The sequence below is a fragment of the Hydra viridissima genome, unplaced genomic scaffold (assembly GCF_058129835.1).
Source record: "Hydra viridissima isolate aposymbiotic clone 2 unplaced genomic scaffold, HvirCarnegie_v1 scaffold_11, whole genome shotgun sequence".
Taxonomy (NCBI): domain Eukaryota; kingdom Metazoa; phylum Cnidaria; class Hydrozoa; order Anthoathecata; family Hydridae; genus Hydra; species Hydra viridissima.
In genome coordinates this window covers 13,016,831-13,267,500 of record NW_028324310.1, presented here as the reverse complement: position 1 = coordinate 13,267,500, position 250,670 = coordinate 13,016,831, and the positions used below count along the sequence as shown (strand labels likewise).

Here is a 250,670-nt window from a genome sequence, read left to right as displayed (position 1 = left end):
AACTCCAAGTAGAGCACGGGTTTTAATATATGCTCGATATTCAAATTTATCCATTTTTAAATTTTTTCTTCAAAACGTATATAGTAAAATTTAAATAACTTTTTTAATAAACATTCAAAATACTTCAACAAGTACTTAAAATGTTCATAATTAAACGCAGTTTAAAATGATATATAAATATTTAATTATTTCCTGTCTCATTGTATCTTTATAGATGAAGTTCTATGAACTTTCCTAACGACCTAAGTATTATTGTTTATATTTTTGCAAGTGAAGATTCAAGATTCGCTTGATGCAAGAGAAGTTCATAAAACTATCTGCCTAATAAACTTTTATATTACATGTACTATATACAACTTATTTAAGTTATGCAAGTTTGATGAAGAGCCATTTTCCCTGATTTCTCCCTGATTTTTCTAAAATTCAACCTAATTTCCTTGATAATCCTAGATTTTTTCCAGATATCTGATTTCCCTGACTTTTCCCTGATTTCCCCTGATCTGGCAGACACCCTGTATGTATGTGTGTGTGTGTGTGTGTGTGTGTGTGTGTGTGTGTGTATATATATACATACATACATACATACATACATACATACATACATACATACATACATACATACATACATACATACATACATACATACATACATACATACATACATACATACATACATACATACATACATACATACATACATACATACATACATACATACATACATACATACATACATACATACATACATACATACATACATACATACATACATACATACACACATATACATACAGAAATACACACATAAACATACTACTATACACGCACATATACATTTTAGCTGTATTTTAACTTTTAATAATAGTTAAAATAGAGCTAAAATGTCTAATATAAATACAAAAATGGTGTCATCATAAAAATAAATTAAAAACTCAACCAATGTCAAAAATTATATCTGAATGTGTAACTAATGGATAAATGTAAAATATTTGTACTTACCAGCGTAACGGTTTTATTAAGAGGTGTAGGAGAGTTTGAGTTTAAAACTTTAGTTGAAGGGTAAAAAAAGCGTTTGAAAGAAAAATAATAATAAAAAGCTTCAAACTAAACTAACTCTATTGAATAGTTTTAATTATTGAATGAATCTATTTGAGTAATTTTAATAATTAGTCGCATGGTCTAAGTGAATATGTTCACTTATCTAAGTGAATATGGTCTAAATGAATATGTTTACTGACCATGCGACTAAATTATTAAAATACGTTTATAAAACTTACGGGAAACTTTAACGATTCAAAAACACGCGGTACAAAGTCGGTTAATGGTCGGCAAGAAATGCCAACAGTTAGCCAACTATAGCCAATAATGGCCCGTCAGTTGGACCAACTAAAGCATGTTTACTGGGACAGTAGGTATAGATGCTTTTCTCCACAAATTTTCTATTTTGTGCGCCAAATTTTCCGATATTTCTTTCAAAGAAGGCTGTTTTCCACTACTTTTCACTCTCATTTTCTGTATTGGGAAAAGATAACTTAGCATGACATGTTTGTATGTTGGCAAGACATTTTCACGTAAGTCTGCTGGTGAACCGAAGATAGGACGAGAAGACTTTTTTCTTGTTGTTACTGCAGCAGAAGACATTTCTGCCAATAAAATTTTCTTTGATTTCAATCTATTTTAATGATAAACAGATGTAAATCAGAACTAATAAATTATAACCTGTGCTTTTTGCTCTTTATCTGAATATTTACTAAATAAATGTTTTGATTGTAGACATAATTTGTGTTAAATAATGCTGATGGTGATGGAAATATATGACGTAAACAGTGACGACAAGTGAAAGCATCAACAACATAATTAAAATTACTTTGTTTTAAATAAAAATTGTGTTTTTTCTTAAAAACTCAGCCCTCTAGCGGCAACTGAAGACATTAAAATATTTTCTTAAATATTGTAACCATTTCTAACTTGATCATTGTGTAATGTTTAAACTCTAATACAACTCTAGTATATGCATAGAATTTGTTATTTTTATTTTATAAAAAAGGTCAGAAAACGTGTTTTTGTAAGAAAAATAAAACCCTAGCGCGAACTGAAGACATAAAAAATATACAAAAAAATTTGGCACAATTACTTTTTATAGCATTATGCAACTTTTCCGCTCTATTACAATTTCAAGTTTAAAAAAAGTTGTTTTTCGATACACCCTAATATATGTGTTATGTATAATTCATGGTATGAACATGGTATGAATTTTTTAAATGGATAATTTATTACATTCATAATTTATATGCATAATTTGTTTGACGCATAACACCGTGTAGCACTATTTTTATTTCTAGCTTTTAATTAATACCGATAGTTGTTTAGGAAAGTTTCTTCTGCAAAAGTATGCCGGTTAAATCTATTCTAATACTAGAATAAAACACAACATTATTATAGATTGAACACACTTTTTCATATATTGAAAGGTATTAAGGAAGTAAAATACGAACGAAAAGAAACAATATTATTCTGCCTTGTAAATGCTTTCATAACACTTTCCTTAATGTTAGAACTGATTATGGAAAATAAATGCAGTCTTGAAGACCTGGTTAGATTATCAAGAGTGCGTATCTTAAATTACTTGACACCATTTGAAACCTCTTACGATCTCTCTTCAATTTGTACTGGCATATCTTCTTTTCCTAGAATTCTCCGTTCCCCTTCTGAGCTTATTTATATAAAAAAAATTGCCTCCTCCAAGATATGGGCATCTTACTTAGATTCCGTAATAGAGATTAATAAAGAGAGATTCCATGTAAAATATCCACTAAGAATTATATAAATTACAGTTCATCGTCAGATAAAGTGCAGTGAGTTAAAAGTAACCAATCAAAACTAACTAACCAAACTAAAAACAAAACGTTTGATATAACATAAATGAAAAGATTTAAATTAGAATAACGCCAGTATCATGAGTTAAATAACATTACCTTTTTTACATACTCAAAAAAACTTAATACTGTATATAAAGTAACATAAATACATCTAACAAAAATTTCATTTCATTTAAAGCCATAATATGTTTGAATAACAGCAACGATAATAATTACAACTTGTGTAACATTTCTTACTATAAACACCTTTTAAAAAACCTTTTTCAACTTTGAAAAATAAACGACTTTGTTCTCAAATAAGGTTAGTTTGCTTGTAACACTTAACTCACCTTCATTTCACTAATGATCTTTGACTTTCAAAGAGACGAATTTTAAATGACCTGTTTACAGGTGGATGATTGGTTTCCTTTTTATAATGAATAAACTATTTCATTTTGTTTATGTGAGAAGCAACTTTTTTTTAGATGAATACCAACCTTATTGAACTTTAAAACTTTTGTTGATTGTCATCGTCCAAACTAACAGGATGCTGTTAACAGTTAAGTGTAAATGACAAACCACTTTTTAATGGAGTAAGGATTGGCATTGGTACGGAATAAGTTTAACTTTTGGAATTAACACCCTTAAAATTACAGAAATTCCTGTCAGAGCTTCGGTATCGATATAATTAATTTAAACAACACAAAAAATTTAAATAAGTATTGATAAGAGAATGGTGTGAGGTTGCATAATTTAACGATTCTGCCTACATTATTCAAAAGCCGATCATTACATTATAATTGTTATTTCTATATGATTGACTTGTTTTGCTACAAGTTGCTGTGATAAATAACGTTTTAGCTCTTGTTCTGCATGTAAAGGTTATTTTCTTTGAATTAAATTTTGGTGATGAGGTTTTCTGTAATATAAAAAAGTTTGAGTCACTGTCATTATATACTTTTTGATAAATCAAAATAGTTAAATATATTGTTTTGATTCCTTGGCTTAGTATTTTTTGTTTTGGTTTTCATTCTTTTTTATTCATGTTGAAAAAATCTTCGACAGCACTAGAAAAATTGATAACTTTTAGTTTTTCTCTTTAACAATCTCTTGATCAAATTAATTGTTGCTTATGGAGAGGGAGAGCTAATAATAAGTTTTCCAATGGTGAAAACCTTTTTAAGATCCGACGATTCTACAAAAACTACGATTTTTTAAGTGCTTAAATTTTTTTAAATTTACACTCTCATGTGAAACTGTGATAAAAGTTTTTCGTCACTTGAAAAACTATAACTTGTTCTTGTTCAATTTTTAAAATTTGGTATCAAAACTACAAAATTCTTATGAAAATATAATACGTTACAAAACTACAAAATTTATGGTGGGAGGTTTTTTTTTTTTATTTAAAAAAAAAAAGAAAGAAAAGTTTTCCTAAACTCTTGTATGTCAAACATGAAAGACACCTCAACCACCATTTTTTTCCGAAAAAATCCCAATAAAAAAAAATATTTAACTGGATAAAACAAATTGTCCTTTGCATAAGCAATATAATTGTTAAAGTTAAAGTTTTTATTGATATCTTGATTCATTTCTATTTTTAATTTCAAGTTTCAGACATTAGAAATGAAGCTTCCTGGGCTTCTTGTAATAGATACACCAGGTCATGAGTCATTCAGGTATAATGATTTATTTCTTAGTATTTTAACATAAAACTTTCATTATAAGTAAGTGTCTTTCTAAGAATTTAAATTCATTTTAGTAATCTTCGTTCTCGTTTTAACATTAACATGAAAAGTAACTCCTATTTTTTTAAACATAAAAATATTAATAATTTTTTTATTGATCTAGTTTTTGAGATTTAAAACTAACAAAGAAAAATGTTTAATGATAAAAGTGGCAGATAAATTGTTAAAGAAGAAAACAATAAACTGTTGACAACAAAAAAATACAGAGAAAAGAAATTTTAAAATCTAAAAAAAGTTGATGTTTAGGTTTTGGTTGTAAATAACCTTGCTTTATTTAGGGTGATAAAATTTTCAAATTTTATGAAATTAATTTTTTTAGTTACCATGTTAATCAGCTTTTAACAGTAACTTGGGTGAAATCTAAAATTTTAATATCTGAAGAACCACTAAAAAGTGCGTGGCCTAACTTTATGAGTTCTTAATAGTTGGCAAATCAAACGACATAACTCTTACGCTTATAATTATTCATTGCACTGGTTTTCTTTTGAAATAAAAAAAATGTTGATTATTTTTACATTACATAAAAACACGTTTGAATCTTTTCGCCTCATGTTAAAACAGTGCAGACGATATTTCATAAGTGGAAGCTGTAGAGACTTAAAACTCACTCCTTGCAAAAGAAACATCGCCAGAGGAGAGTCAAGGTGGTTCAACAGTTTTATTTAGGATTGATGGCAGGAGAGATTGATTGCTTTATTAACGATTGATTTCAAAACATCAATGGATGCATCGTGTTTTAATATTCTAAACCAATTCTCAGGTTTTTAAACTATGTAGTTAATGCGACTGGCATATGACTGAATGCTGAACAATTTATCAACTTGTTCAGCAGTTTTTATTATTAAATTATAGTAGCTCATAAAATAACACAATACATGCCCATTTTTGCAGCTATATTCAACTGAAAATACTCCATTGCTGTTTTACAAACAGATGAGCTTTTTTTGCATTTTTTTGGCCTCACGATATCTAAAGAAGAATATATATATATAGAAGTAAAAATTTTGAATGGCCCTGAAATGACTGATTAAACACATCAGGTTTAATCAGTCATCATCAGCATTTGAAATAAAATTGAAGCAGAATTTAACTTAGGCAATCCTGGCTTTGAAAACATTCAACGTTTATTAAAAAATACGCGTGTTGCGACTAAAAAATCAAAGTAAAAAAAACAAAAAAACATTAAGTAGTGATTATTCACGCGCATTAGCATTCATGCGGTTAGTTTGTTGAATTTGATTACGAAAGTTTTTTTATCAAAAAGGAAAAAGGTTTTTTATTGATATTGCTTAGAAACTTCTCTAAGAAAGTTTGTAGCAAAAAACACACAAGTGAGCTAATTGCAAAATTAAGTGATGCATCGGTCAAAGATTTGAAAATACCAGAAATGATGTAAAAGGAAAACTCATCAGCAAATAAGTTAACGATTTAAATCACTTGGCTGCCACACAATCACAGGCATTTTCCTGATGGACGAATATTTCCAGGAAACTGAGTGGTTTAGTAGGACGTTTTAACCATTCTGCAAAAGCAACAAGTAGAGAACATGGGGCAAGATGAAGAACGTTTTGAAAAGCACTTATATTTTATTCAATAACTGTTTCAATAAGTAAAACTTTATCAAAAAAAGTGGAAAAAAAATTATTATGCGTCACATATGTATAAAAAAAACCCATATAAAAATTAAATATAGCCTGGAAAAAACTCATTAACCAAAGTTACCTCAAATTATCATCTTGCCCCGTATGCGGGGTAAGATGGCGGCTTTAAAAAAAGTAAATTCCATTATACCATTACCTTTTCAAATAACACAACATCATAAATTCAAGTTAATAAGATATGTAATACAAACGGTTATGTGATTTTTTAAACAATTAAACTATATATTTATATAGGGCTATGCAAAAAAATGTCAACTAATCAGTTCATAGCAAATTCCAACAAAATAAAGCAAATGTCAAACAAAATATTTTAATACATAATAAAGCAATGTAATAATGACTAAGCTACACTAAGTTATTAGAGTACAGGTTTATGGTAAAACATGTACTCTGACGAAACGACAAACGAGTCATCTTGCCCCTAGGCTACTTAATCTTTAAAATGGCTCAGAACTCTACATAAATAAGTTATCATAGCTTAATACTACTTATATGGCTTCCAAACCGAACAAACTGAATGAGAAATTCTTACTTACCTTTGGCTACAAGTAAATAAATTTTCTTTTCCCTTAATACAGGAAAAACCTTTTTAATAATTATCTTTGATTCCGAAAATAATATTTATAAAGAAAGCATAAATAAATCTAGTAGATGTAATCTACTTCCCTCTCAGCTACAGTCAGATTTCATATTTAGTTGAGTTTTCAAGAAAACTATATGTTTTCATCTTGCTCCATTCGTCATCTTAACCCATGTTCCCCAATCTTAAAAAAAATTAAACAAAATTGTATTCGTACAACATTGTAAATTGTATTCGTACAACTCCTGTTTAGCGTGTGGTGACACGCTAAACAGGAGTTGTGCAAATACAATTTACAATCTGAGAGATTGTATTCAAAATATACAAAAGAAATGTTGTCTGAAATCTGGAGCCGCGAAGGAGATATTTGACGCACACACGTATTTATAAATTATTGAATAGTTTTTATGAAGTAGAATTTTAATTGGTTAGGAGAGTTTTTTTTTTAACGAGCTTCAGGTTGAAGTACAATTTAACCAAAACTTATTCTGTTAAATTAGTTTCAGAATGCTGTACGATAAATAATACTGTACTTTAAATCTACAAAAGCTACAAAATTTAGTTAATTCTAGGCTTAGTGTATTCTAGGCTTAGTACGAGTGATTATCATTACTATCAGAGAAATGAGTAACAGCAAAGTAATTCTAAATGTGAGATTACAAAGAATGTGATTCATTAGATTCTGGCAGACCCGAATTACTAGATGTTAGTGCATGTACCTTGACAAATAAGAAAAGAGTTTCAATAAGCGAAAAATAGGAAAACATGTATGCATGTTTCTTTTTATTAAAAAAGCACTTCACATCATTTTAATATCTTTATTATCTTTAGCTATAATTATTACCAAAATATGTGAAAAATATGGACGATTTCAAAATGAGTTCATATTTAAATATGGATAATTTAAATACGAACTCATTTTGAAATTGTCAAGAGCAACAAAATCTCTGTCAAAAGCATAAATATCAACAATCATTTGGGGCTGTTGGGTCAAACAAAATACAATTTCTGTGAAAGCCATAAAAGCAACTAGTTAAGAAACAAGTTTTTTCAAACTATTTGAGTGAACATACTCATAAACACTTATGAAAATCAAAAAAGTATGTAAAGATCCTTGGGCTCATTTTTCCCATTTAGAGCAATTGGGTCAAAAGCAATAAAATCTCTGTGGAAACCATAAAAAACAACTTTAGTTGAAAAACAAGAGCTTTTTCAATCTTAAAAGCATCTCATAGCGCTCATATGTTCCTGAAAGTAAAATGTCAATAATCAATATGATTATCATTAAAAAAGTAGGATCTGAAATAAAAATCAACTGCCTTCAGTACATTATTAGGATTTGGTCTTTGACACAAAGATTCTTTAATAGATTCAAAATGATAACACAGTGCACCCCATTATAAAACAAAATGTTAAACCTATTGCCTATAATAAAAGGAGCAAACATATACTTGTCATCACTTTTTCCAATGAGAGAAGAATTTAAAAAAGAAAATTACTTTCTTGTTTGTGGAATGCTTTACATGCAGTGCATATCAGTCTTGCAGCCCCAGATTCAAATGTTTTAAATGCAAAAAACATGTGTAAAGTCACCCTGTGTTTAGGCCGACGTCGGGCCTAGCTCAGGCCGAGCTAGTTACATCGGTTTAACATCGGCTACACTGTTTTCAACAAAGTAATATCGGCTGAACGTCGGTTATATGTCTGTTCGCCGACGAATAGGCTAACAGACACTCAGCCGATGTTCAGCCGACGTTCAGCCGATTGGGTTCTGTTTTTTATTTCAATAATACATTTTAATAAAAAATCGAACATGTTTCTATTAAATTTAAAAAATGGCGGCATACCTCAACCAAGGAGGTTTAATACACAGGAGACGGCATAACGTGACTTTTTTGAAGCCAGTTTTGAAATTTGGCCGCCATCTTGGTTAACCCAAAAGAATTTCGTGGAACTTAGGATTTTATTTAAAACTTTGTTAAACCAAATCAAAAAATTGAAATGATTGCAATCAAATGATTGAATAACAAGAATTGGTCAGTTTATGCTTGGTAACTTATACTATCATGTAAAGAATTATTTGCTAACTGATAGTCTTCTTCAGTTCGTTTCAATAACATTCGGAATACTGAAAAAGACATTCAGATAGCTGTATTTCAACATGCTACCAACAGAGAGTGCATTTCAGATACACGAAAGATTCTTGTGAAAAGAAAACCATATGTTTGTAAGTTGAAACAAGTTTGTATTTACATGTATTTAAGATAATAAGCTATAACTTAAGTGTATGTATATAAATGCATATATATACATGACACTATCATAACATATATATATATATATATATATATATATATATATATATATATATATATATATATATATATATATATATATATATATATATATATATATATATATATAAAATTAAGTTATAACTTTTTATTAAGCTTTATATGATTTATACTGAATAATAATAAAATGATAAATATTGATAAACAAATTTAAATTGACATGCCATCTTGTTCTGCCTATGGGCATACTTCAAGAGATTGTACTGGTGGCATTACATTTTAATGTTATGTAAATGGTTGATACAGAGAGAAAGTTTTCCAAAGTTTTCTGCAAAGTATAAAATGAAAGTTTATAAATTCATATTTTGATATTGGTGAGGTTATAAACACAGCAATAAAGATATCAAACAAATGACAAATTTTTACTACTGATCTAAAATAATGACAAAGTTATAAATAAAAAATTATATGCAGTATATTTATTGCAAAAAAAAAACTCACATATAATATATTTATTTCAATAAAAAACTATTAAGTGATTTTTCTGAAATCCCCCTTCCAGAATTGACAGTGTTTTTAAATGCATGTCTTTTACTACCCTAATTTATTCAAAAGGAAATAGCTTACAAATTTAAAAATTAACACAAAATTTTTTTTGTGTTAAACTTCAAATTTGTAAGCTATATCCTGGTTTGTATTAAAATTCAAATTCATAAGCTATTTCCTGGTTTGCAAATACTTTTCAGCATACCAGGTACTGGTATGCTGAAAAGTACTTGCAAACAAAGCACTGGCACCTTGTTCTGCCTATGGGTGTACTTCAGGAGATTGTGCTGGTGGCATTACTTTTCATAGGTACAGTAATTTTTTTTTGGAAAAATAAGAGGTTTATTAGGTTGTAATAAATACCCTTTAGCAAAACAGTTTATTGGAACATATAAAAAATTGCTGGTGCATAATGATATTCAAGATATTCTTCGTGGAAACTGTTTGCCATTGCAAATTGCACCTATTTTGACTGCTCTAGTAAATACCAAAACATTGAAAACATTGATGTTCCTTCTGTTAGTGTTTTGAATAACTCTACTAGCAGAAATAGGATTATTGAACTACTAGAAAACTCTGTTACTGATCATGATTATTTTTTAGTTCCTGATGCTAGTTGTTTGTCTACATGTTCACAAAGTATTGTGGGTTGTATTGCAGGTTTTGCTATATTTAGGGGAAATTCTGGGGAATTTGCTACACTGTGAAACATGTATTTCAGCGCTAAATACAAGTAGCAAACAAGAACAATATGCATTAACTTGAAAACAAAAGGTGCATTATTAATATTTCCCTCAAAAGATGATTATGACATTTGGATTTTGTGTGAAAAGTTGTTCAGAATCAATGTAGAACACAACAGCAATGATTCATTATACTTGTCAAATGTAAGGTGCCATGCAATTTTGCAGTCAGTATATCAATTCACAAACGCTTGTTTTTATTTCCACAAGAAACGTTCATACTGTGTAAAACATGGTGTCTGCTAATTTTGTATTGATATAAATTTGTATTCGACAGTCTGTTTTGTAGCATTTTAATTATAGCATAAGTTTTTATATTTCTTAACTTGTACTTATTATTTTTATATTTATATAAACTAGGTCTATATTTTATTGATGGCATCAAATTGCTCTGAAAGGTAAAAGGAAAATTTGAAAAAAAGAGGCTACGCAACCTGATCCAAATAAATAATTTTATTAATTTATATGTATATATATATATATGTATATATATACATATATACATATATATATGTATATATATATATGTATATATATATATATATTTATATATATATATGTATATGATTTTTATAGGATCTGTTAAATGCAAGGAGTTAAGCAATGCCAAGGATGCAAATGCTTATGACAGTGCACATTCTGATCCAAAATGCCAAGGTAACCTTTTATTTAATTAGTGATACATCTCTCTCTCTCTCTCTTGCTCTATATATATATATATATATATATATATATATATATATATATGTATGTATGTATGTATGTATGTATGTATGTATGTATGTATGTATGTATGTATGTATGTATGTATGTATGTATGTATGTATGTATGTATGTATGTATGTATGTATGTATGTATGTATGTATGTATGTATGTATGTATGTATGTATGTATGTATGTATGTATGTATGTATGTATGTATGTATGTATGTATGTATGTATGTATGTATGTATGTATGTATGTATGTATGTATGTATGTATGTATGTATGTATGTATGTATGTATGTTTGTATATAAATTTTTATAGGGGCTGTTGAATACAAATTGAATAATGCTGTGGATACAAATAATTGTGACAGTGCACATCCTGATCGAAAATGCCAAAGTAATTTTTTGTTTCATTAGTAATTATATAAAAAGGTTTTTTTATCGGCTGGAGGTGCATACACTTCATTAATTGCTCCAACTTTATTAAGTTACTGATAAACAACTTTTAGTAAAGGTGACATGCAATAATGTCACCTTTACTAAAAGTTGTTTATCAGTAACTTAACTACGCTTTGATTTATACTATGTTGTAATTATTGATATGTCAAAATTTTATTTTATACTATTTTTTAGATGCTGCACACATTGGTCTTCCTATGAATTACAAAGACCAATGCCCAGAAAACATCGGATTTTTAGCTGATCCAATTTATTTGATGATTAGACAGATTCTAATTAATTTATTTTAAAAATATATTTAATTTTGATTTATATGTGTTTTTTATATATTTTAGTTCCTAATCCTTACTTTTCGTAAATATCTTACATGGTAACGATTAACTTAAGTTTAACTTTCAACTTACAAAAAACTGATTTCAGTTGTTTACATATGTCACTATTTATAAATAAAAATTTTACATATTACCTATCATTAAAAAACAACTTTAAAATATTATTACTTGAGTAATATTTATAATAATCTACTATAATAATATAAGTAAAATTTATAATAATATTTGTAAATAGTAATACTATTTATAAATAAAAAATTTACATATTACCTATTATAAAAAACGGCTTTAAAATATTATTACTTTATTATTTATAATAGTATATTATAATAATATAAGTAATATTTATAATAATATTTATAAATAGTAATACTATTTATAAAAATTTAACATGTTACCTATTGAAAAAAACAATTTCTAAATATTATTACCTAAGTAATAATATCTTAAAATTGATTTTTATAATAGAAAACAATGGAAATATTCTTACTTAAGTAATAATATTTTATATTAATAAATTTAGTGATATAAAATATTATTCTTTAAGTATAATATAAGCAGTATCGCGTCGAACATCGATCCGTACGGACAAAAACGATAGCGGCCCAATGTCGGAGGCCGAGCTCGGCCCGACATCGGCTTTTACACAGGGCAGAAGTATACAAATAAAAAGTGTAGCAATAACCAGTGATATCGCTATTTGTACTTTTTTATAATCCCAACTCATCATAAAAGCCAATTAGTTAATTATATCTCGCTGACATACCCAGCTGAATTTCTTGGTTATAAATTCCAGTGGCCCCTTTAAATACCTTTACGGAAATATTTTTAAGCTTTTTATTTGCAGCAAAATGAACTCAAATTTACTAAGTATAAAATAGGAAAGTTGCAACAGCATTAACAACAATAAACAAGAAAAAAAGTCTTTAAGTAATCAACCAGAAGTTGTGTCAAGACTAAAAATACTTGCGTTGAACAACAACCTTTCGACTGAAATCTATTCCCGCCATATAATCCAAAATGTGTCTAATAATAAATTAAACTTGCACACGTGTTTAATATTATCATGAGCATGTATTTTCTTATAAAAATCTGACTAATTGTAAGTAAGTTAGCATTAGCAATTAAGTTTTTAATTTCCGACTTTCTTGTTTGAGTTTTTTAATTTCATCTAAAGAGTAAAAATTTGCCATTAATGACTAAAAGCATCTAAACTTGTGCCTCAATTATAGCTTATAACCTTTTCTATTTATTTTTTATTTTTATATTTAATAATTTTGCGGCTAGCCAAAAAGCATTCCGAACACTTTCCCTATGGTTATCATTTTAGTGCACTGTAATCTTCTGAGAAGTAAGTTGTCATAGCAGGCCAACGATGTAAATATAAAAACACGTTCAACGCATTGTTTCAAAAACAACATATACACGCAAGAGAATTTTTTGGATAGCAATGACAAAGCGAAAGGTGGTAGTGCGTTGCGGGGGAACATTTTTATTCCATTCGACGGAAAAAAAAGGTGGTCCTGATTATCTGATAAAAAAAATATACTAAAAATCCCCTTGCTCATTTACTTCTACGTCATTCGTTGACTCAAGGAAAAAGCCCAACTTTATCTCAAACTTTAATTTTGCTTATTAGCAGCTAAGTGACTTCTAAGTAAAGTTGCCTAATCCCAATTAGGAAACAAAAACAAAACATGTCAATGTTAACTACAAGAAATTGTCAGTTAACATTGACATGTTTTGTTTTTGTTTCCTAATTGGGATTTATCAAGTTCATCTTCTCGACACAATTCCTCTTTATTGGGTACTCCAAGGGGTGTGGGCAGATGTGGAGAAGTGGCCTTCTTTTTTTAATATTAAACTGAGCCCGTATCATAGGGGAAAATACGGAAGCAATGAGTGTAAAAAATTATTGCTCAAAAATATTAATTTTTAAGTTAGTTCGGTGAAGCTAATTCAGTTTTTCAAGTTTGTGAAACCATCCCAGCAAGCACACAACATTGAAACAACGTTGAAATAACGTTGATCAACGTCGATCAACGTTATTTCAACGTTGTTTCAACGTTGTGTGCTTGCTGGGATTGATCTTTCTGGAAGTGCAAATGGGTTGTTAAAAGGTTGCTTCAGACCTGAACTAGAATCTAACTGTTTTGAAAAAATCAATCAGTTCAAAGCATTCGACCTTGCTATTTAAAACTGTGGCATACCCCATACTTCTTGGGCTGCTTCAACATATCATAAATTTGATCGACAGACAAAAGTTACACAAGGGGTTTTCAATCAGTAAACCGTAGAAGCAGCTTATCTAGACATTTTATTTACAAATTTTCTGATTTTACTATTTTCTGATTTTTAAAGTGAACACTTTTATGACTTCAAAAGACATTTTTTAATGCTTGTTTTAATTTTCAGGAAGGGTTTTAAACTTGGTATTTTGTTTATTAGTTGTTTTTTTTTTAAATGTAAAATTAACATTTTTTAGATATTCAATCAGCTGTTTAACGGATCGCCATAATTCATTTACATTCTCATTGAAAGTTGTTCCACCAAAAGTGTTTTCTTCAGAATCTACAGGACCTTGTCTTCTTTCCTTTTTTCTGTAACTAAATGCATCAGGCTATGAAGGCTTAAGGTGAGTTTCCACTCATCTGTTTTTGCTACGGGAAAGGTAAAGGGATGGGAAAATTGTTTACTTGAGCATGCGCAGTGATTAATTTTCAAAATGAAATTACAAACTGCGTACGCTCACGTGATTAATTTTCCCTTCCCTTCCCTTTCCCGTAACAAAAACGGATGAGTGGAAACTCACCTTTAAGTTTAAATAAATTTTTTTCCACTTCACAGCGTTTGAAGTGATTTGAGCACAAATTAAAACTTCTGGATTGAGAGGAATCAAAAGCCACCATATGTGTTAAAAATGTTATGATATATAAAATCTTAACATTAAAAAACTTTCTTTACCGACAGAAATTTAAAAATAAAGTTTTTTAATCAAATGCCCCTGAAAAGTCAAACAAAAATGAATCCAGCGGGAGTATTTCTACTTAAAATATATATCGAATGAAAAGTGTAATAAGATAAAATATAAATTGAAAATATCAAGGAAATGTTGTTAAGCACAGTTTAACGTTTTGTTTGTTAATGGGGGAAAATGTCAGTTTCATCAAGTGAAAGTAATAAACCAGTTCATTAAAAAGATTTTAAAACCTGCAAAATGAAAAAAGAATTTGCAAATAAATTTGAAGCTTTAAAAATTAACAGTTTTTTTTCTAAACATGTGCAGCGATTGCATAAATGTTATCCGTTGAAATTTCGTACTTAATTGGGAAAAATTTGACACATTAATGGGAGAATCACTCAACCTTATAGTAACGATTTCAAAACAATATCATTATCAAGAGATAGAGTAAAATCGGGTCAAACCGATCATACTATTTTTTCGATCACTGATCGAAAAATTTAAATAAAACCGGAACTAATAGGAATATTTAAAAAATAAAATCACCAGAAGAAAGAGAATCATCTCCTCTATTCAAATGTGTCAAAATAAAATCCAAGTCATTTTTCAATCATTTTATTTTTATAAAGGTTTAAAAGAGAGTCGTAAAAATTTGCTTTTTTCTTTTATTTGCTATCGTAATAATTCGGGAACCATAATTCGTTTAAAAATAACTTTACCTCTATCTTGTAGAAAATTTAATTTTAATACTGATTGCATAATTTTTTTTCGTTTTATAATAAAAAATTAGACAAAAAAAGTAAGAAATATTAATGTTAAATTTTTTCTGGTAAAACCGATCATTCACATATTTACTTTAAATTCCTTTATTTTCTACTTATTGTGGACACTGAAAATAGCCATTTCTGGAATAAAAGAATCAAAAATGCGAAAACGAGCGCTAGCTAAGCTGAAGTGAGCAACTGTTCGAAAAAAATGTAACGAAAAACGTTGGAGGTTATTACGTTAAGAAGTTTAATGAGTACGGTTTGAATAAGATTTTTTTATCAAACTCTGAACGTTTTAACGATTTGCATTAATATTTTTGAGCTAATTTGTTCGAAGGATATAAAAAAGTGAACGAGACAGAGTCCGTGTCTTCTTGCGTGCGTGCGTCAAATTGGATTCGAAAAAGCAACGCCATCTCAGCTCTACAGTGAGCATCAAATAAAACAAGCTGAATTTCTTTCTGAAATTGCGCTCGTTTGATGTAAATTCGGCCAATATATGTGTGCTTTCGTTTGAATTGTTTTGCTTTGCTATTTTTTTTATGGAAGTTTTTTTCTCTTTGCGTCGTTTGAGTGTACGTTAGTGCCAAACTACTTTGGTGACGTGAAATTTTCGCAGAAACGAAACGCGTTTCCTCAAACGAAGCACTTGAAACCTCGTTATTAGTTTTTAAGCGCTCTTTTGGCGCATTACTGGCAAATTAGTACAGTTGTTATTTCCACAAGTGTCCATTGAAAACGCCAATAAAAACTTCGCAAACAAAATCAAGTTCAAACACAAATAAATTTAAACGCAAAGCACAAATGAAGTGAATTCAAATCAACTTCAAACAGCTTCACAATCATGGCAAGCAAGATAGTTTTCATCGCGGCTTGTGTTCTGGCTGTTACAGCAAGCGTGAGGCGTGTAGCGCGAGACGACAATTACGAACGCCAGAACACCGACTACGAACCAAAGAAAACCGACTACGAGCCCAAGAACACCGACTACGAGCCAAAAAAAACCGACTACGAACCTAAGATAACCGACTACGAACCTAAGAAAACCGACTACCAACCAACGCGCGTTTATTGTGTCGGTAAGAGATTTCTTGACAATTTGCTTCAGCTAAGCTTACCTAACAATGTCGCGCTTTTCTTTTCTAACCGAATTGCGTGTTTGACTAGAGCGCTCTAAACTTGCTTTTTGTTTTTGAGTGAAGAAGTTTACCATTTAATCTTGTCTTTGGACTTTAGGTGTCGACGTTACAAATGACTGCATCTATCTTGCAGACGGTAACTACGCTATTGACAGCGAGCCTCGATCTGGCTATGTAGCATGTGTCAACAAGAGAGCGATATGCATGCCATGCCCATACGGATTAGTCTTTTGCGCTAAAGTTGGTTACCGCGGTCTTGGACAATGCCTCGGAAAGTATGACGAATGCCCACCGCGACCATACTGATTGTAATTTTTTTTAAAAAAAAATGCAGTGATGTTTTCATGCTTTGAGCAGCGTTCTTTTGTTTATTAGTGTCGCGCGACTAAATCGATGTTGCGTAATTTGCGGAGATCCTCAGTGATCTATTCCGCGACCATTGAGAAGATGTGAGAAAAGAAAAAAAATAAAATAAAAAAATAACAATGAAAAGAGAAAAAGGAAACATACGGTGAGAGCATCGGCTCCACAAGCAAAGTTACAAGTTTAAAAACCCTAAGTAAAACGGCTTTTCCCACTTTGTTAACCGTTACAGGCGTTGCAAGTAAAAAATTAGAGCCTGGTAGAACCTGTTCGTTTCAGAACTAAAGCTATACTTTTAGCTCAAAGTCATATTTAGCTTTCTCTCCTTCTCTCTCTTCCTGCGCGTTTTTTAAGTCGCAAATGTTTCAAAATGTCTTTCCGAGTTTAAAGCTCAGCAAATGACAGTTCATTAGGCAAAATCGACCACTCGGAAAACATCTTTGTTGTTCACTCGACACAAGCTTGAAGTTTACGCCGTGGTCTTTCGGCTAGCGGCTACGCGTTGACAGATAGTTGTCGCTTTCACAGCCGAACATAAATGCTGTTCGTCCGCATAGCTGGCCGCAATCCTGTTAAAGAAATGCCAGATTATCAACGATTAACCAATTGTCCAAGCCAAAGGACAGAAAGATCGGTTTTGATTTAGCTTAAATCTGTTCAGCATTTGTTTTTGTTATATGTTAGCGGCGCGAAATGAATTTGAATATACCCGAGAAAAAAAAACCGGCTAATCCTGTTAAGTACTTAATAAGTTTCCTTCTAAAACTTAGTAAGTTCCTAACGAGTACTTACTAGGAACTTAGTAGGATTAGCAAGTTTTAGTAGGAAACTTAGTAGGATTAGCAAGTTTTAGTAGGAAACTTAGTAGGATTAGCAAGTTTTAGTAGGAAACTTAGTAGGATTAGCAAGTTTTAGTATACTAAAACTTGCTAATCCTACTAAGTTTTCTACTAAAACTCGCTAATCCTAATATGAAATTAACTAAAAAAACTATTAACTTAACTATTAACTAAAGCTATGTTTTTAGTTAATAGTTAACAGTTTTTTCAGTTAATTTCATATTTTATTTAGGTTTTATTGAATTATTTGAGTAAAGATTTCATATTTATATTAGCAGGGTTATTTCTTAAGAAATATGTATGTTTAAGTAAAAATGTAAATATAATTATTTTTCAGATTTTACTTAAACAGATAATTCTTGAAAAAATAACCCAACAAATCTAATTGCCTAGCAATGAGGACGCTTATTTATAAAACAACAATACAAATAACAAATAATAAGGTGTTAGGTTGTTTAACTTAAACATTTAGAAAAATACAATAAATAGCAATGGTCAGTTCTTTTGGTAATTTCGCAGGTGCCAGTGGAATAATTGCACCCATAAGATTTGTTTTGATCTTTTATAACTGTATCTATAACGAAATTTAAAAAAATATTAACGTAATTCAACAATTTAATAACATTTTCCAATAAAAACGATGAAAAATGATGAAAAGGTTTCATTATAATTTCTCCATAGCTATAAAAATTAAAAATATAAGTGTATATACACACACACACACACACACACACACACACACACACACACACACACACACACACACACACACACACACACACACACACACACACACACACACACATTATATTTGGGTTTTAAACATTACATAATTACATTGTTAGGGTTGTTTTTTTAAAAAATTTTATGTTAGTGAAAATTGCAGTAGACACTTATTTGAAAACCAGTTTTAACCAATTACAAAAAAAAAGTTGTTAGGTTGTTAACCTATCTTTTAAAAAAGTAAAATGAACAATGGTCATGACCAACGAAGAACTTACTACATAACTGTAGGTCAGTGATATTTAAGTTCTAAATATAATTTCAATTTCCATTTTTACTTCGTTCTTGTAGCATTGATTTAATTTCTAATTTTAATTTTACTTCTTTTGAATCAGTTCTGATGAAATTAATTTCAGTTCAGTTCTTATGATTTTAATCATTTTAGTTCTTATTTCAGTTACTAAATCAGTTCATATTTTACTTCTATCAAATTTTACAGCAATTAGTAGTCCTAACGACATACTTTTTTTGAAAAAATTAAAGTGTAGTCTTGAAGTCTACGAATTTGGGTAACTTGTACTAGTTAAATTTCTTTTAAAAAAAAAATCTTGTGGCTCCTTCCTGGGCCTTAAAAAAAGAAAAACTTGCCCCACCCCGGGGTAAGTTGGCGCAAACTATAAAAAAGATTATTAACGTATTAGTGAGTAAAAATGTATAAAAATTATTTATTATTTCTATGAGCTAGTAGCAGTTAGTAGTTTGAATATGAAGCCAAAACAACACCCCACCTTTGTTCCTGGTAACAAAACAACACCCCACCTTGGTTCCTGGTAACAAAATCCCTTAAAAAAATTTTTTTGTAAAAAAATTCAAAGGTATTTTTTTTGTAAAAATAAATTTTTTCAATATTGTTAGAAATAAAAATTTTAAAAAAATTAATTTTATAAAGATATTTTTTGTTTTCCAGCTTCCCCTGTGAAAATTTTGCCAATAAACCCTAAAAGCTTTTCAATAAACTGCCTAAAGATCCTGAAAAACGACAACTACTAAAACAGCCTGACTGATAATAGTAAATCAATTGTGACTGGAATATTTATATTAGTTTTAGTCGTAGGACCCAAGATGAAATGGTCAATTAGGAAAGTTCCCTGAGATTTCTGATACTTTTTGATAAAAGACTCTGCAGATAAACGCAATTCGTCAACTTACCCCTGCTGAAAACTAGCCCCGGTCTCCCCTATCATTATTTCAAGAAATAATGTAATACATAAATTTCAAGAAAAATATTTAAACAATTTTTTAACTTAGTAACCATAGTAACCACCTTAGTAACATCTAAAAAAGGATAAAAATAGTCATAAAATAGTCATTCAATGATTCAATTGAGTTATAATAAGAAATTGAAAGAAAATATCTGGTTGAATTTAAATTACAAGTTTTTGTTCAGTTTCGTAAAATTCTCATCTCTAATGATTTTTTCATTCGATTGTGGCGACCAACAGTTAAAATTCCACAAAGTGAAAATATCCTTTCTACAAACGCCTGTGATGCTGGGGCGGACAGTAAATCTTCAGCCAAAATTGCAATCTTGCTATACTTGCTTTTGTTTTGTTTCCAAAAGAGCAGGCCGTTACTTGGCAGCGCTTCATCACCGCTTATGTCTACCAAATACCTTGACAGCTGACCTGCAACAGTGAGGTTGTTTTGGTTATAAATTTTTCTTTCTTTTGTAAAGATTTTATTTGACAAGAACTTAAAGCGCTTTATGGCAGCAAATTCACATTCAGATCCATTTGACTCAGCAGCAGCTTATAATTCTTGTTCTACTCCACAAACTTTTATTATATAAATCTTTGCTGCATGGAGCAAGGTGCCCATTTCCGGTGTGAGGATAAAGACAGCAACGGTTGGATCTAACAAATATGCAGCAGACGGAAGAGGATTAAACGTATCTGAGTCCGGCTGCAGAATTGTTTGAAACCGTTGACGTAGATCTCCAAGAAGATTCGCTATCAAAGACTTGCTGGTAGGATATTCTTGTAAATAGCATTCCAAATTGAGTATAGATGGTAGAACCTGTGAAAGAGACTAGGCATCGGTCTGAAGTATATCTGTTTGTACTGCAAAGGGTTCCAAAAGTGAAGAAATGTTTTGAAGACGAACCCATTCATATGCTTTGAATGTGTCGATTCTTAAATTTAAGTAAACCGTCTGAAATTAAAGTTTACTAATAACAATTGTAATAACTAATAATTATCATTGATATACGTTTCTTTTTTCCATACTGTTGCAATGTGATTTAAAAGGCAGGGTAAAGTATTTCCGTGTTATTAGTAAACCTAATTTAAAGACTATATACCCTGTCTTGTTTTTTAATGATAATGACTAATGAACTTCTTACAATTTATAACCATTTTCGTTTTTTTAGTTTATATAAGGTAAGACGCAATTTTGTAGACTTAATAAAACTCCGAAAATAATTTATACACACTAATAACATAAATAATAAAATAATATGTACCGATTTCTATAAGAACTTCATTCACCGATGTCTTTATTTAAACAGCCGGTCAATCATCTGATATGTACTGTTCCATTTTGAGGTGCAGTCAGTTATCACAGACTTCCCACACTTGTCAATAAGTTTCTCAATTGCCACACTTGATTTCCTAATTCTTGATACAACTTGTCTCGTTTCTAAGGTGGTTGCACTATAATGTTCATAAACTGGTTTTATGAGAAGCTGAAGTGTGTGAGCCATACAGGGCATTCGACGATATGGAATATGATCTGGCAGAAATAAATCAGTTTGTTCTGACTGAGACTGGATCTCTTCCTCATCAGTTTCATGTTCAGACTCGTCAGATTCAAACTCATAAGATTCAGATTCGTCAGATTTTTTAGCTGCATACACTTCCTGTAAGAGCCTGATGGCTTAAATCATATTAGACCCGTTGTCTGAAACAATCAACATACCTTGATTTTCTCTAATACCCCACTGGTCAAGACATTTCTTTAAACATTCGGCAAGCATCTCACCCGTGTGGGGATGTTGGAGTTCTATCAAATTTAGGAAAGCATGTCGTGCTTTATCAATGGTGGTGTCATAGAAACAAGCAGATATTCCAAGGAACGATGCTGTGAGACGCTTCTTCGTCCAACCATCAAGACAAATTGTTACTTTGCGTGTACGATTCATCAAGTCTTTCAGTTGTGCAGATTGTAGAAGAAAACGCTCGTTTATCCGCTTGTTCAATGTTGCAGACCCTGCAATATAAAATTTAAATCAGTTAAAATTTAATGCACATCAGTTTGTGTTTTTAGTTACTATAGTGTTACATTAATGATACTATAATTACAGGCAAACATTTAAAAATTGTTTAGCATTGAATGAATTTAAAACAATAATTTAAAAATTTAGTTGTGTTAATTATAACCTGGCAATTTAAATTTTGGGTCAAAAGTTTTTATCATCTTTCAAAACGACGGCTGATCTAGCAATACCATTGGATAGCTGGTATTAACAATCATTTCAATCACGCTATCCTGACGCAATTGATATTCATTTGATTCCGTTGGCCACGCGGTGATTCGGTGTTCAAAGCACTCTCTTATTGTCTGAGTTTTTGTCTTTCCACTATTTCGGGAAGATATAGAATTGCTGTCATCAATTTTACGTTCCAAAAATATTTTTTCTGCATTTCGTTTTTTCTTTTCATCCGCGTAACATTTGTGTGTGTCTTTATCTATTCTCTGAATGTGCGCCACCAAGTTACTGGAATTTTTTCCGGCAAGAGATGCGCCACATACGCTCTCATTAATTATGTCCTGTACTAGACACGTGGATTTGTCATTTTTTTCATCGTAAACGAAGAATTTCCATACAAGACTGTCACGCTTCCTACCAGCCAACAACCTTGATAAACTCATTATTCTGTTATTAATTTGCAACTCTTAAGAATCTTTAGATGTTTATTTTATTTTACAACAAAAGATTGAACGCATTGAATTTATACTTAACGTAATGACAAGCACGTTTTGTGGTCCATTGATACATTCTATAATCATTCCAAATATCATCGTTATGGTCAAACATGTGCGCCAATTTTAAAGCAAGTATGCAAAATTTGTAAATTAATTGTCAAAAAAAACTAATTAGTGTATCGAAATTTCTTTTAATATTCAATAATTTTCGTTCGGTAATAATTCCTAATTCTATTCCTATTTTCGTTTTTTGATGCTTATATTCAATTCTATTTCAGTTTTCGTTCTTCAGATATATCCTAATTTTAAATTTTTATTCACATTAACGAAATCAATTATTTTTACTTCTAATTTTACTTCACGTTAATGAAAATATCACTGCTGTAGGTATGACAACTTTTTACAGGGGCCAATTAAATTCCACTCAGAATATCTCAACTGTCTTCGTCTTTTATTCGACCATACCTGTATTTATATTGAAATATTTAAAAATATTACTGTAACTTGATATAATTGTAATAAAATATATTTTATAATAAAAGAACTTCTTTAACCTAATTTTGGAATTTTGAATAGCTTTTCATTATCTTTTCTTTATTTAATATTATTTAAATCACAAAATGTAAATGCTATTAAAAAACAAAAATGTTTAAAATAAAAATTCATGTTCGAATTATGAACTTTTTCAATCAATTTAATTAAAAAAAAAGGAAAATTTTATTTACAGTTATCCAAAAACATTTAATAATTGTATCAAAAATAAAAATATTTATGTATATGTATATACATACACTCATATATATATATGTATATGCATATACATACACTCAAAACATTACTAGTTCCTCATTTAAATTCAATATGATTAATGAATAATTATGCATAAGTACATTACATATAAAGAAACAGAAAAAAAAAAGTTACCTGAAACTGATTGATTGTATGTGGTTTGAGAACTAAACATTATGTAAATATGTGTGTATATATATAAATATATATATAATGACATTTACAACAAAAATTCTAATGTTAAGTAAATGTAAAACTAAATTATAATTTTATATAAAATATAACAATATTCAATAGTTTTATAGTTTGTTTTAACAAGAGAAAAAAATAAAAATAATGCTATATTTACCAGTAAAATATATTCTGCAAGAAAGTGATTTTAATATTGATCAATTTTTAATGTCTATATATATATATATATATATATATATATATATATATATATATATATATATATATATATATATATATATATATATATATATATATATATAGACTGTTCAGTAAAAAGAAAGAGTTAGATTTTAAACAATATAAAATCATAAATAAAGACAAGAAAAAAATCAGAAATAAAAAAACACATCACCTTACGTATTACTATAAATCAGAAAATGATAGAATTTGTTTTACAGAAGATGCTAGAAAGATACAGAAAATGCTAGAATTTATATCGAGTTAAAATTAACATTTAAAACCACATTATAAATCATTAACAAACAAATCATCAATTTAATAGCAAGCCACGCAATCGTCCCCAATTGTTCTTGAGCTTTTCCACTATAGAATTACAAAAATTAGTCAAACTATTGAATCTAAAAAAGCTGTTTCAGAGCTGACTTGACTTCCGCTTGAATAAATAAAAGATGGCGTATAACATTTACAAAAACTCGTTTTTATTCTTGTTTTATTCTCGAAAACTTACTAGGAACTTACTAAGTATTTCGTTTAATCCTGGTAGGTACTTAGTAGGAACTAACTAGGATTAGCAGGAAATTCATAAACGTCATCTGCAGATGACGTTTATGACTTTCATTAGTCATGACTAATGGGAAACTTAATAAGTTTAGCCGTATTAGGCGAAAACTTACTAGGATTAGCCGTATTAGCAGGAAGTTAAACAGATTCCTAGTAGTATTAGCCGGTTTTTTTTTCTCGGGTAGGTAATGAAATTAGACGTTAAAAAAGTTGCATCGTTTCATTAGAGTATGTAAAATATCAAAAATTAGTTTATACTTTATATTAAAAATAGCTGTCCATATTTACTTAGTTGATGATGTTAGGCAGTATATTTCTGAAGACCTAATTAAATTTTTTAAATCACAACGTATCGCTTTCTTGAAATATGCCAAAATAAATTTGAACATTGTGGTATGTGTTCATTTGTTAATAACATCGAAAGAAACCTAACAATATGTATGTTAATTAATATAATAATATTATTTTAGATTAACGCCTTACGGCGCACAGTGGAAAATAAAGGTGTGTTTCGGACCAAAAATCGATAACTTTTTTGTTACTAAAAATAGAGATTTGAAAATTTGCACAAATGTAAAGTAGTATATGACGCTTCTTGTGAAATACTCTTTATAAGAATTTTTTGTAATACAATATTAAAAATAAATAAATAAAAATCAAAAACTTCAAAATTGGCAGTTAGTTAATTTACACTTTAACACAATGCTTTACAAATATATGAAAATACCTTAAAATTATTAAAAACTACGAAAAATACATAAAGTGCTTACCTACTAATTATAGAAATATTTAAGACAGTTTCTTAATAACAATTTTTAAATAGTTGTTTTTATGAAATAATGTATAGGTATATTAAGGTGGTACCAGGGTAAAGGTAACTTTTTAACAAGAAATTGAAAACTATTAATAGACTTTAGCTCTTTTCTATTAATGAACAAAAAAAATATATAAAACAGTAGCCAAATAAAAAAATTTTAGTGATAACGTCATTAATTATGCGCATAATTAGTGTTATTTTACCCCCAAACCTTCTTATTCTTTCATCTAATACAACTAACTCAAAAAGAGTCAAAACTGCTTGAAAATTTGAACATGAATTCTTTAATGTATTTAGAATGTTATCTATGAAACAGAATTTTTTAAAACATTTTTAATTTTACCAGGTTGACATTCGAACTTTAAGATATAAAATTAAGGGAAGTTTGGGACAAAAGCATGATAAAAATGAGTTTTAAATAAAAAATAACAAAAATTTGTTTCATAGACAACATTTGTAATATGTTCATCTTTAAATCTGCAAAATTTCAGCCCATTATCTATTTTCTATGAAAAGTTATTTTTTTCTGAAAAATTGAGATTTAGCGAGATAAAAAGCGTTTCTAAGGTCGTTGTTATGAAGCAAGAACCAAACTGCTCTTTAAAAAAAGGCCAAATTTGATTAAAATTAAGAAGATTTTTGACTTTTTGCAAAACGCATATTGAAATAGGTAGATTTAAGAATTCAAAACATTAATTTTGGTATTTTTCAAAATTTTATCAAAAACAGCCGTTTTTTACTCTGGTACCACCTTAAAGGTACTATGTCATAACTACATAGGGACTTACAGTTCCTGAAATCAGTTCGTTAACTTTCAAAAGCTGCAGAGTATCTTCATCAAGTTCTTGCACATTTCACGCAAAGAGTTTATTTGGCTCTTTACTTTATCTACAATGGCTTTAGTTTTCTTGGAAGTCTCTTTGCAAAATTCAATGCATATAGATCGACAAAACCGAACATATGAAGGTGCCGGATTTTGCCAAACAACTGCGCCAGTTACTTTATCAATTAGTTTGATAGGCACCAAAGAACTAGTAAACAAATTTGCATCAGAAATAAGTTCAGATTCCTCTGGAAGTTTCTACTTGTATTGGCTTTGGCCAGAGGAACCATCACAGCCCCATTTACTATATGAAAGTAAATGCTTGAATTCAATACTGTACAGAGAATCTATGGTCAAAATTCTAGCTACAGTGTGATCCAATAAATCTTGCAGTTCTAGAATTTTCGCATGTGTGTTCGTAATTTCTATTGCAGAAGATGGTGGATAGCAGGTCTGTTTAATTTCTTGAATTTTACAATATGGTGGGAATATGGAACAGTTTCGTTCATTTGTCACCTTCCTCATATACAAATATTGTGCTTTTGTTAAATCTAAATCAATAAACACGCTGAGTGCTTCTTCATCAGTTAGCATATTTTTCTGGCTTGCGTTTTCCATAAAACTCGATATTAATTTTTTTTTTTGTCTTTATCAGCAATCCTTAATGATTCCACAAGTTTTGCTTCTGCTTCTTCTCCTATTGAATGCAACGCCTGAAGATATGTATTAAAGATATGCTCCATTGTTTATTAAAAGACGGAATAATGTGCCATTAAATACCACTAATGATGAAACACAAGTTGTCCTCAGAAAGTTGATAATTTTCTTTTAAAATTGTTGACAGTGCCTCAACTGTCATTCCTCCATCAATATAGGAAAGCAATAATTTACATTTCAAACACTTAAAAGTTGTCATTTTAACAAGTCACAAAAGTAACTTAAGTAATATTCAATAGTCAAACGAGTCGGTTTAATTTCCACTGTGAGTTTCTTTTACTGATATAAATGTTTCAACTCTTTATATATTGGCAGTGTACATTCACCACAAAATGAGTGCAAAAATAAAAGAATGCCATGGTATCAATAAAAAATTGATAATAAATTAAAAAACATATACCAAGCTATTGTTATAAATGAACAAAATTTGAAACCACGATAAAAAGCGGTTTTCTGTTTTTTTACTTTTATCACTCTTTTCTCGATAATTTCGGAAACCGCACGTTTCTGCAACTCATTCTTATACATGTTTTTAATAAACACCTAGGCTACAATACTACATTAAATGTAAAGCGTGGGGAAGCGTGGGTAACTACCAAAAGTCTCAGTGAACTTGAAGAATATTTTTTTTTTTCATTTATTTTATTGTTCAAATAATTACTCCTAAACTGAACCATATAAGTAAAAATGTATAATTTTCTTAAAATCTCCATAACATGAGCTTTTCAAAAATGTATAATACTTTATACTTATTCCTAGAAAGTTTTATAGAAAATTAACTTTTAAAGTGATGAAGCGAACAGGTTTGAAATGAACATCCGCAAAAGTAATAAACAATAGGGCTTCAAATCTTTTATTTTTACATAAAATTATGTGAAATTCCTGCATTATAGTAATGATTGACTATTAAACTATTAAATAAAATTGAAATATAATGACAGTAGCGACATTAGTAAAAAACATTTATGATATGCTGTTGCTCTACAATTTTCCACTGTGCGGCGTTACAAAAGTTGTCATTATCTTGCGCACGCGCAGATTTGAAAGTTAATAAACTTTTTTAAGGACCAACTTTTTTAACGTAACAACGCTTATCGAATTTATTACTCAAAGTGCCGTTAACGATAATCGCTCCTTTTAGTCGTGTTCGGGACGACGCCGGAAATTTTTAAAAAATGTCGGATTTTCTAATCGTACCACAAATCACTAGTTGTACAAGTGGATAATAACAATTATCGAAGTGTACTAGACTGACCATTACTGAAAAAGTTGTGCTTAGAGATCATTTTGCTTATTTTTAAAGATATTCTCCTTTTTCAGAAAAGACGAAATCCGTCATAACCCATAACATCGTAAAAAACTAGTATTTTATATTTTAGCAACTTTTGCCCGGTAAGGTTCATTTAAGTGAATTGTTTATCAAAAAAAGTTATGCTCAAAAGAAAGTTTAGTGGTGCAACCAAAAACTGGAAAAAGCCAGACATGCCTTAAATCACCCGAGTATGTACAAACATTTAATCAACCTGTCATGTAAATAAAAAATAAGATAAAGCGTTAGGAAGAAAAATTTAAAACAGTAATTAGGAATAGACGCACACAAGAAAACTTATTTAACCTGGCATGTAAATAAAAGATGAGTGAGTAATAAACCAAAAACAACCAATAATAGAAAACTACGCGGAGAATTAATTAACCTGCCGTGTAAATAAATGATGAGTAGGTATAGCAACCTAAAACAACCAATAGAAGAAAATTATAACAGCATGATAAATTATGTTTAAACAGAGTTTTTTTGTGGATGAAGAGTTTTGGATGGAATAGAAGTTTTTTGTTGTAGGTGAACGAAAAAGAAAACTAGAAGAATTTTTTGATGAACAGAAAAAGCAAAAAGTTGAACAGAAGTCACAAAAAATATTGATTAAAGAAAACAAAGCCAAAGTTTTACCGTTTCTTGTAAAAAAAAAGCAGAAAGATTCGTTTAAAAAATAGAGTAAAAGAGGAATAATTGATAAAAACGATTGCTCATATCACTCATATATTATACATATACGTACATATTATACATTATATACTTTGTATATACAGTATTAGATACCACAAGGAGAGTAAGAAAATATTATTTGTAATTTCATTAACGTTATGAATAAAAGAGTGCCAATCATTACACATTTAAAGATTTTATTGAGACTTATTGTATAATAGAATTTACTGAGCATGAAATACACAATCCTAACCATTTAACAGTTAACCCTACCCTTTCTTAACCAAACAGTCCTCAGACCCTCAAGCTTAACCCCAACCTCCATATTCCTTCTATTTAACTCTCGAACCCATATCTCCTTAACCTCTATTAACACTTCATAACACTATACCCCTCACACAACTAGCCTACAACAGATAAAACATTTAAAAAAGGAAAACCCTTACAATACATTAATAGCCTTAACAAAAAGAAACATAACTTCTGGTTGGTTAATTAAACGTGTCAGGATTATTTTTTTCTTGTTTATCTTTGTTGTTGTTGTTGTTACTGTTGTTGATTTTGTTGTTGTTGTTGCTGCTGCTGCTATTGCCTTTTTTATACTTAGTAAAATGGAGCTTTGTTGTGAACAAAAGATCGAAAACCTTTCAATAAGTTTGATTAAGAGGTGGGGTAACAAAAATTAATAATCAAGTAAATCGGTATGGTTCAACAAGACATTTAACTTACTGGTTTTCAAGATGGTTTGGTGTTCTAAAAGTTTACCAACAACGATATTACTGATTATTGCTACACTTTTTATTTGTATGCTTTTGACTTTATACATGTTTCACTCAAATGCAAGTTTTCCCACTTATTTGAAATACAAAAAAGCATCCCTTAATAATTCAGAAGCTTTTTGTCCAAGAAAAGAAACCAATTTCAAAAAACAGTTTTCAACATTGCACTGAACCCACCGGGTTGGAAAAGCTATGTGTTTATCCATACAGTTAATTTTTGCAACAGAGTAAAAAGGGTTGGAGGAGACTTTTGGTGGGTAAAAGTAATAGGGCTAGTATCTTTTCACGTACCTTTAATTGATGATAACAGTGGTGTTTATAGTAGTGAATTTTGGCTGCCGACGGAAGGTAACTATACAATGAGTATAATGCTTGAGTTTAGCAACTTTAATGGACTGAAGGACCCTCCAAAGGATTGGTTCAAGAAAGGTAAATAAGTTTGTATGTTTCTTAAAAAGCTTGCTAATGTTCGATTGTGGCAGGCGCTGCAAGATTTATAACATTTTCATATTTTGTATTTCAACGTTTGCGCACTGCTGTTAGTTTTGTATTTGAACGGATTAAACTTTAAAATTTCATTTTTTTTCAATATTTTAAAAAAGAAACACGCATTTATAACTTTATGTGCTGAGACATAAAGAAACTCTTTTCATATTGTCTCAGCACATGCACTAAAATCGGGTAACTTTTCATTAACACTCGGCTAAACTAGCATTACTCAGTCTAGAACTAATTCTTACTTGATTATGAAAGTAGTGGACGCCTCAGTAACCCAGCGTCTTGGGTCTGCAAGACCTTGGTAAATCACAGTATATTTAGCCTTCATGTCAACATTGTTTTGTTATTACTTATTTTTTTGATAGATCAAATCACTCGTATTAAGCCTGGAATTTTTTAGCTTTTACAGATTTACAGTACAGTATTATTTATCGTAAAGCATTGTGAAACTAATTTAACAGAATAAGTTTTGGTTAAATTGTACTTCAACCAGAAGCTCGTTAAAAAAAAACCTCTCCTAACCAATTAAAATTCTACTTCATAAAAACTATTCAATATTTTATGAATACGTGTGTGCGTCAAACAATCTCCTTCAAATCCCCAGATTTCCGTCAACTTATAATAATACATCCAAACTGATTGTAATTGCTTAAAATTAAGTTCCATCTTGTCACCACACGCTAAGCAGGAGTTGTACGAATACAATTTTGTTTAAATGCAATTTCTTTTAAGACACTTGTTGCTTTTGCAGAATGGTTAAAACGTCCTACTAAACCATTTAGTTTCTTAGAAATATTCGTCCATCAGGGAAATGACTGAGATTGTGTGGCAGCCAAGTGATTTCCATTGTTAACCTATTTGCTGATGCGCATTCCTTTTACATCATTTCTGGTATTTTCAAATCTTTGACCAATGTATTACTTAATTTTACAGTAAGCTCACTTTTTTGCTACAAGCTTTCTTAGAGAAGTTTCTTAATAATGATAATAAAAACATTTGTCCTTTTTGATGGCGTAATCGTCATTAATAAGTCCTCAACTTTAAATTAGAATAAAAAACTATTTCTTACTTTGTCTTATTTTATCTTATAGTCCTTTTTTTCATGCACTAAACTGTAAATTTCCCTACCAGCTTTGTGCCCAGCCTTATATCCTCGTAATCTGACTTTTAAGAAACTCTCTTAGAAACATTGCAAGCTTTAAGCCCTCTTTGACAAGCAAGTAATTGAAAAGTAATGTTGCTTCTTGATGTCCATAAATCAGTTATAAACCCTTTCACGTCAATAGTCTTTGTCCATGTCAAACATTTGAATGAGTGAATCATTTTTTGTGCATATATTGAATTATATTTTTACGTGCCTTTTTTAATAGCTTTGAAAGTTTTCGAAGCCAGGACTGCCTATGTTACATTCTGCTTTAATATCATGTAAAATACTGCTTACATCGTTTGTTTTCTCATAAACATTAAAAGACACAGCATGACCCTGAGATGACTGATCTAACCTGACCACTTAGGAAAGTTTTTCTATATTCATTAAATTGGGCACGTATCTTGTCATTCTCGGTAAAGAAACTCTCATATCTATGAATATTTGGGCATTCTTCATTGAAAAATTTGATAATTAGCTTCAATTTTCCCGTAGCATATCGCGATACAGGGGATTTTTTCGTTCATATTGAGAATTGCGTATAAAAGGTCCAATCGAACATTTTTACATTAATCAGCTGATTATGTTTTCAAATATTTTGATTATGTTTAAACCAGCGAAGCCAATGTCTACTTTTATCAGTCCATTGAAGTATTTTTGGAGCTTGAATTATGTTTTTGTAAAGTATTAAAAAAGAAATAACTTACGGGAAATAAGTAAAAAATTTATTCAATTCAGTATTTTTCGAGCTAAAGTAAAAATTAACTCAAACCTTTTTGTAAAACTTTTATGAAAAAAGTAAACTAAAACTTTTGATGCAACAAAAAAACTTTATGGTTAATCATAAATGATGGATTGCCGACACCAAATCTAATTGCAAACCCTGTCCCAGCTCAGACCACGCAGCCCAGGATTAAAAAAACCTGGGATCCATTTCTACCTATTGGCTAAAGAACGCTTTACTAACTGATTCGCATCAAAACGATTCACAAATTGCATTAAAACGCATACGCTAAAAAGTGTTGTACTTACTGATTCGCATCAAAATGAATCAAATTAAATTAAATTAACATGCACATGCACATCTATAGAGTTGAATCCTCTTCAGCATTAGATAAGTTATCAGCTACAATGCAAAAATGCGCATCTCTCCTAGCTAGAATGTAATGTCATTAACTTCGGTTGCTATATATCACTCACCGTTTTTACTAGTATTTGTTTGAAGCCAAATAAATCAAAAAAAAAAAAATCAAAACAAAGAAATCAAATCTAAGTTTCAAGAAAAAATAAACAAAAGTCTTTTTTTTTTTCAAAACTTTTGATGCAACAAAGAAACTTTATGTCTGATTACAAATGATGGATTGCCAGTCTGATGGATGAGTCCCAAAAATGTTTCACACCAAATCTAATTACAAACTTTGCCCAGTTCAGACCATGCAGCCCAGATATAAAAAACCTAGGATACATTTCGACCTATTGGCTAAAGAGTGCTGTCCTTACTGATTCGCATCAAAATAACTCACAAATTAAATTAACATGCACACGCACATGCACGCACATAAACATAGAGGAAACTACTAAATCTAAATATCAATCTAATATTGTAGGTCCCGAGGTTAGTTAATCAACTGATTTCTTCATAAAAACAGTGAGATATTTACGGCGATTGGGGACTCTATACAGATGAGGACAAACGTCTGAGATATATTGTTAGAAACAAAAGTTAACGAGTCTCCAAACAGTTTTTACTCTCCGTATGTGATGATTGCTCTCATTTCAAACCGCCCATTTGTTAACTCTTAGGTGAAATAATTCGGTTACTTAAACGTAGTGAGAAAATGACGGTATTGGCATGGATTGGATGATATATCGTCTTACGACATTTGTAGCAACTGCAGACTTATAGAAAGAAGTCCTATAAAAATTATTTCTCGTTTGCATATCGTCCCACTAAAAATCGGTTCATCTCCTACAAGTGTCTCAATCCCTTAATACTTTATTTATTTTTTTTTTAAAAAAAAAAAAAGAGATAAAAACTCAATTGCAAAAGCCATTTAATAAATTAAGACTCAAAAGCAGAGATATTTGTTTTTTTGCCACAAAGAAAAACTAGATACCCTTTTTTTCTATAAAAAAAGAAAACATGTTCTTTTACAAATTTTCTCATTTATCTATACCGCATCTACGAAAAGCCATTAAATATTGCCAAGAAAAACTTTTTATCAGCATTCTTACAAATGTCACTGGTTAAAAACTTTTAATTATATTAGAGAAAAACAACAAACGTCATCGATTTTTCTTTAAGTTTTATTGAGTTTCAACGAGTTTCTAATTACACTGCTTAAGTTCCTAATAATACATGTAAAAATTTAAAACTTTGAGCTAACCATAAATAAAAAACAATGGAATAAATTTAGAAATTACATTTTAAGTAACATTATTAAGTAATAAAAGGATATAAACAAGTGTACCAAAGTTACAAGCAAATGAAAAAAATCTTTTAAGTAAAACAGGATTTGCATCGTATTTCTCTTGCCACTTTACAGAAGAAACTAATATTGATTTTTGAATAATGTAGGCAAACCATTCTCTTTTCAATACTTCTTTTAAACCTATGTTTAGGAGATTATCAAGGAAGGAGACAAGATGAGAGGTATTTCAGTAGAGAATATGATTATATTTTGGAGTTTAGAATATTTCACTTTGAAATTAAAAAACCGGCATTACAACCTAAAGGTGTTTTTGAACAATTGCAGAGTTGGCACTTTCAACCGTTTTGCGTCGTTAACCAAGCGCACGGTTATTGGATAGAAAATAAATACATAACAGTAACAGCAGATACTGATCATTTTTTGAAACAAAAACTTGTTCTCAAGCATCTCCTTTTAAAATCCTAACGAAATAAAGTGATGAAACCAACTTTTTGGTTTTATGGGGACTCGTTAACTGTGCGATTTTCCAGTCAAATGAGTTCAACTCAGCTGTGTTCAGATTTTATTTGTAAGTTGACTTACACATGGACGTACCCTTTGAAAAATAATCGTGGCGATCCAAACTCTCCCCAGTTTGATGATAAAGACTTTAACCAAAATGAGTTTCTTGGTTACATTAAAGATGTCATTTTAAAACCCTCAATGAGAAATAACGACAGTGTATTGCTTATCAACTTTGGACTTCACATAATAAAAAATATTAATATGAGTCAAGCGGAAGAGCTGATGGATGCTTTCATCATTATGATGTGTGAGATGAAAGCAAGTCTTTTATTAGAAGGATTTCCCAAGATTATATGGAAGACAACGACTCCGGCATATATAGAGAAGCATTTTAGTAGAAATGGTAGAAATAATTTAGCACGATATCTTATAAAGCAGGTTAGGAGAAGTTACTTTGCACGTATTTCTTAGAAATTGAAAGGCTTAAAAAGTTAGTTTGTTTGAGGTAATTGTGACCAACTTTAATTAGAGAACAATTCAATAGCACTTTTTTTTTTATAGAGAGCAATACAATGGAACTCTTACTGCATAAAAAAAATGTGCGAAAACAACTTTCCAGTCTTGGATGTCTATTGGATGGCTGCATCTTATCCTGACGGACCCAATGATGCAGTGCATTATCCTAATCGTGTGTTTTTTAGCGCTGCAGACTTATTACTTGACGTTTTTACTTAAAACTGTGTGTAGGTGTTTAGGTTATATATGTGTTATGCATAATTCATGGTATGAACTATTTTTTAAATGGATAATTTATTACATTTATAATTTATATGCATAACTTGTTTGACGCATAACACCATGTAGCACTACTTTTATTTCTAGTTTTGACTTAATCAGTGGCGTACCTAGGGTAAATAGCGCCTTGGGCTAACACCGATCTCGCGCCCCTCCTCCCCCACATAAAGTGCTTAATTACAATTTTTTAATAAATGATGACACAAACTTTTAATAAAACGTTATTATTCATTATAAATAAACAATTGTTTTATATAAAATATGTTACAAATTTATTTTTCTAGCTTTAATTGCTGCAAATTCCTTAACAACATTGTCAAAATCAATTTCTTCGGTAATTTCTCGCTCTATGCTTAGTAAAGCGAGATCACAGAGACGGCTTTGGCCCATCGAAGGTCTCAAATAAGAGTTAATCAGTTTAAGTTTACTGAATGATCTTTCACAACTAGCTACAGACACAGCTATTGTTAGCAATATTTTCAATGCTATACGCATATTAGGGAAAACGTTTTCGTCTCCATATTCAACTATAAACATAAGTAGTTGCTGGGGACTTGATATTTTTTCCTTACAGCTGGTAAGCAGCACTCTACAGTCCAAAATTTCTTCGTACAATTCTCTGCCATACACATTAGGACTGTAGACTTCGCCAAATTTTTTACATTGATCTTTTAAGTGATTGATTTCCGTATTGAAGCACAACCCTTCCACATCAAGAAGAAATCCAAATTTTTCATTAATTTCTATTAACCGAACGCTTCTTGTTTTCAATTCATTGAAAAGACGGTCGACAGTCGCGGTAAGCAAGTGATGCGTTCATGGTTGGTTTACTCGCCTTCCATAAAATCTGCCTCATGTTTTTGCTGTCTTCTTTTTTTAAAATGCGAAAACCAATCTTGTTTGGAACAAGAAAGCGGATTTAATAATTGGAAAGCACCTGAGAGAATGAATGTACATGAAAACTCAAAAAACCACAGACAATGCTTTACCCAATGGAAAGAACTGGAAAGAAATTTATTTTACAATAGAGGAATAATTGATGCAGAACTTCAACAAAAAATTCAAAGAGAAAATCAAAAGTGGTGTGATATTTTGAAAAAGGCTGTTGCACTGCATCGAATACCTTGCAATGCAAAATTTAGCTTTGAGAGGACACAAAAATTAGGAAATTAAATTTTTTTTAAAAAAAATCAGGAAATTAAATTTTTTTTTAAAAAAATTTAATTTCCTGATTTTTTTAAAGAACCAACTTTTGTTCATAGAACGATTGTTAGTCGGCAGAAAAGGACCTTCGATGTTTTAGAAATGTTTAAAACCATGTTTAATAATTTCAATTCTCAATGGATCAGTTATGATTGCTTTTCCTGTTTCTTCACTAAACGTAAGAAATCCAATGTCGTGTTCTACAATAATTTTAGGTAAGGGACATTTTATAATTTGGACGTTTTCGGATATCAAGTCTTTATCTTCAACGTCATCAACCTTCATTTCTTTGTCAAACTCAGGGCCAACTTCTGTTTCTTCAAAAGTAGCAAGGATTTTGGAATTATAACTAAAATTCTCTGCACCGCCATCAATAGATGCTGCAGCTGATTCTTTCTTGCTTGAACTTGACCCAGTATCATCTAATTCTTGAGGCCTTGCGCTTGCAGAAACTTCTAGATTATCTGAAGAAGTCGTGCTCGTGCTCGATTTTTGAAAAAACGTCTTAAAAAATTTGCTGCTTTTTTCTTTTTCTTTTGCCTCTAATGAACGTTGCTTTCGACCTGCAGCCCCACTTTCCTTCTTTTTCTCAAAAGCACAACTCATGGTTCTTAGCTAATTAATTTTGAAATTATTAAGAATTTACTATATATAATTGACAAAGGCAATATATTTTTTAGTTACCTTAATATATCTCAACAAAATATATTAGAATATATTTGTAGAAGACGAATCCAGTGATTCAGAAGGCGCCTATGCGGGCAATACCAGGCGCCAGTGTATATTTCAGTTTTGATTTGTTTAAGGTGGCTCATCCCCTTTAAATCTAACTTTTTATTTATAAATGTTAAAAACTTGTTTTATTTTTTATATAAGGAAATCAACAAATGATAAGGATTTCCTTGACATATTCGTAACCGCTTTTTTTAGCATATTTTTTAGAAATATAATATTTTGCAGAACAGTAGAAACGCATAATAGATCTAACACTGAGAAATAATTCAAAACTTAATTTATTTTATATAATTCTCGCTTATTATATTGCAACCAAGCCTCTTTTGCACCCCTTTTAGGTTGGCGCCCATGGCAAGTGTCCTGCCTGCCCTACCCTAGATACGCCACTGGACTTAATACCAATAGTTTTTTTATTTATTCGAACTTTAATTTTATTTATTTTATTTTTTTGTTTGGGAAAGTTTCTTCTGCAATAGTATGCCGGTTAAATCTATTCTAATACTAGGAGAATAAAACGCAGCATTATTATAGATTGAACACACTTTTTCATATAATGAAAGGTATATAGGAAGTAAAATGCGAAGGAAAAGAAACAATACTGTTCTGCACTGTAAATGCTTTCATAACACTTTCCTCAATGTTAGAACTGATTATGGAAAATAAATACAGTCTTAACAGTTTGGTTAGATTATCAAGAGTGCGTATCTTATATATCTTGACACCATTTGTAACCTCTTACGATCTCCCTTCAGTTTGTACTGGTATATCTCCTATTCCTAGAATTCCCCTCCTGAGCTTTTTTATACAAAAAATCTTTTTCAACTTTGAAAAATAAACGACTTTGTTCGCAAATAACGTAATATTGTTTATGTGAGAAGCAATCTTTTTTAGATGAATACCAACCTTATTGAGCTTTTTTAACTTTTATTGATTATCATCGTCCAAACTAACAGGATACTGTCAACAGTTAAGTGTAAATGACAAACCACTTTCTAATGGAGTAAGGATTGGCATTGGCATGGAGTAAGTTTAACTTTTAATTAAGTTTAATGTATTTATTATACTTATCAAATGCTGTCTATTTCATTTAGTCGTCCTCTGTGCACAACAGGAACCACTTTACTGAAACCATGACTGAAAGATCGACTTTTCCAACAAAGGGAGATAAAAAACACCAAATATCTTGTAATGACTTATCAAATGCATGTAAAACGTATTTATTATACTTATTAAAAATATATAAGGTAACTACACTCTATAGTTTTACTTTATTTCTAATATTAACAGCAATTTACGAACTATTATACTTAAAGCCTGGATTAAATGATTTAGACTTGACATATCTTATGAAATAGCTACAAATTACATCAAATATTATTGATATCACTGTACTGTTTGTTAGAGTTAAGCAAGATCAATATAACAAATCAAATGACTAAATGCCCTTGACGTCAACTTATTACTATTCCTTGCATAGAAATACAAATATTTTGATAGAGTGTTTAAAGACTTTCTCTGCTAGGATTGCTTTTAGAAAAATGCAGTATAAATGCAATTAACTTGCAGGATGCAGAGAAAAACTTATTGAAAAAAACTTTACATGACAGGTAATTTATTTTTAAGACGGGCATTTGCAACAGGCACGCATTTAATTACTTGACAATGAACGTGAGCGAGAGTAGAAAATTACTTGATATTCATAAAAAGTCCCTTGAAGAAAAATCAACAAATTAAAAAAGATACAGCTGGTGTCTTCACAGTCAGTCATTTCCCTAGTGATTTATATATGATTGTCCCATTAAGCGAGTTTATTCTATCTTGTTGTACTTTTACTCACATGGATTACTCTCTTTCCTTTTTCTAGGACTTAGAATAACAAGATCATCCATAGCAAATCTATTTATTATACTTATAATAACAACAACATTCGCGGAATATACATTCTCCACTAAAAACACAAATCAGCTAGAGAGTGATTTTTTTTTTAAAAGGGCATTTGAAGCAAATCCACCTTATTAACAAAAACCAAAAACTTTCAGCGGGCTTTTTACTTGTTTTAGCAGATAACATTTTAGTGCCTTTTTAAAAGATACTAAAGAAACTGTCATTAAAAACCATTAAACATTAAAAAGGCAAAGTTGGCCAAATATGTTAAAGTCGTCCTTTTAAAAAGCAGTAATTCAAATAGCTTAAACTCAATTTGTAGTATTTTTTTTTAAAGGATATATACGACCCGTAAGACTGTTGCTCTAACTTACCTATACTGGACCCAACAATCCGTCCCTGGTTTGTATCCCAATCCCATTCTGGTTTGTATCCCAATCCCATTCCGCCAGATAATAAAAACTGGAAGTATTCCATAGTTTAAAACCAGAAATACCCAACCTCCATGCTTGTTTTTTTTTTTGAAAAAAATTTAAGCGAACTCTCTAAAAATGTGATTTTTTAATGATGAAGCTTTATCAAAGAAACCACAATAATAATTATCTTTAGTCTGAATCAATCTATTTATTTCATTTCTTTTTACATTAAAATACACCAGCATTTCATATCTTTGAGTGTGTCACATTCACCACCGTAAGAGAAGAATTTTCGTACAAAAATAAATGCAGTTCGACAATGAAAAGTCCAAAATGAGGCTTGTTCCTATCAATATTTGTAATAATATATTTGTAAATGAAATTTACTTTGTTTAAAAAAAAATTAGTATTATTCAAAAAGTAATCGTTAATGTAAGGATGACATGGGACGGCAGTATTTAGAGCTATAAATATACAAAACTTTAACAAAACTATGCCTATTAATTATTACATAAATTATTACCTTTTTTTTGTTTTTTCTGTGTTAATAAATCTTTTTAGCGTTGCTTGAAAGATAAAGGGAAATATAAAAACTAAATAATTTATTAATTTTGTTAAAACTTTGTAGTGATTAAAATCTTCATCATTAAAAACTCTTGTTCAACACAAATCTTAACAAAGGAAAAAAATTCAAATAAGAAATGGATTGTAAAAATAATCTATAATGAGTGCATAAATGTTTAAAACTAATGAAAAATATCAAAATATTTTTTTAGTCTCAAACTAAAATTAAACATATAAAAACATTTTTTTTAAAAATACTTCTTCAATTTTTTTAAACTAATTCACTGCATGGTTTCCTAATGACCCATTCACACCATAAATAAAACTTGTTTTAATTATAGTTATTAAACTTGTGACGCAACTTTCCGTTCACACTGCTTTAAAACCTTATTTCAAATCATGGACGTATAAGACTCTTAATATTTTAAGAAATAACACTGATGGTAAAATAGATATTGAGACCATTTACTTAACTACTTTAGTTCATGTATAACAAGAGATATAATAAATAAAACAAAATATCAACTAGTATTGTAGCTACCTAAAGCAAAGTGGTTTGATGTCCAGGGAACTACTCCATCCACTATATTGCTGTAGACTTTTGGTTTATGAATAGTTTAGAATTTTCTATTTTTATGTTTAGCAACAGAAATATATACAGTTAAGGATAAATAACTTATACGTAAAATGAATGTAAATACAATAAAGATAAAAAAAATATGTCACAGTTTTAAAGAATTTAGCAAAGCCAATTTATAGCAAACCGAAAGAATAACTAAGTATTTAATTTTAACATAACATGATTTACCAGCTATATATAAACTTAATTTTATTTGACAAAAACAAATGGGTTATTATGTGCCTTTTATTACAAATGAAATAATATATGAAATATGAAAAACGAAAACATGGAATATCTGGCCGCATTTTTTAAGCTAATATTAAATTTGAATAATTTTAAAAGGTATTGCTTTATCAAATGAGTTATAAAAAAGCCCATTAGAAAATACACTTACTAAAATAATTATGTATTGTGGAATACATATTATAGAGTAGTCGAGGCAAAGAATGGCCCACATATCGGAAAAAATACTCAAAAAATACACAAAATTAAGTCTAGTGAATGAATAACCAAGGTGTTGAATGTAATCAGACATTGACAAAAATTGTTATTTAAGATTTTTTTCATATTTCGCTATACTTTTTTTAGTAAATTTAATATTATTCTTACAGATCTATTTTCTCATTGAGTCTGCAGCGCTAAAAAACACATGATTAGTATAATCTAGTGCATCATTTGGAACGTTAGGATAAGATGCAGCCGTTCAATAGACATCCAAGACTGGAAAGTTGTTTTCGCACATTTTTTTTATGCAGTAAGAGTTCCATTGTATTGCTCTCTATAAAAAAAAAGTGCTATTGAATTGTTCTCTAATTAAAGTTGGTCACAATTACCTCAAACAAACTAACTTTTTAAACCTTTCAATTTCTAAGAAATACGTGCAAAGTAACTTCACCTAACCTGCTTTTTAAGATATCGTGCTAAATTATTTCTTTCATTTCCACTAAAAAGCTTCTCTATATATGCCGGAGTCGTTGTCTTCCATATAATCTTGGGAAATCCTTCTAATAAAAGACTTGCTTTCATCTCACACATCATAATGATGAAAGCGTCCATCAGCTCTTCCGCTTGACTCATATTAATATTTTTTATTATGTGAAGTCCAAAGTTGATAAGCAATACACTGTCGTTATTTCTCATTGAGGGTTTTAAAATGACATCTTTAATGTAACCAAGAAACTCATTTTGGTTAAAGTCTTTATCATCAAACTTGGGAGAGTTTGGATTGCCACGATTATTTTTCAAAGGGTACGTCCATGTGTAAGTCAACTTACAAATAAAATCTGAACACAGCTGAGTTGAACTCATTTGACTGGAAAATCGCACAGTTAACGAGTCCCCATAAAACCAAAAAGTTGGTTTCATCACTTTATTTCGTTAGGATTTTAAAAGGAGATGCTTGAGAACAAGTTTTTGTTTCAAAAAATGATCAGTATCTGCTGTTACTGTTATGTATTTATTTTCTATCCAATAACCGTGCGCTTGGTTAACGACGCAAAACGGTTGAAAGTGCCAACTCTGCAATTGTTCAAAAACACCTTTAGGTTGTAATGCCGGTTTTTTAATTTCAAAGTGAAATATTCTAAACTCCAAAATATAATCATATTCTCTACTGAAATACCTCTCATCTTGTCTCCTTCCTTGATAATCTCCTAAACATAGGTTTAAAAGAAGTATTGAAAAGAGAATGGTTTGCCTACATTATTCAAAAATCAATATTAGTTTCTTCTGTAAAGTGGCAAGAGAAATACGATGCAAATCCTGTTTTACTTAAAAGATTTTTTTCATTTGCTTGTAACTTTGGTACACTTGTTTATATCCTTTTATTACTTAATAATGTTACTTAAAATGTAATTTCTAAATTTATTCCATTGTTTTTTATTTATGGTTAGCTCAAAGTTTTAAATTTTTACATGTATTATTAGGAACTTAAGCAGTGTAATTAGAAACTCGTTGAAACTCAATAAAACTTAAAGAAAAATCGATGACGTTTGTTGTTTTTCTCTAATATAATTAAAAGTTTTTAACCAGTGACATTTGTAAGTTTGCTGATAAAAAGTTTTTCTTGGCAATATTTAATGGCTTTTCGTAGATGCGGTATAGATAAATGAGAAAATTTGTAAAAGAACATGTTTTCTTTTTTTATAGAAAAAAAGGATATCTAATTTTTCTTTGTGGCAAAAAAACAAATATCTCTGCTTTTGAGTCTTAATTCATTAAATGGCTTTTGCAATTGAGTTTTTACCTTTTTTTTTTTTTTTTATAAAAAGAATAAAATATTAAGGGATTGAGACACTTTTATTTAACTACAAAGTGAAATGTTTTAAACTCCAAAATGTAATCATATTCTTTACTGAAACACCTCTCATCCTGTCTCCTTTCTTGATAATCTCATAAACAAAGGTTTAAAAGAAGTATTGATAACAGAATGGTGTGAGGTTGCATAACTTAACGATTCTACCTACATTATTCAAAAGTCGATTAATTACATTATTGTTATATTTCTATATGATTGACTTGTTTTGCAACATGTTGCTATGAGTAGATAAATAACGTCTTAGCTCTTGTTCTGCATGTAAAGGTTATTTTACTTGCCTTATATTTTGGTGATGAGGTTTTCTGTAATATAGAATCTTTGAGTCTGTTATTATATGCTCTTTGAAAAATCAAAACGGTTAACTATACTTGTTTTGATTCGTTGGCTTAGTTTTTTTCTATTTTTTCTTTCAATCTTCTTTATTCATGGTGAAAAAATCTTCGACAGCGAAAAATAGACAACGTTTGGTTTTTCTCTTAAACAATTGATCAAATCAATTGTTGTACATGGAGAGAAAGTGCTAGAAATCAGTTTTCCAATGGTGAAAATCGTTTTAAGATCCGAGGATTCTACAAAAAATTGCTATTTTTTAATTGCTTAAACTTTTTTGAATTTACGCTCTCATGGGAATTTGTGATAAAATTTTAATTTTATTTCACTTAAACAGCTATTAACAACTTGTGCCATGGCCTACTATATTCGTGTAGTAAAATATAGTAGACCATGTTTCTTCTTTTTCAACTTTTAAAATTTGGTATCAAAATGTTTGCAAATCAAAGGGCATAATACTTACGCTTATAATAATTTATTGCACTGGTTTTTTTTTTGAAATTAAAAAAATTTTCATTGTTTTCATATCACATTAAAACACGAATGAATCTATTCGCCTCATGTTAAAACAGTGCAAACGGTATTTCGTAAGTGGAAGCTGTAGAGACTTAAAACTCACTCCTTGCAAAAGAAACATCGCCAGAGGAGAGTCAAGGTGATTCAACAGTTTTATTTAGGATTGATGGCAGGAGAGATTGATTGCTTTATTAACGATTGATTTCAAAACATCAATGGAAGCATCGTGTTTTAATATTCTAAACCAATTCTCAGGTTTTTAAACTATGTAGTTAATGCGACTGGCATATGACTGAATGCTGAACAATTTATCAACTTGTTCAGCAGTTTTTATTATTAAATTATAGTAGCTCATAAAATAACACAATACATGCCCATTTTTGCAGCTATATTCAACTGAAAATACTCGATTGCTGTTTTACAAACAGATGAGCTTTTTTTGCATTTTTTTGGCCTCATGATATCTAAAGAAGAATATATATATATAGAAGTAAAAATTTTGAATGGCCCTGAAATGACTGATTAAACACATCAGGTTTAATCAGTCATCACTTTCAACTCTGTTCAGCATTTGGCAAAACAAATGTTGAACGGAGTTGAGCTAGAGCGAAACCAATCTTTCTCCTCTTTGCTTTGCACAATCAGTTAATCGTCAACAAACTGGTCTCTCTTGAACAGGATGGCCGGCGATGCGGACGAGCAGCATTAATGTTCGGCCGTGAAAGCGTGACCAATGCGGCGCCAACTATCTGTCGACGCGAAACTGCTAGCCGAAAGAGCGCGGCGTAAACTTCAGGTTTGTGCCGAGCGAACGGCAAAGGTGGTTTCCGATTGGCCAATTTTGCCGAAAGAACAGTCCTTTGCTGAGCTTACAAGTCGAAAGGACTTTTTAAAGCATTTGCGACTTAAAATATCGCGTAGAGATAGAAAAAGAGGGAGAAAGTTAAATCTAATTTTGAGCTAAAAGCAAAGCTTTCGCACTGACGCGGACAGGTTCTTCCAGGCTCAAAGTTTTAGCCTGCAACGCATCTAACGGTTAACAAAATGGGAAAGACCGTTTCACTTATTATCTTTTTTTCTTTCTTTCTTTCCTTTTTTTTTTTTTCTTTTTTAATTTTTTCTCCCATCTCCCGAATGATCCCGGAATAGATCACTTAGGATCTTCGCAAATCGTGCAGCATCGATCTAGTCGTGGACTAATAAAAAGCTAATTAAAAAAAACGAACACTAATAAAACACTAATAAAAAAAACGAAAACTACTCAAAGCATTATTGTTATTTCTAGCATCATTGTTATTTCGAACTTAACTACAATTAGTAGGGTCGCGGTGGGCATTCATCATACTTTCCGAGGCATTGTCCTAGTCCACGGTAACCAGCTTTAGCGCAAAAGACTAATCCGTATGGACATGGCATGCATATTGCTCTCTTGTTGACACATGCTACGTAGCCAGATAGAGGCTCGCTGTCAATAGCGTAGTTGCCGTCAGCACGATAGATGCAGTCATTTGTAACGTCGACACCTAAAGTTCAAAGACAAGATTAAACAGTGATTTTCTTTGCTCAAAAACAAAAAGCAAGTTTAGCGCGCTCTTATCAAACACGAAACTCGGTTAGAAAAGAAAAGCGCGACATTGTTAGGTAAGCTTAGCTGAAGCATATTGTCAAGAAATCTCTTACCGACACAAATAACGCGCTTTGGTTGGTAGTCTATATTCTTGGGCTCGTAGTCGGTTTTCTTGGGCTCGTAGTCGGTGTTCTTGGGCTCGTAGTCAGTTTTTCCGTGTACGTAATCGGTGTTCTGGTGTTCGTAGCCGTCGTCTTGGTCTTGCGCTACACGCACTGCGTTTGCTGTGACAGCCAGAACACAAGCTGCGATGAAAACTATCTTGGTTGCCATGATTGTGAAGCGGTTTAAAGGTTTTTTTTAATTCGCTTGTGCTTTGCGTTTGAACTTTTTCTGTTTGAACTTGGTTTTACGAAGCGCGTTTTTATAGGCGTTTTCAATTGACAGTTTTGGAAATAACAACTGCACTAATTTGCCAGTAATGTGCTACAAGAGCGCTGAAAGAGTAATAACGAACTAACAAGTGCTTCGTTGGAGGAAACGCGTTTCGTTTCTGCGAAAAGTTCACCAAAATCGTTTGACACAAGCGCATACTCAAACGACGCACAGAAAAAAAAAACAAAAAAAAAAAAAAAAAACAGAACAAAAGCAACGTAAGCACACCTAAATTGGCCGAAAGAAAAAAGAACAAGCGCATAAGCCTACTTAGGAGTGAAAACAAAATGCGTTGGATTCGGGCATGCAGATCGGAAGGCAGTTCAGCTTGGTTTCTTTGATGCTCACTGCACAGCTGAGTAGGCGTTGCTTTTTCGAGTACACTTTGACGCACGCACACACTCAAGAAGACACGGTCTCTCTCTCTTATTCACCTTTTTTTTTTCTTTTTTTTTTTTTTTCTGTCTTTCGAATAAAGCTATAGTAAAACGCTAATACAAATCGTTAAAATGTTAGAAATTAATAAAATTCTTATTCAAAGCGTACTCATGTTAAACTACTTAGCGTAAAAAGTAATAGCTTTGAAAACTTTCAATGCCTATTAAAAGACAGGTGTTGCGACTAAAATTTCAAAATAAAAAAAAAACAAATCTGAAGTAGTGATTATTCATGCGCATGCACGGCCAAAAGTTTACATGCAAAGGTTAGTTTGTTGAACTTGATTACGAAATGAAAGATCAAACAAGAGCTGCCAATTAGTCATTAAAAGTCAAGATTTCCTTGAAATCATTCAATAAGTGACAAGTGACATTTAATAAATGACAAATGGTGGGTTAAATGCAATGTTGAAAACTGTTTTTCTAAAATCGATCTCTTTTCTTGCACAAAAAGTTTCTGAGCTATTGTGGGTTACTTTTTTGTATTTCAAACAAGTGGGAAAACTTGCATTTAAGTGAGACATGTATAAAGTCATAAGTATACAAATAAAAAGTGTAACAATAATCAGTAATATCGCTGTTTGCACTTTTACAAATAAAGTTTTTTAATCAAGTGTCCCCAAAACTCAAACGAGATAAATCAAGCGGGAATATATCTACTTAAAAAATATATCGAATGAAATGTTTAATAAAATAAAAAATAAATTGAAAATATCAAGAAAATGTTGTTTAGCACAGATTAACGTTTTGTTTGTTAATGGGGAAAAATGTCAGTTGCGTGTTAACTGCTCGGATAAATTATCAAGTGAAAGTAATAAACCAGTTCATTAAAAAAGGTTTTAAAACCTGCAAAATTAAAAAGAATTTTCAAATAAATTTTAAAATTTAACAGTTTTTTTTCTAAACATATGCAGCGATTGCATATTTGTTACCCGTAGAAAATTCGTATTTAATTGGAAAAAACTTGACACATTAACGGGAGAATCACTCAATCTTGTAGTAACGATTTCAAAACAATATCATCATCAAGAGATAAAGCTTCACGCTGAATTTCAATCATAACTCGTAATATATAAAAAGTTCTGTTAAGTACCAAACTCTTCTTATTTGATTAAAAACTTGAAGAAACTGTTTCTTCGCTAAACAATTTCTTAAAATGTCTCAATAAGCTTATTATATGAGAGGCCAATAAACCTAATCAGCTTCTTATGTTTTGGCCAATTTATGTGTGCTCTCGTTTGATTTGTTTTGCTTCTTTTTGTTATTGCTGTTATTGCTGTTATTTCTTTCTCTTTGCGTCGTCTGAGTATGCGTTTTGACAAAAATATCACGTCACCAAAGTGACGTGATATTTTCGCAGAAACAAAACGCGTTTCCTCAATCAAAGCACTTGTTACCTCGTTATTACTTTTTCAGCGCTCTGTTGGCGCATTACTCGCAAATTAGTGCAGTTGTTATTTCCACAAGTGTTCATTGAAAACGCCTATAAAAACATCGACTACGAGCCCAAGAAAACCGACTACCATCCAACGCGCATTTATTGTGTTGGTAAGAGATTTCTTGACAACTTGCTTCAGCTAAGCTTACCTAACAATGTCGCGCTTTTCTTTTCTAACCGAGTTGCGTGTTTGACTAGAGCGCGCTAAACTTGCTTTTTGTTTTTGAGCAAAGAAGCTTACCGTTTAAACTGTTCTTTGAACTTTAGGTGTCGACGTTACAAATGACTGCATCTATCGTGCTGACGGCAACTACGCTATCGACAGCGAGCCTCGATCTGGCTATGTAGCATGTGTCAACAAGAGAGCAATATGCATGCCATGTCCATACGGATTAGTCTTTTGCGCTAAAGCTGGTTACCATGGACTCGGACAATGTCTCGGAAAGTATGACGAATGCCCACCGCGACCATACTAATTGTAGTTTTTTTTTTAAAAAAAAATGCAGTGATGTTATAATGTTTTGAGCAGTGTTCTTTTGTTTATTAGTGTCGCGCGACTAAATTGATGTTGCACAATTTGCGAAGATCCTAAGTGATCTATTCCTCCATCATTCCGGAGATGGGAGAAAAAAATAAATAAAAATGCAAAAACCAAGAAAAGATAAAAAAAGAAACCTGCTGTGAGAGTAACAGCTCCGCAAGCAATGTTACAAACTAAAGAAACCCTAGGTGAAACGGTTTTTCACACTTTGTTAACCGTTTGATGCATTAGAACCTGTCTACATCATTGCGAAAGCTTTGTTTTTAGCTCAAAGTCAGATTTAACTTTCTCTTTCTTTTTTTCTCTCTCTGCGCGTTTTTTATGTCGCAAGTGTTTCAAAAAGTTTTTTCGAGTTGTAAACTCAGCAAAGGACTTTTTTTTGGACAAAATCGGCCACTCAGAAAACATCTTCGTTGTTCGCTCGGCATAAGCTTGAAGTTAACGCCGCTGTCTCGCGTTGACAGATAATTGCCGCATTCACGCTCGAGTTTTCAGGGCCGAACATTAATGCTGCTCGTCCGCATAGCCGGCCGTCATCCTGATAAAGAGAGCCCTTGAGGATTAACCGATTTTCCAAAGCAAAGGGCTAAGAAAGATTGGCTTTGCTTTAACTTCAATCTATTCAGCATTTGTTTTTGTCAAATGTTAGCCGCGCAGCCTGCTCCTCGAGCATTGATACGAATCGACTACTTTCAACATCGCTTCTAACCTTAATAACTTAGTCACAAAGCCACGAACAAAGACACTCGCAAATGAATTCGTCCGCGATCAAATCTTCCATGAGACGTTTTTCTTTTGTTGCGTTGCGGCTGACTCGGTTGTACAGTCGGAAAGATCAGCGGAATGTTGTTTTCTGTAAGGCTGACGCTTTTAACCGTTCCGTACACTACGCTCGGAACTCGGAATTGGGACACTTTTGGCTACAAAGCGCGCCGCATAAATGAGTTGATGTATGAATGAAGCGTCCTTAAATGTTAAACAAGCTCAGCGTGGGTTTGAAGAGCAAGAAAGAGAGGTCTCACTCTCTTTCTTGCTCTTCAGACCCACGATTGTGATAAACGTTATGGTGATTAATAGCAATAACGTGACATATGCAACGGTTTTTCATAAAACACAGTTGCATATGTCACGCTGCTATTAATCGCCATAACGTTTATCACAACCGTGATGCTCATCGTAGTGTTCATGTAATCAGATTTTTTTCGCTTTGCGCTCTATTGGCTCAGATAAACTAATTAAACTAAGAAAAAAAACTGCAGCTAATGCTGATGAACAGTACCGCCTGTGCTGAATAGAAAGAGATTAGCAAAGTTGAGGGAGGTTTTGTGCTTCACTTTCATCAGCTTACACTGATAAAAGTGAAGCACGAAGACGGTAGGTCTTTAAACCATTGAAGTGGTACTAAACAAAATTGAAACAGCTTAAAGCTTACGTTGTTATAGATTTGCAATGCTTTATTGTACATGTGTATTCACAAGATTTAAACTCAGCTGCGTCTTTTTGTCATTTTTAAAAACTGACTTTCTTCTAATGCGGTATCGAAGTGTGCAAGTTATCAGGCTCCACTGCCTCTTAAGATGAGTGTAATTTTGTTTGGTCAATTTCGAAAATATCTTTAACCCAGGTGATGTCTCCATAGCTATGAATCATTGAAATTTTGTTCAAAAAAAGATTATTTTTATGTTGCGAATCGCTTTTTCTTCTCCATTATTTTGATAAAATATAATTTAATTATGAGTTAAAACTTAATGTTGTGAATAGCCATGGTTTTCATTTTATTTTCTAACTTTCTGCGTGAAAAAAAAGTGTTTAAAGGAGGACATGTTGACGTAATAATTTATTTTTAGAACAAACTAAATATTTACTCACAGACGCAATGAAGTTAAACTTTCCCTACAAATGTACATATATACGTTACAAATAATAGCTTTTTTTTATTCAAAAATATATATACTATCGTCCATGATTATTCGAATGACAGAACATTTTAACTTTTTAAATGTTTTACTTAAAAATACGGAGACAAATTAAAAAAGAAGATATTTGAAACGTATGCTCTATTACCATTAATTATATTTACATGAAAAACGAATTAATAAATTGATCAATTTATTGATGACTTGCTTTCATCGGCTTTACATATTTGTGGCATTCTAGATAAAAAGTTTTCCAATTTTTGAAAATCTATTTCATCCACTCCCTTTTATATAGTTCCTACAATCTTTTTCACTTTTGGGCATTAGTTTTTTTAACATTTCTGTCAAATTTATTCCATAAAAATGCAATAGGGTAAAGATCGGGTCATTGGAGTGGCCAAATCACTCTTTTAACTATTTTATCGTTTCTAACTCACTTAAATGGTTCCTACAAAGTTTTGAGGAATGTATTTTTTTCTTGAAAAATGAATGATTCTCAAGAAATTATGCCCCAAGTACCAAACTTTCTGAAGGAATCGTATTAAAATATCCAAATACACCGCTTTCGTTATTTTAAGAATATCACCAGTATTATTAGCACCTTAACAACCCCACACTCTTACACTACCTCTACAATGTCTTTGAACTAAAAATTTTGGTCTTAAAGTGTCCAGTCTAAAGAACAAGTTTCAAGTCATAAAGAGTGAATTTTTTCATGCTGTTTTGCCAACTGTTGTCTTCTTTTGTTGTTTCGGGGCCAAAGAAGTGACTTTCTTGTTGCTATTCTACCTCTAAGCCCTGCTTCCATTAATAATCTCTTCACTGTTGTTACAAATCTTGAATCTTCTCTGGAACTATTCATACTATTTGTAATTTCTATTAATAACTTTCCATACCGTCAAAGGTATGGGATATTAAAAAAAAGAAGGAAGAAAAACTGGAAGAGATGTTTAAAAAAGAATGGAAGTTTGTAAAATGAAGGAGAGATGTTTAAAAAATGTGGAAGTTTGTAAAATTAAGAAATTCAGTTTTTGACTAAAATTAACAAAATTAGAAGCACATCGATATTGTCCCGCACATTATCCTGTCGATAATTTTTTCACAGGCTAACTTAACAATAAAGAAAAAGACACTTGTAATGTTTTCATTATCTATTAAATAATGAATGTATTAGTCCTTTCGGTAGTGTAAACTGAGAGAAATTTGTAAACTTTTTTCAAGTTTTGGCTTTCATGATAAGAAAACACCAAAAGTTGTAAAAAATTCCTGCGTTTTTTTCCCGTTAAAACTGATCTAAAGTACTATATTGTAGATTGCCTCTCTTCTACCTACCTTGACCTCAAAGCTTTGAGGTCTTTAAAGTATTACAATTTATGTGTGTTTGAGTTTGTGTGTGTATTAGGCATAGGTATCTTTCATTGATATAAAGAGTTGAGTATTTAGTATCAAACGAGTTAAGAATGTTGAATATTTTTTGCATATGTTAGCTTTTACATTTTTACAGTAACCTGCATAAATTGTTTTTATGATCAGGATACAACACCCATACTACATATGAGTGTTGTATATTTGTTTGTACAGCCATTTTTCAAATACTTAATTTCAGTTTTTATAGGAGTTATAATGACAAGAAAGTTACAAAATACAATTGAGCCATGAGTAGGGTTTCTTTGGAAAGATGTTTTGAGGATGCAGTTGATAAAGGGGAATTATTTGTTCAACAAAAAAATCTTAAAGCCTTTCCAATATATATTGATGACTATGATCTTGCTGATGTAGTTCATGTTGGTAAAAAAAATTTTTATTATACAATCTTTCTTTTCTGTCTAATAAAATAAAATTAGTATTTTATTTATTAAGATTTTTTTTTTAGAATAGGTAATGATAAAGTGCTTAAAAGATTAATTGTATCTGAAATATGTAATAAGAATAAATCTGTTATTATTTTTAAAAGATTTATCATGTTTTTATTTTTTAAAGATTTATCGAGGAACAAGTTCTCTGAACTTCCACAAGAGATTTTATCTTTTACCATGATGGAAAAATTGATATGTTCAAGTAACATGCTAAAATCTTTGCCTGATGTTAGTCATTTGAATGCCCTTTCCTATTTAAATATAAGGTAAGATAAAACATTTTTGTTTATAAAAATTTTTAAATTTGATAAGTATGGTAATGCACTCTTAGTGTTTTAGCTTCTTAAAAATAAATTGTATAGAGTTGTGTCACTTAAATTGAATTAAATGCATTTTAATGATAAATACAACAAAGGAATACTTTTGAATTACAGAGAACTAAAAGGTTTCAACTAAATTGCTATTATTTTTGAAAATGTTAAATATGTATTAATAAGCCTGTAGTACTTACAATTGTACTATTACAAAAGTACTATTACAATTAACTGTAGTACTATATAAATAAGGTATTCTATTCTTAGAGGGATAATGCTTTAGAAATTGATTCTAAACATGATATAATTTGACCATGATATAATTTGTATCAAACAGTTTCTTTAAACCTTTTTTTAATACCTTATTTCCATGTCCTTTTTTTTTTTTTGAATCCAATAGTTATTTTTTGTTAATAGGAAAGTAAAATCTGCATCGCAAAGATGTATGTAAATAAATTTAAATCATTCTTTAGTTGCCTTTTTAAAAAATTTTGTTTGAAATTTTTTTAATCTATTATATAAAAATAGATTTTGATTTTTGGCAATATTTAACTATGAAAACTAAATGTAGGTGATACAATATAGTTTTACACTTAACATTTTTTTATTTACCTCAAGTAACTTTTTTTTGATTTTTAACATTTTTTCAATTCAGGAAACTTTTTTAAAAAAATTTCCTGAATTGACCTATAACATCTATTTAAAAAGTGTACTTAATTGTTGTTTTTATGTGTTAAGAAGATTGAATTAAAAGTCATGTTTTAGAATTCCCTTTGACTACATTAAAATTGACATTGCTTTCAGATATTTTTCTTGAATGCACTTTTTAAATTTTAGTTTCAATTAAATGTAGTTACTCAATTATTATCTAATTACTTCATTTTTTTTTTCTAAGCTGCTGTCAGCAAATAAAGTGTTAAAGATTATGATAAAAAAGTTTCTAACAAGGCATAATTACTTTTTTTTTTTTTTACTGTAAAAATTTAGAAGTTGTTTTCTAATGCTGTTAATATTGTTGGACATATGATGTTGATATGATTGTTGGATTATGATTGTTGGAATATGATTGGTGGAATGTGATTGGGCAATATGTTTAAAGATTAGAATCAGACTCTAAATCAGTGGAAACTTTATATTTCATTTACTTGAAAAATGACAAAGTTTATTTTTATTTTGTAGTCAAAATCATCTTCAAAGTCTTCCAGCTCACATTTGCTCTTTACCGCTGAAGATATTAAAAGCTAGTTATAACAAATTAACTGTTCTCCCTAGTCAAATAGGACTTCTTTCAAAGCTGCAATCCCTTGTTAGTATATTGCATATTTTTTTACACCTGTCAATGTGCTGTAAATCTGATTAACATTTCATAGATTTTTATTTATCAACAATCAGGATAATTTTATGCACATCACTTGTACTTTTAACAATTACAGTATAACATTTTCAAATGTAGAGTTTTTGAATATATATTTAATTATTATAATTAATGCATAAAAAAACTAATTTCATTAATTAGGATGTTTCAAGTAATGAGTTAACATGTTTACCAAGCACAATGGGTGAATTATCTTCTTTACGCTTACTAAATGTGAGGCGGAATCAAATAACAACTTTACCTGATGGTTTGTTTATGTTAATGTTTATTATCATCTAAATCAAATGTTGTTGTTCTTTTTTTTATTATTTTTTTATTTTTATTTTTATTCTTTTCTGTTCATTGCAAAAATGATTCATCAATTTTTATTATAAAAAAATTTTATCAACTTTTGGTACAGAATTGAGCAAGTTAAAAAATCTTTCCTCGCTTGATTTCTCTTGCAATAAAGTAGCTGTAATACCACCAGCTTTCCGTTTGATATCATCACTTATTTCTCTTGATCTCACAAGTAATCCATTAACATCACCACCTGCACAGGTCAGATTCATTTTTTTTTTTTTTTATATGGCAATTGTTAAATAATAAAAAGTAAATTATTTGCTGTTTTGTTTGTCATGCATTTCAGTATAATGAAAGAAACAGTTTTTTTTTTTAGGATTCTGAAAGTTTTTAAATTTGTTTTTTAATTTAATCAACTACCAATAAATACTGCATCTTTCTAATAAATAACCAATAAATAGTTTACTCTAAAATGCAATTTGCTTTTTACTTTGTTTTTTGAATGAGAACTTCTATTTTCTTTAAAAAATTTTAAAGTTGTTTTTTAAAAAAATTTACATTTTTTATTCTACCATTCTATATCTATTATTTTATTATATAAAGTTTAGTTACTGTCAGTTTTTTATTTTTTCTTGTAGATTTGTTTAAAGGGCAGGCTGCACATTGTAAAATATCTAAGTCTTGCTGCTCAACAGCAAGAGAAGGTTTTTCAGTTTTTTATGTTCTTTTGTTAAACTATTTTTAACTACTTTTAAACTTTGTTTTAAGTATGTGTAAATTTTTTGTTTTACACACACCTAATCAGCAATACTGATGCACAGAAATGTGCAAGTGTGACCATATTTAGACTGTGTCTTTTTAAAACAGATTTTAATCAGATTATAAATAAATAAAAAAAAAAAAAACTTTTTAAAGAATGGCATTAAAAACCATTTTTGTAAGTCACTAATGCACTATTACCCTTTGTTATAAGTTATATGTTAGGAAAAGTTAATAAAAGTCATTGAAGTTATTTTTTACCTACAACCCTCAAAGTTTTTAAAATGATATGTTTTTATAAAGATGCATAAATGAACTTTGATCTAAATTTCAGAGATGGACAATGACATCCGAACCTCGAATTCAGAGATCTCCTTCATCGAATAGCTTATCTAGTAACAAGTGAGCTCTCTTTTCAATTTAGTTCAAAATGGACTTAATCATTTTTGTACTTAAAAAAAAAATTAACATGGATGTGATTTCATTAATTGATAAATTAACATATTTCTTGCATTAAAATTATTTTGTTAAGTTTATTAAGTTTTCTCTTATTTCAGTGGAAATGAAAAAGTTTCTTCATTAGAAAGAAATCATGATGTTTGTCATTTTCAACAAGATGATATTCAACCAAGAATGAGACGAGGCACAATCACTAATGAAGTATTTTGCTTTTTTTTGTAATTCATGTTTACAATGCTTTTTTTAATTCTTATTAAATTGTTGATCAAAATATCTTTAGTTATTGTAATTACTATCTACAAACTTTTGAAAACTCAATAGCTATTACATTCTAGCTTAGAAATTTATTTGGATGGTTCCTGTTTCTCATGTAACATACAAGTTTAAAAAATGCTAAATATTAACATTTTTAATACTTAGGATCAGGATGCTGATGTTGTTGACACAACACTGCAGTATAAACCTGCTTTCTCTTTAAATGATGGTGATAGTGATGATGATCTTAGAACCAATTCTATATTGCAATCACCAAATGCTACAGTTCAGCATAATTTTGGCAAATCAAAGGTGGATAATGCAGCATTAACTTCGACACCAAATGAAATGGGAAAAGTGAGTTTTAAAGAAAAGTTTGTTACAAAAGTTTTTTGTTTCACCTTTTGTAAATAAATAGTTTCACCTTTTGTAAATAAATTAAAAACTTCTTACATATGGTGTTTCTTGGTGGTGTTAATATGAAAATTTGTTTAATGGTATTTGTTAGATGAGTTGTTTTAAATCTGTTATGAAGATTTTAGCTTTTCAAAAATAATTAAGAATATCGTTTTATATTTAATTTTTCACTTCATTGAATTCTTTACTTGATCTCTTTTAGTCAAACAGTTTTCCTGTAGAAAAAGGAAAGCCTAAAATTGGAAACAAAGCACTGACTCTTAATTTATCTTCACAAGAGTTCAAAGAGAAGCAATCAACTATTAATGAAAGAGGAAAGCTCACACCTCAGGCAAAGTAAGTGATTCTTATACATTGCTTTATATTTAAATTAATGATATTTATGGAAATGTTTTTTAGAATTTGTTTCATTTTAGTAGTCCAACTGAACCTTTTGATATGAAGCTAGGAACTATGTCTCTTGATAGAAGAGCTAATCGTACCCAAACAAATGCTGAATTAGTGAGGTATTGTTTATATAAAAAGTTTTAATTCTTGTTATTTATGCCCTAGTTTTCACCAAAAATTAAGTAAAAAAAGTTCTAGTTATTTTATTTTTGTTTCTGCACTATGAATTAAATATAAGTTATTTTGATTTATCTATTTCATGAATTACATTGAAAAACATTTTATGAGTTTATTCTATTTGATTTCAAAAATCTTTGATTGTCAGATATTGTTAATCATGGATTATAACAGTAGCTGGTCATCCCTCAGATATCTCTAATACTAGAGATTGAATTCTGCGTTGTTTTACTAAGTCAAGTAGTTTATTTTTATCTTGTTACAAAGTTTGCATTTTGGCCACAAAAGTTATTAGAGTTTTGTGAAGAACTAGTAGTGATTTGATTTTTAAAAAGAATTCAATCAAGTATTTATCTTAAATTTAAAAAAAAAAAATTTTTTTTTGTTTGTTCTTTAGAGATGACACAAAAACAGAGCAGGTATTTTATTTATCAAGTTCACACCATTTTTTTTGTTTGTGAGTTTAAGTTTTTTTAATTAATGTTTTATTTTTTTTTTTTTGTTTTGTTTTATTTTGATTGTTAAATAAAATTTGTAACTGTTTTTATATATTTTTATAAAGTAATTTTTTTTAGTCACCTATATTGTCACCAAATGATATTCAATCAAGATTATTGCCTACTTCTCCAGTATGTTTCTCCCTTTTTTTAAATTTTTGCTTTTTTATTTTAATTTTCTTCAGAAAAAATGATGTACATAACAAAATGAATGCTAAATTATATGTAAAAAGAAGTAAGAATATTGTTGTAGTAAGTTGATAAAATGATGATAAACTTAAAAAATGATAATAAATTTATAAAATGATGATAAATTTATAAAATGATGATAAATTTATAAAATTATGATAAATTTATAAAATTATGATAAATTTATAAAATTATGATATCAATTATCAAAATTTAAACTACCATCTACCTAAATTAGTTTTAAAAATTCAAATCAATATATCTGAAGCTTGTATCTTAAAAGATGTAGAGAAAGAGTACAAGATTTAAAAGGATGAATCAAATAGTATAACAAGGTCTTATGACTTATTTGTAACATTGATGTTTAAAATAATTTTTTTTTAGCTAATACTTTTAAAAAAAAATTTTCTTTTTTTTTAAATGGTTGTTTTGTAGAAAACAGATTGTGTTTTTGAGGGAATTTCTCCGCGGAATCCACTCATTCAAAAACATAAAAGTATGTCTTTAAGTGTTTTGTTTTGTTTTTGTTTTTTTTTTTAAAAAAAAAGTTTGTCGTTTCAATAACATGTCTTTATTTTTAAAATATAATGATTTTTTTAGGCGTATACAATGTAAGCAAGAAAAGATTAATAATCTAATAGTAATTGGCTAGTTAATGTTTATCAATTGTTAAAATAAGACAAAGTATGATGAATTTAAAGCAAAAATTTGATTCAAAAAAGAAATTGTTGTCTAAGTAAATTATAAAGTAAAATTTTTTTTTAAGATACAAAGTTCTTAGATGCAGCATCAAGTTATACAATGCGGAGGATATTTGATTCAGCTAAAGAAGAATTTGAACAATTAGAAAAATTAAGAGAGGTTAGTTTTACTTATTTAGAATCCATCATCATCAACACCAACAACTTGATGAAGGAATTGTAATACTTAATTATGATTGAATAAAGTGGTAGAAGTTATATTTAATGACACTCTATATTAGAAATATTATTTGATGATAGAAAGATATGGCAATAGATAGTAGCTTTTGAATAGTGGTGTACATTATATGATATTTCCCATTTATTATTTGCTTAGATATTAAATTTAAAAAGCCACATCTGGTATTGAGTGAAAAGTTGAAAGTTAAAAAAGTTTCAATGATTGAGGAAATACAGTGGCAAGCAATAGTTTCTGGCCAGTGACATTTTATTCACTGATATTTTTTTAAAAAATGTTAATGATTTATAATTATTATAAGATGTTAGTATGAGATATAGGAAACAACATATAAAAAAGAGTATTTATGTTTGTGAATGTATTATTGTAATTGTTTTATTTACTTATGCAAGAGTTTCCGGCCATGTAATATGCATTGATGCATGTTCAACGACTAAAATTGTTTGGAAGACATTCAAAGATGTATTTATGAATAATGGCGTATTGGATGTTTACATATAGTTGATAGGTCATAGGAGCATAAGCATCACTTAAAATATACAAATTTAAATTGGTGAGAGAATAATAAGACTTTCAAAGGAAGGAAAATCTTTTCATGAAATTGCTTTGTTATCATTGATTGGTAAATCAACTTTGAACTATTTTGTTAAATACCATTTTAGATACGGTTTCAAAGATTATACATTTTCCATTGGTCTTGATCAAAAGAAAGAATGTTGCTATTTACAAGGATATTTTACAAAACAGTTTGTTATCATATACTGAATAAACAATGTTGGAGAATATCTAAGTTGTTAAAGTAGTGGTTTTCCTCTTCAAATACGAAAGTTTTAAGCTGGGCATCTCAATCACCGAACTTGAACCCAATAGAATACTTATGGGAAACAATAGATCATCAAGTTCAAAAACATAAATATTCAAATAAAACTGTAATATTAAGTCATTGAAGCAAGAATGGGATAAAACTCCACCTGGTTTTATTAAGCCAATATCACATCATTGTTACTGCAAAGGGTATGGCTACAAAAGTGCTGTTGTTACTGCAAAGGGTATGGCTACAAAAGTCCTGTTGTTACTGCAAAGGGTTTGGTTACAAAATAATAATATAAAAATTTAACTTAAGTCCTTTAAAGATAATGTGGACTAATAATTTTTCTTGTACTACAAAGTGCGCGGAATCTTTTGGATAACAATGTACAATAACATAATAAACATAACAATGACAATAGTAAATACATTCACAAATATCAGAAATATTCTTGTGCTATATTATTATCTCATACTAACATCTTTTAATGATTGTGAATAATTAAACTTTAAATTAGAGTGCAAAATGTCACTGGCCAGAAACTTTTCCATGCCACTGTATATAAATAATATAAAAAATTAAATGATATACAGAGATATTTTCCTAAGTAAATAGAGTAGAAATTTACATTAAAAAAAATTAACAATTACATACACTGCAGGCCAAAAGTTTCCAGACACTTGGATTTTGTTTAATTTTTTAATTCAAACTCCCATAATTATTTCAATAAAATTCAAATATCATATTTATTTTTTAAAAGATACATATAGTTACTATTTAAGAAAAAAAAAAGCCAAAAAATGAAATAAAAAAAATACTAAGAACACTATTCTTATTACACTGTCTTTTTGTCAAAAAATAACCCACGAGTTTTTATCCCTTTTTTGCGATCCGTGGCATCCTATTTATTAATTTATTTATTATTTCGGGTGTAATTGATAACCAGGATTCTTCTAATATTTGCCACAGGTGCTCTTTGGATGTTGGGCATTTTTGTCTGACCTTTCTGTCCAATTCTTCCCACATTAACTCTATTGGGTTCAAATCTGGTGATTGGGCTGGCCAGGTCATGATTTTGAGGGCACCATTATCCTCTTGTTCCTTTATATAATTCTTACATAATTTTGAGGTGTGTTTAGGGTCATTGTCCTGCATAAAAACAAAACCACGACCAATAGTTCTTAAGCCAGAAGGTATAGCATTGTTTTCTAGAATTATTTTATATTGTTCTTTTTTCATAATACCCTCAATTTTAACTAGGTTACCTACACCAGCTGAAGAAAAACATTCCCATACCATAACTGACCCACCACCATGCTTGATTGTCGGCACTAAACACTCTGGGATCATTTTTTCTTTTGTTGTTCTTCTGATGTAAATTCTACGCCTTTGTCCAAACAGTTTAAATTTGGACTCGTCGGTCCATAGTACTTTTCCCCAGTCTTCTTCTGTCCAATTTTGGTGGTCTATAGCCCATTGTAACCTTTTCTTTTTATTTTCAATCCGTAGCAACGGTTTCCTGACTGCTATACGGCCAGAAAGTCCTGCTTGTCTAAGACGTCGTTTCGTAGTGGTTAATGAAATAGATTTTGAACGACTCCTATTGTAGCCTGAAGTTATTTCCGGGGCCGTAAGTCTTCGATTTCTTTTACTCATCAATATTATACTATTATCTTCAGCTTTTGTTGTCTTCCGTGGTCTACCAGATCTTTTTTTGTCTTCAAAAATGCCTGTTTCTTTCCATCGTTTGATGGTATCTTGTATAGTACTTCTGGCAACTTGTACTTTTTTGCAAATTTCACAAACTGAATATCTTTCTTTATGTAATGTATTATTTCAGAACATTTTGCAACCGTTAAAGAAGGTTTTTTACCCATATTTTTAATTAAATAGTCGAATTATAAAATTTAAAAATTTTTTTGAAGATTTTTTAATGCAACCATTATTAATACCAAATGAAAACTAAACAAAACTAAATATTCTTAATCATTTTAGTCGGATATCATTATATTATAAATATTTCCTTCATGTTTCAACAAATAAATAACTTTAACAAGACCAAACTCTTAAGAGTAATGTAACGCTATATATCAAGTTAAAATAAGCAATTAAAAAAACAAACTTATTTATGTAAGTTTGAGGCCAGTAATACCTAATTACTGACCTCAAACTTACATAAACACTTAAAATTAGTAAGCTTAAGTATTATAAATTAATATTATTGATTAATTTAATGATACAGGATAGATTTTAGCTTTTTATATAAAAAATATCAAGTGTCCGGAAACTTTTGGCCTGCAGTGTATATATATCCTCAGGTTCTGAATGCTTTCAGCAATAGTTTTCTAAAACAACAGGCCTTGACAACATGAATGTTTGTCTGAATATTGCAATTGAAATCTGATAGAAAAAGCTTAATACAATATGCATCAGTTTCTTTTCCCTAATTTTATTCAAAACTAATGAAGATAGGAATAGTTTTATTCTGTATTTGAAACACACCTGTGTTAATAGGAAATATTGCTTTAAATCCTTATATTTATTAAGTCGTCATCAAGTAAATGCAGATGAATAACAAAATGAACAAGAGATTTCATGTAAAAAAAATGCATAACACACAAACATAACTACTGTATAAAAATTAAATAAAGTAATCTATCAATTAAAATTTGCCTCACTTTTTCCTTGCTTACCTTACTTGCTTTCTTTCCACTTTTAGGAGTGTTTATTATAGAGCATGGTATCAAAATATTTGAAAAAATTCTGGATTGTTTTTTGGTTATTTAAACCTACACTTTTTTGATATGTAATGAAAATATGAAATGAAAATAAAATTGCATAATTGTCCTGTCACAGCCTAGAAAAGTAGAAGGGAGAATAATAAACATTGGATACATTATCTTTAGAGACTTTATGTCATAAAATATCTAATATTCAAAGTATTTAAATAATCCCCATGCTTTAAACAGAAGTTGAAAGCATCATCTTGCATTTCTTCATCACTTCTTTGCATACAGTCAATATCATAAACTGATATTGATCTCCTTGTAGACAAAATCATTTTGTAGATTAAGTTATTGTGAGTAGTATTGTGAGTATGAGTAGTATAAGTATGATATGCAACGCAAAATAACTTGAAATAATAATAACAAATCATGGAACACCAAGTTTGAATACTTTTAAATTTGCATGGACATTTATTTTGTCTAGTTTATTTGACAAATTACTTAGAATTATATAATTAATTAGTTATTTTTTGTTATTAGTCATAGGCAGCATTGGCTCAAATATTTTAGTGCAGTTCAGGAAATAATTTCTAAATAAAAACATAAGAAATTTTCAACCAGCAGCCATTTTAATTTTATTTAATTTCTAATAGTGTGATTTATTATTATTATTTTTTCAAGAAACACTTAAACACCATGTTCGTAAACTTGTATAAAAAATGGTATCCTTTTTAAATGCTTAATAAAAAAATGTCTGCCTTCAGTTGAAAAGCTCAGCTTTATGTTGTTTGTTTTTTATAGAAGGCCATGGTTCCAGCATGGTACAAGTTACTTTTAATGTAATTATTAGTTTTTGTTGTTACAGGCAATTGAATCTAGGCTCCGAATCAAGTTACCTGATGACCTTCCAGCTTCTCTTTCAGATGGAATCGTATTATGTCATTTGGTAAACCAATTGCGTAAAGGAACTATTTCTGTAATCCATGTACCAAGTGCAGGAATAGTATGTTGTTGTCCTTCTTTTTTATATAATTGTTTAAGGTTAGCCTGTATACTTATTTTCTGTAGCTATACCTCTGATGGATTTTGTACTTGTAGCATCATTTGCTGCTTATAACATCAGTTGCTGCTATTTCCTTCACCTCAAATGATGTTAAACCTCAGTTATCTTTACATAATTTCCTTCACCACAAATGATATTAAGCCTCAGTTATAATTTTGAGGCATTTTATACTTTTTACAAAGTTTAAATTTTAAAAATAAACAAATCAGCTGTACCTTAATGCACTGAATAACCTTTTCTGCTTAAGTGACTTAAGTGCTTCATGCTGCATACCTGCTGACTGAGTTTGCAACAGTAATAATCTCCACGAAAAAATTGTTTTTGAGTATTACTGTTGCAAGATTACTTATGTAATTTTTTACATAAATCATAAGTGTGTATGTTATATTTTTCAGCTGAAATATGCTTGAAGTAAGATGTACAATACCTAAAATGTAAATCCTATTTAAAAAAAATTTAATACAGGAGGGTGGGAGGGGGGTGTTTCAACATAACCTTGTCCTATCCCAGTCTCCCATACTGGTTCTGAGTCAAAATTTACTTGATGAATTGAATTAACTTTTTAGTTGTAAAGTCTGTCTTATCTATAACAATCATATACTTTGAAAACTATTTTTCACTAAATCTCATCACTCATCTTGCAATCGTCTTTGTTAAGTTTTTTTTTTTCTTTCCAAAGGACTTTGGAAAAATTAGTAAAAAACCGAAACTGCATCTTAAAAAGGAAAACATCACAAAGTAATGTTAAGTAACCTCAGTTTTTTTCCAACTTTTGTTACTTGACAACAGTTAGAAAAATAGTACCCTATATTTCAGGACAAAAAACTAGGACGGAAAACCTTGTTGTATGCAATAGTTTTAAAAAAATAATATTTAATCTTATAGGAAAGTAATCTTTTTTTAACAGTTTGTTTTTTTTTGCTTATTTTTTCCAGCCAAAGTTAACCATGCCTAAATGTCAAATGAATGTTGACGCTTTTTTGGATGCTTGCAGAAAAGTTGGTGTAGAAAGGGTGAGTAACAAAAATTTTCTTTGCGTTTTTTAACTTCTGTCTATGAACGGCTTCTGATTGTTTTTAATTTGAATAGATATTGCAAGTAAAAAACTGCCGCTGAAATATTTCAACACTTGCGGTAATCATCGTGCGGTGATTTTTGTTCGCCTTGTTTTAATTTTTTTTTCTTTCGGTTTTTGTAACTATTTTCTTCCATTTGCGACTTTAGGGCGATCTTTGTTCTGCTGGTGACATTCTTGAAGAAAAGAGTCCCACTAGACTTTGTAAAACAGTTCAAGCGTTACTTTTAGCGCTAAATGCTATCCCCCCGCAAATTGTCATGGTAAAAGCTGCTTCGACGGTATAATGCGTTATATTTCTATCGTAAAAATCAATGTTGTTGACGTTTGATTTTTTTTTTTTTTTTTTTTTTTTGCAAATAATAAAATAGATAACTTTGTTTTGAAATTTAATCTTCTTCCTTTCCATAGAAAATCTTTTTAAATTTTTTTTTCTTTACTCTTTCGTGCCTTAAAAACTCTGGGTTCTATTTCATAATTTTTATGTGTAAATTTGCGATCTCATTTATTTTTTATCATACTGTTATATATACAAGTATAAATCTAAACAAGTATATAAGTTAGAATGATTTAAACTCTTTTTTCTGTTTGTCAACAACACTCAAAATTTCGTTTTTGAAGTTGAAAATAACTTTGGTTTTGTGAAATATTTATCTTCCAAATTTCGTGAATTTATTTACTGCACTCCGTAATTTATAGAAAAGTTTTTTTAAAGCCGTTCACGACCACGGCGCGATCAGCGTCTTTGTAGGATTTTTCTCTTTTCATTTTAATATAAAACAATAAAAATAAGTTTTTCATGCAAATTACTTTTTCATGATTTTAACTTTGCAAAGTAATTTTCATTTCCGTGTAAAAGTAAATTAATTTACAACATATGCTGCGAAAAAAAAGTTCATGAAATTATAAATAAATATAATAAATTTAAATAAAAAAATAAATATGATTCTACTCCTTTGAATGAAACTTTAAAGTTGTTTTTTTTTTTACTTGAAAACGAAAATTAAATTTACTTTTTAATGAAAATTCCACTTAAAAAAAGCAAATAAAAATAACCTGGATGCTTATACTAGAAAGAATTTTGAAACAGATTTTTATTCAAATATGTATTTTTTCATAACATCTATTTAGCCTGAAATTAATACTTCTTAATTTTATTCCTAAATCCATCATTAAGCCCGTTCTTACCTAGCCTTGAGTCCTTGAAAGAGATTTTTTACTTTTTGGCAGAACTTAAGATTGTCCAAGAAAATTAAAAAAGAGCATCCCCGTAATGTTGTTTCAAAAACATTTCAATGATTTAAGTTTCAACAAGAGTTAAGCTTTTAAGTAAATTTCGGTAGAAATTAAGATAAATGCATAATGCAACAGTAAGCATAGTAAAAAGTAAGTGAGAATGATATTTATGCAATAATCTTGCACCTTAAAACAGCCACATAATAAATAGTTTCGCTTCTTTAATGTCAAAAACAAGTAAAGGTATTAAAGAGATACAGATGTTACAGATATACAAACAATAGGTACAGATATATAGATATATACAAATATTACTGATACATACAGATAAATTTAAGTACAGATATCCTTGCCATGTGAAGTAGGATTCCAATAGTGGCTTCTAGGATTGCGTCTTCACACACAAGGAAGATAATTCATCGATGTTGCGTGAAACGAGTGTTATATGAAAACATTGAAAGGTTGCAGATTATGAAAGTAGGAAATGAAAATCCTGTTTTTGTGCAGATTTGAGACGAACAAGAATGCAAAAAAATTTATGTAAGAACACTAACTTCAAAAAAAATTATATGTAATGTTTCAAAAAAGAAAGGAAATAGAAGTAGAAAAAAAAGAAAAGGAGATCATGAACAAAAAAGAGCGTAGAGAAGCTATAAACTGCTTTAACGCTAAAACCGATTTTAAACACATTGACCTGAACGAGGAAATAGATTTTATTATTTTTGCTGAGAAGATCAGGCGCTCTGACTTCATAACACTTGGTACGACATAAAATCTACATAAAAACAATATCATTAAGAAATGTCTTAGACTAAACGTTAAGAATCTCATCAACTGAATTATTCGCAACACTTGCTAAAAGTGGAGTTGAAGTTCTTGTTAAAGAATGAACCATGTCAAAGTCAAGAAATATAAGGTTTAAGATTCTACTGCGTAAACTTCGACCGCGGCGTAACTTCAGGCTTGTGCCGAGCGAACGGCAAAGATGCTTACCGACTGGCCAATTTTGCCCTAAGAACAGTCCTTTGCTGAGCTTACAACTCAGAAAGGCTTTCTGAAACATTTCCGAATTAAAAAAACGCGCAGAGAGAGTGTGAGAGAGAGCTAAATTTGACTTTGAGCTAAAAGCAAAGCTTTCGCACTGAAACGGACGGGTTCTACCAGGCTCTAATATTTTGCCTGCAACGCATCTAACGGTTAACAAAGTGAGAAAGACCGTTTCACCTAGGGTTTCTTAAGTTTGTAATATTTCTGGCGGAGCTGTTGCTCTCACAGCAGAATTCTTTTTTTATCTTTTCTTGGTTTTTGCTTTTTTATTTTTTTTTCTCCCATCTCTCGAATGATCGTAGAATAGATTACTTTGGATATATTCGCAAATTGTACAACATCGATTTTGTCGCGCGACACTAACAAACAAAAGAACACTGCTCAAAACATTATAACATCACTACATTTTTGAAAAATAAAAAAAAATACAATCAGTATGGTCGTGGTGGGCATTCATCATACTTTCCGAGGCATTGTCCAAGACCGCGGTAACCAGCTTTAGCGCAAAAGACTAATCCGTATGGACATGGCATGCATATCGCTCTCTTGTTGACACATGCCACGTAGCCAGATCGAGGCTCGCTATCAATAGCGTAGTTGCCGTCAGCACGATAGATGCAGTCATTTGTAACGTCGACACCTAAAGTTCAAAGAACAGTTTAAACGGTGAGCATCTTTGCTCAAAAACAAAAAGCAAGTTTAGCGCGCTCTAGTCAAACACGCAGCTCGGTTAGGAAACAAAAGCGCAACATTGTTAGGTAAGCTTAGCTGAAGCAAGTTGTCAAGAAATCTCTTACCGACACAATAAACGCGCGTTGGATGGTAGCCGGTTTTCTTGGGCTCGTAGTCGATGTTCTTGGGCTCGTAGTCGGTTTTCTTGGGCTCGTAGTCGGTTTTCTTGGGCTCGTAGTCGGTTTTCTTGGGCTCGTAGTCGGTTTCCTTGGGCTCGTAGTCGGTTTCCTTGGGCTCGTAGTTAGTGTTCTGGTGTTCGTAGTCGTCGAAATACGCTACACGCCTCACGTTTGCTGTAACAGCCAGAACACAAGCCGCGATGAAAACTATCTTGCTTGTCATGATTGCTAAGTCGTTTGAAGGTTGTTTGAACTCGCTTGTACTTTGCGTTTGAACTTGTTTATGTTTGCACTTGCTTGTGTTTGCGAAGCGCGTTTTTATAGGCGTTTTCAATGGACACTTGTGGAAATAACAACTGCACTAATTTGCGAGTAATGCGCCAACAGAGCGCTGAAAAAGTAATAACGAGGTAACAAGTGCTTTGTTTGAGGAAACGCGTTTTGTTTCTGCGAAAATATCACGTCACTTTGGTGACGTGATATTTTTGTCAAAACGCATACTCAGACGACGCAAAGAGAAAGAAATAACAGCAATAACAGCAATAACAAAAAGAAGCAAAACAAATCAAACGAGAGCACACATAAATTGGCCAAAACATAAGAAGCTGATTAGGTTTATTGGCCTCTCATATAATAAGCTTATTGAGACATTTTAAGAAATTGTTTAGCGAAGAAACAGTTTCTTCAAGTTTTTAATCAAATAAGAAGAGTTTGGTACTTAACAGAACTTTTTCTATATTACGAGTTATGATTGAAATTCAGCGTGAAGCTTTATCTCTTGATTATGATATTGTTTTGAAATCGTTACTATAAGATTGAGTGATTCTCCCGTTAATGTGTCAAGTTTTTTCCAATTAAATACGAATTTTCTACGGGTAACAAATATGCAATTACTGCATATGTTTAGAAAAAAAACTGTTAAATTTTAAAATTTATTTGAAAATTCTTTTTTAATTTTGCAGGTTTTAAAACCTTTTTAATGAACTGGTTTATTACTTTCACTTGATAATTTATCCGAGCAGTTAACACGCAACTGACATTTTTCCCCATTAACAAACAAAACGTTAATCTGTGCTAAACAACATTTTCTTGATATTTTCAATTTATTTTTTATTTTATTACACATTTCATTCGATATATTTTTTAAGTAGATATATTCCCGCTTGATTCATTTTTGTTTGAGTTTTGGGGGGCACTTCATTAAAAAACTTTATTTGTATACTTCTGTAGGTAAAATTAGTTTTTTATATATTAAGATTTTATATATCATAAAACTTTTAAGACATATCATGGCTTTTGATTTCTCTCAATCCAGAAGTTTTAACTAGTGCTCATCACTCATCAAGATTTTATGAATCGCACCATGAATTTTATGTCGCACCAAGTACATTGACCAGAATTGGACATCTTTATAAACAGCCACAACAGTCTGTTTATAAAGATGTCCGATTCTGGTCAATGTACTTGGTGCGACATAAAATTCATGTGGTTCCTGTTTTTGTATTTGGCAATCGGCTGAGCAGGAGTGTTTTTTAAGTTACTTTTTTCAACTCCTTATATTTTAAAGAGTTCTTAATAACAGTAAGTCAAAACTGTAGCAGAGCTTTACCAACATTGAAGCAAAGATTGACTTGCACTCAGATGAATCATCCTATTAGAGAGGAATTGTGTCAAGAAGACTGAGTATTTCTTACAGCTAACATTAACATGTTCTGTTATTGTTTCCTAATTGGGATTAGGCAAATATGCTTGGGTGAAGAGGTCACTTAGCTGCTAATAAGCAAAATTAAAGTTTGAGATAAAGTTGGGCTTAACCACTCAATTTTAGGCTTACTGTGCTTTTTCCTTGGGTTAACGAATCACGTAGAAGTAAATGAGCAAGTCTAATGCAAACTCAATTACTCAATTTCAAAGTCAACTTCATAACTTTTTAACGATTTTGATTAACGAAACTTGGAGATTTTTAGTAAATTTTTTTTATCAGATAATCAGGACCGCTTTTTTTTTTTCGTCGAATCGAATAAAAAATGTTCCCCCGCAACGCACTACCACCTTTTGCTTTGTGATCGTTATCCAAACAATTCTCTTGCGTGTATATGTTGTTTTTGAAACAATACGTTGAACGTGTTTTTATATTTACACCGTTGGCCTGCTATGACAACTTACTTCTCAGAAGATTACAGTGCACAAAAATGATAACCGTAGACAAAGAGTGCGGAATGCTTTTTGGCGAGCCGCAAAATTATTAAATATAAAAAAAAAATTAAATAGAAATGGTTATAAGGATATATTGAGGCTCAAGTTTAGAAGCTTTTAGTCATGGGTTGCAAATTTTTACTCTTTAGATGAAATTAAAAAACTCAAACAAGAAAATCGGAAATTAAAAATTTCATTGCTAATGCTAACTTACCTATAATAAATGAGAGTTTTATAAGAAAATACATGCTCATGATAATTTTAAACACGTGTGTAAGTTTAATTTATTACTAGACACATTTTGGATTATATGGCGGGAACAGATTTCAGTCGAAAGGTTGGGAATCAACGCAAGTATTTTTAGTCTTGAGACAACTTCTGGTTGATTACTTAAAGACATTTTTTCTTGTTTATTGCTGTTATTGCAACTTTCCTATTTTATACTTAGTAAATTTTATACTTAGTAAAGTTTATACTTAGTAAACTTTATACTTAGTAAATTTTATACTTAGTAAAGTTTATACTTAGTAAAGTTTATACTTAGTAAAGTTTATACTTAGTAAACTTTATACTTAGTAAATTTTATACTTAGTAAATTTTATACTTAGTAAATTTTATACTTAGTAAATTTTATACTTAGTAAATTTTATACTTAGTAAATTTTATACTTAGTAAATTTTATACTTAGTAAATTTTATACTTAGTAAATTTTATACTTAGTAAATATGAGTTCATTTTGCTGCAAATAAAAAGCTCAAAACTTTTTCCGTAAAGAAATTCAAGGGGGGCGACTGGAAATTCTAACCAAGTAATTCAGCTGGGTATGTTAACGAGATATATTTAACTAATTGGCTTTTAAGATGAGTTGGTATTGTAAAAAAGTACAAACAGCGATATTACTGATTATTGCTACACTTTTTATTTGTATACTTCTGACTTTACACATGTTTCACTCAAATGCAAATTTTCCCACTCGTTTGAAATACAAAAAAGTAACCCACAATAGCTCAGAAACTTATTGTGCAAGAAAAGAAACCGATTTTAAAAAAACAGTTATCAATATTGCATTGAACCCACCGGGTTGGAAAAGCAATGTGTTTATCCATACAGCTAACTTTTGCAACAGAGTAAAAAGAGTTGGAGGAGACTTTTGGTGGGTAAAAGTAATAGGGCCAGTATCCTTTCACGTACCTTTAATTGATAACAACAGTGGTGTTTATAGTAGAGAGTTTTGGCTGCCGAAGGAAGGTAACTATACGATGAGTATCATGCTTGAGTTTAGCAACTTCAATGGACTGAAGGACCCTCCAAAAGATTGGTTCAAGAAAGGTAAATAAGTTTTTAATAAGCTTGGTAATGTTCAAATGTGGTAGCTGCCGCAAGATATTTAACAACATTTATAACATTTTCATATTTTGTATTTCAATGTATGTGCACTTCTGTTGATTTGGTAGCATTTTACGTGTTTCAAAGTTTTAATTTTCAAAGTTTTAACTTAAAAAATAGAGTTTTCGCGCAGCTTAATTTTAGCAGAACCAGAACCTGATGATACTTTTTAACTCAAGATTGATTTTTCCGAATCGCAAGATTTATAAAGGAAATCGATTATTTAAGATTTTATTATGTTATATTATTTATTCTCAAATGATAAAACATATATGTATATATGTAAACAGTGCAAACTTACAAGTAAGCACAGTGTAAACGTATAAGTTATATATACATTCTGTATATATAACTTATATGGATATCATACCTCTGCTAAACATAGCTAGTTTATTGTGTTTTCACCAAGTTGGCTTCTTTATATGGCACAGAGTTCAGCCCAGCTGAAGAATTAAGTTCATAAATTTTTTTCTAAACTTAAATATAAAAGTTTATAGCTTTCTATTAATTTGCATTTTAACGGATTAAACTTTTTTTGCTCATTGAAACTCCTTTCTTATTTGTCTTGGCACATGAAATAACATCTAGTAATTTTTTGTTAACAACTCGGTAAACTAGCATTATTCAGCCTAGAATTAACTCTTACTTGATTATGTAGCTGTTGACTGCTCAGTAGCCCAACTTCTTGGGTCTGCCAGAATCTGGTGAGTCACAATCTTTGTAGGCTCACATTTTAGTATTACTTTGTTCTTACTCATTTCTCTGATAGACCAAATCACTCGTACTAAGACTAGAACTAACTAAACTTTATAGCTTTTGTAGATTTAAAGTACAGCATAATTTATTGTGCAGCATTCTGAAACTAATTTAAAAGAATAAGTTTTGGTTAAATTGCACTTCAATCGGAAGCTAATTTCAAAAAAAAAAAACTCTTTTAACCAATTTAAGTTCTATTTAAGAAAAACTGTTCAATATTTTATGAATGTGTGTGTGCGTCAAATAATCTCCTTCATTTTCCCAGATTTCAGACTACTACATTTCATTTGTATATCTTAAGTGAAATCTCTCGCATTGTATGGCTGAAGTCCAAAGTAGGAAAAATGCCTGCAGTGATTGTGTGGCAGCCAAGAGATTTCCATCGTTGACCTCTTTGGTGATGCGCATTCCTTTTACATCATTTCTGGTATTTTCAAATCTTTGACCAATGTATCACTTAATTTTGCAATTAGCTCACTTTTTTGCTACAAGCTTTCTTAGAGAAGTTTCTTAATAATTATAATAAAAACATTTGTCCTTTTTGATGGCGTAATCGTCATTAATAAGTCCTCAACTTTAAATTAGAATAAAAAACTATTTCTTACTTTGTCTTATTTTATCTTATAGCCCTTTTTTTCATGCACTAAACTGTAAATTTCCCTACCAGCTTTGTGCCCAGCCTTATATCCTCGTAATCTGACTTTTAAGAAACTCTCTTAGAAACATTGCAAGCTTAAAGCCCTCTTTGACAAGCAAGTAATTGAAAAGTAATGTTGCTTCTTGATGTCCATAAATCAGTTATAAACCCTTTCACGTCAATAGTCTTTGTCCATGTCAAACATTTGAATGAGTGAATCATTTTTTGTGCATATATTGAATTATATTTTTACGTGCCTTTTTTAATAGCTTTGAAAGTTTTCGAAGCCAGGACTGCCTATGTTACATTCTGCTTTAATATCATGTAAAATACTGCTTACATCGTTTGTTTTCTCATAAACATTAAAAGACACAGCATGACCCTGAGATGACTGATCTAACCTGACCACTTAGGAAAGTTTTTCTATATTCATTAAATGAATTCACTATATTCAATAAATTTCTTAGAGAAGTTTCTTAATAATGATAGTAAAAACCTTTTTCCTTTTTGATACCGTAATCGCCAATGATAAGTTCTCAACTTTAAATATAAATAATAAAAATCTAAAAAATTCAGAATAAAAAATTTTTTTCTTACTCTTTATTCTTTTTCTCTATTGGATATTGGATTATATTTGTCACTTATTAAATGTCATTTGTCACTTATTGAATGATTTTAAGGAAATCTTGACTTTTAATGACTCTAATTGGCAGCTCTTGTTTGATCTTTCATTTCGTAATCAAGTTCAACAAACTAACCTTTTGCATGTAAACTTTTGGCCGCAGATACACATGTAAATAATCACTACTTAAGATTTGTTTTTTTTTACTTTGAATTTTTAGTCGCAACACGCGTCTTTCAATAGGCATTGAAAGTTTTCAAAGCCAGGATTGCCTAAGTTACATTCTGCTTCAATTTTATTTCAAATATCGCTGATGACTGATTGAACCTGATGTGTTTAATAAGCTGTTACAGGGCCATTAAAAATTGTTACTTCTATATATATTTAATCTTTTTATGATATCATGAGGCCAAAGAGATGCAAAAAAAGCTCATCTGTTTGTAAAACAGCAATGGAGTATTTTCAGTTGAATATAGCTGCAAGTATTGGCATGTATTGTATCATTTTATGAGCTACTACTATACAATAATAAAAACTGCTGAACAAGATGATAAATTGTTCATCATCCAGTCATATACCAGCCGCATTAACTACATAGTTTAAAAATCTAGGAATTGGTTGAGAATATTAAAACACGATGCTCCCATATTGATTCTCCTCTGAAGATGTTTCTTTTGCAAGGAGTGAGTTTTTAATCTCTACAGTTTTCACTTATGAAATACCGTTTGCACTGTTTTAACATTTGACGTGTAAATACATGTTTTTGTGAAATGTGAAAACAATCAACACTTTTTTCATTTCAAAAGAAAACCAGTGCAATAAATAATTGTGAGCGTTTTTATTATGCCCTTTGATTTGCCAACATTTTGATAACAAATTTTAAAAATTGAACAAGAACAAGTATGGCCTACTATATTTGCCATATGAATATAGTAGGCCATGGAGCAAGTAATAGCTGTTCAAGTGACAAAAAATTAAAGCTTTATCACAGTTTTCCATGAGAGTGTAAATTAAAAAAAATTTAAGCACCTAAAAAATAGTAATTTTTTGTAGAGTCGTCGGATCTTAAAATGGTTTTCACCATTGGAAAACTGATTTCTAGCACTTTCTCTCCATGTACAACAATTGATTTGATCAATTGTTAAAGGGCAAAACCAAAAGTTGTCGATTTTTGGCTGTCGAAAATTTTTTCACCATGAATAAAAAAGATGAAAAGGAAAAATAGAAAATACTAAGCCAACGAATCAAAACAAGTATATTTAACTATTTTGATTTATCAAAGAGTATATAATAACAGGCTCGAAATTTCTATATTACAGAAAACCTCATCACCAAAATATAAGGCAAGTAAAATAACCTTTACATGCAGAACAAGAGCTAAGACGTTATTTATCTACTCATAGCAACTTGTTGCAAAACAAGTCAATCATATAGAAATATAACAATAATGTAATTAATCGACTTTTGAATAATGTAGGTAGAATCGTTAAGTTATGCAACCTAACATCATTCTCTTATCAATACTTCTTTTAAACCTGTGTTTAGGAGATTATCAAGGAAGGAGACAAGATGAGAGGTATTTCAGTAAAGAATATGATTATATTTTGGAGTTTAGAATATTTCACTTTGAAGTTAAAAAACCGGCATTACAACCTATAGGTGCTTTTGAACAACTGCAGAGTTGGCACTTTCAACCGTTTTGCGTCGTTAACCAAGCGCACGGTTATTGGATAGAAAATAAATACATAACAGTAGCAGCAGATACTGATCATTTTTTGAAACAAAAACTTGTTCTCAAGCATCTTCTTTTAAAGTCCCAACGAAATGCAATAATGAAACCGACTTTTTGGTTTTATGGGGATTCGCTAACTGTGCGATTTTCCAGTCAAATGAGTTCAACTCAGCTTTGTTCAGATTTTATTTGCGAGTTGACTTACACATGGACGTACCCTTTGAAAAATAATCGTGGCGATCCAAACTCTCCCCAGTTTGATAATAAAGACTTTAACCAAAATGAGTTTCTTGGTTACATTAAAGATGTCATTTTAAAACCCTCAATGAGAAATAACGACAGTGTATTGCTTATCAACTTTGGACTTCACATAATAAAAAATATTAATATGAGTCAAGCGGAAGAGCTGATGGATGCTTTCATCATTATGATGTGTGAGATGAAAGCAAGTCTTTTATTAGAAGGATTTCCCAAGATTATATGGAAGACTACGACTCCGGCATATATAGAAAAACTTTTTAGTGGAGATGAAAGAAACAATTTAAAAAGATATCTTACAAAACAGGTTAGGAGAAATTACTTTGAACGTATTTCCTAAAAAATTTAAAAAGATTCGAAAAGTTAGTTTGAGGTAATTGTGATCGACTTTAAATAGAGAACACTTCAATTATATTTTTTTTAGAGGGCAATACAATGGAACTCTTACTGCATAAAAAAAATGTGCGAAAACAACTTTCCAGTCTTGGATGTCTATTGGATGGCTGCATCTTATCCTGATGGACCCGATGATGCAGTGCATTATTCTAATCATGTGTTTTTTAGCGCAGCAGACTTTTTACTTGAAGCTTTTTCCTAACATCGTGTGCAGGTGTTTAGTTTACATATAATGTGAAAATTTGAATTACATATAATGTATAAATTGTCAAGACTGACATTTGAACAAAGTTGGTTGCTGCAACATCAAACTAAATTCAGTGATCTAACAGCGGAACAATGTTGGAAGAATGTTGAAACAAAGTTACCAATCAACGCTAATTGTAGTAATATCAAACCAATATTACCAAGCCAACGTTGACCCAACGTTAAACATTCGTTACAAACAGTCATGTGGCATTTTATGAGTTTAGAGTCAGAAATTTAAAAGCTTTTGTTTATGGCTAAAAACTGTTTATGGCTTTTTTAAGGAGTTCAACTTTTAAAAAAGCTCAACTTTTTCAAGTTTTCAATCTTTTAATAAGTCGGAGTTTTTCGAAAGTCTTATGCCCCATTCACTTTAACAAAACCGAGTTTTAATAACACTCACTTTTAGAACGGTGTTCAGTTAAAACCTTTTTTTCACTATTATCCGTGTTAACACCAGAGTAAACGAGGTTTATTTTTATGAAACCGAATCGAAATTAAACTTGATAACTCAAATAAAAATGCTTTTATTTATTACTTCGGTCAAGTCTACATTGAAGTATTTTTTAAAAACAAAAAATAAAATGGAAAATTTACGAAATCAGGAGGTATCGATTTTCGAAGATATTAAAGAAAAAGTTATTTAAACACAAATCATACTTATAATACACATAAATAATTGTAATACACATAAACACAAAAACACATGCTTATATGTATCATATATGACGTAAGAGAGATAAAAAGAGAGAAATCATGTTATGTTAATATTAAACACTTGGTTATTCTTGCGGTTAGCCATAAATTGGTTTTGCTAAATTCTTTAAAACTGTGACAAATTATTTTTTTCTTTATTGTATTTACATTCATTTTATGTATAAGTTATTTATCTTAACTGTATATATTTCTGTTGTTAAACATAAAAATAGAAAATTCCATAATATTCATAAACTGGTCTACAGCAATATAGTAGATGGAGTAGTTCCCCGGACATCAAACCATTTTGCTTTAGGTAGCTACAATACTAGTTGATATTTTGTATTATTTATTATATCTCTAGTTATACATGAAATAAAGTAGTTAAGTAAATGATCTCAATTTCTACATTATCATCAGAGTTATTTCTTAAAATATTAAGAATGTCTGGCAATATAAAATTAAGCTTAAAACTTGGTTCGATTGCTGTTATCTTTAATAACTAAAAGGAAGTTGATGTGACTGGTTAGACGACACCAAATATTTTCGACGAATCCGAGAGACTTTAATATATGGTTTAATTTCTACTGTTTAAAACAAAAGATTTGCAACAATAAGCAATGAGCACGGTTCGCAAAAAAAACAATTTTTCGCGTTGCAAGTCCTTCTCTTACACGTCCATGATTTGAAATAAGGCTTTAAAGCAGTGTGAACGGAAAGTTGCGTTACAAGTTTAAATAACCACGATTAAAACAAGTTTTATTTACGGTGTGAATGGGTCATAAGGAAACCATGCAGTGAATTATTTCAAAAAAATTGAAGAAGTATTTTTAAAAAAAATATTTTTATATGTTTAATTTTAGTCTGAGACTAAAAAAATATTTTGATATTTTTCATTAGTTTTAAACATTTATGCACTCATTATAGATTATTTTTACAATCCATTTCTTATTTGAATTTTTTTCTTTTGTTAAGATTTGTGTTGAACAAGAGTTTTTAATGATGAAGATTTTAATCACTACAAAGTTTTAACAAAATTAATAAATTATTTAGTTTTTTTATTTCCCTTTATCTTTCAAGCAATGCTAAAAAGATTTATTAACACAGAAAAAACAAAAAAAAGGTTATAATTTATGTAATAATTAATAGGCATAGTTTTGTTTAAAGTTTTGTATATTTTTAGCTCTAAATATTTATAAATTTTGTATATTTATAGCTCTAAATACTGCCGTCCCATGTTATCCTTACATTAACGATTACTTTTTGAATAATACTAATTTTTTTTAAACAAAGTAAATTTCATTTACAAATATATTATTACAAATATTGATAGGAACAAGCCTCATTTTGGACTTTTCATAGTCGAACTGCATTTATTTTTGTACGAAAATTCTTCTCTTACGGTGGTGAATGTGGCATACTCAAAGATATGAAATGCTGGCGTATTTTAATGTAAAAAGAAATGAAATAAATAGATTGATTCAGACTGAAATAAATTATTGTTGTGGTTTCTTTGATAAAGCTTCATCATTAAAAAATCACATTTTTAGAGAGTTCGCTTAAATTCTTTTCAAAAAAAAACAAGCATGGAGGTCGGGTATTTCTGGTTTTAAACTATGGAATACTTCCAGTTTTTATTATCTGACGGAATGGGATTGGAATTCAAACCAAAGGGATAGACTGTTGGATCCAGTATAGAAGTAATTAAGTGTTTGCAAATGTCCATCTTAAAGATAAATAACTTGTCATGTAAAGTTTCCTTTAATAAATTTTTTTCTGCATCCTGCAAGTTAATTGCCTTTATACTGCATTTTTCTAAAAGCAATCCTCGTAGACAAAATCTTTGAACCTCTATGCAAGGAGTAGTAGGGTAAGGTTGCTGATATTGTACCGATGCCTATATTGTACTTTTAACATAACTCGTTATTTTTACAACCCACAAGAAATTTTTTAACTTATTTTTTATCTTTGCTGAATGAAATTAAGGAGTCAACTGTTTTTTTTTGTCATCCAACTGCATTAAGGCCAGAGTAAGCTCTTGTTGGTTTGTTATTGGAGATTTCTTATTTTAGGTTTTTATGGCTAAGCATATTTCACTAAAAAAAAGCAGAAGATATTATTTGTTCAGTGTATTTATGTTAAAGCATAATTTATCTAAATTCAAAATAAATACCTAGAATTTAAAATATTTTATTTTTAGTTGTCAAATTTTTTAATTAACTGTATGCCAGATTAGTTGCGTAAATTGTACCTCAAGGCATGTCCTAAATTGTATTGACGCAACCATTCTGACCGCTAAAATACGCTTGTAAAGTTTAACAAATTCCTTTTGAGATTTCAATTAGAGAAATATCCAAATATCTGTTTTTGGCAATTTCCAGAAGAAAAAAAAGTTCAAGTTGCATAGAGTTTATTAAATAAAAAACTTCATTTCATTATATTACGGGCAGTTAGGTGTTATGTTATGTTATATCAGAATATTTCTAATTGCTGATTTTATAAAAACCATTCCTTTTAATCAATTCTTTAAATCCCTTAAATCTAAAATCATAAAATATTTGCAAAGCTGTAAAGTAATTGAAATCAAGAAAGTGGTACAATATTGGATTACAACGGTACAATTAAGGATCTAGTTTTCCTTAATTGTACTCTTAGCGCTATTTTTTTAATTTTATTCTTCGAGATTTAACGCTTTTTAAATTTTGAGTTTTTTTAACGTCTTTACAACAAACAATCCCTAAATTATGAAATTCAATTGAAAATCCATGTTTCTACTCAGTAGATTGACTACATTTTTTAGTTTTGTCTTAGGGGGTACAATATTGGCAACCTTACCCTAATTAGTTGACTTATTAGTGGACGACCAAATGAAATTATTGAGGTATATTTAAAACCTTCTCCGTCGTGGAAATTGATTCGGAAACTATCATTAACTAAAGATATGAGTTTTTGATAAAGTGGAGAATTTTTCTTTATAGCCATTAAAACTTGGTAGAGGATTACAAATTGACTAAGTTGACAATCCTTTCAGAGAATACACTCAAATTTCTAATCAATGGATCATCTATGATAACAAGTTAGTTAATGAAGAAGTATTCGGCATATTCAGATTATACTGATTATGCTAAATGCGTTATCCTTTCACCAAATGTTGATTCCTTAGTAATGATGAAAAAATTCTTAACCGACTATCAGGTGTTATCTTAACTTTTTATAGTGCTGATTACGTTGAGACAGATGAGCAAACAAAGAAAAAATCAATTTTTCTGTTAAATTTCTAAACACCTTGGTATCTTTAGGTATGGTATTTTTGTAGTCTAAAATTAAAAATTGGTTTTTTGATAAAGTTGGTTGAAAATTTAAATTTGAAGGCTGCACGATTCGACGCAGTAAACTTTTTTTGGTGTTAAAATTACATCGATAACAAAGTTCTTATTGATGTTAATTCCAAAAGTTAAACTTCATTAGAAATTGCAAATTGCCAGTGCCAACCCTTACTCCATTAGAAAGCTAATTTTACTCCATTAAAATGTGGTTTGACATTTACACTTAACCGCCGACAGTATCCTGTTAGTTTGGACAATGACAATCAACAAAAATTAAAAAAAGTTCAATAAGGTTGGTATTCATTTAAAAAAGATTGCTTCTCACATAAACAATATTACGTTATTTGAGAACAAAGTCGTTAATTGTTCATAGATTTTTTGTATAAAAAAGTTCAGGAGGGGAATTCTAGGAAAAGGAGATATGCTTGTACAAATTGAAGAGAGATTATAAGAGGTTACAAATGGTGTCAAGTAATTTAAGATACGCACTCTTGATAATCTAACCAAACTTTCAAGACTGTATTTATTTTCCATAATCAGTTCTAACATTGAGGAAAGTTTTATAAAAGCATTTACAGTGCAGAATAGTATTGTTTCTTTTCCTTCGCATTTTACTTCCTTTCATTATATGAAACTACCTTTCATTATATGAATTATATTTACTGCCTTTTTCATTATATTTACTACCTTTCATTATATGAAAAAGTGAGTTCAATCTATAATAATGCTGTGTTTTATTCTCCTAGTATTAGAATAGATTTTACCAGTTTTTCAAGAGTGTATTTATTTTCCATAATCAGTTCTAACATTAAGGAAAGTGTTATGAAAGCATTTACAAGGCAGAATAATATTGTTTCTTTTCGTTCTAGCTGGTATTTCATTTCCTAAATACCTTTCAATATATGAAAAAGTGTGTTCAATCTATTATGATTAATACATAACACATATATAATCTAAACACGCTATGTTAAGTAAAAACGTCAAGTAAAAAGTCTGCACCGCTAAAAAACACATGATTAGGATAATGCACTGCATCATCGGGTCCGTCAGGATAAGATGCAGCCATCCAATAGACATCCAAGACTGGAAAGTTGTTTTCGCACAATATAATCATATTCTTTACTGAAATACCTCTTATCCTGTCTCCTTCCTTGATAATCTTCTAAACATAGGTTTAAAAGAAGTATTGAAAAGAGAATGGTGTGAGGTTGCATAATTTAAAGATTCTGCCTACATTATTCAAAAAGTTAATCTTAGCCTCTTGTGTAAAGTAGCAAGATAATTACGATTGGAGATCCTGTTTTGCTTGTAAAAGGTTTTTTCATTTGATTTTAACTTGTTTTTATTCCTTTGTTTAGTAGTTTCTATTTTTATTACATTCTTTTTTATTTGTGGGTAGCTCTAAGTTTTAAATTTTTATAAGAAAAAATTTTTATTGTAAAGTGAAATGTGATGCGATCCACGCCGATTCCGTCATTTTCTCACTACGTTTAAGTAACCGAATTATTTCACCTAAGAGTTAACAAATGGGCGGTTTGAAATGAGAGCAATCATCAGATACGGAGAGTAAAAACTGTTTGGAGACTCGTTAACTTTTGTTTCTAACAATATATCTCAGACGTTTGTCCTCATCTGTATAGAGTCCCCAATCGCCGTAAATATCTCACTGTTTTTATGAAGAAATCAGTTGATTAACTAACCTCGGGACCTACAATATTAGATTGATATTTAGATTTAGTAGTTTCCTCTATGTTTATGTGCGTGCATGTGCATGTGCATGTTAATTTAATTTGTGAGTTATTTTGATGCGAATCAGTAAGGACAGCACTCTTTAGCCAATAGGTCGAAATGTATCCTAGGTTTTTTATATCTGGGCTGCATGGTCTGAACTGGGCAAAGTTTGTAATTAGATTTGGTGTGAAACATTTTTGGGACTCATCCATCAGACTGGCAGTCCAACATTTGTAATCAGACATAAAGTTTCTTTGTTGCATCAAAAGTTTTGAAAAAAAAAAAGACTTTTGTTTATTTTTTTTCTTGAAACTTTCTTTGTTTTGAATTTTTTTTTTTTGATTTATTTGGCTTCAAACAAATACTAGTAAAAACGGTGAGTGATATATAGCAACCGAAGTTAATGACATTACATTCTAGCTAGGAGAGATGCGCATTTTCGCATTGCAGCTGATAACTTATCTAATGCTGAAGAGGATTCAACTCTATAGATAAAAGCTGGTCAAAAATGGGGGTCAGTGGTATGAAAGATTTTGTAAAACTAAGCATGAAGCGTCTTATGAGTACTGGCTCGTCAATACAACCTGACTGGCAAAAATACCATTGATGATAAAAGTGTTGTAAAGTAATTATCTATTTCGCATGATTGGAAACGCCTGAGATCTTGAAAAGACAATTTGAAACAACAATTTGGGGTTGATAATGCTGATTATTATAACTGTGGAAATGATTGAGCACTGAGAGGTAAATGCTATGATGGTGTCAAGTGTGTTTATGATTTTCTTAATTGTGATTTTAAATAATTTTTATTTTATAAACAATCATTATAAAGTACATTGAATAATGTACTTTATAATGATTGTAAAATTTAAAACTATTTTTGCTTCTGCACCCTATGTAAAAGATATTTTTACATAGGGTGCAGAAACAAAAATAGATTTAAATTTTACAATTTTTTAAAAGAAGAAATTCAGAGCCCATTTTATGAAAACATGTTATGTTGTAGAGCTGGTGTTGCTGTTTGGATTCTTGTATGACATCATGCCTGAATGGAATTCTTTTCTACACTATTTGCATTTTATAACTTGACTTCTTTTTGGTTGCATCTGCTATAAACTGTACTTCATCCTTAGCTTCTTCTTAAATGAGCAGGGTTTCGTGTTAACATTGAGTGTTTGCTGTTAGTTTTCCCTTTTTAGCTTCTGTTTTTTGCTTCTCTTTTTTTTTGAGATGATTAACAATGCCGAGCTCTGTGATATTTTGCTCAGCAATCATCAATCATAAAAGATTCTCAAGATAAATTTGTAGACTAGAAAAAAAATCTTTATCACATTTATGCCATTTTTATACTCCGATGTAGTGGTTTATAAATATTGTTAATTAAATTTATTAATATTCAAGAGTTCAGCTGGTGTAATTGGTAAAACGGAAGCTGTGGTTGGTTCACAATATAAATTATTTCATTAACTGAGCGATCGGTTTTATCCTAAAAGATTTGAGTTATTTTTTATTTAACCCCAAAAAATACTTCATTTAATAAATTTTTTACTCATTTTCCGTAAGTTATTTCTTTTTTAATACTTTACAAAAACATAATTCAAGCTCCAAAAATACTTCAATGGACTGATAAGAGTAGACCTTGGCTTCGCTGGTTTAAACATTATCAAAGTATTTAAGTATTTAAGATAAGAGTTGTACTTAGCATCTCGTCATTACTACTTTTATCAGTTCATTAAAGAATCAGTTCATCTGGAACGGTCCAATCATAACATTTTTACATTAATTAGCTGATTAATGTAAAAATGTTATGATTGGACTGTTCTATACGCAATTCTGAAATGCAACAAAAAAATTCTCCTTTATCGAGAATGTTACAGGAAAATCGAGGCTAATTATCAAATTTTTCAATTCAGAATGCCCAAAAAAGTCACAGATATTGGAGTTTTTCACTAAGAAAGATACGTGTCCAATTTAATGAATATGAAAAAAATTTTCTTTACCAAACTGTCATGTTTGATCAGTCATCTCAGAGCAAACAAGTGCTGCCATTTAGAATTAATAAAAGTCTAGAATTCTATGACATTTCCACTCAATAAGTGACAAGGGAAAAGATAATTCAATATATGCACAAAAAATGCTCGCTCAATCAAATGTTTGACATGGACAAAGACTATGGACGTGAAAGGGTTTATAACTGATTTATAGACATCAAGAAGCAGCATTACTTTTCAATTACTTGCTTGTCAAAGAGGGCTTTAAGCTTGCAATATTTCTAAGACAGTTTCTTAAGAGTCGAATTTCGAGGAGGTTACGAAAGAAGCGAGGAAGACAAGTTATCGTCATTGAGGATTTTAAGCTGGGCAGACAGGTGAATTACTACAATAAACTAAATAACTAAAATAAGAAAAGAGTTTCTTTTTGTCTCAGCACTTAAAAATTGTATGGATGTTTCTTTTTTAAAATATTGAAAAAAAAAGGAAATTTTAAAGTTTAATCCGTTCAAATACAAAACTAACAGCAGTGCGCAAACGTTAAAATACAAAATATGAAAATGTTATAAATTTTGAAGCGCCTGCCACAATCGAACATTAGCAGTTTTATTAAGAAACATACAAACTTATTTACCTTTCTTGAACCAATCTTTTGGAGGGTCCTTCAGTCCATTGAAGTTGCTAAACTTAAGCATGATACTCATCGTATAGTTACCTTCCTTCGGTAGCCAAAACTCTCTACTATAAACACCACTGTTGTTATCAATTAATGGTACGTGAAAGGATACTGGCCCTATTACTTTTACCCACCAAAAGTCTCCTCCAACTCTTTTTACTCTGTTGCAAAAGTTAGCTGTATGGATAAACACATTGCTTTTCCAACCCGGTGGGTTCAATGCAATATTGATAACTGTTTTTTTAAAATCGGTTTCTTTTCTTGGACAAAAAGCTTCTGAACTATTGTGGGTTACTTTTTTGTATGTCAAGTAAGTGCGAAAACTTGCATTTGAGTGAAACATGTGTAAAGTCAGAAGTATACAAATAAAAAGTGTAGCAATAATCAGTAATATCGTTGTTGGTAAACTTTTAGAACACCAAACCATCTTGAAAACCAATTAGTTAAATGTCTTGCTCAACCAAATCGAATTACGTGACTAAAAATTTTAGTTACCCCACCTCTTAATCAATCTTATTGAAAGGTTGTCGATCTTTTGTTTACAACAAAGCTCCATTTTACTAAGTATAAAAAAGGCAATAACTGCAGCAGCAACAACAACAACAACAAACAAGAAAAGAATAAGTCTGAAGCCATTAACTAATCAACCAGAAGTTATATCTGTCTTTAAATGTTAAGGCAAGCATTAATTATGTGAGCGTTTTCTTTTTTTAAATGTTTTATCTGTTGTAGGCTAGTTGTGTGAGGAGTATAGTGTTATGAAGTGTTAATAGAGGTTAAGGAGATATGGGTTCGAGAGTTAAATAGAGGGAAAATGGAGGTTGGGATTAAGCTTGATATGGAGGTTGGGATTAAGCTATTATACAATAAGTCTCAATAAAATCTTTAATGTGTAATGATTGGCACTCTTTTATTCATAACGTTAATGAAATTATAAATAATATTTTCTTACTCTCCATGTGGTATCTAATACTGTATATACAAAATATATAATGTATAATATGTACGTATATGTATAATATATGAGTGATATGTGCAATCGTTTTTATCACTTATTCCTCTTTTACTCTATTTCTTTAAACGAATCTTTCTGCTTTTTATTTACTAAAAACGGCAAAACTTCGGCTTAGTTTTCTTTGATCAATATTTTTTGTAGCACTTAAGGTTAGTTTTAATGGGGAATATTGTCTTTCTGACAATACTACCGAGTTAGCCGCAACGCTAAGAAAGAAAAACATTTCACTGAAGGTTTGATTGCGGATTGCGACTCAGACCAATTGTGACCAAATGTGAGTGTCTTTGTTCGTAGCTTTGTGACTAAGCTGTTAATTTCCGAAGTGATATTGAAAGTACCCGATTCGTATCAATGTCCGAGGGGCAAGCAACGCCGCTATGCAGACGATCCTTCTGCCCTTTGGTTCGGAAAATTGGTTAATCGCCAACAATCTGGCCTATCTATAAAAAGGATGAGGGCCGGCTATGCGGAACAGCAGCATTAACGTTCGGCCGTAAAAGCGCGAGCGTGAATGCGGCAACTATCTGTCAACGCAAGATTGCGGCGTAAACTTCAGGTTTGTGCCGAGTGAATGGCAAAGATGTTTTCCGACTGGCCGATTTTGCCCTAAGAACAGTCCTTTGCTGAGCTTACAACTCGGAAAGATTTTCTAAAATATTAAAGTTAAATCTAACTTTAAGCTAAAAGCAAAGTTTTCGCACTGAAGCCAACGGGTTCTACCAGGCTCTAATTTTTTGCCTGCAACGCATCAAAGTGGGAAAAACCGTTTCACTTAGGGTTTCTTAAGTTTGTAACATTGCTGACGGAGCTGTTGCTCTCACCGCAGGTTTATTTTTTATCTTTTCTTTGTTTTTTTTTTTTTTTTTGTTTTTTTTCTTCCATCTCTCGAATGATCGTAGAATAGATCACTTAGAATATATTCGCAAATTGTGCAACATCGATTTAGTCGCGCGACACTAACAAACAAATACTGCTCAAAATATTATAAAATCACTGCATTTTTGAAAAATAAAAAAAACTACAATCAGTATGGTCGTGGTGGGCATTCATCATATTTTCCGAGGCATTGTCCAAGACCGCGGTAACCAGCTTTAGCACAAAAGACTAATCCGTATGGACATGGCATGCATATCGCTCTCTTGTTGACACATGCTACGTAGCCAGATCGAGGCTTGCTGTCAATAGCGTAGTTGCCGTCAGCACGATAGATGCAGTCATTTGTTACATCGACACCTAAAGTTCAAAGACAAGATTAAATGGTGAGCTTTTTCGCTCAAAAACAAAAAGAAAGTTTAGCGCGCTCTAGTCAAACACGCAACTCGGTTAGAAAAGAAAAGCGCGACATTGTTAGGTAAGCTTAGCTGAAGCGAATTGTCAAGAAATCTCTTACCGACACAATAAACGCGCGTTGGTTGGTAGTCAATATTGTTGGGCTCGTAGTCGATGTTCTTGGGCTCGTAGTCGGTTTTCTTGGGCTTGTAGTCGGTTTTCTTGGGTTCGTAGTCAATTTTCTTGGGTTCGTAGTCAATTTTCTTGGGTTCGTAGTCGGTGTTCTGGTGTTCGTAATTGTCGTCTCGCGCTACACGCCACTTGTTTGCTGTAACAGCCAGAACACAAGCCGCGATGAAAACTATCTTGCTTGCCATGATTGTTAAGCCGTTTGAAGGTTTTTTGAATTCGCTTGTGCTTTGCGTTTGAACTTGTTTGTGTTTGCACTTGCTTGTGTTTGCGAAGCGCGTTTTTATAGGCGTTTTCAATGGACACTTGTGGAAATAACAACTGTACTAATTTGCGAGTAATGCGCCAAAAGAGCGCTGAAAAAGTAATAAAGAGATAACAAATACTTCGTTTGAGGAAACGCGTTTCGTTTCTGCGAAAATATCACGTCGCCAAAGTAATTTGGCACAAACTTATACTCAGACAACGCGAAGAGAAAAAAACATCAATGAAAAAAACATTAATTTTTATGATCCAAAAAAACTAGAATTAATGCATCACATTTTTTATATTTGATGGTTTTATCTTTTTTGCCGTTTTTCACCTCAATATGCGGCGCTACTCGACTCCCCCCCCCCCCTCTTCCTCCTCGGTTTCTTGGGTTCGTAGTCGGTTTTCGACAAGAGTATATTATATATATAATTAATAAAATAAATTTCTTATCGAAAAGCTACTAAGTACTAATAGTTGAAATGTCTTGAAATGTCAAGAAAACTTTTCCTAATTTGTGCTCTGTTAAGGGACAAACCTTTGGATTATATGACATTGATGGAATTCAAACTATTTTATCTGACAGCATGAAATTTTCAATCAGATACAATCATAAAAAAAAAAAAAAAAAAAAAAGGAGGGGTGGGGGGAAGTCGAGTAGCGCCGCACAGTGAGGTGAAAAAACGGCAAAAATGGCATAACCATCAAATATAAAAAATGTGATGCATTAATTTTAGTATTTTAGGATCAGAAAATTTAAATTTGTTGTTAGAAATAAATTTTAAGCGTACCTAGACGCGTGATACGCGCGCCTACGCGTCTCAGCACCATTTATGCACGCAAGTAACAATCTAAATAAAAAAATTTGGGTTCCTCGATCCCAAATATTATATAATACCACGTATAAAATCTACACCATGTATTTTCTAAATAAATTTTACGTGTATCTAAGGCGCGTACTACACACGCGTATGCTATTTAGAGTCTCTTACGCGCGCACAAAGACTTCTTTAAATAAAGTAATTTGGGTTCCTCAAACCAAAACGCTCACTTACTAATTAAAATAAAAATTTTGGATTCAAAAAACCAAAAATGCTATATTATCTAAGGGTCTGCGTCTCGGAACCGTTTTCTCGAAATGAACCGGGAAGCGCGTAACTAGACGAGAAGTTTCCTGGAAAAAAATAACGAGACGCAGACCCTTAATATTAACTAGATATCTTACTCGCGCTTTCGCAGTGAAGAAAATTTTTTGCCAACCAAGTTTGTTTTGCCAGCCAGAAATGACGCACAGTGACTCAAAACAGCAAAAAAATGGCACTAAAACCCTCACAGTTTTTTGGTAAATATAGTGCTCTTTTTTAAATAATATTAAATTAGAATGATCATTTATTTAAAAAGTAAAAACAGTTTTTTAATAAAACTTATATTTTACAATTTATGGTTAAAAGAAGTTAAAAATTTTAATATTATTTTTAAAGAAATCTAAAAAATGAGAGATTTTTATTTAGTAAAAATGGAGAACTTTTAATCTAAGTTAAAGTCTATATTTACTTTGAAGATAATCTTGTAACTTTATATATTTTTCGAATTTGAGTTTTTTACTTGTATGACTTGTTTCAACATATCAAATATAGTTTCAAGAAACATTTTTATCATCATATGCTACTTAGAAATTTGTTTAAATGTTTTAATTTGAATAATGATTTACTATTCAAGAGGTGCTAGATATTTGAAATAGCATTACTTAACAACTTCAATATTTCCTGTATAATATACAAGTAAGATTATTTACTTAAACATTATAGGAAACGTAATGTGGTAATTGTCAAAGAAGTTATAACATAAAATGTAAGCAGTGTAAAGTGAAAAATGATACAGAGTACTTAAAAATGTTTCTGATATATATTAATGATTTTAATAACAACAACAACAAAAAGGTTAGATCTTATCCCGAATATACGTGAATTAGGAGTGGATAAATTACCATTTTGGAAGGATTTACTTAACGAAATCAAATAAAACTGAAGAAATTAGCAAATAGAACATAAATTAATGCTACTTTAGATAGATTTATTTCAAAAGTGAAGAAAAAAACTAAAACAATGTGGTAGAAATTATGATTCTTTTATAGAAAAAGAAGACCAATAGCTTCAAGAAAATCTTATGACCAATAAAAGTAGCCATTTTGGTTCTGGAAAACCCCATAAACAATGGGTGGTCCTTAGAGAGCAAAGGAAAAGAGAAAATAAAAGAACTAGGTATTGAACATCATGCTCTCTTGTTAGTCTCTGCAAAAAGTACACTTTTTAAAAAAAGTCAAACGTTTTATAGATCAAAAAAGTTGAAGACACTTTGGATAAAATCTTTCCCTTAAATATGAGTGTAAAACAAACTCTTGCATTAGAAGTGAATACTGACCTCGGCGGTAAACAATATTAAATGATCAGAAACTTAGCCCTTGGACATATATTTATCCACTTCTTACACGATATTTTAGTGGAAAAAGTTAAATACTATCCCAAAAATATTTTTTTCCCCCTGATTTCAGTTGCTACCATTAACTTTTATAAAGCTGTGTTTATGTAGATCGTATAACAATATCAATAATAGCAGGTGAAATAAATAATGGTAATTGTGTCAGAAATTCATTATTTAAATTTCACATTAAAGATTAACTAGTATATCTCGTTATGTCTCGTTATGTCTCGTTAAAAAGATGTAAATTCCGGGAAATTGTAAAGCTCCTTTTTTGTCCGGGACATCTCGTCTCGTCTCGGTATCGTCCCGGATTTCGACTGAAAATTGAAAATTGTCTCGATATTTGTCGCTAATTGGGACAAAGCTTTTAGGATCGTCTCGTCTCGATTTCAAAAAATAACGAGACGCAGACCCTTAATATTATCTTATCTTACTATTCTATGACCAAAACAGAAAATGAAAAAGCTATTATTAGAAAAACAGCTTTGTTTAGCATCAAGGGAAAGTGGTTTTCCATTTTTTTAGATTTGTGGTTTTTGAAACTATGGCGGTTAATGAAACTGATAATTTCAGGGATTGCCTTCTGCTGCTTCTAACTTTACCTCAAACTCGACCAGTCAATTCTTTTCAGCTTTAAGATTTTCATCTTCATTTCTGATCAGCTCTTTCGTTTCCTTTTGATATTGGAGACGCAGGGGTTTACAATAATGTGTATTAGAGGGCTTTTTATTGAACCATACAGTTTCCTTTATAAATATTAATTTAAATGGAACAATAGCTGTCTGAAAAAGACTTTTCTCGTTAACTTAGGCCATTTTATTTGTATCAGTATACTTTTGTTTATGTTTACGCATATTTGAAGACACCACCATCAAAAGACACCATTAAAACCCCCTTTAAAGTAGAGTACACCTTCAAACTTTCCCCCACTCTCAGCGAATAATCTTTATTTTTATTTGCAAAGTAATTTCTATGCTTTTAACATTGCCAGGATTTATAGCATTTTTCAAGGCAACAACAAAATCTTTCTTATTAGCATCTTCGAAGGCTTTTCTTATTGAAGCTAATGCCAATGCTTCAGCAGGATGTTCAGCCAACTTGCAGTTAATCCCAATGCTTCAGCAGGATGTTCAGCCAACTTGGCAACCTTAAACAAGATAATATTTAAATGAGTAAATTACTTTTGAATTGGTTTTAATTCAATTGATTTATTACGACGATCATTATTACTACAAACTATTTGTTACTTAGACCTGTTGCTTCTCTCGCTTAGATCTTCCCCGTCCTTGTTCTTTCTACCTAGACCTACTTCAACGTCTTTTCTTGTTAACTGTTAATTCTTTACCCAACCAGGTTCGCTCATGTTCCAGAAATCTAGAGAAGGTTCTTGAATGTTTCAGAAATTTACATTTGAATTTACATTTAAATATTGATTGAATTTTTTAAAGATTTATCATTTCAGGTTCATCTATAGACTCGTGGTCTACACCCTCCAATCAACTAAACTCAAGTAGAAGAGCCTCAAGTACATTATCATGATTAATTCCTAACTCTTGAATGATAGGAACTAAATTTATTCTTTTTATGATGAATGTAAATAACGAACTATTATTCGTTATTTTGTACTCAAGTCTTATTTTTAAACGTTTAATTTAGGAAGTAGACCGTCAAATCATGCAAACTTTGGTTTTTTAGGTTTGAAATTTAGCATGATGTGTTTGAACATGAGCTTTTGAATGTTGGTTTTTTGAGTTGTGACAAATTTTCTCTGCAGTTCTAATGCAATGTGAAAAATAATTTGTACGAAATTTTACATTCGACTTTTTTAAAAGGTTGTATATTGAATTGGAGCAAGTTCGGGTAAGTTTGTTTTTTTTCCGGTTTCATATATACCTATCAATGGGAAAATGTTAAAGTTACCATGGAATCTTGTGGAACCTTTTAGTATTTCAAGAGAACTCATGATTAAAGAAATAAAAAAAAATCAATATGGGTCAGTTTTTTAAAGATCTTAGGAATGACATCTAAAATAAAAATGCAGTGTCAAAAACATTGTTTATAGTTACCAAATATCTTAAATAAATGCCTTCAAATTAAATTTTGAACTGTTTTTACCCGTACCAAAGTTAAGAGAGTGACACTAAAGCGAGCATTTTGTGCGCTAGTTTCGCAATAAAAAATAATGTCTCAGGAAGCGGTGCAAAAGTTGACAAATCCTTAAAAATTAACCAAAAAGCAATTAGTTTCCAGTTTTCTGGTGGTATAAGTTACATTACAACTTAATTTATTAGGTCCTAACAATTGTTTTTTTGGGGGGCTTTTTGCCAGTGTTTTTTAATTTTGACTCACTGTGTGATGCGGACGAGTTCTACCAGACTCTAATTTTTTGCCTGCAACGCATCTAATGCTTAACAAAGTGGGAAAGACCGTTTCACCTAGGGTTTCTTAAGTTTTTAATAATGCTTGCGAAGCTGTTGCCCTCGCCGCATGTTTATTTTTTATCTTTTCTTTTTTTTTTTTTTGGTTTTTTTCTTCCATCTCCCGAATGATGGCTAAATAGATCACTTAGGATCTTCGCAAATCGTGCAACATCAATTTAGTCGCGCGACACTAACAAACAAATACTGCTCAAAACATTATAAAATCACTGCATTTTTGAAAAATAAAAAAAAACTACAATCAGTATGGTCGTGGTTGGCATTCATCATATTTTCCGAGGCATTGTCCAAGACCGCGGTAACCAGCTTTAGCGCAAAAGACTAATCCGTATGGACATGGCATGCATATCGCTCTCTTGTTGACACATGCTACGTAGCCAGATCGAGGCTTGCTGTCAATAGCGTAGTTGCCGTCAGCACGATAGATGCAGTCATTTGTAACGTCGACACCTAAAGTTCAAAGAACAGTTTAAACGGTGAGCATCTTTGCTCAAAAACAAAAAGCAAGTTTAGCGCGCTCTAGTCAAACACGCAACTCGGTTAGGAAACAAAAGCGCAACATTGTTAGGTAAGCTTAGCTGAAGCAAGTTGTCAAGAAATCTCTTACCGACACAATAAACGCGCGTTGGATGGTAGTCGGTTTTCTTGGGCTCGTAGTCGATGTTCTTGGGCTCGTAGTCGGTTTTCTTGGGCTCGTAGTCGGTTTTCTTGGGCTCGTAGTCGGTTTTCTTGGGTTCGTAGTCGGTTTCCTTGGGCTCGTAGTTAGTGTTCTGGTGTTCGTAGTCGTCGAAATACGCTACATGCTTCACGTTTGCTGTAACAGCCAGAACACAAGCCGCGATGAAAACTATCTTGCTTGCCATGATTGTTAAGCCGTTTGAAGGTTTTTTGAATTCGCTTGTGCTTTGCGTTTAAACTTGTTTGTGTTTGAACTTGCTTGTGTTTGCGAAGCGCGTTTTTATAGGCGTTTTCAATGGACACTTTTGGAAATAACAACTGTACTAATTTGCGAATAATGCGCCAAAAGAGCGCTGAAAAAGTAATAACGAGATAACAAGTGCTTCGTTTGAGGAAACGCGTTTTGTTTCTGCAAAAATATCACGTCACCAAAGTGTTTTGGCACAAAACGCATACTCACGACGCAAAGAGAAAAAAACAACAATAACAATATCAACAACAACAAAAAAAAAGCAAAACAATTCAAACGAAAGCAACACATAAAACACACATAAATTGGCCGAATTTACATCGAAAGAGCGTAATTTCAGAAAGCAGTTCAGCTTGGTTTCTTTGATGCTCACTTTAGAGCTGAGAAAGCGTTGCTTTTTCGAATCCACTTTGACGCACGCACGCAAGAAGATATAGTCTCTGTTTTATTAACTTTTTTATATCCTTGAAACAAAGCCGATGAAGATATGATAATACAAATCGTTAAAACGTAAGAGTTTAATAAAATTCTTATTCAAAGCGTACTCATATTAAATCATTTAACGTAATAGGCTCAAACAATTTTTGTAACACCTTTTCGAAATCTTGCTCACTTCAGCTTAGCTTGCGCTCGAATTCGCATTTCTGATTCCTTTTTTCTAGAAATGGCTATTTTCAGTGTCCGTAATAAGTAAAAAAAAAAAAAGAAGAAGAACTGCTGCAAGTGAAATATAAATCAGCAATATTCAGTTGTTCTTTACTTTAGTTATAAGTTTTGTAAAAGGAACTCAAAGCTTCTGAAGCTTTGAAGAAAGTTAAATCAAAAAAAAATAATTTATTTTTCTTTTTAAATGAGAACCGTTAACTTTACAACATGCGTAAAGTTACACCAAGGTTTGATTGGGAAGCAACACGTTTATGTACGGTGCAAGTGGTAGAAGGGCAGCTGCTTTTTGATCACTGCAAGTTTTGCGCTCCTTTGTTTTTCGCATTTCATTCGCGAGGAGTGAAATCTCTCCCGTAAGCTTAAAAAATGAAAAGCGTTAGAAACGGTTATAGCCCGTTGTATTTCTAGTTTACCTACTTTCTTCTATTTCTTTAGTCATTTACTTAACAGCAGAATCGCTTCTTTAGTTAGATGCTTGATAGCAGATTTACAACATACTACGGCAAGCCGTAACAACTTGTTATTCTTGAAGTTTATCACAATGTAACGCAACTCCTTTACTTAATCATCAAAACTTGTGTTAGGGTTTAGTTTACAGTCACCGACAAAACTACACTCATCTTCAGAAGCAAAGGAGTCTGATAACTTCAACACTTCGATTTCACGTTAAAAGAAAGTAAATTTAAAAAAATGACAAAAACACCCATCTGAGTTTAACTCTTGTTAATGCCCGAATGGCAAGCCGCGCCGCTAGCATTTGAAAAAACAAATGCTGAACAGAGTTGAGCTAAAGAAAAGCCGATCTTTCTCCCCTTTGCTTTGCAAAATCGGTTAACCGTCAACAAACTGGCCTCTCTTTAACAGGATGGCCGGCTATGTGGACGAGTAGCATTAATGTTCGGCCGTGAAAGCGCGACCAATGCGCCGCCCAATATCTGTCTACGCGAAACCGCTAGCCGAAAGAGCGAGGCGTAAACTTCAGGTTTGTGCCGAGCGATCGGCAAAGTTGTTCTCCGACTGGCCGATTTACCGAAAGAATAGTCCTTTGCTGAGCTTACAAGTCACAAAGACTTTATGAAACATTTACGACTTAAAATATCTCGCAGAGAGAGAAAGAGAGAGAAAGTTAAATCTAATTTTGAGCTAAAAGCAAAGCTTTCGCACTGACGCGGACAGGTTCTTCCAGGCTCAAAGTTTTGGCCTGCAACGCATCTGACGGTTAACAAAGTGGGAAAGGCCGTTTCACTTAGGGTTTCTTAAGTTTGTAACATTGCTTGCCGAGCTGTTACTGCCGCCGCAGGTCACCTTATTATCTTTTTTTCTTTCTTTCTTCTCCCGAATGATCCCGGGATAGATCACTTAGGATCTTCGCAAATCGTGCAACATCAATCTAGTCGTGCACTAATAAAAAGCTAATAAAAAAAACGAACACAGCTCAAAACATTATTGTTATTTCTAGCATTGTTATTTCGAACATAACTACAATCAGTATGGTCGCGGTGGACATTCATCATATTTTCCGAGGCATTGTCCGAGACCACGGTAACCAGCTTTAGCGCAAAAGACTAATCCGTATGGACATGGCATGCATATCGCTCTCTTGTTGACACATGCTACGTAGCCAGATCGAGGCTCGCTGTTAATAGCGTAGTTGCCGTCAGCACGATAGATGCAGTCATTTGTTACATCGACACCTAAAGTTAAAAGAAAAGTTTAAACGGTGAGCTTTTTCGCTCAAAAACAAAAAGCAAGTTTAGCGCGTTTTTGTCAAACATGCAACTCAGTTAGGAAATAAAAGCGCGACATTGTTAGGTAAGCTTAGCTGAAGCATATTGTCAAGAAATCTCTTACCGACACAAATAACGCGCTTTGGTTGGTAGTCGATATTCTTGGGCTCGTAGTCGGTATTCTTGGGTTTGTAGTCGGTTTTTCCGTGTCCGTAATTGGTGTTCTGGTGTTCGTAGCCGTTATCTTGGTCTTGGGTTACACGCACTGCGTTTGCTGTGACAGCCAGAACACAAGCTGCGATGAAAACTATCTTGGTTGCCATGATTGTGAAGCGGTTTAAAGGTTTTTTTTAATTCGCTTGTGCTTTGCGTTTGAACTTTTTCTGTTTGAACTTGGTTTTACGAAGCGCGTTTTTATAGGCGTTTTCAATTGACAGTTGTGGAAATAACAACTGCACTAATTTGCCAGTAATGTGCTACAAGAGCGCTGAAAAAGTAATAACGAACTAACAAGTGCTTCGTAGGAGGAAACGCGTTTCGTTTCTGCGAAAAGTTCACGAAAATCGTTTGGCACAAGCGCATACTCAGACGACGCACAGAAAAAAAAACAAAAAAACAAAAACAAAAAAAACAGAACAAAAGCAACGTAAGCACACCTAAATTGGCCGAAAGAAAAAAGAACAAGCGCATAAGCCTACTTAGGAGTGAAAACAAAATGCGTTGGATTCGGGCATGCAGATCGGAAAGCAGTTCAGCTTGGTTTCTTTGATGCTCACTGCACAGCTGAGTAGGCGTTGCTTTTTCGAGTGCACTTTGACGCACGCACGCACTTAAGAAGACACGGTCTCTCTCTTATTTACCTGGAGTTAGAAGAACCAACAACTCGTTAGGATCTATTTATAAAAAATTTGAACTTAAGAACTTAGGGCATCTAGCTTTGAAGAAATTTGAATCAACAAAAAAAATAGAAGTGTTTTAATTCTTTTCTTTAACAGGCCGCTAAAATTACAATATGGCGAGGTTAGAATTATTTTCTTCTATCTCCGAGTTTAAACTACGGGGGAAAGATTTGGATTTTTTTTCCAAAAGTAAAAGCTTTTTAAAATATTTAGCTTTGATTTTTAAAGAAAAAATAACTTATGCTTTAAATAGTTCATGTTTAAACCAATTATTTAGAAAAAAGTTTTATAAAACAAAGCGTATTTTAAAATAATAATCCCAACCTCGCGATATGCGTAAGGTTACCAAGGTTTGATCGGTAAGCAACACGTTTATGTACGGTGCAAGTGGTAGAAGGACAACTGCTTTTTGATCACTGCAAGTTTTGCGCTCCTTTATTTTTCGCATTTCATTTGCGAGGAGTGAAATCTCTCCCGTAAGCTTAAAAAATGAAAAGCATTAAAAACGGTTATAGCCCGTTGTATTTCTAGTTTACCTACTTTCTTTTATTTCTTTAGTCATTTACCTAACAGCAGATTCGCTTCTTTAGTTAGATGCTTGATAGCAGATTTAGAACATACTACGAGGAGCCGTAACAGCTTTTGTTTTTTATATTTTTTATATTTACCTAGATGTTTACTAATTAGCGTATAGAGTGTAGCATATAATTTTACTTTCGTGATCTTGTTTTTTTAAGATATTGGTCTCTTATTGAATTTGTCAGTGTTTTTTTTTTTTTTTTCTGATTCTTTTTTTATTAATTGCCCACTTTTTTCTTCTGTTAGCATGTGAAATAATGAGATTGGTACGAACAGCCAATTTTAATATATAAAGTCTATATATTAAGGGAATAAAAAAAAAAAGGTACCAAAAACTCGATAATCCTGCGAATGACAAATTTCGCGTCACGCTCGAATTGGTAACATTTGATAAAACTACTGCTTTTATTTTACATGATTTTCCCTGAAAGAAATATTGGAGAGCTTTTATTATTGTTTCATAACTATGGCACATTTAACTCAAAGATGATATTCAGCCAATCCAATTGCAGATCATGAATTCTCTAGAAGAAGGTAACATTCTGCATTCAAACCCAGATTCTTTAAAGAAGTTACAGTTCTGGTTGAAATTTGGTCAAGTTATGTATATTTATATTATATATTTCGTAAGCTAAATGAAAACAAAAAAACTCGCTCTTTAGTTTACGCTACAAAATGTAATTTCACCTCGTGTTTTTAAAATCGTTTTTTGTCCTAATTACCCAATTTATACATTTCATGTAGTTCAGCTATCTAGTGCACTAGACAGTTTGCGCAGAGGAACCATTCTGATCTGGTTACACAGTAAAAAAATGACCGGTTATATTTTTTAAAAACATAACGCCAGTTTTCGTGTTTTATAACGTAACTGCCGTTATGTTATTTTCATACGAATTATACATTAACATAACAGTAATTACCCGATATGTTCAATATATAGTTCGTATGAAAATAACGTAACGGTAACTGCCGTTGTTATTTTCATACGAATTATACATTGAAGATAAAAATTACCCGTTAGAAAACACGAAAACTGGTGTTATGTTATCCGTTATGTTTAAGGAAATTTCAATATTCTTAAAATGACTACATATAATATATATTATAAGACCAATTAGGCAATAATATGACTATAGTCATATTATTGCCTAATTGGTTTTATAATTATGTTTGCATTTATTTTTTTAATGGAGCTACAGCAGTCAAAGCATAGAAAAATGCTCGTGTAAGTTGCTGAATTAATCCGTTAATGAGGGTAACCTGAAGAACCAAACTGTAATCTGAAGAAAAACGAAGACAATGAGTCTAAAAGTAAAACAGTTGGTTTATGTCTAATAGCATTGTAGCTGCAAAATTGTTCTCCGATGTCGAAAACACGGATAAAGAAAAGCAATGCATAAATAGTCATATGGCAAAAAGAAAAATAGAATTAAGTGGAAACACCAGCTGTAACAGCAGTAAGCAAGCTATTTTGAATAAAGATATGACTGGTGCACAAAACTGATCACAAGTAACTAGCAAAACTATCATGCACAGTTTAATTGCTTCATATCCGTCAAATTTTGGTTTATAGTACAAACAAAAAGCCCCAGCCTGTATTAACGTGCCGAAAATATTGAGGAAATGACGACGCATGAATTTTACAAGGGCATCTGTATTGTTTTCTTCAACTTCTAATACTGACCCGACCTACTTAAGCATATTGTATGATATTTTCCTGCTCTTATTTCTTCGAGATATTGTATTGAACTTGTAGGGTTGATTGTGAAATTCAATTTCTCCAGCAAGAGATCATTATTTGAGGTTGTTGAAAGAGTATATTTAATTCAAGTTTTTGCTGCTTGTGTCAGACATTTAGTAGTTCCTGCAACTATCGCAACTCCAAAGTTTGTTTGTCACCTTTAATTTGTTAGACAGGCTGTGGTTGTGTTTTATCGCCATCGTACCTCAGTGAGGTGATATTTGATATTAGTTTCTTTGATTCAAATTGAAGTACAAATAAAATGCTGATGGTTACAAATACACACGATAAAAAAAAAGGTTTTGAAGACCTTCTACAGTGACTACATGACGTGTCTTAATAAAATAAAACATTATTTTTAATTTATTTCTTAGTATTTGACACTATTGATTAGGCAATTGAAAACAATCGGGGTTGATTAATGCAGTTGATTTACAGTAAAAAAAAAAAAAAAGCACAAGAACTAAATTATAAACTGAAAAAAAATAGCAGTGTTAGTTCCACCCGGGCTTGAACCGGGGACCTTTCGCGTGTTAGGCGAACGTGATAACCACTACACTATGGAACTCTACAATAATTGGGAAAAAATATTATATATAAAAGTTATAAATATTCAACTGAAGGGTTTATTTGATTTGTTATGTTGGTACATTATGAAGCGAAATGGCCGAAAAGCGGCCAAAACTTCAATTTTATAAGATAATTAACATTTTTATCAAACTATTTAAATTTATTTATGAACATGAAAAATGGGTAATTTCACAGTTTTCAAATTAATAACCCCAGCCCCCCACCCCCACCTTCAATATTTTAGTGCAGTTTTTTTTTTTTACTTTTATATTTTAGAAATCATTCTAAAAATATTTTCATAGTGAAAATAATGTGTATTATGTTAATTTACTCTACTTTTTTATGCATTAAAGTACAATTCTAAGAGGAAAAAAGTTAAAATTTTTAAAAAATAACATTTATATTGAATGAATTCAAAAATTCGTTTCCAACAATGTAGTGTGGATAAGTCCTAAAATTAGATCTTGCTCATTGCGTGCTTTTTCTCTAATTACATCCAGCTTGTTCATTTCACTTGGCATGGCAGAACAAACATTGCAAGATTGTGTTGAGTTTGTATCTGTTATAGCATTCACTGCGTTGCCGTCCAACATGGTCATCTCAATTTTTATTTCTATTTTTGTGTTCTGGTTAGAGAAGGGGATTTCAAGTTCAAAATCTTGAAGATTTTCTATTTCCTCCCGAACATCTAATTCTTCAGTTTTTTTTTAACTCCTTTTTTTCAATTTGGTTTTGCAGGTAAAGAGGCCTGCAAAAGTGGAGGCTTGAAGGCTTTGGGTTTGACCATATAGTGGTGTCCCCTATTTCCAGCTTTTTAAAATTACTGCATCCCCCCGGACTAATCCTGTTATCCCCCTGATTAAGTACAATCAATGTCTTCAATACTTTAAAAAAACTTTATTTTTCTTACTTAAATTGACCTTAAAAATTGATAACATTGCTGGTGAAGACTCTTAACTTAGCAGATAAATTTGAAAATTTTTTACAAATGGGATTTGATTGGAGTACTAGGCATAATGAATTCAAACAGATATAATAGTGTGGCAAAATGACAACTGAGTAATAAAGTAGTAAATCTTTTTTACTTCGATGGCCTCTATTCGATGCAGATATTATTTTCGAAAATCCTTTTCCTTTTTTAACTCGATATTGTTGGCCAATTCATTTCAGCTTTTGAAAGATATTTCAGAAATTTCACAAAACGAAAAACAACAAATAGCCACAAATCCCAACAGCTGACATAGAAGACTGATGTCAACTTTGGGTGTTACATCAACTAACTTTTGATATGATATGACGGTAACGTGTGTAGAGCAATTACTGAGACTTTTTATCAAACATACTTCATTTGTAAAGCCAATTTAACTAAAATGAAAGATATTGATGCTTGTCAGAAGAGACCAATTAATACAGACAACCTCGCGTTTACACTTTCAACACTGCACTCTTTGATTATATTTTTTAATACAATTTACATATTTTATGCAGGCTCACATTTCAAAAAATTGTGAATAAATCGAGAGAATGATGATGACATAACAGAATTTGACATCAGTAAGTAAGAACTTGACATCTGAGAAATTCTTTTAAAGACAATCTTATAATGTAGACAAAGTGCACCAACGTAATGTGGGAAATATCCCTATAAACTATCCGCTAATATAAATAAATTAAACAAAAATTTAGTTAAAGGGTGTGAGGGTTATCTTCAAGTAAATGCCAATATCAAGACCACTAATATCGTACTGGTACTGCTAATTTGCTAGTAGAGAAATATGGTTGGTATTAAATGCCCGCATCAGTTCATAAAATATTAGTTCATGGTGCCAAAATTCTTTGCAAATAGGAATATTTCTATTGGATTACTTTCAGAGGAGGCTCAGGAGACTTGGAAAAAGCAAATGATGCAGTATCGGGAGTTTCATATCAGTCTAACATTAAGACAAGACACAAATAGGGATCTCTTAAAACTGCTTTTTTCTCTTCAGATCCTTATATTTCTTCTCTTTAGCAACCATTACCAGTGATCAAATATGAATTTATAGATAAAGCTGCTTTATTAGTAGATATTCCTTGCTACTTAGAAGACGATTTGGAAGATCCAGAGAAATAGATAACACCAGAAAACAAATTGAATTTTTTCATACTGTAAAGTTTTATTTCACATAAAAAATTCACATAGTTGTTTTTGGGGGTCCAAAAGCCATTTTTGGTGGACGCCAACTCCTTGGGCTGCACAGGATTAACTTTGGTAAAGTGTTTATCCAACTTTAAAATAAGCCCTCATTTGTCAAGGTATCTTGCTTCATTTAAAAGTTATTAGAACCCCCCCCCCCCCTTTTTAATGTTGATTTTGAATACTAGAGGGTTGACCTGATTTACTGAAATCTAGTTGTGATGATATTCCTCTTTATAGGTTGACTGCTCTTGAAAAAAAAAGATGTTTTTATCAGAAGTACAAAAAATGTCACGTGAAATGAGCAAAAAGATGAAAAATAATACATAGATACTACATTTTTAATTATGTAGCCGCGTTTGTGAATAGGCTAGCTGGATGCTAGCAAAAATTGGACAAAGAAAGCGTGCCTAAAATTTTGAAAAGAAAATATATATCATTTTTTTTAACTTGATATTTTTAAACTTATTTGTATTTACACATTTAGTTCCATTCAGGTCTTTATCAATAACAGCTCTTTTTCGTTTTGCTCTGTGGCAATACCATCATTATTAATGAGATACACCTTATGAGAGTCGTTACTTAAAATGTGCAAAAAACATTTGCATGTTTTAGATAACGCCTCTCATAGGGTGGGCATGCAGTGCCGAGAGTTTATAGAAAGGGAACACGTCATAAGTTGGCATTTGGTATGAGTGATTTCAATTTGTTTACAGTTCTATTTAGGTTTTGATATTGGGGATATGTTTCCATCTTCGGTCTCTAAATCTTACCAGCTTTATAGACTAAAGATGTTTTAAAATTTTAGATACCAAAAAATCGCTATGCTTAGCCTTTTTAGCTAAGACAACAGCATCCCTCTTCATTTCTTAAGTAAAGTAAGGAATAGCCTGTAATATTTTTTTTTTGTGTAGAGTAAGGGACAGTCTATTATATTTTTGAAAGAAAAGTTAGTTGACGTTTCGTTGTCAAAGCTGTGTTGGTATTAAGCATCGGCGTTCTGCTTTTTCAATCAATGAATAATAACAAATAAAGTACAAAATTCCTTATCAGTTTCTTAAGGACTTTTATCAATATCAACTTTTTTACGTTTCAAACAAAAGATTTTGGTGTGACAAACTTATGTTCAAACATATTTAACCGAATAGCTATTCTTCACAATACCTTGAAGGGTTAAAAACAAAGCAAAATAAGTTGTGTGAGGTTCTGAAATCTTATAAATTTGTTGTCTAAATACGTAAATTAGTTTAAATTTAAAATATTTTAAATGACTGATGTAGAGTTGTTACTTTATTTGTTATTAACGGAACAACGAAACGCATATACAACAGATAACGCCACGCAGACAATGCAGATACAACAGACAACGCAGATTAACGTAGTAAGTTGGCTAGCAAATTGAATCACGTTGAGGAAATTAAGCTCATTTAAACCATTGAAAAAAACAAGAGGATATCCTGAAAGATCATGGAAACGCTGAATTCACTCACAAAGGTCATGCTGTTAACAACTGTATGTCGACCACAATTAAATGTCAGACTAAAATCATATTATTCAACAAATATTTCTAAATTTAAAAAGATTTTTCAAATGAAACTGATTCCTAATGTAAAGAACGTATTGATTCAAAACTTCATTAGGCTATTAAAACTTGAAATATGTAAACAAAACTTAAGTGGCACTAGGAGTGCGATAAATTTGGGACTCGCATAGTTTTTTTTTTTTTTTTTTTTTGAAGATTTCTAATAAAGACATTCTTGCATACAGGAGGAGGTGCAGATATTCTTATTGGTGCTAAAGCTTATATTTTTAGCGTGTTTGTTTTGGAGCGTGTTTTGGCTAGATTTTATAGTATCAAGTAGTTTATTATAGGTGATATTTAAAAGAAAATACGTTTGGAACAAGGTCAGTACTAACTAGCTATTACAAAATGTGAATCTGAGAAACAGCGAAAAAACCATTTAGAATAAAATTAGAAAAGAACTTTTGATTTTTAAAATCTTTTTACTAAGAAATGTATGCAGAAGTTCTCTTTATTAAGAAATGGATGCAGAAACTTCTCAGAAAGCAAAAAACTCAAACTCTTCGTTTAATGGATGAACGCTTACATAAATGATTTTATAAGATTTCCTGATATAAAATGTTTGTTGAAATTAAAGTAATGAACCAATTTATAATAACACTCGATGATCATTTGGGTTAAGTGAAGAAATGTAACTGCAATTGAATGGCAGTCGGGAGATACTGATCTTTGATCTTGTAGTACTTATGGACAAGACTTGTAATTTCTTTCATGTAAAGCAAAGTTATCTTTCTGGTGTGTCTGTTACACCATACTTTGTCTTTAACTTATCTATTTGGTCTTGCTTTTTGTCTTTATCCATTTTCTGAAACATCTAAAAATGAAATGAAAATGATCAAACATTACTTATCAGTTAAAACAAAGTCAAAAAAACTTTAACAAAAGACATTTTTCATTGTTAAATGCAAGAAATAAATAATATTGATTTACTTTGTTAGCTTGATAGTACAACACAATTAGATATCTGTTACACACATTGAACCCTGACAAATGATCACAAGCATTCTTTGCATCAAATATATCTTCATAAACAACATAGGCAGTTCCTCTAGTTTCCTGAGTGACTCCACTAAAATAAATTATCTATTAATTAAATTAGCAAGAATATTCTTAATTTCAAGATCATTCGTTATTAATTGTTGCTAATACCCAAAAAAACTGATAACAGATGGAAAAAATGGTAAAGTAAGTTATTGGCAAATTGTATCAATTGACCAACTTTATTATGGCAAATTTTACTGATTGTAAAATGCCATAGGCAGCACAATATCCTGCTTCAACTTTTTTCTTTTCATTTTCTTCATTTTCCTTTACCTATTATTAATCCTATAACTATTGTTATTGTTTTTGTAAATTTTTTTTCTCCTAGTAATAAAAAGTTTACTCACAGGCGCACTTGTCGAATAGCTCCGTATTTTCCAAAAATATCATACAACTCTTCTGCAGTTATTTTGTAAGGTAGATTCCTTTTATAAATAAACAAGAAATATCAAACAACCATTTTTCAAAATGTATTAAAGTAATTTACTTCTTAAGGTGGAAAAGCATAAAACCAGCAAATTTGAATATTACCTTATATATAAGATTCTATTAACTTCTGGTGGAAGCCGTACCTAGTTAAAGAGAGAATTTATGAAAATCAATTTAAAAACACAAATTTTGACATAATTCCTTTGATTCAATCTGTCATTCTTTGATTCAATCAATGTTGCCACCAATCAATTGGGGCAAATTTGACATGTAAAGTTAATTTGATATTCTATCTATCTTCTAGTTCCTGCTGAAACTGTCCAAAACTATTTTAGAGCTTTAGCATATAATAAAAATGCTTATATAGTTAGAGATAATAAATTTAATAGTGTAAGACAGCACTCTGGATATTTTAGAGAATCATGAATACTTTTAAACTTTGTTAAAATTGCTTGATATTTCTGCATTTAAAAGACAGTAAAAATTTAAAGAAATGAAAAAGGGATAACTCAGTCATTTATCATGCAATTGGCTCTTAGATGGTATGTTAAAGTTACAAAAATAATGGTAATTACAGTCAACTCTAACTTACACAAAGTAAACTTTTTTAAATATTAATTTGTTGCTACATGTCTATTTTATGTATTTACCTCAATAAATCTAAGTTTCAGCTATAAGTAGTAAACTATTGCCAATTTTATCTAGTTCTTGATTTTTTTAAACTTAGTAATTCAATTTTTATCTAAATTTAAAAATATATGCGCTTAGATTGTCTCACATGCATTCAAATAGTCTCAAATATGCTCATATTATCCAAACCATAGAAATTTCTACTTCAACAATATATAATATCATAAAAGAGAAGGAAGAAACTGGAAGTATGGCCAAGCAGAAACAATTAAGACATCAATAATACCTGCTACTGAAAACAGCAAAATGGTTACTAGTGGTAACCATTTTTTTAGAAAAAAAATTTTAAGAGAAAAAGATTCTTAACTGCACTAGAAATATGAAATAGTATAAAAAGTTCTAGAGAAGATCCAATGTCTGTGAAACAGTAACATGAATGATGGAAAGTTGATAACTAAAAATATGTTCTTTATACTGACAAGTTGAAGTTTCCTATTATTGATTAAAAGAAAAAGAGTGCTAGAAAATTCAGTTGCAACAAAGACTAGAGTGCCAACAATAAAACATAGCAGAGGTAGTGAGGTTATTTGGATATTCTAATAAATTATACTATTCTTTTCAGCAAGTCAGATAATTGATGAAAAAAATCTATATATTGACCCGAAGCATTTCTCAAAACTTTGTAGGAGTTGTTTAAGTGTATTTGAAAATATTAAAATAACTAAAAGAATAATTTAGCCTCCTCAATCACCTGATCTTTTGACTATTGAACTCTGCTGAAATGAATTAAACAGAAATATTAAGTATTAAAAACATAAAACTGAGTGGCATAAAATAGATTTTCAAAAATTAGAATATTTGTTAATTAAAATGCCACAGATATGTAAAGTAGTTATTCAGCTAAAGATGGCCAGATAGATTTAAGTAAGACATAGTTCTATAGTACAGAGCTTGTATTCATATATTATATATATATATATATATATATATATATATATATATATATATATATATATATATATATATATATATATATATATATATATATATATATATATATATATATATATATATATATATATATATATATATATATATATATATATATATATATATATATATATATATGGAAAAATAAGATTTGTAATGTAAAATTAAATAGAAGCTTCTATATAGTTTTGTAATATAAATATATAGAAGCTGAATAACTGTATAATGCAAAACCGTGAAAAGACATAAGAAAGAATCGATAAATAATAAATTCAATTTTAAATACTATGTTATATATCATACGTTGGTTCTCCTTTGCATAGCCATATCTAGGAGTTTTTAATGACTGCAACCACTTTGCTTTAAAAGTCGCAAATGATAGACTCTGAAAATGGCAGCATGGACTTGACGTACGACTAAAAATTTTGATAAAAGGAATATATCTCCGAACTTTGACGGAATAAACTAAGGGCCTGTTTATATGGATAAAAGCTAGCCCGTTTGCCGAGATCTCGGCAAAAAAAAGTGAGATCTCACTTGCCTTGCTAGCTCTCTTAGGGTCTGTTTATATGAAAAGCGGGCTGGCTCGGCAAACGAGCCAGCCCGTTTGCCGAGATATCGACGTCATCAATATTTTAACTTAACTTTATTTTGCGTTTATATGAATAAACGAGCTGGCCCGGATAGCGATCCGAGCTAGTTCGTTTATTCAATCAATCAATCAATATATATATTTCGTGTTAAGGATGTTACAAAAAACACAGGTCATTGCAAATAGTAATTCACTAATAAAACGCAATTACCTAAATAATATAAAGAAAAGATAAGAGAAAAACATAAGAAATAAACTAGTCACATAGTAAAAATAGAACTTTACAAAAATTTATAAGTAACACTTATAAAACCGACTTTTAAAAGAATTAAAATATAGGTCAAATAGTTATTATAATGTATTCACATATACATACATATATACGCATATACACAAATAAGAAATTATAAAATGTACATAAACATAAAGAAAAAAGTTATAGAGGTTAAGAATAAAGTTAAGCGTAACTTTTTAGATAAAAATGATGGAGTGACTTTAAGAACAGATTCTTGGATCTAAGGATAAAATCCGTTTTTAGGGTGTACGGAAGGGTGTTCCAAGAAAGGATACACTGATATGTAATGGAATTTATTCCATGTTTAGTTGTCTATTTTTGTGGGATGGTTAAGTTGTTAAAAGTGACTGATCTTAGGTTATGCCCACACGTTGTCCTACTGTTAAATTAGTTACGAAATATGGAAGGAAGGAGACCGTGTTGTTGATCCCAGACAAATGAACAATTTAGAAACTGGATTAAATCATAGAAACGAAGAACTTTGGATGTAAGATACAGGATGTCAGTAGGGAAGTCTCTTGGACAGAAATGAATTATTCGTATTGCTCTATTTTGAAGCGAAACGATTTTAGACAGACGGACGGTTTTAGATTTTCCCCAAACTTGGCATGCATATTGTAAATGTGAACCAAAAATTGAGTGATATATAGATAGTAATGTTTCAAAATTAACGTAGTGTCGAATTTTTGCTAACATGCCGTTGGCACGGTTTAATTTGAGAGTAAGGTTATTTATATGTGTTTTAAATGAAAGTTTCTCATCTATCACAACACCAAGATAAGTTATGTAACTAGACAAAGGCAGCTTTTGGCTACTTATTCTAAAGTTCAAGTATTTTGGAAGATTATTGTTTGTTTTTTTGGAAAAGTTAGTATACTGCGTCTTAAATATTACTATTTCTGTTTTTTTAGTATTCAATTAGATTTTGTTTGCTCGGAGCCATTGAACAAGACTGGCCATATCCTCATTAATATATTTATTTAGTTTTTTGAGGGAGTTTGTCGTTAATTGAAGATTTTTATCATCAGCAAAATGATACGTGTTTGAATGTTTGATAGAAAGATTAAGATCATTAATGTAAATAATAAAGAGAAGAGGACCTAATATGGATCCCTGAGGGATACCAATGCAAACGCTTTTGATGTCTGAGAAGGTAACAAACTGTTGACGATTGGAAAGGTATGATTTAAACCATTGCAACGGGATGCCGCGTACACCATAATAGTTAAGCTTTGATAGGAGAATGTCATGGTCTACGGTGTCAAAAGCTTTTTTTAAATCAATGAAAACCCCACAGGCAAAGTTTCCATTATCAAGAGCAACTCTTATACTTTCTGTAATTTCGATAAAAGCGTGAGCTGTAGAATGCTTTTTGCGAAAACCAAACTGGTGTTTATATAAACATTGATTTTGGTTTAGGAAGTCGTATAATTTATTATGCATAACTTTTTCAAAAATTTTGCTTAAATTAGAAAGAAGAGAGATCGGACGATAGTTAGTGCAGTCAACCGTTGATCCTTTTTTGTAGACTGGAATAACTTGGGCCAGTTTGAAGACATCAGGAAATATTCATTTGCAAAATGAATTATTTAAGATGATACTTAGTGGTTTGCATAGATTTTTTGACACCAGTTTAAAAAGCTTTGTTGGAAGGCTGTTCGGTCCAACACTCTTACCTTCAATGATAGTGGATTTTATATAGTCGAGGGTTTCCACTTCAGTTATTGGTTGCACATAAAAAAGGTTTCCTCTTCAGTTATTGGTTGCACATTCATATAAACGTAAAATAAAATTAAGTTGAAATAAGGACGACGTCGAGATCTCGGTAAACGGGCTAGCCCTGCAAACGAACAAGCCCGTTTTTCATATAAACAGCCCCTAGTTTGACTGCGATAGTAAGATTATATGGAATTTCAACATTACTGTTTTTATATATTTCAACTAGAGTATGAACTTCAAGGCTACACTCAAATTTGAAAGAAAAAAGATCATCGATCTTTCGACAGAATACTTGGGAAGATCGATGATTAAAAGATCATCGATCTTTCCAAGTATTGTGTCAGAATGAAAGGAAAATGTTATAATCATGGAGAAAAAGAACCTTATGATAAAAGAATTTTATCAAAATCAATGAATGAAGCTCTATATTAATATGTGCATATAAAACATGGGTGTTAATCATTTGAAGAGAAGGATGGGATATAGGAGTCAGAGGGGAAAGGGCCTGGCCCACCTCACTTCTTTTGATAGAAGAAATTGTTGCAATAACTTTAAATTACTTCATTTTTTAAGTGGTGTTCTCTATTTCATACTTATCATACTGTATCTCTAATACAACTACTTATACAGTAAAAATATATATATTTTAAGATATACAAGTTTCAAGACTTTTTTGACATGTTTCTGATTTATTTTGACTTTCTTTAACTTTTATTGAATTTGATATCTTGGTTTTTTCATAAATGTCTTTACAATGATTTGTTACTCTACAATCCATACTCCTATCCCAAGTGCCTTTAAAATTGCCCCAAGGGCTTTCTTTTGAACGCTTAACTCCAGGTAAAAGATGACCATGTTCATCACTTATAACTTTGGTAAAGCCTTGCCGAGCATCTGGGTGCTAAGATAAAGAAAGAGAACACCAGTTACTTTTATGATACAAATTTAATTACAGCTTTTATAACAGTAGAATTGAATTTAATATGTAATCAAAAGAATAACTGACCTTTTTGTGTTTTTTGGGTATTTCATAGTTTTGTAGATGTTTTGCAGTATATGCATTTTCAAACTAAGAAAAAAGTTATATATATATATATATATATATATATATATATATATATATATATATATATATATATATATATATATATATATTAGGGTGTTTCAAAAAAAAAGTCATGTCTGAAAAAAAAAAAAGAGCCCTAGCTTATCATCTGCCTAGACCATGATTTAGTACTAAGGATTTTTTTTTTTTTATTTTTGAAAATCCTAAGAGTCCCTCCAGGGGGTAAAAGGGGCAATTTTTAGAGCGTTTTGTACCATTTTTAAAAGAGTTTGGAGGAAGTCTTAACATTAAAATTTTCAAATGTTTTTTTCATATTTCTGTTTGTAAAGACCTAGTTAATCTAAATAAAACAGGCTCTATTCTCAAAAAAATAAAATAAAATTCTAAAAACTGTTTTAAAAAACCCAAAAATCCATAAATATATAACAAAAACAAATATTTTTACGGTGTACTTATTTATATATTTTTTTAAATAAAATTTTAATTCTTTTATAGTAAATAATGTTTTATTTAAATATATGTTATATAAAACTTTGTTTTTAGATTAAAAATAAAAAAATTGTTAAAATGCCACCGAAAAAAAAAGTTAGAAGTAATAGATTGGTTGAAATATTTTTGGTTAAAAAATATATCATAAAACTTCCAGCAAATAAATTTGCAACTGCTAAAGAGGTAATTCAATATTATCTCTTTCTACGAAAATTAAGATGTGAAGCAAAACTTAAGTGCTTAGTAGGTTGACTAACAAAAGTTCCTCTTTCATACCTAACTGCCCAGTTGATCAGTTTGACTGCTGCATATTATCTAAACTAATGGGTCCTTGGATACGTGGTGGATTTAAGGTGCTTACAATACAAAAGCTAAGGTAAGTTTTATCATTGAACTCTAAATCAGTTTAATCCATAAACCATTATACAAGCAAATACTATTTTTTAAAGGAATAAAGTTGAGAAACTGTTAAAAGAGTGGATGAAATTAAAAGATAAAAGAAAAAGAACAAATCTTGCTGAAGTAAAAAAAAGACATTTATTTGAAGAACAAATGAATAAAGTATTTTGGATTGGAAAACATCCTCATGTTATGTTTGAGGAAATATTAAAAGATAAAATGAGAAAAGTGAAAGACAAGGAAGAAGATATTGCTTTCTTAAAAGACCAGCTTTGGGAAAGGAAAGGAAGTCTTGGAGGAAAAGATAAAAGATATGAGTATTCTGTAGGAAGAAAGAAAAGAAGCAAATCAAATTTAGAAAAAGAGCTATGTGTAGAGTTAGATAAAAATGGTTTAGATTATCTAAGTTCTTCTAGTTGCACTAGCGACGATTTAGGCCAGGAAACAGATATCGACTTTGATTTTAATGAGATTCCTAATACTCAAAATTCTGTTCTTCTTCCTAAAAATATACTTCAGTCTACTGCTCATACAGCAGTGGGAGAGGGTATAACACCCCACCAACATACAGCTTTGATTAGTAGTGTTATTGTCATGGCTGGTGGTTCTGTAGCAAACTTTAAGTGCTCTAAATCAACATCTTATAGAGCTGCAGAGAACATAGTATCTGCCGGAGCAACAGAAATAAGGGAATATATAAAAAACAGTGTAGTATCAGATTCACCAATGACCATACACTTTGATGGAAAAATAGTAAATGAATTGACGGAAGGAAAGCAATTAAAAAAAGATAGAATTGCAGTTTTGGTAAGGATTGATGGGAAAACAGAACTACTTGGCATTCCTCCAATAGAGTCTAGTTCAGGGGTTAATCAAAAGCAAGCTATTTTTGAATTAATGGAGTTTTTTGGATTAGGAGATAAAGTTAAATGTCTCTGCTTTGACACAACTTCAGCAAATACAGGAAGATGGCAAGGTACTTGCATGAGATTAGTTCAACAGATTCAACGCCCATTGTTGCTGATTGCATGTAGACATCATGTAATTGAGCGACACATAACTCATTTCTGGAAGATTTACCCTAGCAGCGAAACTTCTGGTCCAGAAAACAAACTATTTGAATTTCTAAAAAAAAATTGGAACTGTGTAGATACTGAAACTAAGGAGCTGAAAAGACTAATAATACCACCTGGAACATGGATATATAATCAAAAATTAGCTGCTATTCAGTTTTTTACTAATGTGATCAATTCAAAGATCTTTAAAAAGGTGCTATTATAATTTTGATTTTGTTTATGTCTATTTATTCTAAATATTTAAAAGAAACGATTGTAACAAATTAAAAATATATTAAAAATTTATTAGGATGGAAATGTTAGAAAAGAATACCATGAGCTAGCTGAACTTACTTTAATGGTTCTATCATCAAATAGGTTTAAATTCCATTTACCGGGACCAGTTCACCATTCAAGATTCATGGGAAAAGGTTTATACTATTTAAAATTGTATCTTTTAATGAATGAAATTCCAAACCTGACTAACAAAGAAAAAGAAGAAATAACTGGTATGGTTTTATTCATATCTCTTTTCTATACAGAGTGGTTTCTAAAAGCAGAGTTAAGTTCTTTAGCACCAGCACAGGTATAAGGTCTTTTAATAATTTATTGAGAGGTTAGAAAGCTTGCTATTGATTAAAATGATTCAAAATGTTTATTAATACTGTTTATTAGGATATGAAAGCTTACTGGCAAATGAAAAGATATGAGGAATGGAATCTACTTGGCTCCCAAGCTGTTACGAGCTCTATTCTTAGACATACTTGGTATTTGGATCCCACTTTGGTAGTTTTTGCCCTAGCAGATGAAGAATGTAGGGAACGTGGTGATATGGCCAAGAAACTTTATAGTTTACCAAGATGTCCAAATGAAAATTTCCCTTTGGAGCGCCAAATAATGGACCAAGCTATATTAAAAAGCCTTAACTTCAGTAAAGATGAGCCTCCTAGTTTAGCTCCATTAATAACAGACAAGTCGTGGCTAGTTTTTGATATGCTTAGACATGGAAAAGCAGAAACTCAATGGATGAAAACACCACCAGAATTTTGGAAATTCAATGATTTTTATCTAGAATTTAAAGCAACAGTAATTGGACTTGATGTTGTTAATGACTGCTCTGAAAGGGCGGTAAAATTAGTTCAAGACCTAATAAACAGAGCATATTCTGAGGAGAAAAGGCAGGACACCCTTCTCTTCACAAATGATTACAAGAAAAACAAAAAAAGCAGAAAAAAAATCGATTATGAAAATGCTGCTAGCAGAAAAAAAATCTAGTTTATTATTTTACATTTTTTTAACAAATTTTTAATCTGTTTTTAATTTGAAAAATTACTTTGTTTTTAATAGATAGCTGTAATAAAGATGATCATAAATTAACTAAGATTACTGTATTTCAATTTAAAACAAATTTTACATTGGATTTGAAGTTTTTTGTAGTTTCATAAATTTTTATTTTTTTTTTTAGTTTTCGGAAAAAACCATTTGGTTTTGAATATTTCATTACAAAAAATATTTAATCATTTCCTTATTATTCATTCCCAGGCCCTCTTTTTTTATTATTTCCTAGAATAAACTCTGTAGCTGAATACAAGTGAGTTTAATATAATACTGCATCGAAAATTTAATCGAAAATAAACCTACTAATATGAATTTCAAAAAAATATTGTTTAACATTTATGGGTTTTATAAAATCAAAAAAACCCTAAATTTAGGATTTTTTAAAACAGTTTTTAGAAGCTTTTTTTTTTTTGGAGAATAGAGTCCGTCTTATTTAGATTAACTAGGTCTTTAAAAACAGAAATATTAAAAAAAAAATTAAAAATTTTAATGTTAAGACTTCTTCCAAACTGTTTTAAAAATGGTACAAAACGCTAAAAAAACTGCCCCTTTTACCCCCTGAAGGGACCCTTAGGATTTTCAAATATAAAAAAAAAAAAATCCTTAGTACTAAATCATGGTCTGGGCAGATGATAAGCTAGGGCTCTTTTTTTTTTTCAGACATGACTTTTTTTTGAAACACCCTAATATATATATATATATATATATATATATATATATATATATATATATATATATATATATATATATATATATATATATATATATATATATATATACAAACATACATAAATTTCAGTCCTTTTACAAATATATATGTACAACATTACCTATTGATAATTACATTCCCTATAAACAGGGCTGGGTTTTTTTTTTAAACCATAAAACATAAGAATAAAATACTTCAATACCATCTTATACTAATAACTTAAATGCAATTTTGTGATAAGCATAACTTATGTTAAAACTGTTACTGTGGTCTATGATAAATTTATGCATTAACTTACATTTATAAAAAATGTGATAAGAGTAGTAAAAGAAAATTTCTCAAAACATTAACTAAATGATTTATATTCAATGTTATTATAATCTGGCAATAATAATATTTTATGAAACACAACATATAAAAAGAAACAAAATTAGAATAATAAAAATCATTTGACCACAAAAAGAAAATATACAACTACAAGTAATATATATTCTATCAAGCAAAGTTAAATTTAGTCACTATATTTAACCAAATTTAATCATCCAAGCTTAAACTAAGACAAATCAAACTTGAGTCAAAACAAAATCCGAATTAAAAAATAATTAAATATCAAATTTTACATGGTAATAAGTTTTATATATATTGTTACAAAAGCAAATCTTACAACTATTTAAAAAATGCTTGAGCTTATTTAGGTTAAGTGTATATATATATATATATATATATAAAACAAAAAAAGTATATTAAAAAATTTTCTTTCTACACGTAAATTTTCCATAAACTTATCAAAATTTACTAATATCTCATTATTGATGCATATTAAGTTTAATGAAAACAAACTTTTCTGGGTGATTCTCAGTTAATTTTTTACATTAAGTTTTGAAAATGACCTTTCTTCACTACAACTGGTAACTATTAAACTGAGAAACAACTTCAAGAATTATAAATTTCATATAATTCTAATGAACATCTCTCTTAATTTCAAGGCCTCAGTGGAACTTGAGGCCCTTGGCTGAAATTCTACAGAATCAATTATTAATTTGTTATCCAGTCTATATAATATTCAAATCATTCAGAACACTTACATTAAAATTTCTCTATTTAGACTATAAACTAAAACAAACATTTATTTTATAGAAAAGCAAAGTTATATTTTTATGGAACTACATACTTGATTTGCACTGTAGTTAGACGCCATTTTAGAATGTTCAGCTAAGTTTTTTTTTTTTTTTTTTTTTTTTTTTTTTTTTACGCTTAGCAACAACAGAATTATTGGTGTAATCGGAGATATTGTTGCCTGATCCATTCATTTTTATTAACATTTTTTTTTTACCATACCACTTCAGAGGGAATCTAAAGTAACGATCCGATATGCATCGTTTCAGAAAACGAACTTCATTTCTTCTTAATATTACTGACAATTTCTAAAAACGAATTCTTAAAAATTCGAAAAGAGGTTGATTTTTAGAAACTATTGAACAAATTCATTTAAGAGTTCGAGGAATACTTCCTAATTTGTGTTCTGTTCAAGGACAAATCTGAGGATTACATTACATTGAACGATGTTGATGGAATTCAAATAACTTTAGTTGAGCAACTGTGAAACATTTTATCTTATTTGTTAAAATGTTTTCAAATTGCATTTTACTTTTTCCCTCTTTGATAATCTGAAACTTAAGAAACTCTTAAGAAACTTTTAGTACTAGAGTTTTAAAAAAGTACTCTTAAAATAAGAAACTTTCTAGTTCTAACTCATTTACTTGGTTTCTTACATAAAAAAACTTGTAATGCTGTTTTTTTTTTTAGTTGTTTGTTTTTTTAAATTCGAATTTCTTGGGTTCGAATTTTTTTTAACTAATAAACTTTTCAAAACAAAAGTTGTGGTTTAACTGAAGTGACGATGTAGGCTTGATGATACCATCTGCGCACGTTAAAGTCACAAATCCCGACTTCTGAAAATCGTATTTGATTCTTCATACTTTGAAAAAAATTATTACTGGAAAAACTATCATTGCTAAATTTTTACTATGCCTGAAGGAAAAGGCACCTCTGTCCCCCCTTTTTGAATTATGAAGATTATGGTCCTATTAAGGAGTCACAATTTGCAGTTACATATGTTTTGTAATCTTCTTATTAAAAAGAAATGTATTAACATTGATTGATAAATAAGTAAATTATAGTTAATTCGATTTATATTTAAATGATGATAAAAATAAAAAAAAGTTTTACTTTATTCGTTTTTATTTGTTATTATATAAACAGCCGAACGGCGGTTCTTAACAAAAAAGATTGTTTTGGCGGGAAACTGTTAGTATTTACTGCAACATTTATTATTAGTAGATGAAAAAGAAAATCTTTTTGTTTGGAATTATTCAATACTGAGATGCCCTATTTATGTAATTGCGATATATAAATATATATATATATATATATATATATATATATATATATATATATATATATATATATATACATATATATATATATATATATATATATATATATATATATATATATATATATATATATATATATATATATATATAATTAGGTTTGCCAAGATTTTTTCATTATAAAAGATACAAATAATTGTGATCATAGTTATCAGGAATGTCACAAAAAATTTTTTGCTGCACTCATGTGATGCAAGAACAGAGAAACAAATAATTTTATTGTTAGTTTATAGATGTTCAGCATGCAGTTAAAATAGATTTATTAATTTAAAAAAATTTAACAAAATGACTATACAAGAAGAAAGTATGCTGCAAGAAATATTGTCAACTGATATGCAGAAAAATAGTAACAATCTAGTGACAGTTTCAAGTTCTACTTCAAGTCAAAAGGAAAACATTTCACTTTCTAATATTCGTTTGATAATAACACATATAGAGAACTTAAATTTCAAATCTTATGCTGGAAAGCAAGTTCTTGGTCCTTTCCATAAGGTAAATTCTTGTTTTTAAAAGAATAAGTGATAAATTATTATAAATTTGATTAAAAAAAAACAAAAATTCATTAGTCTTTCAAATAAGTGTGGCCAAGAAGTTTTTTTTGGAAAGCTGATTTGATTTATGAAAATATGTTATTTAGAAATTGTAGTATTTTTATTTTTTTCAGCTATTTCTGTAAAATGAACATCTTAGCTCTATTAACTGAAACTTAAAATTTTTTGGTAAAATATAGAATTGCAATAATCTTTACTAAAATATTTCTTCTAATTACCTGTTTTTATCATTTTGTTTTATTATTTATTAACTAATCACTCATTTAAACTTGAATTTTCATCCATTTAAACTACTGTTTGATTTTTATTGTTATTGTTGTTTTATTTTGTTTTTTAATTATTTTTTTTCCTTAGAATTTCTCATCTATAGTTGGACCCAATGGCTCTGGGAAATCAAATGTAATTGATGCAATGCTTTTTGTTTTTGGCTATCGCTCCCAAAAAATTCGTTCAAAGAAACTTTCATTGTTAATCCACAATTCTGAAGCTCATTCAAATATTGAAGCATGCACTGTTACAGTACATTTCCAGAAAATTGTTGACCTGGTATGTTTAAAATATGTTCTTACAACATAAAATAATGTTGATAAATGATGTATTTTTTAATATTAATTTTTATTTTATTATCTTCTGCTTTATTTTAGATTCTGACAAGTTATATTAATGTTAGTTACATAATTATTTTAAATTTTGTTATTGCTGGAGCATCAAACAGAATATTTGATCATTCCATAAAGTAAAATTTTAAATTTCAAAATTTTAACCAGGTTTTTCTGCTAGCAAAGTAAATACATCTTTAGCTGTACCAATAGCTCTCAATAGCTGTTTACTGATTATAGCTTTTAGGAAGTAATCTGCTTCACAGTATATTGCAAATTCCTTGTAAAATTTTTTCTTCTATTATGTGAATGTTATCTTGTTTTCCTCTATTTACTGTTGATAAAATAGATATTTATATTATTGAAACAGCTTTTTCATAGGTTTTAAATACTTTATAGGTGCTCTGTTGTTATGGAAAAACTCCTGAAGCAAAAAATGACTTGTTTTTTTTTTTTTTTTTTTTTTTTTTTTGCACATTACACAATTGATTAGAAAATAAAGCAACATTATTAAAAATCTATATTAGTTACGGAGTCTCCCAATAGATTCACAGCGATATTTCAATACTTTTTTTTGAAGACCAAAAACAGTGCAAAATGCTATTTTGGTGTATATGTATATTTTTTAATTACAATATCATAGAAATTTTGTGCATTTTTCAATAATAATATTTGAAAAGTTATTTTTCAAATGATGCCTTTTAAATGCATTAATAATACATAGTTTATTTAGCCTGGTGAAGACTTTGAGTTAGTAGAAAATACCCACTTTACAATCTCAAGAACTGCTAGAAAAGATGGGTCATCTGATTATTACTTAGATGGGAAAAAGCAAACATTCAAAGAAATAGGATTGGTTTTAAGGACATGTGGTATTGATATTGACCACAATCGGTTTCTTATTCTACAGGTGTTTTTTTTTGTATAAAATATATACAATGTAATATATATGACATGTTCTTAACCAATCTGTTATTTAAAAAAATGACTTTTTTATATTTGTATAAATTAAATTTGAATTTGTTATCATATTAATTACAAACACAAATAAGTCTTTAAAAAATGTATAAGCTTCTGTAATTTATTTAGGGTGAAGTTGAACAAATAAGTACAATGAAGCCTAAAGCTGAGACTGAACACGATGAAGGAATGCTGGAGTATCTTGAAGATATAATTGGAACAAGTACTTATAAAATACCTATTGATGAATTGTCAACAGCTGTTGAAGATCTGAATGAGAAAAGAGCAGAGAAGGTAATGAATAAAAATCTTTTCTATCATATTTAATTTAAGTTGTTTAGGTAATGTATATGTCTGTAATAAGAGCTGAGTTAATGTTATTAGAAATGCATTTAATTTTTACTTCTATCATAATAGTTAAATCGAGCTAAGGTTGTTTTAAAAGAAAAAGAGGAGTTGGAGCATGAGAAAGAAGAGGCAACAGCTTTTCTTATAATGGAAAACAATATTACCAAAAAAAATTACACTCTTTGTCAAAAATATATGTATGTAAATTTATTTTTTGTAAATTTTTTATATTCTTTAGTTTTATTTTCATGCATAAGACCTTTAATATTTTTACCAATTAGTAAGTTAATGGAGATACATTATGCTGATTGAAGACTTAATTACAGTTTATTTTAGACTTAATTTACAGTTGATTTTAATATTTTGTATCAAAAAGCAATAATGTTTGTATATGATTGGTATAAAAACATTTAAAAAGGCAATAATGTTTGTATATCATTGGTGCACTAATTTGTTAGCAAATCTGCCTTAAAATTTAATATGTAATCAAAGTTAAGTAATCTAAAATATCCTTGATTGCATGATGCTATGTGCTGATGATATAAGTACTTGGTTTTGTTATTAGTATTATTTGTGTATACTTATGTGTTATTTTATGAACAACTACTTTTAGCCATGACTGCTTAGAAATCGAATCAAAAACAAAAAGTAAAGAAGAGGAGATTAAACAACAACTTGAGAAACTTCAGGCACAACTTAGTGGCTTCCTAGAGCAAAAGAAAGAGAAAGGAAAAGAGTATAAGAAAATAAATAAACTTTTTGATGAACTACTAACAGAAGCTGAAGAGAAAAAAAAAGCATTTGCTGAGTTTGAAAAATATGATTTAAAATTAAGAGAGGTATTTTTTGTACTTTTAATTAGTTACTGTTCTTACAGTTGCTATATTCCTTATATAAATAATTATCTGATTTTCTTGCTCAAAGATCTCAAGATAATATGAAGAAAACATTTAAAAATATATTTTATATCCTTTAAGTTATATCTTTAAATATTTAGCAGTTAATTGATTTTGGTTTCATTTACCATTCATGCATTATTTTAATGTAATGCTACATAATAAAAATGTAATTTAGGTACTAACTACATGACTATATTATAATCTGTATAACTGTAGTATAAATGTATAAAGTTAGCTCTTTGTATTTACATGTGTGTGTGTGTGTGTGTGTGTGTATATATATATATATATATATATATATTTATATATATATGCATGGATGCATGCATGCATACATACATACATGCATGCATGCATGCTTGCATACCCATATACATACCCAAACTCATTTTTTAAGGAACTGAAGCACAGAAAACAAAACAAAAAACTACTTGAAAAATCATTGGAGACAGAAAAAGCTAAGGTAATTTATTATACAATTAAAAGATGCCATGATAATATAGTTTAGGCAATATTTTTTCATTTAGTTTTTTTAATTTTTTTTTTTTTTTTATTTAGCTGGAAGAGTTAAAAGGCGTTCCACAAAAAAGTGATGCAGAGATAGAACAGTGCACTATTTCCATGAAGCAACTAGAGGTTACATTCAAGCAAATTATTTTTATTGTTATTTACATTTTTCTTTAGTCATAAGTGTCTGAAAAATGTAAGTATGATGCAGAACTTGCCATAAAACATGTCTAACATGTAGGACATTACATACTATTATTCTAATGTGTCAATATTAAATTTCAAAATTTTTGAGACCTTTTGATATAAGTGTATTTTAAAAAGAAGATAATGACCTACTGAAAACTTCAATAACAATTACTCATGCTCAAATGTGGAAAATGCTTGATGATTAGTAACAGCTTATTTAGAACGTGTTGTATAAATTTTATCACAATATAACAAAAGTTTAATATTTTCTGTCCCATTAATTATGTAGCACTACACAATAGTCTACTGTGTTTTAAATAACATTAGATAATTTTTTTTTTTCTCGTAGGCTCAAAAAGAAATAGAAGAAAAAAAAATGACAGAGATAATGGCTGGTCTGTTATTGAATTTTCTTTCCCCTTTTTTTTAATTTTGTAAACTAACTTGTATATAATTTGTTTTACATAATTTGTTGTATATAATTTGTGTTGTTTTATTTGAAAATCTATAACTTTTTTTTCCAGGATTAAAGAATGAAACAGAAGGTTTGCAACAAGAAAAAGAAGTGTGTTTTTTTTGTTACTTATCAAAATATTGTTTTTAAATGGACTTCCTGTTAGGGCTATTGTCTTTTACATTTACTTTAAATATATCTTTATAGGCTAAAGAGCTGACACTGATGGAAAATCAAAAATCTGTCAATGAAGCTAAGTCAAAGGTGATTTTTTAAAATTTTTATCATACAAAATAGTTATGTACAAAATGGTTCAAATAATATTTATTTTGAAATAGCTCCAGTGAAATTGAAAAGTTTGTAGTTTTTATAAAAACTTTTTTTTTTTTTTTTGGAGTGAGCGGAAAAGGAGTAACAGCTGGTCATCTTAAACTCCTCTAACACAACTCTTTTTTTTCTAAAAATGTTGGTTTTCATCTTATATGGTTTGTTTTTTGCAATCAATGCATTCAAATGGGTAGATTGATTTTCATTCTTTTTAAAACAGTTACAGTTGAACTCATGTATTCAATTGCTCTAGGGGTCTCAAAATAGGTTCAAATTACATGAGTTTTTTAGTTATAGGAGTTCAGTGTTTACTAGTAAATCCTAACATGACTGTACAATTTGTTCAAATTAAATGATCTTTCAAATTATAGTAGTTCAAATTATGTGAGTTCAACTGTATTAAATTTTAGTAACCTGGAAGTAAGTTAAATAAAAAAGTGCAAAGTTTCAGCCATCCAAAGTAAAAAATGGAAAGCTTAATTGACTTTTAAAAAATGCAAAGTTGCTTGAGTTTTTGTAACTGTTACACTTTTCTGAAAATCTAAGTTTTAATTAAAATGTCACCTTTAAGTTTTTTTCAATTAAATATGTTCCTTTGGTGAACTGTGACTCAAAAAAAATCAAAACATTTTTATGTCTAATGGTACATAAGTAATTTACCACTTTCGCCATTTAATTTTGTTATGATTGTTAACTAGTTTCTTAATCTCCTTTTTAAAGCATTTCTTTTTTCTATGACTATAAAGTATTATTATATACCTAAACAATGAAGTATCCTAGACTGTAGAGTTGTATAAGCCTGCATCTTAGAAGTATTTACAAATAAGAAATCAAAAATAGTTTTAGTAAGTTGTCTTGATTACTGACCTTAAAGACAACAAAATTTGATATATAAAAAAAATTAATAAGTTGCGTAATTTATTCTAAATATCTAAAAAATAAATGGTATTGCTGAAGTTCTAAAACCTTTGTACTTCTTAATAGAACCTCAAAAAATCACTGAAGAGTCAAAGTTTTTATTCTAAAAACCATAATCTAGTAATAAAATAATCTAGTAATAAAATAGTAAAAAACTATTTTGAACACTGAACGTGTTATAAGAAAGTAAATATTAGTGTTTATCAAGCTTGTAGAAAAAGTTGAGCTTGGTACTTCTAGTCATAATTTATTCTTTTACTTAAAAAACCACAAAACTTGTTTTAGTTTTAAAAGCTGGTTGAGTTTCCCTGGATTTCTATTTAGCCAAAATATATTTATGAGCTTCCCAACCGTATACTTGGTGACTAGTCTCTGCAACCAATTTTGGCAGCACATTTTATGTTTTGAGTTTGAGAAGGAAGTTTCAGTAAATTTGGTTTTTAGTTTCGATTAGTACATCAATTTCTTTTTCCTTCAACCTCATTGTTGATCCTGGTTCACTACTTTTCACTATCTCGCGCTCTTTGCTCAGTTTGAGTGAAGTGTATTTAAATTCAATAAAAATTCCTAAATAAAATAATAAAAATTCTTTAAAACACTCAGTAATCTTTGGCAATATTATTTACAGCATTAGGAACACATTGTTAAAAAAAAAATCCAATAATTAAATAATTTTGGATTTTTGGACAACAATAATTAAAATCAATAAAATTATATTTTGCAGAATGACTGAGAAAATTACATGAAATTTAATCAGTAAAAAATTTAATGATTTACTCTTGTATTGCATGACAAAATAGAATAACTTGTGACAGTTATCAGTAATTATTTTAATCATAAAATAAGTATATAAATATTTTAAGGTATAAATTATATTTGTATACATTTTACATTGTAATTATAGTATGATTTGTATGTAAAGTAACATTAAAAAAATACAATCAACTACTTTTCTAGTTTTATAAAGACACAAGATGTGTCTACTTGGCAATTGATGATGTTATATTAAACATTTCTGTGATTGTATAAGACTGTTGTTAAATTATCATCAGAAACATCAAAGAGATTATCCAAATCAAATCTTGACACTCCTTACTTTTAGAATTGTTATGTCCTTGGTTAAAAGATTTTATTCTTTCAAGAATATTTTTTAATTTTCTAAAGATTTCTTAAATTTTTCTGAAGAAAAGAAAGGCTTGGATTTACTTTATTCCACAATGTTCTTAGAGAATCCTCGACCTCTTCTATTCAGTTCTATATGATATATTTTGATTGTAGTTTTCAGTGTAATAAAAAAAACTGAATCACATGGCAAAATAATTAATGATCAGCTGAAAGAATTTCTGAAGGCAAACCTCTGTACTTTAAACTGTTTTCCAAAAAAGTGGGTTTGCTCTTTGGTATTTTCTTTATGAATTCTAAAATTTTAAGAGTGAAAAAAAAAAAAAAATCTGTATTAAAAAGCAGTTTTCCTTGAAAAAACACTTTGTAGATAAATGTACATTTTTGTGAACCAGCCATTTTCCAAGAACTATCAAGTAGATGTTTTACAAAATATTTTTGTTTTTGACTATCTATTAACTCCTGAGTTACTATAGTTCTGATTCCAAAATCACTCCACCCTTATATGCAACTGAATTCAAAAATGTGAATTAACCACTACTTGTAATGAATCTAAAAAATAAAAAAAATGTTTCCATAAAAAACAAAGAGTTGTTGCAAAATTTGATAAAGTAGTAATAATAAATGGTAAACAATAATTAGGTAATAAGAAATGTTTATTAATAACTCTTCTATATATATAAATGGCTTCTATCTTTATATAAAATGTTGTAATTTATAATATGACAAATGTTTAAAAATGTAAATAATATTCAAAATTATAAAAGAAATCAGAAATAATGTTTTTTAATTTATTTATGTCAATTAAGTTGGATGTGCTAACAAGTGAACTTGAAATCTATTTAAGTAACTATAAAAAGCTAAATGAGCAGTTAGAGCAGGCCAAGTTGAATGCTGAAAAGGCAAAAGAACAGAAGCTTGAAAAGCAAAAGTAAGTGAAAACTATTTTTTATAAAATGCATGAAATGATATTGTTTTTACACAAATAACTTTTGTTGCTGGTAATTTTTTTGGCCTTCTTTTTTTATTTGTTTTTCTTTCAGACAGCTTATTTCTATTGAAGAAGATTTACCAGCAACAAAAAAAGAGCTAGAGAGTGCAGAGAAAGAACTTGAACAAGTAACACAAAGTGAAAAAGTCCTTTCTAGTGAAGTGAGTTTTTCTTGCAGAAGGTTCTTTTTTCTATTTAATAGTTTTTGATCAACTTTATTAGAATCACTTTTAAAATGTTATTTCTGTTGTTCTAAAGTCCTTAATAAAAAATCCTTAATAAAAAATCATACTTTAAGGTGAAAAAAAATCGTCTTAAAGTTGAGGAGAGTAGAAGTGCAATGCATGCATCTCAATCTCGGTAATTATAGTCATTTTATGTTCTCTGTAATTTTTTATTCTCTATAACTCTTTGCTCTCTTTAATTATTTGCTCTTTATATAATTCTTGGTTCCTGTAATTCTTTGTTCTTAGTAATTTTTTTAATCAATTGTCTTTGTTTTTTTCTTTACTATTTGCTCTTATCTGCATAGATAGGGTGCATTATAAATTTGCAATTTGTCGTTCATTCTCAGTGAAACAGTGCATCAAGAATAAAAGATTTCTTTTTTCATTCTGCTAATAGATTGTAATTCTATGTTTTCATGTAATTCAAATAATAAACATGGGAAGTTAATTTCTCACAATCCACAGATAATTATCCAGAATAAAAAAAACCTTAAATTTTACAATTCATTTCTCTCATTGAATGACACTTTTTTGGCTTAAGAGATGCTGTATTAGATGCATTGATGAAAGAAAAAGAAGATGGCAGAATTAAAGGAATCTATGGTAGATTGGTAAGGATATTAAATTTATTATTCAATATGAAATTAGAAAAAAGTTTGATTTTTATTATTTAGAAATCTCTGGAAAAAAGATTGTGGGTACTACTTTACATGTGCTTCTTATTAGCTCTTAATGAAGCTTAATTTTTTTTTTTTTTTTTTTATTTAATTTCCAAAGTATTTCAAATTGAGTTTTATATTTGTCATTAAAAACTTCTTCTCAGAAGTTAAATTTTGAAATGACAAATAAATTGAGTATCATCCAAAAGCAGGCGTGTTTTCATTAAAACAAGAAAAATAAATGTATCTAACTACAATCTTTTAAAATATATCTACACAGTCGTTAAATGATTTATTTTCTTCCAGGGTGATCTTGGTGCTATTGAGAATAAGTATGATGTTGCTATCAGCACTGCGTGTGGGCCATTAGATTTCATCGTTGTAGATTCTATGGATACTGCACAAAAAGGAGTTCAATTTCTAAAGAAAAATAATATCGGCTCCACAACTTTTATAGCATTGGACAAAGTAAGTTAAAAACTATAATACGTGATATAATTATTTCAGCTTATTAGCTCATCTCTTCTCAATCTGTTCATTACAGTTCATCTCACATTACAATAATATCGGTGATAATCAAATTTAATTATTTTTTTCCTGATTTTCTCTTCTCAATTATGATTATCTTAAATTTTTTTTTTTTCTTTCATAAGTATTATGTTACTTTTACTTTAACATAGAAGCTGAAATTTACTCTGAAATATCTAAATATTTTGAAATTTTGATACTTTGGAGTATATTTTTTAAAATTATTTTATAAAAAACAAACCATTTTAATGATTATACTTTAAATAATATAACACAGTTAATTTGTATTTGTATCACAATGCTTGTCTTTCTAGATTTTTTACATTTATATTTTGTAATTTCTACTTTTAGGTTAGTAACTGTGAACAAAAAGCCAATTCTAAAATAAAAACGCAAGTTTTTTATTTATGTTGCTTTTTGCTTAAAATTTTGCATGCGATTTTTTTTAAAGTGCCATTGAAAGTTTATAATTTTTAAATTATTTCTTGTTCTCTTGCATTTTATGTAACTATATTTGAAATAATTGTTTTGATAAATGGTAACAAGTTTAAATAAATATCTTTAGACCTGAAAATGTACCGAGACTGTTTGATTTGGTGAAGATGAAGACAGAAGATGTACGAACAGCTTTTTATTTTGCCTTAAAAGATACCCTTGTTGCTGATAACCTGGATCAAGCTACACGAATTGCTTATCCAAAGGTGATGTAAATAATTCACTTTTTTTTTATGAATTTTTTCAAATCTATCATTGATGTGTTATGGTGATTTTTTATGAGGCTCTCCTTTAAAGTGCTATCAGGTTGCAACATAAATATATTAGTTTTGATGGATTGGAAAAATTATTTTCTTGTGACTGTAGCATCTCAAGTAACTTAAAAAGTGCACTGCATTTTTTTTTAGATTATAAATTTATATATTTAGGATAAGAGCAGCGGACGTTGGAGAGTGGTGACATTAAAAGGGGAGTTAATTGAGATGTCAGGTTAGTATTCATGGTATTGGATGATAAAGTAACTTAAAAATTAAATATACTACTTATACAGTCATATTATTATCACATCTCGAATAAACATCAAGAAAAGAAAAGAAAAAAATTCAATCAAAAGTATAAAGCAATTTTTTTATATATGAAATGATTTTTTGAATTTTCATTGCTAGAATTCAACTTTTGTAATTACAGCAAAAGTTTATCAAGTTATCAGTACTTACAGTGGTGTCCAAAAGTCTTGGAACAACATATTTTATGTTACAGTAAATATTTTAAGTAAAATAAATAAAAAAATAAATAAGTTCTAAGTATTTTTTTAAACAACATTCTCTTTAAAAATATACCTCAAACCTTCTAAATTTATACTTTAGATCAAAAATAAATTTTTTTGGTCGTTAAATGTTTTGTTCCAAGACTTTTGGCCATCACTGTATGTTATAGTATTCTAAAAATCAAATAGCATCTTGATCTCTTAGTTAAATTTCATTATAATCCAACCACGCTACAAAATACAAGTCACCAATCACATGAAATATAACTCACTCTAAAAAATAACAGTAAATATTCATAAACTAATCAGATTTGGCTTATGTGACACAGCAATAGTATCAGAGGTTTCTCAGATGTAATGTAACATTTAAAAAGTTTAATGTAATTTAGTGGATAAATCTTAATGATTTCTACTTACTTGTAGGTACTATGAGTGGTGGAGGAAACAGACCATCTAAAGGGAGAATTGGCAATCGTTTAATACAAGATTACAATCCCAAGGATGTTGAAGTTCTGGAAAAAAAATTCTTTATCGACACAAAAACACTAGAGGTTTGTTTTCTTTTTTATATTCTAATTATTTGATCCAATAAAGTATTATAACTGTAGAATTACAACAAAATGCTTTTGAAAATGTTCATATTTTTTCGAAAATCATATTTGTTTTGACATCACACCAATAATTATTTATTTTTATTCTCATACTAGTTTAATATGAAGTAAGGTTGTTAAAGCTTTGATAGAATCGAGTAGGAGATGTCTGAGAATATTTAACACTTCTTGCTGCAGTGATCATTTTCTTTGCTGTCCCATAGGCTAAAAAAACATTAATACTTTGCATATTCCCATGCAACTCCAATAACAAAGCAACCTTCTTCAAAATATCACAAACATTCCACTTAATCTCTCTCTATATATATATTTTTTTTGTCAAGAGATACTTTGATCTTATCTTAATTTTCTTTTGTATGGATTCTGCAACTACAACTATTGTGCAAGAGGAAAAGACAGATATTTACTTCAATTGTTGAGCAACACTGATTTGAGACTTCATATAAAGATGTCTATGAGTACCCACCATTGTGCAAAATCATGCTTGAGTCTACAAGCAGTAAATAAATCAATCGCATCTCAATAACAGAGAGCGTTAACACTTCTGACTGGCATTTTTTCTGTTCTCCCATAAGCTAAGAAAACATTATTACTTTGCATATCCCCATGCAACTCAAAAAAGAAAGACGGGTGCTCCAGATGGTGGTATGTCTGGATACTGAAGAAATTTTATTAAATTCACATTTCTGTGCATTTTCAAATCAAATATACAAAAGTAACAGTCTTAATGATGGTTCTTTGACTCTCTCTCTCTATACTCTTAAAATGGCAAAAGGCATTCCCCTTACTGTGTATCTTAATCACTCTTCTAGAGTAGATTGACAGCTTCTGCATCTCACATGAGGAGCCCATAGTTTGCCTTGATCACTCATGGTCATATCAAAATATTTTCTGCATACTAGCCAAAATTTGTCACCCTTCAAAATTTTATGTAATATCTACTTTTTTCCTAAGATAATAAACACACATAGCAAAATATATCTGACGAATTTTTATATCTTCTAGTAGTCATTACAAAAGTATCAAAACTTTTAATTTATCTAAATATGAAAATTAGATTGATATTTATAAGAAAGACACATTTGCAGTAAAAAAATTAAATTAATAAAGCTATTGAAAAAAAATGTTATGTAATGTAATTTATATATTCTTATCAAGTTTTTAAATAAAAAAAAAAACCAAGATAATTAATTGCATTTTTATCTTTTATTAAGAAAGGTTTTTGTAAAATCATGTAAAAACTGCTGCTAAAATGTTTTAAAAGAGTAATTTTTATAAATGAATTTTGTTGTTTATGTAAAGAAAATACTTATCAATATATAACCAGTCAAACAACCGATATTCTGAATATGTATAGCAAAATAATTATAAAAATCTTTCAGAATTTTTTTCATTTTCAATTGTAAATTTTAACTCTTATTCTAAAATAATCATAAAATTGTATTAGAGGTTTTTGTTTGTCATTAAAAGAAATAACTGAGCTATTTCCACCCTTCAAATCTTTATGTAATACCTACTTTTTTCCCAAGAAAATAAACACACATAGCAAAATATATCTGACGAAATCTTAAATTTTCTAGTGGCTGTTACAAAAATATCAAAACTTTGTAATTTATCTGAATAAGAAAATTAGATTTATATTTATTAGCAGAACACATTTGCAGTAAAAAAATACAATAAATAAGGGGTTGTTAGTAAAAGGAGTTATTCTGTTTAGGATCTTCAGCAAAGAAAAACAAAGCTTGAAGATACAGTTCATAATTTGGTTAAACAAGTCAAATCAATGGAGCATGAGTTACAAAAGCTTAAAATGGAAATACAGGTTCTTTTTGTTATTTTCTGCTTGATGAGTCTGGGTTTGAAAACATACTGATTTTTGGTTTTAAAAATATTTTTACAGCCATCATTAAAGCTATTTTGTTCTTTAATTTTTTTCTTCTTAGGCACTTAGTGCTCAGGAAAAAGAGCAACTTTCAAGGGTAAACCAGTTAAGCTGCGAAGTAAAAGAAGCAAAACCTGAAGCTCAACATAAAGCAAAACTGGAAAATGAAATAGCAATCTCCACTAAAAGTATTTTTTAAAATGCTTAATTCGTTTTTTATCTTAATTGAGGTTATACTATTATAAAATCAGTTGAATTTTATTGATGTATATTAATATTGTTTTATTGTAGAATATGCTATAGTAAAATAATTTTATTTTAGCATATTCTAAGGTGGCTGAGATTTCTGGAAAAATTGAAAAAGAAGTTCAAAGGTAATCATAAATGTTTTTAAATAATTAATTTCACAATGTTTAATAATATTTAATATATATTTATTTAGCAATATAATTTAATCATTTTTGTTTTAAAGTGATTTATTTTACATTCATGTTGATTTCATATTATCTATTCTATAATGGTATTTTAGCTATTGTTGTATAATAGCATTAGTGTTATTGTAAGTTCCATGAAAAACATAAATACACTGTTTTATTAAGATAAAATTGAAAATAATATTTCTGTTTAGTTTACATAAAAAAATAATGGATATAGGAAAATCAAAGTTAAGCGGCCAACAGGTTAGTGGTGTTTTATTTTAAATCTATTGATTTTCTCAGATTTTGTAGTTTTTCAGAAAATATTTTTTTGCTTAGAGTAAGTTGGATTCATTAAATAAACTTATCGATGAAGTTGGTCAAAAGAAAACTAAAGCATCAGTTGCAATTAAAAATGCATCAAGGTGAGCATCTCTCTTTTTTTTTAACTTATGTTTGTGGATTTTTTTTCATCCCATCAAATAATCAAAATGTAATAACAAAGTTGAACCAAGGTATCTCTAATACTAGCCTAAATTTTTATGCTGTGTTACTTTATTTCTTTATAAAGTTCAGAAAAATAGTGAAAGAAAAAAGAAACTATTAATTTATTACGATTGTTGGAACAGAGTTTGTCTATGGGGAACATATTTTCGATGACATTCAGGGTTCAAAGAATAAATTTTAAGGATAAAAATATTAACAAGAAATTGAGTTTTTTTTGTATTTGTAGTTTTAGAATAACTGTTTCTAATTTTTTTTTTTTTTTTTTTTTGACCTCTTTTTGTTTGGTCTTTTAAATTGTTTGATAATTTTAACAATAACAATTTGATGTATAGAAATTTAAAGAAGGCAGAGGAAAAAGTTTTAAGCATTGAAAAAGACATAAAAGAAAACCTGGCAGCTCTTGTTAATATTGAGCAGGTATAGTATGGTTGTGTTTTTCTTCTATCTTTTATATTATTATTGTCATGTTTTTATATTTTTCGTCATTTACTCATCTTTATCCTCCTTAACACACTTTGAAAGTTTTTTGATGTTCTTTTTTTTTATGAATCTGTGAATAAATTATCTTTGAAAAATTTTTAATTTTTGCTCAAGATAAGCTAGTTCTGAAAGGGATGAATTTTTATGAAGATGACTCATATTCTAAATTTTTAAACTTCTTAAAGTTTTAAAAAGTCTTACATAACTAAATCAAAATGTTTGGCAATTTTTATCATACAATATAATTGGGATTTGTAACATTAAGACTGTAATGAATAAAAAATATTTAAATGAATGTTTGTTTTTGTTTTGTTTTTTTTCTTCAGTATTTTATCTATAAGTGTAATAAAACTAATGAATATTCGATTCTCTAAACAAACAAAAAATTCATAGGTTGAGTTAAAAAAACTGGAAGATGATGCTACTGAGGTTTTAAATGCTGCTCAGGAAGGCCAGGTATTTAAAAACTAACTCTTTTTTTTTTTAAAAAAAAATGCTTTTCTTGTGTCATTTTTACATTTCTTTTTTTTTTTTTTTTTTTTTTTTCAGCTTTCTCTTGAAATCTTGTTGATTTTACTGTTGAATAAATTTTTTAATTTTAACTATTTCTTTAAATATACTTGACAACTATTTTAATTTGTACAGGATCGTATGAAAGAAATGCAGAAAAAACTAGAAGAGGTTAAGCTTGCTTTTGAAGCTACTGACAAAGAAGAAAGCGAGCTTCGAAGCAAAGAAATTGATGTCAAACATGAACTGCAAAAGTTTGAAAATACTCTTAAGGAAAATAATAACAAAATACGACATTGGAAGGAAAAGGTTTAAATTGTTGTAATGTTTTTGTTAATTGATTTGCTGAATAGAATTTTTTTTTAGCTTTAAACATTCATTTTGAAAATTTTTTCTACAAATTTATTTATTTGTTACTGCACAGGGTGTGACATATTCATATTCACCTATTACTTAAATACAAACAATTAGCAAATATTCACCTATTACTTAAATACAAATGATTAGCAAATATTTACATATACATGAAAATTTTTGTTATCTTATAAATTGTTTTTAATGATGCACTTTCAATAAAAGGTCAAATTTTTGCTTTAATATTTTCAATCTAATAAAATATGTCCAATTAAATAAAATGCATTGTAATTGTTACGTGAGTAATGAGAATGTTAAAAAGCAGTGTCTGCGGAAAACAGTTTTTCAATGTATAAAAAGGTATCAGGAGGTACATCCAACCTTAGACATTCCAATTTCAGAAAAAAAGCATTTAGTGTACAGGGTGTTGCATTTATATTTTCCACCCTTCCTCATCATCTAAGAAGATGCATGAGGAAGGTGGGAAAATATAAATGCTACAGCCTGTGAATAATAAATCTAAACATGTTTTAGATACCTGCTTTTATAAAACAAATTCTTTTGAAGTTAACAATACTTACTTCAAATAGTTTTTTTTTCTAAAAAAAGTATATAGCAATGTTGTAGCAAAAATTGATATTTATGTAATATTGAGATCCATGAAATTTATCTTCCCCATTTTTTGTAATATTCTTTTCCCTATTCAGTAGTTGATTTAAAAAAACAATTCTTTTTAAATCCAAGCTTTTCTGAAATTATGTTCACTATAATACCATTCTTAAATATAAATCTTACTCACACAAGACTTCTATTTTTAAACTATTAAAGTTTTTCTGTTTAGTTGGATAAACTTTTTTTACACAAAGTGAGGAAATCTTATGTAGAAGAGAATGACAAATCACTGACTGAAGAGTTAGTAAAACTTTCAAAAGAACAATTGATGGAAGTTGATGACACAGCAATTGCAGTTAGTTAAAGTTTAATGTGATTTACTAAAAAGTTACAGCATGCTTTGAACATGTTAGTGGTTCTCATTTTCTAATTTAGTATGAAATTACAGTGCTTTCAGAAAAACTGGCTGAAATGAAACCCAACATGGCTGCAATTGAAGAGTATTATAAAAAGGTGAAATTTATTTGAGTTAACTCAAATGTTTGATTCAAAGTTCTTTTCATAGTGGTATTTAGTTTGATATTGTGCTATGCTATTTATTTCAAATACTTTTTCATTTATTTTTGGTATTTAAATTATTTACTTATTATTGTGTTTTTTTTAACACATTTTACACTATATTGAGATCAAAGAACCTGTTGTTTAGGAGGAAATTTATCTTGAGCGTGTTAAAGAACTTGAAAAGGTGACAGAAGAACGTGATTCAAAACGAAAAGACCTTGACGATATGAGAAAAAGAAGACTTGACGAGTTTATGTCAGGATTTGTTGTTATAACTGCAAAGTTAAAGGAAATGTACCAAGTATGGTTAATTTATATATATATATATATATATATATAGGATCAGTATTCTGAACTAATCATAATCTATTAGGTTTCAATTAAATTATATTTTCATGTTTGAGTACTTCAATGGTTTATTAAATTACAGATGATAACATTGGGAGGAGATGCAGAATTAGAACTAATTGATAGTCTAGATCCATTTTCTGATGGTATCGTATTTAGGTGGAGTACTTTTATTTTTTAGTATATCTTATTCGTTATGTTTTTTAAAATACTTTAGATATTTAGTCAATCAATTTTTTTAAAAAGATGCTCAAAATTTCTTTATAAACTTTTTGAATGAAAATTTTTCAATAGCGTTCGTCCTCCTAAGAAAACCTGGAAGAATATATCAAATTTGTCAGGTGGTGAAAAAACTCTAAGTTCGTTAGCTCTGGTGAGTTGTTTTTTTAAACGTATGAGATGATTTGAATAAATAAATGACTTTGTACTACTGAGTTGAACTTTAGGTGTTTGCGCTTCATCATTATAAACCATCTCCATTGTATGTCATGGATGAAATTGATGCTGCATTAGACTTTAAAAATGTCTCAATAATTGCAAACTATATTAAGGTGAGACAATTATCTTGTATCATTTCAAAAAGTAATAAAACCTTTTGTAGAGTGTGGAAAAGTTGCAAATATCATTGCTATGTTTGTTATCATTGTTAAACTGCATTATGATGCGCACACACACACACACTATTTCCCAAATTTTAGCCTCATAACCCAAGAAAATCCTTTGGGTTGTTGAAAGAGTATACCTTGTAGTTAACAAAATATTGCACTAAAAATAAGGTGGTTTTATGGTCCAAATAACAGCTTAGTTTTGCATTTTTACAGCATGCAATGTTTAAATTATTTATTTTTTAGAAATTTATTTTCTGTGGATTCAATCTTATTATTGTATTATAATTTTTATTTAAAAACTAGAGAAAATATCTAATCAATCTGGCAGTAATTTTAGAGGATTAACTAGTTGATAAGAGTACTTTGCATTTTAAGGTATATAATTATGAGTTTTGAACAAAAATGCATCATTCATTAAAATGCCTCTAGCAAGAAACCATGAGGAAAAAACTATATATAATTATATATAAAACTATATAACTATATATACTATATAACTATATATAAAACTATAGACTCAAAACCAAAAAGCTCTGGTAGTGATGTTTGCACAAACAAAAATAAAGGAGCTGCTAAAGGTAGAGATACATTGTTCAAGCTGTCTGACTAGTTTCAGCAAGGGAAAGCCTCATTCCTGCAAAAAAGTCCATATAGGTACAAATGTAATTTTTTACCAAACATCTTATATCAACTTAAATTTTTTTAAATTTTTGTTTCTTTGATTATTTTTTGTTTTTTAGGATCATCAAAAACAGCTGAAAGTAACTGTGCAAGTTCAAGCATTACAACTGAAAATATAGTGCAAGTTCAGGTCAATACTGGTTTGTTTAACAACAATATTTTTAAGCTAGTATCCACTTTAAATGATATTAATGGAAAACTATTCCGTGAACTAACTGAAGAATACCTTGCAAAATACTGAGCAAAAGAGACACTCCTTTGAATCAAATTACTAAAATGGGCATTGATGTAGGTGGAGGATTTTTAAAGGTGAATTTACAGCTCAGACACTGAATCAGAAACGTCAGCATTTGCAAAAAATCTTCTTAATCAAAACTGTTCTGAAGCTTTTGGTGTCAATGAACAGTTATTGGTTGCAATTTGCAATGATTTGCCTGAGACCTATGACAATGTCAAAATTTTGATGGATCTTGTGCATGCAATTTGTTTTATGTGACATGAAACTTGCAAACATCTGTGGCATTCAAGCTCACTCCAGCATGCATCTGTGCTGCTAGTGCAACATCAGTTCCAAAGATCTGCATCAAACAGGGTCCCTAAGAAGAATTGGATCAATCAAAAAAGGCTTACAATTACTATGTCAATGCCAGAAATGATATTAAAACAGCAAAATATTTTGAAAACACGTTTCAGCTTCCAATTTTGTTCACAAATTTTGATAACTTACTTGACATTATCCCTCCTATGGAACTGCACCTAATGATTGGTGTTGTCAGCTACATTCTGAAATGTCTTAAGAATGTATTGGATTCTCCAAATGAATGGGTGACAAGCCATCACATTAATCCTCAGCCTTACCATGGTGGACATTTTAATGGTCCTGATTGCTAAAAAAATTTTGAAAAAACCTGATTATCTTATTTAACGTGCTGAAAGTCTCTCAGCATACAGAGCATATTCCAATAATTGACATTTTGCAAAGGTTTAACAAAGTTGTTAAATCTTGTATTGCAAACAAATTGTGTTCCAACAATCAGGAAGAAATTCAAAAATTGAAAGCATCATTTCTTTCAGCCAATCTTAATTCAACCCTAAAAGTTCATGCTGTCTTTTATAATATTGAGCACAGTGAACAAGCTACTGAAGTCCTCCACCACACCTTTTAAGCTTATTGAGATCAATTTAAATCTGACTCCACAAATCCAAATTAAAGAACAAAACTAAAACACTGTTTAGCAGAGTACAATGCCAAACACATGTAAAGCATCCACTTAATTTGCTCATACGCCAACTTACAAGGATTTTTGTTATCAAATAAAGAATTTCAACAGAAAAATTATTGCTAATAGCTTCTTAAAATGTGATGTTTCTAAACCTTTCAAACTAAAAAGAATTTTTTGTCTTAAATTGATGTTTATCAAATACCTGCTATGTAAAATTAAAATATCTTTGTCAAAAAATTAATAAACAATGTCTTTGATATACTTACAGAAAATGAATCAATAAATATGCTGTAAAAATGCAAAACTGAGTTGCCATTTGGACCATAAAAAAACCTTATTTTTGGTGAAATTTTAAATGCAGTTTTCTCTGGCATACTTTAATGCCTGATTTTAAGGTTTACATTTTTGTAAACTACAAGTTGTTCTCTTTCAATAACACAAAGGAATTTCTCGGGTCATGAGGTTAGAGCTTATTACAATTTTCTGGAACAGCGTGTGTGTGGTTGTGTGTATGTTTGTATGTATGTATGTATGTATGTATGTATGTATGTATGTATGTATGTATGTATGTATGTATGTATGTATGTATGTATGTATGTATGTATGAATATATATACACACACACACACTCTATGTACTTTACCAACCATCTCTCTGTTTTATGTAAGAGATCAAGAAAGAATATTTCAGGTTTCTTTTTTTTTTTTTTTTTTTTTTCAGGAACGTACGAAAAATGCCCAATTTATCATAATTAGTCTTCGAAACAATATGTTCGAACTAGCTGATCGATTGGTCGGTATTTACAAAACTGATAACTGTACAAAAAGTGTGATCATAAATCCTTTGGCTTTGTAATTTTGATATGGAAAGTTTTTGATTTGCAACGTGATATGCTCCTAATACTTTCATCAAAAAGGCTTTCGGATTGAAATACGGAATAGCAAATCTGGATGAATTCTCTTCTAAAATAATCTCCAGATTAACCCCTAATTACTACTGGATAAACCATCCTCAAAAATAGACGTCATTAATTTCTAATTTCCACTGTACACACGTTCTTCGTGGAAAGTTTTACGAAAAGCACGATATGTAACTTGTCATTAAGTTACATTTTTTATCAACGTTTATTTTGCTTTCAAAGGAATTGATTTACAGATGTAAATATACTTTATTATATCATTTATCCTTATTGCAACATTAAATAAAATATGAACGCTTAGCAAGAGTTTGTCAAAAATAGGATCGTACCTTTCTATGCTACAATCCTCTCCTAAGGGCGGACCATACCAACTGAAAAATAAAGACTGATTTTTTTTATCATAAACGAGTTGCACAGAAAGCACGAGAATTACTGAAAAATTAAAAGAATTCCTTTCGGAAAAACTTATCTAACAAATAGAAGATCAATTATTTTTACATTACCACGAAAATATGAATCAAATAATATTTTATTTTTAAACTAAAATTACGTTTACGTTCTTTTTTGCAACATTTTCCTCTGGTTTTATTCGTCTAATATCTCTGTTTCTCGTAATTTCTAAACAGTCTTCACTACTTGCGTTACGTTGTAAAAATATTTTTGTTTCCAATATTCTTGCATCTTAATTTTAACGTTGAAAAGACTAACAGCGCGGGAAAAACATTTTCTATCCGATTTCTATTGTAATTCTTCGAAAAGCGTCAGATTAAGAATATTCTGGTATATACGGGTAAATTTCCATAACCTCAGGCTTTTTTTTTAAAAAAAAAAACTGTTGTTATTTCACTCCATACTGTTACTTCTTCTATTTTATATATTTGAAATGACAAATCGAGTTTTTTTTTTTTATGCGAAATATAAGTGAAAGTTTCAGTTTTAATCGGATCAAGAGAAAGAAATTTTCAAAGAAAAGCAGAAAAAGAAAAAAGAAAAGAACACTCGTACATCTTTTTTCAACAATTTATAATGCCTATTTTCTAATATTTATCAGACTAATACCATTTTTACGAATTTGTAATTTGCTCTCTGTAATGGGTAAGGAAGACATTCCAGAGAAGAGAAGTATGACTTGTTGTCGCTTCATCCCTGAAGTATACGCGATGCTAGTGACGCTGAACAGCAGTGAGGAATGTCAGCTTCTGACCTGCATTATGTCTTTTGAAAGAAAACGAATTTTGAATAATTTATGCATTTATAAATATATTATTTAAAATTCGACCTATTTCAAATGACTAATAATAGAAAACCACAATGCTTTTGGTGTTCGCAACGCTTTTCGTATTAGCAAATGGAGATTGAATTTGATGTAAAAATTTGCATTTCTTATTTTGCTTTTGAAATTTTTACTAATCCACTGTTAAACTTGCCATTGTTTGATATTTATTAAAAAAGAAATCAGTATAGATGAAAGATGATATTCCGATATGTTATGTTATCAACAACCAAGTGTTGATTTATCTGGAACAAATTTCTTGTCTATATTCATTTTACTTGATTTCTCGCTGAAGCTAAGGGGGAGGGGGTGGGGAGAGAAGGTTGAAATTGCTAAATATGAAGTGAATACTTTTTAAAGAAACTAGAGCGGTTTTGTCAACAAAATGCAGCACCTTTTATCTTATCAAAGAGAATAAGTAGTTTACGTTTAAATCTCACTAACATTTGGTTTCGTTATCAATGTTTATTTAACAAGTAATACATCAAACAGCATAAAGATGAATTGTACTTGGCCAAAATTTTCCGGCTTTTGTCGAAAGGAGCTTTAGGATTCTCTTTAAAAAGTAAAAGCTTCTTTTAAGAAGATAAAAGTTCATTGGAGAAGTAAGTTAAAAAAAAGTATTCTATTTTTATTTTATTTTTTTTTATTTTAATATTTTTTTTTTTTTTTTTTTAATTTTTATTTTTCATGTATGAGAATTTCATTTTCATAGTGCCATAAAACAAAACAAGCTTCTGTGAATGGTTTGGTAGTTCTCAGTACCAGCATTGGGCTCTTGTCTGTAATTGATGAAAATCAGATAGTGATCCCCCGTGGGTAATGTTTTGATCACATGTTTTTCCATTTTTGGTCTCGTTACAGTTAACTATCAATGTAAAATAAGTTTGAGATTGTTTTCACAGCTGGCGAAATTTTAGTACCAATCTTTAGCACTGTACTGACCGTGTGCCTACAAAACCAGCGTGTAGGTAACCTTGTAAGTTATGGATGAAACACAAGTTGAAGTTAGAAACAACGTAAATGGTGCCTTTTTCCCGGTAATTTAAATTAGTTATTCACCATAACCGACCACACATAGATATCAAAATAAAGCAGTGTGAAAAATGGTTTTTGTTTCATTAAGTAAAATCACATCTGAATAAGGTTTTGCTAGCTGTTTGCTGAGCTAGTATAGTACTGATGATATAGATAAATTGGAAAATCAGACTATAAACATAAAAAACATGATACATCCTGAAACAGGAACAATCCTCTTCAGATCTCTTCAATTAGTACTTATCTCTTTTTATCATTGAATCAAGTTTCCTTGTTGTCCTTTATAGAGGGATCCTAAACATCGACAATGTGTTTTAATTTTTTTCCAAACCTTTAGCTCTAGATTATCCTAGATAGGTAGTCAAATACTTATTATTAGACTATACAAATATAATTATGTCATAAATGTATTATAAAAAAATTAGATTTATGTATTAATAATATGTATGTATCATAAATTATTTGAAATTAAACATTTGTTTCAATAAAAGTTAATTAAAAATATTTGTTAGCTTGCTTCTAAAAATCCTATGAAAAAATTCATTATCACACCAAATGACTTAGCAAGCTGATACACTTGCAGTCATTCTAAACCATGTACTTTGAATACATTAAGATATTTTAATCTTTGAATTAAAGAGCTGTTACTGATCTGTTAGCTGTTAGCATCCCATTAATAATCTTAGTTTTTTTTTTGTTTTTTTTTAGAATTTAACTTTGTAAATATTGAAAGTTTACAACCAAATTTCTTTTTTTTTTAAATAAAAAATTTTTATGAGATGTAATGTAGTTAAGTTAGTACTTAGGTGTTTTTCAATATAGGCTCATTTAAAGAATATTCATTCAAAAGAAGCTACTGTGGCATATGACCATGAGTATGTTTATATATATATTTATATATTATTAGTAATTTTTTGTTTGTTTGTTTCTGTGATTTTACAAAGGTTATGTTTTTACATGTGAAATATAGATGACCAATCTATTTAAAAAATGAAATGTTGTTCAAATGTTATTTATGTAAATAAGAAAAGAATCCTTTTGTTAGCTTAGGAAATAATTGTTTCTTTAGACCCGATAATTGGGTTCGTGTACCTCTTACAGATGTTCGTAGACATATAAAAGCTGCTGAACTAAAGAATGCATTTAAGTACCATGATAATGAAGATATAGAAATCTTTTCTAAAGAAGATGATACTGAACCAATGGGGTGGTGGGAAGGAAAAATAGTACAACGTCGAGGAGGTTTTTTTGTTGTTAAGTTTAAAGGACTAGATGAAGCGTTCAATGAAATTGTGCCACTAGAGCGGATTCGACCAATTGGGCAATGGTAAGTTTTGTGCTTCAATAACTAAATGAAAAGAAACAAGAAAAACAGATATAAGTAAGAGAAATAAACAAAAAATTGTATAGCATAGCATTCAAATACAAGCTCAGGTGAAAGTAAACAAGATTTAGATACTTCAGTAGAAATATTTTTGGAATGGTTTTTAGTGCCTTTGGAGAGGACTGGACATAATGATGTTGTGTAAATAATGTTGTATCTGATAGATTTCTAAAAAGGTTTTAGTATTTATTCAAAATCTTGTTTAAATGTTTTAGATAGTACTGCCTAATCCAATTAATAAATATATATTTATGGTAAATCAACTTATTGATTAGATTAGTCTAATCTTTCTCAGATCTTTCTCAGATGTATGACAAATATTTACTGTGATTGCTTTATGCAACATCTTTTTGAACTACTGTTTGGGAAAAATAGTTTTAACATTTTCTGTTTATTTAATACAATTCAATTTAGTGAGCAAGTGACAAGATCAATGTTCTTCAAATGTATGATAGAGGTTCCACAAGACCTACGGAGCATGTAAGAGAAACTGTTACTTATGTCTGTGTGTGTATATGAAACATGGCACTACTTGATTTTCTCTCCCTCCCTCCCTCACTCCCTCACTCCCTCCCTCACTCCCTCCCTCCCTCACTCCCTCCCTCCCTCACTCCCTCACTCCTCCCTCTCTCCCCCCCCCCCTCAATTTTATGAGTGGTTCTGATAGAGAATTTTATGTTGATTAAGAATCGTATAAAAACATGGGTCTCAAAATCAATGGAAAGTGCTCTAAACTGAAGTTGAAAGTACAAAATTATACTACAAATCCCTAATATTTGCCATTTTGAATAAACTAACTTTACAGTTAATTTTGTTCTCAAAAGCAAAATATTGCCAGCCTGGTTTTTATTATTAAAAAAATGTCTTTTTGGATTATTGTAGGTACGAAAGTTCTTTCAAGTGTAATTAGATATACAAATGAGCTATAAAACATCTTACTCTTTTGAAACATGTGATTCTTTCTTGAAAATTTTCTCTTCGTTGTGCTCTTCTTACTTTGTTTTTGGTTAACAACAATCCCTTTATCTTCCAGTGATATTACTCTGAATTGTTAGCTTCAGTCACTTTCAGAAAATTCACTTTCAGATTTTAGCAGAATTGTAGCCGATTCCTCCTTTTGATAAAAAAACACTTATTACTACAAGTTGTATGCTCTTAAAGTTTTTTATCTAATAATTCAAAGCATTTTTTTCTGGCATTGAGCCTGTTATTAGCTCTAAACCCAAACTAAAGAATTGAGAATTTTGTCTATGAATTTCAAAGTGATGTCCATTTGTTAAAAGACAAAGAAAACTTTTTTTCAAATCTGAATTTTGTTTTCTTTTTCTTGTCAATACAATGAGTTAAAGCAATTTTTTTGCTATAGCAACATAATTATGGATTGTTTTTACTGGGATCAGTAAATTTCTGAATCTCATGTCAGAAAATCTTGTTTCCAAACAGCTGAATTACTTTTGATCGTAAAATTAATTAAAATTTTGCATTATCACCTAAATTATTGTTAGTATATACATATATTTTAAAATTTTCTTTTTTTGCATTTCAGTTAAAAAAAAAAATTTTTTTTTAATGTATTTTTTTTTTCATTCCGTATTTAACTTTTTTAAGATAAAAACATGATTATTTAATTTTTAATTTGAGTATATTATTTAATGATCAATTTTTAAAATTTTTGTACAAACTTTTGTTTAATGTTGCAATAAGAAAGTTTTTTTTTTTTAACATTACTATACTTACCTTTCACAATTTAATAATTCAATGCTTATTTTACATTATCGAATAATTGTTAAATTAGACTTAAAAAGTTTAACTAACCAACCTAACAAGAAGCAAAGTTTCTCATAACATTTTATCAGTAAAAGTACTACTTAAAATTTCTTTTAAAATATTAGGATAATCATAGAAAAAATGTACATCTGAGAATCACAGGATTGACTTAGACAATCCCAGGATTGCAAGTACTAGTGAAGCCATTTATAAAAGTAAAGCATACAAGCACACACAGTATGGGGCTGCATCAATATCTATTCTCAATTTATATTATGAGATGTAATTTTAGTGACTCAGTTTTTTAATTATCGTTTTTATTGCTAATATTAATGGCACCACAAGAGAGTTTTATCGTCAATAGTAATTTCAATGCAAAAGAATTTTTTTTAACTTAACATTTATTCCTTTTTTCTTTATTTTGGTTTGAACTTTTTGTTTCTGTATTATGTTTTAATTTTTTGTATTTATATTTTGTATTCAGCTTAAATATTATATTTATGTAGGTGTACTGGGGATGTTCATGAGACTTTCCGTGAGATGACAAAAGCACTTTCTATCTTTTATTTAAATGAGCTTAATGTTTTGGTTATTCTTTCATCTTGTGAAGATTCCATTAAAAAAGCTGCTATCTTAAGTGAAATGCATTTTCGTAGCCTTCGTACAAAATTACTTTTACAATCACGCAATGAGGAAAGCATACGGCAGTTAGAATGCGCACAAAAACAAGCTCAACAAGCTCCTATCTATGAGCAACTTGTCTTACCTGAAGATCTTTTGGGTTTGGCTATTGGTGCACAAGGTGCCAATATTCAGGCTGCTAGAAGGATTCCTGGAATAATGTCGGTTGAAGTGGATGAACCTACATGTACTTTTAATATCTTAGGGGAGGTATTTTATATTTATGTATTTTTGAAAATTCATGATGAAAATATGCAGAGATAATTAACAAAAATCTACCAAACAAATAGATTTTGTGTTTAAAATGGATAGGACTTTGTGTTCCAACAAACAAACAAAATTTGTTATAAAATAAGAAATGTCTTTTTCACAGCAATAATGCCAATCAAAAGGATTTTTATCATAACCCTTATTCGTCATTGCTGATATGTTCTTATAAAAGAACATCTTATTTTCTACTCAGTTTCTATGGGTTTTTTTTATGTGTATATTTATACCATCAATGAATATATGAAGTACATAATTTACCTGTTTTTACTTCTACTAAATCCTGTACTAACTGAAATGTCTTTTTTTTTTATATAAAATTTTAAAATTAGAATACTGCTTGTGTACTTGAAGCAAGGAAGCTTCTCGAATTTGCTGAAGAAGTTGTGTTTGTACCTAGAATATATGTTGGTAAAGTAATAGGTAGAAATGGGCGCATTGTTCAAGATATTGTTGACAAATCTGGTGTTGTTCGTGTAAAAATTGATCCTGAACCAGAGGATAATAAAACTGATGAAGAAAAACAGGTTTTTTTTTAAAATTATGTTTGGTTAACTTTTTTTAGTGGTTTTGAAAAAATCACAAATAATCAAATTCTTCTATTGGGTATTTATGTTAGAAAGATGTTCCATTCTTGTTTATTGGTACAAAAGATAACAATGAGAATGCAAAAATGATGTTGCAGTATCATCTTTGTCATTTAAAGGTAAGCTTTTCTTTTGATTAAGTTAATCTCTTAAATATTCATTTTACAACAGAATGAAAATAACAGGTGGTCAATGACCAGCTGGACTACCAAAAAAAAATGCTATTTTGACCTTGTAAATTAAATTTTTGCTGGTCAAGATCAACCAGTTTAAAAAAAAAAATTATAGTTTTTTAAAATTAAGGTATTATAAATTGCCAGGATATATTTTTAAAATAAATATAATAAACATTCATTACATCATTCAAACATTGAAAAAGTGTCTAAAATATTTTTATAGTTGGCAAAACACTAGCTTAATTTGCTTCATTGAAGCATTTATCTTTCAGCTATATTACTCATTTTTCTTTCAGCTATATTTGTTCATTTTTTCTAAATATGTCTTTGACAAAAGTTTATGATGAAGAATTTTCCAGAATCAGCTTTTTCTAAAGTCAACATTTTTATCAAGTTGGCAGCTAAAATTAAATGATATGTAAATGTAATTAATAAATGTATTGTTTTTTGTTTTTTTCCAATATTATCAAAAATAGAGGATGCTGTTGACAATTACAGATTACCTGTTAAATTTATCTTTTAAGAACTCTAAAGTTTGGTAAATGTTGCCAAATGTTTTATTATATTTACTGTCCATATCTTTTACTTGTTCAAACATTCTTTAAAATAGATATAGAAAAATAAATTAAAAAACTCTGAAAAGTTATTAAAGTAATGAAATTCAGTTTCAAAATATTTTAAGTTTCGAAATATTTTAATGATAATTTTAAAGTTCTATTAGTTAGGGTTTCATTTTGATAAATATAAGACAAATGCTGTTAACACTTTTAGGTCTTCAATTTGTAAATAAAATATGTCATCTAAAATTTTAATCTAAAAAATTTTCTGAAACTTTAACTTAGGATGTTGAGGAGCTGCGAAAGCAGAAGGAAAGTATTGATGCAGAGCTAAGAGTTTATGGTATACATCCAACTACAGGACCTTTTTTTCCTCCTCCAGCTGAGATGCGGCGTCAACATGCCCTCAGTATTACTTCACAAAATGATTTGGCAGTTCGTGATCGAACCCAGACCATTGAAAGTTATGTTGGTGATTTAGCTGAATTGCCTGTGTACACAAGTAGTTACAACAATAAAAACCCTTCATTGAGATTGCGCACGACAAGCGAAACAGAGTGTTTATCTAAAGGCGATAAAGTAAGTTTTTTTTTTATGTTTCACTGGATGAGAATAAAATATATTTCTATTGAAGAGTTAAATATTTTAGGCCGTTGCTACTTAGAGCGCAATGCGCTCTATGCAGCCAAATGGAAATCAGGTAAAAGTCATGGTTATTTAAAAATTTTAACAAGACACTTAAAATGATTAAACTGATAAAAATAAAAATTCTACTAAATGATATTTAACCTTTCTTTAATATAAAATATTAGGAGGTTAAAACGAAAAAATATTTTTATTTAGGGCACCACAAGAAATTGACCTCTAAAATTGGTCTTTAAATGAAATAATTCTTATCAACATTATCAACAAAAGTTGGTTTAACTTATCAAGTTCCACTCTAAAAGGGCATATGTATATATCTGCATAGCCATTTTTTACCATCTAATTTTGTGCTATGTAATGAAAAAACAATCCACATCAACTTTCAAGAATATAGGACAGCTCTATATAGTATATGAAATTAAATGCAGCAGAATGCTGCAAGTCACTACAGTATATAATGTGTATATGTTCTGTAGTACCTTGAGGCATTCTTCTGCATTTAAATTTAAATTGTTAAGCTTTAATGCATGTATTGATACCCTGATTACCTTGATTTGATGCTATGAAATTAATGTCCCAACAATCTTTTGCTGATGCTAACATAGCTTGGGAATGTATTCAAACCCTTATTTAGCTTACTTTTTTATTACTTAAAGGATAGATACAAAGAAAATTATGTTTACATAAATATATAAGGTTTTACTAAAATCGCTTAAGTAATTTTAGTAAATCTAAGTAAAACTAATCAAACACTTTTTTAATCAATGTTTTATAAACCTTTGTCTAAAAAAATTGTATTACAGAAAATATTTTTTTGTCAACAAAAGTTCAGGAAATTTAATTTACAAAGAAACCACTGTTGATATAGTTGATTGATGTTGTTACTATCGACTGTTGGTATACTATTGATCTTAAACATATTTTAGGGTGAAAAAGTTTCACCTGAGGGGGTTCCACAAACAATTCCTGAGGTGGAAAATGAGAACAATCAAGAAACCAAAAAAAACTCTCAGCCCATTCGAGGTGGTAAAGTAAATGCGCGAGGAGCTTGTGTTGGATCCCGATCTTCTCGTCAAAGACAAAACAGTGATAACGAGAGAGAAAAGAGTCAAGGTTTGTAGATGGGTTTTTTTTTAAAATCTTTTTTTATTTATCATTTTAGCAAGTATAATATTAATTTATTTTGGTGTGTTTGTGTTTCAGCAAACGCTGACCTTAACTGGCGTTTACATCTAGAAGAATTGAATGATGATCCTGTGGATTATGAAAAGAAACACCGCATGAGAACAAAAAGTGAAGGTGAACAACATCATGATCATAGACAAATAAAGTTTTTCGAAAAAAATGAGACCCCTCAAAAAATTACAGACAAAAAGCAACTCAATCCAAGTTTACCGCGAGGACAGCAACATCAACAAAATAGATCCCAAAACCCAAACGTCCTAGACCAACTGAATCGCAACAAAAACCATCCTGCCGGTCGCATTACAAATAATCAACCAAATCAACCCAGAGAACATCGCAAAATGATTCGTCATTCAAATGCTAATGTAGCAACCGTTAGCGGACAGATTAACACTAAGATTACTCAAATCAAGCAGAAGAATCAAGTCAACGAGGGACAAGAAGAAACTTCTGAGAAAGCTGTCGTTCCTCATAGCGAAGAGAAACCAAGTGACATATCCTCATCAAAAACTGATAAAGAAGTCCCTTTAGGAATTGATAATGATAAATGTTCTATAAACGTAGCAAATAATGAGCAGCCTTTGCTGATACAGCAATAGTCTTTGGTTTTGTATTTTTCTTGGCGATTTTTGTTTTCTTTTATTTGTGAAAAGGATTCGAAAATTTGAAGGAACTGAAGTTATGAAATTTTTTCAAAGTTTTTCAAATTTTAAAAAAAAAAAAAAAAAAAAAATGAAATTAGACAAACATTCTGTCATCACTCTAAGTTTTCAATGCTTTTCCTATAATGTCTGCTCTCTACAATGCGCTAAATGATTATTTTGTAGTGACAGATTTTTTTTGCGCGTTAAAGAGAATAATTAGCAAATATTTTTGAAGGGAACTTAAATTTATTTTATCGATTCCATATCTTGTATCATATCTGTGAAATATTACAATATAATTTTAATTACATGAGCTATGTATCGGTGTAAAATGTAAAATTTGTTTAGCATCTCAGTGTCTTTTCGAATGTGAATTTTTATTTTTTGAACAAGACAAAAGTTATAATCTTCTCCTGTATTTATTTAACTTTAATGTTATAACTTTATTAAACAAAAGACTCCCAAAATGATTCTCGCCTTATGGTATTTCGTCTGATTCAGCTCTTGAAAATGTTGCTAAAACGACTAACTGGGTAAAGCTATCTTCTGTTAGGTTGCCACAAGTGACAAAGTGGAAGGCTGAAGTTAATAGTTTGGCTGTTTGACTACACTGGTCTGCGTCAAAAATATTCCTAGGGGTTTCTTAGGTGGTTCTAAAACCGAATCAACCATTCCTTATAGCTCAATCAGGTCTAGTTTTTTAGATACAGACTGAGCTCTCTAGATAGCGTCAGAGAACTTAATGACCATTTGACTGTGAGTGCGAGTAATTGTGTAGTACTTGCTCGTCTCCAGGTGGCGGTCAGCAGGAGTGGTCGTGTATTGCTATATCTATAAACAGTATTTAAAACATTTTTAAAGCTTTATTTGTAATTGTAACCTGAGACAGTGCATAGGAACATGCTTTAAGACCTTGCAACACATCCCCAGATTTTTTTTTTTTGATTATCATCAGAAAACATTTCGTCATTCAAAAAATCTAAGCGATAACTTTTTATAGTGGGGGCCTGGAGAGAAACCACATATTTTAGGGGAGTGTCCAGGAATTTTGTTGTTCAAGATAGGTAGCTAAAAGGCATGGGGCATACTCAAATTTCTAGTATATTGATACTGGTGCCTAATGAGGATGACTTGCAAGAGAGGAGGGTAATTGGAGCTAAACCAACCCCGCCCCAAACCTTAACTCCCCCCTTCCTAGAACTACGTTTCCTTTAATCATAAAAATCTTTTTTTGTACAATCAAATTTATCGACATATTTCAAATTTCATCAAAAAATCTCTTTTCGTTTAAGATTTGTAACCATGCAAAACTTAAAATTACCTCCAATTACCCCCTGAAAAAACTTTAAATGGTCTTAACTTTTAAATGAAAAAACTTTTTTTTGATGTAATTTGAAATCTGTCGATGAATTTTGATCTTGTTTAATAAAAAACTAGCAAAAAATTGAAAAGGGTTTTTAGGAACCATACCCTAGGGGGGATTCGGGGGATCGTTTCGAACACCACAAAATCATGCCCATGCTCCTGTATTTAGATTTTCAAAAATGTTTTTGATAGATTTATCAATATTTCTTTTAAAGTATTTAAAAATGTTTGTTTAGATTAAAATTTACAGGTAGATATGTGAGTTTTAATTACCTTCTATTTACTTTTTTATTAAAATAAAAATAAAGCAAAGCAACCTTTAGTTATTAACAATCAGTAAAAGCTAGCAGTTGTTAATTGTTAATAGTTGCATAATAACTCCTCACACGCGTTGACATACGAACTGAAAGCATGTTTGTAGCCATTATATTGACATTTTATTGATATGACTGATATATCATGCCAATATTATCAATTCATATCAGAAGTTTTTATTTGAAGCATTCATTTAAAATGCCTAAACATGCAAAAGAACATGGTGATTTTGTTAAAAAGTTTTGCATTTGCTGCTTCAAGAAAGGCAAAGATTTAAGACCAATAAATAATGCTGAAACAACTTATTTAAATCTAAATAAAAAGAAAAATGACTACTCAAACCTTATCAAAACTATATTCTGAAAAGTTTATTCAGCGGATAACCCTGACCTTTCTACCGTGCTTTGCTCGAAATATAGAAAAACGCTTGCAGGAACTGATCCTAACTTCACAATGTGGCCGTGTTATGAAGTTAATTATAACTATATTGATATTTAATTTACTTTAGTTAAAATTTAGTTACGTTATTTTAGTTATTATAGTTGCTATACATATGCTATAAAATTTAGACCTGAATACCAGAGTTATCAGAGGGAGAAAATGTGAATGTTTTATTTGTAAAAATGGGCGCAAATCAAAAATGGAAAAAATATTGGCCTCTATGATTGAATGTGTGTTGGAAAAACTTGTTTAAAAAGGCATTGAAGATGTTTGATATAAACCTGCAAAAAGACTAAATTGTGAAGATTGCTATGCCCAAGTGGGACAAGGAATTCCACATCCCTATACGAAATTAGAAAGACGAAAGAATTTGACTACCATTGTAAAATCAGTATCGCCAACAACGCAAGGAAAAGTTCTGTCCAGTTCTATCAAAGATCTAAGCGCAAATGACTCAGGGAACACCTTAGCTTTGAAAACTTTTGGTCCCAAGCAACTCACTGTCTCTTTCGGAAAGACTGAGGTTAAGAAACTTTCTTTTGTTTAGATAAATTAAACAAACTTAAAACTACATGCCAGGTAAGTTTTTGTTGCTTAAAAATACTTTTAAAAATAATTTTGTTATGAGTTTAAAGCCAATTTTTGTAATAACTTAATTATAATTTCTAAGAAATCGCAACATGATTGAAGTTGCACAATTTCTGAGAAGTGAAGCAGGACGGAAAAGTGTGGAATCTGGTTTCAATATTAAACTGATTGAGAACAATGAGATGATTGGAAAATTATTTAATGGTGATAAACTCCCATTAACATTAGAGTTAAATGAAATTAGAGTTAGATTGCAACTTGTATCATTCATTTTGATTTTTTATGGATGGATAGTTGGTAGAAAAAGATGCTCCTATTGTGTACTGCAATGACATTGAAGAGCTTGTAGCAATGGTATTTCATCACAGAAGTCAAGGAACAAATGATGTTAATATCAAATTAGATTTAGATGGAGGGCAGAGATTCCTTAAAGTTACACAATCAATCACCCTAAAACCAGAGTTAAAAAATAATAAAGTTCCAGAGAAACTGAGCAAGTGTGACAGATATGCGTGGAAAGATTTAAAGATTCAAGTGTCCACAAAACTATTACATTGGCCTTCAAAAAGCTGCTCATTATACTCTAGAATCTTTGTGCAGATTGTACGAGCAATCGATGGCTGATGGTGCAGATTTAAAAAAAGCAAAAAAGTACACAAATGTTGTTAATCTCCCTTTATTAACAGGCAACAAAAACAAAAAGATACTAGAACTTGTAAATATTCCTGATCTACATATGCTGCTAGGTGTTGAAGACAAAATTTTAAAAGAGATTGAAAAAGATTTATTTAAAAACAAGGAGTGTGGGTAACAGTTTTTTAACCAATATTTGTCTAAGATAAACATCTGCAGAGTGTCCTACCAAGGGCAGCATCGTTTGGAAGGCAATGCTTGCAATAAGTTGCTTAAAAACATAGACAGCTTTGAACTGTTTTTTCAGGAGTCTAGTCAAGGAGTTTCCGCTGCCAAATACATTAAGGTAATTAGAGATTTTGAAAAAATAGTTCATGGTTGTTTTGGAAAATCATTAAGCTCCACATATGTCAAAGATTTAGAGGAGTTCTCTACGAGCTATAGAAATCTAAGGGCTACAATTCCTTTGAAGGTACATTCATCAACATGAAAGGCGGAGTCTTCGGTATGATGAATAACTTTTAAATTTGATAAAAAATAATTCACAATGTTAGTAACTAAATGCTCTTTTTTTTTTTTTTTTTTTTTCAATCTCAGGTCAGTGTAATCAGTGCTATTATAGTTTTAAAAATTGTTCTGCTTTGTCTTTTTGAAACTGTTTTTGATTTAATTTTCAGTTTTAGTTTTTTAGCGATTTAGTTTTCTTTGTGTTTTTTTATTTGTTTTTTTCTAACAATGAAAAACTATCTGTTTTAAGTAGTTATGTATAACTATTTCTGATAGACTTAATAACGTTGATAATAATTGTTGAAATGTTTATTAGCGTGTGTTAACTGGAAATTAGATTGTTTGAAATAGAAAAGGTCCCAGCTACAATTATGTTTTACAATAAAATGTTTCACACAATTTGCCAGAGTTTAAAATTTAAGTACCAAAGCACCTGGTTGAGTACTAACTTTTTGTATTCATAATAAATTCTCCCTAATAATAAGGATTATCAACATTAAGTGATAAAAATAAATTTACATTTTAAAGAAGAAAAACGATTTACATTACTTTATCACATATTTGTTTAATGGAATTAATTAATTTGGCAAACTTCGTCCACAAACAAAGCTTTTTAACTATTAGTAAATTTTTATATACAAATGGATAATTGAAGCTTTTTCCAAGATCTTAAAACCCATGCTAAGTTTGAATTTTTAACAACAGGCGAGCGATTACATGAATCATTTTGCCTTATTTTTATAATTTTGGCTGACAATTATAATAAAAAAGTTTTTTTTGTTCACTTTTTTAATCTATCTATACATTTTAATATATTAATGGCTTTAATTGAAATTAGGTTGGCAGTTGTGGTAACTTCAAGACTGACCTTTACTTTCCCGTTTTGTTCTCCTTCTTCTTCTTCGCATCAAGAGAAAAAAAAGTTTGTTTTCCTTGAATAAACATAAGCTCACTTTTTAGCTTTTCACTCATCTTTTCTTAAGTATGGCTGACCATGGTTATAAAAACTCAACAGTTTTTGTTGTATATATGGTAAATTTGTAAGAAAAAACATGGTGTGCTCGATAAAATCTAATTTAGCAAAACTGTCTATTACTAAGTTTTTTAATTTTTTTATATAGAATTTTATATTCCCCATTATTAAATACAATCGACGTCTTATTATGCGATCTGTAGATAATACTGATGCTAAAACTGTACAAAAAAACTGATGCTTGGTATGGTTTCAGCACCCAAAAATGCCTTAGATTCTGCTGCATTTGTTTAAAAGGATTGCATAACTTATTTTTTTGATGGCCAGCGAAATTTATAAAAAAATATTATGACTCTTGTTGCAATAAAGTTTTCGTTTTTGCTTTTTTTTTTCATTTTTATAAAATCTTTTTTCATTTTAGTTTTAAAAGTCATTTTCTTATTTTAACTTTAGTTTTATTAAAGCATATTTTTTAACGGCATGTTTTCGCTTTCATTAAAGAACGTTAGAGAACAATGAACTGCTGATTACAGACTCATTAAAGTTGTTGTATAAAGCTATTTCAACTTTTTAAAAGAACAGAAAATTTTCAAAGGAACACAAAATATTAACCAATTAAAATCTTTTATCGTGAAAAGGGGTTTTTACAAACGAAATACTAAATCTTCTTATCAAAATATAATTAGATTTAGTAAATTTTTTCGTGTGTTTATCATTTCTCTATTGTTTTTTTGTTTGTTTTTTTTAATCGTGTTTACTATTTCTCTCTTATATTGCTGATATTATTTTGCCAATTTTCTGGGCTTAACATTCATTTGGAAAGAAAATACTTTATTGTTTATTTTTTTAAGTAAATTGTCTAAAGATCGACTTCATTCTAATAATGCTCTTTCAGTTTTTTGTCACATTTTCTAAAGGATTGTTCTCTATTTGGGAAAGTTTCTGCTGTCATTAACCTTTATAATAAATAAAAACAATGTGTAATTGATTGATGTTCAATAATCAAAATGGTTTACCAAATGTCATAATTCTTACTATTCACTTTGAGTTGTAAGTGTCAATTATATATTTCCTTATTTATATTTTTCCGTTAATTAAAACACCTTTATAATCGTATTTATTGTTACAGCATTTATTTTATACTATATATTTGGGTTGCGCGGGGGGGGGGGGGGCGATTCGAGCAATTTTTACTAAATCTAATAGATCTCTTGAACGGTGCGTCGGATTTACATAATTTTTTCACTATTAAAAAGATAATTTTATCTGCTAAAAATTACTTAAGAAAAAAAAAAACGTTTTTAGATTTTTTTGAGAAAATATTCCCTAAAGTTTACCAAGCTGTTCAACCTGCCTCAGCGGGGCAACAACCCCAGCGGGGTAAGTTGAGCAGCTATGTGGGGTAAGTTAAAAATGAAGTAAGTTAAAATTTTTATTTCTGAACTTTTTGACTAATACATTTTATTGACTAAGTAATATTTAAGTAAAAATATTTTTAAAAAAGCAAAAATTTAAAAGTTTTAAATCACAATAACATCTTTAAAAGAAAAATGAATTTCAGATATTAAAAAAAAGATTTTCAGATATTTTAAATTGTTAAGAGTATTTAGTAATGATTAGTTTAAAAGTGTTTATGAACCTTAAAATGTTTACCCAATGAAATTTGTTTCTCCAATATTGCCGTTTTATTAATTTTTTTCAAACCTGCTCAGCTTACGCCGACTAGACTAGGTGACACAAAAGTTAGGTTATAAAAAGAGCTATAATACTTAGGGAAATATGGCTAAGTATAATTGAAAGTCAAATAAATGGGTAAAATATTGACACTAAAGTGATGCCAGATAAAAGTTTTTTTAAGAATCTAATAGAAAAATAGCAAAAAATATTTTTTACTTTTTTTGGTCCAAAATCAAAAAAGTGCCCGTGCATCTCACTTGATTGTGGTCCAACAACCATTTAATGCGCATTGTATTACCATTATATATACCTATCTTTCATCGATTAGATGTTTTGTCACTTGATGCGTAGTTTTTGAGATATTTTAGCTCCCCAACTTGCCCCTATGCTCAACTAGCCCCGCCCTACTTTACCTCAGTCTAATTATAACTGATTTAAAAAAAGTTTTTATTATCTTAAATATATAAAAATCGAAAAAAAAAAAAATAGATGTACATTAGAATTCGTGATAAGTTTAAAATGGTAATATTGGAGTAGGTGGTAAGGGAAAAAAATTTTGCATTGGATGGAATAGGAATTTACATTACAATTTTTTTGAAAAATAAGTATTACATCTCCATAAATCTCTTATTTTTTATCATTTATTTTTAAAATGAAAACTATTATTTTAAGATTATTTTAATTTAAAATTTTTGAAATCTTACATAAGTACAGTTCCATAGTGTAGTGGTTATCACGTTCGCCTAACACGCGAAAGGTCCCCGGTTCAAGCCCGGGTGGAACTATATTTTATACAACCTCGTAACTTAAGTGTGAAGAAATAAAGGCTTTGAGTAATATTTATTTCATGAAATTAATTCACTTACTGCATGATAACTGGAATGTTTATTTTAAACAATCTAATAGTTTAATTGATTGGAGGAACACAGGGGCGGGTTTAAGGTTAGGCTTGTTAGGCGCGTCAACTAACATCTTTTTTGGTAAACACTTTTTAATTAAAAAGCTTTCTAATTTAAAAAAAATACATTCTTTAATTTATTTTGTGATTTTTTGGGAGTAAATTAGCGATATCTAAGGAATTTTTATAAGTATAAAATCTCCATCTTTCTCGTTTTTTACCGGCTTCCGTATTTAAGAAATATTTGTAAAGTGCACTGATCTCTATAATAACTGGATAGCGCATCTCTAATATCAAAATTGACGCCAAAATCGCCATATTGGAAAGCCCCAGAACAATGAAATCTGATATGTGCGATAAAGCGATAAAGCGATAAGCCGAAAAAGAGAACTTAAAGTAGGGAGTTTTGTCACGTGACATTTTATCGCGGAAAAAAATATACCGAACGTTTTTGAAAAACTTCGTCCAAAAAACGCAACAAATGATTTTATGTAGGTGTCGAAGAATGAAAACCCACCCATGAAAATAAATAGTATATATGTATATATAGATGTTATTTTTTTTTAGAAAAGGTTGCACTACAATAATTTTTTTAGGGACATCGTTTTGCTTTAGAATTGATAAAGTTATTTAACTTTAAATGTTTCAGTTTTGTTTTTATACAAGTAAATTAAGCTAATTCTTTCGTCCCCACATAAAAATAGATTCTGCAACTATTTATTTATTATGTCAATCAGTTTTTTTGTTTGTTTTTGGTAGTCTAATAGGGTGGGTTTTTTGTTTTCTAAGTGGAAATTTTATAAATTTCCTCCGTCTTTAGATATTTTATTGTTAACGCAACTTTTTACGCAAGAAAAAAAAAAGATAAAGTTTTTTTTTTCGGTGCCAAAAGTTTAACGAGAAACTTTACGGAAATATTTCATAAAATGTATATGAATTGAAAATATTAAAACACGAATATCTTTGGAACTAAATAAGCTACAGAAGTGGTTGAAACCATTTTGAAAATAAAATATATTAAGGAATCCGATGCATTTTAAATAAAAAAGATTTACATTGGCCATAAAAATTGCCTAAGCTCCCTACTTAAAGCTTACGGGATTAAAATTTTTGGGGCTTTCCAATATGGCGATTTTGGCGTCAAAAAATAAGAAATTTTGCTCGGAGTTGCGCTATCCAGTTATTATTGAGATCAGTGGTAAAGTGGATTCTAATTTTGTTATCGGTAGCGTAATTTCGAACCATATTAGGCGCGCCTAACCTGGCCCGTTTATTTGGCTGACGAGATTTCGAAATCGTATAAATTCTTATTAAATTGTTTCCTTTTTATTCTCCGGTAACGTAACTTCAGGTCAAGTTAGGCAAAGCATTTTTGTGCCTAACTTGGCCCGTTTATTCGGCAAACAAGAGTCCAAAAAATTATTAAGTTCATTTAACAAGAGGTTTTCTTCATCGTTCGGTAGCGTAACTTTAGGCCAAGTTAGGCTCCCTCCCCCGCCCCTCTCTATACCTAGATACGTTGACATTTCTTGACTTCTTTAAAAAGCTAAACCCGCGCCTGGAACACTCTTCCCACCATATTCATCAACAGTCTTAAATATCGACGTGACAAAGATTTTTTAATTTATCAGGACCATTGTTTTATGAGGAAGATTGAAAATATGACATAAGAAAGATTATATTATTGACTACATTCACACTATTTTTATCAATTTCTGCGTTCTTATTATTCTGAAGAGTTTGGAAAAAAAGCCTTTTTGTTTTCTTGTAGTTAGATTAGTCAGTAAAAACATCAAACGTTTTGAGATTTATAAAGTATAAAAATTTCAAGCTGTTTCAAAATTTCAGATTATAATATCATTGGAAACAGCATAAAGTTTGTATTACGAAGTCAAAATTTTATAGAGATTGGATCATTCTTCACAAAGCTATGTGATTTTAAGTAACAAAATTTGAAAACAAGATAACTGTAATAAAAAATCTCGGTAATCGTCTCGTATCGATATCGAGATCACGTGATACTGTATTAAAGGTATCGGTTATATCGCTATTGTTTCGCTACCGACGGAATTATTTATTATCGGCTCGGTTCTCACGAAACTTTGTATTTTTCTTTTATAAACGATTAGTAATTTGTAATTGTAAATTTGTTATAACCGAGAGTTATATAACTGACTCATATAGTATAATTGAAAGCGCACTCATTCGCACAATTCGATCGTGTGATATCGTATGAAATCATATCAATCAGTAAATGTTTTATATGGTATCGCAATTTAATTTAATTCATCGTTTGCTTTCGCTTCCGTAATTTAATTTCTCGTCAGATATTTTAACTAAATCTCGCGTAATATCGTAATTCTCACGTAGTATCTTTCAAAAATTAAAGTAAACTAATCATCATTCTTCATGCCTCCAGCAGCATCTTTAATTTGGAATTATTTCAACAAAAATATAGGTTTCATAAGTCCTAGAAAGTGCCTATAGTGTCTGTTTTATTTATTGGATAAGGTGGTCCTGGTTGAGGTCATAACCCAAAAAAAAAATTTTCACGTTTGTTATTTTCGCACACTTCTGATTCTAATTTTGATATGCATTTGATCGCAAGTGTGTAATTTTATCTGCGCTACATTTTTTCGTGTTATTAACTTATGAAATGTCTTCACCGTTTCTTTATTGAGGCCTTAGTGGAGGAGCCAGTTTTTGTCTTGGCGGGTGACAAAGCAGGATTTTACTTTGGTAATTTTATGTTTAAGCGCAGTACTGGCCGACAGCAATTAGGGCATGTGGTTTCTACACCTTTGCATCAACTAGGAAGAAATTTTTGAGGAATCTCTTGGTATACTGAATGGATTGTATGTGCTATATGCTGTACTACTATATTTAATTAATCATCCATTGAATCCCTTTTAACACTATCATTGATGCGTTTATAGGATTTATTTTAATCTAGAATACATTTTCTGTAATCCAATAGACACAAAAACGATCCAAGATGTTATAACGTTTAACAGAAGATTTTTAAAAGTAATAACGTAAAACCACGCAGTGTTCTTTTTGCGCATCAATAAGTTTACAACTAGGAAGAAAATAGAAAGAAAAAAAAAAGAACTTACAGTATCGGACAAAACATGGTGGACAAACTCAAATTTAGAACAAAAGTTAATCAAAAACTAAAAAGAACTAGTAAAACAATTGTACATATTAATTTTTAAATAGTTTATTATGTTCTTAACAAAATTTAAAACGTTTGAATCATACTAAGAATCACAAAAAAAATTTATAACACATTTTTCTCAACAAACTACATTTTTCCTTGGACAAAACAAGGTGGACAAATCAAAACGAAGCTTTTTTTATAAGATTTCATTGTCTTTATTCAATTTACCGCATTCTTTTGTTTTCACTTTTATCCTAACATTACTCTAAAATAATAAATAGATTTTGGAACGTCTGGCCAATTATTTTTTCAATTAAACTAAAAATAGATTTAACTCGTGATATATGGGGTAAATTTTGCAAAAATTGCAACTTAAAATGGCTTACGACAAATTAGGAAGTGTTTTACGTGAAAATATTATTAAAGATTTTAAAAGCGGAAAACGTCAAGCTGAAATTTGTAGAAAATATAATATAGCTAAATCGACTGTAAGCAAAACTGTCAAATCATTTGGATCTCGTGACTGCTATAAAACAAACCATCGGGGCGGACGTCCAAGAAAAACAACACAAAGACTAGATCGAATAATTGTTAAAGAGCTTAAAAAAGATCCATTTTTGTCATCCACAAAATTAACCGAAAAACTTGAACTACAAATCTCTAATCGCACTGTGCGACGAAGAGCTAACGAAGCAAAATTGTTTTCTCGAATGCCTGCCAAGAAACCGCTAACTTCCTTTAAAAATAGAAAGCTAAGACTTGCGTTTGCCAAAGCACACCAAAATTGGACTGTAGACCAGTGGAAAAACATACTTTTTAGTGATGAATCAAAATATAACCTTTTTGGAAGCGACGGCAAGAAGCGAGTCTGGAGACCAAAGAACACCAGATTCAATACTAAATATACCAAGAAGAGTGTTAAGCATGGAACGTCTGCTATGGTTTGGGGATGTTTCTCAGCACTAGGAACTGGTCCTATTCACAAAATTAATGGAATTATGGACCGCTTTGTTTACAAAGATATAATGGAAGATGTTATGTTACCACATGCTGAATGGGAGATGCCCCTAAAATGGATTTTTCAACAGGATAATGATCCCAAACATACGTCAAAAATTGTAAAACAATGGTTCAAGGACAAGAATATCACCATAATGGAGTGGCCTGCACAAAGCCCTGACTTGAATCCCATAGAAAATTTGTGGGAAATAATTGACAATAAGATTGAGCGTGCAAATGTGAAGACCAGTGAGGAATTATTTGAACAAATCGAGAAGGCCTGGCGAGAGATTGATATGAGAATTGTTGACTCATTAATTGCGTCTATGCCCCGAAGAATGAAAGAAGTAATTAAAAGTAAAGGAGGTCCTACCAAATATTAAGTCAACTTTTGAAGTTTTTTGAAAAATAATAAGTTAATTTTTGAATTTTTTTGAATTTTCAGTCGATTTTTTGAATGTCCACCTTGTTTTGTCCAAAGAAAAATGTAGTTTGTTAGGGAAAATGTGTTTTAATACTTTTTTAGTGATTTTTAGTATGATTCAAAAGTTTTAAGTTTTGTTAACAACATAATAAACTACATAAAAAATAATATGTTCAATTGTTTTACTAGTTTTTTTTAGTTTTTGATCAACTTTTGTTCTAAATTTGAGTTTGTCCACCATGTTTTGTCCGATACTGTACTTTAGAAACAAAAAAAAACCTTTTTGAACTCAATATAAATAAAAACAAAACAAAAACATAACTAAAACTTTGAAGATTTTTTACAAGGAAAAAAAAACTTTTTCATTATAATTTATACAATAAAATGTCACATGTTTATCTAAATATCTACATTAAAATAACTGCATTGTTTTCATTTTACATTTAGTCAAACTCGTACACACAGGACATCTCGTGTTTACACGATAACACTTGGAAAGACAGGTTTATACATTATTCGATTTACTTCTCATGTCCAGTGAGAACCTAACCAACAGTTCGAAAATTCTCATTCAAAACGACTTGAATACATTACGAGGATGTTTCGAGCAAATCTTGGGACTCATTTAAAATTTCTGGGGATATGTCACGTTTTTGTCTTTTGGTTGTCTAAACGCAAAAATACAAGTACAGGTTTTTTATGCGGTACAAAAAGCAAAATCAGGCACCGCAAATTAAATAAACGCAGGAAACTTTCTTAACAGAATTAGTAAATGTCATATTTAAAACCATAACACAACATACGTTTTTATCGCGAGGACTGTACGTAACACTGCTGTTTGCACTATCACTATCTTCAATATTGGCTCGCCTGGACAAAATAGGAATAAATGGAAAGATAATAATCGCATAAATAAGCCCTAGAAATTTACAGTAATTGATATAAAATATTTTTACACAATCAATTTCATATCACTATTAAGAAATAATAAAAAAATTTAAAATTATATTAGTCCTACGCTCGTTTTGAAGGAGTTGCAGATCTCATTTCGTAAAATTTTCTAGGAAATTTAGAATTCTTTTTCTGAGAGTCAGGTGTAGCAATGGAGTCTTCTCTAACTCTACTACAAAAAAATATTCAGAAGAAATATTTACACATTTCCTTGTTAAAATATAAACAGCATCAAATTGAACCCAGCAAATTTATGTTAAATTATTGTTTATGTGATACTTGTTTAAATGTTTTAAAACTAAATTGATTTTTTTGGTTGCCAAAGGTTTAGCGATGAGAAAAAAAATACCTTGAGCTGTCCTCTTGACTTGATTCTTCACTTTCAACAACAGAAGACGATTCTTCACTATTCTATGATTCAAGAAAATAAAAATTTTCAGGAAAAACACAACTAGTAATAGAACTGATGTTTTCTGAAAACATTTTGAATTTAAGTTAATTAAAATATCACACTTGTAATTTGATTTTCTTTGCAGGAGATTTTCCACTTGCACTTAGCCTGAGTGGCGAGCTTGCAACAGATCCTCGTTGTTTTCCAGAAAACTTTCTCTTGTTTTTCAAAGTTTCTTTGGGTTTATTACTTTCAACAGACGACATTTTTACAGGAGATTGAAGTTTATTAAGTTCTTGATTTTGATATTTTTCAGAAAAATCGTTTGGAGACAGTTCAGGAGACTAAAGAAGAGAAAACATATAAAAAACTCTATCTTAAAAAAAAAAAAACTTTATCTTAAAAAAAAAAAAAAAAAGAACAAAAAAATTGACAAAAATAATTCAACAACTCAGCTTCTTATAACATTTTGAAAATCAGTTACCTGATCTGATTCCTGAATAAATTCTGATGGCAATGTTTTTTTTCCTAAGGATTTCATAAATTTTTTTTCATTTGAAATAGGTTTTCCTCCTTTTTTAGAGTTATGTGTTACTGGAGGTGTCTCATCATGAGATTGTACTCTTTCCACCTAAAAATAACATGTAAAAAAACTTAAAAAGAAAAATATCTATTAACTCATAAAAGATAAAGTCAAAAAACGATACATCTTGTGAAGCACAAAGCCACAAATAAAAGATGTTACTCTGAAAATAGGTTTTCCTTTAACCTCCCCTTCAAGTTATATCTTCATTTACACTTTTTTCAGATTTTTTTGTTCTTGCTATTGACACAAAATTTGAATCAAATATAAAACATTAAAATTAAAATCAATGCAATTTTTTTTGTTTGTTTTCCTTTTGCTGCTCATGTCCTTAAAAAGACATCCAGATGGTAATGTAGCAAGACTATTCCAAAAAAATATTTAAGATAAGAAAATAAACTTTGTATTAAAAATAATTACAAACACCAGTCTATAATGTAATTTCTCAGTCAATATAACAATTATGTCAATTATAGGCCAATTAAATATCAACTAAATCCAAATTTGTTAGAGAGTTATAAAAGAGAAACAGCAGGGCTGTTTATCTCACTAAATTCCTGATGTCTAATACCACTGGGTCTTTACAAGTTGCTTGTACACTCATGTTATCAATGAGAAACCAGTTCCTAAAGGCCTTCTCTCTATTCAAAGCAAGGAGAGTTGAAATTTTTTAAAATTAAAGTAGAAAATTTTACAAGCTTTTATATACAGAAACAAACCAGCATGTAGATGCAGAGGCTTTTTTGCAGCAGTGCAAATATATAGCTAGTATAGCTATATATTTGCACTGCTGCAAATACAGTGGTTTTCATAAATTTAGACGCACTCATTTTTTTTTTTACATATATGTAAGAAAATGCTTAAAGTAAAAATTAAAAAAAAGTTCTACTGCTATGTTTCATATATAAATTAGTAGAGGAAGTGAAACTCTATTATAGAGTACCTTAATTTTTTTTACAGGATGTTTATTACTCATTCTATACCAATTAACACAAAAAAGTTAATTGATAAGCTTGATTTTATTTTATTCATAAATTTAGACGCACGATCAAAAAAGTTTTATATCTTGTTAGTTGATAGTTAATTAGTAGTTTTTTTCCCATATTTCTCATTTATAGGCCTAAATTAATTGGTTTTGTCAAAAAACCTTATATAGATATAACTTACCTGGAATTAGTTAATGATAATTTGATAAAGAAACAAGAGTTAAGTTACTTTTGCACTAAAAAGACGCGAAAAATGGGCAAAAGACGTATCACTCAAGCTGAAAGATGGCAAATAATTGCTCACATCAAAGAAGGAACCAAAAGTAATAGAGAAATTGCTAGGTTAATTAGAGTTTCTGAGAAATGCGTTTGGACAACGAAGCAAAACTTTCTTCACACTGGTGGTGCCAGCGAGAAAACAAGGCTAGGTAGACCCTTGTCAACCACCAGAAAGGACGATAGTGCCCTTTTTAGAGCTGTCAGAGCTAATCCAAGAATTAGTTACAAAGAATTGAACACAGAATTCAATACAACGCGAAATACATCTATTTCTAAAAGCATAGTCCCCCGAATACTTATTAAATACAAGATTAGAGTCTACTCTGCTTTGAAGAAACCGCTCTTGCGTCCATATGATAAACAAAGGAGACTAAAATGGTGTCGTGAAAGAAGGTATTGGACAATAGAACAATGGAAAAACATTATGTGGAGTGATGAGAGTAACTTTGAGCTTATCAATCACAAATCTATCATAACAGTCAAAAGAATGGCTCACAAAAAGTATTACACCAGATACATTAGACCGACTGTACAAAGTGGAGGAGGCTTGATAGGAATCTGGTCATGCTTCAATTATTAAGGTGTTGGTATGTGCCAAACATACACCGGGAGAATCAACTCCAGAATATACGTAATAGTACTGGAAAACAACCTAATTCCATCAATTGACCTGCTTATGCTCAATGATAAACCATGGAAACTTCAACAAGATGGCGCTACTGCACATACTGCATACTATACAAAGGAGTGGTTCAACGATAATAATATCAAGACAACACTGTGGCCTCCATACTCACCTGATTTGAACCCAATTGAAAACATTTGGGCTTGGATTGACCGTGAATTGGCAAAGGTTTAAACTTCCACACTTGGCCAGCTGAAGGACGTCCTTAAGGAGACCTGGTATAAGGTCCCAGAAGCGATGAGCAAAAATCTTGTTGAGTCTATGCTGAGAAGAGTTCTTAGTTGTATTAAAGCAAAAGGCGAATACACAAAATAGTGATTGGTTCATAAATTACGCCTCCTAATGTAGCGTGCGTCTAAATTTATGAACAATTTTTTTGTCTTATTTTTTTAATACCATGTAGTTGTACCTAAGTATTACTTAGTGTTTGTATTTTTTTTTGTAAATTTTTTAAATTTTGTATTCTGTATGTATTTATCTAATAAATAGAAAAAAAACTAAACCGAAATCTTTTTTTGTTATTGTTTTATTGTTAAAAAACTAAAAATTTAAATTCTCAAATATGAGTGCGTCTAAATTTATGAAAACCACTGTATATAGCTAATATAGCTATGTATTTGCATCAAAGTTTTTCCTATATTAGCTCTTTGTATTGGACCTCAAATTCTAATTTAAAGACAAAATGCATATAATTCAAGTTGACCATGAAATCAAACACCATGTAACATCAAAAAATGCATTTATCCCCATACACCCTTATGCACTAAGAAGTTTTATATTTATATATAGAGTATATATTTAAAAAAATACTCAAAATAGCCTCTATATAACACTTTAAGTGCTCTGATGAACTTGAATGGTAAAGGGTGTTGCTAACTGCAGTTTGTTGTTGAAAAACAACTTCAAAATATGTCACCAACATTTGATAAAAAATTTAATACAAAAACCTTTAAAAATAAAGGAGTTTTGATTTTTTTTTTTGGTCCAAAAAATACCAAATTTTGCCCTTTGTGCACCCTCAGAAAAATCTTTTTATGTGGTAGGGAAAAAAAGATTTCTTTATTCTGACATGAATGCCATAGAATATGGATTTGGCATGCATAAAATATCATATGAATTTGACATGTATAGAATACCACAGATCATGAATTTGACATTTATTTGTAACAAATCACCAAAGTAATTTTACAATTTAGTTTTTAATCCTGTGAAGGCATGAATCTAAATTTGTAAAGACAATGCTTTGTGGTAAAAAAAATCAGCAAACTGTAATACCAGTACATAACTTTATATAGACAACATAACTTACTTGAAAATCTAAATCAGAGTCTTCATTATAATCAACAAGCAACTTTTGTTTATGAGGTGATTTACCAGATGTTTTTTTTTCAGCAGATTTTTGGGCCTTCGGAATAGATTTGGCAACTCTCGGGGTAACTTTCTTTTTGGGCGAATTTTCTGATAAAAACTCAGTCTGAGGAAGAAAAAAAAAAACTCAAATGTTTAGACAACCAAAAGACAAAGATAAATTTTTACTTTTTTTTTCTATGAAGGTTTTATAAGACAATTTTATTTTTATATTGTTTTATGAGACATTTTTATTATGTTTTATAAGATAATTACTTTTATATAATTGTAATTTATTATGTAAAAAATATTGATTTTCATACTTGAGAACTTAAACTGCCTTCATTAGAGTCAACTATGGATTTTTTTTTAAGTGGAGTCTTTTTTTCAAGTGACTTGTTAAGTTTTGATTTCTTTTTCTGAGATTTTTCTTTCTCTGGTTCACTTATACTAGCATTTAACCACTTCCCAGTACCACCAGCTATTGAATTTAAACATGCGTTATACATTATAACAGTAGGAAATTAAAACTAATGAAGCCTGTTTTACTTAATAAAAAGAAATTAAAAATACCTTTGCTCATGGACAACTTTTTTCTTGCTTTATCATTGCTTGGAGCAGGAGCTTTTTTTACAGTATCAACAAAAGATATTGATTTTTTTTTAGTTTTTTTCTCCAAAGCGATGGCATCTAAAAATTAAGGGCAAATTTAATCTAACAAAAATCTAAATGAAAATTGTAATTTGAAAATCATAACAAAATAACATAAGTTTACCCTCTAATTCTTGGTCAGCATCATCTTCCATTATCACTTTGGTTTCATTAATACTGGCTAATAAACCATTCTGGTATGTTTGAATTGGCATCCATTCTGAACTCTTGTTGGCTAGCATGTCTCCAGCTACTTCTTTCAAATGGTTTAAACTATATTTGTAATAATTATGTAAATAAATGTTAGTGAACTATTTAGAAAAACAGGAGAAACTCATTTAGCATCAATTTCCTTAACATTTAGAGAAAATAGTATAAATAAAATACGAATGTTACATACACAGCTTTTCTATCAATTTTTGTCACGCGATAAGTAAATTCATGAAGTATTTCCAAAAATAGCAAATTAGCAGGAACACCAGTCTCTTTGTCGGGATTTGAAAATGCATATGAAATTCCTTCCCTAAATAAAAAAAATTTCAGTTAAGTTCTTTTGTTTCAAAACTAATGGAAAATAGATTTAGTAATATTACAAAATACCTATGAATGGTGATGGTACTTTTTCTTGGATTATCTAAATTTGTGTTAACACCAAGCATAAGTGCAAACCGATGGGCTAAATCCTAGATGAGTTTCAAAAAAGTCCTATATTTTGGTGCAAAAATTTTTCAGTTTAAAATATCATTCATGTATAAAAATTTAATACAACTTTTGCAGACTTCAAAATCTCTTACTTTAATACGATGAAACTCTTCAGATTTAACGTTGATTTTACCATTGTGATCTTCACGTAAACTCTCAAATGCCTAGAAAGGTAAATTCTTATTATTAAAAACTTATTTCTTTTCTGAAAGTATATATTTATATCAGATAACTAAAAAAAATCATTTTGTGTCCATAATAGATCAAATATGGTATTACAGTGTTTTTAGTTGTTATCAAAAGTTTTTCTTTGTGTGTGCAACCATGAAACAATTGTTTAAGTAGGAAATTGCTTATTTAATTCTTTTAATTGGAAATAACGTTAACATGCAGAATGCAATCAATGATACCTGCTGAAGAGAGAACAACAAAACCTTTGAGAACAAGATAATATTATTTTCGCGGGCATGTGTCATTAACTGTTTAATAATGTCCGAAAAATCAGCGTAACCCTAAAAAATCAGAAAAGTTTTAGAAAAAACTTTTTCAAACAACTTCACATAATGTGATTTAATGAAAAAGAAACTTACTCGTAAGAACTGCCCAAAAATAGGAGCAGCAAGTTTAATATCAAAAACACCATAGCTTAAAAGTTTGCAAAGACCAGCAAGTAGTGACCGTTTGCTATGAAGTTCTTGAGCTTTCACATCATCTTCTAAATAAAAAGTTAAATGCTAAATATTCAAAAGAAAACTTTATTTTTAGACACTTTTAAAAAAGAATATTTTTTTTTACCTTCATCCTGCAATACCTCATCATCATTGATTGTATTGAACACATGCGTTATGATAAAATCACGCATTCGTACTTGTAGGTTGGAATCAGCTTCATAAACAACTTGGGCCAGCAAAGGAGCTAAATAAATAAAAGAAAAGTATAGAGAACTTCAAACACAAGACACAAGTTTTTAATTTGATTTTTGTAAGAAAATTTACAATGATCTAAAACAAAACTAATGAAAATAATAATCATTTTTTATAATAATTATAGTTTTAACTTATATCAGTTAATCTATAACTGACATTATTTCAATCATAAAATATAGTAGATTTTAATCACTAAAAATACATTTAAAAAACTAACCTTTGTTAAGAATTTGCTTTGCAAACATCAGAAAAAAATCACATAGAATATTGAAAACCTATAAATATAAATGTAATTAAAATAAGTAAATACACCTAAATTTTTCTTTTAATTTTATTTAGATGCACTTTTATATGAGTTACAAAAAGAAAACATTTAGACTCGAAAGTAAAAGCATTAAACAATAAGTAAAAATACTTGAGTTTTGATTTTAATACTTCCGAATTGCAACAGCTCATCTGATTGCTTTACAAAATTCTTTTGTCGCTTACGTAATAATTTCATGGCATCCTAAATTAATGCAAAATAAAAAACCTTTCCAAAACATTTACTTTAACCTCAAACTATTTCCAAAAAATATTTTTAAAACAATAATGATTAAAGAAAACATTCTTGAAATGGTATTTAAATGAACATAACTATATTGAGATTTGACTCCACAACACAAACATTATAAATGAAGGATCAGGCAGCATGGTGAGTTGTTACCACAAAATGTAATTGAAAATTTGCTTTTGAATTAAAAATTAAAAAGATATAAAATAATATTTGGTGAACTCTGTACCAGGCTTTTTTGTGTGTATAACCTATAGACAATATCTATTTTATACTTACATGAGAGGTTTCAATAAGCTTTTGAAACATGACTGGAAACTTATATTCACCCTAACCAAATTTTACTGATCCCAAAATGTTATTGCTGAGTTTCGAATAACTTGAGATGCTGAAGATGCAAAACCAGAAAACCTTGTAAACCGAACCAACAATTCAGATCTGATACCAAAAATTTTTTCTTATTTTCTTCAGCGATTTTCGTTGCAAAAATCAAATTTGCAGATGAAACCAACATCTCACATTTAGTAGTTGTTGTAACTGAGAACAAATTAAATGAAAATCTTGAGTCTTAAATTTTGACACTAATGAACTCATCATAGATCTCTGTTTTTCTGAACTATGAAACAATGATCATAAATTCATATATTTAGTTACAACTAAATTCATATATTTAGTTACAACTAAATATATGGATTTATGATGATTATTTTAAAAATTATCACATACTATGCACCTTCATGACCCAAAAACCACTGCCTTATTCTAAACTTCATCGATGCTTACAAAAAGGAGTTTAAAACATAATTTAATACAAAGCTCAGCTAACATTTCTGCTGTTGTATTCCATTCTCTTTTCACTGGTAAAATCCTAATCATGGGAAGTCTATACACAATTAATAAGGCATAAACATGCTTGTATTAGAGTATGCATGGTTGTATAATGGCATGCATGATTGTATTAAGGTATGCGTGGTTGTATCATGGTATGTATGGTTATATTATGGCATTATTGTTGTATAATGTAATGCATAAAAAATGTCATTGTAGTATGAAAAACAAGGTAAGTTTTAGAGAAACTTAAAAATTGGAAAATATTTATAGATTTGATTATAACTTTAAAAAATTACCTTATCAGGGTTGTTTGAATCCATACTTGCAAACAACATTAGTAAATTCATATTCATAGTACTAAGAGACAGTAGTAATACCTACAAAATTAAAGAGTTTAAATATTTAGCTTTTAAGAACTCCCATATGCAAATATGTAAGAGCTAATAATTTCTAAACAAATAATGAAAAAAGGAGATGATTTAAAGTCTGAAAATATTTCAAATTGCATCATGAGAAGAGCGTTAGCATATTTTATATTTATAGTAGTTAATTTTCTAAAACAATTACTCATTAAAATTTTTTTGGGTCAATTTTTAGACATTTGAAATTTTTTTACTTTTGTTAGGGTAAAAAATACAAAAAATCAGATGATCAGTGTTTTTAGTGCCAAAAAATAAAAATGATGCTAATAAATTTAAATATCAGCTTAACTAAATGAAAATAATAACAAAAGTTGAATTAAATTTCAGCAAATTATATTTTCATTTGAAAGGAAACAAAAAATAGATAAAAATTTCTACAATTGAAAGGAAGATATGTAACAATTTATTATATCCAAAATTTTAGTTAACCAAATAAATAGTCTCATTAATTGAATCTATAAAAATAAGATCTTCAACTTTTTAAATTTAAAAAAGTTACAGAGAATACCATAAAATAACAAATACCATAAAATAACAAAAAAATAAACCTCCTCATCAACACTTCCGCTGATTCCTTGATCAATAATAGCATTAATTTCTTCGTACAAATCCCAATCAGAAAGGTCATGATGCCTAATAATAACCATTAAATTAATTTTAGAAAATATCTTGCTCATCAAAAAAGAAAAACAAAAAACAAAAAAAAGGAGAAAAAAATGGAGGATAGAGGAGAAAATAAAAAAAAGTCATTTAAAAAATTTTACCTATTAAAGGCTTCTATTTTTTTGAGATTCGTCACAATATTAAAGTATGCTTGTGATCCTTTATCATCTTCATCCTAATTTTTTTAAAAAAAAGGTAATATAGCTTGATTAGTAAGACTTTTCATTATTTCATAAAAAGTTGCTTATGAAAGTTTCCACATATAGATTCCAGGTAGTCAATTTATAAAATTCTTTAAATTCTTTAAAAATTTTTAAGTTTGAAAGTAATTTTAAAGTGTAAAACTAGTTTCTGAAGTCATTTTGCATATTTTGCAGAAATTTTGGTTAAAAGTGGTTTCACTTTAGAGCTCATTTGGAGGTTTTGTTTTTAAAGATTCAATTGCTGAATGCATTGAATTACATTTCATATACATATACATAACTTTTACATAAATTTATACATACATACATACATACATACATACATATATATATATATATATATATATATATATATATATATATATATATATATATATATATATATATATATATATATATATATATATATATATATACACATAACTTTTTAAAGAAATATCTGTTCTATAGCATTTGTTGGTACTTGTTTATAAATTGTTTATTTGGTGCCATTTCTTCATAAATTAAATTACAACCATTCAGTTTTTGCCAATTGACACTTTCTGAGCATGGTACTTGCAAGCCTGATTTTAATCAAAAGATATTAATCTTACAAATATCTCATTTTCCTTTGTTTTCTGCTTTTGCTGCCTGGGCCTCTTTGTTTTCTTTTATTGTTGTTTGATTATGTTTTTGAACTGTTAGCATATGATACTTTGCACATTTGGAACAAAAAAATATTTCAAAGCAAAATCCTATTGTTTGGTGATTAAATTCAAATGTTCAAAAGTAAAAAACAAAAAATGTAAGCATTTTTTCATTAACTTTTAATTTTAAAGCCTTTTCATTTCAAACAATCTTTCAAGGTAAATCTTTTTAAAAAATTCTCAATAACTGTAAGAAGCCACACAATGGCAGCAACAGCCTTTGAAATCTACCAAAAAAAATTACTAAAATACTAAAAGAAATTTGAAAGGTAAACTTTATTGCTAAGCTTTTGTTAAGCAGTTCAAGGTAGAGATTGTTTTTGTAACATTTAGTTTGCTATAAACAGATAATGACAAGTTTCTTTACAACAGCAGTGACTATTCATAGTTGGGGTAAGTTTTTACAACTTATAGTTTTTATTTTGAATGTTGTGTTGTGAGGTAAATTAAACTCTAGTGCTTTGTGGCTAACAACTCTAGTGGCTATGCATTACAATCTTCTGGAAAATCAAAGCTCAATTTATTACTACTTATTTTTGTTACTAGGCTATTTTCTTAAATAGTGCTAGTGTTTTTTAACAGAGTCCCATTTATTAGGATTTTCAAATATGTAGTAAACATTACCAATAATATTTATAAATGAAGAAAATATTTTAACTTATAATATCATTCATTTTTATATTGCACTACTCTAACTGTCTTGCACATATTGAAACAGAATTAACAAAATCAACCACTCACATTAGGTATCCCAGATGCGATACTCTTGCGAAATTTTTCAACAATGCAATCTAAAGTTTTATTTTTAGATATCTCCTAAACATAAAAATGAATGAAATGAAATTTTTTCTTTAAAAATCCAATAGAAAAAATAGATAACACAATTACAATAATGATATATTACCGCATTTTGTTTAACACCCAAATCTGTATCAAGCAAGTAATAATATGTCTGTGAGCATGTTGATAAAAGCTAAACAAATAAAAACAGCAATTGTAAATTACATTAACAAGCTTGTAACAAGTTTAATAAAAACTAAAATTAGAAAAAAATAAGCAGCGCAGAGTGCAACAAAAAAAAAAAGTATGCAACAAACTTGTGAATCAGTGTTTTTGAGTACAACATCCTCAACGTGTCCAAGAAGACCATCTAGGTGCTTAACAAATTTAATTACATTCAATTTCAAAAAACAAATATGTTTAACAAAATGAGAAATAAATTTAGAAAAAGAAAAGTATGTTTATCAAAATGAGAAATACTTTTGTCAGTCTTTTTTCAGCATAAACTTCCAAGTTGAAATATTGTGGGATTGTCAACAATTCAGTTACTTTTGCTACATCTGTTTTATACTGGAACATAAAATTAAATATAGAACATAAAATTAAATTAGATATAGAATATGTAATTAAATTGATAAAATTATTTAAAAGAAACTTAAAAAGAGAAAAACAAGCTTGATAAACTTTTTCTTGATTCTTGTAAAATTTTATGTTTAGAATTTAGTAGTAGAAGTAGTAGTAGTAGTAGTAGTAGTAGTAGTAGTAGTAGTAGTAGTAGTAGTAGTAGTAGTAGTAGTAGTAGTAGTAGTTAGAATTACTAAAATTTTAATATTAAATATATTTTAAATGAAGTCATAAAAAAAAAACAAAGCATTCAACTCACCTTTTCCAAAAATTTAGGCAGATGCTCCATAAAATGACAACTAATTGTCATCTTGTCATCATCTATAATTTGTTTTTCTTTTTGGCTAAGCTAAAGTTTATTATTCAAAAATAAAAAAAATTGCATTGAAAACAAAAGTAACAAGAAAATTTTATAGTAATAATTTCTGTTTAGTTTTTTTAACATAAAAAAATATATAGCTTAGCTTAATCATGCTTTTAACTTGATGGTTTTATCATTAATGACATAGCAAAAAATTTTAATATCAATTTTACCATGGCAGATATAAAAGAAAAAATTTAATGAGTAAAAATTATCATAAAATCTTTTTTAAACACCATAAATTACTTTGTTTATAGAATATTATATGATTCACTTGATTCATTTTCAAGCTCTATTTTTAAAACAATCACAGTTTTAAATACAAGTGGCTTCAAGATATCACTTTAACATCAAACACATTTGCAGATTCAAGGTGAGCAAATTTTAATTCTTAAATTGTAAATTTTAAATTATTTTTTTTTTGTTTTTTGTTGTTCCTTGTTAATAATTAAAGCATAATAAAGCTTTTTTAAACTTTTTATTTTAATTTTAAATTTGTTATTTTATTTTTAAGTTTGTCATTTTAATTGGTTTTTAAAACTAAAAATAAACTTGAGAACCATGCCTTTAGTTGGAACCATCAAGTTAAACAATATAATTCCTATTTAAATAGGAACACATTTTATATACAACAAATTATTTGAAAATTATTTAATGAGATTATTTTTAAAAATGTTCTTTGGTTTATATCAAAAATACCTTTCTATTAAGAACTCTTCCTGGGGGAGGTCCCTCAGCTGCTTGCTTGCATGCTGAACACATTAGATCTATTAAAGCCCCCTCTTCTTCATCTTCTAATTCTTCAAATAAAAAATTAATTTACAAATGAATTTATTGGTAATGAGAGCTTTAATAAAACAAAATATAAAAACAAAATATTTAAAAACCTATTAGAGGATTTGGATCAAGGAGCATGCTTGTAATTGTCTTCCAATCCTTAAAAAATTATAAAAATTATAATAATTATAATAGTTACAATAATTATAATAATTATAATAAGCACAAGATTATAGAAGAGTCTTTATAGTTTCAAATTTCTTTTTTTAAATCAAAAGTGAGAAAGACTTTAGGAAATTAGGAAGTTTACGCCATGTTTAAAAAGAACTTCAATTTCTGAAAGATTAAAGTACTTCTTAAAATTTATTATAATGTTGAAGATTTTATAGAAGAGATTTCAACAAGTTTTCGTATTACTTTTAAAAACTCACCTAATAAAACAGAAAAGGTTATTTTAAGCCTTGATACTTTAATAATAAAAACAAAATTTAATAACTGAAAAAATTATAATTTAATAACAATAAAAACAAATAATATAATGCATATAATAATTTTTATAACAGTTATAAGCATATAATAATTAAGACATAACGAAAACAAATAATACTAAAAAAAAAAAAATAAACAAATATTTGATATGGATAATTTCTTCTAAGTATTGGTTCTAATTTTAGAAGCTTTTACTAATAAATAAATTTTGATAAATATTTAAATTAAGTTTTGGAGTTTTAAAAAATATATATATATAAAAAGCTTAATTATTTACAGTTAATCCCATGATCAAATATTAAAATCTTAAATTTTCAAAAAGTTTTTATTTCAGCTCAGCTGAAACATAAAAATTTAGTAACATATTTCCTTTACTACTTACATGGCTGGCTGTAAACATCTACCATAATGCCTTGCAACATTCTGCAGCATTAAAACTAAGATACTTACCAAGTGCTGAAAAACTTAATTTAAATTAAAAATAATTTACTTGATTTAATCTAAATTTACTTGAAGATGTAACCATTATAAAAATTAGTTTAAATTATAGGATCTCCATTTGCTAAAAGGTTTAATACTCCATGTCAAGCGCTTACAAAAATTTCGAAATATTTTACAGAGAAGTTTTACATTTACTTATAAAATATGACAACCCTCATCAGAAAATTTTATTTTTCTTAAGCAACTTTAAAATGTGTAAAAGTCTTTTGAGTTGAAATTAACTTCATACCCATTTCAGGTTAAAATGAAAAAGTATAAAATGTAATTAAAACCTTCACTATATCAGCATGTTCCCATAAACTATCAACAATATATGCACAGTGATCATGAACCTAAGTAAACAGTAATTTTTTTGCAATAAACTGTAGAAAATAATATTGTAAAGAAAATCTATAAAAAGCAACAGAAAATATATAATAATATAAAAAATAACAGAAAATATATAATAACACTACCAGACATGAATTTTTATACAAGACAAACTGTAACGAAAACATTTAGTTCTTAATAAATGATGAAAGAAAAAGTATAGTTTTGATAGTCTAGGTCGAAAAATTTTTTTGTAAAATGGAAATTTTTATTTCTCCATTTTTCATACACTTTATACTAAGAGTAGTCGATGGTTATAATTTCTATGATGCTTTTACTCTAATGAATGCATAGGACAAATACATTTATTTGACTTGATATTAAAAAAATTATCATGTATTATCACTTAACATTATTATTACTTGAGCTGAAGAACAAATTTGTGAAAATGGTGATAATTTTAACTGTTGTAATGAACCAATTTATTTTTGGCAATTTTATCTAATTCTTCATCGACCGTTTAATTCATGTGAGCAAATGTTAAGTTTCAGTTTTGATGAAATATAATTCTTACTATTTCATAACTATTTTTGCTATTTCAGATTATTTGGAATGTCTCAGAGACGGAAGTGCTATAACAATCCTAACAAGTTCTGTTACATTTGCGGAAGGTTTACGTTTAAAGGAGATGAGCGCTCCATTACACCTCGAATTAAGACCCTGTATTATGCTTATTTCAAGATGAAACTAGGGGATGAGGACAAGGTTTTTGCCCCCCATAAGATCTGTGTTAAGTGTCTGTCTAACCTGTCCCTGTGGTCTAAGGGTAAATTGAAGAGAATGCCTTTTTCCTTTTTCTTGTTTGTTATGACACATTTCAGTGGAAAGTTTGCTTGGATCTGAAAGTTGTAAGTCTGCTGACAGGTATGCAAGGAGGTTACATGAAATACACATGCTTCATATGTTTGTGGGATAGCCACGCTAAACATGAGCATTACATCAGAAATGAGTGGCCAGCACGAGGCAATGCGACCCTTGGTGTTCACAATATTCGCTATGAGCCACTTGTTCAGTCTGACAAAGTTATTATACCTCCATTGCACATAAAGCTTGGCCTGTTTAAGAACTTTGTTAAGGCATTTCACTCTGACGGCGAACCAATGAAAATCATAAAGGAGACCTTTCCAAAACTGTCACTTGCAAAAGTTAAGGAAGGAGTATTCGTTGGACCAGACACTCAAAAACTTTTGAAAAACCAACAGTTTACTGATTCCTTGTCCCCAATTGAGCTCAGAGCATGGAAGGGTTTGAAAGACTGTGTGGAGAACTTTCTGGGTAAGTATCTGAAAGTTTTAGGAATTAAGTACATAATACTTGTATTCTATCAAAGAATTTCTTCTTTGCACTCATTTATTCAGGCAAGCACCAGTCAGACGGCTATAAAGACATCATCTCAGAACTGTTATCAGCCTTCAAAGAAATGAATGTGCACATGTCCCCAAAGATTCACTTTTTGCATAGCCATTTGGACTTTTTCCCCAAGCATTTTGAGAGAAACATTACAGACGAGCATGTAGAACGTTTCCACCATTTCAACTATTGAGCATCGCTACCAGGGGTGCGCCAATGAGAGAATGATGGCTGACTTCTGCTGGCTGACTTACAATCCTATTTAGTTTGTCTTTTGTCAATTATATACTCATATACCTTAACAACATCGCTTAGTTTTATTACAAAAATGGGAAAACCGGTACCTCTAGTTTACCAAAAAATGGTTTGACCCTGACAAATTTGGCTATGCATTTGGTCTTCAGGGCCATCCAAAGAACATTATTTTCGTTTCAAACCTCTTTTATAAAGTGAAAAGTGAAAATGTCTAGTAGTGTAATATAAAAAAAAACAGAAAATATATAATAATATAAAAAATAACAGAAAATATATAACAGTAATAAAAAATAACAGAAAATATATAATAATATAAAAGATAACAGAAAATATATAATAATATAAAAAATATACAGCAGATGTTTGGAATATTCATTATACTGAACTTAAAAAAACATTTTATAAAGAAATTCAGATAACAAAAAATTACTTCAGTTTTGATAAAAAAGTCCAAAATAGCCTTGATGTTCATCTGCCGAAGATATTCTTCTTTTTGCCCTATAAAAAAAAATTATTGCATGAACTTTTCATACTTTCAAACCATGCTGTAAAAATCAGTTTCTTAAATAGGTAATTTTTATATTAAAACAGAGTTTTACAAAAATTCCTGATGTAGAGACCAATATTTTGAACTCATGTAAAATGATCCATATAAATTGATCTCATATAAATTGAAAAATTAAACAGAGTTGGCTAAAGCAATTGAAGACTCAGTGCTAAAAGTCACAAAAAAAGTACTTAAGTCCATTTTGAGATAATGGAGTTCAAAAATTCAAACTGACACTGAAATCAGGCAATGAAACCATTTCTGGTGATTTGGTTTTATATACAGGGATTTAATGAATATATATGCACATATTTTAGGCTATTAAGCCATGAATTAAGATAATGATAATTTTGTTTGTTAACTTAAGATAATGATAATTTTGTTTGTTGACTTAAGTATTTTTCATCCAAATTCAGTACTTAGGTACACATGGAATTTGGCTATGTCCTGGAAATGGAATATATAGGCAAAAGCGGGTTCTGGGACATGAGCATGAACACCGATGCAAAACGCAAAATAAACGCTTCAATTTTTTATGTAAACAATGTCTTAAACGCCGATTTTTCAGTATTCAAGGATGATATTGATTGTTTTTCACTTTTAAAAAGCGTGTATCCTTTTAAAAATGGTTTCTTCAAAATTTAAAGCCTTGTTCTCCTATGTCTTTTATCATCTTTTGATCTGAGTGTTATCACAAGCTTGTTGTGTAGTGTCCAATGGCTAAGGTTCTGTGATCATTCAATAGGATTCTTTTGTCATCGTTAGCGCTGAGTGCGACTTTGTTAATTTCTTCGCTGTAAACGTCGTGAAGATGAGATCGGAAAACGTTCATGGTTGCAAGCTTTTCTTGTTTACCCTTCAAGCAGTCGTAGTAGTCTTGATGAGTGAGATGATTTTTAACCACGTTCTTTTTGACTCCTTTACATTTTTTGTGCTCTTGATCTTCTTTTTCAATTTCTTCAGGGATGTAGTAAGAGTAGAGTTTGGGTCGAAGCCCAACAAATTGTGTGATTTGCTTTCCACCTGTTTCATCTTTAAACATGCCAATAACCTTTTTATTTTCGTCTACTTTGAAACCAACGTTTTGAATGGCAGGATGATCTTTAGGAAAGTCGCTCGTATCAAATTTTCTTTTTACATCATCAGCAATGTCTTTATAGAAATCTTCTGTTTCAATTTCATAAATGAGTCGGTATCGGTCATGAGTAATTTTGCTCGATCACCGTATTTTGGTTTCATGTAGTCGTAATGGTGTTCAAACATGAGAGTTTTGCTTAGGTCGAGGATGCTCATTCCTAAGTAAACGGGTTTATCGTAAGTGACTTGTGTTTTCTTCATGTGAATCGCTACTAGTTTTTCATCAAAAATGGTGTATCGATTATATCTTGGTTTTTTGGATAATTTCAAGACTTCTTTTCTTGTGGTGACAAGTTTAATATCAACATTCTTTAGAATATTTTCCATGGTTTTTCCAAAGACAGAGTTGTTCATGAGTTTGAAAAATTCCTTCTCAAATTCGTTGGTAGCTCTTGTTCTCTTTTGGGTGTTGCCATCGATGTACGATTTCATGAAAGGTTCTTCTTCAAAGGTGATTCCACGATGAATTTTGGTGATGACAAGACCAAGTCGTTCATAAAGTGTTAGGTTTTCATGATGAATGACGTAATTTTTTTTATGGTTTAAATTAGGAACCAGCTTGTTGACTTTTCCAATTTTTAACCTTTCAGGAGCTAAAGGGTAATCGTTGTGTAAATCGTGAAGCTCTTCAGGATAGTTAAAATCAACTTCGAGAATGCATGGCATAGATTTCCAATTTTTAAGCTCTTCATCATTCATCCATTTGAATCCTCTAACGGGAAGAGCTTTGCTCATAGCCCATCCATAAAGGTTGTTAGCGTCCTGGTATTGAATGAATTTAGAGGGCTGTGAAGGGTCATAGTCTGGCATGTATTTGTTGTTGGCAGTTCCGAGTCGGTTAGAGATCATGCATATTCCACCACATATTCCTTTTTGGATCATGTTGAGCATATCGATATCGGTTATCAAGTCCAGCTCAATTTTAGTTTCCTTTAACATGGCGTCCCAAGCCAAACCAGGAGAGGTGTAATACCAAAGAGGGTCAAGACCATAATATTCTATGCAAGTGTCTCTAAAATTTTCAAACACATCAGCAAGATTAAGAACGTCGGACTTGTTGTACAGCTCGTGGTAATCTCTAAAGGTTTTGCATACAAATACGTTCCAACCACGGTGAAAAATGCAGTAAGCAGCGTAAAAAGCGGAGTGGAAAAAACAATCAAGTCGTTCAAAGATGTTGCATTTCCTGTTACAACACTGTCTGATACAAGTCCTGCTGAAAAGCTGCCTATTGCTCCTAAACCGCGTGAAAAACCTTACACCATAAAGTTTGATATGACTAAGCATTCAGCAGAGCGCTCCACCAGACTGTTTTCTTATGAACCATCTTCTCGACATCAAGATATTGTTTCTTTTTTAAACTTGGTGAGAGAATCTGTTATTCAAACCATGGCAGGAGAAAGAAACACAAAGGTAAAAATTACTCTTGTTTGTGAAATGACTCGCGTGAGCATCTTAACAGGTGAGGAAACTACTCAGCCGGCAAACTTCTCATCCTACATGGAAAGATTACTCAAGGGTACAGATGTGAGAGCGCTCATGACTGAAATGGAAGAAAAAATCTTGGAAAGCAGTGCTAATTACAACAAGATGGGATCCAATTGCGTCTTGTCAAAGATTGTAAGAATGGACATTAGCTTTACTGATTATGAGCCTTTTAATGGCTCTTCTTACATGGAGCTACCTCTCAAGTTGAAAAACAAGAAGGCCATTGTCAACATGGAAAACAACAACAATGAATGCTTCAAGTGGTGCGTAACCAGAGCTCTTAACATGAAAAATACGCATAATGAAAGAATTGATAATGAGTTGATTGAAAAATCGAAAGAGCTCCATTGGGAAGGAATGGAATTTCCTCTAAAGGTGACTGATGTCGAAAAGTTTGAGAAAAATAATCTGGATATTAGCGTGAACGTCTTTGAGTATGAAAAGAATAAACTGCAACCTTTGCAAATATCGAAAAATTTCATGGTCGAAAGCATAATATCGATTTGCTGCTCATCTCAAATGAAAAAAACAGCCATTACTGCCTCATTAATAATTTCAGCCGGTTTGCCGGTTCCTCAACAACAAAAGGAAAAAGAAAACTTCATTTTTGTAGAAATTGCATGCATGGTTATGACCTAGAAGAAAAGCTTCAAATCCATCGAAAATACTGCTACGATAACGCTCCAATGAGAATCGATCTCCCAAAAGAAGGGTCGACTGTTCAGTTTAAAAACTTCAACAACACCATGAGAGTTCCTTACTGTGTCCTTGCCGACTTTGAAAGTTTCATCAAACCTATCGATGACAACACTGAATATGATAGTAAAGAATCGTACACCAAAAAATACCAAAAGCATGTTCCAAGCTCCTTCTGCTATTACATCGTAGGACCTGATGGTTTTAAAATTAAATCTGAGTATACAGCCAAAAGCGAAGACGATGACGTAGGTAAAAAGTTTGTCACCAGTATTGAAGATGACTTTATAAAGATTTATGACGACAGTTATTCACGGAAAAAAATAGAATAGAGACTGATGAGGATAAGAAGAAGTTTGAAGCTGCAACTGAATGTCACATTTGCAAAAAGGATCTTAACGGTGACAAAGTATGGGATCACTGTCATCTGACTGGAAAGTACCGTGGAGCTGCTCATAACAAATGCAACTTTAATTATAAAATTCCAATATTCATACCTGTTGTCTTCCATAACTTGTCTGGCTACGACAGCCATTTGTTCATCAAGAAATTAGGCGGAAAAAACGGAAAACTCAATTGCATACCCAACAGCGAAGAAAAATACATCAGCTTCTCAAAAATCATCAAAGTGAGAGATTCGATTGATAAGAAAGGAAAACCGAAAAAAGTGTATAGAGATTTGAGGTTCATTGACAGCTACAGGTTCATGTCAAGCCCTTTAGAAGATTTGACTGACAACCTTGTTAAAGATTTGTGTGAGGAGTGCTCTAAATTAGACCCTAAGACATGCGAAAAGGACTATCTTGATAAAAAAGGAAAAAAATGCAAATGCAAAGCCAATTGTAAAGATTGCGCTTCTAGAAGATCTAAAAAAGGAGACATCATGTGCAAACATCTAAATTCATTCTACAGCGGAGAACAAAGAGATTTGCTACTAAGAAAAGGAGTTTACCCTTACGAATGGGTGGACTCGATTAAAAAATTCTCTGAAACTCAATTGCCATCCAAAGAAGCCTTTTATTCCAGACTAAACGATAAACACATCAGCGATGAAGACTACGCGCATGCGCAAAAAGTTTGGAACGTATTTGGATGCAAAACCTTTAGAGATTACCACGAGCTGTACAACAAGTCCGACGTTCTTAATCTTGCTGATGTGTTTGAAAATTTTAGAGACACTTGCATAGAATATTATGGTCTTGACCCTCTTTGGTATTACACCTCTCCTGGTTTGGCTTGGGACGCCATGTTAAAGGAAACTAAAATTGAGCTGGACTTGATAACCGATATCGATATGCTCAACATGATCCAAAAAGGAATATGTGGTGGAATATGCATGATCTCTAACCGACTCGGAACTGCCAACAACAAATACATGCCAGACTATGACCCTTCACAGCCCTCTAAATTCATTCAATACCAGGACGCTAACAACCTTTATGGATGGGCTATGAGCAAAGCTCTTCCCGTTAGAGGATTCAAATGGATGAATGATGAAGAGCTTAAAAATTGGAAATCTATGCCATGCATTCTCGAAGTTGATTTTAACTATCCTGAAGAGCTTCACGATTTACACAACGATTACCCTTTAGCTCCTGAAAGGTTAAAAATTGGAAAAGTCAACAAGCTGGTTCCTAATTTAAACCATAAAAAAAATTACGTCATTCATCATGAAAACCTAACACTTTATGAACGACTTGGTCTTGTCATCACCAAAATTCATCGTGGAATCACCTTTGAAGAAGAACCTTTCATGAAATCGTACATCGATGGCAACACCCAAAAGAGAACAAGAGCTACCAACGAATTTGAGAAGGAATTTTTCAAACTCATGAACAACTCTGTCTTTGGAAAAACCATGGAAAATATTCTAAAGAATGTTGATATTAAACTTGTCACCACAAGAAAAGAAGTCTTGAAATTATCCAAAAAACCAAGATATAATCGATACACCATTTTTGATGAAAAACTAGTAGCGATTCACATGAAGAAAACACAAGTCACTTACGATAAACCCGTTTACTTAGGAATGAGCATCCTCGACCTAAGCAAAACTCTCATGTTTGAACACCATTACGACTACATGAAACCAAAATACGGTGATCGAGCAAAATTACTCATGACCGATACCGACTCATTTATGAAATTGAAACAGAAGATTTCTATAAAGACATTGCTGATGATGTAAAAAGAAAATTTGATACGAGCGACTTTCCTAAAGATCATCCTGCCATTCAAAACGTTGGTTTCAAAGTAGACGAAAATAAAAAGGTTATTGGCATGTTTAAAGATGAAACAGGTGGAAAGCAAATCACACAATTTGTTGGGCTTCGACCCAAACTCTACTCTTACTACATCCCTGAAGAAATTGAAAAAGAAGATCAAGAGCACAAAAAATGTAAAGGAGTCAAAAAGAACGTGGTTAAAAATCATCTCACTCATCAAGACTACTACGACTGCTTGAAGGGTAAACAAGAAAAGCTTGCAACCATGAACGTTTTCCGATCTCATCTTCACGACGTTTACAGCGAAGAAATTAACAAAGTCGCACTCAGCGCTAACGATGACAAAAGAATCCTATTGAATGATCACAGAACCTTAGCCATTGGACACTACACAACAAGCTTGTGATAACACTCAGATCAAAAGATGATAAAAGACATAGGAGAACAAGGCTTTAAATTTTGAAGAAACCATTTTTAAAAGGATACACGCTTTTTAAAAGTGAAAAACAATCAATATCATCCTTGAATACTGAAAAATCGGCGTTTAAGACATTGTTTACATAAAAAATTGAAGCGTTTATTTTGCGTTTTGCATCGGTGTTCATGCTCATGTCCCAGAACCCGCTTTTGCCTATATATAATGGATATACACTGACATACACTGTTGTCAGAAAGGGAGTTTTGTTTACAATACCTGGCAGATATGAAAAATGTACTAATACTTATTTGGTAACAAGCAGTTGTCCATAAACAAGACAAGAATTAATATGGAACTACCAAGTGTAGAAATATAATGATCTAGACAAGAGATCACTTCATAGGGCCTTTGGCTGCATACAAATACATTTTTGCTGAACTTACTTTGTTATGAATACACAAATTATGATTCACAAATTATAATTATTATAAATTATGTATCCAAAGTTGTCTTTTATAGTACTCTTGTCTAATACCAGTTAAAGGCAGCAGCAGGTTTCTTTCATCTTTTTTACATTAAATAAAATCCTTAAACACTATTATAAATAACAGTAAGCTTAATACTAATTAAGTAGCTAGATCTAAGCATAATCTAAAAATACATGACATTCTTACAAACAGCCTAATGGTAGTCTGACAGTAGCTGCCTAACAGTCCTAGATCTGACAATCAACAATCTTAGAAATTTAGATCTTTTTCTGTTCCGACTCATGACCTAGATTTGTACTGAATTTAAATACAAGTATTTAAAACTAAAAATGTAAATGAAATTATTACTTCTAACTTTAGCAAATTTGATTCCCCCCCCCCCCCCATTTTGATGGTGCCCTTTTTTTTCTTCTTTGGTTTAGATTAATTTTCATCAATTGAACAAAATGTTGAATTAGCGAAGTTGAGAACTTATAGCATTAAAACTGTGAACTTAATTACTTTTGTTCACAAAAGTTGCTATTTCTATTTTTTGGTTTACTTACAAAGGGGACTTAGGTACATAAACAAGTTTCCATTATTTATACAGTACATAGAGCTTAATAAGAAAAATAACAATGGCTATTTGCTTTAACTTTGAAAAAAATGAGACTTAAGTACCTTAAGCAAAAAGGTCTTTAGTTTATAAATAACCTTGTAATTAAAATAAATTTGGTGCATTTTTTTTGAGTCTTGAACTTGTTGAGTATGTATTCAATATATTTTTATGATTACTATGCATAATGGTAAGTACCAATAAATAAGAAATAGATTTTAAACTTATCCAGCAAACTGGTACTGCTTAAAGCTAAATATTAAAATAACAATAAAAAACCTTTTTTCATTTTTGTTGGAGTTGCTTCTAAAGACAATTGAACAATATGAAGTGTTAAGAATTCCCCAGCAGCATGTGCCATTTTGCGTTGGTCACAAAAAACAAGTTGCTCTACAAGGCTACACTCCTCTGTATCAAGAACACCATACCTAAAGTATTATTAATTATTCATGCCATCTCATAGAAAAAACAAAAAAACAATGTGTTTTCAGATTTTTCCTTAAAATTGTTAAACTACCAACAACAATGACTGACACTAAATACAATTTATTGTTTTTTAAATGCTTAAGTTCTCACTTGTAAAGTATAGAAACAATCTTTATGGCCTCTACCGCAACATCAGTATCAATATCAAGTGTCATATCAATCAGGCGACTCTAAAAAAGAACTTTCTTTTTTTAATTATATAGATTTTATATTTTCTTTTCCATAAAAAAAATGTTAAACTTTTATAATATATAAAATTTTTAAAAATATTACTCTTTTATTGAAAATTGATTGTCAAAAGATCAGCAAAATCAATTGATATAACATTAAAATTAAAAATAACAAATTTAAAATTAAAAATAACAAATTTAAAACTAAAATAACAAATTTAAAACTAAAATAACAAATTTAAAACTAAAATAACAAATTTAAAACTAAAATAACAAATTTAAAACTAAAATAACAAATTTAAAACTAAAATAACAAATTTAAAAAATTTTATGACCTAAGAACTAAAATTTGTTTACCTTGAACCTTCCTGTAAACAAAATCAATTGTTCAACCAAGTTTTCATTTTTATATAAATCATGTAACACTTTTAAAACTTCAAGACGCACCTCAGACACCTACAAAAAATATCATTTGTCAATAAAATATGTATACAGCCATGTCTATTTACATACACATTAAATATGATTATGTCAATGCCAAATAATTCACTTGCATGGCAATTCATCTATTATGCTGCTTAAACTCTTAAACTCTTTAAACAACTTTTTTAAATTTTGGATCAAAAAGAGTTGCAATTCTATGCATTTCATTTATTGTAAAATAACACTTCAACATATTATTTAAATGTATCTTAAACTATTTTATGATATTACTATCTGTAGCCAATACCTGCAATTGTTTTGTTATTTGATATTTAGTTCCAGCAATCATTTGCTTAGAACATTCTTTGTCTATTGAAAGATGTCTAGTAGTAATATCAAATGGTGTTAACACCATGATGACATCTTTGAATGAAATCTTGTTCAAATTCAGATCAAATTTTCTTTGAAGTTTTTTTTATCTTGTTCTCTTGCTAACGAAGTTGTTATACCTTCAATATTTGTTGATACTGATTGCAACATTGAGTTGAGAATCCCACCTTGTTGAAATAGATTGCTTAACTGATTTTTACAGTTAATTTTAAATTTTGGAACGTTTCATGTGTGTTACTATCTCCTTGCACTAACTTATCAAATTTAAGAAGATAAATAATATAAAATAAAAAAACAACTTTCATTGTCTTTGACCGAAATAAAAACTTAATTGAAGATCGCAAAAAAATATTTGGCGCTTACAGTTTAGTTAAAACAGTTTAACAAAAAGGCACATCGAAATTTGTGTGAAAAGTTGATTACCGTTACCGCAGAATTAACTACAGATCTGTTACCACTATAGCAGTATTACCATGCCCATATTACTGTTCCCGCATTATGAACATAAAATTTTTTCTAACCTTGTTGTAATTACCACATTATTACCAGATTTCTCGTTACCATGTTACACTCTATCTTAGTTTTTTAAACTTAACTGCCAAATGATCTGTCATCATTTGGCAGTTAAGTTGGAAAACTTGATAAATATTATAAAAAAAAATCAGAAAAAAATAAAAAAAGTAAAATTATTACAAAGGAAAATTTTTTTTAAAAAAAAAACAAAACCTTATTTCAAAAATTTCTAATATTAAAATAATATTGTTCTTGCTACCTAATTACTGTATATCGTAGAAAAGAAGTTTTTTTTTCAAAATGGATTAGTTTCAAAAAAAAAAAGTCACCTTATCATAAAGTGTCCATCCGAGATACTTTAAATTTTTTTCAAGAAAATGATGACTAAGAGAGAAAAGTAAATCAAAATACAAAATCGTTGTTAAACAAATTTAAAAAAAAACAACATAGAATACTTTAAATTATAAAAGTACAAAGGATAAAATAGTTTTACTTAAATGGTAGAAAATGATGACTAAGAGAAAAGTAAATCAAAATACAAAATCGTTGTTAAACAAATTAAAAAAAAAAAAAAAAAACACAGAATACTTTAAATTATAAAAGTACAAAGAATAAAATAGCTTTACTTAAATGGTAGAAGCATTTTAATTACCTGTATTTGTTCATCCATATTCCCATTTCTGAAAAACAGAGTAATCGTATTTCAGGACGAATATCTCTAAACAAAGCAATATAGCAAACATTCCTCATATAAAAGTTTTATATGAAAGTGAAATATTGGAATGTACAAGAATAAATAAAGAAAAACTATAAAATATTATAAATAATGATACATTTAATATTTGTTAAAGAATAATTTTTATTTTAATTAAAAATAACATGAGTCAGAAAATTATGCTGTTTTGAATGTAAAGTCTGTTCCCTTCTGACCTTAAACCAAAAAAATAGCAATTTTTCCTTATCAGCTGAAGTTTTTTAGGATACAGAATAAATGCCATTTATCACTCAGGTTGCTTATTGAAAATCAAAATAGCTTAATGTATTTTTTTAATTCAATCTTATTGCAGTATTCAATCTTATTGTAGTTATCCTCTAAGAGCTGTCGTAGCTCACTGAAAGGTGGAATGGGTATAAGATACAACTGTGACACAGGTCTCCTCATTGAATGTAGATCAGAATATGACCACTTGTTACAATTATTTTGATTTATCCCAATGATATTAACAATCCAAATATATCAGTCATTGAAATGGTTTTTCTGTTCTCTCTAAATAATTGGTAATCTACTTTTTAGGCAGATTCTCTTTCCATTTGTCCACTGACACACATGCTTCGTACAAGTATTGTATATATAAGGAGCCTATGATTTGATTTCAAACTATTTGTTATTTAATTTAAGATATAGGAAAATTACATCCAAACTTGATCAAATGCTGCAAAATGTATGTGTTAAAGGCTAGATAACTCATAAAACACAGGAGAAAATCAGAACAAAATTCTGATTTTTTCCTGTGTATTATGACAAACTTATTATTTATTGGCAAATCTTATGGATAAATTGAGCCGGAACAAGATTAAATTTCCTTTAGGACATCATGATTGACTGAAAACCAAAGGGATTGGTATACCTACCCAGAAATGTTGTAATCATATTCAGACTGAGCAACAGTCATTATTTTTAGTACTCCTTAAACAGGTCAGCTTTTCAAGGAACCTAATTTTTTTAACAATAATGATAAAATAATAATCATCATCATCATCATCATCATCATCATCATCATCATCATCATCATCATCATCATCATCATCATCATCATCATCATCATCATCATCATCATCATCATCATCATCATCATCATCATCATCATCATCATCATCATCATCATCATCATCATCATCATCATCATCATCATCATCATCATCATCATCATCATCATCATCATCATCATCATCATCATCATCATCATCATCATCATCATCATCATCATCATCATCATCATCATCATCATCATCATCATCATCATCATCATCATCATCATCATCATCATCATCATCATCATCATCATCATCATCATCATCATCATCATCATCATCATCATCATCATCATCATCATCATCATCATCATCATCATCATCATCATCATCATCATCATCATCATCATCATCATCATCATCATCATCATCATCATCATCATCATCATCATCATCATCATCATCATCATCATCATCATCATCATCATCATCATCATCATCATCATCATCATCATCATCATCATCATCATCATCATCATCATCATCATCATCATCATCATCATCATCATCATCATCATCATCATCATCATCATCATCATTATCATTATTATTATTAATTGAAATAACTTTTAAAAGTTTCTTTAAAAACTAGCAAAATTCTTCAAAAATATTTTAATCTAGTATTTATTCACTAGTAGTTCTGAGCCAAGTCTTATGTAATATTTTCAACTTGTAGGTCACACCCTGGCCTGTTATTCATGAGATCCCTACTGTTATTCATGAAGTCCCTACTGTTATTGTCTGTCAACTTTGACTACCATTTTTGTTCATGCCAGTCAAGTATTCTTTTGTGTAGGAATTTTAATCCCAGAGACACTGAAATAAAACATCAGTTTTTTTTTTTTTTTTTACAAGGCTCTAACTGATGGTGTAATAATGTATTTACTTGTTTTTGCAAATTTCTAAACAAAAACGATATTAGCAACTCTCGTGTCAACATTTTATTGTTAAGAATTAATTCTACAAAATTAACAGAGTGGACCATATTCTAATTTTATGTCAAAAATTAAACATCAAAAAAAAAAAATCAACTTTAATTTAAATTAAAATTTTTTTTACCAAAAACAAATTAAACTTTATTCATAAAAAAAAAAACATCACAATTTTAAATAGGACAACATCAGTTTACGTTTTTAATTATTCATATTAACAACATAAAACTATGTTGTTTATTAAAAAAAAAAAAAAAGAAGAATTTTAATGGGTAGATTCTAAAGAAAATTAATTTCAAGAAAATGATTACCTATATCTTGCAACAAATATTGAATTAAGGATATGATTCATCAAATCTTCAAGCCGTTCCTGATTCTGCTTTAACTGTAAAAGAGTTTAACATTAAAAAGAACTACAACTACAAATTCATTCTTTATACACTTTACCACAAAATTAACACACCACTTATATATTTCAATTTATTTTAATTGTTGTTAATATTATATATTTTGACAAGCATGTTAAGAATAGAACACATGAACACAATTATTTCCATGATAATAAAATTGACTTTGAGGATGATGAAAAAAAAAGCTAAAACAAAAAATATGGCTTATTTAACAAAATAAAGTAAAATGATTATTATTGTTATGCACACTAATACAGGTTAAATTGAAACATTTTTGACTTATCAATAACTAGTGTTACCACCTCTTGAAGCTATTACAATCTGACAGTGTTGTGGCATATTTTCAATTAGAAATTTTTTAATTTCTTGAGAAATCTAATCATTTCATATCTTTCCACATGCGGATAAGACTTTGTCACAGCTCATCTAGGTTGTTGGGTGAAGGGTGTTGGCTTCTAACACAGCGTCCAATTATGTCCCAAAGATGCTCTTTTGGTTTCATATCTGGACTGCAAGCTGGCCACTTCAAAACTTCAATATTAACATTATTTAAGCATTCAGTAACAATATGTGCCATATGTAATCTAGCATTATCCTACATAAGGAGGCCATCTCCAATATACGGTGCAAAAAGTACCACAAAAGGTTCTAAAATGTCTGCTATGTATCGTAGACAAGTCAGACATCTAGCATCAACAATAAAAAGCTCTGTGCAAGCTATTAAAGATTTTCTTAAATGTTACAAGCGAAATATCTTTCATTTGGTCTTCTGTACACTCTTAGGCGCCAATCAGAACTTATAAGGCAAAACCTTTACTGCAAATTAGACCTACTCCCAATCATGTATTTGCCAATTCATATGCCTTCTTGCAAAAGCCAGTCTGTTTCTTCAGTGGTCTACAGACAATCTGGGATCATAAGCATGAGGTGCCTGAGGTTGTAAACTTAAACCGCAGTCTTCTTCTTATGGTATCTTGAATAACAGCAGCTCCTTGAACCTCAGCAAGTTGTATTTGGAGACTTTGTGTAGTAGTGAACCGTTCTCTCAGTGTTGGAAGCATTAAAAATCTGTCCTCCACTGCATTCGTAGCTTGTGGTCTGCCTTGGCCAAGTCGTCTAGCATGATTATTGGTCTCTACATAGAATTGTAGAACCCTACAGACTGTTGTATGAGATAATCCAAATCTTCTAACAAGTTTGCGATTCATTAATCCTTCATTGGAAAAAGTAGCAATTTGCAACACATTCACCACAACTTAAATTAATCTAGAATGCTGCATTGCAAATAGATGCGTTATTCAAATGACAGTTATCTTTTCTACTGTTAAAACAATTTAAAACCAATACATACTTTTCTTTTAGAAGTGAGGTTTAATTACAGCAAAACATGCTACTTATGAATAGCTACTATAATTTCAAAATTAAATAAGGGAAATAGAATAAAACCTATAAAAGGCATAGCAATAAACACTATTATCATCTTTGTGATTGATAAATCCAGGAAATACATAATATTTTTCAAAATAAGTCGGAATTTATAAGCGGTGTGTTAATTTTGTGGTTAAGTGTACTTATATTGGAATAGTGCAAATTAATGGTGTCATGGCTGTTGCAAAAAATATTTTTTAATATTTATTATTTCTAGTTACTATGTTTGTGATATTACAACATATTATTTTTTTCTTATCTTTGTTAGATGGTGTGAAATTCACTTTGTTGTTTACTTTTATCACTTTTAAAACAAACTTAACATTGATATTGACAAGCATAAATTTTATGCGCAAATCATTTTGAATTTGACAAAAAAATGATCATTCATGCCAATATTTTTAACTGCTCTCTTTTGAGATTTGAGATATACTTTGAACAACATATTATTAAAATAGCTGCAATACTTAAAAATAATATTTTTAAACTTTATTGTAATTAACCAACACCAATTATTGTAAGACTTCAAATAAAAGTTAAGAATTAAAAACAAACACTTATAATGTAAATGCAGCTTAAATGTAATCAAATAGTCTTTTCAATAACCAGTTTATAGTACAATTTGTACCTCTTCTCGCCTTTTTTTGAGTTTTTCCACCTTTTCTCGCGATCGTTTTGCAACAGCTATTTGATTCTCATTATCCAGTTGCCTCTGAAATATTAAAAAAAAAAAAATTAAATTCTCAGTGTTAGTAATTTTTAAATAAATTTTTGAAAACTAATAATAGATGTATTATATGACATGGAAAATGACAAACCTGAGTATTATCAACCTCAACTCCAACTCTCAAAGCCACATCAATTAAAGCAGTCATCAATTTCAGACCTGAAACATAAACTAAACTATACATAAATTACTATTTTCAAGTTTTTATTACTAATCACTGTATTTCCATATACAACTTTTTTTTTTTTTTCTTTCCCTTCAGCAAATTATTTAAAATGAATAGAATCATAAATTGAATTTTAAAAGTATCTTGAAATGATTTTACTTAAAAATAACTAAAATATTTAACTTGTTATCTAACTTAAATTATCATTTTGTTTAGTTCATTCAAAGAGCATTATAGTTCATTTTAATGGAATCATAGTTCATTCTATTGGAATCGCAGTTCATCCTACTGGGATTGCAATTCATTCTATTGGAATCATAGCCATTGTTATTAAAATAATTATGAACAAATTTTTTAGACTTGATTTGCATTCTTCAAGAAAATTATTTTTTTTTTTTTTGTTTTATTTTTTTTTAAATTAGAAAATTAGGATAAATTAGAAACTTGATTGATTAGGATAAATTAGAAATTTGATTGGTTGATTTAATTTACAATTAATCTTTTTTAATTTTAATCTTTTTTAAAAAAATAAAAAAATTAAAAAAATTTCAATATTAGTTAACCTGCAAAGGTACTTGTGTGACGAAAAGCTCGCACTTGGGATGAGGATAATGCAACAATCCAATTGACAAGAACAACTATCATATCATCATCATAGATGATGTTGTGCTGACACAGATTCACCAATTGTATAATGAACAATGAAAAATGTGCCTTTAAAAAAATTATTATAAAACATGTTTTAGTTAAACAAAAAGATCTTATGCTAAATTTTAGAAATTTTCTAGTATTTTTTGAAATTTAACTTATTATATGTTTAAAACAACCTCACCAAAATTAGATAAGCTATGATGCAATAAAAAGCAATAATCTGAAGCAATAAAAAGCAAATATCAGAAATTAATTATTTAACAGCTAAGAACAAACTTTAAACTTTTTGAACTCCGGTCTATTTATTATAAGTGGATATTCTTCAGCTTGTTCACCAAAGTTTTCTGTCAGATGTCGAATCACCATCACTGAATCTTCCTCAATCATGGAGGGAGTAACCTGTGCTGAAAAGACAATTCAAAAAGAATATATAAAATGCTTGACATAGTCACATGGTATGACGTTATTAGGATTTTTTAATGACATCAATTTGCTCAAAAAATTGTTTATATCTTTGAATGATATGAAGTTATAAGGATGATAATAAATAAAAAGGAACACATTGATTTCAAATTGATATTTAGCCTTGAATTTCAACCTAGCACAGGCTAAATTTCTTATCACAGTTATTTTTCAATTTTTTTTTTTAGTTTAAAAAATGCATTAGGTTAGCGAATGTATTGGAGTGCAGCAGGTGACTGACATACATTAATATATATTTTACATTTTGTTAGAAATTTACATCGCTAAAAAAAATATAAGACATTTTTTCTAAAGAAAAAATCATTTTACACTACTTTTAACATTTTACACAAATTTTAAACTCATTTTGACTAAGTATCCAGAGGAATATAACAACTTGGCAGTTAGAAAGGAAAGTCAATCATAATTATGTGCAGGATTAGAGAAAGGAGAAAGCCAAATTTATATCGAAATAAAAACAGGCTGATTATCCAAAAAGGTTGAATTGAAGAACTTAGCAAAATACTTTTGCTAAGTTCTAAGACTTTATTGTAACAATTAGATCTATTCAATTAAAATCAAAAGATCTTGTTAATGCAGAAATATTTTTTTGACAACAAGGACATCCAAAGAAAAAAGAGCTGGTTGGAAAAGAGCTGGTGGTGTCATGAGAGCACAACTTTTATTGAGTAAAACAGGCATATGATGAAATATCTAAAAAAAACTATAATAAAATAATTATTTAAATATTTCATAGTTAAGGCACTTAATGGGAGGATTGCATTTTTTTGAAATGAAAACACTTTTACTTTCAACAATAGCATAACAGTAATTTTTTTTTTCATTTATGAGACAAGCAATTCTTTGTTTTTACTAATTCTCCTATTCTACTTGTAATGTGCAAAAGTTTAAAAACTAATTTTTTTCAGTTTTCAGTAATATCTTGTAAACAAATGGGGGGTCCTTTTTTTTCAAAAAGTAAATAAATAAAAAATACAGAGGATGATAGCAATGGCTTTGATAGCAAAAAAATTATGCAAAAATTTTTTAAAACAAATTTTTATATTTTTGTTTAATTAAATTCAAGAACACTGCTTTTACTTGTTGAAAAAAGACAGCTATAGGAAATACACCTCAACTTTTATACATTGATTATAAAACATTAGACAACTCTATTCAGTTAAAAACAAAAGGTCAACATATACAGGGTCAATTTATAAACCAGTATAAAATGTAGACTATTCATAAACAAGTAAATGAATGAATGGCTTTAAAAACATCATATAAAATTTGCTAATATTTGTTAATATCATGAGTTACATTTAATTTGATGATATTTTGATTTTTTTTTTTTAATGTTTCGACGCATTAAGTTTATGCTTTATTTATAACTTACCATTACAACCAGCACAATCCACAAAGAATTGCAGAAGTTCCACCATTGCATCTGATTTACTTTGATTGTAGTTATCAATCCAATCATCAATGACACTCTCAAAAACAAAAATAAAAGCTATTACATATATATTTGGTAGTACATTACATTTGCATCAAGAAACATTTATATGTACAAACCAAAGAAGAAACATTAATGCATATACAAACAATGAAAGAATATAACATACTGAAACAAAGTACTTTTTTAAATGTTGTAGCCAGTTTTAAAAATATTATGATACAATGTTGGTGTCTTTTAATCACAGAGAGAGAATTAAGAGATCATTTTAATATATTGGATGATAAAGTTTTTTAAAGTTCACTACTTTCAGTAATCAGATCACTGTAAGATTTTAACCAAACACTGCAAGGAAACTCTTTTAAAAAACAATAGAAATTATTAAGATGTAAGTTTTACAACTATCATGAAAGCATACAGCTTTAGGTATACCTTTGAAATATATAAAAATCCTAGTTTTGCATAGAATGTGAACATTGTTAGAAAGTTAAATCCTTTCAAAATTAACCTAAAGATATTAACAATAGTTACTAATAATTATCATAAATTATAATTACAGCTAATGCACTTTTGCCTCCTTTTACAATATCAAATAAAGATGACTGATCAGAATCCATTGAAACCTTTGCTCTTTTGCTGCTAACGTTAACTTTTTTCTAGAAGTTGAAGAAAATAAAAAATAAACAAAGATATATAAGATATATCATCAAACTAATAATTGTAATTAAAAAAATCTGATTTTCATTTTTATATTTCCTTTATGAGTTCTGCAATAAACACTGCAGTAACCACTTTTCAGAGATTTCGCAAAAAAATCTTGAGTAATCTTGGTTAAATTGAAAAACGATTTCCTGAACAAATTTGGCAAATCTAAAAACTTTTCTCCTCATTATACCTAGAGACTGACAATATGTTTATAAAAACTCAAGAGGTAGTAATTGTGTAAAAAAAAAATTTAGGTTTAGAATATAAAATTGAAAATAATCAAGAATAATATTTAAGTGCTTAAATTTCTATAGATACTTTTTTTAAAGCTCTGTGCTATTTTCATTTTTTTGTTTTTTAATTTATTTATGGGTTTGTTTTAAATATTCATTATAACATATACATGATATATACAAAATTATATCTTTAATAATATATACATCATATATATAAAGTATATATTCTAAACAAATTATAAAAAACTTGTTTTCCTAAAAAATTCTTTGTTTGGATCAATAAAATTTAGGCATAATATGTTTTTGTCAAGAATGATCCAATTAACATCTGTAAAATATTTTTAAGAAATGTTTAAGATATTAAAAGTTCTATATAATCTATAATCCAAGATATTTTAAACTTTTAGAAAGACCTTTCAACTCTCAAAATTATCTTCTTAGACACCAATCAAAACAAAAACTCTGATTCATAGCTTATTTTTTAATTTTATTTACCTGACCTTGAAAAAATTTATAGCTCAAACAATTTATCAATAACTAATATTCTAAAACAGGCTCATTAGCAGGATCATACATCAGTCTAATAGTTCTGCAAGCATTGCAAAAACTAACACTACTAAACATAACTTTTAAGAAAATTAATTTGAAAAAAAAAATTAATTTTCTTAATAAGTGAAACCATCATTCTTTAGTTAAACACGGAAAACATTTTGTGTGATAATGGAAACTTAAACATTAAACATTTCTGAAAACATTTAGGTTTATCTTTTATAGAACAGATTTTTTCACTTTGAAATATAAAAAAGTTTGAAGGTTAATTAAATATTTTTAAAAAAATTTTCCAATGTAGAGGATCTTACAAAGCACTCAAAAAAAAAAAAAATTTACGAAAATCACATAACTTACCACTTTCACATCTAGAGGGATCTTACTTAACTTCTTCTTCGGAAGGGATGTTGGCTTCTTAAATTTACTCTCATCTTTTTCTACCAAAGTTTTCTCACTGAAAGTAAAACGAAAAAGATATAAAATTAGACGAATAATCTTTTGTGCATGAAAATCAAAAAAATTACTAATAACAACATAGATATTAAAAGCAATGTTATAACATAATATACTAAAAAAACATATATAAAGACATGCCTTTACACTGATTGCTCTTTATTTCAGTTGAACATTTTTTTTTTAAATCATCAAATTATAGATAAATTATTCAAAATATGAGAACTGTATTTTTTTAATGTAAAAAAGATACAATTGTATATAACATGAGACAAGGGACACTTTTCAAATAATTAACAAAAACATAATACCCATCATCATCAATATCTGAATCAATGAATGATTGAGATTTATTTTGAGGTGATATTGATTTAAATGAAGAAACTGCTACAATAGGTGAAGCATCAAAGTAATTTGGTTTTGCAGTGACACGATTTGAAATACGCCTGTCAGTTCCCTAAACAAATCAAGAATTTTTTTTAAGGTTACAATGTCAGGTCATGAACAATTCAATGTGGGTACATTGAATGTCAGGCTAAACAAGACTAAAACGGGTTTGAAATAATTTTTTAAAACTTTGTTTTATAGCTTAAAGTTTACATTTGAAATTAAATAATACATTTAGGATATATGCAGTATGAGTTAAGATTAAAATGAAGTCAATTAAATACAAAATAATTGAACTTAAGACCTTTTTTTCTTTGGAAACAGTGCTGGTGTTATCAGGACTAGTTAATTCACTAGAAGCATCTTGGTTATCTGATAATGTTGGAGGACTTGCTAAGTTTGATGAAACATGATCATTTTTATTAAAAGATTTTTGGCTCAGGTTCAATTCACTGGAGAAAGAAGTTTCTATAATGTCACTTTTTTCTGTAAACTCAGTACTATCACTATTAACATCACCATCATAAGGGCTAAGTGTTTTACTAGCAATTTCACTTTGACTGAGGGTTGAATCATCCTCATTAAAATTGTTTTGGTCAAGAGAAGGACTTGATATATTTGAATCTTGGGAAAAAGATTCACTTGATGTCAATCCAGGCATGATTATTGTAATATACCCCAGTCCAAATTAATAAAATACAAACCAATCAATACCTAGGAAAGTTATATTTTCATGAAAATATATATCATAAACACACACACATAAAACATAAAAGTAAATAATAAAAACACTTATAAAAGAGTATTAAATAAAAAATTATAGATATCTGAAACTTATTAAACCATTTTAAGAGTATAAGTTATTAAATAAACTTTCAAAAGCTTAAACAATTACTTATGTGATATGTAGCATTCTATATATAGTGTGTGTGTGTATGTATGTATGTATGTATGTATGTATGTATGTATGTATGTATGTATGTATGTATGTATGTATGTATGTATGTATGTGTGTGTGTGTGTGTGTGTATGTATGTATGTATGTATGTATGTATGTATGTATGTATGTATGTATGTGTGTATGTATGTATGTATGTATGTATGTATGTGTGTATGTATGTATGTATGTATGTATGTGTGTGTGTATGTATGTAACACGAGGCAATGTAAAGTGTTAAAACTTTAGTTGATTTTACTATAAATGGAAACTCCTTTTCTAATTATTTTTAAGGGTATAGCTGAATACAATAAAATTGCATATCTAATAAAATATCATATTGTTAATGGACTTCAAAAAGAAAATTAAGTAACACATAGATAAGGAAGAAAAAAAGGGAATAAGACAAATCTCAAGAAAATTAATGCTCGATGCCTCTAATTGAAAATATGCATTTTTCAAATTCATTTTGATTTTATATTAAAAATTAGAAAAAAATATAGAGACAATTTTCTATGAGTAATATAATAAAGAAAAAAATATTAGAAAATATTTTAAGAACATTTCTAAAATATTTAAATCAAATTTATTAAGGTAGACTATTTAACTATTTAAGAGTTTTAGGACTACAGCATCAAACAATATATCATAAGATATATTGATATATATTAGATATATCAATATACCATATATCAAATGATATATCAGTATATCATATATCAAATGATCATAAAAGTACTATTAATGTTTTTGATAAAAGGCTATTGTTGAGCTTCATCTTCATTGTTAGATTCATCATCTTCCTCATCTTCATTACTTAAATCTTCTTCTGAATCTTCTTCGTAATTTTCATCTTCAACACCATCATCATCTTCTTCATTTTCACTAAACCCTTCCTCTGTAAAGATTCTAACTCGAGCTTTTTCATCGTGGGCATATTCATCAAAGATATCTTTAAGCAATATATTTGTTTCTGTTTCCCAATCCAATAAGATTTTATTTAATACAGACCTGTAGCCACCTTCTCTTCCATTTTTACATGCAATACCTAGAGCATCATCAGATTGATCTAGAAGTTTCTTCCAGCTATTGCTATAATCATGAAACCATTGGCAGAACAAATTAAAGTCTATATAAAACTCATTATCTGCCAACCAATCAGTTTCTTGCATAGCAAATAAATGCAAACCCAAAAGCAAACTAAATGCTTTTTTCCATTCTTCTTGTTCTATGAGCTTTGTTACCTTTTTTACATCAGGAACCATAACGCTATTCCAAATGTGATTCCCACATGAGGTTCCACCACCCTGCCATTCATAGATAACCTTTAATGAATCATTGCGCTTCTTCATAACACCTTTACATACATCCTTATCAAGCAAAAAGTGATCCATAGAAAGTATGTAATCTTTGGTAATCTCAGATATTTCCAACTGTGATGGGATATTCTCAATTAAAAGAATCTCTTTTCCACTAGCTGTCTCAATTTCTTTAACCACTTCTCTCCATTTAACATCAAGAGAGTCTTTGTTACCATCTACTCTGGCTTTTTTGGCTGGTGATTCAGTATCACTCATGCTTGGTAAACTTAAAAGTAAATCAATTAAAAAAATTAAATTTTTCTAGTTGAAATCTCTTTAAAACAAACAATTAACTCAATTTATTCATATGAAAAAGTCACTAAAAGAAAGAATTATATCAATTAATTTTTTCTAGAGATAAAGATCATTACAGAATTAGTAAACCAATAAACAATTCATTTTAATTTTTAAATATTACTTTTAAAAAAAGCAAAGGCAAAAAGCAAAAAGCATTGTTTAAAAAAAGATAATATCAAACTCTGATAAACATTAATTTGTATACCACACACCTGCTTCTTAAAATCTATTTTTTCAGTTAACTCTAGTTATATTTGAGGTATAATTTTGAAATTATTTAATATATGTCAACTAGAGAATCAATATAAATATATTGATTCTCTAGTTGACATATATTAAATAATTTCAAAGTTAAATATCTATTTTTATCATTTAGAAGACATAAATAAACAAAGTCAACATATAAAACTTAAAATGGTTAAGTCAAAATATTCAAAAAAAAACTTAAAATAATGGTTAAGTAAGAATATTCAAAAACAAAAAAACAAGAAATAAAAAACAAAAAAACAAAAAAAGAACCAATTGATTAAACCGGCTGGTTTGTAAGTTTGTATTATTATTTATATCCTAATTAATTACTGTAGCGCCTTGTGGCATACTGCTGGATGAAAACCTAAAATGTGAAGTTTTACAATTATCAAAAAATTTTTATTCATAATTATGAAAACACATATTTAGTTTCAACAAACTATACCAGCCTTTTAAAATAAATCTGAAATTAAGCTTAAAATTGATTAAAATTAGGAACAAACAGAACCAAAAATAATATACATTTAAAAATTTTAAAGACATCATCTGTTCTAAACACTTAAAACTTGATAGTATTTAAATTTATCTACTCATAACATGTGTGATATATCTTATATAGAACTTATATAGATATGGGTATTGGCCAAATTCAAATTTATTTCTTAATATTCCTAAAATACTTGAGGCCTTGAAATTTTTTAGAAAGTATTTATTTTTTGTTATGTAATACTCATAATTACTGCAGTTGCAATTAAACATGAAAAGATAATAATTAACAACTTAATAAATTGATGTGATAATATATTTACTTACAAACATAAAACCAATCTTACAATGAAAATAAATCACTATTGCTCATTTTTATTTATTTAAGAATTAACAACAGAAATAATCTTTTTAAAAACAACTGCACCACAAAAACTTAGTAATAATTTAACAAATATAACAATACTAATGATAAGAATAATAACTAACAATAAGAACAACAATTTTGCTTTTACTAATACAAACTATTACTGAAAAAAGTTTTGTCACGACTTATATACCATGAAGGTTTGAGCCAATGTTGAAAAATATTTCTATGTAAACTTTTACACAAGCAAAAACTCTACACTACACTTTGTATGATTTTTATTTTCAATTTAGTCTTAGGTTTAAAAATACTTTAGCATGAACATGATAAGCATGTTTTAACTTAATCTAACTTAACATAAAGAAAGTTTGACTAGATTTGCTACTTTTATGGGCAGTAGTGTTTATCTTAGATCCTGGTTCTAGCCAAAAATTAGCTGATAATTTCATAAATTATAGAATCATACATACATACATATACATATATATATATATATATATATATATATATATATATATATATATATATATATATATATATATATATATATATATATATATATATATATATATGCTCTTATTACTTTAACTGAAATTAAACTTTGTGTAAGTGAACATGATAAACAACCTGTCAATTACTTTTTGCATAAGAACTAGACAGCATCATGAAACAAGTGAACCTGGTAACTATTTGCTATAACATACAAAAACAGCGTCCGATTTCTGGTTAGCTTTAAGTATGACTATTTCTTGTAGCTATGCATCACTCATAGCACTTGACAAATATGATGATAATACTTTATTTTACGCAAGTTGTATTAAGCTTTTTTCACAATTTTACCATTAAACAAAGATACAAGTTTAAATCTATGCACTAATTATACTTATTTAAAAACCAAAAAGCTTAGCATTTCTTTGTTTTGAAAGTTAGGGTTTTCTTTTAAATAAATTTGGCGGCAAAGGATAAGGTTGTAGGAAGTCCTAATTACAAATTCCTAATTCGAACTCCGAAGTCCTAATTACAAATTCATGTAGCTACACTTGAATTTTACCGAACTATTTTATTAATAAACTAAAAAAGTCTTGCTTCTTCGCGGATGTTTTTTGTTTCGTTAAAGTTGGGCAAAAAAATAAAATTTGCCCAACTTTAACAAAACAACAGAAAAATCTAAATATATAAAATAAATACGAATGAAAATGTTTGTAAGTAGTTTTTTATGTTTTAAAAAGTATTCTTCAATAAATTATACATAATGCCTTCAAAAAACTCTCCGGTAGATCTGGTTCTTTGCTTTTGTGTCATTTCAACAAACTGTCCTTTAACAAAATGCTTTATCATTTCATTATAGAAAATAGTCATTTTATCAAACAAAGCTGGATGATTTTTCTTACAATCGAGTCTATACAGGGTGCGGAAAAAGCTCCGGCAATTTTTTCAAAAATTTCAACAGCACTAAAATACTGTATAAATAACAAAATAATTCAACTCGAGAAATAGCAAAGTTTATTTGAGCGATAACAAAACAATAAACAAAACAAATCAAAACAAATGCTCAAAATTATCTCCATCGGCCTTTTTCATTTTTTTGCGCTTTGGATGGTCGTGCATTGTTCGACCGTTATCTCGTCCCAGGCACGGCTCATAGCCGTTTTAAGTGCTTCCACGGTGGCTTATCGTGTACTCGAGATTTTTTGCTCCAGGATGGACCAGACGGAGTAGTCCATCGGGTTAAGATTCGGCCAGTAAGGCGGCCAGAACTATTTGCTCCAAAAGCCAGAAAATAGCACCCAGTCCTGCTGAAGAACGAAATCTTCTGGGCCGAAGTGTTCCGTCGCCCAGGGGTCCAGTACGTCGCGGAAGGCTCGCTGCTGGTAGCTGGTGTCGTTGATATTGATGTTTCTCTCAATGAAGATTAGCAGTGTCTTTCCGGTGGCGCAGATCACGGCCCACACTATTACTGAGGCTGGAATAGAACGCGAGTGATCTTGTAACTGCTAAGTCCCAGCATCTCCTTGATGATGTGACGGACGCTTTTCTAATTGACACCAAGATCTTTAGTCATCTTGCGCAACGACGTCTCGGGATTTCAACGAATTCGGTACCGCACCTTGTTCATGTTTTCCGGAGTAGTTGTAGTGGTGGGACGGCCGCTTCAAAGACGGTCCACAGTTCCTCCTGTGTCCTTGAAGCGTTTCACGATGTTTTAGATGGTTTCCTGCTTAAACTCGGTCGTTCGAACAATGTCCATTTACATCCCCGCATTGTACAACTCCACGATTGTAACACGTGGAATTTCACGATTCATAACGTCATCACAACTGAAAATAAACAAAATAAGTAATATTTTTCTGTATCAAAATTTCATATAGAACCCTATGAAATCAAAATGAATGACTAAAAAACATTATATCAATACCGAAAACAGCAAAATACGAAATTGCCAGAATTTTTTCCGCACTCTGTATGTATATATATATTGTGAGGAGTGAAAATGATAAAATTGTAAACATTATCTTTAAGTTTTACCCGACTCAAGCATATAATATTCGACAAAAAGAGTGAGTCAACCAACAAAAAGTACGCACGGAGACTTATTGAATTTGTCATATGAATAAGATGATAAAGCGAAAAGAAGAGTAAAATGTAACAACAACCAAGAAAAGACGTACACGCAGAGAATTATTGAATTTGTCAAATGAATAGACGATTATACCGAAAAGAAAAGTAAAAACAACAACAACCAAGAAAAGACGTACACACAGAGACTTATTGAATTTGTCATATGAATAAGATGATAAAGCGAAAAGAAAAGTAAAAAGCAACAACAACCAAGAAAAGAAGTACGCACAGAGACTTATTGAATTTGTCATATGAATAAACGATAAAGCGAAAAGAAAAATAAAAAATAACAACAACCAAGAAAAGATGTACGCACGGAAACTTATTCAACCTGTCATATAAATAAATGATGAATAAGTAGCAAAACGGTAAACAACCGAAAACTATAAAAAGCTCAAAAAAGAAAAGAAGACAGTTTTGGGAGGACAGTTTTAGAAAAGAGTTTTAAGAGATTTAAAAGAGGAATTTATGAAAAAAGGATTTTTAAAGATTTAAAGAGAATTTTATGAGAAGTATTTACGAAGATTTTAAAGAGAAACTTGCGAGAAGAATTGGTAAGAAAAGATATTTGAGTAACTTTAAATAAGCGTTATTATCTGTATTGATTTATTGATATTTGCATGAGTTAATTTTAAGAGAATATATATTGATGAGAATATTTGAGAATATTTATTAAGAAAAATAAGTAAGAGAAAAAGAACCAGTAGTAAGTACTTTTGTTTGCATTTCGATTATTAATATTATTGTTGTTATTACTATATGCGTTAAATATTGTTATTGAAAAGTTTGATGCTTTACCGCGCACCTTAGCATATCCGCGCTATTACACTTACGTCACACAAATATAAGAGTGCTTACCATTACACATTAATAGAACATTTGTTGAGTTTTATTATATTATAGAATATACTGAGGACGGCGATTATAAGTTTAGCCCTTTTAGATTAAACCTTGCCCATTCCTAACCAAACTATCCCTAAACCTCGCCCTTACCTAACCAAGTACTTCCCAGACCACTAACCTCGTTCCCAACCTCCATATACCTAATCCAAACATAACACTAAACCCAAACTTCCCCTTCCCCTTGACTGCAAAAAAAAAATAAACATAATATAAAAAATCTACCGCCCTCACAATATGAAGGCTCCAGGGGAAAAACGATGAGATTCCAAATTTGCCTGAAAAAATTGTCCTTGTGATATCTAGAAGCATTTTTTGTCGCCTTTTAGAATATCGTATTGCGAAAGGGAAAAAACAATGGCAATCCTACGAAAAATGCGTTTTAAAATTGCCCATCCCTTTACAGCGTGGCGTCATACATTGTCTCTCTTTAGTTTTTTTACTGTAAGTTATTGCTTAAATCAGTATTAATTGGATGTTTATATATATTACTATGAATTTTATTGATTAAAAGAAATTTAAGAATGATAAATACACGTTATTACCGTTTAAAACGCATTAGTGGACTTTATTCTACAAAGTCAATATCTCATCGTTTTTCCCCTGTACCCTTCATATATATATATATATATATATATATATATATATATATATATATATATATATATATATATATATATATATATATATATATATATATGATTACAAGACTTCTTCACTCAAGAGTGCTCAATAGCCCGCTGGCAAGAGCAATTATATTGAAAATACAGCGAAGGATGACAACTTTGTTGATACTTATAGTTTTTTGTTTTTTTTTTCGTTTTTCGTTAATGTTTTCTTTTGTAACGGTTTTTTTTTTTTCTTTCATTATGTATTTTAGCTGATGATTGCCTATACGCGCGTATCGGTAATCATCAGCTAAAATATATATATATATATATATATATATATATATATATATATATATATATATATATATATATATATATATATATATATATATATATATATATATATATATATATATATATATATATATATATAGGGGAAAGGTGCCTATGATGGCATACTTAATTTTAACGTTTCTCTGATTCATTACCTGAAAACTTAAAAAATAGTTTTTGACATGGGTGTATTCCCTCTAGCATGCAGAAAAATAATGAACCTCAGAATTTTTACTATTTTGCTTTTTTATAAGAATATACCATTAAAAAAAAAAAATGCAAGTTGTCATCATAGGCAACTAACTGCTCCTATGATGGCACATTTTAAAGAAATTAGACGAACAAGAATTTTTTTTTTTTTTTTATTAATGGAAACACAACTTATCAAAAAAACAAAATTAAAAATAAATATTTGGTCTGTAAGCATAGTTCACACAAATTTTTTTCTACTTCTCTTTATGCCTGCACATAAACAAACTGCATTTTTGACAACAAATCCATGGTTCTTTAGAGCAAGACAGCGAATAAAGTTCATAACAATACAAAAATGCTGTATCAGATTCAAAATCCATTTCATTATTACTTCCTTTAATCTCCTCACTGTAGTATTTTTCTTCAACAGTCGTCTTTCTTTTTGTTTTTTTTAACAAATTTTTCCTTTTCTTTGTTATCTTTATCTTTTGCCTTATCTTTTAATTCTCGGATATCCGGTGTGGTATTCAGAAGTCCAGTTTTTCCACGTTTTCGTGCCTTTTTCAATTCAATTTTAGGGGTTGCCAAAGGCATCGGACAATACTTTAGTATACTAGATCTTATCCTTTCGTTGAAACAGAAGATCCAATGCATATGGAAGCTTCTGATGGGGGAGATCTCATTTCCAAATGTGTTGGTTACTCAAACTCTTGTATTTCATCTTTGTTATTAGCTTGATCACCTTTTTATGCGCATTAAAATTTATTTCAGGCATTTTTTTCAATTCATTTTGTAGACTTTCCTATGATGGCAACTCCTCGGTATGCCATCATAGGAAAGAGTCACCATATTTATTAAAACAAGCTGTGTCTACCTTATTCTACACATAGCATTAAAATAAGTATTCTAATAAATGTACAAAGCCTACAGATGAAATGCATGAAAATTTTACTTCTGTATGATGTATAATAAAATCGTAATCCTAAATATACGAGGGCATTAAAACTACAACACCACATGCGAAAATTTATGTTTGTTGATTACAAAAGCATTATTTTACCAGAAGTAATGAATTACTAACATATGTTGGTCTAATCATTTTTGCACAAAAACTAATATTTTTGGAAATATGATCGGTATGCCATCATAGGCACTATACCATCATAGGCACCTTTCTATATATATATATATATATATATATATATATATATATATATATATATATATACTCGATTGTGAGAAAAATTTCCAGCTTAGCTTAAAATTATCTTGTTTAATGTTATCAGAGTTTGATATTATCTTGTTTATATATATTTTAAAGCCAGTGCAGCAGCAATAAAGTGTTGTGTTTTTTTGTTACAGTAACCTTAATTTACCTTTTAGACCAATCAGTTTGGGAATATTTTTGAAGAAGAAGTTAACTAAAAAAAAAGTATTATAATAAAAGCACAGTACCTTTAACAAAAATATTTTCCACTTTTTATTGCATTTACAAATAAACTTCTCAGTACAACAACCCATCTATATGGTTTTTAAAAAGTAAACGCCTTTGAATTTTACCAAAATATTTTTTTTTTAATTTTTTTTTATTTTGGTTATACAATCCAAATTTTACAAAAATTATATAATTTCAAATAAAAATTCCAAATAAAAATATTTTAAAACATCTCCCTTTTTTTATTTGTTTAAAAGCATAGAAATAAAGTGACCTTACATTTTTGAAAGCCAATTTATCTTTATATAAACTAGAATGTACGCTTTCTTTTCTGCTTTGAAGTTTTCTACACATTCAGCACAGTCATTAGTGACTTTTGTACTTAGCATTGTCATAGTTACAAGCGTAGCTAAATTATCAGTAAGAAATATCCTGAAGCAAGTTCGATGCAACAAACGCTAAGAAAGGTCAATTTCATTATGATTGCAAATAAAATTAAATTTTTGGTTAATATCAATAATTTGGAAATAATTATATTTATTCAACTCATAATATATCTAGAAGAAATATTTATAAGACATTTGATTTTTAGATAAAAAGAAAACAATATATAAAAGTAATTTTTTCTTTTAAAGATTTTTCTACAATTTGCTTACAAAAGATATGTCATGCATCAAGGACTCTATTTTATAAAGCTAAATCTTGAATTTTCAGGACCGTAGTAACAATTTCTTTAAACTTATATTGTCGTATTCATAAGGCAGATAAAAATCTAAGATTCATATCTTTACCAGTGTAGCAGCAAATTAGTACTCTGGAAAATTAGGAGTCTATAATGTTGAAAATTAAACCTCTTCCAACTTCAAATTTTTCGATGAATTAGGATTTATCTGGTAAGATTAGTAACTTTTCATTTTGGTAATTTACTTATTTTATGTTATGAAAATTAACAATATTAAGATTAAAAGAAAAAAATATAACTAGGGGAGACCGGGGTTAGTTGGTTACAGTTTTAGTTTTTGAACTCTGTGCATTTATCAAGTTGCAGTTCAAAGGAATATGAATTTGGCAAGCATGTTCAAGTGTCGAACATTAAAAAAAATTTGTTGCCAACTTATCCCGGGAGGGGGGGGGGAGGTGGTAAGTTGCCAATACTCTCAGGGTAAGTTGGTAAACCATATAAAAAGAAACAAGTTTAGCAACATCAAGCACCTACTTCAAGCGCATTTTTTTTTTGAAAACTCTTGATAATTTTTATCCAACAATATTTTTTGATATTAGATTCGATCGAATAGACTTTTCTTCTATAAAAATAGTATCAACAGCATTTTTTGTTACCTTTTTAGAATTTACAGATCTGTCTACTTTTCTTTTATAACTTCTCATGTCTGTAGATCTGTAGTGTTATATAACTTAAGCGAATTTACGGCTAATGTGAAAAGTTGTATGTTGGCGCATGTTGCCAACTAGCCCCGCGATAATTGTGCCAATTAACCCCAAAAGCTTTTTGCTCACAAAATGGCTTATAAATCCCCATAAACGCGAAATATTGAGAAATAAATGTGACTGGTTGGAGTGAACCATACGACAACTACATCTATTCAAGTTTACTTGTAGCTAATGCTATTGCTTTTTAAAATTGAAAAAGTAATATAGTTACAAAAGTTACAAAATTAGTAAAAAAACACAAAAAACGTTATAACTTCTATGCGCATGCGCTTATAGCCTTGATTCTGCATTGAAAGATGAATTAGTTAAATAGGAAGGTTGTGACTTTTGGAAATTTCTGGTGGAAAATTCCAAAGTTCACAACCTTCCTACGCAGTGTGTCAACTTACCCCTGTAGCCAACTAGAAATCATACAGTAAATCATAGTAAGTTGACCTTACGGTCTCAATTCGGGTTTTTTTAGAAGTACCATGAACTCTACACGCTTATAAAGTAGGGAAGGGAATTTAAAAAATGTTTTTGTACGGGCTATAGCATCATCTGTAAAACCCCCTGAAAATATTGAACGGACAACCTTTGAATGATCACCGTGAATTTGTTGAAAAATTTGAAGGTGAGAAAAATTTAGGTGAAAATTCTGAGCAGGTTTAATAAGACAATTATGTTACTTTATTGATATAATTGTGATACGAAAGTTTTATATTAAAATTAATTCTTTTAAAATAAATTTGGAGTTTTTTTTTCGATTTTCTAGAAACTGGCCAAAATCTCTCACAAGCTACTTCAGCTGGAAGAACGAAAATTTCACTGAGACTAAGTTTTCATAGTATAACTAAATAAAATACCATAAATCTTTTTACATAATAAGGTTTTCGATTTCTGGCCACCACAGTCTACTAAAGCTCCACATAGTGATATAGGTTACTCGTGAAACGTTTTAAATATGTATGGATATTGTCATTTAATGGTTTGAATTGTCTATCTAAATTTTTGGAAGCGAAGCTGGCGAAAGATAATGAACTTTTACAGTTTCGAACTTTTTTAATAAGCTGGTGTTGGTTAAGGTTGTTTCTATATCCAAACTAATGATGAAAAAAGATAAAATGCTTTTCTCTCGACATTTATTCAATTTAATACGGAGAGTTTCGTGTAATTTCATCACAAGGTCAATATAGCATGGCGAACGGAGTTGTACTTCCTATCCTTGCGAGTAAGCTCTTACAATATTATTGATATATTACAAGGATTAACATATTGTTAAAGTGCACACCAAAAATGTAAAGTAAACTTTATTATTTAAAAAACCGTTTTTTATTGTGTTTGATTGTGTAAGGTAGATGAAAAACGTCCCATCCCTTCTTTTCTGCCCATAAAAGCAGTCATTTACTATAGTTGCTTTTTTTTAGTTGTTTTTTTTTTTTGTTTGTTTGTTTGTAAACACAATCTCAAAAACTTCTAGATTAATATATTCAGTTTTATTATGCTAAAAAATTATGTTTTAAAAGCTGTTTTTTTTCAGCTATCTACAATTTTATAAAACAAGCTCTTCATGAATAATTAAGTTTTTTGAATGTTAGATATACCCATACAGTCCATTTCCATTGTCTGTTAAAGCATTTATTTACTTTAGTTATATTATATTTGTTTCATTAAATCCTTTAAATATTTATGAATGTTAAATTTGATAAAGTTTTTAAATTTTTCAGTTTATATAATTCTGAGATTCAATTGAATGTTTTTATATAAATTGAATAATACTTTTCCTAAATGCAAAATTATTATTTAACAAAGTTTATGCTACAATTTAAGATTTCCTCAAACTAAGCTTTATAAAATTTATTTTAGCAAGAGGTTTACAAGGTGTGCAATTAATACAAGGCAAGAATGGGTTTAGTGAAAATGATATTTTGTTTGAGTAAGTCCTAAAATAAAAATTAAATTTATTTAAATTTCAAAATTTGAGAAATAATTTTGCTTAGTATTGTTTTGCTCTTGAAATCTTGGTATTAAAACTAAGTTATTAATTGAACATTGTTGTTAATTTGATTTTTTTAAAATTATTTTGTTAAATGAATGTATATGTTATAGTTTACATATGTTTGTATGCTATGCATGAAAAACTTTTTTTTTCTGCTTTAAACTGCTTTTATCTGCTATAAACTTGTGTCATGTTAGGGATCTAACTGCAAGGTCACGAAAATTGGTATTTAGCTGTGATGGTAAATATCAAGCATATTGTGATGGAGATAAGTAAGAATTAATTTTTTATTTATGGTTCTATTACAGAAAAACCATTATTTTGAATGCTGCTTTTTTAATCATTCACAATTTCAATCAAATTTTAACCCTCTGGAATTTAAAAAACTCATATTTATGCTCGAAAAGTGAAAAAATGTGAAACTAAATTTTTGACAGGAGTTAGTAAATATATCATAGATTCAAACTCCATTATTTTGAACATTTTGCAATTTCAAATATTTGTTCTGTTCTCATGACAAAAATATCGCATTAGTCTTCAAGCATTTTTTTTTTTTTTTTTGTTTGCCTAATTTATATTATTTTTATAAACCTTCGGTTATTTCAAGCAAAATCTTTGGTTCCTTGCAAATTTATATTAACTGAATTTTACTGTATTTTCTAATCCAGATGTTTTCTTATTCTTTTAGTTTAAAAGTGATGAACATGTATGATGGAGGAATAGTTTTTAGCATTCCTAAGCAAAAAACTACAGAGATTGTTTTTTCACCTAATAATACATATATTGCAATTTGGGAGCCATTTTATACAACACCAAAAAATCCTGAAGGAAGTCCTAATTCTGAAATATACAATATAAAGACTGGTACTGTAATGAGAAGTGTTATTTACAAAAATCAATCTGGATGGTATGGGATGTGATTTTTGTACAGTTTTTCTATTCTTTATACATTAATTTTTTCAACAGTAAAAATAATTTCAAAGAGTTTATTATAGAGGAGATTTGTTATTCAATTGTAATATATTACTGAGTTGCTACATATCTTATATTTGAAGACAACTAAGTTTTAAAATCAAACATTCAAAAAATTATATTACTCTAAATTGAATCAGCAATTGGCTAATATCTTTGTTATTTAAATAGGGCACCACTCTGGACTGTGGATGAAAAACTAAGTGGTCGTTGTGTCAATAATGAAGTACAGTTTTTTAGTGGAGATGACTTCTGTAAGTTAGATAATTTAAAGTTGATAGTTTTTTATATGAATGTTAATCTTTTAAAAAGTAGATTGAGAAAACTTTTTTATACATTTAAAGTTAAAACTTTGCATATAGCTAATCCTACTACAAAGTTGTATTTACCAAATGTTTCTGGGTTTACATTTTCACCTTCATCTTCAACTCCATATATGGTAGCAGCACATGTAGTGGGGAAAAAAGTAATCTTTTCTATTATTATTATAATTACAACAATAAGGATAGTTGTTGTAGCAACATAGAATAAAATTTACACTTGTTATTGATGTTATCAGTATTAAGGATATGCATAATGTCTAGTAGTTATATCAAATAATTTTGGATTTTTATTTAGGGTTCACCTTCTTTTGTTAGGTTGTTTAAGTATCCTAACCTAGGGGATGGTCAAGCAGTCGCAAATAAAAGTTTTTTTAAAGCTGATAAAGTTGAAATGATTTGGAACAAGAAAGGTGGGATTTATTTGCAAATTGTTTTAACCCTTCAAATGATCACTTGCTTAATACAGTAAATATGTATATTCTTAAAAAATGATAGCCTTTAAAAGACTTTTTTTAATTTTATTTTCCCAGAATAAAAAGTTTTATAAAGCACAAATGAATTCTATACAAATCTTTAAAAAAAGTTTGATAAGACTCATATAGAATCTCAAAATAATGAGGAATCAGAAACAAATATAGTAAGTGGATTTTAAATTTCATTTTTATAATTTTGACTCTTTTGGTCTTTGTATTGTTTGATAGGTAACGCTCTTCTAATAATGGTAAGTGCTGAGGTTGATACAACAGGCTCATCCTACTATGGAGAAACATCCCTACATTTCATGTCTACAAATGGAGAAAGCAGTCTTGTTCCATTTGGTAACTTAAAATGATAAATTTTGATATTGCTATCATTTCAATAATATTTTTTACATCACCTTTAAAATAAAGCTCCTGTTACTTTGTTTAATGTTTTTATTAATTTAGACAAGCGTGGCCCAGTATATTCTGTTGATTGGAGTCCAAACTCAATGCTGTTTTGTGTAGTGTTTGGGTGTATCTTTCACACATATATTTATATATGAAGATTTTACTAAATTCATAGTATTTTTTTTATTTCTATTATGTATTTTGGTTAATGTGTTTGTATTTATATCATTTTACTACTAATAATTAATTTTATTATTTATTATATTTACAAAATTTAGCTTTATTAATGATTATTTTTCTTTTTACTGTTTCTTCTTTTCCTGAACATATAAACATATTAGTTATGCCAGCCAAAGCAACTTTATTTAATACAAAGTGTGAACCAATTTTTGACTTTGGAACTGGACCTCGCAATATTTGTAAATTTAATTCACATGGAAATAATATCCTTTTCTTTCTTTACATGAAGTAATCAATGAAATAAATTATATCCTGTAGAGAATATTTTTTGTTTGTAACTTTATTTTCAGAAGGTATCTTTTAAACTATATTTAACTTTAATTTGATTTTTCACTTTATTACACTGCATAGCACAAATATTTAGCAATCATTATTTAGCAAGCATTATTACATTACCAGGTGAATTTGACTAATGTTAGAGTGGTGATTCTGAGTCTAAAATCTGTTTTGCTCCATCCCATCCCATATTTTTTACCCTCAAGTTTCTCCTTTTGATCAAAATTTTCAGAAATGTATAGAATTGTTTTGACATAGTATGTAATTATAAATTGTAGTTATAGTTGATTTTGTAACTCAATTACAAAATCGACTGAAACAACAAATAATACATTTGTAAAAATATTATTATTAAAAATATTATTGTAGGTGTATCAGTTCATCCAGCCAACTTCAATTGGTGATAACTTTCACCATGCTATTTGCTTATCTTTCTCAAATCTGCAGGAAGAAATCCAGATGGCTCTTCAAAACTGAATGTTTAGCATTTTTATCTCTTTTGCATAAAATGAATACAGAATTTCAGCTACTATTACTTTGTAATCCTGGCTCTAGTTCTTTCCCAGAAAGCTTTTTACTGTCTTATAACTGCATCATAAACATGTCATTCAATTTGATTTAAAGAATCTCTGAATAACTTATATTTAATTAATTTGTGAGTGTCTGGTCCATTAAACACACCTTTGATCTTTGCACTTATTACTTAAGGAAAGATATCTTTCAACAATTTAATGGTTGTTCCTTATGGTCAAGTGACTTCACTAAATTTTTGATGATTTTAAGTTTAATATATAGCAGTAGATACTAGTAGAAATGTTTAGCACTTTTAATACTGGTATCCATGCATGTCGTCCTAGCCAATCTTCACCACTACAAAATTAGTTAAAATCACCTAAATTACCTTTTGGTAAAAATGTTCTTTGAATTTTGTTGTGCAGTGCTATCATTTGAATCATGTGTTCAAGTCAATATTTACAACTACTTTTAAACTTAATTGCTTTTAAACTTTTGTGTTTGGGTGGATTCGGAAATATAAATGGATCAATGGTAAGAACAACATTTACATAAACCAATAATTATAAATCAAGGAACTAAAATAAATATTTGGTATGGTCTTATATTTACAAGGGAAATAACTTATTCAAATATCATGGTGTATTTAGTTGGACTTAAACATTTAATTTAAAACAAATGTCTTTAAAAAAAAAATTTTTTTTTTAAGGAAATGTGGAATGTTGATGGAAAAAAGATAATATCCAAGCCACAGGTTAGAGAAAAGTGTGAGCTTCTTGTTATTTAATTTTTTTGAGTTAAGTGTTTAACTTAAAAAGTATATTAGATTCTTAATACATTTTTCTATTGTAGGCTCGTGATGCAACATACTTTGAATGGTGTCCAGATGGTCAACATTATGTAACTTCTACTTTGACACCTCGTCTTAAAGTATCTAATGGGTCGGTTTACAGTCTTTTACTAATAATTTAAAAAATGATTAGTTTTGCAAGATTTTTTGGACAATTTTTTCTTCTGAGAAACCTCTGTTGTACTCACTGTTTTTGCAAGCATTCAGCAATAATGATAATTGAAGACCTTTCAATCAGCAAATTTTGAAAAGAAACCAAATGACAGTTGTGTTTTTGAAATCATCATTTACATTATTACCAATTCATTTTCTTTTTTATAAATAATATAATACTTAACATATTATCAGTAAAATTCATAATCTGCAGCACCTTTTAACAAATTGGTTTGCTTGCAAAAACCAGGCAGTTCAACAGTTACAGTTTTTTTTTTTTTTTTTTATATCAGTTTTTAACTGTACGGAGCAGTCATGCTTTAATTCACATGCTTTAAGCACAGAAAATCACTTGAGGTTTTTTTTTTCTTTCCCTTTTGATAACTTACAAACGTTGGTCTCACTAAATTTTACTTAAGTTTTTTTGGATTAAAATTATATCTGAAGTTGTTTAAAAAAATTAGTAAAATTTTATTCCTTAAATCATAGTATACAGTTTTAAGTCAAATTATGTTTAATATTTGCTAATTTTGGCACAAGTAATTTTTGATCCGATGGTGATTAAAGAATAATGCATAAAGAATAAAATTAATATAAGGTTTTTGTGGTCATTTCAGGTAATTTAAATTAATGATCTAAAAATGTTATAAAAATTGTATACAAATATGGTATTTTATAAGTTGTTACAATTACCAAAATGATTGCAACAGGCTGTCATGTTAATCAAATCATGTTCTTTATTAAGCACTATCAATAAATGGGATAGTGATAACTAGTATCATCTAATTATAATAGCAATTAAGTATTTGAATCTTTTTTTAAAAGAAAGTTATTATTCTAATAAAATGTTGCTGGAAGTTATGTTCGTAATTGTGAGATTTTTATGTGTGTGTCTATCATAAGTAAACTGTTTTTTATGCAAATCTCTTCTGATCAACTTGTTTTGTTCTGATGTTATCATTAAAACTACTGTTGTTTGTAAAATTGATAAAAGTTCTAAACCTTTAAAAGATATTTGGTGTTAAAAGGAAAGTTTTTTAAAAATGTAGAAACTTTTTACAGTTTATAAAAGAATTTTTATGGGTTTTTTTATAAAGGTTTTTCTCAATTGTTATTGATTTTTAATGTAATTTTTAATAGTTGCAAATCTTTTATTTAGTTTTAAAATATGGCACTTCAGTGGGAAAATGATATACTCTGTTGATTCAAAGGAATTGTATCAGGTTTTTTTTTTTTTTTTAAAAAAAAAAACTTTATGTTGCACAAGTTAAGTTACAAAAAGGTTTTTACGAGAAATATATGATTAGTTATGAACAAGAAAGTGTAAGAGATAAGAAAAAGGGGTTTAAATATTCTCTATATACACCACAGCAATCTGGAAGGCTGAACCTTTCTCGTTTTTACGAGAAATATATGATTAGTTATGAACAAGAAAGTGTAAGAGATAAGAAAAAGGGGTTTAAATATTCACTATATACACCACAGCAATCTGGAAGGCTGAACCCAGTGCATTGCATCTACAAAAAATCAGCTTTGAAAAAAAAAAAAAAGATATTATATTACATCATAAAATAAGATACAAAATATAAAAAGATAAAGATGTTTAGTGATTACGCTTTTTAGTTTTTTAAAATCTTTTTAAAGTATCAAATATTATATTTGATGACTTTTTATTGTGAAAAGTTTTAAGTTATTAAAAATAAACCTGAAGTTTTTTAGATGGGTAATAAAGTTGTAATAGAAGAAATTTTCATATTTATCTTGTAGACAACTTGGCAGCCATATCCAGATGGTTCATTTCTAGTACCAAAAATAAGCGGTATAGTTCATACTGAAGGTAAAACATCATATTTTTGTGATTAAAGATCTTTTTTTTTTTTTTTGTTTTAAAAAAATAAACTTTTAATATTAGATTTTGATTCCAATAGTAAATTGTTACACAAGTTGTAATGCTAACAATGTCCAAGTCAGCTGAATCATTATAATGTGTATAAAAGCAGATTTTATAGGCACAAAAACATTCTGTTTGTAAAGTTTTTTTGTTGTAAGTGTTTTTGTTTTGTTGTAAAGTTTTTCTGTTTGTAAAGTTTTTTTTGTTGGCACAAAAACACATGATTTTTTATACTTTTTTAGTTAAGAAAGAAGTTTATAGACCGCCATCGGCAAGAGGTACTCCTCAGAAGCAACTTTTATTAGTGAGATGTTTTATTTGTTTCACTTAAGCATTTTTAGTTTCTTTTGTTTGTACAAGTTCAGTTTTGCTAAGTAATTTATTCCTTTTTAATACTAAAATGTTTTTTTACAATTTTTCTTATGTACAGCACAATGAAGAACCTCCAGAGAACCAACGTAACCCAGAAAACCTTTCAGCTGCAGCACTTAAAAATAAAAAGAAAAGAGAAAATAAAGCAAAATCTAAACAAGAACCTACTTCATCTGTAAGTATTTACTTATAGTTAGAAAAAAACTGTATATTTGTTACTTTTAAAAGTTTGTTAAACAAACTTTTAAATATAAATTTTAAACAGTCTCATAATCCTTCTCAAAATAGTTTAAGAGTCAGTTTTAAGATATTTGTTTTTAGAAAAGTTTAAAGTTTGTATTATTCAAATTATTTTATATATTATTATTTATTATATTGTTTAGCAATGTAAGGAAAAAAGATGCATTTCTCACAGAAATGTTAACAATTTTTATACCTTTTAATTGGAAACAAAAAGTGTAAAAAAATATTTTACTTAACCACAAATATCCTATACACACAACAAACAAGTTTAAATGATTATGGAAAAACACTTCAGTAAGTGTGGAAACATCTCAATGTGGAAAATGAAAGCAAATAGGTTTCATAACAAAGAAAAAGCAATGGTTTAAATTTTTTTTTTGTTTAAAAACATTGGTGCAAGGTCATATGGCCAGAACCAAAAACATTTTCGCTGAATATTTAAAGGCTCTCAGACTGGAACCTTCCAAAATATTCCCTTGTTTTGAAGAAAAAGCCTAAATTCTGTTGTTTTCAGAATATTTTATAGTTTATCCAGCTAGCAACAACAAAACTGACTGTTTCATAATCAAAAAGAATGCCAAAGAAGTCTCTGATCTAATCAGATCAGTCCAAATGTCTGAGCATTCTGCGTAAGTTATGGTTTTTGGACTTCAGTAGATAATATGCCACTTTTTTGTTTGTTCAGTAGATAATATGCCATTTGTCTTTCTTAAGACAGGGTTGAGGATGGGTGCTAAAGAGTATCTGGACCAAGTTTTGAAGGCTCATCTCCCTCCTTGGATTGTTGCCACTTCCTGTGACCAACAAGAACTTCTTGTTGGTCACGGGAAGACTGTGACTAACCTGGTATTACCTGGACACCAACAATTTTTTGTCAAGATCTTGGTGGGCTGATTAGTTGATGCTGGTGATTACCTGATCAAAATGGATGTGGGTAGTAGAGGAAGTTTCCTTAAAGTGTATTTGAATCTAATCTCAAATTAAGAGTTAGATATACTAAAAAAAAGGCTGAAGCATGATGTTATAGGGAAGAAGTACGAAGATAGTAGTGTGAAACAACTTCTATAACTAAAAAAAATGCACCAAACATTGAGAAGAATTTGAAAAAATTTTAAAGCTCTGAACTGTACTTAAATTGTCCACAAACAGTTTGAACTATGTGGTTGCAACTGTCTTAAAACTTACAAGTATGTTTTGTCTAATGGTGCATGGTTCAAGTCACCCATATAGCTGGTACAATATGACATTTCATTTTTAGAGGTTTTTCTCTTACATTGTTTAATCCGAGAGAGAAACTTTGGGCTCAGCCTAATGAATTAGGTAACCAAAATCAAGCCAAACAGTTTATATGTTTTGGATGGCACAATTTTAAAAGTTGAGGCTAATACTCCAGTTATCAATACTTTTAAAAATGTTTATAAGTACAGTCATGAAAAAACTGTTCCGGTTGCTTTCAAAATTCTTGTGAGATTAGTTCTAACTCTTCTTTGAAAGAGATTTCTAAAAAAAAATGTGAAATTTGTACACCGTTCTTTTTTTTTAACTTTAATATGTTGTTTAAAATTTTTTCTAGAGAGCTGAGCCAACTGAGGATGTGGCCAATAATTTAGACACCAACTCCACTGGCGATCCAGATCTTGATAAAAAGATTAAAGCAATCAAAAAGGTGGGACCTCTTTTTCGTTAGACATTGCTTTTCTTTTTTATTTCTTCAAAGTGGATTCCATTCATGGCTAAAGCAAATCTCTTCTTTCATAGTCTTAATTTATTCTGTGTGTCATAAGTGATTTTTTTACATCTGCGTAAAAAACATCGATCAATTAAAATTTTTCTCATTGTTTTAATAAAGATTTTTTTCCAGGTCATTTTTTAACTTTTTGGTAAGTTCGCGGTAGCTCACTGTTTGATTGGGTCTAATTTAAAAGAGAGAGACAGAGAGAGACAGAGACAGAGTACCACCTGTTTCGTAATGTTTTTTAGACTATTTTCTACTCAATTTTCAGAGATCGATAGCTTTCTTTGATACTTGACACAACCTCGACATCTATTATCTTTCATTTATTAACATCGATAACTGGTTTATGAACCTTTTTTTAAGTATAAGTTTCTCAGACGTACTTTTCTACGGAGGAGAGCGCACTACAGTTAATAACTTTAACAGAGGTGTACGTTGCACTCTCACGTAATAAAAATGTCTAAGAAACAAAGTTTAAATATCAAAATCTCCTAAAAATCTCATGAATGTTTTGTTATGTTTTATAAGATCTAATTGTTGTTTTATAACTAGAAATTAAAACAAATTGAAGATTTAAAACAAAAACAAAAGGAGGGGAAAAATCTTGAAAAAAATCAGGTAAAAAAATTTTTTTTATCTCACATTTTTTTATCTTTTACATTCATATTGAAATTATATTCCAACTATTCATTTATGTTTATTCTATTTACATACACTAATGTTTCTATTTAATTTTGTTACTCGTTCTTTTAAATGATATGGTCGGTGCGGGTAAAAATGGAGTCATTTTCGTCTTACAAGCAAATTGAAAAATATGAAAAACTCAGTTTATTATTTTTGTTCGCTTTTTTGTATTTATCATGTTCTGCTAATGTTTTGAACTAAAAAAAACCAACCACCATTTTTTAATTTTGAAAAATTATTGTAAATTCAGCGTGCCATTTTGAACAATTATTGTAAATTCAGCGTGCCAGTTTTTGCAACCAAATCTGCTGAAACCGGCTAGTCAGATTAAGTCTGTTTTTCGCCTAAGTATGTTGGTTTTCCATTGGAAAACCATTATACAACAGAGTGGCTTCCAATCATACATTATACAAAGTGAAATTTAACACACACAAAAAAATTGAATTCAGCTCATCAAGCATTTGGCGTGGCTTAGCCTGGCCCGACTTCTGTGTCCTCTGAAAAATTGTTCAAGTGTAACCATTATTGTTTATATTGCTTGTTTTTTTTACATTTCATTGTGTATTAAAGGTTATTATAAGTTTATAGTTGTCTTTTCTTTTAGCTGGATAAATTAAGTAGCGAGAAAGAATTACTGAAAGAGCTTCAATCTTTGCAACTTAGCTGACGATAAAGCTCATGAAAAATGAAAGAAAATAAGCGTGTTTTACTGCACTAATCAACCACAAAATAAGCACAATTTTAATTATGAAATGTAAAATTAAAATTTTTGCAACAAAAATTTTGTCAATAAATTTTATTGTTGTTAAACTTTTGGCAAGGAAAGGTTGAGAAGTGTCAACATTTGTTTATAAGTGTAAAAAAAGTAACATGTTTGTACTGAAGTAAAATTCTGCATAACTTACGCGTGATGAAGGGAAATTCTCCAGCAAAAAATTTTTTCAGAGCATTTCCAGAATTGTTAATAAATGCTTTCAGTTGCTTGTACTCTTCTACTATTATACTAATTAATCACTAATTAAGATTAGGCGACGTAGTTTCTTTAAAATCATCATTTATCACATGTTTCAGTAATGTATTGTGAACATGATAGTTGCATCCAATCAAAGAAGGTTTGTCGAATTCAAGTTTAAAATACTTCTGTAGCTGTGTGACCTATTTACAGAAATATCAGAAACTTTTATCTTAATTACAGACCAAGTCTTATATTCATCAAACAGTCTTCATTCCACTAAATACTGCTTCATCTTTTCGATTGATCAGTATAAGAATCGCTAGTTTAACTTTTCTACTTTCAGTTTTTAAAACCACAACTTTGTATTCTTTCAATGCCTCCCGTCAAAGTGCAAGCTCCAGTTTTCGATTTTTAAAGTTTCCATAAAATGTTCTTTTAATTATTCTCTTGCTTTTATTGTAGCTCTGTAAATACCCTTTGATTTGGAATAGTAAGCGAAACTCCACCTTATGTGAGAGTTTTGCGGATTTTTTTTTTCTTGCGTTCAGTTTTTCTGCTGTCACCAAGTTTACTGTTAAATCAGTTTTTTGTCTATTAGATGTTGTTGGAGCTTCTGAATTTCGTTTTTATTCTTCAGCTAGAAAATTTTCTTCATCTTCGCTGCTTAATTTATCATTATTATCACGACTGACTTTTTGCTTAATTAACTTTAATGTTCAAGGATGGATTCCTTGGGTTTTCATCTATCTTCAATTCTGGTGTAGTAACCATTTGTTGACATCTGATGATTATAAAAGTCTCTATCTTTCCGGCATAACTATCTTTCCGGCATAACTATTCTCCTTTTTCATCAGTTGCATCGAACAAGTTATGAATGTTTTGCATCCCCTGTTTTCTGCTGCCTTTTTCATACTTTTTAGTATTTTTTTTTTTTTTTTTTTTTAAATTTTTCTTTCCATTGTAGATTTACTTTGTTATATTGGAAAACTGTTTATTCTATAAATTTTTATTCTCTAAATACAATTACAACTCTCTCCTGTCTTCTTTTCATATTTGCAGACAAACACTTAAATCTGTCCAGAATGAGCATTCTAATGCCATTTTGTGCGTTAGATTTCTTAACAACCTTAGTATATTCTCTTGCATGCTTAACTCTTTCAAATAAATTTATTTTCCATAGTTTCTTATTGAATTCTGAAAGAAGACTATATTTTAGACTTTTATCTTAAAATATAATTTAATAGCTAAATTAATTTGATACTTATATAATAGTAATTTATACAAATAATCTTATGAGTTAGGTTATCAAAAGATGCTCATAAAGTAATATCAAAAGATAGGTGATAATACACACTTGTTATATAATTTAAGAGATTATGCAATAACCCTACATATAATCAGTCTCTTTCTCCCATCTTTCTCCCATTTTTTAATTTTGAAAAATTATTGTAAATTCAGCGTGCCATTTTGAATAATTATTGTAAATCCCATCTTTCTGTTAGATACGGGAAAGTTAAAGCTGTTACCTTTAACCGTATCGTATCTAGCGACAGAAAGGAGAAAACAGTTTTCAGCTTGTGGTGGTGGTAGGGAGTTGATTTTTTCTAAAATTTAAAACTTTCTAATGGTTTTTTTTAGTTTTAAAAATGAGAAACAAAAATATTATTTCTAACTTGCACAAACCGCTCAAAATGAGAATTTCATTGTTGTCTAAAAGTTATGATTGCTAAACACACCTAGTTTATTATTTTCGTTCATTTATTTCTATCATAAAAAAAAGATATTTATCACCTTCAAATCGTTTAAATTAGGTGAACTATGAAGAAATATTGTAGAGAAATAGAAAGTCTTCAATCAATAAGTTTCTGTTTATCAATGTAAGAATTTGTATTTTGAACTTCAAAACTTTGTTGTCTTAATATATAGATTATTCTAAATTCAATTTACCCTAAAAAATACTGACATAGAAGTTTACACTTGTTATTATTCTTAATGGAAAAAAACCAAAGTTGATGTTCTGTGCCCATGTTAAGCAACTCACTAAACTTGCTTTGAGTACTTAACGGAAAATAAAGGAAATTTTCTGGACGTAATAAAATTTACTAAGTTAGAAAATAATTTTGATTTCACAACACGTAAGAATGTATAAAGTTCTAAAAAAACAAATCACCCCAGATACCGTTTCGACCATTGTAGACAAAACAAGCTTTTCTACCGACAAATCTTTCATAGAAAGCACGGAACCACGTCGATTTCTGACAACTCGAGTTTGAAACTTAAACATTCTTACAAAATATGAAACAGTGAAACCCTATTTTTTCGTGAAACTTTGTACTTTTCCTGCAGATGCCGAGCTAATAAAGACATTCTGGTAATACAATCAGCTTTGAGGGACTTGTCTCTATAATTCGGTTTCCCCTCAGGCGTTTGGTGGTATACAACCTAATAAAAAATATGTATAACGCTATTCTTTTAAAAACGAAAAGAAAGTTATCTTTTATTAGAAACAAATAAGGTACAAACCGTATCATATTTTTATTACAAAACATTTTTCAAATTTCTAACTATTTTATCCTGCCGGAGCTTGAATTCTTTCAAATAGATTTTTATTTTTTTTATTTTGATCGATTCCGTCCTTAAACTTGATAGTGAAAGCTTCAGCTGAAAAGAATTGTATATCGCCAATCCAGTTCTCATTGAACAACAATACCTTTGCTGCTCATACATTTTTTGTACAGGAGAAGGCAAACGTGTGATTGAGATATTGAAGGACTAAGAAACCGGGAACGCTTTTTTGAGACTCTAGATACTTTTTTTGGGTTGGTGGTGTGTATAGTTTTTGATAGGTTTAGTAGGTGAAGGAACGGTTGTAGATTTAGTAGGTGAAGGAACGGATGTAGATTTAGTAGGTGAAGGAACGGATGTAGATAGCCCTTAACGGTTTTGTTTGAGATTGCATATGATGGGGAGAAGAGGAAGTAAAACTCAATGGATCTTCATTTTAGGAAAATAAACCAGATTGTAAGGGACACTTGCTTGCCTTAAACGACTGAAAGTGTGGAGGAGATATGGTAGGCGAGTCTGTAGTAAAAGGTGCAGTGGAAAGAGAGCAGTCAACAGATTTTTGAGACCATAAGTTTACAGGAAATTTTGTGACAGTAAGAGTTTTTAGCAACCGGTGAGTCTGGAACAGAATCCTCGTCTTTTTCATCCTTCTTCACTAAATATCAACAGGTGTTTTTATCAACAGGGATTTCTTTTGATTTTTTATGAGTAATTACTTTTGACGCTAAATAATATAAATATAAATAATAAAAAAATAGCTCTTTAACGGAGTAAGATCTTGACAACCTTCTTCAATTTTGGAGCGGTTTCGTTTGTTGAAATACTCATAAACACTATCATTGTGACAGTTTAAACACCGCGCAGTCGGAAAATGTTACCAATAGCAGTGCGGGGGGATTTAACTTTACATTTAAACTATTGGTTAAACTAAAAACGCAAAACAATATTTTCCCCATCAGATGAAATTATTTATTTTCACCGACCGCATTGAAATTACATGACACATTTGTAGTTTTGCTGTCGGATACAACTTTTCTCTTGAAGATCGCGCCTAAAATGGGAAGAAATGGTAATTTATATCGGAAAAATGAATATAAGAAAAACAAAAAGAACCCACTTTCGAAATTTTTTTTTTCTTCCTTTTTATCAAAGAAGGAACTAAAGAAATATTTTGCAAAAAACTAAAAAAAAGTAAAAATTAGTCGACGAAAAGAAAATACAGGTGCACAATCTGGCTCGTGCAAATTCCAAAGGAAAAATTTTAAGTTTTTTAATCGTACTGCGGATCGAGCTAATTCGCTCTGGGGGTAAAAGACGGGGGGTTGGGAAAAATTTAAAAATTTGGCGCGTTAGTAAAAAAATGTCTAACTGTAGCAATGATAATAAAAAGGCAATTGCTACTTAGAGCGCAATGTGCTCTATGCAGCCATATGCTACTCGGAGCGCAATACTTTGTACGCATGCGCTAAATTTTTTTTTTTTTAAAAATCTTGTTGATGCTAACCCTATCCCCACCCCTATCCCTAACCGTAACCCTTACCCTAATCGCCTATCTAACCAGCTTTATTGTGAAATATAAATCACACTGTTATAATAAAATAATTGCGCATGCGTGTACATTATTGGGCTCTGAGCAGCTTTTGGCTATGTAGAGCGCATTGCGCTCTACGAAGACACTTCGTAATAAAAATGGTTTCACAATAACTTGAACATTCAAAAAATTACAGATGGGGGTACAAAACGCATCACAAAAGTGACGAATTTATAAAAATTAGTTATGGTAAAAAAAGGCAAATTTAAAATCCTTGCAAAAAATGGATGGCAAAGAAACAGATAAACTATTTATTTGTGCCAAGTATAGAGGGAAATTTAGAACGAGGATTCCGTTAAAACAAACACAAATAGAATGCAACTAAAGACGGGTAAGACAATTTCACACCATCGGGCACTAGAGCAGACCAAAACTTTTGAAAACAAACAATTCAAATTGCCACAAACAGCATATGAAAATCGTCCCCCGATGCCCCTATGCCCCAAAAAGGATTAAGGCCATCGTGCAAAAAATTGACCTGCTAGACAAACATTCTCACATATGTTTACCAGCACAACATATTTATCTTTCAAATAGACAAAAAAACAAATGAAAGATCTCAAAAGTTCCTTAGTTCCACAATTAGTTTTACAATCTCCTTGTTTTTCAAATAAAAAACAAAGAGATAGTAAAAAAAATTGTTAAATAATTCATAGACTTTCAATTATAATTTCATAAAGTGTCATTAAAAAGCCAGGGAAGGTTATACTTAAAAATAATTGTACTGAAGGTGAAGTATGCATATTGATCTGAAATAACAGCTTTAAATGATTATAAACATTTGCATATATGCAGTAGAACAAACTTGGATTCTTCAAAACTCAAAAGTTAACCTTAAATCAAATTGAACTAATGGGACACAATATAATTTAGGGTAAAGTTAGACCACAGAACCATAACAACGACGAATAAATGCGAGAAAAATGGCGGAAAAAGAGATATTAACCTTACCCCAAACGTACCCGAGAGGCCACTGCCCTTTTTTTTTCAAAGCCTAATCAGTGAGCCAACAACTAGTTTTTTTTTTAACGTAAAAGTTATGCAGAGAATATTTTCACGAACCAACAAAAAAGAAGAACGTTATCACAGTCCAAAATAAAAAAATGGTCAATGGGAAATTACGAGTTTAATGGAGTAAAAATATCCTTAAAAACCATTATTTTGGTACCGAGCACAACCACCTCCACCATCAAGACCAAGCTTTACAATATGTGATGAATAGATTTATCTTTTCAACTGCACAAAATTGAGGAGATATGCAAGATCTCTCTAATGCACAACAATTTGTTGTCGTTTTTGTTACTTATCATTACTGATTTTTATTTGGATGAAATGATCTTTGAGTTATTTTCCTACATCACGAAAGTTTTCATGGATGTTAGGCTCTAAGATCTGACCGTTGGACACATAACTGATGGTTGGAGCAAGCTTCTTCATGTTTGTGTTTGACAGATCTGTGTTAACTTGCACTTGTACATGATTATTGATGCTCAAGATTGGATACCAAAAGTCATCACCAAAGAGTCTTTTGGCTCTTGATGAATCTGAAAGTTATCATTCCAGCAAATGTTTATCTCCAGTCTATTAAATTCAAAGTAATGCAGTTTAAAACTTTTTATCCCTGGTCAATAGCAACTTTCTAATTCGATTGACTTTATCAAGTCTTGCTTATGTTTTACTAAATAAAAGATACTTTAACTACCTTTGAACAGTGGTAGTAGGCGACCGCCACCTGTATGAGTCCCATGAGATAATCGGTAACTTCCATAACTAATTTTGATGTTTGCTTATGTTCAACCTTGACATTACTATGGCTAATTAATAATTGCTTAATTTTCTAAATGTCTTCAGTTCTTGACACGAAAAAATGAATATTAATATTTTTTACTCTAAAAAAATTAACGGAACGAAAATACTATCAAATATAATCTTGATGACGTATCAATGAGCCTTCTTATTCAAACTCATTAATTGTAAAATTTGTTTGTCGAAAAGCTTCACCAGCCTGGTAAGGAATTCAATAAAAAAAAAAATGTATTTAATAAAGTTTAGCAAATAGATATTTGCAAGTTCATGAAGTTATAATTGCTAAGAATCTTCTCCTTTTTCAAAAACGTTAAAAAATCCCAACATTCATGAATGAACGCAGCACTTTGAATCTTGATGAGGAACATATGATATGAAAGCAAACATGTATGAAGCATGTGACATGTGACGTAGCATATAAAAAAAATTCTTTTTGGTTTTTTTCCATATTATCGTTGCTCAAGGTTTTTTTTTTTAAAACAAAACTTTAGAAATTTTGAAACGCAGTGGAAAGGAAAAAAACAAACTTTAAGAAACGATTTTTTTTTTAAGGTCTTAGCCTAAAAAAGGAATCGTTTTATTGTTTGGATATTCTTTGAATCGGAGAAAAAGTCCGCTTCTTTGTGAGTCGGAGAAAATTTCAAAGTAAAAAAGCACAAATTAAAAGCGAAATTTTTATTTACAAATTTTCGATTAGAAAACATAAAATAAAAAGCTGATAAATTATAAAACAAATTTTTGTACACCATTTCTTTTAAATCAAAAGAAAAATAAAACAAAACAGAAATAAAAATTGTTTCATAAGCAACCGCTAAACGTAAAACAAAAACAAGAGCACGAAAAAGACCTTCAGTACAGATGCGTTGAAAAAGTTCTCTCTTTTTCAAATTCTTAGATTTATCAACTCTCTAAGCACTCCAGTAGCCGAAAAAACATAACGGTACAAGATAACATCATCCTGCTAAATGTTCCAGTGGTGTACTACATTATGAAGACTCCAATTAAGAGTAGTAGAGGCTCGGTTCGCGTAAGCCTCTATGTAGGACTTCTCAAAATGCTTTACTGCGTCTGGTTCGTCTTTTGTCAGAGCCAAAGAATCGCGTAAATAGTCGATGTCGTTTGGATGCTCAAGCTCAGGAATTCCGGTGGAAAGTAGCATCGCGAAAATAGTAATAAACAGGTTGCCACGACTTCTCAGAGTCTTGAACGCATCAATGCACATGGCCTTGAAACTAAACGCAATTAAATGAATTTAAAACATCATAGCTTTTTACCGACTTTCTCATCAACAAGATTTGTTCATTATAAACTTACTCGTCTATGTTAATCTTTTTGCTGATCACATGGACGATATCTGAAGTTAACACGAATTTAACTCGTTCCCTTTTGAATCCAAACTTTGTCTTGAAGTTTCCCAAAAAATGACCAAAGTCAATGTGAAACATCTAAAAGAAATCATCGAAGCAAATCGAAACAAGGAGCTAACGAAAACAAAAGTTAAACCAATCAACTCGTTACAAATTCTACAGAATCTACAAAGACGTACTTTTAGAAACGCATCAACATAGCAAAGACTATAACAAAATACCTGGCCCGTATCCTTCTTCATCATGATGTTATCGTTGTGTCTATCGCCAACGCCTAATACATACGTAGCTACGCTATAACCAACTACGGATCTAGTGAAATTCTCGATAAACTTCGAAAGCTTCCTGTTATAAAAATAGTCCCGTTATTATTTTTCACGTAGAAAACCAAAACATCAGGTTATTAGGACTTGCTTTCTGATCTATTTATCATTATTATTATCTTTTTTTTTTCGTTAAGCTAATTTAAAAAAGGCTTAATCCGTACTCTTCTGATCCTTGGCATTGCTCTTGTAGCCACAAAAAGAACGTATCTTCTTTCCACGGACCAAGGCGACCACGAACTGACTGTATTCGACCTAAAGTTTCAGATTCTGGCACCACCTCAATCAAACCGACCATTGGACCAGTGGATAGACATCTATATGGAATGATGCCATAATCGAAGCCCTTTTTCTTCCAAACGTTGTCCATAATGCGCAACGAAAGCACAGTTAACATATCTTGACGTAAATCTGAAACGAAATAACTTCATGACTGAAACATCTCTAAAAAAAAGCCAAGGGACGCACAAGAAGATATGACCAGAAAACATTTTTAAACGATAATATTCAAAACGAAAGAGTTTGAGCAAATAAAAATTTCCTTAACCCGATGTTCTATGAAAGACTTCTAGAACTGTAGGAAAAACAAACAAAAAATCGTAGCACTAAAAAACTGGAGCATAAACAGTTTAAAAGTGCAATAAACATTGAAGATTACAACTTGTTTTTGTCATTGTTTTAGCAAAGAATACTATATGAAACTATATTTTACATGCATATCCATTAACAAGTCAAAAATTTACAATAAAAAAAACTTATTATTGCTGTCAACAAACTGTATCAAACATTACCATCTCCGTTTTTAAAGATGATTGTAACATCATCTGCTCCTTCATCAATATTTTCAAACACAAGCCAGAGGGGCTTTTTTTTAGAATCCATGTATGTGCATTTTTCAACTCTAAAAATAAGAAAAATTGTTTTTTATTTTGAGCAAAATACAGATATTTGAGATTTCAATAGTGATTGGCTACAAAAACAAAAAAAATTGAAAATAAAACCTTAGACGTTTTAGTTTAATACTTGGATCTAGAGGAGATACAAGATCTGAAAAAGCTTTTTTATAACTGGATCCGTTAAAAAGTTTTCTCATCATCTCTTTCTTTTCTTCTTTCTGAAAAATTTACACCTTCAGGTTACATGAAATAAAAACAAACAAAAAAAAAAAACAAAAAAAAAAAAATCATTTGAGTATCATAATCACTAAAGAGAACATTTAAACTATGTCACCAATTGCTTATAGTAAGAAATTACGAAGTGTCTTCGTAGAGCGCAATGCGCTCTATGTAGCCACAAGCTGCTCAGAGCGCAATATTGTACACGCATGCGCAATCATTTTATTATAACAGTGCGATTTATATTTAAGCTGGTTAGATAGGCGATAAGGGTAAGGGTAAGGGTTAGGGATAGGGATGACATCAACAAGATTTAAAAAAAAAATTAAAAAAAAAAAAAAAATTAATAAAATTTAGCGCATGCGTATAAAGTATTGCGCTACGAGTAGCATATGGCTGCATAGAGCGCATTGCGCTCTAAGTAGCAACGGCCAAGAAATTATGCATCATGGTATTTTTTTGTTTTTTTTATAAACCATTTCAGTGCATTTTTTTTGTTTTTTAGAAACCATTTTAGTGCTTTATTATTTTTTTTTTTGTGGAAATCTTTTCTACATTTGGATACTCAGATCTTAAAACTGATGCATTGTAACGATTTTAATTTTTTTAAGGAATATATGACAGCAGTTTTAATGAAGCAGAGGAGGATAATGTCAGATCACCCACAATTAAATGCCAAAATGTGAAAAAAGAGTTGTTTTTTTTTTAAAAGAGTTTTTGATAAAACTATTAAAACACCAGAACTTGAACAAAAGCCATTTGAAACGAAATCACAAAATTTACTATGCAACTGCCAAAATTCACATCACTCAGCTACGGGCTAAAGTCCAGCCCCACTACTTGTTCAATAGGCCAGTGTATTTTGGTTTAACTCAATTTACAAAACCAGCTATATTTGGGTTCCAACAAAACCTTCAATATAAGGAGAAAATGAAGCAACATACTATGAACTGTAATTTCAATTTTTAGTACAAACAATGTAAATCCCAAATTTCAATTGATGACAAGCTTAAAGGTTTTACATCACAAATAACGGTTCTGCAGTGTTTTCACTAATGACAAGTCTCTAGCAAAGCAATTCACTCGAGATCTGCAATGTACAAACTTAGACATTAAACAGTAACAAAACCAGAGGTCTTACCTTGTTTGCAAAGGAAGCCCAGTAACTAAAGACATTCTTTAAGGAAGCAGGTGATAGCGACTTGATAAACAGCTTTTGAACTATTCTGGTTAGTATTTTTTAAAGCGTTGTATTCTGGTCAGTGTTTTTAAAAAATTGTAAAGAGTGTGGCACAAGTAATGGCAAGAAGTAAACATGTATTGTTTTTGTTATAAATACTTTGTTATTAGTATAATATTGGCAAAGAAGATGAAATATATCTAAAATGTTGATTATAAGAAATAAATGATATTTATTTGAGAGATTTAAAAAAAAAAAAATTTTGTTGCAATTAAAAAAAAAAATTTACCCAGTTAAGCAAATGATTATCTTTTTTTTCTTTTTTTTTTCTTTCTTTCATTTTAAAATCACTTTAAGAAAATAAAGTCAGCTTTTATTTCCTTTGAATCCAAATTTTCAAATGATTACTTAAGATAATCTGGGGCTTTGCTGATGCTGATTACTAAATGTTAACCAAAAAAAATTAATCATTTTTTGGGGTAACTTTGAGTAAGAGTTACCCATAAAGTATGATACTTTGATATTATAGCTTTTTAAAAAAATTTAGAACTTAAAAGTATGCAGTTAAATGATTTATATTTTCCAATTTAAATTTTAACAAATATAAGTAGTTAAAAAAAGTGCTTTATCTCACCTTACTTTAGATTTGAAACAAAAAATATAAATAAAAACCAGGGATAATGGCACATTTGAAGAAGTCACAATTAAAAAAAGCCATAGAGATATCTTAAAAAACTATGGTTTGATCTGTAATGAAACTGAACACATTTAAAACATCAAATCACAACAAACTGCTTGACTTACACTTTGATCTTTGCATTGCTGAAGATATTCTGTAACTGTTTTCATCTTGCTTATCATTTCAACCTGTTAAACAGATATATATTACAACTAAAAGTACATTTTATATATTGTTTTTATCAACTTTCAGAGCACAAAAATATAAATATAAGTATTTAAAAAAAAAATTCTTTTTTAAAAAAATAAAAATGTTTTGATCATGAAACTTTAACATCTTCACAATGAAAAAAACATAGCTATAAAATATTTCAAAACAATTATAAAATATTTCAATATATATGTGTATATATATATATATATATATATATATATATATATATATATATATATATATATATATATATATATATATATATATATATATATATATATATATATATATATATTAAAAAATAAAAGTAATACAAACAACTCTTTCTTTTTTTTAAACAATCCGGTAAGGATTAGTAAATATACTGTCAGACAGATGTCCACAGCAAATGCAAGGCTCACCTAGATGAAAACTAATTTTTTTCTTTTAAAACGAATAATATAGATGAAAAAGTTATTTTGCACAAGTGACGCGCCTGCACCTGACTGCCAAATAGCTCATATAAGGTACCCCCTCCCCCCGGCAAGAGTTAAAATCCAACTATAATGAAAAAATGAAAAAAATGAACCTTGATCGGTTGATTGCTTATTACTTATAACTTTTCACTAGGTTGCGAGGACCCCTGTCATATGCAAGTTGATTAGATCAAATTCTACATATTTGAGTTACATATTCATTTATAAATTACATTTGACTGCATACTCTTACTGAATTTAAATCATAAGTATATCTCTACAACGAACAATTTTGTTAAATAATCGGGTTTAACAATAAAAAATAGAAAATAGAAAGTTTTTTTTATGGATAAGGTTGAAGGTTTAGATATTTTAACTTGTTATAATGTATGTCAAAGTAAAACCAGCGATGTCTATGGGTTTCCAAATTTCATGTAAGCCATTTCGGTTGGCACATACGCTTATTGAATTTTATAACGTTTCTTCTGAATCCCAGTATCATAAAAGAGAAGATAAGAAAAGGTGGACACCCATTACCTAAAAAAAAAAGCATCAGTTTGAAGGTCTGCAAATCCGTGACTTCATGATTCCAGAAAATAAGTTGTGTTGCTAAGGGCCATGAGTGCATTGGATAGAAGCAATCTCCGTTCATTTGTGTGTACAAGCGGTGACACTCCAAGTCAATGTGGTTGATAGGTATTGAGTTTGCAAATTCGACAGCTTGCTGGAGATGTGTTTTGATACAAGCTATGTCCTAAAACATTCATAAGACAATTAGTATCATCTTTCTTGATGCTCTGTTTAGTTCCAAACTACTACTCATTAGCTCTTGTCCCTTTCTAACAAGCTCTTGTCCCTTTCTAACAAAAAATAAATGCTTCTATTCTAAGTGATTATGGTCATGTTATTTTGGTCCGTCTGGACCGTATGTGCCATATGCACTATAGAGTCTTTGATCGATTTGGTTTTCCGATACGTTGTTATTGGTGGGGATGGCCAAATATTTCTTAAGTGGGAATCCTGTTTAATTATGTCCCAATGTTTCCTTATGATTTGGTTTATAGCTTTACCTATGTTTGTGTGTATTGTAATCAACGATAATATTTTGTCTTTCTTATGTGTTCTGGTTTTGTTAATAAGATCATGTTGTGTCCAACATAATGCTTTGTTGATATACTTATTGATGGCATGCAGTGGGTAACCTCTGAGTACTAAGGTCCTAGTTAGTCTCTCCAACTCTTTGATTAAGCTTTCTTTATTTGATATGATTTTGTTGTATCTTAAAGCTTGACTATAAATTATACTGTGTTTTAGATGATGAGAGTGATTTGACTCATAATGCAAGAGGCACATAGTATCTGTAGGTTTTCTATAAATAGTGGTTTGGATTTCACCATTTCTATCTTTATATATTTTGATATCCATAAAATTGATTGAAGAATTCGAGTGATTAAAAGTAAACTTAATAGTTGGGTGCAGGTTGTTTATGAATAAGAAGACTTTTTCTAATTCATCAATTGATCCATGAAATATGAAGAATATATCATTAATAAATCTCTTATAAAATGATATGGATTGAAGAAATTGTTCCATAATTTTAGAGTCTAAACGCCCCATAAATAGGTTGGCATAGGGTGGCGCCATCCGTGTGCCCATAGATGTCCCCATCATTTGGTGGAAGAATTCGTTGGATAATTGCAATGTGCTGTAAGTCAGAATAGTTTCTAGTATGATATCAACAAAAGCAATTGGAGGACAATGTTGCATTCTAGCCGATGACAGAATCTTTTTCATTTAATATTTGACAGCATCTATTCCTTCTCTGTGTGGAATATTAGTGTATAAAGAGGTTACATCGGCTGTTACAAATATGTAGTCTCTTGATGGAATTCTTTGCGTTTGTAATAAGTTCAGAAAGTGACTGGTATCTTTGAAATAGGCTGGGAGCAATTCTGCCAGTGGCTGGATGAAGTATGTAATGAACTTAGATAGATTATTGGTTGGTCCATCACACCCTGAAACTATAAGACGTAAAGGGACATTAGTTTTATGAACTTTTGGTAAACCGTAGAATAAAGGTGAGCGATGAGGTATTTTTGGGCAAAGAAAGTCTGCAGTTTTTTCGTCAACTATGTGGTGGCATTTCATATAGTCGATCAAGTTATTCACATCACGAATCACGCTTCTGGTAGGATTGTTTGGTAAGAGTTTGTATGTGTTCATATCCGTCAATAACTCGCTCACTTTTTGTTCATACACATCTTTATCTAAAACACATATACCCCCTCCTTTGTCAGCTTTCTTAATAACAATACTTGGATTTGACTTCAAGGACTTTTAAGCTCTTCTTAATTGATGTGAGAGGTTGCTTTTATCTTTTTCAATTAAGTTATTGTTAAGAAGAGAATGTACATCATCGTCTACTTTTTCTAGGTTTGCTAATACCGTCGCATTCCTCGTATTCGGAGGTTGCCAACTAGATTTTTTGCAGAAAGGATATTTACTTCTGCGTATCAAGCTATTCTCAAAGTACAGTTGTCTTAGCAAAGACTGTTTGAATTTTTTCACATGCGAATTGTAGATTTCATAAGGTATATGTGTTGTAGAGAGTACGAAGTTTAATCCTCTACTTAGAACCTCCATTTCTGCATCTGATAATTCGTGCTTAGATATATTAAATATATATATATAAATAAAACATAAAATAGAAAAGTTAATATAATTACAGTTCACACAATTTTGATTAAATATAACAATTAATAATAACAATTTTGGTTAGCAGTGCAAGAAAGTTTAAGCGCACTCATTAATTTTTAACATTCAGTAGAGATAAAGTGGCATAAACAAAAACTATAAAAGATTTTAAAAAATTCTTTTTTAAATTGTTTATTAAGAATATATATTTACAATTACGGCAATGAAAAATTTTTAAAAATACAACAATAACATTTACAACAATGATAATAACTGGTACAGTATCGCAAATAAAAGAAATTACAAACAACAAATAAATTTAAGTGCACTATGTTTTCAAAAATTAAAAAAAAGGAAATTAGAAACAAAAACATCCTCCATTTGCTGTTAAACATGATTTCACTCTATTTAAAAGTGGCATTAACTTAACAAGCTTCTTGTTAAGTTGTTCTTTCTATTTCATCTTGACGCAAAGTTCTTTCAGTACTGAGTTCCAGACGTCTACTAGAACCGATTTTAAATGCTCCACAGAGGTTTTTTTACTTTTGATCATTTGAGCATCCATCCAAGCCCAAACGTTTTTGATTGGATTGAGATCCAGTGATCTGGCACATCTTTTTTTGTGAGCCATTCTTTTACAAAAGTTGCAGTGTGCTGAAGTTCCATCTTTTTAAAAGATGTATTTGCCACATCCATAAAATTTTGTAGCTGATGACAAAAGACAGTCTTTCAAAGTCAAAATATAAGTAAACTGATTAACTTGACCTGTGTAAATGCTGCATTGATCTGCTCCTTTATAAGAGAAACAACCCCAAATCCCTAAAGATCCTCCACTGACTTAAACCTCAAACCTAAGATGGTATATTTCTGACCTGAATCTCTTAACAAACAGTCTTCTTCTTTAAGTCAGTCTTTGATGATTAGGAGAGGTTTTCTAACAGCTACATAAGTTCCTATTTTCAACTTGAGCAAAATTTTTCTGATTATCTTTCAGCTTAACTTCACTTTTAAATGTGCTGTGTTAAATTCATTAGCTTGAATTCTACAACTTAACATAGAATCTTGTCTATCCATTGTACAGAGATGACGTTCACCTTTATTTGTCAACTTTTGAGTCCTACCAGACCTTGGTGAATCTTTGACCTCATCTGTCATGCTATAATTTTTAATTGTATTCCTTATACAATATTCACTTACTCTTAAAATTTTTCCATTTTCTCATTTTCTCTTACTGGCTTCTTTGCTCAAACAAATAACCTTATTTGACTTCACTGACGCTTTTACTACAATACTAAGAGGTGAGCTCAAAATTTGACCAATGTTATTACTATGTAATTTTTTCAGGTTTTTTAAGAGTTAAATGATAATAACAAATGCAGGTATTCTGTCAAATATAATTTCAAATATACACGCACTTAAACTTTTTTGTCACTTTCTTTAGCATTTTTTTTTTAATATGAGTTTATAAAACACAATATATTTCCTTTTCCAGTTATCACTTTTTGATAACTTTTTTTTTTTTTAATTATAGCTTAACATGATTAGAACGCATTTCAAAAGAAAGTTTTGTAAAATCTTTTATAGTTTTTATCTTATGCCACTTTATCTCTATCGGATGTTAAAAATTAACAAGTGCGCTTAAACTTTCTTGCACTACTGTATATACATTTACACATCAAAGTAAATATATTTACAGCTCGCACAATGTTTTGTAAATATATAATATAGTAAATATATTTATATAAACTAAATGTTGTGTAAATATTTACACAACATTGTCGCACTTACACATCAATATTATAAATTTTTTGTGACTTTTTTACTTTGAAGATTCAGATACAAAAATAATTCCCATCTTAAGGATGTTTGTAAGTAAAGAAAAAACATTCTTCACACCTGTTTATGGAAGTTTACAAATAAAAATTTTCTTTGAACCTGTTTTGCTAAAACATCAATATGTTGAATGCTTCCACGACAATACAATTCAAGTAGCAGACCAAACTGTAAAGAACATTCAGGATTTCCAAGCTCAGCTCTAAAATCATCAAGTCAAATCATCAAGTCTAAGCTCATAAGTTGAGACAAAAACATTTAGGAGGTCTGGATAAATTATTTAAAAAAAAGTGATATATAGTGTATAATTACTTCAAATGCCAAAACAGGTAATGCCCAATTCGCCTATTGTTCAATGCACGTTTTAGTAAATACTTTGCTAGTGGTGAATCCAAATATGATTCATATTTTAGTGCCTAAAAATCAGATGTAAACTGTAAGCAAGTAAACTACAACATTAAATTTACTTAAATTAATTATGTTTTTTTCAGAGCAATTCTGAAAAATTACTTTTAAATGATTCATACTCTGACTATATTTTTCATTTCAAAATAGCACTTGATACAAAAAGAAAAGGTGGTAACCTGGATGAGTTGCAGTAAATACATTTCCAACTCACCATCACTATAACAAAAATACAAGTCATTTCTTTTTTCTTATAACATGATATAATACCTTTTAATGCTAATTCTAAGAGAATAGAGTCACAAAAATTTGCAGTTAGAAATATTGTTTGTAATGGAAAAAAAATCATGATGAACTATAACCATTAAACTTATTTTTACATATTAAAAAAAGGTTACACAACTAAAATTAGCTAGTATCAATAAAGCTAAAACTAGTACTAATAAAAAAAAAGTAATTACGTTAAATTATCCAGCACTTTCACAGCAAGAGTTCGAACATTATTGTCAGGGAACTTGTAATCAAGAAGATCTAATGCTACGTCGACTTCTAATGGATCAGCTCTCCATGTTTTCAATAGTGCATGAATCTAAGTAAATAAGATGAATGAAAAAGTTTTTATATAAACTGATTTTCTTTTATAATTTAGAAAAAATAAATAACTTTTGTTTGAAATAAAATAAAAAAGTGCACCACCATACATTTTAAAGCCAAAATATAATTACATACAATCAAAAAATAATAGTGAATTAATTAGTTAGTAAGGAGAAAATAAATTTTATTGGTTGGGCAGACTAAAAACCCCTAATAATGTTGATCATAGCTTACCACTCTAAACCTAAGGTTGCAAATGGTGACTTTTAACAAATACCCAACTGCAATATTCAACTTTGATCAAAAGTTACCATCAAAAGCAGAGTTCTATGCTACATCAGTAGTGGCACTACTATGGGTCAGTAAATATAAAGAAAGAGGGTGAGTGATCAGGGTAAAAAACTCAAAGGGTTCAAAAATTTATGACTAACAAAATTTGAAAAAAGTTTGTAAATTTCAACCATTTTTGTTTTTGTTGCTGCTCAAATTAAAAGTTACTCTGTTGGTAGATACAACTTTTGTGTAATTTGCTTACAAACATGTTTTCAATTAAAGATTAAAAGGCTTCTCTTAAGCTATTATTGTTTACATCATTTTGAACAATAAGATTCCATAAGCAACTGAAAAACCTAGGCTAGATTTATGAAGAGTAGTTATGGGCATTTGAATAAAAAATAGTGAATTACTAAAAAAGCAAAGAGAAACCAGGCTTTTTCCTTTCTTTTAAAAACAAAAACAACCTAAAACAAGTACATGAGAAAAATCAATCATTCACATAAATTTAATTTTTCTTCTGGTGGATTCAGTGCATGTCCTTCAACTTACTTTTGTTCCCTTTTAAAAAATTGGTTCGGCTCTTGCTGCTCAAAGGCCTAACAAAAGAGAACCCGAGTAGGTACTTTAGCCAAGAAATGCAGAGAATGTTAGTTTTAAGCATTCTGCTGCTTTAGTTCTAATTGTCTTTGCTTATTGTATGCTAGCCCCTGCTTTTCTTGTATACAATTTAGTTAATCATGCAAATTTTGCTCCATCTTTCCTTTTGTTAAAACAAAATATTTATGGTGCACCACCATAAATGTTTCTGTGATTAAATTTTTTATTTGAAGTTTGTAGAATTAGGAAAAATGTATAAATCTTTAAAAAAAAGTAATTTAAAGTTTTTTTTTACATACAGAGTGATTGAGTTAAATTAACACCAGCTAACATGCTAACCTCAAGAGAATAACAAGGAGCAACAAATCTTTATTGAAAATACAAGAACAGTTTAATGCATGGGCAATCAAGCCATACTTCTCTTTAAATTCAGTCTCAATAATTCAGTCTTTTAGTCTCTTAGAAAATGAGTCAATGCATACTAACACAATGTCATCTTTATCACAAATTTGCCAAGCACAGAGAATAACAGTCTTCAGGTTTCTCACTGATGGACAACCAGCCCCATAGAAAAAAATCCTTGGGATTAATGTCTGGAGATGCAGAAGATCTGGGTGCTCCATAGGGATATGACAAAAAAAACTTATCCTGTGGTTGCAAATGATGACCTCTGGTGTCATGACTAAAAAAAATTATTGCAATTAGCCCCCACAAAAACCTCCTGCACTATTTCAGTTTTTGTTTAGTTGTTAGTGCTAGGTTAATGGCTTATTACAAGCCAAGTTAAATTATTAAAACAACACAGAATCATGGACAATGTAACTACTGATTCAACACGAAGACAGATATACCTATTACTGAAATAGTTTGTTCTTTTACTTGACTTCCCCAAAAGAAAGACTTTATTGGTCGCCATCATACACTTCTGGAAACAAAAGATAATAAAGAAAGAATGGTCAAGATAACTGACAATCTTTTTGTTCTCTGTGAAAAATTTAGCTTTCCAACTTTTTTCAAAGCGGACAATAATATATAAAGTTTACAAATTAATGCTGATTGATAAAAATAAAAAGAAGAAAAAGGATTCATTCGAAGTTGAATTAAAAAATATATTTGACATAATTTGAAACAGACAGAAATTGGCTGTGCCAAGAAGAAAAACTATACAATTTACAAGTTGAATCACAAGGTAAAATTGGATGTTACAAGCAAAGTTGCTCCACGGTCATCAATGCCTCTAAGTGAATCCAAAAATCAGCATCAAAAGCTACACCAAAAGTAATCATTGATAGCAAATTAAAAGATGATTCATCAACAGGAGATGGTGATGAAATATTTTCTGAGACAGAACCTGTATCAAAAGAAAGTGATAATGAAAGTGACCAAAGAAAAAATAAAAAAAAAAAAAAAAAAAAAGCCACCATTTGTTTTTCAACATTACATGCAGCTAAGTTGGTGACAAAAAGGCTCAACTAAAAAAGCTGCTGTAGTGTGTTCTAATCTAGCCGATGATGGAACCAGTGTTCCAACACCATCACAATCAGGTATTAGGCAAGCATTAGGCTATCATAAAAAGTGGTGAAGATGCAAGTGCAAAATAAAAACTAAAAATAAAAAGTTGATATCTAAGTAAATTTGAGGTCAAAAAATCTAATAAAATTGTTTAAAATTTAAGGGAAAAAATGAAAAAGATAGCATTTTTATTTTAATTATTTAAAATTAAACTTTACCCAGTCTTTTGTTGATGGTATAAAAGTCAATGTTGACTTGATAAGCAAACAAAAATATTTTGCAATTATTAATACATATGTATTTATCATATTTAAGAAATTTTGTATGGTTTTTTAAAAAAATTCAAAGTAAAATTAGAAAAAAAAACATTTAGTTAGTGATTTAAATAAAGTATCAATATATAAAAATCATGCTTATACACAGTATACAAGAACCATTTAAAGTACACACACATATACACATACATATATATACTTATTAAAAAAGAATTAAAAAAACCACTTGTTTTTGAGGAAAGGCAATGCCAAAGCATTAAAAAACACATTTTATAATGTAATGTTGCTTTAATATGTACAAAAGTGTTAAAAAACATATATAGAACAAAATAAATGTTGGCAGAGTTATTATATTATATTATTATCTTGATCAAGTCATTTTCTATAGTACAAATTCTCTTAAATTACTACTTGTTCATAGCACCTTTTTCAGCAAGGAATGTTTTAATTTTGAGACATACTATCAACAAGGATCATTATTTTGTTAAAAAGGGGAGTTACCACTAAGGGTCTGCGTATCGTTATTATTTTGAACCGATAACGATATAAAACGATAACGATATCAAACGATATGAGTTTGTCTATGAAACGATAATATCGATTTAGTTATCGTTTGAAACGATAACCAAACGATAACTTATCGTTTGAAACGATATTATCGGCTTTTTTTATCGGTTTATCGGAATACATAAAAATAACGAGAATACCGATATTTATCGGTATAATAACGATAATTTTTACAATATTCCAATTTATTTTTTTTTTAAAATGCCAAATTTTAGTTCAAATATATAATAAGTATTCAAGTCGAGTCAAGATGTCGTTTTGCCTATCTTTACCGGTTTTAAAAGTTAATCCTTCCCAATTGTATATATTATCTAGATGTCTAACTTCACAAAAATTCTGTAAAGAAAAAGTGAAGCAACACTGTTCTCCAAATTGACCCTCAGGTTGAAACTCTCCCCACTCCTGATTTTTTTACATTTAATCAATCAAATGCATTAGTAAACACAATATATGTTGTCAAAAAAATCTGAACTAAGTGCAAAATATGTATACTTCCAAAATTAAAACACATAATTTTTGGCTTTTTTTCTTCCAAAGTTTTAATAAAGTCAGCCATTATTGTAGTCAAAATGACTCATTAATATTTATTTATTTCATTTACAAAAAAACCATAATATAAATACATTTGTACCACAAATGATATTTAAGTTAATGCTTGTTTAAATTAAAATTTACCACAGCAGATTTTAGCTCTCCATAACTTTTTTATCCTATGTTTCTTTTATAGTTCATCCAAGTCTTTTCATAGCTACCTAAGCTAATATTATTGCAATCTACAAAGGTGAGAATGTGACACACTAAAATATGTATTTTCCATGAAATTGTCAAGTTATAGCTAAATACATCTTTTGTATATAGTTGAAGACTAGAAAATGAACTTTTGAAATCTTCAATTTTAACAGAAATATCTGTACCCATTTCCAAACCAAACACAGCTGATTTCACTAATGAAAACTTACGCAAGCAATTCATTATTGGTAAAATATTGATTGCTGCAGTTAAGGTAACATCCTTCTCCAAAATATCTAACAGGAGCATAAATCAATTATAATCGTTTCCATCTAAACCTACACCATGATACCCTCTCATTAATATGTAATGTGTTTTCAACCAGCTTTGAAAAGCTGGCCAAATGTATTAAAGCAAAGTACAAAGTTTATCCACAACTCCCATCATAATGTGAAGCTCAGGTGGAGGAACAATGTGTTCAAGAAAAGTTTTTTGATCTTCTTTTAAGTAAATGAAATGAGGATTTATTACATTTTTGTATTCCTGCATTTTCAATCTTTTTTTTCCACCATATACATATTGATCATAACATAAGTCTATGGAGCCCAACGTTCTTAGTTTCCCTGCTTCAAGGGAGCATTCTCCTTCACAATACAGGCATATTTACCAGAGTGACTTGAAAGTTCTAAAAACACTATTTGCACACTTTAGGTCAAATGCCATACTGAAGTTTACTTCTTCAAGTTGAAGAAGTGCCAATAATTTTTGGAGATTGCCATTATCCTCTAAGACCATCTCCACAATGGCAAGAATATAGCATTGCTTGACACCAGAATCTTCATATATTTCAAAGGAAGAAAAATGATTTTTTGGATCGAAAACAATAATAACTTTTAAGAAGTTTTGACCACCATTTAAAGATATTCAGAGTTTCCTGCAATTCAGTCATTTTAACATTAATAATCGATTCTACAGCACTTGTTAGATTCCTGTGTAAAGTAGAACATGATTTTTTGGTTTTATTTTTAGAGAGTTCTAATGCATTTGATAGCTCCATAATATTTTGGAACAGATATGATTAACTTTCTTTCTTTTTGACTTAATTTCATTTACTCCAACTGTAACAGAGAAAGGATTTCCACCTGTAGACATCTTGAACTCCTCTACACTTACAATGCTTTCACTCTCCATTTTATGCTTTAACAATCCAGATGCTACTTGTTCTGCATGTTTATCTCCAAGTGATTCACTAATATCTACTATATTGGTTACAGCTTTACTTTTGCAACAATCATGAGAAACTCCTCTAAAATTAATAGTAAAAATTTTATAACAGTTTTTGAAATAAGTAAAAACAATAAAAAATATATTGAATCAAACTATAAATTAGCATTTAGAGAAAAAATGTTTTAACTGATCTTATTTTAACCTTATTTTTAAATTATAAAATCATAAATATAAATAATCTATACTAAGATTTAAATAGCAGAGTCCACAGATTTTTTCAGCTACATTTAAAGTATTTGACCCTGGCTAATTATTTGTCTGGATACATATCAGAGGTTCGCCTAATAGTACTCCTATTTACCTGAAATACATTACTTTCTATCAAATACATTATTCTACCTGAAGTATATTATATAATATCAATATGTATATATATATATATATATATATATATATATATATATATATATATATATATATATATATATATATATATACATATACATATACATATGTGTGTATATATATATATATATATATATATATATATATATATATATATATATATATATATATATATATATATATATACATATATACACACACACACACACACACACACACACACACACACACACACACACACACACACACACACACACACACACACTGGCTAGAGAGTATATCAAAGGTACTTTAATCTATATATATATTAATGGGTTATTTTGACTACAATAATGGCTGACTTTATTAAAACTTTGGAAGAAAAAAAGCCAAAAATTATGTGTTTTAATTTTGGAAGTATACATATTTAGCACTTAGTTCAGATTTTTTTGACAACATATATTGTGTTTACTAATGCATATGATTGATTAAATGTAAAAAAATCAGGAGTGGGGAGAGTTTCAACCTGGGGGTCGATTTGAAGAACAGTGCTGCTTCACTTTTTCTTTTTCACTTTTTTACAGAATTTTTGTGAAGTTAGACATCTAGATAATATATACAATTGGGAAGGATTAACTTTTAAAACCGGTAAAGATAGGCAAAACGACATCTTGACTCAACTTGAATACTTATTATATATTTGAACTAAAATTTGGCATTTTAAAAAAAAAAAAAATTGGAATATTGTAAAAAACATCGTTATTATACCGATATATATCAGTATTCTCGTTATTTTTATGTATTCCGATAAACCGATAAAAAAAGCCGATAAAATCGTTTCAAACGATAAGTTATCGTTTAGTTATCGTTTCAAACGATTAGTTATCATTTCATAGACAAACTCATATCGTTTGATATCATTATCATTTTATATCGTTATCGGTTCAAAATATCGGTTCATACCGATATACCGATAACGATACGCAGACCCTTAGTTACCACCTGGAAATAGTTCCATGCAACTTGGCTTTTTTTGATGAACAAGGATCCTATGGAACTGGTTTAATCCATAATCCCATTAATCTTGTAAGTTTTTCTTGTTGCAGGCAACTAAACTAAAAACATCTCCATACATTTGAAGACCACACTGGAAAAACAATCAAGCTACATTTTTGCTTTTTTGGGTTTTTCCCCCTGTTATATTCGTCTGCAGTTTAACTATATAATAATTGACTATATAACTAGAAAACCGATCAAATTACAAAAATATTTAACTTAGCAAATAAGTGAGCTATGGTGTGAGCTACGGTGTTTTGAAGTTTAAAATCTAATTTACTCAAAACAATAAAAATGTAGCTTGATTGCTTTTCCAGTGTGGTCTTCATTTATCTTCTTTTAATGTTAAACAGTGGCTTTAACACTCAGGATGATACTTTTCATTACTACACCTCCAAACACAGAATATTTAAGTACATCTAAAGCCAAAAAGAGTTTCATCTGACAAAACAACTTTTCTCCATTGCGCAATAGTCCAGTCTTTATGTGTACTGCACCATTGAAGCCTATGGGTAAAGTTGACCTTTGGGTAGTCAAAACTCTTACTTTCAAGGTTAAGAAGTGGAATAAATGCTCATATAAAGGTTTTCCCTTAGTTATTTAAATAAATTTAAAAAGTTATTCTTAAAAGAAATTATTTTTACAATCAAGGTTTTTTCTACAATGAAATGTTTTTCAATTTATATTTTAATTAATCAGTTGTTAGTAATTTCTTGAATTATCCTCACTTAAAGTGTACAAAACTCCATTTATGGTAGTCAGTGCTTTAACAGAAAATAATGTTATTAATGAGGCCTTAGCAATCATCTGCTGTAGTAAAAAAATCTAGCTGCATAAATGGTCTATGTGAATGAATAAATTTGACTTTGATGTCTTTTTAGACAAAATTAGCAACTCTTCCAACCTTCCAATCAAGTAAAATGAATCAATCTAGTAACATGAATCAGTATGGCATAAAGTGAAATCATTGAGCTTCCATGTATTGATTTTGCTTTAGTTTTTTTGTTGTTGTTTTTCTCACACTTTAATGTAAAACATCCTTATTTTTTTTTTACCATTTTTATTTAAATTATTTTATCATTACTTGAACTCCCACTTTTTCATTAAAAGCTGAAAATATCATTAGATATTAGATAGAATTAGATATTGGGCTATACTGATAAAAACTTTTTGTGATTGGTGCCCAGGAACAACGTTAGTATATATATTACTTTTTAAGTTTCTTAGTGGTAATTTTATAACCACCTAAAATAATCTCATCTCTTTTATTTACAAAGTCAGTATTATACTTCAAAAAAACCTTCAACACTGATCTTATGCTTTTATTTGCTTTTCGCTTTTTTATGGTCCTTTTTTTTAAATTTCATTAAGATTAAATAAGTAAGATTAAAGGTAAAGCAAGAGCCTCAACAAGTTCTTTCCACAATTTAGTATCTCTGTTTAATATTCAATTTAAAATATTTGTTTTACGTAATAGATAAAGAGAATTATATTGACAAGTATATTTGTTTACTTATCAAGTCAACATTGACATTTTTAGCAATTGGTAATGGAAAAAAAAACTTAATTATAAATTCTATTTTTATATTTAATATCTTAATGATTTATCATAAATTTATACCTTAACTTTACATCAAAACTTTATACCTTAATTATCTCATTATTTTAAGTCTTTTTGGGGAAGAATCTTAAAAATAAAACAAAAGTATAAAACCTGAGCAACACCCTCTCGACTGTTCCATTTAACACACTGCAAAAGTTTCGGCAGACATTGAGGATATTCAAGACAACATTCCATTCTGAACAAAACACACTTTTTTTAAAAAAAAAGTAACACATAACTTGAACGTGCAAAAAAAAAAACTAAAAATTACCTAAGTAACCACATTAGTTCTCTTTCTTTTTCATACATTGGTAATAGTGTATCTCTTTGTATGACCTCTTCTATTTGCTGCCTATGCAACTTTCCTCCTCTTCTAATATAGGGATGTGTTTGAGAGTCATCAGATTTTATCATGTCTGCTGCATATTCTAATACCTTTTCTTCAGACGGGTATATAACAGGGTGAGCAAACTCAGTTAACTTAATGATAAGAAAAGGACCACTTTCATTACCACTTGAAGCTACTGTGCCCAGAGGATTAAGAAAATTTTGAGTTTCATTCTGTCGATCGATTGAGTATTGCCAACAGTACATTTCACAGGTACCTGTTTTCAAATAACCTTTGTAATTGAATATAGGCATGTTGACCCAACCAATACATACAGGCTAAAAAAAATAAAGACTCAAAACAATAAGTGACACATTTTAAATTTCTTGAGTGTTTTTTTTCCTAAAAGAATATTTATATATACATATATATGTATATATATGTATACATACATACATACATACATACGTACGTATGTATGTATGTATGTATGTATGTATGTATGTATGTATGTATGTATGTATGTATGTATGTATGTATGTATGTATGTATGTATGTATGTATGTATGTATGTATGTATGTATAAATAAACCTTGCGCTTCTTGGTATCTTTTTGGTGATAGCCAACGATGCTAAAACATAATCGTGCCATTCTTGGAATATCAGCAACAGATAGATCAAACTCAAGGTATTCATTCCAATGTGGAGTGGTAGATTGCTGAAGTAGCTTAGTCGTTTGAACTTTACAAACTCCTTCACCCCCATGAAATATACCACAATAGACCTCTTTCTACAGTTTAATAAATAACTTATTATGTTTTTACACGGGATTTCTTTCTTAAATTTCTTAACTCTGATCAACTTACCCACATTTGTGGAGGATGAATGTTTTTGGCTGCAAAAACATTTACTTTAAACATTGTCTTTGGATTAAGATTCCACAAGCATATTTCAGATTTTTTTTGCTTGGCTGGTGTTGGTGGTGGAAAATCTAATACTATGGGTGCACGAGCTTTTTCAATGTTCAGATCAACTTTCGGTACAAGTACTAACTTAATAGGTTTGTCCCACAGTAGACACTCTCTAACATACTTAATAAAACAAACTAAAAGCATTTGCATTTATGCAGAAAAAAAAATTAAGGTTTAAAGCTCTAGAGTAAAAAATACCACTTCTATTAGAACAGTTTATTGAAATGAGTAATTGAGATTTAAATAAACTTGGAAAACCTTTTTTTTTTTTTGTAAGGCATGAACTCAAAGAAAAAAACAAAGATATTAAAAAAACCAAAAAGTAAGCAACCTACTTTATATTGCAAAAGAGGCTTTTCCTCAAATACCTCATTTCCATAAACATCTACAACAAAATGGCCTAGAAAAAAGTTTAATCGACCAAAAACTTTCAAAACATAGTCGTTTGCATTCTCTTTCTGAGATATCTTTGATGTCTGAATTTTTTTGAAGAGAACCTTTTCGATAAGTTCTTTTGGGTAAGTTTTATCAGAAACTTTAAGCGTTGTAAAGCTGTTTTTAATAATTGAAACAGATAAATGTATGCAGTTGTTTTCACTAACTAACTTGTCTTTTAATGCTTGAGGAAGACTGTTATCATTTTCAAACTCTGGAGGGTACGTATAAATTGCCTTCCTTTCCCAGCTTGATTGGCTGCGTTGGTAAGAAATGTTATCACAAAACTGTATACATTTGTTTCGAAAATCATCTACTTCTTCGTTTTTTGGAGCAGTAATGCTGCGCCCAATAAGTAAGTTAATTTTTGAATTAATCAGTTTTGCTGCTTCATCACCTTGCTTTTGAACAACTTTTAAATAGGCTCTAATGGGTTTTATATCAAAAAGTGATAGCTCCTCGTCCATCAACTCTTCAGTGCCACCTTTAGCACTTACCACCACAAAAACATAGTTGTCTTTGGTAAGTAAGGCATTACTAACTACTGGAAAATGAGAAGCATCTTGCCAAAGTCTATCTTTAATTTCTTCCAAAGATATATCAACAGGAGTTTGTTGAAGAGATATGCAGATGCCATTTGGTAGCATACATACTACATCTATTTTACTATTTACTGTCAAACCATTCCAGATATTGTAGCGAGCCAAAATGTTGTTTACCATGTCATTAATTCAGATAATTAAATAGCTAATATTAAGTTATAAACACATACCAGATATAAACCTAAAAATATAAAAGGAAAATGAATTAAATGCTAGCTTTGCTATTTATTTAAAACTTGATTTATGATAGCAATCATGAAAGCATATAGTGTAACTTGTTCTCTTTTTTTCTTTTTAGGAGAATCAATTGTTTTAATCGTTCTGGTGCAACTTTTCTACCAGACTACATAGAATAACTGAATCTTTTAAATTAATATACAAATATCGTTTTAAATGCTGTATTTTACTTGTAGAATAAGTAAAAATTTAAAAGGTTATAGTGCTTCTAACCAAAAAACTACTGCTTTTAAACATACCATTTTATTTAAGCTTTACAAGAAATCTCTGAGTCATGAAAAAAATGAGAATGATGTCTACTATATCAAAGTATTAGCTTGACAAAGGCTGTTGTAAATAGTATAATCCACTACATACTTTTAATGATTTAGCGGCTTTTGCTTCTATTGTTTTCTTTTGTTGGAGAAAATATATATATATATACGTCTTAAATATACACTAATGACTTGGCGTAATCTTAATGGGATTTATATTCTGAAATCGTTGACTTAAGGCCTGCGTTAAAAACCGCTTAAATGGTTTTGATCCGACATTTAATTTTTTTATAATTCAAAACGCGATTTAAATTTTTATATATATATAGATAAATTTATTTTGTTATTGTTTTACTTTTGCTGTTATATTTATAATTTATATTATTATAACTTTATTATTACTATCATTATTATTGTTGTTATTGTTAATATTATTTTGATTGTTACTATTATTATTGCTATCATTATTACAATATAGATGTTGCAAAATATCTCAAAGGTGATTTTAGGACGCACAGTGGGCGGAATTTCAAAAAACCTGGCCAAAAGTCAAAAAATGATTATAATTAATGGAAAATTTCTGTAAAGCATTTTTTTGAATCCCCAACTTTGAATTTGACATAAGCAATGATATATTAAAAATAACTAGATGTCTAACTTTCGCGTATTTTTTGAAGCAAAAATCGGCCATTATGGGGGAAAAATTTAACAAATCAAAAGCTTCGTATTTGTTTTGTTTTGATAAATAGCGTAAAGATTTTGCCCCCCATAATGGCCGATTTTTGCTTCACTTTTTCTTATACCGATTTACGGCAGTTAGACATCTAGTTATTCTTAATATATCATTGGACATAAGTGTACCAAAATTCAATAATGGTAGATCCAAAATGGCGGTGTTTTAAAAACATTAATCATTAGAAATGCCTTTGGGCTTTCGTATTTAACCAATTAGTTCTAATTCGACATTTAAGTTCAATAGACTAATGTATTATTTACATTACATATATAAACATTATATATAATACCGATATATAATGTATTATGACTGTATTATTATGCCGCAATGTTAAAAAAAATAAATTGAAAAATTCATTATTTATTCTACTTATTTATTTGTTCAAGGAAAACAAGGAAAACTTTTATTTGCATCATTTATCATAATTGTTTCATTTATATTACTTTAAAATAAATCACCACTGTCATCTGAATCATTTATTGTTGAAATATTGTTGATAAACTCAATCACAGACGAATGAGTTTCAGAGTTTTCGTTAATCTCCGGAGGTAATAACATTTGTAAAGCTTGAGAAGACAAAGATCTGCTAACTTTTGCATGAGATTTTAAAAGTGAAGATATTGCAGGATCTGACGAAACCAGAAGTCTGCAAAAAACGTCATGCATTGTATTTTTTCTGGAATTTTTCCTGGAGAAATCTTCGCGATATTTTTTTAAGTCTTTGTTTCTCGATTCCTGTGCATCCTCAGATAGTTGTCCTATGGGTAGTATTGCTGTTTTTGTTATTAAGGCTCCATGAATAAGTACTTTGTGTACTGTTGTAGGCATGTTGTACCAAGGATACTTTTCAACAAAAAGTAGTGCAGTTTCGGTAGAATAGTTATCGAGTTTGTCTGCGTCTATTGGAAAGCCACTAGATAATACCTGTAAAATTACATGAAACCGATTTATTAGTTCTAAATCCACTCCTAGAATATCAGCAGACACTTGTGAGTTTTTAAAAAATCTTCGAGCTGTATTTCCGTCATTTGTATTACCGCATCCTGGTTTCGGTCGATCAACTATTAACCCTAGCTGCAGCTTAAAAGCATTCTGGATTAACAATTTTTGTTGTAATATTATACTTTTTTCAATGTCAGAACGTGCTTGCCATTTTTTTATTCCAAGTTTATACCCAAGATGCAAAAAACATTCAAAAAAGCGAATCCATGTGTGCTACTAATTTTTTTGTAGTTTTATTGCACTTAACAAAATCAGTTTCTCAAGAAACATTATAACTATATCTATATACAATTTGACTGATTTTGTAAAGAAAACAAAACACCGCCATTTTGTTTACTAAAAAACACGACTAGCGCTACACAATATAAGTTAATGAAGTAATAGGCAAAAATAGGTGCCTTTTCTTTTAATCAATCTTTAGAATACACTTTTATGAACAACATCCAAATTATAACTAAGCGGAATCTCGCGGGTTCACTACTTTTTCAATGCTTGAAAAATAGGTTAAAGAAAATAAATAAACTTTACTCTGTACTTTTTTGTTCGCACTTTTCGCATAAAATTTAGAGAAATAATATAAAACATTTTACTAAAATATTATATAAATACCTTGAATAGTATCGTCCATAGTTAGTTTTTTAGTAACGATAAATAACTTTTTTGTAAACGATACTTATTTGACCACATTTTTTTTTTTGTTTTTAAAATGCCTATTAAGTGTTTTTAATAACAGATGTTTAACTGCGTAGATTTAGGTAACTTTAAAATTTATACAATTTTTTCTTATACAATTAAATGCAACAGGGCTTTGTTTATATAGTTTCAAAATAATAAAATCACAATAGTGATTTTTTTTTTTTTGACTTTTGGCCAGCTTTTTTGAAAATTAGCCCACTGTGGGACGGTGAGAAAATTTTCTCTCCTAACGTGTTACTTTTGTTTAAATGCGTGTGACGTGTTTCACCTTAAAATCACCGCGTGTGATCACATTAAGAATTAGACGTTAAGGAGAAACTTTAAAAAAGTTGTTTCTATTTTATACTGATTTATTTGGTACTAGTTTATTTAAGTTGCTTTTTCCAGAAAATCCTTTATTATAAACATGGTCTGGAATGGAATTGGTTTTTTTTAAAAAAGAAAAAATGCTTCTTTTACTAACAAGATTACTCAGCCATTTAACATTTTTCCTTTTTTATATTGTATTAAAAGCCATAGTACCTGCTACATACTTGTACAGGTATGTAGCTCAATAGTACCTCTGGTACTAGTGTCGCTGTAATTGCTAGCCCACGTTGTTAAATCGCAGTTAAGAGATTGAGTGAGAATGTTTTATCGGAAAATCTGACAATCTTGCCTACTTAAAAGACATGATTGCTTTGGAGTCAACCCTTCGTAAGTCATTTTTTTTGTTCTCTGGTTTACTAAATTAGAAACATAAGTTTTTTCTCAATGGTGGTTGGAAAAAAAGAGACAACCAAGCGAGGCCTTTGTTTAAATATCATAGGTGACGTCTTTATCAAACACAAGTTGCTCCAACTTGCACTGTTGGGATACTAAATCAAATACGGAAATTTGTCCTGGAGCCTGTAATTCATTCACTCCAAAAGCGAGTTCAAGGGGTCAGAGGCCCCATTTAGTTCTGACGATTGGCATTTTCTAGCAACTGATCTAGTAAAAACTGCATGAGTCTCTGGCAGAGTTGACATAATCTTTTTCTTAAAATATTTTGATAAAGTATCAAATTTGTAAACTGATCGATATAACTATTGACTGTATTTTATTTAAATCTTTTTTTGTCCAGGTTTTTTTTTTTATACTTTTAAATTTGAATGCTGATCTTTTTCAAGATTTTTTTAAAACTAGATACTTTTTTTAACTTTTTTAACTATGAAAGAAAACTTTTAAAAGCTTTTTCTTCAACATGCGCAAAAAAAAAGCCCATAAAATTCTTTAAGAGGGGCGGCGACAGAAAAACTACTCACCAATCACCCCTTTTTTTAGCATATCCTGGGCTCCAGAAGCCACCAGAGTATGTTGAACCGGTCCTTATCTGTCCTCTCAACGGCCCTTAAACCTATTACTTAATTATTCAAAGAAATCAGTTTGATGCACTTTATTTTTAAGTGCAAATCCGAGATATTTTCTCAAAAATGTAATGGTAATGGGTATCTACAAAATTATTACTCAATTTGTTGAACTATTTTCTGATAAATAGTTTTTGCGGTCTGCTAGTTATGTAAGTAAATGATTTTTACATGGCTATTTAATCTTTTCAACAACAATTAAGTTGAATTATACTAGATGTAATAAAAAAATTAATTATACTAGATGTAATAAAAAAAATCCCACGTTTTTGTTGAAATTGAAATTGAAAATGCAGAATTGAAATTTGCAGAACGGACATACTCTTCAGCCTGTTTACAACCCCACATGTTGTTACCAACTCCAGGTGTATCTATTTTAACCTCAACTCCGAAAATCGTTTACGGCTAAATGAAATGTAGTATTTTTTTCAAATCGTTTGTAATTACTAAGGTTGAAATGCAAATTGTAAATTTTGAACGAACAAATATGAAAAATAATGAGCTGTATACCAAGATTCCATAAAATAACGGTAAAAATTCTAAAAATAACAGTAAAAGCTCTTTAAAAAATTAAAGAGCATTATTCATTAAATCTCAAAATCAAAAAAAGTCAACCTTTCCACCTCAATCATTTAAAATCTCATTAAGAATGTTCTGATTGCGATGAAAATTGCCAGGTAAATACAAATACAGCACCTTTAAAACAACATTTGAAATATGTTTTGACTTATTTAGTTCCGTATAAATCTTTACAATATACATAGTTAAAATTGTGTAATCAAGGATCACGACCAATATTATAGTAATATTCTATGAAAAGTCCAACAACAAAAATATTTTCCAGTGATGTCACCTATGACCAAAAAAATACAGAACATGATCGTGGAAATATACAGTGGAATAAGAATATTTAGTGGAATCAGAATAGAATATAGTGTTTAAATCAACAAATCATATTAATTTATGATTCAGAAAGAAAATCGGATTTTAGTTTTAAGCGAAATTTCTGATAGTGTCTTTAGAAACCTTGAGCTCCTTGGCCATTTTTCTCATTGACCTAACTGGGTTGTAGGCGATCTTGTTTCTGACTTTCCTACAATGTCCACAGGTCGTTTTTGGGCGTCTAACATTGCCACTACAGCTTCTCTTTTTCCTTAAAAATTCATTTTTGTATGCTAATCTAAGACCTGTTATTTCATTTTTCAGTGAAATTTACATTGAGTTACAAAATCCATATGAAAAATTACATCAACAAGTTTTGGCGGGAAATGTAAAAAAAAGGTGCGACATAGCTGTAGCCAACTCGGTGTAACAAAGTTTAACACTTACTCTTAAAAAGATTTTGGCAAAAAATTTAAAAAAAAAACCAAGGAGGTTTAATACACAGGAGACGGCACGGTATATACGTTTATATAAAACGCGCTGAACCCAGTTTTGAAAGTGAGCCGCCATCTTGGTTGACCCTAAACATTTTTATATTTTACGCAGAACTATGGAGAAAACACAGATGAAACGAAATCAAAGCATTGCAACAAGTCAATAAATAATTCGCCAGTTATACTTTCGAGGTTATATTATGTTACAATGAATTGTTTGCTAACTGATTATCTGGTTCAGCTTATTCCAAAATATATGGAATACTGAAACAGACATTCAGATAGTCGTATGTCAACACAAAATTAGCAGACACCATGTTTTACACAGTATGAACGTTTCTTGTGGAAATAAAAACAAGCGTTTGTGAGTTGATACACTGACTGCAAAATTGCATGGCACCTTACATTTGACAAGGATAATGAATCATTGCTGTTGTGTTCTACATTCTGAACAACTTTTCACACAAAATGCTAATGTCATGATCATCTTTTGAGGGAAATATCAATAATGCAGCTTTTGTTTTCAAGTTAATGCATATTGTTCTTGTTTGCTACTTGTAATTAGCGCTGAAATGCATGTTTCATAGTGTACAAACTCCC

At 29.6% G+C, this 250,670-nt stretch overlaps 19 protein-coding genes, 4 long non-coding RNA genes, 2 other non-coding genes and 3 pseudogenes across 59 annotated transcripts in view; 12 read left to right on the top strand and 16 right to left on the bottom strand.

Annotated features, from left to right (window-relative positions):
- Positions 1-54, bottom strand: part of LOC149882284 (histone-lysine N-methyltransferase SETMAR-like) — an 894-nt gene extending 840 nt beyond the window's left edge. Inside the window, exon 1 of the mRNA XM_090065923.1 lies at positions 1-54. This exon is cut by the window's left edge and continues 840 nt beyond it. Within this exon, the coding sequence (XP_089922049.1) occupies positions 1-54 (54 nt within the window).
- A 10,936-nt stretch (positions 55-10,990) lies between these two features.
- LOC149882283 (uncharacterized) lies at positions 10,991-11,908 on the top strand. The gene is made up of 3 exons (XR_016444771.1): positions 10,991-11,084; positions 11,457-11,534; positions 11,771-11,908. It is a non-coding gene; the product is annotated as an uncharacterized LOC149882283 (long non-coding RNA).
- A 4,593-nt stretch (positions 11,909-16,501) lies between these two features.
- On the top strand, positions 16,502-17,102 carry LOC149882282 (periculin-1-like). The gene is made up of 2 exons (XM_090065822.1): positions 16,502-16,736; positions 16,894-17,102. Exons 1-2 carry the CDS (start codon positions 16,502-16,504, stop codon positions 17,100-17,102), a joined length of 444 nt encoding a protein of 147 aa, XP_089921948.1.
- A 4,173-nt stretch (positions 17,103-21,275) lies between these two features.
- Positions 21,276-22,460, bottom strand: LOC149882281 (uncharacterized; annotated as a pseudogene). Its single transcript, XR_016444770.1, has 2 exons — positions 22,159-22,460; positions 21,276-21,988 (listed from the first exon to the last, which is right to left on the bottom strand). The product of XR_016444770.1 is annotated as an uncharacterized LOC149882281 (transcript).
- A 6,149-nt stretch (positions 22,461-28,609) lies between these two features.
- On the top strand, positions 28,610-35,042 carry LOC149882280 (uncharacterized). 2 transcript variants are annotated; one of them, XM_090066421.1, is made up of 4 exons: positions 28,610-30,015; positions 33,854-33,884; positions 33,988-34,605; positions 34,729-35,042. In XM_090066421.1, the coding sequence occupies exons 3-4, from the start codon at positions 34,141-34,143 to the stop codon at positions 34,900-34,902; spliced, it is 639 nt and encodes a 212-aa protein (XP_089922547.1). In that variant the 5' UTR covers positions 28,610-30,015; positions 33,854-33,884; positions 33,988-34,140; the 3' UTR covers positions 34,903-35,042. The 2 variants fall into 2 exon arrangements, with proteins under 2 accessions (XP_089922547.1, XP_089922548.1); XM_090066422.1 differs by lacking the exon at positions 34,729-35,042 and having other exon boundaries at positions 28,621-28,931; positions 29,415-30,015; positions 33,854-34,133.
- A 5,957-nt stretch (positions 35,043-40,999) lies between these two features.
- LOC149882277 (uncharacterized) lies at positions 41,000-83,671 on the bottom strand (annotated as a pseudogene).
- Positions 44,811-46,085, bottom strand: LOC149882279 (periculin-1-like). Of its 3 annotated transcripts, none has more exons than XM_090066417.1 (3): positions 45,780-46,085; positions 45,230-45,669; positions 44,811-45,072 (listed from the first exon to the last, which is right to left on the bottom strand). In XM_090066417.1, exons 2-3 carry the CDS (start codon positions 45,447-45,449, stop codon positions 44,864-44,866), a joined length of 429 nt encoding a protein of 142 aa, XP_089922543.1. In that variant the 5' UTR covers positions 45,450-45,669; positions 45,780-46,085; the 3' UTR covers positions 44,811-44,863. The 3 variants fall into 3 exon arrangements, with proteins under 3 accessions (XP_089922543.1, XP_089922542.1, XP_089922544.1); XM_090066416.1 differs by having other exon boundaries at positions 45,230-45,613; XM_090066418.1 differs by having other exon boundaries at positions 45,230-45,613; positions 45,822-46,085.
- LOC145190934 (leucine-rich repeat and calponin homology domain-containing protein 1-like) lies at positions 51,480-64,030 on the top strand. Its single transcript, XM_090066414.1, has 18 exons — positions 51,480-51,671; positions 51,864-52,005; positions 53,233-53,359; positions 53,570-53,675; positions 53,829-53,968; positions 54,349-54,414; positions 54,804-54,871; positions 55,027-55,129; positions 55,349-55,540; positions 55,803-55,936; positions 56,017-56,106; positions 56,562-56,583; positions 56,740-56,793; positions 57,286-57,346; positions 57,617-57,711; positions 62,189-62,326; positions 63,322-63,399; positions 63,611-64,030. Exons 1-18 carry the CDS (start codon positions 51,539-51,541, stop codon positions 63,746-63,748), a joined length of 1,887 nt encoding a protein of 628 aa, XP_089922540.1. The 5' UTR covers positions 51,480-51,538; the 3' UTR covers positions 63,749-64,030.
- On the top strand, positions 69,495-75,555 carry LOC149882278 (uncharacterized). Its single transcript, XM_090066415.1, has 3 exons — positions 69,495-70,120; positions 73,738-74,489; positions 74,607-75,555. The coding sequence occupies exons 1-3, from the start codon at positions 69,652-69,654 to the stop codon at positions 74,778-74,780; spliced, it is 1,395 nt and encodes a 464-aa protein (XP_089922541.1). The 5' UTR covers positions 69,495-69,651; the 3' UTR covers positions 74,781-75,555.
- A 1,589-nt stretch (positions 83,672-85,260) lies between the features above and the next one.
- LOC149882276 (uncharacterized) lies at positions 85,261-87,335 on the bottom strand. The gene is made up of 3 exons (XM_090067258.1): positions 87,192-87,335; positions 85,650-86,073; positions 85,261-85,492 (listed from the first exon to the last, which is right to left on the bottom strand). Exons 2-3 carry the CDS (start codon positions 85,903-85,905, stop codon positions 85,284-85,286), a joined length of 465 nt encoding a protein of 154 aa, XP_089923384.1. The 5' UTR covers positions 85,906-86,073; positions 87,192-87,335; the 3' UTR covers positions 85,261-85,283.
- Positions 87,336-91,126: 3,791 nt separating this feature from the next.
- Positions 91,127-91,748, bottom strand: LOC149882275 (uncharacterized). Its single transcript, XM_090065922.1, has 2 exons — positions 91,493-91,748; positions 91,127-91,335 (listed from the first exon to the last, which is right to left on the bottom strand). The coding sequence occupies exons 1-2, from the start codon at positions 91,746-91,748 to the stop codon at positions 91,127-91,129; spliced, it is 465 nt and encodes a 154-aa protein (XP_089922048.1).
- Positions 91,749-93,964: 2,216 nt separating this feature from the next.
- Positions 93,965-94,616, bottom strand: LOC149882274 (periculin-1-like). Its single transcript, XM_090067653.1, has 2 exons — positions 94,331-94,616; positions 93,965-94,173 (listed from the first exon to the last, which is right to left on the bottom strand). The coding sequence occupies exons 1-2, from the start codon at positions 94,527-94,529 to the stop codon at positions 93,965-93,967; spliced, it is 408 nt and encodes a 135-aa protein (XP_089923779.1). The 5' UTR covers positions 94,530-94,616.
- A 3,304-nt stretch (positions 94,617-97,920) lies between these two features.
- Positions 97,921-97,993, bottom strand: Trnav-aac (transfer RNA valine (anticodon AAC)). Its single transcript has one exon. It is a non-coding gene; the product is annotated as a tRNA-Val (tRNA).
- Positions 97,994-102,255: 4,262 nt separating this feature from the next.
- LOC149882272 (splicing factor 3B subunit 6-like) lies at positions 102,256-105,296 on the bottom strand. Its single transcript, XM_090067680.1, has 5 exons — positions 105,147-105,296; positions 103,326-103,366; positions 103,142-103,219; positions 102,684-102,822; positions 102,256-102,567 (listed from the first exon to the last, which is right to left on the bottom strand). Exons 1-5 carry the CDS (start codon positions 105,168-105,170, stop codon positions 102,478-102,480), a joined length of 372 nt encoding a protein of 123 aa, XP_089923806.1. The 5' UTR covers positions 105,171-105,296; the 3' UTR covers positions 102,256-102,477.
- Positions 105,297-108,013: 2,717 nt separating this feature from the next.
- On the bottom strand, positions 108,014-113,770 carry LOC149882270 (protein Flattop homolog). The gene is made up of 3 exons (XM_090067307.1): positions 113,677-113,770; positions 108,456-108,518; positions 108,014-108,350 (listed from the first exon to the last, which is right to left on the bottom strand). The coding sequence occupies exons 1-3, from the start codon at positions 113,701-113,703 to the stop codon at positions 108,096-108,098; spliced, it is 345 nt and encodes a 114-aa protein (XP_089923433.1). The 5' UTR covers positions 113,704-113,770; the 3' UTR covers positions 108,014-108,095.
- Positions 109,242-111,733, top strand: LOC149882271 (uncharacterized). Its single transcript, XM_090067088.1, has 5 exons — positions 109,242-109,380; positions 109,454-110,672; positions 110,769-110,889; positions 111,001-111,044; positions 111,134-111,733. The coding sequence occupies exons 1-5, from the start codon at positions 109,328-109,330 to the stop codon at positions 111,731-111,733; spliced, it is 2,037 nt and encodes a 678-aa protein (XP_089923214.1). The 5' UTR covers positions 109,242-109,327.
- Positions 113,771-115,104: 1,334 nt separating the features above from the next.
- On the top strand, positions 115,105-135,528 carry LOC145190933 (structural maintenance of chromosomes protein 4-like). The gene is made up of 35 exons (XM_090065804.1): positions 115,105-115,450; positions 115,864-116,055; positions 116,842-117,018; positions 117,198-117,362; positions 117,486-117,613; positions 118,030-118,255; positions 118,713-118,778; positions 118,874-118,951; positions 119,361-119,406; positions 119,536-119,576; positions 119,673-119,729; positions 122,642-122,763; positions 122,876-122,984; positions 123,122-123,183; positions 123,592-123,661; positions 124,016-124,177; positions 124,589-124,629; positions 124,803-124,938; positions 125,161-125,221; positions 125,922-126,049; positions 127,827-127,931; positions 128,053-128,179; positions 128,314-128,365; positions 128,620-128,671; positions 128,747-128,832; positions 129,247-129,331; positions 129,788-129,850; positions 130,040-130,213; positions 131,100-131,225; positions 131,306-131,383; positions 131,577-131,732; positions 131,862-131,938; positions 132,074-132,152; positions 132,226-132,330; positions 135,012-135,528. The coding sequence occupies exons 1-35, from the start codon at positions 115,244-115,246 to the stop codon at positions 135,144-135,146; spliced, it is 3,774 nt and encodes a 1,257-aa protein (XP_089921930.1). The 5' UTR covers positions 115,105-115,243; the 3' UTR covers positions 135,147-135,528.
- Positions 132,794-133,416, top strand: LOC149882269 (uncharacterized). Its single transcript, XR_016444744.1, has 2 exons — positions 132,794-133,041; positions 133,128-133,416. It is a non-coding gene; the product is annotated as an uncharacterized LOC149882269 (long non-coding RNA).
- A 1,727-nt stretch (positions 135,529-137,255) lies between the features above and the next one.
- Positions 137,256-145,820, top strand: LOC145191078 (fragile X messenger ribonucleoprotein 1 homolog A-like). Its single transcript, XM_090066423.1, has 10 exons — positions 137,256-137,523; positions 138,344-138,396; positions 138,591-138,848; positions 139,320-139,385; positions 141,179-141,563; positions 141,953-142,147; positions 142,240-142,326; positions 143,226-143,519; positions 144,512-144,698; positions 144,789-145,820. The coding sequence occupies exons 1-10, from the start codon at positions 137,470-137,472 to the stop codon at positions 145,367-145,369; spliced, it is 2,160 nt and encodes a 719-aa protein (XP_089922549.1). The 5' UTR covers positions 137,256-137,469; the 3' UTR covers positions 145,370-145,820.
- A 6,805-nt stretch (positions 145,821-152,625) lies between these two features.
- On the top strand, positions 152,626-152,698 carry Trnav-aac (transfer RNA valine (anticodon AAC)). Its single transcript has one exon. It is a non-coding gene; the product is annotated as a tRNA-Val (tRNA).
- A 5,011-nt stretch (positions 152,699-157,709) lies between these two features.
- LOC145191214 (cohesin subunit SA-1-like) lies at positions 157,710-195,020 on the bottom strand. Of its 3 annotated transcripts, none has more exons than XM_090067645.1 (45): positions 194,014-195,020; positions 193,634-193,779; positions 193,227-193,323; positions 191,937-192,035; positions 191,320-191,416; positions 189,738-189,865; positions 189,374-189,524; positions 188,736-188,803; positions 188,546-188,629; positions 186,391-186,464; positions 183,988-184,053; positions 183,665-183,719; positions 182,367-182,465; positions 181,930-182,009; positions 181,633-181,781; positions 174,190-174,257; positions 172,058-172,117; positions 170,906-170,954; positions 170,718-170,818; positions 169,917-170,006; positions 169,514-169,603; positions 169,351-169,410; positions 169,158-169,226; positions 168,995-169,069; positions 167,466-167,539; positions 167,250-167,334; positions 166,576-166,656; positions 165,311-165,403; positions 165,113-165,170; positions 164,765-164,884; positions 164,560-164,684; positions 164,380-164,481; positions 164,062-164,133; positions 163,868-163,950; positions 163,668-163,790; positions 163,392-163,540; positions 163,190-163,306; positions 162,940-163,097; positions 162,579-162,743; positions 159,221-159,367; positions 158,859-159,080; positions 158,695-158,756; positions 158,413-158,517; positions 158,198-158,264; positions 157,710-158,062 (listed from the first exon to the last, which is right to left on the bottom strand). In XM_090067645.1, exons 1-45 carry the CDS (start codon positions 194,368-194,370, stop codon positions 157,985-157,987), a joined length of 4,698 nt encoding a protein of 1,565 aa, XP_089923771.1. In that variant the 5' UTR covers positions 194,371-195,020; the 3' UTR covers positions 157,710-157,984. The 3 variants fall into 3 exon arrangements, with proteins under 3 accessions (XP_089923771.1, XP_089923772.1, XP_089923774.1); XM_090067646.1 differs by having other exon boundaries at positions 183,988-184,015; positions 194,014-194,425; XM_090067648.1 differs by lacking the exons at positions 157,710-158,062; positions 158,198-158,264; positions 158,413-158,517; ... (13 more) ...; positions 165,113-165,170; positions 165,311-165,403 and adding an exon at positions 165,823-165,985.
- A 202-nt stretch (positions 195,021-195,222) lies between these two features.
- Positions 195,223-196,269, bottom strand: LOC149882268 (uncharacterized). The gene has a single exon (XM_090067649.1). It carries the CDS (start codon positions 196,221-196,223, stop codon positions 195,408-195,410), a length of 816 nt encoding a protein of 271 aa, XP_089923775.1. The 5' UTR covers positions 196,224-196,269; the 3' UTR covers positions 195,223-195,407.
- A 2,333-nt stretch (positions 196,270-198,602) lies between these two features.
- LOC149882267 (uncharacterized) lies at positions 198,603-200,282 on the bottom strand. The gene is made up of 2 exons (XR_016445147.1): positions 199,823-200,282; positions 198,603-199,724 (listed from the first exon to the last, which is right to left on the bottom strand). It is a non-coding gene; the product is annotated as an uncharacterized LOC149882267 (long non-coding RNA).
- A 135-nt stretch (positions 200,283-200,417) lies between these two features.
- LOC145191420 (eukaryotic translation initiation factor 2A-like) lies at positions 200,418-216,838 on the top strand. Of its 11 annotated transcripts, none has more exons than XM_090067314.1 (22): positions 200,422-200,579; positions 205,409-205,558; positions 205,700-206,155; positions 206,791-206,860; positions 207,121-207,195; positions 207,612-207,830; positions 208,067-208,149; positions 208,258-208,361; positions 208,514-208,628; positions 208,920-209,036; positions 209,145-209,213; positions 209,429-209,530; positions 210,610-210,650; positions 210,826-210,870; positions 210,969-211,057; positions 212,279-212,342; positions 212,887-212,956; positions 213,253-213,314; positions 213,441-213,557; positions 215,199-215,291; positions 215,913-215,978; positions 216,649-216,838. In XM_090067314.1, the coding sequence occupies exons 3-22, from the start codon at positions 206,122-206,124 to the stop codon at positions 216,709-216,711; spliced, it is 1,698 nt and encodes a 565-aa protein (XP_089923440.1). In that variant the 5' UTR covers positions 200,422-200,579; positions 205,409-205,558; positions 205,700-206,121; the 3' UTR covers positions 216,712-216,838. The 11 variants fall into 11 exon arrangements, 6 of the variants coding, with proteins under 6 accessions (XP_089923438.1, XP_089923440.1, XP_089923441.1 ...); XR_016445144.1 differs by having other exon boundaries at positions 200,439-200,579; positions 210,826-210,883; XR_016445145.1 differs by lacking the exon at positions 205,409-205,558 and having other exon boundaries at positions 200,439-200,579; positions 205,814-206,155; positions 210,826-210,883.
- On the top strand, positions 213,879-214,712 carry LOC149882266 (uncharacterized). Its single transcript, XR_016445148.1, has 2 exons — positions 213,879-214,254; positions 214,344-214,712. It is a non-coding gene; the product is annotated as an uncharacterized LOC149882266 (long non-coding RNA).
- A 6,783-nt stretch (positions 216,839-223,621) lies between the features above and the next one.
- LOC145191753 (phosphatidylinositol 4,5-bisphosphate 3-kinase catalytic subunit beta isoform-like) lies at positions 223,622-247,295 on the bottom strand. 19 transcript variants are annotated; one of them, XR_016445297.1, is made up of 19 exons: positions 243,680-244,592; positions 243,240-243,464; positions 242,966-243,163; positions 242,317-242,711; positions 242,157-242,241; positions 235,867-236,043; positions 235,544-235,617; positions 235,179-235,374; positions 233,687-233,814; positions 233,405-233,444; positions 233,133-233,236; positions 232,923-233,022; positions 227,751-227,813; positions 225,675-225,765; positions 225,443-225,552; positions 224,816-225,062; positions 224,550-224,673; positions 224,276-224,406; positions 223,622-224,193 (listed from the first exon to the last, which is right to left on the bottom strand). XR_016445297.1 is itself a non-coding variant. In XM_090067740.1 (17 exons), the coding sequence occupies exons 2-17, from the start codon at positions 244,499-244,501 to the stop codon at positions 223,923-223,925; spliced, it is 3,156 nt and encodes a 1,051-aa protein (XP_089923866.1). In that variant the 5' UTR covers positions 244,502-244,562; positions 247,220-247,276; the 3' UTR covers positions 223,622-223,922. The 19 variants fall into 19 exon arrangements, 6 of the variants coding, with proteins under 6 accessions (XP_089923866.1, XP_089923867.1, XP_089923865.1 ...); XR_016445298.1 differs by lacking the exon at positions 235,179-235,374; XR_016445291.1 differs by lacking the exon at positions 235,867-236,043 and having other exon boundaries at positions 225,653-225,765.
- Positions 229,056-230,629, bottom strand: LOC149882265 (uncharacterized). The gene has a single exon (XM_090067746.1). It carries the CDS (start codon positions 230,085-230,087, stop codon positions 229,179-229,181), a length of 909 nt encoding a protein of 302 aa, XP_089923872.1. The 5' UTR covers positions 230,088-230,629; the 3' UTR covers positions 229,056-229,178.
- LOC149882264 (uncharacterized) lies at positions 238,261-239,095 on the bottom strand (annotated as a pseudogene).
- Positions 247,296-250,670: the final 3,375 nt, after the last annotated feature.

Bases quoted from the DNA above. Each gene is read 5' to 3' on its own strand.
- LOC149882282 (XM_090065822.1), top strand. From the start codon at position 16,502: ATGGCAAGCAAGATAGTTTTCATCGCGGCTTGTGTTCTGGCTGTTACA. The intron at 16,737-16,893 runs GTAAGAGATTTC...TTTGGACTTTAG, and splicing joins AACGCGCGTTTATTGTGTCG to GTGTCGACGTTACAAATGAC.
- LOC149882280 (XM_090066421.1), top strand. From the start codon at position 34,141: ATGAAACCAACTTTTTGGTTTTATGGGGACTCGTTAACTGTGCGATTT. The intron at 34,606-34,728 runs GTTAGGAGAAGT...TTTTTTTTATAG, and splicing joins CACGATATCTTATAAAGCAG to AGAGCAATACAATGGAACTC.
- LOC149882279 (XM_090066417.1), bottom strand. From the start codon at position 45,449: ATGGCAACCAAGATAGTTTTCATCGCAGCTTGTGTTCTGGCTGTCACA. The intron at 45,073-45,229 runs GTAAGAGATTTC...TTTGAACTTTAG, and splicing joins AAAGCGCGTTATTTGTGTCG to GTGTCGACGTTACAAATGAC.
- LOC145190934 (XM_090066414.1), top strand. From the start codon at position 51,539: ATGAGTAGGGTTTCTTTGGAAAGATGTTTTGAGGATGCAGTTGATAAA. The intron at 53,676-53,828 runs GTTTGTTTATGT...CTTTTGGTACAG, and splicing joins AATAACAACTTTACCTGATG to AATTGAGCAAGTTAAAAAAT. The intron at 57,712-62,188 runs GTTAGTTTTACT...TTGTTGTTACAG, and splicing joins AATTAGAAAAATTAAGAGAG to GCAATTGAATCTAGGCTCCG.
- LOC149882278 (XM_090066415.1), top strand. From the start codon at position 69,652: ATGAGTTGGTATTGTAAAAAAGTACAAACAGCGATATTACTGATTATT. The intron at 70,121-73,737 runs GTAAATAAGTTT...ACCTGTGTTTAG, and splicing joins AAAAGATTGGTTCAAGAAAG to GAGATTATCAAGGAAGGAGA. The intron at 74,490-74,606 runs GTTAGGAGAAAT...TATTTTTTTTAG, and splicing joins AAAGATATCTTACAAAACAG to AGGGCAATACAATGGAACTC.
- LOC149882276 (XM_090067258.1), bottom strand. From the start codon at position 85,905: ATGGCAAGCAAGATAGTTTTCATCGCGGCTTGTGTTCTGGCTGTTACA. The intron at 85,493-85,649 runs GTAAGAGATTTC...TTTGAACTTTAG, and splicing joins AACGCGCGTTTATTGTGTCG to GTGTCGATGTAACAAATGAC.
- LOC149882275 (XM_090065922.1), bottom strand. From the start codon at position 91,748: ATGGCAAGCAAGATAGTTTTCATCGCGGCTTGTGTTCTGGCTGTTACA. The intron at 91,336-91,492 runs GTAAGAGATTTC...TTTGAACTTTAG, and splicing joins AACGCGCGTTTATTGTGTCG to GTGTCGACGTTACAAATGAC.
- LOC149882274 (XM_090067653.1), bottom strand. From the start codon at position 94,529: ATGGCAACCAAGATAGTTTTCATCGCAGCTTGTGTTCTGGCTGTCACA. The intron at 94,174-94,330 runs GTAAGAGATTTC...TTTTAACTTTAG, and splicing joins AAAGCGCGTTATTTGTGTCG to GTGTCGATGTAACAAATGAC.
- LOC149882272 (XM_090067680.1), bottom strand. From the start codon at position 105,170: ATGGCTATGCAAAGGAGAACCAAC. The intron at 102,823-103,141 runs GTGAGTAAACTT...AATTTATTTTAG, and splicing joins GCTATTCGACAAGTGCGCCT to TGGAGTCACTCAGGAAACTA. The intron at 102,568-102,683 runs GTAAATCAATAT...TTTCATTTTTAG, and splicing joins TGTACTATCAAGCTAACAAA to ATGTTTCAGAAAATGGATAA.
- LOC149882271 (XM_090067088.1), top strand. From the start codon at position 109,328: ATGGGTCCTTGGATACGTGGTGGATTTAAGGTGCTTACAATACAAAAG. The intron at 110,673-110,768 runs GTGCTATTATAA...AAAATTTATTAG, and splicing joins ATTCAAAGATCTTTAAAAAG to GATGGAAATGTTAGAAAAGA. The intron at 110,890-111,000 runs GTTTATACTATT...TTTTCTATACAG, and splicing joins TTCAAGATTCATGGGAAAAG to AGTGGTTTCTAAAAGCAGAG.
- LOC149882270 (XM_090067307.1), bottom strand. From the start codon at position 113,703: ATGGCGTCTAACTACAGTGCAAATCAA. The intron at 108,519-113,676 runs GTATGTAGTTCC...CTTTTTTCTTAG, and splicing joins CTAACTACAGTGCAAATCAA to TTTGAAAATGCATATACTGC. The intron at 108,351-108,455 runs GTCAGTTATTCT...TCTTTATCTTAG, and splicing joins TACCCAAAAAACACAAAAAG to CACCCAGATGCTCGGCAAGG.
- LOC145190933 (XM_090065804.1), top strand. From the start codon at position 115,244: ATGACTATACAAGAAGAAAGTATGCTGCAAGAAATATTGTCAACTGAT. The intron at 118,256-118,712 runs GTATTTTTTGTA...TCATTTTTTAAG, and splicing joins ATGATTTAAAATTAAGAGAG to GAACTGAAGCACAGAAAACA. The intron at 122,764-122,875 runs GTAAGTGAAAAC...TTTTTCTTTCAG, and splicing joins CAGAAGCTTGAAAAGCAAAA to ACAGCTTATTTCTATTGAAG.
- LOC145191078 (XM_090066423.1), top strand. From the start codon at position 137,470: ATGGATGAAACACAAGTTGAAGTTAGAAACAACGTAAATGGTGCCTTT. The intron at 138,397-138,590 runs GTATGTTTATAT...TTGTTTCTTTAG, and splicing joins ACTGTGGCATATGACCATGA to ACCCGATAATTGGGTTCGTG. The intron at 138,849-139,319 runs GTAAGTTTTGTG...AATTCAATTTAG, and splicing joins ATTCGACCAATTGGGCAATG to TGAGCAAGTGACAAGATCAA.
- LOC145191214 (XM_090067645.1), bottom strand. From the start codon at position 194,370: ATGCCTGGATTGACATCAAGTGAATCTTTTTCCCAAGATTCAAATATA. The intron at 158,518-158,694 runs GTATTTTTTTTC...ATTTTTTTGTAG, and splicing joins AGTCAAGAGGACAGCTCAAG to TAGAGTTAGAGAAGACTCCA. The intron at 158,063-158,197 runs GTATGTTGTGTT...TTTTGCGTTTAG, and splicing joins ACAGTCCTCGCGATAAAAAC to ACAACCAAAAGACAAAAACG.
- LOC149882268 (XM_090067649.1), bottom strand. From the start codon at position 196,223: ATGAGTGATACTGAATCACCAGCCAAAAAAGCCAGAGTAGATGGTAAC.
- LOC145191420 (XM_090067312.1), top strand. From the start codon at position 200,531: ATGAGAAGTATTTACGAAGATTTTAAAGAGAAACTTGCGAGAAGAATT. The intron at 200,580-206,790 runs GTAAGAAAAGAT...AATTTATTTTAG, and splicing joins GAAACTTGCGAGAAGAATTG to CAAGAGGTTTACAAGGTGTG. The intron at 208,362-208,513 runs GTAATCTTTTCT...ATTTTTATTTAG, and splicing joins CACATGTAGTGGGGAAAAAA to GGTTCACCTTCTTTTGTTAG.
- LOC149882265 (XM_090067746.1), bottom strand. From the start codon at position 230,087: ATGAAAAAGATTCTGTCATCGGCTAGAATGCAACATTGTCCTCCAATT.
- LOC145191753 (XM_090067740.1), bottom strand. From the start codon at position 244,501: ATGGTAAACAACATTTTGGCTCGCTACAATATCTGGAATGGTTTGACA. The intron at 233,023-233,132 runs GTAATTATACAC...TGATGATTTTAG, and splicing joins TACCTGTTTTGGCATTTGAA to AGCTGAGCTTGGAAATCCTG. The intron at 224,194-224,275 runs GTAAGTTTATAA...AATTGCGTTTAG, and splicing joins AAAAAGATTAACATAGACGA to TTTCAAGGCCATGTGCATTG.